The sequence below is a fragment of the Nicotiana sylvestris genome, chromosome 9 (assembly GCF_000393655.2).
Source record: "Nicotiana sylvestris chromosome 9, ASM39365v2, whole genome shotgun sequence".
NCBI lineage: Eukaryota > Viridiplantae > Streptophyta > Magnoliopsida > Solanales > Solanaceae > Nicotiana > Nicotiana sylvestris.
This window is the reverse complement of record NC_091065.1, coordinates 121,205,342-121,493,699: the sequence shown is the minus strand read 5'-3', so window position 1 is coordinate 121,493,699 and position 288,358 is coordinate 121,205,342. Positions and strand designations below refer to the sequence as shown.

Here is a 288,358-nt window from a genome sequence, read left to right as displayed (position 1 = left end):
TCACTTAGATATCCTGCTTTAGGACATTAATTAATAAAGACCTTAATTGTGTTTGAGTCGTGTTGCTTGTATGTTTACTTGAAGAGAAAATTGTGAGCCTCTTATTTGCTCCCACTATGTGTGAAAGTCCTAAATGTTTTGGCTGTCGCTTTAGAGTTTTCGCCTTTCTAAACCATAGGGGTACGTCTAGAACTACCTATAGGTAGAGGTCCTAACCCCCTCCGGGACCATTAAGAAGAGACGGGTAGCAACACACAATAGGAATCAGTGACCAAACACGCGCTTTGCATGACCAATAAGGGGATGGAAAGGGTAGACATGGGATATGATGACTACGCGTTAATGTCACGTGTAGCCCCTCATTGAGGAGTATTTACCGGGCATTGTGTGGGGTGATCCTATAGGATAAACAACCTAGGACCCCTTTTTACCAAATCTTCTCTCTCTCTCTCTCTCTCTCTCTCTATTTAAGCTTGTTCAAACCTCTATCCTTCCACTTGAGTTATATAACGTGCTTTACTTGCAACTTATTTGATTCAACTGTTTATATGGACTAATTTGTAAATATCAGTTCGGCCGGGACTCACAGTGTTGGACCAAGAGGGGTGCCTAACACCTTCCTCTCGAGGTTACTTCGAGCCCTTACCCTAATCTCTGGTAATGCAAACCAACTCAGAGTTCATCGCTCTAGGTGCCCTAACGCACCATAACCTGTTAGGTGGCGACTCTTCAAATACCCAATTCCCAAAAGGACATGAGTCATTACACCCCATGAATGTCGAAACTCGGACCTCTCCCCCGTCAAAATAGGGAGGGAAAAAGGGGGCACGACATGCATCATGTTTAAATTTTTGCAATAATATATACTTGAACACATCCTGTTTTATGTTTTGTAGGTAATCCAAGAGGTAACTGTTCTTCAAATGGGATCAACCTTCGCCCCGGTTTTCGCTCATACCATCCACACTGTTTTCCATTATCTCAAACGTAGTCGACTCCCATTAATTTCTCGCCTTTACCCCATGATTGTTCAGATACCTACCTTGTGATACACCCGTTATACTTCAGACTCATATTCATAACTCCGCATAAACCCATCTGATACTAACCATCACAAAAAGAACCTTTTCTGAAACTTGCTACCATTCCTATTACAAATCCATCGACCTCATTCTCCGTTGGGTCCAGAACTACACATGGCCTGATTCCTGTAAAACCATGGATATGTAGGCAGCTCAGAGACTAGGGTTCGAACTCTGTTTTTTCAAAATATCTCATTCGGCCAAAATTGGTCATCATTTCTTTACCCGAAAACTCTTTCATCCTTCCAGGGTAAAGAGGCAGATGTTGATACCCAATTTTTCCCTCATATATTTGAATATGCATACATACTTGTAAAATATTGCACATGAATTTACAAGAATGCATAAGTATTTTCATAATTTTTCCTATATTTTTAAAGGCCTTAAATCAATTTATTTCTGCATTTTTCATCATACAAATATCCAATAATTATCCCTCATATTATTTTATGGTGATTAAACCCTTTAAATCTATCATTTATGCCCATATGAGTGTTTAAATATTTTAAATGTATTTTTTTAATTATATTTACATTTTTAAGGCTAGAATTGCATTTTTGCAATAATAGCCTATATATATATATATATATATATATATATATATATATGCATAATTACATTCTATACAGAAAATAACTTTTTATATTTTTATAATGTTAACTAATTATTTAAAATTATTTTCATGCACAAATAGCATTTTTATCATTTATAAATTACTTTATAAAATTATTTTATTAAATTAAATGGGTATTTAAAACATAGCCTTTTCTTAACTAATTTTCTAAACTAACCCGGCCCAAATGCCTACTAACCCGATCCAGCCCAGAGTTTGATCCTGGCCATTGATCTCAGAAGATCAATGGTCCAGGATCATTTTTCCTTTTTATCTTAACCAAACGACCCTAATCCTACCCATTCTCCCAAACCGGCCGCCTTCATATGCTATCATCTCTCACCCCCCTCTAACCCTAACGTTGTCACCCATTATCCCCTCCGATTCTGACCTAAAATGAAATCAACCATGGATTGACTTACATTATTGGTCTCTCCTCACTGCTGGCTACTAGTCTATGACCCTATTTAGTTGCTTTCCTAACATGGCAAAGCAAATCTAGCCAAAATCGAACTAAATCGGTTCAACTCTCTCTTTTCTAGACTATTCTGTCTATGTTCAAAATCTGTGAGTGCTAATATTTTCGTGTTCTATGGTTTCAAATCTCTGGTTCAAACCAGATTTGAGTCACTTTTGTTTATAAACTTAGTTATTTCTGGTTGAATCCGTTAGATCTCTTTAGATTTGAAGGGTTTTGAGTTTGTCTGATATTTTTTCTTTAAGATCTTTCTGTTTTTACTATTATTGACTGATTTTATTTTTACCCTAAGAAGCTAGGGTTTTGACTTCTAGGAGATCTTTGCAAAAAAGAGTTTTTAGCGTTAAATGTTCTCATCTCTGACTCTCTTATTCACTCTCCAACTGATTTTACTTGATTTAATCAAGCTCTATGAATATGTCTTTGTGTTTCCAAGGATTTTGATTCTCTGATTATTTATCCTACTATCTTCTGCCCGTTACCTTTACCTATGTCAATTAAAGTGTTAATTGATTTACTGACCTTAGTTTTGAATTTAGTACCTGTATCTCCTTATTAAGGTTTTACTTGTTCTTTCCCTATTTATGTATACGTACTACTGGCTTGATTTTGTATTCTGATTCCTAATTGATTCTGAAAATTAGTTCTTACCTTATTTAACCTTGTTCTTAGTTATTGATTGATTCCGTGTGAGATTTTCCTTAAATTAAGTGGTACTTATTTGATTATGTCCCCTTAATTGATTAATGACTGATTGTTAATTGATTTTTCATACCTTTTGTGCATGTGATTGGTTCATTACCCTATGTGTCCTACTCTATTGCATGCTATAAAAACCCTTCATTATTTTGATTTTAAAACACATACTCAAACACATATACACGCACATACTGAGAAAGACAGAAACACACACACATTCTTGCTCTTATTCACTACATTCTCCATTGCAATTCTTTCTATTACTTGTGTTTGTTGCACTGTCTAGCCAGCTGAAAGCTAAGGCTAGGCTCTTGGATCCTATTTGCTTTACTTTTCCTGTTTCTATCTCTTAACTGGTATGTCCCCACTTCTGCTATCATATATACTAAGTAATTAGACTTATGTTCTTCCCGTCTACTGCTTTTAAACAGCATGTCTATCTCTATTATCATGTCCTATTAAATATGGTATCTGCTATAGATATCAACGTGCCTTTATTTGCCCTTATGTTTCTGTTAACTAGCATGCTTCAACTCCTTTGAATTTGTCCTGTCCAATATGTTAGTATGTTTATGTGACGACCTGGCCAGTCGTCTCATGAGTTACCGCTCTGTTTTCCCCCATTTCTGTTTCTTTATGCTTCTTTATCTGTGTTTTAGGTGATCGGATTGATTATATTGAGTTCGGAGAGGATTTGGTAAGAAATGAGACACTTAGTCTCTTTTAAGAAGGTTTAAGTTGGAAAAGTCAACCGGGTGTTGACTTATGTGTCAGAGGGCTCGGATGTGAGTTCTGATGGTTCGGTTAGCTTCGGGAGGTGATTTATGACTTAGGAGTGTGATCAGAATTGGTTTTGGAGGTCCGATGTAGAATTAGGCTTGAATTGGCGAAGTTAGTATTTTGGCGATTTTCAGTTGGTAGGTGAGATTTTGATCCGAGGGTCAAAATGGAATTCCGAGAGTTGTTGTAGCTTCGATATGTCATTTGTGATTTGTGTGCAAAATTTCAGATCATTCAGACGTGGTTTGGTTGGGTTTTTTATCGAAAGCGTATTTCAGAAGTTTTAGAAAACTTAGTCTTGAATTCGATGTGAATTCGATGTGTCGGTGCTTTTGGTTGAAGTCCCGGGGGCCTCGGGTGAGTTTCGGGTGGCCAATCGGGCTAGTTTTGGTATTGGATCATTGCAGAAACTGTTCAGCTGTTGCAGACGAAATTGGCCTTCGCGATCGCGTGGGTCGAGTTGCGATCACGTAGAAGGATTTTGGGGTGGTCTGCATTTGGCTTTCGCATTCGCGTTTGAGGCCTCGCGTTCGCGGAAGGTGGGAGGCTGGTGCTTCGCATTCACGTAAGTGGGACCGCATTCGCGTAGGTTGAGGAGTCTAAAGCATCACGTTTGCGAGCCCTCGGTCGCGATCACGTAGAAGGAAATCTGGTCAATTTAAATTTGTGCATCGTGAACGCGAGTGTTTGACCGCGTTCGCGAAGAAGAAATATCAGAACTGGGCAGAAAGTTTATAAGTTATTTCATCCATGATTTTGAGTCATTTTTCCTCCATAGTTGAGCATTTTGACAGCTCTTTTAGGGTGATTAAAGAAGGATTCAAGGAGAATTGATTGGAGGTAAGATTTTTGAACCTAAAACGTGATTCTATTGTGAAATAAACCTAGAAATTCATGAAACTTAAGCTAAAAATGGAAGAACTAGGGTTTGGGATTTTGAACTTTTGAATTGGTATTTGAAGGACCATTTGAGGTCGGATTATAGAACTTTTGATATGTATGAACTCGTGGAAGGATAACAAACCCGTTGACGTAAAAATTTCTGAGTTTCGAGAAGTGGGCCCGGGGCTCGGGTTTTGCTAATTTCGGGATTTTTGATATTTTTCGATTGGGCTTTGTTCCCTTAGCATATTGTGATGTATTCGTTCTGCTTTTGGATAGATTCGACGCGCGTGGAGGCCGATTCGAGGGGCAAAGGCGTCGCGAGCTAGAGTTGTAGATGGTTCGAGGTGAGTAATGATTGTAAATGATGTCCTGAGGGTTTGAAATCCCGGATTTCACATCGTAGTGCTATATTAAGGTGAGACACGCGCTTGATGATGAGCGTGAGGTCGTTTACTATTGGGGACTATTGACTTGGTCCGTCCCGATTGATGATTTTACCGCGTATTTGACTGAAACTTGTTTGTTATCATCATGATTTGGGCTGATTGCCATATTTGGGCTTCATGCCAACTATTTGAACCCTCCGGGAATTTTTATCACTATTTCCTCACTGTATATTCATTTATCACTTGAACTCAGTCCTGTTGATATTTACTGTTTTACAAACTCAGCCACTTTTACTCATATTTGAAACTTAAATGATATTTCTAAAAGATGTTTTTGGGCTGAGAACTACTGTTTTACTAATGCCCGAGGGGATTTTGATGATTTTCGGACTGAGTAAGGCCGAGGGCCATATGTGAGGATATGTTGAGCGATATGAGGCCGAGGGCCTGAGATACTTTTATACGCCATGAGGTGGCTTGAGTGATGTGAGGCCGAGTGTCGAGTGATGTGAGGCTGAGTGCCGAGAGATGATGCCACGAGGTGGCTTGATATAGCGTTTGGGCCGTAAGGGGCCCCTCCGGAGTCTGCACACCCACAGTGAGCGCGGGTACCCATCATGATCTGAGAGTGAGCCTGAGGGGCTGATACTATACTGAGAGTGAGCCCGAGGGGCTAATACTATTCTGAGCAATTGTTACTGTGCCCGAGGGGCATATTTCTACTTGTTATTTACCTGCTAAATTACCTGTTTTACTTGGTTTAAAGGAATTTCATTTGACTTCCTCACTAATTTACTGCTTTAAGTGATTTTACTGCTTGATATAGGATTGCTTTGTGCCTTTACGTGTTTTCTTGCTTTCAGCCAATATTTATATTTATTACTCACTAGGTCGGAGTACTCATATTACTCCCTGCACCGTGCGTGCAGATTCAGGCATCGTAGAGTCCACTCCTGAGTGCTGATCCTCCCAGTCCAGGAAGTGTTTTCGGAAACTACGAGGTAGCTGTTGGTGTCCGCAGCCCCCGTGCCTCCCATATCTTACTATTTTCATGTTCTTGAACTTCTGTATCAGATTTCGTATCTAGTAGACTGGTATCCGGATTTATTAGTTGCTCATGACTTGTGACACCCCGATTTGGGCTATGTCGGGATGGTTTCTACTGTTGTTATCGTTATTGTGAGCACGTAATTTTTGTTTCGCATGACAATCGCTCCAAAAGAAATAAAATAATAATAATAATTGGCCCCGCTGTACAAATTTTGGATTTTTACATGGCACTTTGTTGGTTATTTGCGATTTTTGCCCATTTTTTACTTTATTAAAACAAAATACAAAAAATGTGTGTGTCATGCATAATTCGAACCGTAATCCGGTCGTTAAATAGAAAATCATGAATAGGCATCTTCTTCCGTGATTTTATTTTGTTTGATGTTACCTGTTTTGAAATATTTTTAGTGTGTGTGCAAATAATTGTGTTGAGTGTGTATTTAATTTTAATTTGATTTTTTGCTTAGTTTTGTTTTTTTTAAAAAAATAAATAAGAATAATAAAAAAAAGAGAAAAGGACCATGCCTTTCCGGACTTGGGCCAATTTATTAAAATTGTCCCAAACAAACAATGCCCAAAATCCAGGCCTGCCCGGTCCAGTCCAGCTGATGCCCAGAGAATCCAAACGACGTCGTTTGGGTCGTGCCTGATCTGGGCCATTGATCTCAGAGTGATCAACGGCCAAGATCAATTCCCCATAACCCACCAATAAACCCCGACCTGTTTTCACCCGGACCAACCCAAACCCTTTACCCTCAAAATGACACCGTTCCACTTAAGCCCTCAGATCCAGACCATAGATCTAGATTGATCTAACGGTTGCGATTCGCCCACCCACTAACTATATAAACCCCTTACCATACCCTGCCCCCCCTAGCCAACACCCCTGCCTTCGTCTTCACCAAGCCCGTCCCCTTCAAACCCTAGCCGCCCCTGTACTCTTCGCCATGAAAGCCGGCGGCATGGACGCGGGTGACCTTCCCCTTAACACCCTAGAATCCCCTTGCCATCCTGAACATGGATCTGATAACCATGTAGTTCGAATCCCTCCCCACCTTCTCGAATCTTCATTTGAAGATTCGAGTCAAAACTCAATCTACACAGTTTAACCCCAGTTTCACACCAGACACTCCCCAGACCCTCCTCGTGACCAAACCATACTTGGTTTGGTCCGAATCTGACCAGGGAAACATGAATCCCGGATCTGAGTTTTGGAACTTTGTAGTTCTTCATCACTGGCCCATGCCCGTCCGAGCCAAAGAGATTAAGGTCTAATGGACCTTAATCGAAGTGTTTCTCATCTGAGAAACACTTCGATTAAAGTCCGTTCAGCTTTAAGAAAGGTCTGTCCAAATCCGAGCCCAAACTTTTAACTTTTCAAGTTTTAAGGTGAGTCTGCTTTCTTTCCTTTATTTGTTTTAGTCCGTGTGATTTGTTTTAAAAGTCTGTTCATATTTGTTTTAATTTTATCAACTTTTGTTTGTCCACTTTACTTGAACCTCTGTGTTTGTCTGAATCCCCCTCCTATTCTGATAAGGCATGTGTATTGGTTGTATTCCAAATTTGTATTGACTAACTGATTCCTCGAAGTACAATTATGTTTAATCAGTATAAGTCGAGTCATGTGTCCCATACGTTTAAATGTCTGATTTTTGGCTACGATTGTGTATGTTAATGCTAATATAGTCGAGTCGACATGTGTCGTCAATTAGTTTCAACTGTCTGAACAAAGTAAATCGATTTGCTTCTGTTGAACATTTGCCTGAATCAATTAAGAACCAGTTTTGTTTACTTATAGCTGTTGATTTGGATCAGTAATGTAAAAGGGATGTTTGGTTTAAACTCTGAATTGGAGGGCATGTGCACTCATGCACAGCATGTGCATTGGTGCACCTCATGTGCTTAGTGCACAACCTGTTTTCCTGCATAAAAGGTTTTTGAGTTAAAAATGGTTTGACAACATATGCTGTCAGATATATTCTACTGCCCATGTTTGCTTTTAGTTAATAAAATAGGAAAGATAAGTCTGCCAGGGAATATTGATGGGTTTAATACTTAATTAGCTAAAGTGGAACTGAAAATGGAAGGCACATGGGAGGGGTATGGTGATAGTCTAAAACAGGCTGTTAAAAGGGGTAAGGAAGGCATATAAAAGGGGAGACATCTGACTGAGGAGAGGAAAGACACGGGACCTTGAAAAAAAAAAAAAAAGATAGAAGGATATACAGAATTAGGGGGGAGACAGAAGAGGAGCACATCTGAGAAAAAGACAGACCTAAAAGAGGATTAGAGGTTAGAGAACCCTGAAAATTTACATAAGAGAAATACATACACTGTGAGGATAGAAAGAAAAAGAAAGAGTTGACAGAAATAGAAAGAGAGCAAGAAAGAGATAAAACAGATTAGGAAATCAGAAATTTGGTCTTGTTTGTCTGAACTTCATCTATTGTCAATACATTAGGCAGTGTTGCTTCTTCTAAATTTCAATCGAGATTATTGTTAGTGTTTTGTTGCATTTGGTATATTTCGGAATTGGATTGTCTGGAGCATTGTTGCCATCACACTGTGTGCTATTTCGTTTTGGCTGTTTTTTCTTCAACTCTAGTTCCACCTCGCAAAAGAATCCTTTCTGTTGTCCTGTTCTGATTGCTGCTGCTATTCTGCTCACTATTGTTGCTGCCCTGTCCTGCTGCTATTGCTAGTCCTGTTTCTTTCTGCTGCTGATTTCCACATCTTCTTCTTCTTCTCCTTTGCATTTTCAGCATTTCCAGGTACACATTTCAAGTCCCATATTGATGTAATTAAAACAGTTGGAAAGCATGAAATGAAAAAGGGTTGAAGAAGTTCAAGTATTTGTTGTAATAGTACATTAACAGGCCTGTGAAAATTGATTAGTTTATAATTCAACAGTTCGAAAGTATGTACTGATATTCGACTGAGTTTACCCTGTTGTATTTTAGCTCGGTAGTTGTTTGTCAGTAGGGGCACGTATACTTCGACCTTATACAATACCGTTCCTGTTTCATTTAGTCTTTTTTAGTTAAGACTAGTCCACATAAGTTTAGTTAAGTTCAACTCGAGAAGTGTTCGGATTAAGTGTTGTATTTCGTTTAGCTCGCACATGATTCTTTGTCAAACTAAAGTATTTTACTTTGCTAGTTATCCTTTAATCTAGTCCAAATAAGTTCAGTTAAGTTCAACTCAAGAAATGTTCGGATTAAGTATTGCCTTTCATCAATCTCATATGTAGTCTTTTTGTTCGACCAAAACATTCTCGCAAGGCATGACGTTTTTTACTTTATAAGCATTAGCCGTAAACTAATAATTAATAAGTTACGTTTTTAGCATGTAATTAATTAAGAGATTTTCTTTTATTTTAGAGACGAACTTAATAGGAAAATATAGTCACTGTAGGTTTATCCTTTTAAATAAAAATGAGACGAGCCTCGACAAACAAAAATGCACAAGCTGCGGGGCCCTCTAAATGTATATATTAAAATACTTAGAATTCGGGACAGGCCGTTTAGCGAATTTTACGGCCTTCCCAAAATAACAATACGCTAGTTGCTTTAGGCGCACCTTTAATAATTTAACCTTCTTAAACACGGGTGCACATTGATGTGACCCAAATCCGAATCTCAACGGAGTCAAAATGTGTCGACGACCACGGGTGCATTGATTGTGACGTGGTTCGAGATGCATTTTCACGACGTTGCAATTCTATAAAAATAAATGATAATAATAAAAGCGGTTTAAACTTAATAAAAGCACATAAGTCACAACATGTATTTAAATCAGATATTTAGCCATTATAACAATTTAAGCGACCGTGCTAGAACCACGGGATTCGAGGGTGCCTAACACCTTCCCTCGGGTCAACAGAATTCCTTACTTAGAATTTCTGGTTCGCAGACTTCATTTGGAAAAGTCGAAAATTTCCTCGATTTGGGATTCAAGATAAACCGGTGACTTGGGACACCAAAAACCAAACCTTTCCCAGGTGGCGACTCTGAATTAAATAAATAATCTCATTTCGAATATTGTCACTTAAATTGGAAAAACTCCACCCGCGCATCTTACCCTTCGGGGCGGGCGCGCAAAAAGGAGGTGTGACAGCTCTGGCGACTCTGCTGGGGATATTAACCCAGAACCACTGGTTCAGGGTTCAAGAATTCGAGCTTAGAATAATTGTTATATTTGGCTTTATTATCTGATCTTTATTACATGTTTTCGCGTAACGTGCTAAATGTTGTCTTTTACCGCTTTGATATTATCTGAACTGTATATAAACTGTGCCGAAACCTTTCTCTTCTTACTTCCGGGGAGAAGCTCGCTGGTCGGGACTCCCTATTCTGTTAATGTCAATACCTAAAATAAGAAAGAGGACGGACAAGTTACAAAGCCGGACGATCTCGCGGGTCCCCGGTACGTAGCCCCCTCCTCGACTCGAGTTGTCCGCTCGGGTGCACAGTCTAGAACAAATACCCAGGTTACGAACCTAGAATAACTTGACTTCATGCCGGATCCCTAGTAGGAACGCTTATTTGCATCATGTTGCATTTGACTTAGGGGACTCAACACAGGGGTTGGGTCCGTCTAGGACAGGCAACCTGAAACGAAAAAGACCACCCTGCTGCATCCTATTTGTTTTGTGCATTTATTTGCTTCGGTTCCGCATGCTGACCGGTTTCTAAAAAAAAGGGGAAAAATAGCAGCGTAGGGAGATAATTACTTATTTTGGAAAAATAAAACCAATGTTCAAGTATTGTCAAAACCTCGCCGGAATTTTTTCTAAAAAAGAGAATAAAAAAAAAACAAACAAAATTTGTCTTCTTAGTTTAAGTTATTAAAAAAAATATATATATATATAAAAAATTTTCTTTTTATCACTTCCAAAATCAAAAAAAAAAAGAGAAGGTATTTATTTTAAAAGTAAAAAAAATATATAAAAAAAAATGGAAAATCCATAATTCAAAAATGTGTTGTTTCTTTTGTAGTACCCCTTTTTATAAATTCAGACTAATGGTCCAAATATTGCCAAAAAAATATATATTTCTTTAGTCTTTATCTTTTTTCAAAAATAATAAAAATACTTATTCTTGATTTCTAGGTTTATTTGATTTTCTCTATTCATGATATGCCCGAACTACGCCGGTTTGATTCTCACCGGATGTGAGATACGTAGGCAACCCTCGTCGGGTTCAACCCCCATTTTGCTAAAATAAAAAAAAAATGCGTTTTCAAATTTTAAAATAGTCGTAAATAAATCGGGTGACATTGTTTTGTCATAAATAGCCGAATGTTCCCGAAAGGGACGCCGGAAGGCTGACTTTGTCTAAATAGCCACCTTTGGGTCTTATTTAGCATTTTACCCAGTAGACCCATACAGCCTTAAAATCTTCATCCCCGAAGTGTTTAAAGGCCGTGTTCAAAACTTGATCCCCTCTGTAAAAATATTTTTGAGTCAGTCATTTTGTTAAAATCACCTTAATAAATGTGCAGGATGAGCACGATGCAAAATGAACATTTTTCAATAATGACCAAAATCCCTGTCAAGTTACGGCTATGGTGGAATGATCTAGGTGTTGAAGGACAAAATGAGGTTAAGAAATATTTGAAAGGTCTTGTGGGTCTGTTGGAAATCCAGCCTCGGGGAGATATCATAAGAGCTTTGGTTACCTATTGGGACCCGGCGCACAATGTTTTCCATTTCTCTGATTTTGAGCTCACCCCAACTTTGGAAGAAATGGCCGGATACATCGGGAATACTGAACTTCCGTTGAGGGAAAAATACTTGGTCGCCCCAAGAGTCGTCACGGTACATCGGTTCCTGGATTCATTGAAAATACCTAGAACAGTCCACAACCCGGATCTAGCAGCCGGATTCTGTACTCCATGCTTCATATATGATAGGTACGGTCACGAGGGGGGATTCAATAATCCAATCAACAAACTGTGCAGCAAAGGAGTTCGTCAGAAGTGGGACGAGCACAGACGGGTAGCGTTCATGATAATGTTCCTGGGTCTTCTGGTATTTCCGAGGAAAGATGGAAACATTGATTTGAAGATATCTGGGGTCGTCAGCACTTTACTCACGCAAAGTGACAGTACTCTCGCGCCTATGGTGGTATCCGACATCTTTCGAGCTCTCACAGCTTGTAAAGCTGGGGGAAATTTCTTCGAAGGTTGTAACTTGCTCCTACAGATATGGATGACCGAGCACCTCTGCCATCATTCCGAGATTTTGAGCCATGGTTCCCCGGAAAAGACCCGCATAGAAGAATCTTACACGAGAACCAAAGAGATCATTTTGGCCCAAAGGAGTCCTGGCATGGACCTCGTTCTTACAAGCTCTTACTGCCAGCCAAATACAATGGACATTGGGATGGTTGCCTGTTGATGAGATCTTATATATGTCGGCCGCTAAAACTCATTTCTTGTTGATGGGGCTTAAGAGCATTCAACCTTACGCACCCGGCCGAGTTTTGAGACAGTTCGGAAGATGCCAGACAGTACCTCATGAGGAAGATCTTAGCGCTCAAGCAGTTGAGATAAGTCCTAACGGACAGTTCCCAGAAGCAAAGATTCGCCAAATCTGGAATGAGGGTCAATATTTGAAATCAGATACTTGCGTGCGGGATCGAGCCAAAGGAGAAACGGCGCCAGGTTACCTTGCATGGTACAGAAGGGAACTTGAGCATGAAAGGCCAGCTAAGAGACCCCACATCCGGAATTTCACCGAGTCATCGCAAAGGCATTGGGATTGGTTAGCAAAGGAAAGAGGCTATTGTGCCGAAATCAGCAGGTTAAAGCAACAAGTAGAAGGCATGAGATACGAGCACAACGTGCAAATTGCCACCGATCTGGGGGAGCGGAACAGGTTAATTCAAGAAAATGAAATGCTCAGAGCCCAGATCAAACAGATAAGGTTGGATGCAGACAAACAACCAAGGCGTCGATCAGACGAGCACCTGATAAAAAGGCTAAAAAGCGAGATCAGAGAATGGCAAGACGGTTTGGAGAAGTCTGAAAACGTCATAGCAGAGCTCAAAGCGCAGTGGGATACGAGAGCAGATAAGCATCGTCGATACCTGAATCAATTGGAAGGCGACCACGAGAAAACTGTTGCTAAAATAAAGAGAGAGATGGCTGCACTTGAGGTCAAAGCAGTTAATCAGGCCAAGGATTTCCAAATTGAGAGCAGATACTGGTACGACTCCATAGCCCAGATAAAGTTGGAAGTACGGCGACTGAAGCATCAGCATGTACAAGATGCTCAAGTCTTCAAGATATGCAGCGATCAGATAAAACGCCTGCTCGTAGAGAAGAAGCAAACCAGAGATAGGATCAAGGCCATTGCCCATGCCATCACCAGACGATGCCTACAATGTGAGAACATGTCCAGCGTTACTGTCCTCTCGGCAGTAATGAGTTATGTCAAACAGACTATGCACGAGTTGGAGCAACTTGAGAGGGATCTCACGCCTAGGACCGCGGCAAAGCTGAACAATGCCCCGCGGACACCGATTTTCAAAACCATAATGCATTCATAGGTCAAATCTGTATCTTAGCATCTTCTGCTTGGTTTTCCCATCCTGGTGATTTTTAGTCTGTTTTTGCATCTAGGTTTATTTTCAAAGTTCATTTTTTCTTTTGCAAATGTAGTTTGTAATAGAACATTTTCGACAATAAAGAGGTTGTTTCTTTTACGCTCATTTGTGTTATTTGAACTACGTAATGATCTGATTCACGTAGGCATCGTGATACGTAGGCAATCCTCATCGGATCCAGTCGCATTTCTTTTACTGCAAAATAAAAAAAAAAAAAAAAAAACACAAAGAGAAAAAAAAGAAAAGGAAAGAAAGGAAAAACTAATAAAAGGAAAATGCCGGGATGACGCATGCTCTCGTAGCAAACATGTAGTAATCCACTTAACTGTATAGGTGCATCATGCCCAACGTGAGATTAACTATCTGTTATTTGCTACAAATTAACCGTGCGTTTGTCATTGAGTATTTCCAGGGTTTTTGAAAGGACGGTTGGTTTGGTGAAAGTCTGGCCTCGCACTCATATTTCACGAGGTCAAGGAAAAGTGTTCAACTACCTGTTGTTAGGGCCCGAAGCAGTACTCACACTTACTTCACCAGGTCAAAAGGAAGTGTGGAAATGTCTTCAGAAATTCCATTGCAAACGATCCCTGTTTCTGAGGAAAGCTCAATCTCAGCCGTCCTCACACCTGAATCCGCAACCGCGGAGGAAAATAGAATCCTACGGCTCCGCATGTTGGAAATGCTGGACGACTGGAACAATGGGAAAGAACCGCCAAGTGTCGTCCCCGGATTCCCTGAATTATTCTCCAGGTCAAGTGGGACTTCTAATGTCCCCATAAATTATCCTGCTACCCCATTCGAGTACCCAGCCACCTCAGCCTTCTCTGCTGGATCGCCTTCTGAGCCTCATCCCCGAATGTCATCCACTGATGCAAGCATGAACATCTTTAATGCATCGCCTTGCCCGATTACAGCACAACCTACCACGTACAAACCAAGCTTTGACTCATCCTCTTTTACATTCCAAGCACCATCGTTCTCAATGGAACCAACTAGGTTCGCTACCAGCACTAATCCTCTACCGCCTCAGTGCGAGCTTGCACCCGGGCAGGATCAGAACCCCAGAATTGCAGAACAAAATGAGATTGCCAAGAGAATGAGAAGCCTTGAACAAAGTTTGAAGAATATGCAAGGATTGAGCGGACAAAAGAGCGTCTCTTACGCCGACCTGTGCATGTTCCCTCACGTGCACCTGCCAACGGGTTTCAAGACCCCTAAGTTCGAGAAATACGATGGGCACGGTGACCCCATTGCGCATCTTAGGAAATACTGCAACCAATTGCGGGGAGCCGGTGGAAAAGAAGAACTGCTAATGGCATATTTTGGGGAAAGTCTAGTAGGGATAGCTTCGGAATGGTATATGGATCAGGAAATGTCCCGATGGCATATATGGGATGATCTCGCCAGAGATTTTGTAAAACAATTCCAGTATAACATCGACATTGCGCCAGACCGAAACTCTCTGTCGAATTTGAAGAAGAAGCCTTCGGAAAGCTTTAGAGAGTATGCTATTAAGTGGCGTGAACAGGCGTCGAGAGTGAAGCCTCCCATGGATGAAGTGGAAATGGTCACTACCTTTCTCCAGGCTCAAGAGTCTGACTATTTCCAAAACATGATGTCGGCCATGGGTAAGCCATTCGCGGAAGCGATCAAGATTGGAGAGATGGTGGAAAATGGGTTGAAAACGGGTAGGATTCTGAGTCAAGCAGCCATAAGGGCAACTTCCCAGGCCGTCCAAAGCGGGTCTAGAGGAACGACGAGGGGGAAGAAGAAGGAAGAAACGACTATGGCAGCCTCTGAAGCAAGGGAGTATCGTCATCCCAGGCCCCATTTTCCGGGAAAGAGCCCCACAACACTATTACCCCCACTCAAATTTGGCATATGCTCATCAGCCTTATATGGTCATGAATGCCCAACCTTATAACCATCCACCACAACAAGCCAACCGAGGCCCAGCTCCACCTCCCAGAAATCAGCCTCCTTACCGCAACCACTATAACCCACAACCCCCGCAGAATAACTACCGCCCCCAGGAGCCACCTCGACGGCGGACTTTCACGCCCATCGGTGAACAATACTCTACTTTGTTCCCTAAGCTAGTCCAATTGGGTTTCTTGCAACCAATTCCCCAAACGAGGCAAAACCCGACATCTCCTTCTTACAAAGCCGGAGTCAGATGCGCCTATCATTCAGGGGCCGAGGGACATGATACAAACGACTGCTGGTCATTGAAAAGAGTGGTCGAAAATTTGATAGAGCAGGGGAAAATAGTGCTAAGGGACGAAGAGATCCCAAATGTGACTAACAATCCATTGCCCGCTCACAATAATGGGCCGCTGATCGGAATGATTTGTGAAGACAAAGAGTTCGACCCTGCTTTGAAAGCCATAATTGCCATTGTCGACACGGGGAAGAGGCCTGAAATAGACCAGAAACCAGAAAAGGGGGAAGAGGTCAAAGCTATAAAGAACAAGCCTGAAAAGAAGGTAGAGAAGAAAGTGGTACCTGTAAAAAATGAAGTTCTTTACATACCACGAGGTCGAGCTGAGAAGGCGCAGAACTTCGGGATCAAAAAGACAAAACCTATGTACGTGCCAAAAGGGGCCTATGTGGTCCGGGGGACGATTCAACCACCTCGGCTGAATGAGCCAGTGGTTATCGGACGCGTGCCACAAAAGCCAATGACCAACCCGTCCACAGTGCCGTGGAATTATCAAAAGACTTTGGTGATGTACAAAGGTAAAGAGGTCATGGGAGAACTTCCAGAAAATACTTTCATTGGAGGGTACTCAAATACCCAAGAACTGAACAACGCCACACAAAGGCGCTTCCCTCCAAAGAAGCCTGTGAGTGTTGAAGAAGCGGAAGTGTTCTTCCAACAAATGAAGATGCCGGATTACGAAGTGATAGATCAGCTGCGCAAGCACCCTGAGCAAGTGTCCATGCTATCATTATTGATAAGGTCGGCCGAGCATCAAAAGATCTTACTGAAGACCCTGAATGAAGCATATGTGCCAGTTGAAACCTCGGTTGAGCAACTAGAGCGGATGACAGAAAGATTCTTCGCCGTCAACCAAATCTCTTTCAGCAAGAATGATTTACCCCCGGAAGGAGCAGCACACAACAAAACCTTGCATTTAACAATTAAATGCGAGGACTACTATGTCAAGCGAGTAATGTTGGATGGGGGATCAGGTGTTGACATTTGCCCGCTCTCCACGCTACAGAGAATGGAAATCGGGACAGGAAGAATCCGACCTAACAATGTCTGCGTAAGAGCTTTTGACGACATCAAGAGAGATACCATGGGAGAAATAGACCTGTTGTTGGTCATAGGACCAGTCGAACTTCGAGTAACCTTCCAGGTAATCGACATGGACACATCCTACAATTTTCTCCTGGGCAGACCCTGGATCCATGCGGCAGGAGCCGTGCCTTCCACTCTTCACCAGATGGTGAAGTTCGAGTACAAAGACCAAGAGATCGTGGTCCATGGGGAAGATGAGCATGCCATTTATCGGGACCCATCCATCCCGTACCTTGAACCAAGAGAAGGAAGCGAACATACGGTCTATCAAGCTTTCGAGGTTGTACTGGCAGAGCAGCACGAAGAGGGAATACCTTGCCCCCAGCCTTTCTTGTCTAACGCCTCGGTCATGGTGGCCAAAGAGATGATCCGGCACGGATTTAGGCCAGGGAAGGGACTTGGACGAACCCTTCAGGGAATAACAGAACCCATTACTTTGCCAGTCATCAAGAAACCTTTTGGACTAGGCTTCAAACCTACTCCAGCAGACGAAGAATGGGCAAAGAAAAGGAGAAATGAGGGTTGGAAGTTACCTCAACCACTGCCGGATTTATATGCAACTTTCATCAGGCCAAGGTACGTTGAAGAAGATGATGAGGTCTTCACAGCTGAGGAAATCGAGGAGATATGTGGGGCAATGAGGGAAATGCTCTACGAAGTCCACATGGTTCAACCAGGTGAAGGCACAAGCACTGCTGAGATGCTATACATGGGGCCGAGCGCCCAACTTCAAAACTGGGAGGCCACGCCATTCCCGACTAGACGGAAGTCCGGGTAGACCTGTCCTGCCACCTTTCCTGTGTCACAAGTTATCTCCAGGACATAACTTGAACGTTTTCTTCTTTTCAATTGTTGCTTTGAATTCCTAGTTGTAAACATTGTTGTCTTCCAACTTTCCAAAGAAAATATAAAAAAAATCATCATTGCTTTCCTATTCTTTCTTTTGTTCTGATTTTATTACTTTTCCTCTTATCTTCCTTTTCAGTCCTAATAATGCGGCTTTAAATATGACATGCTTGCGGACTTCACGCCCAGATCACAATGAGCTATTTAACTGCGAATTAATGAACCCAGAACCAGAATATGATGCGGAAGAGGCTTTTAGGGAAATAAACCGAGAGTTGGAATATTTCGAGAATAAACCTAAGCCAAATCTGAATGACACTGAACCGGTAAATTTGGGAACCCCGGAAGAAATCCAGGAGACCAAGATAAGCATTCACACGGACAAGAAAATGCGAGAGGCGATAATTCAACTTCTTTTTGAATTTAAAGACGTGTTTGCTTGGTCATATGATGACATGCCGGGGCTAGGTGTTGATCTAGTGGTTCATAAATTGCCGATTCATCCTGATTGTCCTCCAGTTCAACAAAAGCAACGAAAGTTCAAAACTGAGGTCAGTGACAAGATTAAAGAGGAGATCACCAAACAACTGAAAACGGGAGTGATTCGGGTAGTCCAATATACAACATGGTTGGCGAATGTGGTTCCAGTACCAAAAAAGGACGGGAAAACTCGGGTATGTGTAGATTACCGAGATCTGAACAGAGCAAGTCCTAAAGATAATTTCCCGCTGCCCAACATCCACATCCTCGTTGATAATTGCGCCAAACACGAGATACAGTCTTTCGTAGATTGTTACGCTGGGTATCATCAGGTACTGATGGATGAAGGGGACGCTGAGAAAACTGCCTTCACCACGCCTTGGGGCACCTACTGCTACCGGGTCATGCCATTTGGTTTGAAGAATGCTGGGGCTACTTACATGAGGGCCATGACTGCCATTTTCCATGACATGATGCATCAGGAAATAGAGGTGTACGTGGATGACGTGATAGTCAAGTCCAGGACGCAGGATAATCACATCCAAGACTTGAGGAAATTCTTCGAGAGGCTAAGGAAGTATGACTTGAAGCTAAACCCAGCCAAATGTGCTTTCGGAGTTCCGTCGGGCAAACTTTTGGGTTTCATCGTAAGCAGGAGAGGTATCGAGCTAGATCCAACTAAGATAAAATCCATCAGAGATCTGCCTCCCCCAAGAACAAAGAAAGACGTGATGAGTCTTTTGGGCAGGTTGAACTACATCAGTCGGTTTATTGCCCAGCTGACGAGCACGTGTGAGCCCATATTCAAGCTGTTAAGGAAAGATGCGGCGATTAAGTGGACAACTGAGTGTCAAGAAGCCTTTGATAAAGTCAAAGAATACCTTTCGAATCCCCCGGTCTTGGTCCCTCCAGAACCGGGAAGGCCACTTTTCTTGTATCTAACAGTCTTGGAGAACTCTTTCGGCTGCGTCCTCGGGCAACACGACGTAACCGGAAAGAAAGAGCAAGCAATCTACTATTTGAGAAAGAAATTCACCGGCTACGAGGCCAAATACACACTGTTGGAAAGGACATGTTGCGCTCTCACATGGGTTGCACAAAAGCTGAGAAATTATCTCCAAGCCCACACTACTTTCCTCATAAGCAGGTTGGATCCTTTGAAGTATATATTTCAGAAACCAATGCCTACTGGGAGACTGGCTAAATGGCAAATTTTGCTTACGGAATTCGACGTAGTTTATGTCACTCGCACGGCAATGAAAGCCCAGGCATTAGCAGATCATTTGGCCGAAAATCCGGTCGATGAGGAATACCAGCCATTGGATACCTACTTTCCAGATGAAGAGGTAAGCACCGTAGAAGTGATCTCGGAGGAAGCTCATGTTTGGAAGATGTTCTTTGACGGAGCCGTGAACGCCAAGGGTATAGGGATTGGGGCAATTTTGATCTCGCCTTCCGGTCAGCATTATCCCGCCACAGCTAGACTGCGTTTCTTTTGCACAAACAATACAGCTGAGTATGAAGCCTGCATTATGGGCATGCATATGGCAATCGATCAGGATGTCGAAAACTTACTGATTATGGGAGATTCTGACCTGATCATCCGGCAAGCTCAAGGCGAGTGGGAAACTCGGGATGTCAAACTTATCCCATACCGACAACATGTGGAGGACCTCAGCAAGCGCTTTACATCAATAGAATTCAGGTACATTCCGAGGTGTCACAATGAATTGGCAGATGCACTTGCTACTTTGGCTTCAATGCTACCCTACCCGGGCAACGCCCACGTCGATCCTTTGGAAATCCAAATCAAGGAAAGACACGGTTACTGCAGTGTAATCGAGGCGGGATCAAATACGCAGCCTTGGTACCATGACATCAAGAAATTCCTGAAGACACAAGAATACCCCGAGCACGCTACTGGAGATCAAAAGAGGACCATTAGGCGACATGCAAGTGGTTTCTTTCTGAGCGGCGAATTGTTGTATAAGAGGACCCCGGTTCTCAATCTCCTAAGATGTGTCGATATCGAGGAAGCGAGAAAGATCATGCACGAAGTACACGCAGGTGTGTGCGGACCTCACATGAACGGGTATGTCTTAGCGAAGAAAATCCTTCGAGCAGGTTATTACTGGATGACCATGGAAAAGGATTGCTTTAGCTTCGTTCGGAAGTGTCATCAGTGTCAGGTGCACGGTGATTTGATTCATGCACCTCCCACGGAGCTGCATCCCATGTCTGCACCTTGGCCATTTGTCGCCTGGGGCATGGACGTCATTGGACCAATCGAACCGAAGGCTTCGAATGGACACAGGTTTATACTGGTTGCCATCGATTACTTCACAAAATGGGTAGAAGCTGTCACTCTCAAGTCGGTCACTAAGAAAGCTGTGGTGGATTTTGTACACTCAAATCTTATCTGTCGCTTCGGTATTCCTGCGACTATCATTACAGATAACGCAGCAAACTTGAACAGTCACTTGATGGGAGATGTATGCGAGCAATTCAAGATAACGCATAGGAATTCCAGGCCTTATCGGCCAAAGGCCAATGGTGCCGTGGAAGCGGCGAACAAAAACATCAAGAAGATTTTGAGGAAAACGATCCAAAGTTCCCGACAGTGGCATGAGCAGTTACCTTTTGCATTATTGGGGTACCGCACTACGGTACGCACATCGGTGGGAGCGACTCCTTATCTTTTGGTTTATGGGACCGAGGCTGTAATACCGGCAGAGGTAGAAATTCCTTCGCTTCGAATCATTGTCGAAGCAGAAATCGAGGACAGCGAGTGGGTCAAGACTCGGTTAGAGCAATTGACGTTGATTGATGAAAAGCGAATGGCCGCAGTTTGTCACGGACAGTTATACCAACGAAGGATGGCCCGTGCTTACAACAAGAAAGTCCGACCCCGGAATTTCGAAGTAGGTCAGCTGGTACTGAGGCGTATTCTGCCGCATCATGAAGAAGCAAAAGGAAAGTTTGCCCCAAATTGGAAAGGCCCATACATCGTAAGGAAAATATTGCCAAGAGGAGCATTGTATTTAGGTGATATCGAAGGAAATGACCCCGACACAGCAGTAAATGCAGATGCAGTCAAGAGGTACTACGTCTAAATCATACTCCAGTGGTCCTGACACGCTTGAAAATGGCGAAGGTTTTATTCCCCACTACTCCCCAAACACCACCCAATTCTCTCCACCAATTTTTGAGCCACTTATAAAACAAAAAAAAAAAGGAAAAAGAAAACAAAAACAAAATTTGATTGAGGCCTGAACTACGTTTGACTTGATTCCGAAAGGATACGTAGGCAGCCTCTCCCTGAGGTTCAGTCACACCAACAATAAAATCCCATCCACCCTGAAATTGAAACCGGGGCACGTCAAGCAGTTGAGAAGTTGGTATCACTACCTCTCCTTACCAAGCACAAGCCTTCAAATCAATTACCAAATATGGTGGGGAACCAATAAGCGTCACGAATAGAGACCAACACACTCTGAATTGAGAGAGATAAAATGAGAGAGTCTCGGCGGTGAAAACCTTCGGGCACCGCGAGGCGACGGGAGTAGAGAAACCAAAATGAGAGAGCTTGTTTGGTAAAAACTCGCAAAGAGTGCTATCAAGCGATGACAGGAAGAGAAATGAGAGAGGTCAGCCAGCGAAAACCAGCAAAGGGCGCTGTTGGCCGAAAAAGAATGACGCCACCCCAAGAAAGTTTCGGCAGAATGCCACCAGTTTGGAATCACAGATCTGTTCTGGTTCAGGAAAACGCAAGCTCTTAGAAGGTCAGACGTCCAGTCCAAAGAGCATGTCATGTCATTTAAAGCCAGCATTATCTTCCTCAGATAAGTCTTTCTCGTCCCGAAAAGGGTATTCCTTTTCTGATTTGTTTTCCCCTTTCTTTGTTTCTTTTCGAATCCTTTTTGCATTTTAACCCCGAATACAGGACACACCGGAAAGGACAGGTGGCATGGTTTGTTTGCACGGAATCCCGTCTGATGAAGGAAAGCGCCTCATCTCGTTGGTGTGATTGCCCAAGCATGATGAATCATGACGTTTGATGGTGTTTCAGAGTAAAGAGGAAAGAGAGAAATCTTGAAATCTTCCCCAGCAAGTCCGCCTTCGGACAAATCCCCACAGAGTCTCCCCCTGTACAAATCCCCACAGAGTCTCTATTGTACAATCTCCCACAGAGTCTCCCCAATGTAAAAAAAATAATAATAATAAAAAAAATGGAATCTCCCCAGCACATCCCAGCGAGTCCTTTTGTAAAAATTCCCCAGCAAGCTTACCCCAACAAATCCTAGAAATCCCGCTTTGAAATAAATCCCCAGCATGCCCCATTGTACAAAAATCTACACAAAGAATCCACTTTGTAAATATTCCCCACAGAGCTTCCTTTTTGTACAAATTCCCACAAAATACCTCCAATAAAATCCCCGTTGAGAACCTCCAAGAGCCTTACGAAGCGAGTCATCACAGAATCCGGAAATACAAGCCTAAGCAGTCTAAAAGTTTCGCCATTCGAATCAAATCAATGGCGGGACTTCGCAACAGAAATAGAGACGCAACAAAGCAATTGGGAACGATCAAGGTCACCGAACCGACCGTCATTTCCGAACTAACAATTGTTCTTTGTCTGAAAAGTTGAAACAGGTATAATCCAAGACAACCGTGCAAGAAGCAGGTGTCGCCCAAAGAAGAAGGTACACGGGTACAAGAAACATTTTGGCAATAAAGAATTCACTCAAAAGGTAAGTTCCCGCAAAACTCCCTTTTATCTTCTATTAAAACAAGAAAACTCAAAAAAAATAGATCATGTAGTATTCTCGAACTTTATCCCCAGCCGATCAGCATTAGGGTTTTAAACCCTAAACTGAATTTTCCTTTTAGTCAGCATTAGGGTTTTAAACCCTAAACTGAATTTTCCTTTTAGTCAGCATTAGGGTTTTAAACCCTAAACTGAGCTTTTTCATGCAATCAGCATTAGGGTTTTAAACCCTAAACTGAATTTTCCTTTTAGTCAGCATTAGACTGAACTTTTCCCTTTCAGCCAGCATTAGAGTTTTAAACTCTAAACTGAGCTTTTTTATGCAATCAGCATTAGGGTTTTAAACCCTAAACTGAATTTTCCTTTTAGTCAGCATTAGGGTTTTAAACCCTAAACTGAACTTTTTCCTTTCAGCCAGCATTAGAGTTTTAAACTCTAAACTGAGCTTTTTTATGCAATCAGCATTAGGGTTTTAAACCCTAAACTGAATTTTCCTTTTAGTCAGCATTAGGGTTTTAAACCCTAAACTGAACTTTTCCTTTTCAGCCAGCATTAGAGTTTTAAACTCTAAACTGAGCCTTTTTATGCGATCAGCATTAGGGTTTTAAACCCTAAACTGAATTTTCCTTTTAGTCAGCGTTAGGGTTTTAAACCCTAATCTGAACTTTTTCCTTTCAGCCAGCATTAGGGTTTTAAACCCTAAACTGAGCTTTTCCATGCAATCAGCATTAGGGTTTTAAACCCTAAACTGAACTTTTTCCTTTCAGCCAACATTAGGGTTTTAAACCCTAAACTGAGCTTTTCCATGCAATCAGCATTAGGGTTTTAAACCCTAAACTAAATTTTCCTTTTAGTCAGCATTAGGGTTTTAAACCCTAAACTGAACTTTTTCCTTTCAGCCAGCATTAGGGTTTTAAACCCTAAACTGAGCTTTTCCATGCAATCAGCATTAGGGTTTTAAACCCTAAACTGAATTTTCCTTTTAGTCAGCATTAGGGTTTTAAACCCTAAACTGAACTTTTTCCTTTCAGCCAGCATTAGGGTTTTAAACCCTAAACTGAGCTTTTCCATGCAATCAACATTAGGGTTTTAAACCCTAAACTGAATTTTCCTTTTAGTCAGCATTAGGGTTTTAAAACGCTAAACTGAACTTTTCCCTTTCAGCCAGCATTAGAGTTTTAAACTCTAAACTGAGCTTTTTCATGCGATCATCATTAGGGTTTTAAACCCTAAACTGAATTTTCCTTTTAGTCAGCATTAGGGTTTTAAACCCTAAACTGAATGTTTCTTTAGTCAGCATTAGGGTTTTAAACCTTAAACTGAATTCTTCCTTTGTTCGGCGTTAGGGTTTTAAACCCTAAACTGAACCTTTCCCCAGCTAGTCGGTATTGGGGCTCCAACCTTGAACCGAGCATGCACATCCTCTTTCATCAATTTTATGAACTTCCTGGCGAATAATTAACGAAATTTTCCTAGTGAAACTGGGGCAGAAAATTTCGTTCGTTTGTTTTCTCCCGCAGGTCTAACCTCGAGCCACATGGATCGAAACGACCCACGAGATGAGTCCCAGTTCGGAATCAAAGAAAAAAAGAGAGAAGATGTCCCGAGATATCGGAAGGCAGATTGACTCCAACATTTGATTAAGATCCTGAACCCTGCCGATCGCGTCTCACTCATTATCCCAGAGGTTAAACAAGTCGCCGCGACTCGCAAGCATCAAGATTCAGATCGGAGTCTACAAGTAGAATCAGCTAAGACCCAAGATCAAGTCGTAAAAGAATCATAGATAGGAATCTTGTAACTAGCAGTTGACATGCATATAAGTAGTTAGTTCAGTTTCCAATTTTCGTTTGGTTGTAATAAGGCGGTTCAGTGACGCAGCAGTGACAACAGCAACAGCAGTAGCAGCAAGCATTGCAATCCCATGGTAGTCCCAGCTACCAAAACTTCTCGAACTACATTGACCTGATTCCTGTTTAGCCCAGGATATGTAGGAAATCTTTGAAGCAAGATTCGGTCAGATCTTTCAAAAACATGCTTCATACGGAGTGGTCCATAGGCAAAAATCGCTCATACACGCTCACTTTATCTTTGCACGGAAACTCTTCGTGTTTCCGAACAAAGAGGGGCAGCTGTGAGCACGTGATTTTTGTTTCGCACGACAATCGCTCCAAAAGAAATAAAAAAATAATAATAATTGGCCCCGCTGTACAAATTTTGGATTTTTACATGGCACTTTGTTGGTTATTTGCGATTTTTGCCCATTTTTTACTTTATTAAAACAAAATACAAAAAATGTGTGTGTCATGCATAATTCGAACCGTAATCCAGTCGTTAAATAGAAAATCATGAATAGGCATCTTCGTCCGTGATTTTATTTTGTTTGATGTTACCTGTTTTGAAATATTTTTAGTGTGTGTGCAAATAATTGTGTTGAGTGTGTATTTAATTTTAATTTGATTTTTTGCTTAGTTTTTTTTTTAAAATAAATAAGAATAAAAAAAAAGAGAAAAGGACCATGCCTTTCCGGACTTGGGCCAATTTATTAAAATTGGCCCAAACAAACAATGCCCAAAATCCAGGCCTGCCCGGTCCAGTCCAGCTGATGCCCAGAGAATCCAAACGACGTCGTTTGGGTCGTGCCTGATCTGGGCCGTTGATCTCAGAGTGATCAACGGCCAAGATCAATTCCCCATAACCCACCAATAAACCCCGACCCGTTTTCACCCGGACCAACCCAAACCCTTTACCCTCAAAACGACACCGTTCCACTTAAGCCCTCAGATTCAGACCGTAGATCTAGCTTGATCTAACGGTTGCGATTCGCCCACCCACTAACTATATAAACCCCTTACCATACCCTGCCCCCCCTAGCCAACACCCTTGCCTTCATCTTCACCAAGCTCGTCCCCTTCAAACCCTAGCCGCCCCTGTACTCTTCGCCATGAAAGCCGGCGGCATGGACGCGGGTGACCTTCCCCTTAACACCCTAGAATCCCCTTGCCATCCTGAACATGGATCTGATAACCATGTAGTTCGAATCCCTCCCCACCTTCTCGAATCTTCATTTGAAGATTCGAGTCAAAACTCAATCTACACAATTTAACCCCAGTTTCACGCCAGACACTCCCCAGACCCCCCTCGTGACCTAACCATACTTGGTTTGGTCCGAATCTGACCAGGGAAACATGAATCCCGGATCTGAGTTTTGGAACTTTGTAGTTCTTCATCACTGGCCCATGCCCGTCCGAGCCAAAGAGATTAAGGTCTAATGGACCTTAATCGAAGTGTTTCTCATCTGAGAAACACTTCGATTAAAGTCCGTTCAGCCTTAAGAAAGGTCTGTCCAAATCCGAGTCCAAACTTTTAACTTTTCAAGTTTTAAGGTGAGTCTGCTTTCTTTCCTTTATTTGTTTTAGTCCGTGTGATTTGTTTTAAAAGTCTGTTCATATTTTTTTTAATTTTATCAACTTTTGTTTGTCCACTTTACTTGAACCTCTGTGTTTGTCTGAATCCCCCCTCCTATTCTGATAAGGCATGTGTATTGGTTGTATTCCAAATTTGTACTGACTAACTGATTCCTCGAAGTACAATTCTGTTTAATCAGTATAAGTCGAGTCATGTGTCCCATACGTTTAAATGTCTAATTTTTGGCTACGATTGTGTATGTTAATGCTAATATAGTCGAGTCGACATGTGTCGTCAATTAGTTTCAACTGTCTGAACAAAGTAAATCGATTTGCTTCTGTTGAACATTTGCCTGAATCAATTAAGAACCAGTTTTGTTTACTTATAGCTGTTGATTTGGATCAGTAATGTAAAAGGGATGTTTGGTTTAAACTCTGAATTGGAGGGCATGTGCACTCATGCACAGCATGTGCATTGGTGCACCTCATGTGCTTAGTGCACAGCCTGTTTTCCTGCATAAAAGGTTTTTGAGTTAAAAATGGTTTGACAACATATGCCGTCAGATATATTCTACTGCCCATGTTTGCTTTTAGTTAATAAAATAGGAAAGATAAGTCTGCCAGGGAATATTGATGGGTTTAATACTTAATTAGCTAAAGTGGAACTGAAAATGGAAGGCACATGGGAGGGGTATGGTGATAGTCTAAAACAGGCTGTTAAAAGTGGTAAGGAAGGCATATAAAAGGGGAGACATCTGACTGAGGAGAGGAAAGACACGGGACCTTGAAAAAAAAAAAGATAGAAGGATATACAGAATTAGGGGGGAGACAGAAGAGGAGCACATCTGAGAAAAAGACAGACCTAAGAGAGGATTAGAGGTTAGAGAACCCTGAAAATTTACAGAAGAGAAATACATACACTGTGAGGATAGAAAAGAAAAAGAAAGAGTTGACAGAAATAGAAAGAGAGCAAGAAAGAGATAAAACAGATTAGGAAATAAGAAATTTGGTCTTGTTTGTCTGAACTTCATCTATTGTCAATACATTAGGCAGTGTTGCTTCTTCTAAATTTCAATCGAGATTATTGTTAGTGTTTTGTTGCATTTGGTATATTCCGGAATTGGATTGTCTGGAGCATTGTTGCTATCACACTGTGTGCTATTTTGTTTTGGCTGTTTTTTCTTCAACTCTAGTTCCACCTCGCAACAGAATCCTTTCTGTTGTCCTGTTCTGATTGCTGCTGCTATTCTGCTCACTATTGTTGCTGCCCTGTCCTGCTGCTATTGCTAGTCCTGTTTCTTTCTGCTGCTGATTTCCACATCTTCTTCTTCTTCTCCTTTGCATTTTCAGCATTTCCAGGTACACATTTCAAGTCCCATATTGATGTAATTAAAACAGTTGGAAAGCATGAAATGAAAAAGGGTTGAAGAAGTTCAAGTATTTGTTGTAATAGTACATTAACAGGCCTGTGAAAATTGATTAGTTTATAATTCAATAGTTCGAAAGTATGTACTGATATTCGACTGAGTTTACCCTATTGTATTTTAGCTCGGTAGTTGTTTGTCAGTAGGGGCACGTATACTTCGACCTTATACAATACCGTTCCTGTTTCATTTAGTCTTTTTTAGTTAAGACTAGTCCACATAAGTTTAGTTAAGTTCAACTCGAGAAGTGTTCGGATTAAGTGTTGTATTTCGTTTAGCTCGCACATGATTCTTTGTCAAACTAAAGTATTTTACTTTGCCAGTTATCCTTTAATCTAGTCCAAATATGTTCAGTTAAGTTCAACTCAAGAAATGTTCGGATTAAGTATTGCCTTTCATCAATCTCATATGTAGTCTTTTTGTTCGACCAAAACATTCTCGCAAGGCATGACGTTTTTTACTTTATAAGCATTAGCCGTAAACTAATAATTAATAAGTTACGTTTTTAGCATGTAATTAATTAAGAGATTTTCTTTTATTTTAGAGACGAACTTAATAGGAAAATATAGTCACTGTAGGTTTATCCTTTTAAATAAAAATGAGACGAGCCTCGACAAACAAAAATGCACAAGCTGCGGGGCCCTCTAAATGTATATATTAAAATACTTAGAATTCGGGACAGGCCGTTTAGCGAATTTTACGGCCTTCCCAAAATAACAATACGCTAGTTGCTTTAGGCGCACCTTTAATAATTTAACCTTCTTAAACACGGGTGCACATTGATGTGACCCAAATCCGAATCTCAACGGAGTCAAAATGTGTCGACGACCACGGGTGCATTGATTGTGACGTGGTTCGAGATGCATTTTCACGACGTTGCAATTCTATAAAAATAAATGATAATAATAAAAGCGGTTTAAACTTAATAAAAGCACATAAGTCACAACATGTATTTAAATCAGATATTTAGCCATTATAACAATTTAAGCGACCGTGCTAGAACCACGGGATTCGAGGGTGCCTAACACCTTCCCTCGGGTCAACAGAATTCCTTACTTAGAATTTCTGGTTCGCAGACTTCATTTGGAAAAGTCAAAAATTTCCTCGATTTGGGATTCAAGATAAACCGGTGACTTGGGACACCAAAAACCAAACCTTTCCCAGGTGGCGACTCTGAATTAAATAAATAATCTCATTTCGAATATTGTCACTTAAATTGGAAAAACTCCACCCGCGCATCTTACCCTTCGGGGCGGGCGCGCAAAAAGGAGGTGTGACAGTTATTTCCACAAATTATGGTTATTATATCATGTTTTGAACGATTTATGGTATTTAACTATTTAAAAGAGGTGGTATGTTTTGGTCTGGCTAGACTTGTCTTCACGAGAGGCGCCATCACGACCGGGTTCGGGGTTAGGTTCGTGACAGTTTAACACACTTTAGCATGCTCTTGTTTGATCCATGACACTTATTTACCCATTTCTCAACTAGCATGCCCCAATCCCTGTCCTGTTTTATGTGTTTTAACAGGTTCCTAATTAATTCATGACTTCTATGCTCTCGTCTGTTGCTACCCTTTCTGTATGACCGTCTGATCAGTATCTTGATCTTAGAATGTTGTTCTATGTTTAATCTATGCCTATATGCTCACCCAGTAATAGCTAATGAATTAAGTCAATCCTAGGCAATATGAAACCTTATTTGAATTGATTGTGACTCTGTTCTTTGATCATTGGGGTTCATGTCTGAACTCCATCTCCCTAATATATTTCTGTTTATAGTCCTTAAGATCTGGTAATCTGTTTCTATTCACTTCCAAAAATCCAAACTGTTTTCTTTCCCTACTTCCTACTTTTATACTATTTTCAACTCCTACTCTTAGTTAACTAAGGTCCTGCCACCCCTAGTGTGAGCACTTCTTAGGGTCCATGAGACTCCTCTAAACTCTGACACACTGGGGCTGGTTTTCCAATCATTTATTAATCTTGTTGTACATCTGATTCTGGTGTGAGCTTCCCTAAGGCCTTTAGGGACTTTGACACACCAGGAACCAGCATTTTGTGTTATGGATGGACCACCATTATGCTCGGAGATGCTATATTTGAAGGCTTGGTTCCAAGTTGATATTGGGCCTATGAAGGTTCTCTATAGTATAGCAATTGTCATTATGTAATTATATTGGTATGTATAATAATTCTTGTAAAAAGTAGATATTGTGGTTATTAGTAAAAGCTAGGAGGGATTTTTACATATCTCTGTTGGAATTGGGTAGAGAGCCTGCCTATAGGACTTGATTATGCTGGTATTGTATTACTGTTTTGACTATATGCCACACACCTGCATATTAGAAATCTTGTTATAGGGCTTTACTTTACTTCTGCACATTAGATATCCTGTTTATAGGACTTGCACGTATTTATCATTCCAATATGCATTAGTAACCATTTTGTAGGCTATTGACTATTTGAATAACCATTTTCCCTATTAATGCGCTCCAAGAATTTTGCCTATACATGAATAATAGAGATCCTGCCTATAGGAAATGAAGTCATCTAGATACTATGCCTATAAGGTTTCAAATTAATTTCTGCATTTTAGATACCATGCCTATAAGGCTTCAAATTAATTTCTGCATTTTAGATACCATGCCTATAAGGTTTCAAATTAATTTCTGCATTTCAGATACCATGCCTATAAGGTTTCGAATTAATTTTTGCATTTCAGATACCATGTCTATAAGGTTTCAAATTAATTTCTATATTTTAGATACCATGCCTATAAGGTTTCAAATTAATTTCTGCATTTAGATACCATGCCTATAAGGTTTTACAATCAGTTTCTACTCTTAGATATCATGATTATAAGGAATGCATATAAAATCAGTCTTTTGCGTCATAAAATAATTCTTGTAATCAGTCCCAGCACTTAGAAATCATGCCTATAGGGTCTAAAGATAAAATCATCATGTAAGAATCAGTAACTGTTTACAACTTAGATACCATGCTAATAGGGTTTTGCCCGGCTATCACTTAAGCAACCCTGTAGGTAAAACCTGAGATTACAATTGTGATTTTCTCGCTGCTTGAAACATGTTTAGATTCAGTAAGTGATAAAATTAGTACGTAAACTGATAAGTATTCACTGCCTCGCTTAAGTAAAACTGCTGTCTATTCTGTTTATATCATTTAGATATCCTGCCTGTAGGACTCCTAAACTTATAAAACTGCTTGTCAGAATGGCGTGCACTTGCTTTGTGTTTGTTTGTGGAGGTAAATATGAGCCCTTAAGTGATCTTTTATGTGACAGTCCTACCTGTTTTGTTTGTCGCCTAGTTTTCTCCATTTAAACATCATAGGTGAGTCTAGAACAAATAGAGGTCCTAAATACCTCCAGGGCCACAGGTAAGGGACGTGTAATGCATGCATAAGGCACGTACTGGATGCTATTAGAACGCTTAGGTAACACTAATTAAGGGGAGGGTAATCGGGTAGTAAAGGATATGGTGACATATGCGCTAATGTCACGCGTAACACCTCTATTTGAGGAAGGCCATCGGGTATTACACAAAAGTGATAGGCTAAAAAACTTAGGACCCCCTTTACTCCTTGTTTTTTAAAGAAATATCTGGTTATCTGCTTATAAGTCTAATTCGCTTAAATTGAGGTTGGTCGGGACCCACCGTTGTGGACCTTAAGGGGTGCCTAACACCTTTCCCTCAAGGTAATTTCGAGCCCTTACCCAATCTTTGGTAATGTAAACTGGTTTCATGAGTTGATTGTTCTAGGTGCCCTAACGCACCTTAATCCGTTAGGTGGAGACTCTTCAAATCTCACACCCAATTCCCAAAAGGAAAGGAGTTTTTCCCAAAATGTCAAAACCCGGACTCCGTGAGGAAAAAAGGGGCGCGACAATCCTCATTTAGAGAAACTTTCATTAGCATTGGTAATAGCATCAAGAAAATTACGATCCTATTTTCAATGTCATCCTATTTCTATTAAAACTACTTTCCCATTAAGGAATATACTGCATAAGCAAGAGTTGTTAGGAAGACTAGCTAGGTGGGCCATAGAGCTTAGAAAATATGATATTATTTATCAACCTAGAACTGCCATAAAATCACAGGTATTAGCAGATTTTAGCTCGAACCTGCTTCTTAAAGCTGAAAAAGAGGTATGAGTATTTACCGAATCTAATATGGGGACTTGGAACTTATATACTAATGGATCTTCAAATATAAAGCGAGCAGGTTTGGGTATTGTACTAATTTCACCTTCGGGAGAAATTATAAGGCAAGCAATAAAATGCTATCCAATTACTAATAATGAGGCAGAGTAAGCTGTAACTGCAGGTTTGGAACTCACAAGAGAACTTGGAGCTGAACAAATTGAACTCAAAAGTGATTTGCAGCTGGTGGTAAATCAAATGCAAGGGAACTACGTGAGTAGAGAGACACGAATGCAACAATACTTGGAGAATGTACAAAAATTACTTAGGAAATTCCAGACTTGGAAGGTTGTACAAATACTAAGGGAAGAAAATGTAGAAGCTGATGCGTTAGCAAATCTAGGTTTGTGGTTGATGTGTCGAACGCAGAAAATGCGATTGTAGTACATTTGTTCCATTCAGCCCTTGAACAAGCCAAAAAATAAGGTAAATTTTAATAATTTAACTTGGGATTGGAGAAATAAATTTATAAATTATTTGCAGTATGGAATTTTACCTAAGGATAAGAAGAAATCCCAATTGTTGCGAATGAAAGCTGCTCAATATTGCGTAATATAAGGTAATTTGTCTCGCACAATATTTAGGGGACTCCCAGCACGGTGCCTTGGACCATCACAAACTGAATATGTGTTGCGAGAAGTACATGAAGGACATTATGGTAGTCACGCCGGAGGAAGGTTATTGGTGAAAACGCTAATATGAACAAGGTATTATTGGCCAAAAATAGAAGATGAAATGGGAAATTTTGTAACAAGGTTTGATAAGTGTTAGCGGTATGCAAATAATACACATCGACCTGCGGAGTTTCTCTATTCGATCATAGCACCATGGCCATTTATGAAGTGGAGGATGGATATCGTAGGTCCTTTACCTCAAGCACTAGGAAAGGTACGATTTATACTAATTTTAACTGATTATTTTTCAAAGTGGGTAGACGCAGGTGCCTTCAAATAGGTATGAGAAAAGGAAGTTATCGACTTCATTTAAAGAAATATAATATGCAGTTTGATGTCCAAAAGAAATCGTTTGTGATAATGGGCCATAATCCACCGGTGCGAAGGTTACTGTCTTTTTCAAAAGTGAAAAATTAAACTTATTACTTCTGCACCTTATCATCCCGTGGCTAATGGACAAGTCGAGTCAACAAATAAAATCATTGTTAATAATATAATGAAACACTTAGAAGGATCAAAAGGCGTGAAGTACCAACGGAGGTGTTATGGGCTTACAGGACAATGATGAAAATAAGTACGGGAGAAACACCATTCTCATTTGTTTATGGAATTAAGGACTTAATTCCAATGAAAATAGAAGGACAAAAGCAGAGGTTTGAAAGATATTACAACAGGAAGGAAAACATGAGATATATAGAGATTGGGGACTTTGTCCTTAAAAAGGTGTTTCAATCTAAACAGGCAGCAAATGCCAGAAAATTGAGTCCAAATTGGGAAGGCCCGTATCAAGCTATAGACGTTGCTAGAAAGGGAGCATATGAATTGAAGACTATGGACGACAAGGTGTTACCATCCTAATGGAATGCAATTCACCTGAAGAAATATTACTTTTTAACAAGTACCCATGGTCAAGTATACTAAAAGTTCATTTTTCGTTTTGTTCATTTAATCTTACTAATCATTTTATATGATAGGCAAAAAGCTAGTCCCCGAACATGCCTACGGAAGGTGGGGCTCATAATCGTCATAGGCAGTTTCATATTCTACCCGTCTTACCTGATGATTGGGATTTGCTTTCCCTATTTGAAAAAAGGAGATCTGTGTCACTTTCACTATGCTTCACACATGAAATTATACTGCTTTCAAGGGCTCGAATAGATTGATTTGTCTGTACTAGATAATGTTGTTAAACTAAAAAGACACGTGGAATACTTAATTATTCCCGATTTAGGTTACAATAATTCTGATGGGAAGGGTTAAGCAGTCATCATCTAAAAAGTTATCTCTGAGTCCCGTGTGTATTTCCTTTTCAGGAAAAGGACCAAAGTATGGAGTTGATCCAGTGTTCAAATTTTCAGGCTTCAATGTTTAAATACTGGGGGAGGGGGCTATTTATATGGAGAAGTACACAAAGGAATAAGATGTACACCACAAAATTATAGCTTACCCAAAGGAAGAACTTTGAAGAAAATGTCAAATTTCAAGCTCGCAGAAGGAATAGGAAGTAAAGAATTGAAGATTCCGCAGAAAACTCCCAAGAGATTTTAGGTTAAGGCCATAAATTTAGTCACGGGATAGACACACCTGTACTTGTTAACCTACTATAAAGAAATGAGTTATGAAAATGTTGTGCATAAATATTTGTTTGAAAGTTCAAATAAAACTTTTTCAAACTACTTCATATTTCATATCGTTATACCAATATGAAGATGAGACATCATCTTCATTAGTCTTGTTAATATAAAAGAGACCTCTTTTATTTTTTTTTATTTTTTTAAAAAAAAACACGTGCATATTTAGATGGAGTATATTAAAGCATTTTTAAATTGAAGAAAAGGCTCAAAAACTCAAGTGCAAAAAGCATACACAAAATATGCAACAAAGTAATATTAGCATTAATATCCAAAAACATGGGAGGAAAAGTTTCTCGAAATCAATTTCAAACAAAAAACAAAAACAAAATGTTTCATAAATACCAATACAAGAAAAATTCTAAAGTTAAAGGTGAAAAACTAAGGAGCATCATCAACAAGTATGGAAGGATCAACTTGAAGAGAAGGCGAAGGCTGGGTATTAGTTTGATCAGCTTCGGGACCGTCTTTATCACCTTTGGAATTTTCATCCTCGGGTGTTGAGAAACTTTGATGTTGTTAAGTGCTTTAAATTTTCTCTTTAGATTTGGAAATTTTAGCCTCGAGTTAAAAACCCTTCTGGTTAGAGTCGATCAAATTTTTAGACGGGTGTTTAAGTAATCCCAACTAACTTCAAGTGTTAGTTTATCTTCAAAAGCCTCAGAGTCTTTCTCCATTTGATCTATCTCTGCCGTTAGGTCTTCTTTTCTGCTTCAGAGGCTTCATAGGATAGCTTCAAAGGCTCAAGGGTAGCCTCGAGGAACCTAACTCTATCAGAAGAGGCATGAAGATCCTTTTGAGCTTGAGTAATGAGAGAACCAGATCACCCACGTACATTTCCTTCTGATTTAAAAGCTCTTTCAAGCTTCTAATTTCTTCAATAGACCTGAGTGTTGCTCAGCAAAAGTGGATTCCAGCCTATATTTCTCCTTTTCAACTTGATTAGAGGAAGCTTTTAAAACCACCAGTTCAATAGTGGTTATCTTTAGTTGTTGCTCCAAGGATCCTTTCTCTTTAACAAGCTCGTCCTTTTCCAGTTGAAGGCTCTCAAATTGCTTCTTCCAATTGTCAGCTTCAGTATGCAACTCAGCAACTTGTTGCTCAGTCCAGGCTATCCTCTTCATCAGCTTTGTACCTGTTAAGTTGATCTGCAAAAAAGGCAAGGTAGAAGGGTTACAAACTTAAAGAATAGGGAAGGAAAAGAAATGAGATAAGAGGGATATACCTTAAGGGAAGAGTGGATAACATCATTCATTAATGTAATGGAGCTATCAGACTTAAACTTTTCCTTCTCCGCAGGGCCTATCAATGGTTTTAACCAAATTGCAGCTTGGTTGGACTTCTTTAGCAAATTCCCACCATCAGTGACTTCAATTAAGACCTACTTCATATCTCTTCTTCCACTAGAAGGGCCAGCCTATTCACGAGGAATGGCAGCAGGAGCAATAGCAGGTATGATATCAGAAGTAGCATCAGGTGTAGTAGCAAAAGTAATGGAAGGGAGGACAACAGGAGCAACAAGGGTCATTAGAAGAGAATCAAGGGGTGGCTCTTTAGAAACGGGGCCAAATTCTTCGTTACCCTCAAATCCTTGAGCAAAGGGCCTATCAATAGGACTTGAAGGGGGGTTAATAGCATGGTCGACATCTTCATTCTCTGAGATACAAAGGGACAGTCTCAGGTTCATCAACAAGTTTAAAAGCATGGAGCCTGAAGGTTGATCGTGGGGAATGGTGGCTTCATAATCTAAAACCATATGCGTCCTAACTCGTGGCTTCCTTATCAGAGAGACATCATCATCATCATCTTCTTCTTCTTCTTCTTCATCGGAAGCGCAGATTTCATTGTTCTTCCTCTTTGAAGAGGACACGCTCAAAATATGCTCCTGGGATGTGCTAACAAAAAGCTTAGTAGCAGGAACAGATGCGAGACGAATGCCACGAACAACAAATCCTTAGAATAACGAAAAAAGAGGTTAGAATAGGAAAAGTTATAGTAAAAAGAAGCCACGGTAAGTTAAAATACCATGGGTTTTCACTTTCCATCCGAATTTTTGGGAAATAAATTTTCATGATCTCTGGTCCATAGGGGTAGCAGTCAATATTTTTTCTATCTAATCACAAAATCCAGGAAGCTCACCAAATACTTCCATGATTATTGAAAAGTAAGAACAATTGAATGAGGAAATTTAAATTATAAGACAAAAGAAAAAGAAAGTAGTGAAGGAAAATACTTACGTGCAAAGTTTCACTTCTCAGACAAAGATATGTTTTCATCACACACTAAATCATGAGCGGATATAGCCACAAACCAAGCATACTAGCCACGGTCACGATCATCCTCGGGACTAACCAAAACACTCTTGCTACTGGACATAAGAGAACAGATACCCTCATGAAAAAGCTTTAGGGAATGGAGATGGAGTAACTGTCAAAAAGTAAAAAGGGTTGAAACTAAATTTGACAAATAACGAAGGCAAGCTACTGACCTCCACACTAACTGGACTATTTCATATAAAGACATATTAAAGTAATGACTGTCATGACCCAAAAACTGACCCGGTCGTGATGGCGCCTATCGTAAAAATAGGACAGCCGACTAATTTCCAAATACTCCATATTTCATCTAAAACTTAAGTAAAACCATATTTTATCAGAAATTCAATAAAAGATATAAAGTAAAATCAAAACAAAGCGTAAAATACATGCCCAGTCTCGGGTGTCACTAAGTCATGAGCAAAATACTACAGTTGTTCGAAATAAACAAGACTAACATAGTCTGAGAATAACCAATAAATATGCTAAGTGGAAGATAAGGAAGGAGAAGGCGGGACTGTGACCGCTTGGTAGCTACCTCGCTATCTTCAAGGAAAATCCGCAACTGAAATGATCATCAACCGCTATCGTGGCCCGAGATACCTGGATTTGCACACAAGGTGCAGGGGGTAACGTGAGTACACCAACTCAGTAAGTAACAAGTCTAAACTATAGACTGACAGGTAGTGACGCACCAAACCTCAACAGGTAATACAATTAAATTGTACAGAAATGTAGACATGCTTGCAGTTCAAGTAAAAACTCAACAGTAAATAAATGCAGTCTGAATAGTACGGAGTATAAAGCTCAAGAAATCTCTATGTACCAATGCACAGATAGCATGATCAATGTTCCGTGTACCTCCACTCACAAGTGCTCAACCACTCGGTACTATATATGGCCATCCGGCCCAGGGACGATCCATCCCGGAATATATATATCACTGACCATAGTCATCCAGTACTGAGGAAGGCCATTCCATCCATATGGAGAAGATCCATCTCCAGGTATAATACTTCGGACAAGATCCATGTCCAGGGAAGATCCATCCTTCAATATCATCAACTGCGCTCACTAGGGTGTGTTACAAACTCCAGAGGGGCTCCTACAGTCCAAGCACTATCATAATCATCAATATAATTGTTGCGGCATGCATCCCGATCCCATACTTTCACTCACAATCAGGCTCTGAGCCTCACTCAGTCGTCACTCTCCAGTATCACACATACGGGCTCACAATGCCATGATATTAGCCTGAACAATGACATGATGTGCCAAATAATAATAATCAAGACTGAGGCATGATATAAAATGCATGAACAGGACTGAGTACAGAATATCAATGAAGCTAATGATATGACAGCAAGAAACGACCTCTCGGGTCTCAACAGTATCGACATGAAGCGCTAACAGGATATCTAGCATGTTTTCACAGCACATTTACTTAATCACATGATAGAAATAGGGATATCAACAAGAAAGAGTTACTAAGTGATTCCATGGAAGGATCCAGGCCGTAATTCTCACGGTTCATGCCCACACGCCTGTCACTTGGCATTTGCGTCACCTCAATAGTAATCATAGAACACATAGTTTGGGGTTTCGAACCCTTAGAACCAAGTTTGGAAGTGTTACTTACCTCAAGCCAAGCGAAGCTCTAGCCCGCGATGCCCTTGCCTCTCGATTCGGACTCCAAATACCCCGAATCTAACTAAAATCAGTATATTATCATCAATATATGCTAAAGGAATGAAACCCATACGAAAATTATCGAATTAACTCAAAAATCCTGAAATTGGCCAAACCTGACCCCCAGGCCCATGTATTGTAATTCGATAAAAATCACATCACAAGAATCCTCATCCTCCCACGAGTCCATACATACCAAGAACATCAAAAATCGACCTCAAATGGCCCCTCAAATCCCCAATTTATTCTCTCTAATTTCAAGCCCTAATTCCCCAATTTTAGCCTTTAAATCCCACTAATTTCAAGTCTAAATAGTTATAAATTACCATAGAATCGATTATTGAGTTCAAAAACCTTACCTCCAAGTGTTTCCCTTCGAATCCCTCTTCAATCCCTCTAAAAAAGCTTCAAAGCCGTTCAAAAATGGTGAGAAATGGCCTAAAAATCGCGAAGATGGTTTTGTTTATACATTCAGCCCAGGTGCTCCCTTCTTCGCGAATGCAGTCAAAGCCTCGTGTTCGTGAAGCACGAAACTTTCACTGCTCAAAATCCTCTTTCATGAACGCGAGCTCCTTCTCGCGAACGTAAAGCTTCAGCTGTCAAGGCCTTCGAGAACGCGACCCCTCCTACGCGAACGCGAAGAACAAACTTCTGGGGTCCCAGCTGCTCCAACTTTCCTCTTTGTGAATACATCCAACTCCTCATGTTCGCGGTCCTTCCACTGGCTATACCTTCGTGAACGCGAGGCCCCTTCGCAAATGCGAAGAACAATTCTCTGCAACAAAAATATCAGAAATCTGTTATCTCCTCAAGTCCAAAAATGATCTGTTAACCACCCGAAACTCACCTGAGGCCCTCGGGACCTCAACCAAACATGTAAACACATCCCATAACATCATTCAAACATTTTCCAACCTTTGGAACACCCAAAACAACATCAAAATATCAAATCACCCTCGGATTCAAACCTAAGGATTCCAAAACTTCCTAATTACGCAATCGATGAAAAAGTCTATCAAACCTCATCCGAATGACCTGATATTTTGCACACACGTCCCAAATGACACAACGGACCTACTCTGATTTCTGAAATTCCATTCCGACCCCGATATCAAAATTTTCACTGCCAACCGGAAAATGCCAAATTTCCAATTTCGCCAATTCAAACCTAAATCTTCCACGGACCTCCAAAATACATTCCAAGCACGCTTCTAAGTCCCAAATCACCTAACGAAGCTATCCGAACCATCGGGATTCACATCCGAGACCTTCTGCATATAAGTCAACATCCGATGGACTTTTTCAACTTTAAGCTTACTCAAAAGAGACTAAGCGTCTCATCCTCTCCAAAACCACTCTGAAACCAAACCAACCAATGTGATACCACATAATACAGCTGAACAAGACATAAAGAAGCAGAAATGGGGAAAACAGAGCAGTAACTCATGAAACGACTGGTCGGATCGTTACAATGACAAAGTTCAATGATTAGTAGGTTAATCTGTGGTTGAATCCTAGAGTGAAAGTGTAGGTGTAAACAAATGAATAACCTTCACGATAAGAGGTTATTTGGTTGTCGGCACTAAGAACTGCAATAGGGAAATTAGATTTCTAATGGCATTCACAACGAACTAAAGGAATGAGGCGAGGAGTGATTAAAGAAGTGTAGTGATTGGTGGGATAAAGTGTTGCGATGAAAGAAACTTATTTTCTCATTGGTTCACAGTCTGATGAAAGAGAATCTTTGAGGAACATTTTCAATAACAACTAGTTGTTGCAATAGTTCGTTATGGTCTTTACTTCTGGAAGAAAATCTAGGAGCTTGTATGCGGCAAAATCAGAGGACTTGATTTCTCACTATCGAGTCATTTTGAAGGAACGCCACGAGACCCTGAGGACAAGAAGCCACGACTGAGTTCCCGACCTCGGGGCTCGTCAAGACCGACTCAGAGAAGAAAAGATAGAAGCCAGGACAGAGGGGGAAGCTCCCAAGACACATGGCTAAGTCTAACAGGGTCGGCCTATCTAGAGCCTATGTTGAGGCATCGCATCAAGCCGTCCCATATCCACACTTTGTAATTGATGCCCATGTACTTGTAGCCGAGTTCCCTTTCTATATAAAGTGGACTCATACTACCTTGTAAGGGACTGATGTTGCTCCATTTCTCCACAAGTGTAGTAATATCTCTCTCTCTCTATCTCTCTCTCTCTCTCTCTTCTTTCTAACTTGCTCATTTTCACTGGCCTGAGGTCACCTTAATATTTATCGCTTTCGGTATTGGCCATAAAGAGCCTTGTTTAATCATATCTCAACTATTATCCCATTCCTAATTGCCCCCGATACCTCGAGCTCGACCCGAACATCAACCCCGAGGTCCCTCATCAACCAGTCCTGCATCAGGGGAACATGCCCTTCGGTTTGATTATTGCCTCATTTTAGCTGTCATTTCATCATTAAACTCCACATTCTTAGCATCATCTGCTCTAACATCCCATTTATAAATTTAATTGTTGTTTTCATTTTCACGGTAAACAGTTTGGCGCCCACCGTGGGGCTAAAAATAATAGTGATTATTTTCTTGATGGTTTCATCGCACAAACGCACATTATATTTCACACTTTTTCTTGTCCAAGATCCTTTGATTTCAGGTCAAAATGTCTGGCTCGGTAAAGAAAGTCAAGAACGACAACCTCAAAAACCACGGGGAAAATGGCGTGGCTGTCCCGGCCACTGGAGCACCACCACAGAATCTCGATACCACGCCCGAACCGATTTCAGCGGACGTGGGTTCGCAAGGCACGCAACAGGTCGATGAAGTCTCGCGCACCGATGGGAGCATACCACATATCGACCAACAGGAAGCCCAAAAAAACCCCGGCTCAAGAAGCACGAGAAGTAAGTTTTCACGATATTTTTAAAATGTTGCAAACATAGCAGTTGGCTATCGCTCAGCTGCAGAGCTACCCGGAGACTCCCAGCACAGTAGCGCCGGAAACAGCTCCCCACTTCGAACGAGCACCAAGAAGATAAAGCAACAACAGATTGATAGAGGACCCTGCCATAGTGAAGATGCTTGGGGATCTCTCTAAGAGGATCAAGTCAGGTTCATGGAAGTTCATACAGCAGTCGTCCCTCGAGGAAGCGGTCCCGAAACCCGTTTCACAGAAATCCGGAATGTCGGAACTCCCTAAGTACGATAGGACCTCGGATCCTGAGGAACGCACCAGTGCTTACACGTGCGCGGGAAAAGGCAGTGACCTTCAAGATGATGAGATCTAGCCCTTCTCATTGAAAAAGTTTGGGGAAACACTCTCAAAAGGAGCCATGATGTGGCACTGTAGCCTAGCGCCTGACCTCACAGACTCGCTTACCGTACCAGAAAATTCCTCTACAGAGGCACACGCCGACACCATCGAAGCAGCAAAGGGATGGCCCAACACATCTGAGGCCGAACAAAGAGAGAATGAAATGCCACGAAAAGTCGTGCCTCATTCCCTGATGGAACAAATGAGATCGTCCCCGGTTTCGGATGACTGGGCAACACAGGCCTTCGCCCGAAGCTTAAACTAACCATGCTCGACGACTCCAAGACATTTCAAACGAAGCTTGATCACATACCCAACCGAGATCTGGTCGGGTGCCCATACCCGCCACCAGCCATGAAACAGGGCCGTAGACGACCATTAGGAAGCCTCCTCGGGCTTGGTGTGCCAAAGCAGGCTCCCGGCAAAGAGATTAATGCCAAACAGGTAGAGATACCACCCGCGTGCCGTGGATAGGAGGAATGCCACAAGATGCAACCTACCTCACAACGATCGGGAAATAGCTCGAGGGCAACATCCTCGAGGAATCTTCAGTAGAACCAGATTCGACGAGGCACGGCTGGCAGGGGCACCCCGCCTAGCAGTTCATGATTTCAGCATTGCTATACCAAACATTGTGATCACCATAAGTGAAACCAGGGACACCAAACGACTCAGACTTATTGGCCAAGTCCCCTTCAAAAGAACCACAACCCGGCGTGGGAACCGCAGGGTGCACACGACCACGGGGTCAAAATGGCTATCAACTCAGGAGAACAACGGCCGTGCTACGCAATAAAAATCGCCACCGAGTACTGTCGAGCGATCAGGCTCGAATCCATCCCCAAAGGAGGAAGGCGACTAGGAAGAATGAAGCAAACAAGCTGCGACGTATTACCACAACAGTAGAGGGGTGGCGACATCCTCCGAGGATTCATAGAATGGAAAGTAAAAATGTTCGTCGCCAAGGAAGAGCGGGTCCAGGGATATATTCTAGAGGACACCCTTACATCCAGAGAAAAGGACACTGAGACTTCGCCTCGGCCTCACACTGAAGCATCGGTAACCCTCTCCCTCATTTGATCTATTACAAATAAAACATGTGTTCATGAATACAGGTGGTTCGATCAAACGTACCGACGATGTCGGACCAAAGTCAATGGGGCGATTCGGACTAACGAACCAAATCGATCCCGCACCCCGAATTATTGACGGATTCCAAATGACGATCACCACAACAAGCAGGAAGACCGTTCTCTCGATACAACCCGTCTAAGCTCGAGCTGGGGTGTCGGGCTCTACACCATCAAAGAAGGTGCAGGGTACGGACGTCTTATTCAGATGGCCACGGGCACATCGCCTGGAGATAGCTTCGACCCCATTTCGCCAAAATAATGAAATCCCACGCAAAGGGCATTATTAAAATAAGTCTACAGGGAGCAATACGTGACGAGGGGAAATTCCCCACCATATGGCGCATCGTCGGCATCAATGCCTCCACCCTAGGAAGGATCAAAGGGTAAACCAATCACATCTTCGGCCAAGCCTGATTAAACACAGCGGAGGGCTGCATTAGGGCTCACACCTTGAAAGGGCAGGCACATACCAAATCTCGAAACGTCGCTTACACATCCCGCGGTGAGGAAGAACTGCTTCACTCCATTGTTATTTTTTCACTAACCTGTATGCAGACAATCGACCGGGACATTCGAAAGTTCTAACTCTACCTGAAAATCCCAAGGCCTTAATAGGGCCCGCCATGCTTTCTTCCCTCGATCGAATTTCTGCCCCGAAGAGGGTCCCGCCAGCAAGATTATTAGCGGAGCAATGTACCCCTAGAGGAGTATTCGACAAGATCACAAGCTTTATCCTGTAGTCAAATGACGAGCAATGATCTTCTTTTTAAGGGCACCATCCTCTCAGAAGGACTGGGAAAAATCAGACTAAGTTTCAATAGTGAATTATGTACGGGATCGAATGGTCCGAGGAGCCGCGCCCGTGCTGGCCGAGCTCACGACAATGAAACAATGTGTGTTTACTCCAAGCAATAAAAGGATATCTTTTCAACATCTTATTCTCCAAACAAGGAAATCGCAGTGTACTCTCGGCAGGAACCCTTCCACCGGATGTATCCCGAAATGCTCGGGGAATTAGCATCAACAATTTGACACCCGCACAACCCTAGGGTCAGAACTCCAGGCTCATGAAGCCCCAATAAGGTAGCTCCGAGCTCACGAACAGCGGCCTTCGAGCCTAAGCAAACTTAGTAACTCGGAGACTGTCGCCAATCGCCATGCACTAGAAAGCCCGAAATTGTAAGGCCCCTAGCGGGCAGACTCGGTGTAACCAGATCTATTCTACGTTACAACAAAAACTGTAAGACCTCAACAGGCATGACAAACTGTAAGACCTCAACAGGAATGACAAATTATAAGACCTCAACAGGCATGAAAATCTCAAAGTTTAGGCTATACGTCGCATTTGTAAGAATCCCGAAAGGGCATACCCTCGGTGTAGATGCCTAAACTATTACTCAGGATCAAAAACGGCTCCAGCCAAACACATATGACTATGGTCAAAACGGTTGATACAGCCAAATTAAGGCGACTCAGGGATGCCCGACCGTTGCTAAACAAAAATTGCAGGCCACTACTTCGAATATACTTCGGAAAGAACCAGTTAAATCAGGCTTCCCTCAAAAGGCAAAAATGAGCTTCGACCATGTCAGCTCTAAATTACAAGGCTTCGACCTACTCAGCCTACGAGCTATGAACCTTCCGAGGTGCTCAAACATCGCCGATAACGACTTGAAATCGAGGTTCTTCCAGAACCGATGACGGGTCAGGCAAAACTATTTTAAAAGACCTTAACGAGCGGAAAACAAACCCTACAAAAAGCCCACAGGCAAAATAGTGTAAGAGCCATTGTTGCTAGCCAAACGAGCCTCCGGGCCGCACACTAAAAGGTCTCTACCACCAAACAGCGTAAGAGTCATTGTCGCCAGCTTGAAAATTGACAACTTGAGGATTAAAATGAGCTCGAATCGCAACGTGACTCGGAGAATAGATCCGAAATAGTGAAACTGGAATATGCCTAAGGACATGGCATAAATGCCACTATCGCCAGCCAAGTGAGCCTCCGGGCCACGCACCTGTAAGGTCACTTCGACCTGAAGCACATAAGGCCATCATCGTCTGCCCATGCAGACAGGAAAGAACTTGAGGGTCAATTGAAGCTCGAATCGCAATGCGACTCGCAGACTGGACCCAAAATAGTTGAAACGGAAAATGCCCAAGGGCAAAAAATATGAACAATCACTACCTGCCCGCACGGGCATAGAAGATTCAAGGTCAGGAAAGCTCGAGTCAAGGCCTGACTTGGAGACTAAGCCTAAACAGCTGGGCAAAACACGGAGGCCCCGACGCCTACTCATGTCAAGGATCATACTTAAAAGCCTTCGGGCCTGCCTGATCAATTCCGGACCTATGAGGATCCCACCAAACTCCAAAACCAGCCCGCCTGGTCAAAACCAATACAGAAAGAGATGCAGAAGAAATAAAGCTTCAAGTTTCCTCTTATCTTACATATGCAAAAAAGGCGCACTCTCAATCTACAAACATGCTCTACAAGTATCAAATACAAAGCGAAAAAACGGCAAAATCTACACTCCGCTCCAAAGGGCTACAACTTGCCAGATTCACTCTTCGCGATGTCAGCAAGAAGTGATCGAGCACCACGCTCGCCCTCCCTTGCTCGAGCCAATTCCTCCAAAAGAACGAAGCCCCTTGTACCGATCTCCTCGAGTACCTCTCTTCGGTATCTGCAACGAACATATTCCTCGATCCTCTTCTCCCGGTCAAGGGTTCACTTCAGCTCGGCTTGGGGATCAATGGCGTCCTTCATACAAAATGCCATCTCTTGATCAGCCATGGTTCAGCTTAATACTGCTTCAGCCCGGGCATCGATTATCTCAGCCCTGATCTTCGAGAGATTAGATTCAAGTTTTCCGATCATATCCGCTTGAACTTTGGTGTTGTCATGAGTCAAGCGGAGTTGGGCTTCAAAGGCAAGGACCTTAGCCAAAGTGCCTGTCTCCTCTAAAGCTTGAGCTCGCACTTGAGCCCTTAGCTCACCACGAGCATTTCTGATGCGGTCGATGTCGCCCTTGAGGTGCTCCAAGGCCTCCGTCTTTTTCTGCAGCTAATATAACAAAAAGGGGTTAACCTTAATATCCAAAAGAAGCGAGGTGTGCTCTACAAAAGGTTACCTACTCCATCAAATAACTCTAGTAATTCGAGCTCCGGTATGCCTCATATCGCCAATACAGCAACTCAACCTCCTTCTCCTTGCTAAGGAGCCTAAGGGACTCACCCTCGTCCGGAACCTTCCGAAGCCTGGATCCTTGATGAAGCGGCTCAGACCTGAGCCCATCACATGCCTACAAATGGAAAGCTCAATGAAGATAGGAGGACACGTAACATAGAAAAACTGCGCCTAAACTCACCACGAAGTGAAGAGGGCGGACTTCCTCGAAGTCAGAACACACTCATGTCGATCCTGCTTCTTTGGCCCCAGGAGAACCAACCTCGGGCAAAGCGTATTCACTCGGAGGAACCGCCATTAAGGAATCAGATACTCTGGGAACAGCAGGCTCAGACGATGCCCTCTCCTCGAAGACGTGGGCCCGTTCAGCACCACTAAAATCTCCATCACACTACGGGTGCCAATCCCATTTATCGCCATCGCCTCATAGCTCGGAGGTCGACGCCTCTTTCCCCTCTTTGGAAGATCACTGCCTCATCCCAAGTAACCGTCTAATATTTACAAACGGCAAAGCCAGTACAAAAGAAAGGGGAAAATGTCACCTTAAACATACGAAGGGCAAGGCAAAGGCAGTGGGTGCGCGTACCTTGGTATTTCGCTCCCCATCTAATGTGAAATACAGCTTTCCACCTACGCTCATCGTAGGTCGAATGGGTCACCTCCGGACCCAGCCGTCCAGGTCAGGAACTTTGCCAGGCGTCCATGAAGTTGCTGCAAAAAGAGAAAAAACACAATTACTCAATTGATTTTCGCTACAGGCAAAATCTGAAAAAGCACCAGACGCTCCGTTCACGTGTATAATTCAACCCCTCGTGAAATGGAAAAAGCTCCACATGGATAATATCGGTCATCTGGACCCGGATGAACCAACCGGACCACTCTCGATCCCCATCTTTTTTGTCATTGACGACAAAGGGCATGGATGAACGGCACCTCAGGGTTAGTATGCCTTTGTGATGAAACGACCGGTATAGCCTGACAAGGTGGTTAATCGTGAATTCAAGCCACTCCTTCTCCGCAAAGAACCTCATCATCAGCACCACTCGCCAAAATGAAGGATGTATCTGCGCTAAAGTAACCCGATACTTCAAGCAAAAATCAAGCACGACCCTATCAAGGGGGCCAAATGCGAAAGGATATAGGTATACGCTCAAGAATCCATCAGTGGAGTCCATAATACTATCATCCGGGGAAAGCACCTGCAGCGTTATCCCCTCGCTCCATCCACAGTATCTCCTCACCATCTCTAGATGTTCCTCTCTTATCAAAACCACGGTCTTCAGAGTGAACTCCCGCGATTCCTGAGCACCGGGAGCAGCACTCCCCACTCCCCACTCCCTTCCAGGCGGGCCCCGAGGTGGTTGTCATGACTATGGTAAAACTAACAGATCAGAGCAAGGACGTGCGCCAATGCTTTTTGCGCCTGAACAAATGAAGAACCGTATGCCAAAGCGGAAGGGCAACTATCTAAAATAGTGAGGTCTTTCGAAGAAGCCGAGGCCGCCCCATATATTTGCGAGAAGTAGCAACGACTCGCCTACCCATAGTGAGCCCGGGAAGCCAACATCCTCGATACAGATCGATAGGGTGATACCTGATCATGGAAGCATCCTTCGACGAGAATCTAGGACTCAAGGAGTCAGTCGTATTATCTTAAATTTTGAAGCAGCATTCTACCTCGAGGATCCCTGCCAAATAGAAGTTGGACTTTGGGAAGATTTCAAAGCCATCACTCGACTCGAGATGGTATTCGGTCTCATGGTTTCCTTTTCTAAAAAGAGAAATAAGCACGCAAAGCTCTGATCACGAAAGCTCCACAAAGGCTCGAGGCAGCGCCTGAGTGAAGACAACTCCTCAATAGAAGTTTGTCCTATACGCTTTAAAAAACTATCTGCATCAAGATCAAAAGGGACCCCCAGGTACCCAAAGCTGACCTCCGTTCAGAATAACATTCTTGAAAATCTCCAAAAATCAGCATGTTATCTCCTTGCAATTCGAAGAGCCCGACAGCCCAGACCTATCAGGCCTATTCAGGCTTGGTCCGAGGTGTGACGAGGGGCTCGAAAAAAAGCCCCATCGATCGGTAGAGGATCGAAAAGAACGATCGCACCTGAGTTAGATATCAGTGGTCAATAGTAAAGGAAGGCACTCAAAAGGCCTCAAAGGGCACGAGAGAATGCAATTACAAAGCAAGAATCGAAAGCAGAAGTCAATGAAGTATATTCATATTCATAAAGATCCATGTACAACAGCCCTCGAGGGGTCCTTACATACAATTACAAAAGCCTACAGAGATCTAAACCTAAAGCGGAGGAACGAAAGGATGTACATGTGATAAAACTCGAGGTCCCGATCCACCCTCGAAAATCCATCTCCGGTATCAGTGTCCTCGAGCGCCGCCCCCTCGAGCACGCATCCTCGAGGGCGATTCCTTCGATCTCCACCTCCTCTAGGTTCCCAGCTCAATCCCCCAAGGGATTCCCACTGGAGAAGATGAAGAAGAGGAAAAGGAGGGGACGTAGAGGAGGCAGAGAAAAGTGACATGCCCTGCCGAAGCCAAAGGTTGAAGATTCGGCAGGCCCCAGCCTTAACAGCCGGTAGTGCCACTTTATCCCTTGGGAAAGAAAAAACCCAAGGGATGAAGTGTCACACCAGGCCTGGGTAGGAGAGTGAGTAGCGGTGCATAGTCCGAACGACTGTTTACATAAGAGGAAAACCGACTCCCCGTCCGTCATCATCTCGGGCCAACAGCGGCAGCAAAGACAAGCATATCATTGACCATAGCAGCAACGGGACAGCATGATTATGCTCAACAAATGGATGCCCTAACAGAAGGCCACAACACGGTCTAAGGAAGCTCCGCCAAACGGCCTTGAGGCCATGAGGCCCAAGCATGATGTTCAAGGATAGAAGAAGATGATAAGAAGGAATGGGCAAATAAGACAACGAAGGCACTGGGATAGGAAAAACAACACCAAAACACAACCATTTTTTTTTGGGGGGGGGGGGGTTACGACACGGTCGTCGAGGCTTTGGAAGATTTACCGATGGAGGCAGTCAATGCGTCCTTGAAAAATCAAATCGACGGCGGTACCTTCACCTTGGAGAGCAGGAATCGGGAGTGCATTGAATGAAGTCGAAATACACAAGCCCGTGAATGCCTCGGTTACCACAAAGCTCACTCCAGGAGTCGCATCATCGGTATGATGTCATCGTAATAAGCTCGAGGAGTCAAGTGTCATAATCATTTCCCATCACTTCATTCTGGGAAACGCGGAGACTATCTGTATGCGAAAAAATCAGAGGACTTGATTTCTCACTATCGATTCATTTCGGAGGAACGCCTCGAGACCCCGAGGACGGGAAGCCACGACCGAGTTTCAGACGTCAGGGCTCGTCGAGGCCTGACTCAGAGAAGATGGAGATCGAAGCCAGGACATAATGGGAAGCTCCCAAGGCACACGGCTAAGTCTGACAGGGCGGCCTATCCAGAGCCTATGCTAAGGCATCGCGTCAAGCTGTCCCATCTCCACACTTTATAATTATTGCCCATGTACTTGTGGCTGAGTTCCCTTTCTATATAAAGGGGACTCACACTACCTTGTAAGGGACTGATGTTGCTCCATTTCTCCACAAGTGCAATAATATCTCTCTCTCTCTCTCTAACTTGCTCGTTTTTACTGGCCCGAGTTCACCTTAATATTTATCGCTTTCTTACTTGTTCTTCATCATTTCATTCGGTATTGGCCATAAAGAGCCTTATTTAATCATATCTCAACTGTTATCCCATTCCCGATTACCCTCGATACCTCGAGCTCGACCCGAACATCGACCCCGAGGTCCCTCATCGACTAGTCCTGCATCAGGGTAACAGGCCCCTCGGTTTGATTGCTGCCTTGTTTTAGCTTCCATTTCATCATTAAACTCCACATTCTTAGCATCATCTGCTCTAACAACTAACTCGAGAATAAATCACGTATTTTAGAATCCCATTTACAATTTTAATTGGTGTTACCATTTTCACGGTAAACAGAGCTGATGAAGTTTTTGCTTTGGAAGAAGAAGACTTTGAGGTATTTTTTTGGGAAGGAGTAGTACTACGGCTTGATAAATAACCTTAATTGTGGAGTCTACCACCCCTTCTACTTCTAACTAGGGCAGAAGAAGGAGGGAGTTCATCAACGATGATTGTCTTATGGGGGTCTGATGATGAAGAAGGATTCGAAGAACGGGAAATCATTTTTAATGGTAAGAGCACGAAGGTATAGAAAAAATCATTGAAGGAGTTTAGATGTTATTGCAATAAAGTAGAATAAGTTTTTGGCTGGTATGTAATGTGGTATTTATAAGGAAGAACAGCCATTCTGAGCCATCATCATAGAACCGTCACTTCAAACTGATACATCCACAAACAATCCTAAAAGATGCCATAAACTGCAGAACCAATCATAACAGGACACGTGTCTTGAGCATTAAATGGAAAGGACGTATGTCTCTTCGCTTCTGAAGAAAATAAAATGATATTGGGAAGAGGCGGCAAGGCATTCCCGCCATATATAAACTTACCAATTTCCGTATATTCGATTGAGAATATTCAGAATGTTTGGGAACTATCTGTATTGGTAGAAAAATGGATATTCCATGTGAATTAGCGATATGGTGACAAGTGGCATATGAATTGGGTAAATAAAGAAGAGTGATGAGGTGTGGTTAAAATACCCACGGGATTGATGAGATAAGGTACCATATCTGACAATTGGGAAAGAAAAAATATGCATGGGATGCATGAAGACTATAAAAGAGAAAGATTCATGAACAGTTATGAATATGGAAATGGAATTAGCATTATCCCTGATTATGCGCGATCGCTTATTATTACCATAGCCGTTACGAGTAATTTTAGTAATAAATGATTAATACAGTTAATATTACTAACATGTAAGAATTAAGTGAGGGGAAACTATTACATATTGTATCCTTATATAAGCACCATTACTTTATTTTGTACGATCATAAAAAAACTCACGAATATATGCAATCAGTCTTTTACTTTTATTTCTCTACTTGATTGAAGATTCTTGTTAGCAATTCTTGAGAGAAAACAACAATGACCAATAATATTTTTTTCCTTTGTTTATTAAAGATTGAATTCAATTATTTTTTGTGCTCTTATTTTTTAAAAAGTGAAGTAAACTTGGTTATTAGAAACCTGATTTATTTTAATATTGACTTTAACCTTAAAAATTATTTTTGTGTTAAACAACATTGTGATTGGATAGTGTTATAGTTCTAATCTAATGGGTTTATAGTAGTACTGTAGATTTTAAAAATGAAGAATTTGTACGGACTAACTATAGGATACGTTACAACATTGGTTTCCTTTTTTGTAGGGATTCTACCATATTTTGGAATTAAATATATTTTACCATGTTTAAGTTCTAGAGTATGAATTCTATTTATAATTGTAGATTATGAAATATTTTTTGAATCCATAAGCACCTATGATATTTTTTTGTAGAAAAATATAAAATTAGTTAGTCAATCAAAACTAATTGTATTTGCTAGTTAAAAGTGTATAAAATATGTGTGTTGACCCAAAAATTGGTTTTATAATAAAAAGTTGAATTTATATTCTTAGGACCACTAGTAATTCGATGGATTCATAGTGTTAGTATATCAAAAACAGTAATAAATAACTAAAGTGAAAATAAATTGAGTAAAGCAGTAAAGAAGGAGAGATTCTTCTTAATTTTCAATCTCCAATAGAATTGATGATAAAAATTCTGGTTTAAGGTTATTTGGTATGTAAAGACAGTTTTCGTTCTTCTCAGATGCCTTTTATAAATGGGGATAATGATGTATTTATAGCTAAAGGGAGAGATGGCAGTTGTGAATCCTAATTGGAGAGAGTGGATCATGGGAACGGGATTTCAACTTGTGCTGATCTCTGGGTTACAATATTTATCTCACAAATTTGTGGACCCCAATCTTTTACTTCTGGGTCCATAAAAATCTGAGTCAATAGATAAAAAAAATATCTGATACAACTAGTGTGAGAAACAAAATAAAATTTTTCCGAGTGATACTAATTAGAGGGGTAATTTGACTGCAATAAATAATCTTTGAGACACGTGACGACATAGTATTGATTTACCTGACAACTTAGGTTATTATAACCGCTTTACGATGAGAAGTCTTTTTCGTGTCTGACAGTTATGAATTTGCTTGTATACATATAGACGCAATTTGCTTGTATATATAGACGCTCAACTTCACTTTCTTTCACTCTTTCCCTTTGTCATCATCGCTTTTTTGTCCTTTTCAACCGTCAAACTTTCATGGATTCTAAGACCCCCATATCCCATTCTTGAGCATGCCAGCCGAGTAATGTCTCTGCTTCCATTTCTCTCATAGATGGCTCACGCTTCTACTGTTGATTCATCGAAGGAAATTCCATTGGCTTCCCAACAAAGGGAAAGATCAAACCGTGCGGGAAAAGGGAGATATAGTTATGAGCCCTACGTTCTTGATATTTGGATTTCGAGGCGGATATATATGAAGCTGCAAAATAAAGGTTTTAAGCGATTTGTAAATTACCCCGTGGAAAACATTTACTCCCTCGTACATGAGGATCGTCAAGAATGCCATTGGGGTGACCAACGTGGTCGTTCACCTCCTCCAGGAACATGAGATGATTACCAGCCGTCGGGATGACTTCTCTTTTGTGTACGATTACCTTTCTACTTGTGTTCCAACCTTCTCTTGACCCTATAGTCTTAGATCGATATTTGTCTCGGCCAGTTCAGGCAGAATATTTGGAGGCTAGTAGCATGTTTCCGATATCTAGCCAGATTGGTCGGAGTAGATTTTTTCTTTTAGCATCTTCTTAATCTGTATGCTCTGAGCTGTTCATGGGCTACCTTGTCTCAGTTGTCAAACGTGGCACAAGGACTCTCGTGAACACGGAAGATGATCATGATAGGGGCTGGTTCAATTGCTTTGTTGCTCTTCCTATGCTGGAATTGGTGCCTTTCGAAGTCGGCCCTATTTCAGAGATACAAAATCACAATCGTAAGGATATCTATAACATTAATATTATTCTCCTTATGTTATTATTCTAATGCTGTAGCTATTTTATCAGCCCCAGTAGAACTGCTTGGTATGGGAGAGTAGGCCAAAAAGGTTCTGTCCTCCTCTTCGATACTCGAGAGGATTTTGAGTTATATTTCCAAAGTCACAAGGTAGAGAGCTAGAAACCATAGTAAATCTTCTTGAGTTTCCTCTCACTTCTCGTCTTTCATTATTCTTACACCTTATTTCTCATTTGAAGGCATTGTTGCCTTCACAAGTGTTAATTGATCTTCTTGTCTCTCTTGTTTCTTCCCAAGAAAGGATCAAGCAATTGGCCGCTTTGAAGTGGAAAGTAGTATCCTCACCTTCTGCTCCATAAGTGACGTTCCGACACTTCCCAAAAAGAGAAAAAATAGTCGAACTTCCAGATAGTTCCTGAAGGTGTTTACGGCTGCTCCCAAATTCGCACTTAAATCGGACCCCCTCAAGGCGATATTCCTATATTGGTTGAATATAAGGAGTTGGAGTCCCCGAGTGAGAAGCTGACGAGAGATGAAATCCCCTTCTCCGATCGCGAAAATGGTGTGGTCGAAGATAATCCCGTCGAGTTCCATCCATTTGCTCTCATTCTCCCTCCGGACTGTCACGACCCAGACTAGAGGGTCATGACTAACACCCGGGTCATATTTGTCGAGCACCAACGTACATTTTATATAACCTTCCTTATTATCTTTAAGGGCCGACGAGATTAATATAAATAGTAGACATAGATCATAAATGACCAACAATGAAGGATAATGGCATGAACATACATAACATGGGATGACCAGATAGTCAAGAAACTATGTATAAGGTACCACGCTGCCATAAAAGACTATACAACAAAATCAGCCGACAAGGCATACTAAACTATACATGAGTCGATACATGTCTATGAGCCTCTAAAGGAACATAAGTGTTGCAGCATTGCAGGAACAGGGCCCCGACATACCCATGATATCTATAACAAAAATGCAAACCAAGACCACGGCAAGTCCGGAGAAGGGATCTTGCCAATAACCGTTGAACTGGGCAGCCTACTATGGTGGGGGAGCTACGTCTACTCGTCTATCAGGACCTGTAGCACGACATGAAACGTCCACAAATAAAAAGGATGTCAGTACGAATAAATTACTAAGTATGTAAGGTAGGAAAACATAAGTAAGAATAGTAATGTAAACAGGGATAGAGGATATACAACCTGTAACATCTGAGTGTCTCTGAGGGCTACTACCATGAAATGCATGATGCATACATATATATATATACATAAACTTTTAAAACATACGCCTGTGTGGGCATCATCATCATCATCATATCCTACCCGACTGTAATAGGCTCAGTAAAAAAGTACTCGGCCATCATAAGGCTCGGTAGAATCGTATCGGGCCACATAAAGCTTGTTAAAACACAACTGATCAGTGGTTGCACAATAGGTGTTGTACCCGGCCGACTATAATGCGACTTGGTAGAGTAAAATAGATACATATATATAATATATGCTGGACTCATTGGATAAATATTCTGAACCTTTCGGAATGACATAAGGTCGGTATCCTCTGTACATGTTATTAGGACTAACTCTTCATTATGAATCTTATAAGAATCAGGAAGTACCAACAACATTGATAACATAAGAATAAGAGAAGCAACATCAATATCAATAGCTCCATAAGAAGGGAAACAATGTAAGTACTGCTAGCTTCTAAGAGTAGAGTATCTTTGGAAGCTCGTTCATTACATTATGTACAATTGGAGTCGTGCAAAAGAAGGAAAGGGATAGCCTCACATACCTTGTATATACTGCCCAACCTCAAGCTATGGAAATTTCACGACTCCTTAGTCTACAATAAGAGAAATGACACAATCGTTATCGTTTAGGCGTCGTAGCTATTATGTATCTACCGCAACCTATTTTACGAGGAAACAAACAGAATCTCCCCTATTTATTTGACTTCCCACAAGTCAAAACAATCACCAAATCATCCAAACAACATCAATAATAATCATATTGAGCCTCCCAAAACAGTCCACCAACCAATAACACTATTACCAAGTATTTCGATATATATTTCACAAGTTCTAGCTTCAACGACTTAGCCGGAACTTGGATAATCTTAAATACATGTAGAGTAAGAGATTCCTTACCTATAAACAAAAAGAGCAACTCCAATTTGACCTTAATTTTCCACGAAATATCCCTCCAATGCTGCCACAAGAACAAGGAAGCGAAACTAGCAATCACTTAGGGATTTTCGGCACTAGAATCACGGTAGAAGACTTGAAATTACTTAGGGTTGATATTAAAATTTTAAGGGAGTATTCACATAACATAAATCACTTAAAAAAACCTTCCACACGAGCTGGAACAATACAAAAATGAGCAACAACAAGAAGAGCAAGAAACTTACTAGCACCACGGGATTCCCGACACTTGATTTGTATTGTTTGCCCTTTGTTTGGGTCTTGGATCATGAGAGTAACTTGAGAGGAACTGATTGGTCCCTTGGAGAGGGGGAGCTTAGACAACCAATCTGGTGTTGATCTGGTGGACGATCTTCTTCACTGCACCCTTCGGGTACAATTCTTCATGTTCGAATCCTTTTCTTCTAATGTGACAATCACTTCATGACCATATTAATTTTTTATTCATGCCAATTTGGTTTCCGCCCAGATCCGAGACAAGTTCGAGTAGACCAAGCCAAATTTGAAAAAAGGTATCAAAGAGTTGGGAGTCAAAGTTCAAGGAACTGCAAGCAGATAAGTAGAGTTATCAGCTCCTTTTGAAATGGTCCAAGGGTAAGTTATAATAATTGATAAAGGAGCTTGAGGTTCAAGGGATAAGCTATTCGACAAGGATCGAGCACTTCGAGGTTGCACTCACCAAGATAGAGGTGCATGCGAGAAATGTGACTGATGAGCATGGACGGTTGACGTATGACCTTACTCGAGCCCAAGTGCGTTCATCACACCTCGAGCGAGCAGGTCGAAGCAGACTAGTTGAGGAAGGAAAGGGATAAAGCGATACAAAGAGTCCGGAACCCAATTGTGGTTCTTTTGGACTCAAAATACATAAATAGGTGGGAAAAAAACAGTTACATTTTTATATATAGCGCCACAATACCTGACACTATACACTAACAGTAACGGCACCGTTAATGTATAGCGCCAGGAATTGTGGCGCTATACTGTAAAATCTGACACGCCCAGGTGTAGCGCCACAATACCTGATGCTATACATAGATTTTATATATAGCGCCAGGTATTGTGGCGCTATATTCCTTTTTCCTGGCCCCACCAACAATTCCTGACTTCAATAATTCAAAAGCATATAGTGCCAACTTTTTGGGCGCTATATATATATATATATATATATATATAAATCCCGGCTAGCCATTTATATATAAAAATTCACGGCTAGCCATTCCTATATAAAGAGGTTAGGATTGTATAGAAGTTCATTCAAAAAAAAATTTAACTCTTGTTGAAACGTTTATTGTTGTTAAATTATCCAACATTTTTTCATTATGTCTGAAGAGCGTAGAATAAGAGTTTAATTATATTGGGGGTGAGGTTGTAATGGAGAATAACTCTGTGGGCTACAGTTTACCTTCTCAGTGTCATGTTAAATTGCCACTTACAATAGAATACGATAAATTGATATCGTTGTTATGCGAAAATATGAGTGTGAGGAAACGTTCAGTGATACTTAAAGTAACTGGAAGATATCCGTATTCCGTCACTCCGCAAGGGGTCGCTTTTTACTCGGAGACAATGATGAAACTTTGAGTGATTTTCTGAGGACTCCGGACGAATGCCGGGAATTTCTTGTAATCACAATGTTGGAGATGTACGTGAAGGTTGAAGCCGTTCCAAAAAACGAGGTTGTGCGTAGTAGAGATAACCCCCAGTCATCGGGTGGTTATTCTGGAGCAGCTTTTGCCGAAAAGGTTCCAGATGAAAGAGTTTTCCTTGATTTAAACTTATCACCGCCGACGAATGAGCAGCGAGAAAATAATTTATACCCTGCTTTCCATAATTCATAAGACGAGTGGTAAACTTCAATTTTCATTTGTGTTAATTATGTATATTTTTGGCGTATTGAATTTGTATTAACGCTCATATATTTAATAGGGGTACCGGCCGGATATGAATTTTACAAGTGGCCATCCGGTAGTCATCACCTAATTGAAAACATCCATCATGGAATTTCATCACATTACGACTTGTAAGTGAAGTGATATAGCCATATGGAAAGCATTTATTAATTCAGTAGCTTATATTTTTGTTGGTTGTGCAGTGAAAACGAGCAAGTTGAACCACCCGTACTCACTCAATTGACCGAAAATGACGTATTACATCGGGATCTGGCAGATGCACAGAGTGAGGAACAGAACAATGATTACGATAATAATGCCGATGAATCCGGAGACGAGACACCCTTTTTTCGTGAGGATGGTGATGAGCAGGATGAGGAGGAAGGACCTGATTTGAAGAGAGACCCCCCTAGACGAAGAGTGTACGAGTCTGAAGTGTCGTTTCGTTCAAGGGAGATTCCTTACATTGATACTTGCCAACCGTGCCGGATGTGGAAGCTCTCACAAGGGATTTTGATGAAATCTGAATAGCAATGTGAGATGAGTCTAGACCAACGGTGCTTGCAAAGGGGATACTTTTTCCCTATAAAGCGCGCTTAAGCAGGGCTTGTAAAATGAATAACGTAAAAGAGTGTCGTGGGATGCAAGTATGAGAGTCAAGTCCGATGGTATACAAGGTTGTTTGCCACAGGTGATTTTGGCCATGTAATTGGATGTTGCGTGCGACCAAGAAGAAGACAGGTATGTGGAAAGTGGGTAAATACATTCCCACCCACACATGCGAAATGGACACATTCAACGGGAATCACTTCAACTTGGATATTGACTTGATTTCTCTTGTACTTATTCCGCACCTCCAAGCGTCCATAAGGTATACAATCAAAGAGTGCATTACATCAGTCCGCCAGGAATATGGCCATACCATTACGAAAAGAAAGGCATTTCTCGGGTGCAAACGAGCGTTTGAAATTGTGTACGGTAATTGGGATAAGTCATTTGCATCTCTTCCAAAGTACATGGCCGCACTGCAACACTTTAACCCGGGGATAGTTGTTGAATGGTAGCTTGAGCAGAGTTCGGGAACACCAGAATACATATTCAATTACGTGTTCTGGGCCTTTAAGCCAGCAATTAATGGTTTTTTGCATTACCGGCCCGTAATATCAATAGACGGAACTCATGTCTATGGAAAGTACGATATCAAGCTATTGATAGCCGTGGCAGTGGATGCTAATGGACAGATATTTCCTTTAGCTTTTGTTGTTTGTGCCAATGAAAGCACGGAGACGTGGATGCTGTTTTTGAACCACCTGAAAGAGCACGTTGTCAAACAACATTCAGGTATTTGTCTAAAATCTGATCGGCACGGTGGTATATTAAGTTCTGTGGAGAACTTGCCTGCATGGCAAGAACCTTATGCATACCACCATTACTGTGTGAGGCACTTTAAGGCCAATTTCCAGAAGGCACATCCTAACAAGGATCTACATGATTTGATGTGGATGGCAGCAACAGACCACCAACAGCATAAATTCCGGAGGCATATGGATTCTATCAGGCAAGAAGACGAGGCAGCCTATCGTTGGTTAATGCGACATGGCCCTGAAAAGTAGACGTTGCATACGGATGGTGGCAGACGATGGAGAATTCTTACTACAAACGTGTCAGAGTTCTTCAACGGGTTATTGAAGTCGGCAAGATTATTGCCTGTCACAGCCATAGTGAGGATGTCATTCAAGCAGATGGCGGGGAGGTTTGTTGAACGGTCTGCAGTTGCAACGGAATTGATGGAGAGGGGTGTTGAATTTATGCCAGTGCCGATGCAGAGATTTGAGAAATACAGACGGCGAGCATTTGGCATTCATTTTTGCAGCATGATAACGAAAGAGGTGTTTTTGAAGTTCGCACCGCTATCCATAATAATCGGGGTAATAATGTATATACCTTAAATGAATCAGTAAGGTTATGCTCCTGTGGGAAATGGTTCATCTACCACATGCCTTACTCACATGCCATCAAGTTTTTTCAACGTGTTGGTTATACGGAGACCAACTATGTTGATCAACAATATAGTGTCTTGTCAAACTGAAAAAGCTGACCAGTTGACATAAAGTTATCTTATCAACATCATGATATTTAACACGCAAAGTATAGCGCCATTAGATAGTACGTTATGTGTGTGTTGTCTTGTTGAACTGAAAAAACTGACCAGCTGACATAAAGTTGTCTTGTCAATATCATGATATTTAACACGCAAAGTATAGCGCCATTAGATAGTACGTTATGTGTGTGTTGTCTCGCCTATAAATAACGGGCTCATTGTAGTTATGTTGCATGCTTAAAATTTACTAAAAGAAAATATTTTATTAAAAGTAAGGTTTTTTTTACTAAAAGCAAATATTACACAAATGGCTCAACCTCTTCGTCCACCAAAGTGCAACTGCGGAAAAGCATGCTTGATGCAAAATTGTTGGGACGGTGGTGAAGTTGGACGCCGCTACCGGCATTGTATGAACCAGTTTTACAAGGTTCCCGGCGAACCTATTTGTGAATTTCAGGAATGGGTTGATGAACCATGTTATCAGGAATGTTACAGAGAACAACTGCAGTTTCTTCATAATATGTGTTTAAGACAACGGGAACATGAAAAAGAAAGCAAAAGAATTATTGCAGATTTGAGGGCGAATCTGAAAGAGGTGGGAGAAGAAAAATGGAAAACACAATGGAATTGTGAAGCACAAAAGGATCGTAAAAAAAATATAAACTGGAACTTGCGGAGGTGAAGGCGAAACTGAAAGATGTAGAAGAAGAAAAAGAACAGCTGGAAGAACGATTTAAGTGATTGGAGCGGAGAATAAATAGCAATCGGGGCTAAACATTGGCATGTATGTGTTTAGTGTATTTTTCATATTTCATGTATTTTTATTATGTTGGCCTGCTATGTTTGTGTTTGTGATTGTGTTTGTGTTGTAGTAATGTTTTCCTTGTTTGTTGTACTAAATTTTATTTTAATTGAAGTAGAAGTTAAGTTTAAGTGCTTGTGTTGTACTACATTTTATTTTAATTGAAGTGGAAGTTAAGTTTAAGTGCTTGTGTTGTACTAAATTTAATTTTATAAAACTATCAAACGAATGGAGAACTAAAAAAAGTAATGCGCATATTCGATTAAATATTATTGTTAATATATACAAAAATATTATTTACACCATGTCAATGTGTCCCGCATCAGGTGTGTCTCAATACAGCCGCTGGCCTGAGGTGCATCCCCTCCTGCCCGGGTATGCTATCAGGATCATCATCATCAAGTCGTCTCCTTATATCCGGATGCGGCGCAGGATGACATGTATCGGTGGTGCTGTCAGCTCCAGTAGAAGGCTACATAATAATATGAAACTTAGTATAAAAAACTACATAACAATTCACAACAATTTATATTGTCTTACCATCATCGTCTCTAGATCCTGAATGTAGTCATCTGTCGCTACATCGCATGAAGCCTTAAAAAGGAAATTAATAAGTTACAGTTAAAACAAATTCAAATCAAATACTAATAAACTCATACCTGCGCATGTGATGTGTAGCCATAACTCAGTCGGTGCCCACGATAAAAATCTCGGGTCGGTCGATCCTCAACAGTGGTAGACGGGCCTAGGAAGTATCTACCCAAATCCACTCCTTGAATATCCAAGCCCGTGATCAATAATTGACCCGATGGGGTCACCTGTGATGGAACTGGAGTGCGATAAATTCCAAGGCTGTAAGATGGCATGTCCGTCTTATGCATTCCACCTGCCATATCAGCAGCAACATCATCAGTAGGAGCCTCAAAGCCCCCTTGCTGGGGACCACCTCCTCTCCGCCCATGACCACGTCGTCCGGCACCACTAGCTCGTCGGCCACCACCAGTTCGTGGGATACCACGACCTCGATGGTACTGCGCTGGGTCCATATAATCATCCTCGTATGCCAAATGCTGATCCGATCGGGCTCGCTGCAGTGTCTGGGAAGCCACATCCATGAATCGATGACTATACTGGTGCATGGCCACAGGATCGTGGACATAACTCTGCATCTGCTGCCCCATATGATAGACGGTATACAATCCAATCGCCTGCACAAAGTAAAAAATATAAACTACATATTTTGCACTAAATTACAGGTATATAACTAATAATAACAGAAACATACCAGGGTCTCGTGTCTCCCGGCGTATGGGACGTACCGACCGTATGCCTGATGAACTGGGTTCCCGATAAAAAGTCGGGAAACAGTGCAGTACCATGCCATATAATGTTGAATAGGAAAGTGCTGCGGAGGTGGGGTCAAGTCCCCTCGCCTGTCCCAAGTACCCAACTGCTCGTTAAGCCATGCCATAAATGTGTCGTCCGCCCTGGACCGATCATCCCTCTCATAATATAAAGCATACCATGCAGGCAGAGTCGGTATAGGTTGCGGCAGGCCAAACTGGCGAAATACCCGCTCGGAGGCATGGTGCTCGACAATATCGAGGCATATGAGCGGGATAGAAGCCCTCCAAATATGTCGGACGAACGTGCAATACGCTGGTAGGGTACTTATCACCTCATCGTTGTACGGCATCCAGATGAACTATCAAATAAGAACACAAATCGTTAGTATGCACAACACTAAGTTAATCTATAACAAGTAAGTTTAGTTAGATATTCACCTCTGCGTCCTCCAGCAGATCCAACACATCTCTGCAGAGGGGGAGATTATGATGGGCATCTTACTCTCGTGCAAGAGTACGACGCATAACCCACCTACAGGCTAGAGGGAGTTGCGGAATTTCTACATTAGCCGGTAGTTGTGGTAGAGGTGGATGAAACTGCAAAAATCGCTCCCAGACCCGAACCTAACAAACAAAGTTGATGTAAAGTATAAGACTAACTATAACTAGGTAGAATTGTAACTAATGGACATATTATTTGAATATATTGTCACCTGTAGAAACGGCAGAAAGCCACCAACCTCTCTCTGTGTGCCGATGCAAGCCCGGCACATCTGCTTGTATAGATATGAGATGACAGCACCACCCCAGTTGTAGATGGTTGTATCCTCGAACCGTGCAATATGATGCAGAAAACGGAGGCTCACTAGGTTCCCCGAAGTGTTCGGGAACAAGACCCCCCAAATAGAAGGAGCAACAGCAACCTCGTATATCGCTGTACATCCACCTCCGCTGACTCGTCGGTGATAGTATGGTGGATCTGCACCATGTGGTCTCTAATGGGAAGCAACTGTATACGACTGGACCCAGACGCTACCGCCTCGTCCTCCGGCATGAAACCCGTGAGCATGTGCAGCATATCCCAATATGCCTACCGCGAATAATATCTCATGGTCGCAGGCAGTAAAACTGGCAAGCCATCAACGGACAGGCCATATAAAATCTCAGCGTTCTGGAGTGTGATGGTGGCCTCGCCGATGGGCAAATGGAAAGTGTGCATCTCCGGTCGCCACCGCTCAATCAAGGTCGTGATCAAAGCATAGTCGAGCTATATCCGGCCAATCCTAATAATCCTATATAATCCCATCTCCTCTAGGTAATGGACCACGCGGGGATGTAGAACGCGGGGAGGACTCAAAAACTCCCACAATAGATCCACTCTTCTAGCCCAGAAATTCTGCGTAAGCAACTGTCCGTCCCATATATACTCGGATCTATGCTGGGGCTGTTGGGATAATAGATCCAACGTCCGAGGGCCGGGATGTATAGTCGCGTCCATGTCGTCAACTGTAAATTCATATTTTTTAATAACTTAATTTTACAAATAATATATATATATGGGTTCAGGGCTTCAGGGCTCGATATATTAAGGATCAGTGACACCAAACTATCATTAATAATTATGTATTTTTATTATAATTTAAATTTATATTTTTTAATAACTTAATTGTACATATATATATATATATATATGGGTTCAGGGCTCGATATTTTGAGGACCAGTGACACCAAACTATCATTAATAATTATGTGTTTTTATTATAATTTAAATTCATATTTTTTAATAACTTAATTGTACAAATTATATATATATATATATATATATATATGTATATATATATGTGTGTGTGTGTGTATGTGTGTGTGTGTTTATATATATATATATATATATATATATATATATATATATATATATATATATATATGTTTTTATACAATTATTAACTTAATTGTACAAAGTTTGCATTTTCAACAACCAGTATAAGATACTTAAACAAAAGGAATTCTAAACTAAAATACTACACATTACTACGCTACAAGGCTCTAAATTTTACTACGCTAAAAGGGTCTACGTTTTGCTACTCTAAGAAGGTCTAGATTTTACTACGCTAACAAATAATCTAAACTAACCATAAACAATAAATAATTTAATTGCAAATAAAACATAAAATGGCATGAAAACACATATATATAAATCAGGATATTAACAGACAAATGTATTTTACAAATTTATATTTTTTTAGAAAACACTAATATTAAATCCGGATAAATTTAACATGCTAGTTTCGAAAAAAACACAAACCGAAATAGAACACATACAAATCAAATAATATGCATTATTATAAATGTTTCAACTTAATAAATCAAAATACCTCGATTTAGAATTTTCGGAAAGCAAAAAGATTAAAATTTTGACTCCGGAAGTGTGAATCAACAATAACACGAAGCTCTCCTCGAATGTGGGACCTACGTTCTTCAAGTTTTATGTGTCGGGGGGATCCAAATTTTTTTTTTTTTAAAATGAGGGAAGAAGCGGGTATGGGGTGGGGGACCAAAAATAGAGGGGAAGGTTAAAATAATGGAGGAGGAGTCGATGAAGAAGACGGAGGGTTTAAAAAATGTATGTATAGCGCCACAATACCTGGCGCTATACATTAATGATGTATGTATAGCGCCAGGTATTGTAGCGCTATACCTGTGTGTGTCAGATTTTACAGTATAAAGCCACAATACCTGGCGCTATACATTAACGATGTCGTTACTGTTAATGTATAGCGCCAGGTATTGTGGCGCTATATATAAAAATGTAACTTTTTTTACCACCTATTTGTGTACTTTGAGTCCAAAAGAACCACATTTTGGTTCCGGACTCGCGATCCAGAACCTTGGCAAGGCAGTTTTGCTGTCGGAACTTGCTCAGCATGTTACCTTTCTCGAGTCCCAACTGTCAACGCTAAAGAGTATTAACGCTGATGACCCGAATTTCGAAGAAGAAATTTAGAAGCTAGAGAAGTCAGTAGCCGAGGCATGAAAAACTTTGGATTCTGCACCTGGTGCAGAGGGTCCTCCGGGGGTGAAGAGTTACCGAGCCTTTTGGAGGGAGCCACCGAGTTGAAAAATCACGCCCCAACCCTTCAACCCATTGAGTTGAACTTGTTGCGGAAGCCAAATGTATATAATGTGAATGAGTCACAACTACTATACCAAAAATTATAACAGCCACCAAATAATAAATAAGACAATAAAGCAACAATAAAAGGAACACCAGAATTTACGCGTTTCGGGCAATTTTGCCTATTTCCTCGGACACAACCAATATTTTATTCCACTCCAAAAATACAAGTGAAATAGTACTAAAGAGAGAATATACAAATTCCTTAAGAAGATAAGAAGGCAAATGAGAGGTGTGTTTTAAATCCTAAACATTAGTCCTCCTTTTATAGGGAAAAATTCCCACCCTATTGTGTCCTCCACCGATGTGGGACAAATTTTGGCAATCAACAAATCTCCACCTTGGCAAAATTCTACATCTTTAATTTTTTCTTAATAATAAATTTTAGTTGTGTGTTCATCCTCAATCTTCAGTGTTTAACAATGTTGATCAAATCCAAACAATATTGAAACTTTACTGCAGTCACCACTTTTGTCAGCATATCAGCAGGATTCTCCATAGTATGAATTTTCTTTACCGCGACTCCACCTTCTTCTATGATTTCTCGTACAAAATGATATCGAACATCAATGTGTTTCATCCTTGCATGATAAACTTGATTCTTCTTTAATTGAATAGCACTTTGACTATCACAAAAAATTGTGATACTTTTGTGTCCAATACCAAGCTCTTTTAGCAATCCCTGAAGCCAAATTGCCTCCTTCTAAGCCTCTGTAATAGCCATGTACTCTACCTCTGTTGTAGACAAAGCAACTGTTGACTGCAAAGTAGACTTCCAACTAAGTGGTGCCTTTGCAAAAGTAAACACATAACCAGTAGTTGATCTTCGTTTGTCCAGATCACCCGCAAAATCTGAGTCACAATATCCAACTACAGACTGATTGCCTTCCTGCTCAAAAACTAACCCAATATCTACAGTATTATGAATATACCGTAGAATCCACTTCACAGCTTGCCAATGCTCCTTTCCTGGATTACGCATATATCTGCTAATAACTCCAATAGCTTGTGAAATGTCAGGTCTCGTACAGACCATTGCATACATCAAACTACTAACAGCATTTGTGTATGGTACCCTTGACATATACTCTCGTTCAGCTTCATCCATTGGCGACATAGTAGTACTTAGCTTAAAATGGGGAGCAAGTGGAGTACTAACTGGCTTAGTCTTGTCATCTATGCCAAAACGTTGTAGTACTCTCTTCAAATATTCTTTCTGAGATAAACAGAGTTTCTTTGAACGTCTATCTCTAATTATCTCCATGCCAAGAATTTTCTTTGCCTCACCCAGATCCTTCATCTCGAACTCCTTCTTCAGTTGAATCTTCAACTTATCAATTTCTTCCGAATTCTTGGAAGCTATCAACATATCATCAACATATAGGAGAAGATATACAAAGGAACCATCTTTAAGCTTGCGCAAATACACACAATGATCGTATTTGCTTCTCTTGTACCCTTGCCGCAACATAAACTCGTCAAATCGCTTGTACCATTGTCTAGAAGATTGTTTCAATCCGTACAACGATTTTTCAAGTTTGCATACCATATTTTCTTTTCCAGCAACTTTGAATCCTTCTGGCTGAGTCATGTAGATTTTCTCCTCCAAGTTACCATGTAAAAATCCATCTGAACTAGTTCCAAATCCAACTGTGCTATCAAAGCCAACATAATTTTAATGGAGAAATGTTTTACAACTGGAAAAAACACTTCATTGTAATCAATTCCCTCATTTTGAGCATATCCTTTGGCCACCAATCTTTCTTTGTAGCGAACATCTTCTTGGTTAGGAAATCCTTCTTTCTTTGCAAATGCCCATTTGCACCCAACTGCTTTCTTTCCCTTCGGGAGATTGGCCAATCCCCATGTATGATTCTGATGAAGGGACTGTATTTCATTATTCATGGCAATCCTCCACTTATCTTCTTTTGAACTTTGGACTGCGTCTTTATAAGTTGTAGGAACATCATCAACTACAATTGAGGCGGCATAAGCAATCGTCTCTATAAGACGAACATGTTTTGTTATTGTCCTTTTTGGCATGTTAGTTGCAATTGATTCAAGTTGTTGTTAAGGTTCCTGAGTTGGAATCTCCCTCTTTACTGGCTCCTCTTCCAGAGGATAATCTTCATTTGTTTCCTCCTCTGCTTCTTGTGTAGGAAAAATAAATTTTTCCTCAAACTCCACATGCTTAGAAGAACCCTCATTTTGTTTCGTATCTTCGGTTACCTTATTTACCATAGCAGATTCATCAAAGGTAACATCCCTGCTGAATATTACTTTCTTTGTCATAGGACACCATAAGCGATATCCTTTGACTCTAAAAGTAATCCCCATAAAAGTAGCCTTCTTTGCCCTTGGATCCAATTTTGACTCTATCACATGATAATATGCAGTTGAGCCAAGCACGTGCAAAGAGTCATAATATTCAGCAGGCTTTCCATACCATTTTTCAAATGGTGTCATGCCGTCAATAGCAGCAGATGGTAGACAATTAATGAGGTGGCATGCATATGTAACTGCCTCAGCCCAAAATTCATTGCCCAAGCCAACGTTAGACAACATACACCGTACCTTCTCCAGCAAGGTTCGGTTCATACGTTCTGCCACTCCATTATGTTGTGGTGTATGTCTGACAGTGAAGTGTCGGACGATACCATCATTTTCACAGACCTTATTAAAATGATCATTTTTGTATTCACCTCCATTGTCTGTGCGAATGCACTTGATCCTCCTGCATGTTTGATTCTCCACCATCATTTTCCATTTGAGAAAAATTCCCAACACTTCATCTTTGCTCTTCATTGTATACACCCACACTCTTCGAGAAAAATTATCAACAAAGGTTACAAAATAGTGCTTCCCATGCAATGAAGGTGTTTTGGAAGGACACCAAACATCAAAGTGTACATAATCCAAAATGCCTTTAGTATTATGGATCGTTGTACCAAATTTAACCCTTGTCTGTTTCCCTTTGACACAATGCTCGCAAAACTCCAAGTTGCAAGTCTTTAATCCTTTTAACAATCCTTGATCTGATAGAGTTTTCAAGGATTGTCCTACAGCATGTCCCAAGTGCATGTGTCATAGCCTGGTTGTTTCTACCTCTTTTTCATCACTGGATGTTACTGTAGTTGTCCCAATAACTGTACTACCGCGATAACAGTATATTTTATTGTTCTTCCAATTGGCCTTCATTATCACTAGTGCACCGCAGCATACTCTCATCACTCCATTTTCTGCAATGATTTTGAACCCTTTTGATTCTAGGGCTCCCACAGAGATGAGATTTTTCTTTAAACCGGGTACATATCGAACATCTATTAATGTTCTGATCATTCCATTATGGTTCCTTAATCGTATTGAACCAATGTCATATGAGGTAAGAGGGTTGTTATCCACTATGTGGACGACTCCATATTCTCCTTCTTGAAAATCCACGAACCAATCCCTGTTGGGACACATATGATAGCTACAAGCCGAGTCCATCAACAATATGTCTGATGATGTTGATGGCTCTGTTGTAACTAATGAGAAGTCTAAATCATCACAATCAGCTACATTTGAATCCATAATGGTCTTTCCATTGTTATGTTTGGCCTTATTCTTCAACTTCGGACAGTCTTTCTTATAGTGCCACTTTTCTCGACAAAAGGCACATTCATCTTTGCTGGGTCTAGATCTTGACTTGGATCTTCCTTTCTTTGTCCTCGTTTGATTTTGAGGACTACCCCTCACAACCAGTGCTTCTCCTTCTCCGCTCTTCTGTTTTTCTCCCTTTCTTTGTTCATAGCTGTAAAAAGCCGAACAAACTTATCTGAGAGAAATTTCGTCATTCCCATGGAGTAGAGTAGTTTCAAGGTGCTCGTACTCATCAGGAAGTGACCCCAACAACATCAAGGCCAAGTCACCATCATCAAAAGTTGCATCCATATTTTGCAAATCTGTGACCAACTTATTAAAACTGGTGATATGTTCATTTATCGTGGTACCAGGAACTTAGGTGAAGCGAAACAGTTTCTTCTTCATGTACAATTTATTTTGACTATTTTTCTTCAAAAGTTTATCCTCCAGTGTTTTCCATAATTTACTTGCAGAAATTTCCTTTGTGTATGGATATTTCTGCTCTCTAGCAAGGTAGGATCGAATGGTACCACAAGCAACATGGTTGATAATTCTCCAATCTTCTTCTCCAATAACATCTGGTCTTTTTTCTTTAATGGCAAGATCTAGACCTTGTTGAAAAAGGACATCTAGAACCTCGCCTTGCCACATCCCAAAATGTCCTGACCCATCAAAAATTTCTACCGTAAATTTCGCATTTGACACAATTCTTGTCATAAGTGAAGATGTCAATGATGATGTGTTGTTGACACTTGATGTAGAATCTTCTTGTTTATTGTCTCCCATCTTTGACACAAATATTATTTAATAGCTGGCGACACAAATCAAGATTGTTTCCTTTCTGGTGTGGAAGATCAGACTAAGCTGCAACCACAGAGCATACTCAGATAGAACCTTGACTCAGTTACCAAGATAAATTTTTTCTGATGTGGAAGATCAGACTATGTTGTAACCACAGAGCATACTTAGACAGTACCTTGGCTCTGATACCAATTGTTTCGGAAGGCAAATATATATAATGTGAATGAGTCACAACTACTATACTAAAAATTATGACAGCCACCAAATAATAAATAAGACAATAAAGCAATAATAAAAGGAACACCAGAATTTACGAGGTTCGGCCAATTTTGCCTACTTCCTCGGACACAACCAATATTTTATTCCACTCCAAAAATACAAGTGAAATAGTACTAAAGAGAGAAGATACAAATGTCTTAAGAAGATAAGGAGGCAAATGAGATGTGTGTTTTAAATCTTAAACATTAGGCCTCCTTTTATAGGGAAAAATTCCCACCCTATTGTGTCCTCCAACCAATGTGAGACAAATTTTGGCAATCAACAGAACTATCTCTTTCCTGCCCAGCATTCCAGGATCAGCAATTTCTTTCGTTCTCTGCGGGAAGTCAGTAAAGTTTGAGTGCCATCGCAGTGAACCAGAATCTGGTATTTTGGGAATATTATTCCCTTCTTGAATGTCTCTTGATTGCTTTCTCTTTTTGTTGTCCTATAAGAGGCACATGCACATGTTCCATTTGATGTACTCGGATGGAACCTTTAATATTAATGAAAATACCTTCATCTTTTGCATTTCTTTGAGTAATTTTTGCACTTTCGTAGCCTCGTTACGGAACACCTTTTTGTAGGATCTGGGCTCTCAATTTCGAGAACTAATCCTGGTACTTGAAACCAATTTTTGTCCTATCCTGAAACGCCCTTGTGTTCGTGCAAGTGCCACGCGTGGTCGAGTTAACTTCCTTCCTCGGTAATAACGCAACATTTATGGAAAATCCTTTAGCAGGAAGACGTGCCTTTTCTAACAGTCATCTCTTCAGATTCATCACATCAAAAGTCCACATCCATGCAATGCTTGAGGCGAGAGCGGAACCAAAATGTGGTTTTTTTTTACTCAAAATACGCAAATAAGTGTAAAAAAAAAGTTACCAAACTATATATAATGCCACAAATAGTGGCACTATACAGTAACGTTAACTGCACCGTTACTGTATAGTGCCACTATTTGTGGCGTTATACTGACATACCTTACATAGCGCCATTAATAGTGGCGCTATACCCCTTATTACCTGAACACATAGCGCCATTAATAGTGGCGCTATACCCCTTAATACAAATCCTCCATCTTCTTCTTCTTCGTTCCATCTCCCTCATTTCTCATTTCTGGTCCCCACCACCACCACCACCACCACCGATTCTGCCCCCATTTTTTTTAAAAAAAATTTGGGTCCACCCGTCACATAAAAGTTTAATATTTGTGGTCCCACTGTCGAGTAGAGCTTCGTGTTATTGTGGATTCACTCTTCCGGAGTCAAAATTTCGATCTATCTACATTCCGAAAATTCTAAATCGAGGTATTTCGATTTATTTTAAGTTGAAACTTTTATAACAATGCATATTACTTGATTTGTATGTGTTCTATTTCGGTTTGTGTTTATTTTTTTCCGAAACTAGCATGTTAAATTTTATCCGGATTTAATTTTAGTGTTGTATAAAAATATGTAAATTAGTCTAAAAAATGTGTTTGTTAATATCCTCATGTATATTTATGTGTTTTTATGCCGTTTAGTTTAGATTATTTTTTAGCGTAGTAAAATGTAGACTTTTTTAGCGTAGTAAAACGTAGACCCTTTTAGCGTAGTAAAACGTAGACCCTTTTAGCGTAGTAAAATGTAGAGCCTTGTAGCGTAGTATTGTGTAGTAATTGTTTAATTATCTTATATTCTAGCACGAAACTCATAATTATATATATATATATATATATATATATATATATATATATATATATATATATATATATATATAATTCTTACAATTAATTTATTAAAAAATATGAATAAAAATTATAAAAAAAACATAAAATTATTAATGATAGTTTGGTACTACTGGGCCTCAGAAAATCTAGCACGAAACCCATAATTATAAAAATTATATATATATATATATATATATATATATACATATAATTTTTACAATTAATTTATTAAAAAATATGAATAAAAATTATAAAAAAACATAAAATTATTAATGATAGTTTGGTACTACTGAGCCTCAGAAAATCTAGCACGAAACCCATAATTATAAAATATATATATATATATACATATAATTCTTAAAATTAATTTATTAAAAAATATGAATAAAAATTATAAAAAAAACATAAAATTATTAATGATAGTTTGGTACTACTGGGCCTCAGAAAATCTAGCACGAAACCCATAATTATAATATATATATATATATATATATATATATATATATATATATATATATATATATATATATATATATATATATATAATTTTTACAATTTAGTTATTAAATAAATATGAATAAAAATTATTAAAAAACATAAAATTATTAATGATAGTTTGGTACCACTGAGCTTCAGAAAATCTAGCACGAAACCCATAATTATAAAAATATATATATATATATATATATATATATATATATATATATAATTTTTACAATTAAGTTATTAAAAAATATGAATAAAAATTATTAAAAAAACATAAAATTATTAATGATAGTTTGGTACCACTGGGCCTCAGAAAATCTAGCACGAAACCCATAAGTATATATATAATTTTTACAATTAAGTTGTTAAAAAATATGAATTTAAATTATAAAAAACACACATAAATTTTAATGATAGTTATTAAAAATTATGAATTTGCAGTTGACGACATGGATGCACCTATACATCCCGGCCCTCGGACGTCGGAGCTACTACCCCTACAGCCCCAGCATAGATCCGAGCATATATGGGGGGGAGAGTTGCTTACGCAGACTTTTCGGGGCAGGAGAGTGGATTTATTGTGGGAGTTTTTGACTCCTCCCCGCGTTCTACATCCCCGTGTGGTCCATCACCTGGAGGAGATGGGATTATATAGGATCATTAGCATTGGCCGGATACAGCTCGACTATGCTTTGATCACGGCGTTGATTGAGCGGTGGCGACCGGAGACGCACACTTTCCATCTGCCCATCGGCGAAGCCACCATCACACTCCAGGACGTCGAGATTTTATATGGCCTGTCCACCGATGGCTTGCCAGTTTTACTGCCTGGGAATATGAGATATTTTAATCGGGCTTCATATATGGATATGCTGCACAGGCTCACGGGCTTCAGGTCCGAGGACCCAGATGTAGCAATTGGGAGCAGTCGTATGCAGTTGGTCCCCATTAGAGACCACTTGGTGCAGATCCACGATACTATCACCGACGATTCAGCGGAGGTGGATGTGGAGCAATATACGAGGCTGTTGTTGCTCCTTCTATTTGGGGTGGTCTTGTTCCCGAACACTTCGGGGAACCTAGTGAGCCTTCGTTTTCTGCATCATATTGCGGACTTCGATGATACAGTTAGCTACAGTGGTGCTGTCCTATCTTTTTTGTACAGGCAGATGTGCCGGGCATCCATGTGCACACAGAGAGACGTTTCTGGCTTTCTGCCACTTCTACAGGTGACAACTTATTCAAATAATTTGTCGTTTAGTTACAATTCTACCTATTTATAGTTAATCTTTACGTCAACTTTGTGTTTTAGGTTTGGGTGTGGGAGCGATTTCTGCAACTTCGGGCACCTCTACCACAGCTACCGGCTAATGTACATATTCCTGATCTCCCTCTAGCTTGTAGGTGGGTATTGCATCGTAGACTTGCACGAGAGTATCATGGCCATCATAATCTCCCCTTCTGTAGGGATGTGTTGGATTTTCTGGAGGATGCAGATACAGAGTTATGTCCATGACCCTGTGATCATGCAGGACTATAGTCGTCGCTTAATGGATGTGGCTGCCCAGACACTGCAGCGAGGCCGATCAGATCAGCGTTTGGCACACCAGCCAGATTATGTTGACCTAGCCACGTACCAGCGAGGTCGTGGTATGCCATGGGGTGGTGGCCGACGAGCTGTTGCTGCTCCACGACGACCTGCTGGTGTTGGACGACGTGGTTGTGGGCGGAGAGGAGGTCCCCAGCAAGGGGGCTTTGAGGCTCCTGCTGATGATGTTGCTGCTGATATGGGAGGTGGCATGCATGAGACCGACATGTCGTCTTACAGCCTTGGCATTTATGACACTCCAGGGACGTCGCAGGTGACCCCATCGGGTCAATTCTTGATCATGGGCTCGGATTTTCAAGGAGTGGAGTTGGGTAGATATTTCCCTGGCCCGTTTACCACTGATGAGTCTCGACCGATTCGAGATTTTGATAGTGGGCACCGACTGAGTTATGGCAGCTCATCACATGCGCAGGTATGAGTTTATTAGTATTAATTTTATTACTGTTTTTACTATAACTTATTTATTTTGTTTTAACTTTATTAATTTACTTTTTTAGGCTTCATGCGATGCTGCGACAGATGACTACATTCAGGATCCAGACACGATTATGGTAAGACAATATAAATTTTTGTGAATTGTTATGTAGTTTTCTATACTAAGTTTGATATTATTATGTAGCCTTCTACTGGACCTGACAGCACCACCGATACATGTCATCCTGTGCCGCATCCGGCCATAAGGAGACGACTTGATGATGATGATCCTGATAGCGTACCTGGGCGGCAGGGGATGCGCCTCAGGCCAACGGCTACTTTGAGACACACCGGATGTGGGACACATTGATTCGGTCTTCCATTTTTTTGTTTTTTTGGTGTAAATAATATTTTTGTATACATTAACAGCAATATTTAGTCGAATATGACAATTACTTTTTTTTAGTTCTCATTTTGTTTTATAGTATTTGGTATAGTAACACAACAACTTAAACTTAACTTCCACTTAAATTAAAATAAAATTTAGTACAACAAACAAGGAAAACATTACTACAACACAAACACAAACATAACAGGCCAACATAATAAAAATACATGACATATGAAAATGACACTAAACACATACACGCCAATGCTCCATCCTCAGTTGTCATTTATTCTTCGCTCCAACCACTTAAATCGTTCTTCCATTTGTTCTTTTTCTTCTTCTAACTCTTTCACTCTCGCCTTCACCTCCGCAAGTTCCCGTTTATATTTTTCGTTGCGTTCCTTGTGTGCTTCACAATTCCATTCTGCTCTCCATTTTTTATCTTCCACCTCCTTCAGTTTCTCCCTCATTTCTGTAATAATTCTATCTCCCTCCTTTTGTATTCTATGCTGGTATAACAACATATTATGAAATTCCTGTAATCTATCCCTGTAGCTTTCCTGATAACATGGTTCCTCAGCCCATTCATCAAATTCACAAGTAGGTTCGTCGGGTTGCTTGTACAACTTGTTCATACAGCACCAATAGCGGCGTCCAACGTTAGCACCTTCCCACCCACAATCCATCATGCATGGTTTTCCACATAAGCAAATTGGTGGACGACCAGGTTGAGCCATTTGTGAATTATTTGCTTATAATAAAAACCTTACTTACTTTTAATGAAATATTTCTTGGGGGAAATTTTTAGCACACAAAATAACTACAATGACCCCATTATTTATAGGCTAAACAACACACATATAGCGCCATATCTAATGGCTCTATATTAGATAGCGTCATATCTAATGGCGCCATATCATGATGTTGACGAGACGACTTTATGTCAGCCGGTCACACATATCTAATGGCGCCATACCATGATGTTTTCAGCTTTTCCAGTTCGATAAGATAAGACACACATAGTGCCATATGTATATTTTGTGTATTAAATATCGTGATAGCGACAAGACAACACACATAATAAATATACCGATAATTATATTAAATTATTATTTAAATAGGTAAAAAGGGAAAGTACAAATCATAATTAACAAACAAGAAAATATTATTTCATAAATACTTAAATCGTATACATAACAACTAATTATTACAACATGAACTCATGGGTAGTTAGGTACAATAGAAGAACACCCGCCCTGAGCTTGATTATTGTTGCCACCCAATCTCCAGGCAATGATAGTCATTCCTTAATAAAAATGGGAAGGAATGATCCAAACCTCATGCTTACTTAACATATTCGTTTCTATCTGTATCTCCTTATATCTTCACCTCTTCTTGATCTTCTACTCACTTTTGAAGGAAAAAAACTCTTCATCAAACTTTCCTGACTTTTAGTTTTCTTTAATATAGTCTTAACGGATCTTAAGATCATAATCCTTCAGTGGAGAGACCTCCGTCTTCTCCTGCTCTATTGCACCTAAAACCACTGTTGTCGCTGATACTACAAATGTGGCCGTAGTGGAGGTGACATTTCTACTAACAAAGAAAAAGAGGAACGAAAAGGTCGAGTTTGCCGATCAGCTATAACGGACCATTTCAGACATTGTGCCAAAAGAGTTGAGGAAAGATAATAATTTCAACATCAGGGAGAACACCGAAAGACAGGTCACCATGTATAACTTCCTGGCTCTTATAACAAATCATATATGCCCTGTTGTTCGAAAGGACTGCAGATAGGACAGTAGGATGAATCTTTTCCTCGGACACCCTTGAGGGGAGAAGAGGATTACAAGCCACTGCATGGGCATTCATTCATCAGGACGTATCCATTCTCGATAGGAATTTCCCTTCTGGTTGTCGAGATCATGGAGAAGTTTTGCTTCAATTACCAGTTGTGTCTAGCACCAATAGGCCCTTAGGTATGGATCTTGGTGATGGGCTTTTGACACTTGGCTTCCAAGGTTGATGTACCTTCTACTTACTAGCATTTACTTTATTTGTACTCTCCCAAACTCTACTGAGAGGGCGTGATTAACATGACGCATCAGGGTTTGAAGGCTCGCATCTCAGACTATGGGAATGACTTTGAAAAGAGGTGGTGTGATCGATACATAGTCATCCAAACCAAGTTCCTTTGGTCGGACACGAATATCAAGTTCCCGGAAAAATGGAGGTTTGCGCAAAAGTTTTTTGGTCTTTTTCACTTTCTTAGATTAAATTAGAGAAGACCCTTTTACCACTTACTACATTGTTCACCTACTGCGGTGGAGGTGGAAGCGGTCCTGGACATAGAGGATTGGGTTTCCAAGATCTTGGGAGTATCCACCAGAATTTCAAAGTCATGGAAAAATATTGCGGCCGAACTAGGAGGTGTTCGAGCGAAGTATCATGGTGAGACTTCTTTAAGCTTACAACTTCATTTTTCTCCTTCATCATCGCTATGTCTAACATATGCAAATCTAAAAAGATATGGGTTTTAATAAAAGACCCAAGCCTTGGGTTGGTTCCGTAGAAATGGCATCTCGGCTTATTCGAGAACTGATCCTCACAATTTCGGAGAAGGTTCCTTTAAGACCATATTCCTTTGGTTCTTTAAAGAGGAAGCGTATTTCCGAGAAGAAGTCCTAGACATCTGGGTTAGGAGAGGGTGCCACTCGATCCATTCCCCCGCCTATGTAAGATAGTGCTACAGGACGGTAAACGTACACCGACCCCGTCCAAGTTCACTTCAGCGAGGAAACCATTGTTCTTTCATTAGTAGAGGGTTATTCCAGAGGGAGGAATGGCTGCAGAAGCCGCGATAGATATAATTTTGGATGAGGGTATGTTGATAAGGTGAGTTATCTCATCTAATGAGATAGCCATGGTGCCCTTAAGCGAGCGAGAGTTTCTGCCTTTCCAAACTGTCCCTTCTACCGAAGAGGTGAATTCTCGAAAAGGTTCAAATGAGGTGAGGCAAGTTATCGAGAAGGTTCAAATGAGGTGGCTGTATTGGCCCATGATGGTCCCCTTGTTCCTATAGTGGAGACTTCTGACCACCATCTTATCAATTTTCGGTGCCAAGCGGGGTCAAAATATTAAACTAGCCCAAGCCATTTGAGTCCCCAAGACTAAAACAAATGGCGTCTATGAACGTTGAGGCCTTGATGACTCAAATGGCTTATAAAGCAGCAAGGGTAAGTCTTCTAAAGCGATACTTTTTTATTAGGCTTTCCGATCAATAACATAACATTAAGTCATTCATTTTGTTAGCGCAGTGCTCAGTTCGAGGACTTTGAAGAGGGTCCAAGAGGATGCCGCTATGTCCAAGGAAGTAGTAAAGTATGACCAAAAATTGAGGGTTTAGCTCTAGTAGCTCAAAGAATAGAGGGGATCTCTCTTGGCCAGGACCAAAGTCGTAGAGTGGAGTTCCAAAACGAGAATGGCTGATTTTTGGACAGCAAGGCAGCTCTACTGGTCGAATGTTATAGGGCCAATAATAGGCTTTTTGCCCTCCAGGTTGATTAGGTCTTGAAGGTTGATGAGGAGGTTCAGCTAAGGGAAGAGTGTTCCCGTTTATCAACTGAGATTCAAAGGATAAGGTCAGAGTTGTCCATGATTGAGGAGATAGCCCGGGCCAATAATGTCGATCGTGAGATTATTCAAGTGGCCTTCAAGAACTTGCAGAAAGAAACACCCTATGATCCTGGACCATTAGTGAAACCCGCTTGCACACCGTTCACAAAGTTTGCACTAGTGCAATTGATTTTCAACTTGAGGTTCCTCAATTAGAGGAAAAGGCAATTGATCTCAGTCGATGACTTTGACTCCCATCTCCAGATATGAAAGGTCTTACTTCCTATGAAGTTGAAGATGTGGAAGATGTTTAAGATGATGAAGTGGAGAAGGGACTCCTATCCCCGAAATGTAGGCCCCTATTGGTGTTGTTGATTAGAATACCCCCTCTACTTCCTGCACAAAGGCCAGCGGTTAGTTATCGTCTCAGGGCTTTGGATCGTTGTACTTATTTTGTGTTTCCTTTTTAGGGTCATATGTATAAAATGATATTTAATACTCCCTCCATTTCAATTTATGTGAACCTATTTGACTGGGCACGAAGTTTAAGAAAAGAGAGAAGACTTTTGATTTTGTGGTGTAAAATGAGGCACATATATTTTGTGTAGCTATAAATCATTCTGTAAAAGTAAATTGTTAAAGAAAGGGGTCATTTTTTTGGCATGGACTAAAAAGGAAATAGGTTTACATAAATTAAAACTGAGGGAGTATTATCTTTTTTCTTTTCTGTTCCTTCGAGTGTTTTGATCCTTCTAGATATTTTTTACGAGTATGTTCTTTGTTTGTATTAACGTTGAAGGACATGAATGCTTTGGATCTTTTAGGCTTTGTTGGTTTTGGGATGATAGCTCATTGTTGTGATGGGTTTCTTATTGGCGTGAGCAAGGATGACGTCTCATCCTTATGTAGGCGTAAGAGAGGAAGAATTGTCTCATAAGGACTAGTTAAGCGCTGGGAGGAAAATGAATATGTATTCAACAAAACATAGAAATAGCCGGAAGAAAATTAAACTCTTTATTTCATATAAGAATAGTCATTTGGCATTCTATCAGCGCTGGATGGATTCGAACGTCATGTTACATAGATATATCTTGACCACTTTAACGAGGTCATATATAGATGAGCATACTATTCTTAAGAAATAAATTTCCCTAAGGGTATGATAAGACTCAAAAGGTTCTATAATTGAGTGTCCAAAGTTAGTCTTTGCGGACTTTGCTTTCAAATCTCTTTGTAAACTTCCAAAATTGAGTGTAAGAATTGGTCTTTGTAGACTTTGCCTTCAAAATGGGGTGTTGCATCCAATAATAGAAATTTAGTAGAACACTAGAATAGTACCCTGCCATATTACAAACCCGATTCTGAAGCAGATGATTATCCTTGAGGGTTATATTCATGTATTAGGAAGCAAAGGAATGGGGGAGTATTTTTAGATTAAGACAGTACCCAGACCCGTTAATCAGATGGTTAGACCTTGGCATGGAAATACGAAGGTTCATATGTCGTACCAAAAAGGTTTGTATGATCATCATTCAGGTCGGACCGGCTTATTGATTATTATCTAGAAATGTTAGTAGAGAATAATAAGTTCTTAAAATAATTTGAGGGAGAGAAAACAAAATCTTTGTGGTTCGTTTAGACCGTTTGAGGTGTGACACTTTTCAATTTTCCTTCACATGATCGTCATCTATTTCTTTGAATTAATACCATCCTTTTCGCGTTACCTCGGCTATCCGATAGGGTCCTCCCACTTGGGTCCGAGTTTTCCCATGTTCGATTCTTGGGATGCTACAAATATGCTTCGGAGCACATAGTCACCTACTTTGAAATGTTAGAGATTGATTTTCTTGTTGTGATATCTCTCGATCCGTTGCTTTTGTGTAGCCATTCGAACCAATGCCATCTCTCTTCGTCCTTGCACTAAATCCAAGTTTCAAGTCACTACTTCCTTGTTCAAGTCTTCGATGGTATGTGTAAACCATAGACTGGGTTACCTCACTTCATCTGGGATGAGAACCTCATATCCATATACCATAGAAAAGGGAGCTCTACGGTGCTTGATTTTATCGTTGTGTTGTTGCTTCTAACCTCTTTTTAAGTAACTAAGCAGGACTTTATTCGAAAATTCAGCTTATCTGTTAGCTCCAAATGATATAAAGTAGAGGTGACTAATTTGAACTACTATTCTTTAAAAATTAGCCACCTTGGCCCTGAGAACCGATGTCCATTGTCACATGCAATTGACTTTGATACTCCAAATTTGTATATGATGTTCCTCCATACGAAATTAACCACTTCCTTTTCCTGGACATGTGAGTATGAACCCGCTTTCACCCATTTCAAAAAGTACTAAGTTAACACGAGAAAAAATGTTACCTGGCATAGAGCTTGATGCAGGGGCCCCACCCACTTCTGTCAAGGCCAAGGAGATAATATGTAATGTAGTGGCTTGGTCAACTAATGTACTCGGTGCAAGCATTGTTGATACATGTTGCATTGTTTGACGAATTTGATCGTGTCATGTTCCATTCGGGGCCAATAGTAGCTTGCCCTAATATAATTTCTAACTAGCAACCTGTCTCTGGAGTGGTTTCAACAATTCCCTTCATGGACTTCTTTCATCACACACTCTGCATCTCTAGGCCTAGGAATTTGGTTAATGGGCCGCTAAATGTTTGTCAGCATAAATGCCCCTTAATGAGGCAACATCTTGCTGCTCTAATTCTGAGTTGTCGAGCAACCTTATTATCTTTTAGTATTGTGTTGTTATGTAAATAATCAACAAATTCATTTTGCCAATCCCAAATCAAATTAGAGGTATTTACCTCTTCTTAATTTTGATCGATCATTAAGTGGAATGGATGGATGATCGAGTTTGCTCTGGAGTTAGCAATGTCTCCAGCCAACCCCAAATTATCTAGTGCATCTGCTTCAATGTTCTTTTCTCATAGTATTTGAGTGGCCTTCCACTCCTGGTACTGGCTTGGGAGTTGTGTTACTCGTATGAGGTATTGCTACATGTAGCCTCTTGAGCTACGTAAATTCCATGCACTTAATTAATGACCAACTACGAGTCACTTTTTAATCCTATCCACTTGGCCCCAAGTTGACGGGCTAGCTAGAATCCTACATAACACCCCCGTGCTCGGGTTTATTGTTAGTTATCGAATGACACTTGATTTATTGTCGTATTGTCTCACCGGTGGGGGCGATAAGTAATATTCCTAGACCGGACCCTTTCATGTTGGATGATTCATCCATGAATAGGGTCCAAGTTCCTAAGACAATTCTAGAAGCGATTATCGCCTCCTTATCGCCTCGGGAAGTATGCTAGCGTTAAAATTAGCAACAAAGTCTGCTAGGACTTGTGATATTATAGTAGTGTAGGGTTGATATGTAATAGCGTATGCACTCAACTCAACCACCAATTTAATAAGTTTCTCTGAAAGCTTCGACCTGTGAAGAATACTCTTCGTTAGGAAAGTAGAGACAACAAAAATGGGATGACAATAGAAGTATGGTCTCAATTTTCGAGTAGTTATTATACGTTCTAGTACAAGTTTCTCTAAGTGTAGATACTTGGTTTTGACATCTATTAGTGCCTTGCTTACATAGAAAATTGGGGATTGCATACCTTTCTCCTCTCAACCTAATACAGCACTTACACCAGTCTCCGATACAGCTAGATATACCAAAAATCATACCCCCAATCCATGTTTTGACAACAACAGTGGATTGGATAGATGTTTCTTTTAAGTCCCGTAGTGCCTTTTGGAATTTGAGATTATAATTTAAGTTTGTGTTCTATTTTAATGCTACAAATATCTTATGACATCTTTTGCAGGAGCAGGATATAAATCGATCGAGTGCTACTATCCTTCTGGTCAGCCTCATCACCTCCTTTTGATTCTTCAACACCTTGTGTATATCCCCGATTACTCTTATATTCATAGGGTTAGCTTCTATACCTTTATTAGAAACTAAAAAACCAAGGGGTTTACTTGATCCAACCCTAAAGGCACATTTTTCTGGATTGACCTTCATGTTGTACTTTTAGAGGATCTCGAAGGATCCTTTAAGTGGTCGAGGTGATCGTCTGCTTGGAAAGATTTCACTAATATATTATCAATGCAAACTTTCATGGATTTGATAATAAAATCTTTAAACATTTGAGTAACTAATCATTGATATGTGGCTCCGACGTTTTTAGCCCGGATGACATGACATTATAGTGGTAAGTCCCCCTATCGGTGATGAACGAAGTCTTTTTTTGGTTCTTTGGATCTATTTTATTTTGGTTGTATTCGGAATACGCATCTAGAAAATTTAATAGCTCGTGACCAGTCATGGAATCTATCAGATGGTAGTGTTTTGGCACTGGAAAGCAATCCTCGAGCGGGCTTTGTTTAGGTCTTTTTAGCTGACGCAAATCCTCCATGTTTCAATCTTTGTGGGTACCATCACGACATTCCCTAACAACTCCGGGTATTTTACATCATAGATGATGTCGTTGTTCGGCAATTTGGTAACTTCTTCCTTTACAGCTTGGTCCTATTCGAGCCCAATGTTTCTTTTTTTTGGTTTATAGGGAGGTGGATCGGATACACGTTCAATTTGTTCATCATAATATCTATTGGAGTGCCTTTCATATCTGCATAAGACCAAGCAAAATATTCTGCACTATCTTGTAAGATTTTATTAACTTACGCTTCTGCTCAAGTGTCAACTCTGAGCCGATATAGACCTTTCTTTCTGACTAGTGGACCATGATAGTCACTTCTTTCAAATCTTATACTATCGGTATGGAAATATTATCTTCTTCTGGTTTGATGATTTTATCCGAGGGGGGCTTGCTCCGAGGACATTTGCTATGTCCCCATCCCCTAGTTGCTATTTGTCATTTCCTTCTTTGGGGATGTTATTTGTAGCTACTATGGAATTGACCTCCGGGGATGCTCGTTGTTCTCTTCGTATTTGTCATATTCCCCACTTGGACAACAACTTTATCACTTGGTGCAATATCGAAGGGACTGCATCGGTCTCGTGAATCCAAGTCCTTCCCAAGATGCCATTGTATGGCATATCTCTTGCTCTCACCTAGAACAAGGTTTCCTTGGTTACCACTACGGCGTAGGTTACCAAGGTCACCTCTCCTTGGGACATCTCACTAGAGTTATTGAACCCTGAGATGAATCGCACCTTCGTGATGACTTGGCTTGTGAGTTCTATTTCCTTGATCACTCGTAAATGGATGATGTTTGTTAAGATGCTTGGATCAATCAAAACTCTTCTCACGTTAGTACCAAAATTTGCAAGTTAATTATCAGGGCATCATTGTGTGGCATATTCAAGTCATCTACATCATCATTGTCGCGCCCCCTTTTTTCCTTCCCTTTTTGCAAGGAAGAAAGGTCCGGGTTTCGACATTTATGGGGGTAGTTACTCATTTCTTTTTGGGAATTAGGTATTGTGAAGAGACGCCACCTAACGAATTATGGTACGTTAGGGCACCTAGAGCAATTAACTCTTGGATTGGTTTGCATTACCAGAGATTTAGGGTAAGGGCTCGAAATAACCTCGAGGGGAAGGTGTTAGGCACCCCTCTTGGTCCACAACGGTGGGTCCCGACTGAACTTATACTTGTGAACTAGTCCATTAACAAAATATCAGATAAAGCACGTTGAACATTATATGACTCAAATAGCAAGACAAAGGATTTGAACAAGTTGTGTACATGTAAAACAAAGTTTTAAACAAAAGGAATTTAAGGAAAGGAGGGGTCCTAGGTTGGTTAGCCTACAAGATCACCCCACGCAATGCCCGGTAAACACTCTTCAATGAGGGGCTACACGTGACATTAGCACGTAGTCATCATATCCCATATCTACCTTTCCTACCCCTTAGCGGTTATTAAAGTGAGTGTTGATTAACGATCTTTATTGCGTGCTGTTACCCGTCCCTTCTTAGTGGTCCTAGATGTATTTAGGACCTCTACCTATAGGCAGTTCTTGATAGACCCCTAAGGTTTAAAGGAGAAAATACTAAGGTGACAAGCAAGAACACATAGGACTTCAACAAGTATAAGCATGAAGTAGCAGATAAGAGGCTCAGGTTCACCTCCACAAAAAATGCATGTAAACAGCACGAATCAAACACAAATAATGGCAATATAATTAAATAGTATCCTAAGACATGTTGTCTAGGTGAATATCAGAATACATGAGATATGCAGTCTTTATTTTGTAACCCAGAAGTAGGGCCCTAATCATTTCGCCTGCTGATTTTAGGCTCGTTAATCATTAGGCAGTATACACAAAAGGCAGTTTCCAGTTTTATAAGAGTTGAATACCTAAGGCTTGCCTAGGCGTGGGATAGTGTACGGTCGTTACCAGAACCATTAGAAGTTCAGAAGACTATTTTGCCTAAGAGCATGCTCTTCCAGGTATTACAAAGATGCAGGGTTATTACTAATTTGTTTAAAGCAGGATGAGACTGTTTATATTCCTTTTCATACATCAGTAGTTAACTAGGTGTAGCTGAGTGAGGATGAACGAAAACCTAAACATAGTATCTAATATGCATGCATAAGGTATAGAGTAATTGATATGCAAGATTCGTAAAGAAGGATTTTTAAATAAACAGCATGATTGCAGAATTTTCTAAAAACAGGATTTCTAAATGCATAAAGGTTACAGCATCATACTGTCAAGTGTGCAGGAGCAACAATTTTATGTTAGTGTTGTTATTTAGCCTAAAGTAGGTTTTCTAAGTGATGAAAGAATGTCAAACAGGATGCTGAAACAGTAAACCTAAGAACATGATATCTAATGAATGACATGCTTGGAATATATTTGTCCGAAACATGGATTCTAATGCACCTATGGGAAATGTAAACCTAAGGCGTGGTTCTACCCATTGATATTGATAACATATATGACTACCCTCCCGTTTTCACTAGCCAACCCCCAATATCTGTTTACAACAAATTATTACAGACCAATACTGCATGAATTACATAAGTAGAAAAGAAAACAAGAAGTTACACTATAGGGAGCCTGAAAATAGGCCCAAATGATTTCCCCAAACCTCTAACAACCTCAAATGCCAAATTCCATAGACAATATCATTTTCTAGGTGCGCAGAGTTCTCTAAGGATCTCAAGGATCCTGGGCAGTGCTCACACCTAGACTTTATAACCAGAACTAAGTAAGTGTAGTGTCGAAGAGCCAGCTCCTGTGCATCAGAGTTCAGAGAGATCTCATAGGGATCCCAAGGCAGTCACACACTGGAGGGGCAGAACTTAAGGATCTAAGAATGGAGTGAGAATGCTTGACATAGTTTTGAAATTGTTTTAGCAAGAAAGCAGTGTAAAAGAGACTTAGTTGAAATAATTTTGTAAACATGAGAGTTATTTAGTAAAACGGCTTTTTAAAATAGAGGTGTAATTAAACAAACAGCAGGTCAGTCAAACAAGTTCAGCAACACTCAAATAACAATCCTTCACATAGGGGAATGGGAATTAGAGATACATAGAGCACATAGTATACAGGAGCATAGCAGTTCTTGTGGGGTTTAAGGGATTAGGGGATAGATATTGGTATCAACACAGTAGGAGTTTTAGAAAAAATCATAGAATCAGTCATTTAATGTGACAGATCAGCTTGCATATCAAAACTGGATAACAAGTAGACAAGCATTCAAAATAGGGTAGATGTTGAGACAGACTACTAGGAGGGGGTAGAACATGTCCTGAAAGGCCCTAAGAAGGTTAGACTAGCATGCTAGATGAAGCAGTAATGTAAACATGTCAATTGCATGTTGAACAACAGAACCATAGATAGAAATAAATTAGAAACATGGTAAACTGAAGCAGTAAAAGAAACATATTGGTTTTGGGACTTGAATTGAAATCAAAACATACCAGTAGAGAGATAGTAAACACAAAGTGAGGACAAAGGGCATGGACGAACAGCACCTTAGGGTTAGTATGCCTTGGTGATGAAATGGCCGGTATAGCCTGACAAGGTGGTTAAGCATGAATTCAAGCCCAACCTTCTCCGCAAAGAACCTCATCATCAGCACCACTTGCCAAAATGACGGATGTATCTGCGCTAAAGTAACCCGATACTTCAAGCAAAAATCAAGCACGACCCTATCAACGGGGCCAAATGCGAAAGGATATAGGTATACGCTCAAGAATCCATCAGTAGAGTCCGTAATACTATCATCCAGGGAAAGCATCTGCAGCGTTATCCCCTCGCTCCATCCATAGTATCTCCTCACCATCTCTAGATGTTCCTCTCTTATCAAATACACGGTCTTCAGAGTGAACTCCCGCGGTTCTTGAGCGCCGGGAGCAGCACTCCCCACTCCCTGCTGGGCCGGCCCCAAGGTGGTTGCCATGACTATGGTAAAACTAACAGATCAGAGCGAGGACGTACGCCAATGGTTTTTGCGCCTGAATAAATGAAAAACCCTATGCCAAAGCGGAAGGGCAACTATCTAAAATAGTGAGGTCTTTCGAAGAAGCCGAGGCCGCCCCATATATTTGCGAGAAGCAGCGACGACTCGCCTACCCGGAGTGAGCCCGGGAAGCCAACAACCTCGATACAGATTGATAGGGTGATACCTAATCCCGGAAGCATCCTTCGACGAGAAGCTAGGACTCAAGAAGTCGGTCATATTATCTTCAATTTTGAGGCAGTATTCTACCTCGAGGATCCCCGCCAAATAGAAGTTGGTCTTCGGGAAGATTTCAACGCCATCACTCGACTCGAGACGGTATTCGGTCTCATGGTTTCCTTTTCTAAAAAGAGAAATAAGCACTCAAAGCTCCGATCACTAAAGCTCCACAAAGGCTCGAGGCAGCACCTGAGTGCAGACAACTCCTCAATAGAAGTTTGTCCTATACGCTTTAAAAAGCTATCTACATCGAGATCAAAGGGGACCCCCAGGTACCCAAAGCTGACCTCCGTTCAAAATAACATTCTTGAAAAGCTCCAAAAATCAGCATGTTATCTCCTTGCAATTCGAAGAGCCCGATAGCCCGGACCTATCAGGCCTATTCAGGCTTGGTCCGAGGTATGACGAGGGGCTCGGAAAAAATCCCTGTCGATCGGTAGAGGATCGAAAAGAATGCTCGCACCCGAGTTAGATATCAGCGGTCAACAGTAAAGGAAGGCATTCAAAAGGCCTCAAAGGGCACGAGAGAATGCAATTACAAAGCAAGAATCGAAAGCAGAAGTCAATGAAGTATATTCATATTCATAAAGATCCATGTACAATAGCCCTCGAGAGGTCCTTGCATACAATTACAAAAGCCTACAGAGATATACACCTAAAGCGGATGAACGAAAGGATGTACATGTGATAAAACCCGAGGTCCTGATCCACCCTCGAAAATCCATCTCCGGTATCAGCGTCCTCGAGCACCGCCTCCTCGAGCACGTATCCTCGAGGGCGATTCCTTCGATCGCCACCTCCTCTAGGTTCCCAGCTCAATCCCCCAAGGGATTCCCACTGGAGAAGATGAAGAAGAGGAAAAGGAGGGGACGTAGAGGAGGCAGAGAAAAGAGACATGGCCCGCCGAAGCCAAAGATTGAAGATTCGGTGGGCCCCAGCCTTAACGTCCGGTAGTGCCACTTTATCCCTTGGGAAAGAAAAAACCCAATGGATGAAGTGCCACACCAGGCCTGGGTAGGAGAGTGAGCAGCGGTGCATAGTTTGAACGACTATTTACATAAGAGGGAAACCGACTCCCCGTCCGTCATCATCTCATGCCAACAGCAGCAGCAAAGACAAACATATCAACGACCACAGCAGAAATGGGATAGAATGATTATGCTCGACAAAGGGAAGCCCCAGCAGAAGGCCACAACACGGTCTAAGGATAGAAGAAGATGATAAGAAGGAATGGGCAAATAAGCCAATGAAGGCACTTGGATAGGAAAACAAAACACCAAAACACAACCATTTATAAGGGGTTATGACATGGTCGTCGAGGCTTTGGAAGATTGACTGATGGACGCAGTTAATGCGTCCTTGGAAAATTGAATCGACGGCGGTACCTTCACCTTGGAGAGCGGGAATCGGGAGTGCATTGAATAAAGTCGAAATACAAAAGCCCGTGAATGCCCCGGTTATTACAAAGCTCACTCCAGGAGTGGCATCATTGGTATGACGTTGTCGTAATAAGCTCAAGGAGTCAAGTGTCAGAATCATTTCCCATCACTTGATTTTAGGAAACGCAGAGACCATCTATACGCGGCAAAATCAGAGGACTTTATTTCTCACTATCGATTCATTTCGGAGGAACGCCTCGAGACCCTGAGGACAGGAAGCCACGATCGAGTTCCAAACCTCGGGGCTCGTCGAGGCCTGACTCAAAGAAGATGGAGATCAAAGCCAGGACAGAGAGGGAATCTCCCAAGGCACACGGCTAAGTCTGATAGGGTCGGCCTATCCAGAGCCTATGCTGAGGCATCGCATCAAACTATCCCATCTCCAATATTGTAATTGATTCCCATGTACTTGTGGCCGAGTTCCCCTCCTATATAAAGGGGACTCACACTACCTTGTAAGGGACTGATGTTGCTCCATTTCCCCACAAGTGTAATAATATCTCTCTCTCTCTCTCTTTTCTTTCTAACTTGCTCGTTTTTACTGGCCCGACGTCACCTTAATATTTATCGTTTTCTTACTTGTTCTTCATCATTTCATTCGGTATTGCCCATTAAGAGCCTTATTTAATCATATCTCAACTGTTATCTCATTCCTGATTGCCCCCGATACCTCGAGCTCGACCCGAACATCGACCCCAAGGTCCCTCATCGACCAGTCCTACATCAGGGTAACCGGCCCCTCAGTTTGATTACTGCCTTGTTTTAGCTTGCATTTCATCATTAAACTCCACATTCTTAGCATCATCTGCTCTAACAACTAGCTCGAGAATAGATCACGTATTTTTAGAATTCTATTTACAAATTTAATTGTTGTTACCATTTTCACGGTAAACAGAGCTGATGAAGTTTTTGCTTTGGAAGAAGAAGACTTTGAGGTATTTTTTTGGGAAGGAGTAGTACTACGGCTTGATATATAACCTAAATTGTGAAGTCTACCACCCCTTCTACTTCTAACTAGGGCAGAAGAAGAAGGGAGTTCATCAATGATGATTGTCTTATGGGGGTCTGATAATGAAGAAGGATTCGAAGAACGGGAAATCATTTTTAATGGTAAGAGCACGAAGGTAGAGAAAAAATCATAGAAGGAGTTTAGATGTTATTGCAATAAAGTAGAAGAAGTTTTTAGCTAGTATGTAATATGGTATTTATAAGGAAGAACAACTATTATGAGCCATCATCATAGAACAGTCACTTCAAACTGATACATCCACAAACAATCCTAAAAAGACGCCATAAACTGCAGAACCAATCATAACAGGACACGTGTTTTGAGCATTAAATGGAAAGGACGTATGTCTCTTCGCTTCTGAAGAAAATAAAATAATATTAGGAAGAGGCGGCAAGGCATTCCCGCCATATATAAACTTACCACTTTCTATATATTCGATTGAGAATATTCAGAATGTTTGGGAACTATCTGTATTGATAGAAAAATGGATATTCCATGTGAATTAGCGATATGGTGACAAGTGGCATTTGAATTAGGTAAATAAAGAAGAGTGATGAGGTGTGGTTAAAATACCCACGGGATTGAAGAGATAAGGTACCATATCTGACAGATTGGGAAAGAAAAAATATGCATGGGATGCATGAAGACTATAAAAGAGAAAGGTTCAAGAACAGTTATGAATATGGAAATGGAATTAGCATTATGCCTAATTATGCGCAATCGCTTATTATTACCATAACCGTTACGAGTAATTTTAGTAATAGATGATTAATACAGTTAATATTACTAACATGTAAGAATTAAGTGAGGGGAAACTATTACATATTTAATCCTTATATAAGCACCCTTACTTTATTTTGTACGATCATAAAAAACTCACAAATATATGCAATCAGTCTTTTACTTTTATTTCTCTACTTGATTGAAGATTCTTGTTAGCAATTCTTGAGAGAAAACAACAATGACCAATAATATTTTTTTCCTTTGTTTATTAAAGATTGAATTTCAATTATTTTTTGTGCTCTTATTTTTGAAAAAGTGAAGTAAACTTGGTTATTAGAAACCTGATTTATTTTAATATTGACTTTCACCTTAATTCGATGGATTCATAGTGTTAGTATATCAAAAGCAGTAATAAATAACTAAAGTGAAAATAAATTGAGTAAAGCAGTAAAGAAGGAGAGATTCTTCTTAATTTTCAATCTCCAATAGAATTGATGATAAAAATTCTGGTTTAAGGTTATTTGGTATGTAAAGACAGTTTTCGTTCTTCTCGGATGCCTTTTATAAGTAGGGATAATGATGTATTTATAGCTAAAGGGAGAGATAGCAGTTGTGAATCCTAATTGGAGAGATCGGATCATGGGAACGGGATTTCAACTGGTGCTCATCTCTGGGTCACAATCTTTGGAAAGGTTCAAATTTCACTGACCAGTTTATCGAGGGTTCTCAACCTTGTTCCCACTTTTGTCCCTTCGATACTAGAAGTTTTATTGTGCGTCTCATACAATTGACATTAGTTGTGTGAGGCTCATTTTTATCTCATAAATTTGTCGATCCCAATCTTTTTCTTCTGGGTCCACAAAAATATGAATCCATAAAATTGTGAGACAAAAAAAATGTCTGATACAACTAGTGCCAGTTGTATGAGAAACAAAATAAAATTTTCCGAGCGATACTAATTAGAGGGGTAATTTGACTGCAATAAATAATCTTCGAGACACGTGATGACATAGTATTAATTTACCTGACAACTTAGGTTATTATAACCGCTTTACGATGAGAAGTCTTTTCCGTGTCTGCAGTTACGAATTTGCTTGTATACATATAGACGCAATTTGCTTGTATATATAGACGCTCAACTTCACTTTCTTTCACTCTTTCCCTTTGTCATCATCGTTTTTTTGTCCTTTTCAATCGTCAAACTTTCATGGATTCTGAGGACCCCATATCCCACTCTTGAGCATGCCAGGCGAGTAATGTCTCTGCTTCCATTTCTCCCATAGATGGCTCACGCTTCTACTGTTGATTCATCGGAGGAAATTCCATTGGCTTCCCAACAAAGGGAAAGATCAAACCGTGCAGGAAAGGGAGATATAGTTATGAGCCCTACGTTCTTGATATTTGGATTTCGAGGCGGATATATATGAAGCTGCGAAATAAAGGGTTTAAGCGATTTGTAAATTACCCCGTGGAAAAAAATGACTCCCTCGTACATGAGGATCGTCAAGAATACCATTGGGGTGACCAACTTGGTCGTTCACCTCCCCCAGGAACATGAGATGATTACCAGCCGTCATGATGACTTCTCTTTTGTGTATGATTACCTTTCTACTTGTGTTCCAACCTTCTCTTGACCCCATAGTCTTAGATCAATATTTGTCTCGGCCAGTTCGGGCAGAATATTTGGAGGCTAGTAGCATGTTTCCAATATCTAGCCAAATTGGTCGGAGTAGATTTTTTCCTTTAGCATCTTCTTAATCTATCTGCTCTGAGTTGTTCAGGGGCTGCCTTGTCTCAGTTGTCAAATGTGGCACAAGGACTCTCGTGAACGCGGAAGATGATCATGATAGGGGCTGGTTCGATCGCTTTGTAGCTCTTCCTATGCTGGAATTGGTGCCTTTAGAAGTCGGCCCTATTTCAGAGATATAAAATCACGATCGTAAGGATATCTATAACTTTAATATTCTTCTCCTTATGTTATTATTCTAATGCTGCAGCTATTTTATCAGCCCCAATAGAACTGCCTGGTATGGGAGAGTAGGCCAAAAAGGTTTTGTCCTCCTCTTCGATACTCGAGAGGATTTTGAGTTATATTTCCAAAGTCATAGGGTAGAGAGCTAGGGACCATAGTAAATCTTCTTGAGTTTCCTCTCACTTCTCGTCTTTCATTATTCTTACACCTTATTTCTCATTTGCAGGCATTGTTGCCCTCACAAGTGTTAATTGATCTTCTTATTTCTTCCCAAGAAAGGATCAAGCAATTGGCCGCTTTGAAGTGGAAATTAGTATCCTCACCTTCTGCTCCGTAAGTGACGTTCTGACACTTCCCAAAAAGAGAAAAAATAGTCCAACTTCCAGATAGTTCCTGAAGGTATTTACGGTTGCTCCCAAATTCGCACTTAAATCGGACCCCCTCAAGGCGATATTCCTCTATTTGTTGAAGATAAGGAGTTGGAGTCCCCGAGTGAGAAGCTGACGAGAGATAAATCCCCTTCTCCGATCGCGAAAAAGGTGTGGTCGAAGATAATCCCATCGAGTTCCATCCATTTACTCTCATTCTCCCTCCGGACTGTCACGAACCAAACTAGAGGGTCATGACTAACACCCGGGCCATATTTGTCGAGCACCAACGTACATTTTATATAACCTTCCTTATTATCTTTAAGGGCCGACGAGATCAATATAAATAGTAGACATGGATCATAAATGACCAACAATGAAGGATAATGGCATGAACATACATAACATGGGATGACCAGATAGTCAAAAAACTATATATAAGGTACGAGCCACCACGCTGCCATGAAAGACTATACAACAAAAATCAGCCGACAAGGCATACTAAACTATACATGAGTCAATACATATCTATGAGCCTCTAAAGGAATATAAGTGCTGCAACATTGCAGGAACAGGGCCCCGACATACCTATGATGTCTATAACAAAAATGTAAACCAAGACCACGGCAAGTCCGGAGAAAGGATCTTGCCAATAACCGCTGAACCGGGCAACCTACTATGGTGGGGCAGCTGCGTCTACTCGTCTATCAGGACCTGCAGCACGACATGCAGCGTCCACAAATAAAAAGGATGTCAGTACGAATAAAGTACTGAGTATGGAAGGTAGGAAAACATAAGTAAGAATAGTAATGTAAACAGGGATAGAGGATATACAACCTGTAACATCTGGGTATCTCTAAGGGCTACTGCCATGAAATGCATGATACATACATATATATATATATATATATAAACTTTTAAAACATATGCCTGTGTGGGCATCATCATCATCATATCCTACCCGACCGCAATAGGCTCAGTAAAAACGTACTCGGCCATCATAAGGCTCGGTAGAACGTACCGGGCCACGTAAAGCTCGTTAAAAACAACTGATCAGTGGTTGCACAATAGATGTCGTACCCGGCCAACTATAATGCGGCTTGGTAGAGTAAAATAGATACATATATATAATACATGTTGGACTCATTGGATAAATATTCTGAACTTTTCGGAATGATGTAAGGTCAGTATCCTCTGTACATGTTATTAGGAATAACTCTTCATTATGAATCTTATAAGAATCAGGAAGTACAAATAACATTGATAACATAATAATAAGAGAAGCAATATCAACATCAATCGCTCCATAAGAAGGGAAACAGTGTGAGTACTTCTAGCTTCTAAGAGTAGAGTATCTTTGGAAGCTCGTTCATTATATTATGTACAATTGGAGTCATGCAAAAGAAAGAAAGGGATAGCCTCAAATACCTTGTATATACTGCCTAACCTCAAGCTATGCAAATTTCACGACTCCTTAGTCTACAATAAGAGAAATGACACTATCGTTATCGTTTAGGCGTCGTAGCTATTATATATCTACCACAACCTATTTTACGAGGAAACTGACAGAATCTCCCCTATTTATATGACTTCCCACAAGTCAAAACAATAACCAAATAGCCCAAACAACATCAATAATAATCATATTGAGCCTCCCAAAATAGTTCACCAACCAACAACACTACTACCAAGTATTTCGATATATATTACACAAGTTCTAGCTTCAACGACTTAGACGGAACTTGGATAATCTTAAATACATGTAGAGTAAGAGGTTCATTACCTTTAAACAAAAAGAGAAACTCCAATTTGACCTTAACTTTCCACGAAATATTCCTCCAATGTTGCCACAAGAACAAGGAAGCGAAACTAGCAATCACTTAGGGATTTTCGGCACTAGAATCACGGTAGAAGACTTGAAATCACCTGGGGTTGATATTAAAAATTTAAGGGAGTATTTACAGAACATAAACCACTTAGAAAAACCTTACACATGAGCTGGAACAATACAAAAATGAGCAACAACAAGAAGAACAAGAAACGTACTAGCACCACGGGATTCCCGACACTTGATTTGTATTGTTTGCCTTTTGTTTGGGTCTTGGATCATGAGAGTAACTTGAGAGGATGTTCTTAGGGTTCTAAGGTCTGAATACACTGAAAAACATGACTTAAAACGGGGTTGAGGCCTCTTTTATATATATCCATATGTCTTAAACCGCCTATGTGGGCCCCATAGAGAGGTGCTTGGCGTAGTCTCACAAAAACGCGAATATCTCTCTACTGTGATATCTTATGGACAAACGGTTTAATGCGTTGGAAACTAGACTCATAGATATTTAATTTAGTGGGTAGATCACCCCGTAATTCTTAGTAAATTGGGAGAAAAGCTTAGTAAAATTTGACCTAAAGTTTAAGTAAAATTATGAACGTAAGTTGTGCCAACTTTTGTCGACTTTTGTTTCATAACTCGTTTGACTTCAAGACTTATGATACGGATATTATATGATTAAAATACCTTAAAACATGACCTCTTGAGTATATTAAGTACCTCTAGGTTTACCCGAAAATACGGGTTACAACATTCTTGATTCGTTTAACTTCTAATACTTGTGGACCCCCCTTATACACCCTTGTATCATTTAGGACCAATAGGATTAAGTTCTTATCATCTCAAAGATAATCTCTTCTCAGATTTACGTTGGCTAGCTTACGGTATGAACTAACATATGTGAATATGAGTTATAACAAGAACTCCCAACTTAAGCGCCCTTACTCAGTTGGGTCTTCGGTCTGTACCTGTTCTCATCATATAATGATCATGGTTCCGGATGTAGATAAATTCTTGATCGTGTAGAAGGAAGCATGCCATGGTTGAAGGAACTGATTGGTCCCATGGAGAGGGGGAGCTTAGACAACCAATCTGGTGTTGATCTGGTGGACGATCTTCTTCACTGCACCCTTCGGGTACAATTCTTCATGTTCTAATCCTTTTATTCTAATGTGGCAATCACTTCACGACCATATTAATATTTTATTTAGGCCAACTTGGTTTCCGCCTAGATCCAAGACAAGTTCGAGTAGACCAAGCCGAAATTGAAAAAAGGTATCTAAGAGTTGGGAGTCAAAGTTCAAGGAACTGCAAGCAGATAAGTAGAGTTATCGGCTCCTTTCGAAATGCTCCAAGGGTAAGTTATAATAATTTATAAAAGAGCTTGAGTTTCAAGGGATAAGCTATTCGACAAGGATCGAGCACTTCGAGGCTGCACTCACCAAGACAGAGGTGCATGCGAGAAATGTGATTGATGAGCATGGACGGTTGACGTATGACCTTACTCGAGCCCAAGTGCGTTCATCACACCTCAAGCAGGTCGAAGCAGACCAGTAGTGGAAGGAGAGGGATAAAGCGATCCAGAACCTTGGCAAGGCAGTTTTGCTGTCGGAGCTTGCTCAGCATGTTACCTTTCTCGAGTCCCAGCTGTCAACGCTAAAGAGTATTAACGTTGATGACCCGAATTTGGAAGAAGAAATTTAGAATCTAGAGAAGTCAGTCGCTGAGGCATGAAAAACTTTGGATTCCGCACCTGGTGTAGGGGGTCCTCCGGGGGTGAAGAGTCACCGAGCCTTTTGGAGGGAGCCACCGAGTTGAAAAATCACGCCCCAACCCTTCAACCCATTGATTTAAAATTATTGCAGAAGCCAAATGTATATAGTGTGAATGAGTCACAACTACTATACCAAAAATTATAACAGCCACCAAATAATAAATAAGACAATAAAGCAATAATAAAAGGAACACCAGAATTTATGAGGTTCGGCCAATTTTGCCTACTTCCTCGGACACAACCAATATTTTATTTCACTCCAAAAATACAAGTGAAATAGTACTAAAGAGAGAAAATACAAATGCTTTAAGAAGATAAGAAGGCAAATGAGAGGTGTGTTTTAAATCCTAAACATTAGGCCTCCTTTTATAGGGAAAAATTTCCACCCTATTGTGTCCTCCACCGATGTGGGACAAATTTTGGCAATCAACACATCTCCGCCTTGGCAAAATTCCACATCTTCAATTTTCTCTTAATAACTAATTTTAGTTGTGTCTTCATCTTCAATCTTCAGTATTTAACAATGTTGATCAAATCCAAACAATGTTGAAACTTTACCGCAGTCACCACTTTTGTCTCTATAAGGCGGCACAAGCAATCATCTCTATAAGACGAACGGGTTTTGTTATTGTCCTTTTTGGCCTGCTAGTTGCAGTTGATTCAGGTTGTTGTTGAGGTTCCTGAGTTGGAATCTCCCTCTCAACTGGCTCTTCTTCCAGAGGATAATCTTCATTTGATTCCTCCTCTTCTTCTTGTGTAGGAAAAATAAATTTTCCCTCAAACTCCACATGCTTAGAAGAACCCTCATTTTGTTTGGTATCTTCTGTTACCTTATTTACCATAGCAGATTCATCAAAGGTAACATCCCTGCTGAATATTACTTTCTTTGTCAAAGGACACCATAAGCGATATCCTTTGACTCCTGAAGTAATTCCCATAAAAATAGCCTTCTTTGCCCTTGGATCCAATTTTGACTCTATCACATGATAATATGCAGTTGAGCCAAGCACGTGCAAAGAGTCATAATCTACAGGCTTTACATACCATTTTTCAAATGGTGTCTTGCCGTCAATAGCAGCATATGGTAGACGATTAATTAGGTGGCATGCATACATAACTGACTCAGCCCAAAATTCTTTGCCCATGCCAGCATTGGACAACATACACCGTACCTTCTCCAGCAAGGTCTGGTTCATACGTTCTGTCACTCCATTCTGTTGTGGTGTATGTCTGACAGTGAAGTGTCGGACGATGCCATCATTTTCACAGACCTTATTAAAATGGTCATTTTTGTATTCACTTCCATTGTTTGTGCGAATACACTTGATCCTCCTGCCTGTTTGATTCTCTGCCATCATTTTCCATTTGAGAAAAATTCTCAATACTTCATCTTTGCTCTTCATTGTATACACCCACACTTTTCGGGAAACATCATCAACAAAGGATACAAAATAGTGCTTCCCACCCAATGAAGGTGTTTTAGAAGGACCCCAAACATCAGAGTGTACATAATTCAAAATGCCTTTAGTATTATGGATCGCTGTATCAAATTTAACCCTTGTTTGTTTCCCTTTGATACAATGCTCGCAAAACTCCAAGTTGCAAGTCTTTACTCCTTTTAATAATCCTTGATCTGATAGAGTTTTCAAGGATTTTCCTCCAGCATGTCCCAAGCGCATGTGTCATAGATTTGTTGCTTCTGCCTCTTTTTCGTCACTTGATGTTACTGTGGTTGCCCCAATAACTGTACTACCGCGATAACGGTACATGTTATTGTTCTTCCGATTGGCCTTCATTACCACTAGTTCACTGGAGCATACTCTCATCACTCCATTTTCTGAAATGATTTTGAACCCTTTTGATTCTAGGGCTCCCACATAGACGAGATTTTTCTTCAAACCCGGTACATATCGAACATCTGTTAATGTTCTGATCATTCCATCATGGTTCCTTAATCGTATTGAACCAATGCCATATGAGGTAAGAGGGTTGTTATCTACTCTGTGGACGACTCCATATTCTCCTTCCTGAAAATCCACGAACCAGTCCTTGTTGGGCCACATATGATAGCTACAAAACGAGTCCATCAACCATATGTCTGATGATGTTGATGGCTCTGTTGTAACTAATGAGAAGTCTGAATCATCACAATCATCTACATTTGAATCCATAATGGCCTTTCCATTGTTATGTTTGGCCTTATTCTTCAACTTCAGACAGTCTTTCTTCTCAAAAGATAATAATTTCAACATCAGGGAGAACACCGAAAGACAGGTCTCCGTGTATAACTTCCTGGCTCTTATAACAAATCATATGCGCCCTGTTGTTCGAAAGGACCGCAGATAGGACAGTAGGATGAATCTTTACCTCGGACACCCTTGAGGGGAGAAGAGGATTACAAGCCACCGCACGGGCACTCATTCAACAGGACATATCCATTCTCGATGGGATTTTCCCTTCTCGTTGTCGAGATCATGGTGAAGTTTTGCTTCAATTACCAGTTGTGCCTAGCACCAATAGGCCCTTAGGTATGGATCTTGTAGATGGGCTTTTGACACTTGGCTTCCAAGGTTGATGTACCTTGTACTTACTAGCATTTACTTTATTTGTACTTTGAAAAGAGGTGGTGTGACCGATACATAGTCATCCAAACCAAGTTCCTTTGGTCGAACAGGAATATCAAGTTCCCGAAAAAATGGAGTTTTGCGCATAAGTCTTTTAGTCTTTTTCACTTTCTTGGATTAAATTAGAGAAGACCCTTTTACCACTTACTACATTGTTCACCTACTACGGTGGAGGTGGAAGCGGTCCTGGACATAGAGGATTGGGTTTCTAAGATCTTGGGAGTATCTACCAGAATTTCAAAGTCATGGAAAAATATCGCGGCCGAACTAGGAGGTGTTCGAGCGAAGTATCATGGTGAGACTTCTTTAAGCTTACAACTTCATTTTTCTCCTTCATCCTCGTTATGTCTAACATATGCAAATATAAATAGATATGGGTTTTAATAAAAGACCCAAGCCTTGGGTTGGTTCCGTAGAATTGGCATCTCGGCTGATTCGAGAACTGATCCTCACAATTTCGGAGAAGGTTCCTTTAAGACCATATTCCTTTGGTTCTTTAAAGAGGAAGCGTATTTTCGAGAAGAAGTGACATCTGGGTTAGGAGAGGGTGCCACTCAATCCAATCTCCCGCCTATGTAAGATGGTGCTACGGGAGGGTAAACGTGCACCGACCCCATCGAAGTTCACTTCAGCAAGGAAACCACTGTTCTTTCATTAGTAGAGGGTTATTCCAGAGGGAGGAATGGTTAAAGAAGTCGCGATATATATAATTTTGGATGAGGGTATGTTGATAAGGCGAGTTGTCTCATCTAAGGAGATAGCCATGCTGCCCTCAAGCGAGCGAGAGTTTCTACCTTTCCAGACTGTCCTTTCTACCGAAGAGGCGAGTTCTTGAGAAGGTTCAAATGAGGTGAGGCGAGTTCTCGAGAAGGTTCAAATGAGGTGGTTGTATTGGCCTATGATGGTCCCCTTTTTCCTATAGTGGAGACTTCTGACCGCCATCTTATCAATTTTCGGTGAAGCGGGGTCAAAATATTAAACTAGCCCAAGCCATTTGAGTCCCCAAGACGAAAACAAATGGCGTCTATGAACGTTGAGGCCTTGATGACTCAAATGGCTTATAAATCAGCAAGAGTAAGTCTTCTAAAGTGATCCTTTTCTATTAGGCTTTCCGATCAATAACATAACATTAAGTCATTCATTTTTTTAGCGCAGAGCTCAGTTCAAGGACTTTGAAGAGGGTCCAAGAGGATGCCGCTAGGTCCAAGGAAGTAGTAAAGTATGACCAAAAATTGAGGGTTGAGCTCTAGTAGCTCAAAGAAGAGAGGGGATCTCTCTTGGCCAGGACCGAAGTCGTAGAGTGGAGTGCCGAAACGCAAATGGCTGATTTTTGGAAAGCAAGGCAGCTCCAGGTTGATTAGGTCGAATGCTATAGGGCCAATAATAGGCTTTTTTCCCTCCAGGTTGATTAGGTCTTGAAGGTTAATGAGGAGGTTCGGCTAAGGGAAGAGTGTTCCCGTTTATCAACAGAGATTCAAGGGAGAAGGTCGGAATTAGCATGATTGAGGAGATATCCCGGGCCAATAATGTCGATCATGAGATTATTCAAGTGGCCTTCAAGAACTTGCGGAAAGAAGCACCCTATGATCCTGGACCATTAGTGAAACCCTCTTGCACACCGTTCACGAAGTTTGCACTAGTGCAATTGATTTTCAACTTGAGGTTCCTTAATTAGAGGAAGAGGCAATGAATCTCAGTCGATGACTTTGACTACCATCTCCAGATATACTAGGTCTTACTTCCTATGAAGTTGAAGATGTGGAAGATGTTTAAGATGATGAAGTGGAGAAGTGACTCATATCCTCGAAATGTAGGCCCCTGTTGGTGTTGTTGATTAGAACACCCCCTCTACTTCCTACACAAAGGCCAACAATTAGTTATCGTCTCAGGGCTTTGGATCGTTGTACTTATTTTGGGTTTCCTTTTTAGGGTCATATTTATAAAGTGATATTTAATACTCCCTCCATTTCAATTTATGTGAATCTATTTGACTGGGCACGAAGTTTAAGAAAAGAGAGAAGACTTTTGATTTTGTGGTGTAAAATGAGGCACATATATTTTGTGTAGCTATAAATCATTCTGTAAAAGTAAATTGTTAAAGAAAGGGGTCATTTTTTTGGCATGGACTAAAAAGGAAATAGGTTTACATAAATTAAAACTGAGGGAGTATTATCTTTTTTCTTTTCTGTTCCTTCGAGTGTTTTGATCCTTCTAGATATTTTTTACGAGTATGTTCTTTGTTTGTATTAACGTTGAAGGACATGAATGCTTTGGATCTTTTAGGCTTTGTTGGTTTTGGGATGATAGCTCATTGTTGTGATGGGTTTCTTATTGGCGTGAGCAAGGATGACGTCTCATCCTTATGTAGGCGCAAGAGAGGAAGAATTGTCTCATAAGGACTAGTTATTGCTACAAAGCGCTGGGAGGAAAATGAATATGTATTCAACAAAACATAGAAATAGTCGGAAGAAAATTAAACTCTTTATTTCATATAAGAATAGTCATTTGGCATTCTATCAGCGCTGGATGGATTTGAACGTCATGTTACATAGATATATCTTGACCACTTTAACGAGGTCATATATAGATGAGCATACTATTCTTAATAAATAACTTTCCCTAAGGGTATGATAAGACTCAAAAGTTTCTATAATTGAGTGTCCAAAATTTGTCTTTGTAGACTTTGCTTTCAAATCTCTTTGTAAACTTCCAAAATTGAGTGTAAGAATTGCTCTTCGTAGACTTTGCCTTCAAAACGGAGTGTTGCATCCAATAATAGAAATTAAGTAAAACACTTTAATAGTACCCTGTCATATTACAAACCCGATTCTGATGCAGATGATTATCCTCGAGGGTCATATTCATGTATTAGAAAGCAAAGGAATGGGGGAGTATTTTAGATTAAGACAGTACCCAGACCCGTTGATCAGACGGTTAGACCTTGGCATGGAAATACGAAGGTTCATATGTCGTACCAAAATGGTTTGTATGATCATCATTCAGGTCGGACCGGTTTATTGACTATTATCTAGAAATGTTAGTAGAGAATAATAAGTTCTTAAAATAATTTGAGGGAAAGAAAACAAAATCGTTGTGGTTCGTTTAGATCGTTTGAGGTGTGACACTTTTCAATTTTCCTCCACATGATCGTCATCTATTTCTTTGAACTAATACGATCCTTTTCACGTTACCTCAGCTATCTGATAGGGTCCTCCCAATTGGGTCCGAGTTTTCCCACGTTCGATTCTTGGTATACTGCAAATATACTTCGAAGAACATAGTCACCTACTTTGAAACGTTGGAGATTGATTTTCTTGTTGTGATACCTCTCGATCCGTTGCTTTTGTGTAGCCATTCTAACCAATGCCATCTCTCTTCGTCCTTTCACTAAATACAAATTTCAAGCCACTACTTCCTTATTCGAGTCTTCGATGGTATGTGTAAACCATAGACTGGGTTACCTCACTTCATCTAGGATGAGAACCTCAGATCCACATACCATAGAAAAGGGAGTCTCTACGGTGCTTGATTTTATCGTTGTGTTGTAGAACCATAATACTCTGGACAGTTCTTCTTGCCATTTTCTTTTTGCTGCTTCTAACCTCTTTTTTAAGTAACCAAGCAGGACTTTATTCGAAGATTCAGCTTATCTGTTAGCTCCAAATGATATAAAGTAGAGGTGACTAATTTGAACTACTATTCTTTAAAAATTAGTCACCTTGGCCCGGAGAACCGATGTCCATTGTCACATGCAATTGACTTTGATACTCCAAATCTGCATATGATGTTCCTCCAAATGAAATTAATCACTTCCTTTTCCTGGACATGTGAGTATGAACCCGCTTTCACCCATTTCAAAAAGTACAAAGTTAAAACAAGAAAAAATGTTATCTGGCATAGAGCTTGATGTAGGGGCCCCACCCACTTCTGTCAAGGCCAAGGAGATAATATGTAATGTAGTGGCTTGATCAACTAATGTACTCGGTGCAAGCATTGTTGACACTTGTTGCATTGTTTGACGAATTTGATCGTGTCATGTTCTATTCGGGGCCAATAGTAGCTTGCCCTAATAAATTTTCTAACTAGCAACATGTCTCCGGAGTGGTTTCAACAATTCCCTTCATGGACTTCTTTCATCACACACTCTGCATCTCCAGGCCTAGGAATTTGGTTAATGGGCCGTTAAATATTTGTCAGCATAAATGCCCCTTAATGTGGCAACATCTTGCTGCTCTAATTCTGAGTTGTCGAGCAACCTTATTATCTTTTAGTATTGTGTTGTTATGTAAATAATCAACAAATTCATTTTGCCAATCCCAAATCAAATTAGAGGTATTTACCTCCTCTTAATTTTGATCGATCATTGAGTGGAATGGATGGATAATCGAGTTTGCTCTAGAGTTAGCAATGTCTCTAGCCCACCCCAAATTATCTAGTGCGTCTGCTTCAACGTTCTTTTCTCATGGTATTTGAGTGGCCTTCCACTCCTAGAACTGGCTTGGGAGTTGTGTTACTCGTATGAGGTATTGCTACATGCAGGCCTCTTGAGCTACGTAAGTTCCATGCACTTGATTAATGACCAACTAGGAGTCCCATTTTAATCCTATCCGCTTGGCCCCAAGATGACGGGCTAGCTCGAATCCTACATAACACCCCCATGCTCGGGTTTATTGTTAGTTATCGAATGACACTTGATTTATTATCATATTGTCTCACGGGTCGGGGCGATAAGTAATATTCTCAGCCCGGACCCTTTCATGTTGGATGATACATCCATGAATAGGGTCCAAGTTCTTGAGACGATTCAAGAAGCAATTATCGCCTTGGGAAGTATGCTATCATTAAAATTAGCAACAAAATCTGCTAGGACTTGTGATTTTATAGTAGTATAGGGTTGATATGTAATAGCGTATGCACTCAACTCAACCACCAATTTAATAAGTTTCTCTGAAAGCTTCGACTTGTGAAGAATACTCTTCGTTAGGAAAGTAGAGACCACAAAAATGGGATGACAATAGAAGTATGGTCTCCATTTTCGAGTAGCTATTATACGTTCCAGTACAAGTTTCTCTAAGTGTAGATACTTGGTTTTGACATCTGTTAGTGTCCTGCATACATAGAAAATTGGGGATTGCATACCTTTCTCCTCTCAAACCAATACAGCACTTACACCGGTCTCCGATACAGCTAGATATACCAAAATTTATACCCCCAATCCATGTTTTGACAACAATAGTGGATTGGATAGATATTTCTTTTAAGTCCCGTAGTGCCTTTTGGAATTCGAGGCTATAATCGAAGTTTGTGTTCTATTTTAATGCTACAAATATCTTATGACATCTTTCGCAGGAGCAGGATATAAATCGATCGAGTGCTACTATCCTTCTGGTCAGCCTCATCACCTCCTTTTGATTCTTCAACACCTTGTGTATATCCCTGATTACTCTTATATTCATATGGTTAGCTTCTACACCTTTATTAGAAATTAAAAAACCAAGGGGTTTACTTGAGCCAACCCTAAAGGCACATTTTTCTGGATTGACCTTCATGTTGTACTTTTAGAGGATATCGAAAGATACTTTAAGTGGTCCAGGTGATCGTTTGCTTGGAAAGATTTCACTAACATATTATCAATGCAAACTTTCATGTATTTTATAATAAAATCTTTAAACATTCGAGTAACTAATCATTGATATGTGGCTCCAACGTTTTTAGCCCGGACGACATGACATTATAGTGGTAAGTCCCCCTATCGGTGATGAACGAAGTCTTTTCTTGGTTCTTTGGATCTATTTTACTTTGGTTGTATTCGGAATACACATCTAGAAAATTTAATAACTCGTGACCAGTCGTGGAATCTATCAACTGGTAGTTTTTTGGCACTGGAAAACAATCCTCGAGCGGGCTTTGTTTAGGTCTTTATAGCTGACGCAAATCCTCCATGTTTCATTCTTCGTGGGTACCATCACGACATTCCCTAACAACTCCGGGTATTTTACATCACGGATGGCGTCTTTGTTTGGCAATTTGGTAACTTCTACCTCTACTGCTTGGTCCCATTCGAGCCCAATGTTTCTTTCTTTTTGGTTTATAGGGAGGTGGATCGGATACACGTTCAATTTGTTCATCATAATATCTATTGGAGTGCCTTCTGCATAAGACCAAGAAAAATAGTCTGCATTATCTTGTAAGATTTTATTAACTTATGCTTCTGCTCAGGTGTCAACTCCGAGCCGATATGGACCTTCCTTTCTGACCAGTGGACCAAGATAGTCAATTCTTTCAATTCTTCTACGGTCGGTGTGGAAATATTATATTCTTCTGGTTTGATGATTTTATCCGAGGGGGGCTTGCTCTGAGGACATTTGCTATGTCCCCATCCCCTAGTTGCTATTTGTCATTTCCTTCTTTGGGGATGTTATTTGTAGCTACTATGGAATTGACCTCTGGGGATGCTCGTTGTTCTCTTCGTATTTGCCATATTCCCCACTTGGATAGCAACTTTAACACTTGGTGCAATATCGAAGGGACTGCATCGGTCTCGTGAATCCAAGTCCTTCCCAAGATGCCATTGTATGACATATCTCCTGCTCTCACCTAGAACAGGGTTTCCTTGGTTACCACTACAGCATAGGTTACCAAGGTCACCTCTCCTTGGGTCGTCTCACTAGAGTTATTGAACCCTGAGATGAATCGCACCTTCGTGATGACTTGGCTTGTGAGTTCTATTTCTTTGATCACTCGTAAATGGATTTAGTTTGTTAATATACTTGGATCAATCAAAACTATTCTCACGTTAGTGTCAAAATTTGCAAGTTAATTATCAGGGCGTCATTGTGCGGCATATTCAAGCTATCTGCATCATCATTGTCGCGCCCCCTTTTTTCCTTCCCTTTTTGCGAGGAAGAAAGGTTCGGGTTTCGACATTTATGGGGGTAGTAACTCATTTTCTTTTGGGAATTAGGCATTTTGAAGGGTCGCCACCTAACGAATTATGGTGCGTTAGGGAACCTAGAGCGATTAACTCTTGGATTGGTTTGCATTACCAGAGATTTAGGATAAGGACTCAAAATAACCTCGAGGGGAAGGTGTTAGGCACCCTTCTCGGTCAACAACGGTGGGTACCGGCCGAACTTATACTTGTGAACTAGTCCATTAACGAAATAGTAGATAAAGCACGTTGAACATTATATGACTCAAATAGTAAGACAAAGGATTTGAACAAGTTGTGTACATATAAAACAAAGTTTTAAACAAAAGGAATTTAAGGAAAGGAGGGGTCCTAGGTTGGTTAGCCTACAGGATCACCCCATGCAATGCTCGGTAAACACTCCTCAATGAGGGGCTACACGTGACATTAGCGCGTAGTCATCATATCCCATATCTATCATTCCTACCTCTTAGTGGTTATAAAAGCGAGTGTTGATTAGTGATCTCTATTGCGTGCTGTTACTCGTCCCTTCTTAGTGGTCTTGGGGGTATTTAGGACCTCTACCTATAGCAGTTCTAGATAGACCCCTAAGGTTAAAAGGGGAAAATACTAAGGTGACAATAAAGAACACATAGGACTTCAATAGGTAAAAGCATGAAGTAGCAGATAAGAGGCTCAGGTTCACCTCCACAGATAATGTATATAAGCAACACGACTCAAACACAAATAAGGGCAATATTGTTAAACAGTATCCTAAGACATGCTGTCTAGGCGAATATCAGAACACATGAGATATGCAGTCTTTATTTTGTAACTCAGAAGTAGGGCCCTAATCATTTCGCCTACTGATTTTAAGCTCGTTAATCATTAGGCAGTACACACAAAAGGCAGTTTCCAGTTTTATAAGAGTTGAATACCTAAGGCTTGCCTAGGCGTGTTATAGTGCACGGTCGTTACCAGAACCGTTAGAAGTTCAGAAGATGTTTTTGCCTAAGAGCATGCTGTTCCAGGTGTTACAAAGATGCATGGTTATTACTAATTTTTTTAAAGTAGGATGAGACTGTTTATATTCCTTTTCATGCATCAATAGTTTAACTAGGCGTAGCTGAGTGAGGATGAACGAAAACCTAAACATGGTATCTAATATGCACACATAAGGTATAGAGTAATTGATATGCAAGATTCGTAAAGCAGGATTTTTAAATACACAACATGATTGCAGAATTTCCTAAAAGCAGGATTTCTAAATGCATAAAGGTTACAGCATCATACTGTCAAGTGTTCAGGAGCGACAATTTTATGTTAGTGCTGTTATTTAGCCTAAAGCAGGTTTTCTAAGTGATGAAACAATGTCAAGCGGGATGCTGAAACAGTAAACCTAAGAACATGATATCTAATGCATGACATGCTTGGAATATATTTGTCCCAAACATAGATTCTAATGCACATATGGGAAATATAAACCTAAGGTGTGGTTTCTACCCATTGATATTGATAACATATATGACTACCCTCCCTTTTTCACTAGCCAACCCCAAATATTCGTTTACAACCAATTATTACAGACCAATACTGCATGAATTACATAAGTAGAAAAGAAAACAAGAAGTTTCACTATAGGGAGCCTGAAAATGGGCCCAAATGATTTCCCCAAACTTCCAACAGCCTCAAATGCCACATTCCATAAACAATATCATTGTCTAGATGCGTCAGAGTTCCCTAAGTATCTCAAGGATCCCGGGCAGTGCTCACACCTAGACTTTATAACCAGAACTAAGTAAGTGTAGTGTGGAAGAGTTAGCTCCTGTGCATCAGAGTTCAGAGGGATCTCATAGGGATCCCAAGGCAGTCACACACTGGAGGGGCAGAACTTAAGGATCTAAGAATGGAGTGAGAGTGCTTGACATAGTTTTGAAAATGGTTTAGCAGGAAAGTAGTGTAAAAGGAGACTTAGTTGAAATAATTTTGTAAACATGAGAGTTGTTTAGTAAAATAGCTTTTGAAAATAGTGGTGTAATTAAACAAATAGCAAGTCAGTCAAATAAGTTCAGCAACACTCAAATAACAATCCTTCACACAGGGGAATGGGAATTGGAGATACATAAAGCACATAGTATACAGGAGCATAGCAGTTCTTCTGGGGTTTAAGGGATTAGGGGATAGATATTGATACCAACACAATAGGAGTTTTAGAAACAATCATAGAATCAGCCATTTAAAGTGACAGATCAGCTTGCATATCAAAATTGGATAACAAATAGACAAGCATTCAAAACGGGGTAAATGTTGAGACAGACTACTGGGGGGTAGAACATGTCCTGAAAGGCCCTAAGAAGGTTAGACTAGCATGTTAGATGAAGCAGTAATGTAAACATGTCAATTGCATGTTAAACAACAGAATCATAGATAGAAAAAATTAGAAACATGGTAAACTGAAGGAGTAAAAGAAACATATTGGTTTTGGGACTTGAATTGAAATCAGAACATACCAGTAGAGAGATAGTAAACACAAAGTGAGGAATATGAGAGCACAATAGTTAGCCTTGGCTTCCAGCCGGCTAAATCAAAATAATAGCAAGTAACCAAAGAGAGAGAACCAAAAAGTTTTGAGTGTGAGAGAGTTTTGAACCAATGTGTTTGTTTGTTGTGTTAATGAAAGAGCAGAGTACTTCTAGTTTGAAAATATGTAGAAAATAAGGCAAGAATCATAATTCAGCAATAATTATGGAACTATGTACTAATCAGTGTAAGTATTTCCCTTTAATTAAGGAGTTAAATAACAAATAAGAAAAGAAACCAATGTACGACCAATAAGGACAGACTTCAAATACAGTAGGTATAGGGTAAACAATTAGGGCCAAGTTCAGAAAATTCTAATTAAGGAGATAGTTGGTAAGAATCAAGTAACAATGCAGAAAAGGTAAGGGAAAGTTAATTTAGTCAAGCAAATAGATCATATTGAGTAGGAAGGTAAGAATCGAAGGTTTAAAGGAAAGTTTTCAAATTAAACCAAGAAACAAGGAATTCAGAATCAATCAAAGAAAAAATCATGAAAAGAGTTAGCATTTAGCATATAAATAAAGTAAGACATGGATAGTCAAGAGTCGACATACAACTCTAGCAAACATGAGAGTCAAACAATACTGATTTAGCGAGAAAGAAGCAAGTCTTAATGTGAATAGTCAAGATGAACATTAGTATATAGAATCAGTGTAAATTCAGGCTAAGAAACTCAGTAGAAACATATCAAGGCAAGATAGTCACGAGAAATCACAGAAACTCAAAAATGAGAACCGGTCAGTCATACTGATACATTAAAACCAACAAAGAACCCCAAAAAATAGGGTTTTCAACATATTCGAGTTAAAGATGTAGTAAACTCATAGAATCAGTCAAGATATGTGAGAAAATAGAAGTTTAAACACAAAGAATCAGTTAAACAAGGTTTTAAAAAAAAGTTCCGAAAATCCTAGTTTTAGGAGAAGATGGAAAACACTTGAGACCACATGATTCTTGTAAAAAAACCTCAAGGACAGTGTAAAACATTCAATAAACAAACTTAGATTGTCCTAGATCTAGGAGGTATAGAAAAGAAATTAGGGTTTCGGAAGAACCCATATAGAGACGAAAAAACCTGTCTAGAAACTCACAGATCGTGGCAAACATAGAATGATTCTGCTTAGAATCATTCTTGAATAGCCAAGAACAGGCAGGAGATGAACCCTAGATGCAAGTCGGCATGGCCCTGGGCCCTTGAAGACCTTAGAGAAGGCAAGCATGGGATGAGAGAAGCCATTGGAGGCTTAAGAGACGATGAGAGGACACCAGAGATGATCGGAGATGAGAGGTCGGTGGTTGAAGATTAGGGTTAGGTTGAGAGTGTTTTGAGAGAGGAGATGATCTTAGGGCGGCGGAATTGGAGAAATGATTAGGGTTAAGGGGTCGTTTGGAATTAAAACGGAAAGAACAAACGAGGGTCGGGCTATGATTTGATGGGTTTTGGGTCGGATAGGATGTGTTTGGGGCCTGGGTCGGATAATTCAATTAAGAATTGGGTTGGGGTATTGGGTTGAATTTAGGCTAAAATTGAAATACAATTTGGCTAAGTTTTAAATTAGCCAATTTAACACTATATAATTTATAATAAATAATAGATGATTTCTAAAAATAATTTTGTGTAACAAAATGATTTAAAATAGATATTAACATTTTAAAAATATAGAAGATCATTTTATGCATATAAACGTAATTATGTGTTAATAGAGCTAGTATTGCAAATATATGCAAATTAGTTTTTAAAAATACAAATACAATTATAAAAAATGCAAAAGAAATACTTAAGCACTATTTTGGCCTAAATATAGGATTTATATGGCTAAATTACCCCAACAATAATTTGAAGGATAATTATTAGAGATTTTATAAGTAAAAGGGGAAGAATTAAATCATTTTAAAGCCTTTAAAATGATAGAAAAATTATAAAAACCCTGTGAATACTTATATATATGCATATATATGCTATTTTGAAAGTACATATGTCTATAAAAATATATAGGAAAAAATTGGGTATCAACAATCATCATCTAAAGTTATGTTTTTCCTGATCAGTGTTTGTCGAGTGCGCTTTTCATGAGAGATAGACATCTTTGTAAATTTCTTGGTTGTTGTGAAGGTTACTCCATTCACTTATTTGCTTACAAAGATAACATTTACTATTCACTTAGAGGTCAGGATCTTTGGTGAATTTCCTTTGTTCTTATTCTTCGTATATGACAACTTTGCCTTTTCACTAAAAAGTTCAGTCAGGTATCCTTTCTTTAGTAAACGATCAATATCGTCTTGGAGGATTCTAAAATCTGAAGTTTGTGGTCGTGATCATTGTGGAATTCACTCCAGAATTCCTAACTTCGCTTGCTCGGGTCCGTCCTCATCTCTTTTGGCCATCTTACCTTGTCCCCAATGTCTTTGAGTGCTACTACTAACTCCACCATGTTCACACCAAAGATGTAATCAATGAGCTTTAGCCTATAATGGTAGTTACTGAATTGGATGTCTTTGGTTCCTTACTGGCTCGGTGCATGGCTAATTTATCCCTTCGACCGAAATTTATATCATCTCGAATAGGTCACGGCAGCAGATCAATTTCACGTCGTATAGGTCTGGGGCACTGTTTGTGTTTGTGTCATTCTCTAGAGTCCCAGCAGTTAGGCATGTCTTGTCTGCGGGCCCTTCTTTCTTGTCAATCATATCTGGAAGTATCTCTTCTTTCAAACCCAAGAAGTACCAAGATGTCCTCTTCTATTCGGAGCTTCGTACGGCATCGATGGTATACATCATTCTATAACTTTGTAGGGAATTTTCGAAGGCTTTCCTTCGGTTTCCTTGAAGTCTGTGAACTGTTCGGATTCAGGTTTCTGGTGAAAGTCGTAGCCTCCCAATTGTCTTCGACTTCTGGGAGCAACATCCTTTCTCTTATAAATCTATCGTAAAGTCTCCGAAATTCATACACACGTCTTGTTGACTAAACGATTAGTTAAACCATGCTACGCATCATCTCCTCTTTCCATAGAGTAGAGAGAAAGAAAAATATAAGATATAGTGATAGCTCCGTAAAATCTTGTTCCTTTCTACTTGACTAGGTAGTATTCCACTCGTGCAATGGATGTATGGGCTAACCGATGGTGAGGTCAACTATGATGTAGTCAACTTCTTCTTTAGTAGGTTTATCTACAATATCTGGTGGTGCTCTCGTGGGCACGTACCTCTCTGGGAGAGTCTTGTCTAATCGAAGTTAGCTGACTCACATGGAATACGAGCTTCATTTTCACCGAACTGGTCGCTTGAGTCTATAGGCTACCTTTCTTATCTGCTTTTCTACACGGTCTACTTTAAAACTGAACCAAGCCTTTAGGTTGTTTAGGTAGGTTTGGGCTAAGATCGTTGTGCTCCTGCCATCTATTGGCGAAGTAGGCTAATAGGCACGCCCCCTCCTGCCGCATTGGTGTGGGGCATCAGAGGATGTTACCACGTGGTCAACTCGAAGGGGCTGCAGTTCGACACAGAGCTTTTTGGTTATTAAGTTATAGTAGGATTGAGTAACATCCAACATCGTAAGTCTTTCTGGTTTTCACTAAAGTGACTTATGTAGCCCTCAAGAAGCCCATTTATTCTCTCTCTCTGAGCTTTCAAAGATATACCGACCGTAAGCATCTGGCATGTCGTAGGTCGTCTTTTAACATTATTGACATTTTGGATTTTCATAAATTTCACGTAAGATAAAAGCTCTTTTTATCACAGAAACTAACTTATTTGTGAACTCTTGCATTGCATTACAATGAAAAGAAAAAAAAAATTTAAAAAAGATTGCTCTTGTGACTCGCTATGAACCTTTATCGGTGGAGGAAAGAAATAGTGATAGATTCCTATAGAGCATCCATGAAAAATTAGATTTTGGACGACAAATTCATACATGATCCAAGGAAATCAAAGGTTCTCTTTCACGAATTATATCTCTTAATATCAGAATAGCTTATATAGTCATGATTCAATTTAGGTCCATTTTGATTGATTTCTCATTTTTCTGATCTAATTTTGACAATAGAGAAGTAGGAAGACTTTGGCAATTCATAATAAAAGGTGTTATTTAAAATATCTATGTCCCACGATATAAAATATGAAGAATGAAAGATGAGAAGATTATACTTTGTAGTGAGATAGTTGTCTAATCGTCTGCTTATTGTGATAATGAACATTCCACTTTAAAGCTACAAATGACTCTCCAGGTGGTTACCTTTTATTTCATATCCATATTTATATCCTCTACAATAATTGTTAGGATGAACTTTCATGGAAAAGAAAAAAATGTCTTTATCGGATTGGAAGTGATGACTTAAGTCTCTTTGTTCTTCATATACGGTTTTTAAAGAGCGTGAATCTTTAGTTTAATTAAGTTCAAATTGGTTAAATTTAAAGGCCTCATTTGATTCAATTCATGAATTAGCCCACTATGAGAGTACTATATTTTATTTTAATAATAATTATATATAATTAGATAATAATAATAATAATAATAATAATAAAGTATATTATTCGTGTCTCTGTTACAATACAGTGAAACTAAATGGGTCGAATCTAAATTGATTTTGGGCTATACACCTAATTTTTTGAGCATTGTAGTTTAATCGGTCTGAGCAGCGCCAGTCAAGGTGAAAGTTGCAGGTTCGAGCCTGTTACGATCCAAACCGATGGGTCACGACGTACACCCGGTACCTTACTCAATCGAGCACCAATATAGGGAGGCAAGGATTAGCCTCATGCAGCTATGGAGGCAAGGATTAGCCTCATGCAAATGTGGAGGCAAGGATTAGCCTCATGCAAATATGGGGGAAAGGGATTAGTCCCATGCAAAGAGAGAGTAGCAAATAAGAGTAGTGTATTTCTTAGTTGGAGATATATTCAGTGTCTGATGGCCGGATGGATAGTGAATTTGCTTTTGCGAGCGTTGTCTTTACGTCAAATGTGCCTGCGTTCAAAGAAAAAATTGTAAATTTTGTGGGGGGAGGTTGGTTCGTGCTTCTGTCCACTGGTTTTGCTTTGCTCCATCCTGGCAGCCCTTGCGAGTCACCCTAGGTAACACCTGACTCCCTAGGTAAATTCTTCCCCAGTTTCTTAACCAATTTCTGATTTTCTGGCATGCGCTGACGTCGGTTGGACTTGCTCCGGAATTTTGAGGACCCTCCTCAAAATTCTGCCCTAGTTTCTGATCTTGGGGGAAATTAAAATTTTGTTATGATATGACCGAACCCACAGGGTTGCCTACGTATCCCCTCTTAAATGGGAATCAGGTCAAGCGTAGTTCAATTACATCAGAAGAGAAATGTAAAGTAATCTAGGCATAGTATCTCTTGACTGCGTCTAAATTGATTGGTTTTGTCCAGACTTCTCCGTCCATTTCTGCAAGTATGAATGCTCCTCCTATTAGTATCTTGTGAACAATGTAACGACCTTGCCAGTTGGGAGAGAATTTTCCTTTGGCTTCATCTTGATGCGGAAAGATTTTCTTCAATACCAGCTGTCGTTGTGCGAACTGTCTTAGTTTGACTCTTTTGTTGAAAGCTCTAGACATTCTGTTCTGGTAAAGTTGGTTGTCACATACTGCGTTCATCCTATTTCCATTAATAAGGGCCAATTATTCATAGCGACTCTTTATCCACTCTGAATCGCTGAGTTCAGCTTCCTTAAAGAAGGAATCTCCACCTCGGCTGGGATGATAGCCTCGGTACCATAAACAAGCATGTAGGGAGTTGCCCCGGTTTATGTGCGAACTGTGGTGTGGTACCCCAATAGAGAATAGGGTAACTTTTCATGCCATTCTTTGTGTTTTTCTACCATTTTCCTTAGTATCTTTTTAATATTATTGTTGGAAGCTTCTACGGCTCCATTCATCTGAGGTCTGTAGGCCGTGGAATTTTTGTGCTTGATTTTGAAAGTTTCACACATAGCCTTTATCAAATCGCTATTGATATTGGCGGAGTTATCAGTAATAATGGACTCGGGAACCCCAAATCAGCAAACGATACGATCCTTGGCAAAATCTGCGACGACTTTCTTGGTTACAGCTTTGTAAGATGCAGCCTCTACCCATTTTGTGAAGTAATCAATGGCTACCAGAATAAACCTGTGTCCGTTTGAAGTAGTAGGCTCAATTGGACCAATAACATCCATTCCCCAGGCGGCGAATGGTCAACGTGATCTCATTGCATTGAGCTCATTTAGCGGCACTTTTATCATATCGGCATGCACTTGACATTGAAAGCATTTGCGGACATACTAAATGCAATCCGTCTCCATGGTCATCCAAAAATATCCTGCCCTGAGTATCTTCTTAGCTAAGATGAAACTATTCATATGTGGGCCACAGGTCCCAACATGCACATCCTCAAGTAGCTTAGAAGCTTCCTTTGCGTCAACATATCTTAGTAAACCCAAATTAGGAGTTTTTCTATACAAGTTCCCTCCACTGTGGAAGAAGTGATTTGACAATCTCCAGAGTATGCGTTTCTGAGTGTGATTTGCATGCTCCGGGTATTCTCCTTTTGATAAGTACTCTTTGATGTCATGGAACCAAGGCTTTCCATCCGTTTCTTCTTCAACATAAGAACAATATGCCGTCTATTTAAGGATCTTTACCGGAATGGGATCAATATAATTCTTATCTGGATGTTGTATCATAGATGAAAAAGTGGCAAATGCGTCGGCAAACTCATTCTGAATTCTGGGCACATGCCGGAATTCTATCTTCGTGAACCTCTTTCTCAATTCCTGCACATGGTACAAATATGGCAATATCTTGGAATTCTTGGTAGCCCACTCTCCTTGTACCTGGTGCACGAGCAAATCTGAATCACCGATTACCAGTAGCTTTTGAATGTTCATATCGACTGCCATGTTGAGTCCTAGTATGCAGGCTTCATACTCTGCCATGTTGTTGGTGCAGGAAAATCTGAGTTTAGCAGACACCGGATAATGCTGACCCGTTTCTGATACCAAAACTACTTCAATGCCTACTCCTTTGAAATTTGTAGCTCCATCAAAGAACATCCCCCAACTGTCATATGTTTTGGTAATGTCTTCCCCTACGAATGACACTTCTTCATCATGGAAATATGTTTCCAAAGGCTCGTATGCTCCTCCTACCGAATTTTCAGCAAAATGATCTGCCAATGCTCATCCCTTGACCGCCTTTTAAGTTACATAGATGATATTGAACTCACTCAATAGTATCTGCCATTTAGCCAACTTCCCAGTAGGCATAGGTTTCTGAAATATGTACTTTAGAGGATCCATCCTGGATATGAGGTACGTAGTATAGGCACAGAAGTAATGCCTCAATTTCTGAGTTATCCAGGTCAATGCACAGCAAGTGTGCTCAAGCAGAGAGTACTGTGCTTCGTAAGGTATGAACTTCTTACTCAAGTAATATATGGCTTGATCTTTTCTTCCTGTCTTGTCATGTTGTCCCAAACCACATCTGAAGGCTCTATCTAATACAGATAGATAGAGTAGCAAAGGTCTTCGTGGTTCTGGCGGGACCAGAACTGGTGGTGTGGACAAGTAATCCTTGATCTTGTCAAAAGCTTTTTGACAATCCTCTGTCCAGCTTGTTTCAACATCTTTCCTCAGCATCTTGACGATGGGTTCACATATGACTGTGGACTGTGCTATAAATCGGCTGATATAGTTGAGGCATCCTAGGAAGCTCATCACATCCTTTTTTATCTTAGGCAATGGTAATTCCTGAATTGCCTTGACTTTAGACGGATCCAGCTCGATCCCTCGACGACTGACGATAAATCCCAATAATTTTCCTGCAGGAACCCCGAATGCGCACTTAGCGGGATTCAGTTTCAAATTGTACCTCAGCCTGTCAATGAAATTTCTCAGGTCCGCTATGTGATCTACGACCCTCTTGTATTTGATAATAACGTCATCCACATACACCTCTATTTCCTTGTGTATCATATCATGGAATATGGTTGTCATGGCTCTCATATAAGTGGCCCCAGCATTCTTCAGACCGAATGGCATCATCTTGTAATAGTATACACCCCACGATGTGATGAAAGCTGTCTTATCTGCATCTTCTTCATCTATCCAAATTTGGTGATAACCCGCGAAGCAATATACAAAGGATTGGAGTTCATGCATGGCGCAATTATCAATCAAGATGTGTATATTTGGTAGTGGGAAGTCGTCCTTAGGACTTGCTATGTTTAAATCCCGGTAGTCAACACATACTCTGACCTTCCCATCCTTCTTCAAAACTGGCACAATGTTAGCTAACCAGGTTGGGTACTCAACCACCCTAAGAACTTTGGCTTTGATCTGCTTGGTAACTTCCTCTTTGATTTTCAGGCTCATGTCTGGTTTGAACTTTTTAAGTTTCTGCTTGACTGGTTGACACATGGGATTAATAGGCAGCTTGTGAGCCACTATGGATGTGCTCAAGCTGGTCATGGCATCATATGACCATGCGAAAATATCCTCATACTCTTTTAGGAACCAAATGTACTCTTCCTTCTCTATCGGTGTCAAGTAGATGCTGGTGCAGGTCTCTTTGATGGTCTCAATATCTCCCATATTTACTGTTTCCGTCTCGTCTAGATTGGACTTGGGCTTATTCTCAAAATTTTCAACCTCCCTGACAATTTCCTTGAGTATCTCATCTTCTTCCTCTGAATCACTATTCTCATGTTGCAATGCCTCATTACATGTCACAGTCACCGGTTCATCAGGAAAAGTAATAATAACACTGTAGAAGGGAAAGTATAGAAATAGTAATGAATAATGATAAAGAGCAAATGCATTTGATTAAAACAGAAAAAATCGTTCAGACAAAGTTTGGCTCGATGAATCGAGCATTTATTTTGAAATAAGTAAATTTTAAAACAAAATTAGTAGAAATCTTAGATGCCTAGAACGGCTATAGAAGTAAAAATCTGCCAGGCTACCCAGGGACTCAGCAGGCTCGAGATGGTATGGCGGTCCAGTTTCTGATAACAGCTCCCTTCTTCACGGTCTGAATAGTGAGGCCTTCTTCCTCCTCCTCAATTATGGCATTGCAATCTATGTCTTCATCTTCCAATAACAAATTCTTCAACCCAGCGAGTGCTTCTTCCTCTGTGGTCCCCCATATCATATCGGCCTGGTGAAAAGCTTGTTTCAAACGTGGCACTGGCTGCTCAAGAAGGTAATACAGTCCACGCCATGGGGGCGACCAATCCCTGTACTTTTGCCATGTGTACTGTATCCGAACCCAAAGATGGTACCATAATTTTTCAGCTGTATCGGTTTAGTGATACCTTGAAGGTTCTTTCCCAACCCTTTGCCAGGTTCATATCCAGACCATGCCAATATACTTTCTATTTTACCATGCCACCATTTATCCTTTTCGACTGTGTTGACCTGTTCAATATGATGATGTAGTGTGGAAGGCATGGCTCCAGCGGCATGGATCCACGGTTGGCCCAACATAAGGTTATATGAGGCTGATATGTCGACTACCTGAAATTCAACATCAAACCAAGTTGGCCCCATCTGCAAGCAAAGGTTGATTTCCCCGATTGTGGCCCTCTAGGACCCATTGAAAACCTTCACATTCATGCTTCCTACCCGTATTTCATGGAAACCTTTGTCCAACCTTTTCTGAGTGTCCAATGGACAAATATTTAGGCTCGAACCTCCATCAACTAAGACCCTGGCAATGAACTTGTCTTCAAATTGCACCTTAATATGTAATGCTCGATTGTGATTCAGCCCCTCAAGTGGTAGTTCATCTTTGTGGAAGATGATCTTATAACTTTCTAACACTTGCCCTACCATATTGGTCATTTCTCCACCAGTGATGTTATTGGGTACATAAGCCTCGCTCAACACTTTCATTAAAGCATTCTTGTGTGCCTCTGAATTCTTCAATAGTGACAGGATAGATATCTGAGCAGGGACTTTGTTCAGATGGTCGACAACAAAATACTCCTTCGTTTGTACTTTCCTCCACAGGTCATCTGGCCCGGTTTTAATGATAGGGTGCCTAGTAGCGGCATCCTTACTTGATCCTCCCAAATGTTCCGGTGTATAGACTCTTCCAATTCTAGTCATTCCTTGTGCGGCATCAGACTCCTCTACCTTGGCCTTCCCTTTTTGCCGAGCCTCACCAATATAATCCCAAGGTATTGCTTTTGAGTTGAAGGGGGGTGTGGTTGATACTGTCACAGTGAAAAGTGTGACCATTTCTACTTCAAATGGAGCGTGGGTGGCCGCGGGCGGAGCCACCTCTACCTCGAATGGAGCTGATGCAGTTACCTCAACCTTGATTGGTGACTGAGTCTATACCACAATAGGAGTAAGTGTGACTGCAACTTTAAAGTCATGGCCTTCTCGAATAAGCCCAATCGACCCCTCAGGGTCCCATTCTTCATTCGTCTCTATCACATGTACACCATCACCTCTGTGATCAGGGAGGGGATTGTTGCGGACATTAGGTGCGGCTTCCTTCGCCTGTATGACCTTATTGTCTATTAGCGTCTGGATCTTATCATTCAATGTTCGGCACTCAACCGTGGTGTACCCCTTCATACCGGAATGGTACGCATAAGTTTTGTTTGGATTGGCCTATTGGGATGGGTTTTCTAATGCCACAGCGGGAAAGGAGTGATGTAACCCGCGACTTTCAACCTTTCATACAGTTGGTCGATGGGCTCAGCAATGGCGGTGTATTGTCTGGATGGTTTGCATTCGAAATTAGGTCTTGGTCTTGGGTAATTTGGGCGAGTTGGTGGTGATTGGAAGTGGGATGGTTGGGAGTTATAGGTGTGATGGACAGTGGAGGGTTGGGAATATCTGGGAGATGAAGGTTGATATGTAGGCGGTGATGCCTTGTATGTGGACGGAGGTGTTTGATATGTGGGCGGAGGTGTTTGATATGTGGGTGGAGGGGTTTGATAGACAAGTGGAGATTTTGGGCCCTGGGCCACCATTACTGCCCCAACATCTCTCTTCTTCGATATTCCACCCGATTGTAGTGCCTTATTTGTGGCTTGCAGTGCCTCGAAGTTTGTTACCATCCCACTCTTGGTTCCTTATTCTATTCTTTCTCCAAGTTTGATGATGTCAGAGAATTTGTGATTTTCGATAACCATCAACCTCTCATAATACTGCGGATCATGTGCTCTAATGAAGAATTTATTCATCTGTTCTTCGTCCAAAGAAGACCTGACCTTGGACGCTTCCAACCTCCAATGAGTAGCATACTCACGAAAAGTCTCAGTAGGTTTCTTCTGTGTTGAACCTGAACCGGTCCATGAAATCTGATGCCATACTTACCCAATTTGCCCATTTCTTGGGATCTTGGCTGATATACCAAGACAAAGCATCCCCAGTAAGACTACTCATAAAGAGCTTCATCGGGATCTTTTCATCTTTCCCGACCCTGACAAGCTTGTCACAATAGGTCCTTAGATGAACCCTGGGATCACCTGTGCCGTCGAACATTTCGAACTGGGAGGTTTGTACCCCTTTGGCAGTTCTACATCTGGCTGTATGCATAGGTCTTCATAATTTAAACCTTCTATTCCTTTGTCGCCTTCAACACCTTGAACTCGGTTGTTAACTTCTTGAGTTCTTCAGCCATGATTTTAATGAGCAGGTCCTTCTCAAAGGATTCTAGTGTATAGGAAATTGGTTGGGTAGAGTGAGGTATAGTTTCCACATATATAGGGTTGCTTTGATGGGTGTCAGGGATTTGGATGTAATGATGGTCATTGGTGGAGTTTTGGGGATCGGGAATGGGTTATGGTGTGTTTTGGGGAGTGTGGCAAGTGGTGGTTGGTGGGTACTAAATTGGTTGATGGTGACGTTGTGGAGGAGTTAGTAGTGGATTGAGATTTTGGGGTGGAGTTGTGTATTGATTTGGCGCGGGAGGATTTTGGTTTTGTGTGTTCTGAGGTGGTGCTGGGTTCTTTGTGTTTTGTTGGTGGATGTCGGGGACATTGAGGGTGAGTGACAAGTTTACCAAGTTGCGAACCTGCTCAAGTTATCCTTGCAATTCAAGTATCTTTTGTTCTAGTCTCAGGACTAGGTCATTTGGGGCCGGAGTACTACGACCATCTGAGGTTTCTGCATTCTCAACATTCTCCTTTCGGATGCCACCTAAGTCGTCCATTTTTTCTTTTCCTTTGCCTTTTGTGTTGCTTGGAGGAGGAGGAGGTAGAGGGCCTCTAGATCTGGTATGATATGCTGATGAGGCTAGTATGAGTGAACCAACCTAAGGGGATGGGAATAATGAAAAATAAGCAAAAACAAAAGATAACAAGTCAGTGAGGATCCTGAAATGTTTGCAGTATATAAACACATATTGTGGAAATGTAAATTCGTGTCCTATTTTAGGAACCCCGTTGTGCCCGAGGTAGGCCTAGCAACAAATAAATTTGGATAACTTTAAATGCAATAAACGCTTCATTTCATAATATAAAAATAGATGAATCCCAAAACGACACTAAGATAATAAAAATAAGTCATTAGTGGCACTTGGCCTTATTTCATTTTAGGAAAGCAAATAAATCTAGCCTATTTGGTCCCAGAAGGACCTTCCCCAGATTCGATCTTCCTGATTCCATCATACATGTTCCCTAGCTCGCGTAGACCCAACAGCAAGTAGGCTCTGGCCAGATATCCTCCTTTAGTCCTTCAGAATTCTAGCAATCTTCAATCCTCTTTATGACTTTTCTTTCCAGCTCCACTATTCCTCGCTCAAGATATTCCAACTTCCTATTTGAAGTGACTGCCATTTCTTTCCATTCCTCAATCAACCTCGCATTCCTCTCATGTATTTCCTAGTGTTCATTTTCAGAGTCGTGAACCCTCTTGCGCAGCCTGTTGTATTTGACTTGAGCTTCAGCTTCTTCATCTATGATTCTATTCCCTTGACCAGCCCCTGGTGTCACCATTCCTTTTAGATTATCCTCTAACCATGCCAGCTAGAGAGGCTCGCACCCTGCATGATACCTGTCTGGCTCAATAGTATTCTTCTCTACAATGATTTTGCAGTGCCACATGTGCTGAGCTTGGCACTTGTAAGGGACGTCGTCGTCTTGAAAGTCTGCCCTGAAATGACTCATCTTGACAACCTTTGGTACAACCTGTTTCCTGCCTCCTTGCCTCATAAATCGGATAGGGACATATGTGTATATCCCTCTCAACCTGATCAGCACCAAGTGCAAAGCATCCCTGGATCTGATGATGAATTCGTCTATTGGGAACCATTCAAACATCTATTGCACCTGTTCCTCGGTCAGATTGTCGAAGAACTCTACCCATTCTTTGGCACTTTCTGGCTGAGCAAATCTGTCTGGAATGTAAGTCATCCGCTTGGGGTTATGGAAGGCAATATGGTCGTTCCAAGCCCTTTGCGGAAATTCTTGGCGATAATGATCCTTTTGGAAATGCTCCAACAACCATAACAGCAGCAACAAACTACAACCCTCGAAATGTTTGACCCCTCTTTGACAGCGCTCCAGAGCCCTATAGATGTCGGCTATGATCATGGGGACTATGGTATATGTCTATCAATTAATCCCTTCCATCAAAGTCTTGGCGGCCATGGCCAACCTAGTGTGGATTCTTCCCTTTTTCATTGGGAACACTATCAGGCCTAAGAAGCATACAATGACTACGAACACTCTGCGGTGGATGTGACCCAGAGAAGTGAGAGAGATCTCATCATGGTAGGTACAGAAAGACTTGCTATGGTCATACCTCTCATACATGTATTCGAAAGGTATGTAAGATTCCTTCAAGCATACTAGGTCGACATTCTTCTTCAGCCCCATCATCTTTAAAAATCCCCGGCCAGTACGTTTTTCTGGTACCAATAACCCAGGATTATCCCAAGTCAATCCCGCAAGCCCTCCAATTTCTTCTAGAAGCGGTGTCATTTCTACGTCGCCGAAATGAAACACAGCCCTTTCACTATCCTAGAATAAAGTGGCAGCCTCAATCAACTTCTTGTTTGGCTCAATATCTAGCAAGGAAGGCAGGTTACCTAGGTACTTTCTCACATGTTTCTTGTCACTTGAGGAAAGATCCTCCCACCAATCTAGTAGCAATGGTGGTATGTTGCTAATCATACCGAATCTGGGGACCTCGTACTTCATTTTCTGCAAAACAAAAGGGTTAGGCCTTACCCCCCCCCCCCCACCAGACTCTACTATTTATACATTTACGATCAGCGTATCGGAATTTAATTCTCCAAATTAATGTACAAAACGTGGTTGTGTCCGTTGGGATTATGGAAAACCCGATGGACTTTTGGATAAGGCTTATCTTAAAGGATCATTATATGGACATCATATTCATCCAGCTAGGTTTGACCATGATGCATGCACAATTTCAATCAGAGTAAGGTTACTATGGGGTTTTAGACTGGTACCCTCAAGCGGAAAACTCGAGGGGGAAGGCACGGAACTGTCGACTGCACCGCTGATCAACTGGTTTTACCGCAAATAAGTCTTTCCGAATTTAAGGGTAATAAATAGGAAGAGCGCAACCACTCATTTAAGCGTTGCTATAGGATTTGATATGCACGAGGGAATATGATGTGGAGCATGATTTATGCAGCAATTAATAACATGTAGTCAAGTATTTGCACGTAGGAAAAATAAATACAGTATTTAAATAATTGAAAAACAGTTACAAGAAAAAGAAACAAAAAAACAAGTCAGTTTCAGGGATAAAGGATCATAAATACTTAAAAGAAAATGGAGAGTTAAATTCAAATAAGGTAGAAGAGTACGGGATAAAGCATGCTTGGACTAATTCATAAAAAATAAGTTCGTTATGGTAAGAGCCTAAAGGTACTCCCCAGCAGAGTCGCCATACTGTCACGCCCCCTTTTTTCCCTCCTTTTTTGCGGGGAAGAAAGGTCTGGGTTTCGACATTTATGGGGGTAGTAACTCATTTTCTTTTGGCAATTGGGTATTTTGAAGAGTCGCCACCTAACGAATTATGGTACGTTAGGGCACCTAGAGCGATTAACTCTTGGATTGGTTTACATTACCAGAGATTTAGGGTAAAGGCTCGAAATAACCTCGAGGGGAATGTGTTAGGCACCCCTCTCGGTCCACAACGGTGGGTCCCAACCGAAATTATACTTATGAACTAGTCCATTAACAAAATTGCAGATAAAGCACGTTGTACATTATATGACTCAAATAGTAAGACAAAGGATTTGAACAAGTTGTGTACATATAAAACAACGTTTTAAACAAAAGGAATTTGGGGAAAAGAGGGGTCCTAGGTTGGTTAGCCTACAGGATCACCCCACGCAAAGCCCGGTAAATACTCCTCAATGAGGGGCTACACGTGGCATTAGCGCGTAGTCATCATATCCCATATCTACACTTCCTACACCTTAGCAATTATTAAAGTGAGTGTTGGTTAGCGATCTCTATTGTGTGCTGTTACTCGTCCCTTCTTAGTGGTCCTGGAGGTATTTAGGACCTCTACCTATAGCAGTTCTAGATAGACCCCTAAGGTTTAAAGGAGAAAATACTAAGGTGACAAGCAAGAACACATAGGACTTCAATAGATAAAAGTATGAAGTAGCAGATAATAGGCTCAGGTTCACCTCCACAGATAATGCATGTAAAAAGCACGACTATAACACAAATAAGGGCAATATTGTTAAACAGTATCCTAAGACATGTTGTCTAGGCGAATATTAGAACACATGAGATATGCAGTCCTTATTTTGTAACCCAGAAACAGGGCCCTAAACATTTTGTCTACTGATTTTAAGCTCGTTTATCATTAGGCAGTATACACAAAAAGTAGTTTCCAATTATATAAGAGTTGAATACCTAAGGCTTGCCTAGGCGTGGGACAGTGCACGGTCATTTTGAGAACCATTAGAACTTCAAAAGTCATTTTTGCCTAAGAGCATGCTGTTCCAGGTGTTACAAAGATGCAGGGTTATTACTAATTTGTTTAACGCAGGATGAGACTGTGTATATTCCTTTACATGCATCAGTAGTTTAACTAGGCATAGCTCAGTGAGGATGAGAACCTAAACATGGTATCTAATATGCATACATAAGGTATAGAGTGATTGATATGCAAGATTCCTAAAGCAAGATTTCTAAATGCACAACATGATTGTAGAATTTCCTAAAAGCAGGATTTCTAAATGCATAAAGGTTATAGCATCATACTGTCAAGTGTGCAAGAGCGACAATTTTATGTTAGTGTTGTTATTTAGACTAAAGTAGGTTTTCTAAGTGATGAAACAATGTCAAGCGAGATGCTGAAACAGTAAACCTAAGAACATGATATCTAATGCATGACATGCTTGGAATATATTTTTCCTAAACATGGATTCTAATGCACATATGGGAAATGTAAACCTAAGGCGTGGTTTCTACCCATTGATATTGATAACATATATGACTACCCTCCCTTTTTCACTAGCCAACCCCCAATGTTCGTTTATAACAAATTATTGCAGACCAATACTGCATGAATTACATAAGTAGAAAAGAAAACAAGAAGTTACACTATAAGGAGCCTGAAAATGGGCCCAAATGATTTCCCCAAACCTCCTATAGCCTCAAATGCCAAATTACATAGACAATACCATTGTCTAGGTGCGCCAGAGTTCCCTAAGGATCTCAAGGATCCCGGGCAGTGCTCTCACCTAGACTTTATAACCAGAACTGAGTAAGTGCAGTGTGGAAGAGCCAGCTCCTGTACATTAGAGTTCAGAGGGATCTCATAGGGATCCAAGGCATTCACACACTGGAGGGGCAGAACTTAAGGATCTAAGAATGGAGTGAGAGCGTTTGACATAGTTTTGAAAAGGTTTTAGCAGGAAAGAAGTGTAAAAAGAGACTTAGTTGAAATAATTTTGTAAACAAGAGAGTTGTTTAGTAAAACAGCTTTTGAAAATAGTGGTGTAATTAAATAAACAGCAGGTCAGTCAAACAAGTTCAGCAACACTCAAATAACAGTCCTTCACACAGGGGAATGGGAATTGGAGACACATAGAGCACATAGTTTAAGGGATTAGGGTATAGCTATTGGTACCAACACAATAGGAGTTTCAGAAACAATCATAGAATCAGCCATTTAAAGTGACAAATTAGCTTGCATATCAAAACTGGATAACAAGTAGACAAGCATTCAAAACAGGGTAGAGTCATGTTGAGACAGACTACTAGGGGGTAGAACATGTCCTGAAAGGCCCTAAGGAAGTTAGACTAGCATGCTAGATGAAGCAGTAATGTAAACATGTCAATTACATGTTAAACAACAGAACCATAGATAGAAAAATTAGAAACATGGTAAACTGAAGCAGTAAAAGAAACATATTGGTTTTGGGACTTGCATTGAAATCAGAACATACCAGTAGAGAGATACTAAACACAAAGTGAGGAATACGAGAGCACAATAGTTAGCCTTCGCTTGCAGCCGGCTAAATCAGAATAATAGCAAGTAACCAAAGAGAGAGAGTAAAAACATTTTGAGTGTGAGAGGGTTTTGAACCAATGTGCTCGTCTATTGTGTTAATGAAAGAGCAGGGTACTTCTAGTTTGAAAACAGGTAGAAAATAAGGCAAGAATCATAATTCAGCAATAATTATGGAACTATGTACTAATTAGTGTAAATACTTCCCTTTAATAAAGGAGTTAAATAACAAATAAGGAAAGAAATCAGTGTACGGCCAATAAAGACAGACTTCAAATACAATAGGTATAGGGTAAACAATTAGGGCCAAGTTTAGAAAATTCTAATTAACGAGATAGTTGGTAAGAATCAAGTAACAATGCAGACAAGGTAAGGGAAAGTTAATTTAGGCAAGCAAATCGATCATATTGAGTACGAAGGTAAGAATCGAAGGTTTAAAGGAAAGTTTTCAAATTCAACCAAGAAATAAGGAATTCAGAATCAATCAAAGATAAAGTCATGAAAAGAGTTAGCATTTAGCATATAAATAAAGTAAGACATGGATAGTTAAGAGTCGACATACAACTCTAGCCAACATAAGAGTCAAACAATACTAATTCAGTGAGAAAGAAGCAAGTCTTGATGTAAACAGTCAAGATGAACATAAGCAAATAGAATCAGTGTAAATTCAGGCTAAGAAACTCAGTAAAAACATATCAAGGCAAGATAGTCACGAGAAATCACAGAAACTCAAAAACGAGAACCGGTCAGTCATGCTGATATATTAGAACCAACAAAGAACCCTAAAAATTAGGGCTTTTAACATAAATGAGTTAAAGATGTAGTAAACTCATAGAATCAGTCAAGATACGTGAGAAAATAGAAGTTTAAACACAAAGAATCAATTAAACAAGGTTTTAAAAAGAAGTTATGAAAACTCTAGTTTTAGGAGAAGATGAAAAACACTTGAGACCACATGATTCTTGTAAAAAATCCTCAAGGACAGTGTAAAACATTCAAGAAACAAACTCAGATTGTCCTAGATCTGTACAGATCTAGGAGGTATAGAAAAGAAATTAGGGTTTAGGAAGAACCCATATAGAGACGAAGAAACTTGTCCAGAAACTCACAGATCGTGGCAAACATAGAATGATTCTACTTGGAATCATACTGGAATAGCCAGGAATAGGTAGAAGATGAACCCTAGATGCAAGTCGGCATGGCCCTAGGCCCTTGAAGACCATAGAGAAGGCAAGCATGGCATGAGAGAAGCCATTGGAGGCTTAAGAGACAATGAGAGGCCACCGGAGATGACCGGAGATGGGAGGTCGACGGTTGAAGATTAGGGTTAGGTTGAGAGTTTTTTTAGAGAGGAGAGGATCTTAGGGCAGCGGATGTGGAGAAATGATTAGGGTTAGGGGGTCGTTTGGAATTAAAAAGGAAAGAACAAACGAGGGTCATTGATCTAAAAGATCAACGGCCAAGATCTAATGGGTTTTGGGTCTGGTAGGATGTGTTTGGCGCCTGGGTCGGGTAATTCAAGGTTGGGGTATTGGGTTGAATTTAGGCTAAAATTGAAATACAATTTGACTAAGTTTTAAATAGCCAATTTAACCATATATAATTTATAATAAATAATGGATGATTTATAAAAAATAATTTCATATGCCAAAATGATTTAAAATAGATATTTAATATTTTAAAAATATATAAGATTTTTTTATGCATATAAACGTAATTATCCGTTAATAGGGCTAGTATTGCAAATATATGCAAATTAGTTTTTAAAAATGCAAATGCAATTATAAAAAATGCACAAAAAATACTTAAGCAATATTTTAGCCTAAATATAGGATTTAGATGGCTAAATTTTCACAACAATAATTTGAAGGATAATTATTGGAAATTTTATAAGTACAAGGGGAAGAATTAAATCATTTTAAAGCCTTTAAAATTATTAAAAAAAAATTATAAAACCCTTTGCATGCATATATATTCTATTTTCAAAGTATATATGTCTATAAAAATATATTGGAAAAAATTAGGTATCAACAATCATCATCTAAAGTTATGTTTTTCCTAATCAGTGTTTGCCGAGTGTGCTTTTCATGAGAGATAGACATCTTTGTAAACAGCTTGGCTGCTGTGAAGGTTACTCTATTCACTTCATCACTTCCAAAGATAACATTTATTATTCACTTAGAGGTCAGGATCTTTGGTGAATTTCCTTTGTTCATGTTCTTCATATATGACAACTTTGCCTTTTCATTGAAAAGTTCAGTCAGGTATCCTTTCTTTAGTAAACGATCAATCTCGTCTTGGAGGAGCCTACAATCTGAAGTTTATGGTCGTGATCATTATGGAATTCACTCCAGAATTCCTGACTTCGCTTGCTCGAGTCTATCCTCATCTCTTTCGGCCATCTTACCTTGTCCCCCATGTCTTTGAGTGTTACTACTAACTCCGCCATGTTCACACTGAAGATATAATCAACGAGCTTTGGCCTAGAATGGTAGTTACTGAATTGGATGTCTTTGGTTCCATGCTGGCTCGGTGCATGGCTAATTTGTCCTTTCGACCGGAATTTCTGTCATCTCGAATAGGTCACGACGGCAGATCAATTTCATGTCGCATAGGTCTGGGGCAATGTTTGTGTCATTCTCTGGAGTCTCAGCACTTAGGCTTGTCTTGTCTGCGGGCCCTTATTTCTTGTCAATCATATCTGGAAGTATCTCTTCTTTCAAATCCAAGAAGTACCAAGATGTCCTTTTCTATTCGGAGCTTCGTACGGCATCAATGGTACACATCATTCCATGTCTTTGTAGGGAATTTCCGAAGGCTTTCCTTCGGTTTCCTTGAAGCCTCTAAACTATTTGGATTCAGGTTTCTAGTCTCGGAGTTATTCCGTCCCTATATATATATACACACACATACACACAAACGCACACACATACATACACATATCTTGTTGACTAAATGATTTGGTATACCATGCTATGCATCATCTCCTCTTTCCATAGAGTAGAGAGAAAAAAATCGAAGATATAGTGATCGCGCCGTAAAACCTTGTTCCTTTCTACTTGACTAAGTATTATTCCACTCGTGCAATGGATGTATGGGCTAGCCGATGGTGAGGTCAACTATGATGTAGTAAATTTCTTCTTTAGTAGGTTTATCTACAACATCTGGTGGTGCCCTCGTGGGCACGTTCCTCTCTGGGAGAAGTTTGTCTAATTGAAGTCAACTGACTCACATGGAATACGGGCTTCATTTTCACTGTGCTGGTCGCTTGAGTCTATAGGCTACCTTTCTTCTCTGCTTTTCTACAAGGTCTACTTTAAAGCCGAGCCAACCCTTTAGGTTGTTTAGGTAGGTTTGGGCTAAGGTCGTTGTGCTCCTGCCATCTATTGGCAAAGTAGGCTAATAGGCACGCCCCCTCTTGCCGCATTGGTGTGGGGCGTCAGAGGATGCTACCACGTGGCCACTCGAAGGGGCTGAAGTTCGACACAGAACTTTTTGGTTATTAAGTTATAGCGGGATTGAGTAACATCCAACATCGTAAGTCTTTCTGGTTTTCACTAAAGTGACTTATGTAGCCCTCAAGAAGACCGTTTATTCTCTCCCTCTGAGCTTTCAAAGATATACCGATCATATGCATCTGGCATGTCGTAGGTCGTCTTTTAATGTTATCGACATTTTGGATTTTCATAAATTTCACATAAGATAAAAGCTCTTTTTATCACAGAAACAAACTTATTTGTGAACTCTTGCATTGCATTACAATGAAAAGAAAAAGGATTTTTTTTTAAAAAAAAACTCTTGTGACTCGCTATGAATCTTTATCAGTGGAGGAAAGAAATAGTGATATATTCCTATAGAGCATCCATGAAAAATCAGATTTTTGGACGACAAATTCATACATGATCCAAGGAAATCAAAGGTCCTCTTTCACGAATGATATCTCTTAATATCATAATAGCTTATATAGTCATGATTCAAGTTAGGTCCATTTTGATTGATTTCTTATTTTTCTGATCTAATTTTGACAATGGAGAAGTAGGAAGACTTTGGCAATTCATAATAAAAGGGGGTATCTAAAATATCTATGTCCCACGATATAAAATATGAAGAATGAAAGATGAGAAGATTATACTTTGTAGCGAGAAAGTTGTCTAGTCGTCTGCTTATTGTGATAATGAACATTCCACTTAAAAGCTAAAAATGACTCTCCAGGTGGTTACCTTTTTATTTCATATCCATATTTATATCCTCTGCAATAATTATTAGGATGAACTTTCGTGGAAAAGAAAAAATGTCTTTATCGGATTGGAAGCGATGACTTAAGTCTCTTTCTTCTTCATATAGGGTTTTTAAAGAGCGTGAATCTTTAGTTCAAATTGATTAAATTTTAAAGCCCCATTTAATTCAATTCATGAATTAGTCCACTATGAGAGTACTATATTTTATTTTAATAATAATTATATATACTTAGATAATAATAATAATAATAATAATAATAAAGTATATTATTCGTGTCTTTGTTACAATACAGTGAAACTAAATGGGTCAAATCTAAATTGATATTGGGCTATACACCTAATTTTTCGAGCATTGTAGTTCAATCGGTCTAAGAAGCGCCTATCAAGGCGAAAGTTGTAGGTTCAAGCCTGTCACGACCCAAACCAATGGGCTGCAACGGGCGCCCGATACCTTACTCAACCGAGTACCAATATAACGTATCTTTTCGTATCATGTTATCATAGGTAAATGAGCCGAAGAGGCTGTCGTGAGATAAGTAGAATAAACATGAGCGAATATTCGACATAGAACGACCCAGCCTAATTTATAAACTTATATACATGACATACGCGCCTATAAGGCCAATGTGATCATTTGTAAACTCAAAACACAGGTCGTCAAGGCCATACAAGTATTTGTATATATGACATCTGTCTACAAGCCTCTAAGAGTACATAAGTATCATAAAGGTTGGGACTGGGCCCTGTTATACCAATCAATACATGTCCTAATTATACTGACCCAATAAGCAACTCTGGAGCAAGTGGAGCACACCAACATCTTCCACTGAGCTGATAGCCTACTTGGAGGACTCTCGACCTGTCTATCGGGACTTGTGGACATAAAATGCAGTGCCCCTAGGCAAAAGGGACGTCAGTACAAATAATGTACCGAGTATGTAAGGCATGAAGATCAATATATAAGAGACATAGATGAAACATGGAATAAAAAATTTCGCCCAAAGTCTAAATAACTTTGTAAATTCTAAAACATTTATAGTGTCATGCACGTGCGTATAAATATCGTGTCATGCATAGGTATAGGTATACATAACATCATCAAGCCTCTGAGGGCATCCCATCATATCATCTCGGCCACTGTGGGCAAAATTATCAATGTATACTAGCTTATCAGGTGGTGGTGCGTATATAACGCCGTAACCTTTTTCCATATCCCATATACATATATATACATATATACGCGTATATAAAGCCATCTGGTCATGGGTTAATGTGCATGTATAAATGAATGTCATGCATGAGAAGTACATCAATAAAATCTTTTGAAACATCATAATACCATTATACCTCTGATTAATATCATGAAATAAACTTTATCAACTTACATATTTTCTGAGACCCATGAACAGAAGATGTAATAATAAGACACATGAGAATTCAAGAACATAGGCACCTCTAATACTTCTATGAATAGAGTCATTTATGGAAGTTGTGCATTTGCTCATTTCGTTTGTGTCGTATAGATCATGCCAAAAAGAAAGAAGGTATAACCTAAACATACATGAGTCGATCCTCTTGACAATCCCTTTAACACACGCTAATTGCGACAAAACATATCACGGCAAGATCGGAGTAGGAAAAACTCCGTATGATATTCTTGAGAAAGATAACACTGTACTCCATTATAATTGCAAAATCTCATATTGCGTAAGATGCTATGAAATCTTGTCGAATTGCCATGAAATCTTGTTGAATTTGTTGAAGATGTTATGAAAATCCTCACGCTACTTAAGTTGGAGAGGTCTTATAAGATTTCTCAAAGTTATGAGCTCCATCTGTTACCTTGTGTTTAGATTCAAGCTTCATTTTTTTTCATTTTTGAGAAGTCTTTTACTAAGTGGGTGTGGGCCCCACTTCTTTGTAATGAATAAGCGATTAAATTCCTTAGATGTGCCACCTTGCAATGTGATTTAAGAGTCACTTAGTTGATCTTATGTTGCTGCCACGTTGGGGTCTTTAGTCAACTTATCCACAAACTTTAATTACATGGTTAATCTCCCACTAATATCAATAATTATCCGATTATCCACATAATTAAGAATTATCTCAAATTACTTAGAATACTACTTACTTTTAACACACTTCATACACCTTACTATCATGGTCATGTAGTACCTTGTATGGAACTCGTCCATAAATACCGAGTATTTATAGCCCGGACCGTATTTTATCTCAAAATACCAAACTTCGACGAAATTTATTTTCATCAATTTACTTACCCTCTCACCTTCATGAATTTACTTATCACTTTCTTGAAATAGCATAATACTTATAATCTCAAAATAATCTCATTCCCGAGCTTACGTCGATTAACTTACGATAAAACTTTAACATACAAAAATACGCGATGAAACATCTCATTTCCGAGCTTTCATCAATTTATTTATGGCATACTTTCACGTCAAAAAATATGAGGTGCAACGGAGCCCTATCAGTCCTGACGGATTAAATAAATATATTAATTCATCTCTCCAATTTTTGTGAAAAATGGGGGACAAGGAGAATAATTTCATTCCTAACGAGGGCTCTTTTTTTCATTCTTTTTTGTTTCGCATTTCTCATAAACAAATAGGGAAGTTTTTTATTAATTCAACTCGTGTCGATTGATGGGAAAGAGACATATGTAGATTAGTACAATTAATTCTTTATTGGCATATTCAGGATTTCAAAATAGGCTAGGTATGATTTTTTAACCCGATCCACATGTGTAATGGAATAGATTACCTTATTTCTTTTTACAGGGAGCATATACACAAATAAAATTCCTTTCTTGTATGATACAGAATAAGTTTCACTCAATTACATTATCCTTAGAGAATACTTTTTCAAATTTTATTTTTTTCTTTTCTGGCGGAGATATTGTGTAACCTCAATTGCTCTAATTTTTAAATTTGGAAAAAAATAATATATCTAATTCAAATTTTAAACTGAGCTTTTGATATACACATTCGGTACTAATACAAGAATGTGGATATTCAAAAAAATCAAATAAGGATTCTCACCATTTCAGTCAACGGAAGGGAATGCAAATTTTTTTATTTTTCTAGTTAAAATGGGTTGATTGTACCTATCCAATCAATAATTGATTACGACTAACTCGTTATTCACTCAATTTTTCGATCATAATTATTATATAGGAGAGATGGCCGAGTGGTTTAAGTCATACACTTGGAATTGCTATGTAGGCTTTTGTTTATCGAGGGTTCGAATCTCTTTTTCCGCCCTTTCACCTAATTCATTAATGTGAATGACCGAAATGTATCAAATAACAATGAAAAAAATGATTCTAACATTGAGAAATTTTTATAGATATATATATTCCATATTCCTAATTGCTATTTTTCACAAAGTACTGGAAAGAGTGAACAAGGAATTAAAATATCTCTGTAGATGTATTTTGACATCTCACAGCTTCATCAGGATCGCTTAGCCCCGTTTATCTTCGGTGCAAGAGCCCTTGATCAATAAACTATTACACATTCTTTCAAGGGTGGTAGCTTCTAAGCAAACCTCTTGGTTATCTCTGCACCCCTACCTCTTTTATCACTGAGCGGTCATTTAGGTGCCTCAGCTGGTGATCCAAACTCTTTTTCTCTTGACAATGAAGCTTATCCCCTACCGTCTCACTAGACCTTGCCTCCCTATTTTTAAGATCATATCTAGTATTCAGAGTTTTTTTTGATTTGGTATCGCTCTTGCGACCTGCATCGAAATCGTTCTTTATCCATAGATGTCCAGTCAACTATTACACCTCAATGTATTTCGGGGAGAACTAGCTAGCTCTGGGTGCAAGTGGCATTTCACTCCTAACCGCAACTCACTTGTTGATTCTTCAACATCGGCCTTTACTTAGTTTTACCCAAGCTTCATTCGGATCATGGATAGATCACCTAGGTTCGGGTCCATAAGCAGTGACTATTGCTCTATGAAAACTCGTTTTTGCTATGGCTTAGGTGTGTTTCGTTACCTAAGCCACTACTTATGATTCGCCGGCTCATTCTTCAACAGGAACGCAATCAAAGCCTAATCTAGTGATACTTTCGCCTATTGGACTTTCACCATCTAGGGTGCAGCATTCGGGCTGCTTCGCCTAGCTACATGACGCTTGTATTTCTCTCCCACAACCCCATTTTCACTGTTTACACAGCTCCCGTTTTGTTAATTGCTACTACAAAAATCGCTTTTGCTTTCTTTTCCTTCGGCTACTAAGATCTTTCGAGTTTCTTAACTAAACCCGCTCCTTGTGAGAAAGGTTTTACCCCGCTCCTCAATCTTATTATGTTTTCAATCCTACTTTAGATTCTCTTTCAATTGTGGAAACAATACCCTATTCCTATCAGTTAAGTAGCCCAAGCTCCTTAAGAGCATATTGTCCCCTCTCATGTAAATGAAAGAGGTTGATGGACCCAGCTATCCGAAGTAGAGCTTTTTTTATTCCATCTTTCCTTATTGAATTTCCTAGTTTATATAGCATATTTAGAATCATGCCAAAATACACCAATATCTGGGCCCAAATTCTCTTTGTTCAAGAAAGGGTAGCTTTAAACAACCTAGTTCCAAACACACTAAACCAGCAAGTGACTCCCTTTCTTTAGCATACCCGTCCATTAAGGCATTCTTCCTTCTTTCGTATGTGTTATAGATCATAGCTCTAAGCCCCAATTCCTTAGTGAAAAGAGTTTTTTCCTTTAAATCATCAAAAAAATAATAAAAGAAACTGCTCAAAAGGAACCACATAACAATGGCTCATAACTGGAAAATATAAAAATAATGTCTCTTAGCTGCAAAAGAATGCTCCCAACTAAAAATTTATGACGATCACTTTCTAACAGAAAGCCATTTTCCATTTCGCAAAAAGTAAACTTGGAGGTCTTTCCTAAGCAGAGATTTGGACTACATGAACCTAAGAAATGCGTCGATAAAGGCAGCCTTTCACTATTGAAAACTTTGATTTAGATTGGTAAGATTCTGTCTAATCTTTCCTAATTTATAAATTGAATGCAATCAACATAGTTTTCACTCATTCCTTCTCCACTGTCTCTTTTCTAGTCACTTTAGATCTTGTAACTTTCTATTCTCTTATGAGAAATTGTTTGCTTCATTTGTGTCGTCGTCGCTTAATGTATGTAGGGGGCTGGGGATTTTCCCACATGACCCCTTTTAAAGGAGAACCAGAAGAACAATAATGAACTCAAAGCTAATAAAAGAGATTCGCAACTTGAACAAGGTACATGGGATCTTTCCTAACCATTTCTATTTCAACTTCTTTGAAAGGTGAGAGAGTAATAACCTAGACAGACTTGCTCTTAAATTAAAAGCAGCAAGATCAAGTAAGTAGGCATTTCTCCACAAGAACAATCTTCTTTTCCATATACTTTATAATTGTAACGATCATAACTGGCCTGAAATGTAACGATCTACGAGAGAAGGGTTTTTAGAAAAGAAAGTGTATCAATCTGGCAAGCAAAGCAAAAAAATGGCTCCTACATAAATGCAAAAGAATTGAAATGTTGTCACTAGAATGGACCATACAAATAACATATTTCTAGCCGCCTATAGGAAGTATTCAATGATAATATAACACTATGTGCATACAAGCTAACTTCAAGTATGCAGTTAGTTCCCAAGAGATTCCTTCGAATCTTAGGTGCGACCTTAGGGAGCTTGTTTTGGCATCTACTCTCTTATAGTTATGTGTCCTAGTATTCGAGTTCTAGTGCAAAAGAGGACAAGACAGGACTCACGGGGGTTGGTAGAGCCTTCCTCTAGGGAAAACCTAATAAGACTCGTTCTAATACTTGAGTTTGAGCTCTTACTTCAAAGTAAGCCTATGGGTTGTTTCGAAGCTTAGTAGCTAAAGTGTACTTGCATTTTAAAGGGGGTGCGTAGATTGGGCTACTAAGTAGAACTAGTCCATTCAACTTGCCATTTGCACTTTCCTAGGGTGTAATTGTAGGAAGCTCTATTAGTGAATACAATTTCTCGCCTGATAAGACTGATCCCCCCTGCTTATTGGCTTGGAATCAGACTAGCCTATCATGCCCTTTCTTCTATATTGACCCATATTCCTATGTTCTTCTAATATTTACTATATTACTAGAATTCCTATTTATTGAACCATAGACAAGAAGCTACTTTCTTTCTATCTTTTATATCCAGGTATAAAGCCATAGACAGTTAGAGAATGCCAAGAAATTAGACATACCTATCACTTTTAGAATGTTTGGAACCCTTGATTCATCCGACTCAAGGAGAAAAAGAGAACAGGATGGGAGGCTTGCCTCCTTGTTTCCTTTTACCTATGACATGATGCTCATGGGAATCTCCTCTCTAATTGAATTTCCTAATCTTTATTCGCCAAATTACAAGTTGATATTTGGATAGAGTAATAGGACAAGGTGGTGGATGACGTAAAAAAAGGGAAGGCCCATACCGTGCTTTCGAGTGATTCTTCCTGCAAAAGATAGATCTTTTTCTTTTCATCCTAACTAGAACAATAGAATAGGGACATAGATGTGACCAAGGTGCTTTCAAGCTTGGATTAGCAAGTTACTGGCTGGGAGAGCTGGAAAAAAAATGAAACCTTCAACAAACTATGGTTAACAAGCCAACTAAGGAAGAGCAGTCTCCCCCAGCAATACTGATCCTCCCTAGTTTAATCAAAATCGAAAAATATGGAGACGTTCTAACTGGCATAGCCTAACCAATTGCTACAAGAAAGCGTGAAATAGATGTGGCGGAGACTCAAGTCAAGGCTATGGACCATTATCACTATAGATAGATGCTTTCCATGGACAGTGTTCCATGGCACCTCACATGCCAACAAGGGCTTGCTAAATGTTGCATCGTTTATAGGATTCTTATGTCTTTTCATAAGTCGAAGTATGAGTAGAGCTATTGTTCCACTAAATCTCTCTTCTTATGTCTGTCAACAAGATCCCATCCCCTGGTTCAATCGATAGATAGGTCGAATACATATTACTTGACAACTTTACTTTACTTGCCAACAAAGCTGTCAAACCAGTAATCAAGTTCACGCATTGGTACCACGTCTAGAATCTTAGGAAAGGAGAAGCTCAAATGATATCTAATGGGATGGGCATGCTCCTCACTGCTCTATGATTTATTATAGTCATACTTTATTTTGTACCTGGTAGCTATAGTTTCCTCCTTGTACTAGATTTTAACTTGAATATCCCCTGAAAGCTAGAACGCACTATATACCTTTAAAATAAAAAGAAGGCTAGAAAAAAGAGAGCCACTTTCTTTTCTAGCTTTAGAGGGAGTAATAAAAATCATATCTTATACGAAGGCCTATATACAAAAAAATTACTTTGCCCAGATCTCAAGTTTCCTTGCCTCTCCTCTAAGACCGATTGTATCCACTTTTGAAGCCCCTCACCTTTGAGTACGGTAGCAACCCAAACATAAACTGAATTATGTGCCTAAACTCTTGCGAAGATTACCCATGGAAAGGAGCTTACTCTAAGATTTGACTCCACCAGTGTAGGAGTTTGGGAAGGCAAGAAGTAAACAAATAGTGGTAGAAGAGAATAAAGAGTTTTCACCCATTGTTTTCTTTCATAGATGGAGCAAATAAATGAAGACACCGTACAAGCTGAAGACTTCAACAGGTGTCGGTAGGCACACCTCTGATAAGGGCTCGATCCTGAAAATCAATCCCAATTGAATCTATAGAAGAGAAACCTTTTATCCTCTTAATCTTTAGATTAAATATTATATATAGGATAATTAGTCCACTGCGGTGCCCAAGACAAGACAAGATGAATAGGAATGCTGAAGAGACATAAAGCTTAGCTAAGGTAAGGAAAGACCCTAAACATCTAGGTCACCAAGTACTCTTATTTCTTAGGGAGTCAGAGATGATTGGAGGGGAAGCAAAGTAGGAACTTTCAATTAGGGAGAGCTCAACAAGGTCGAGACCAAGATGATAGATATTCCAAATGATTGAAGAAGATGAATGAAAGTTTATATCTACCCCTAACTGGCACTATGAATCCAATTCCATCTACATAGATATTTCTAGCCATGAGATGAGGGGGTTCTCTCTTATTGTTAAGCCGTCTTCAACTCCTCTTTGTTTGCTCCTTTTCGCATCAGGGTTGATAATTTGATAGAATCTTCTTAAATAAAGAAAGGGGGCGTATAAATTGGATTTTTGGCTCGCAATAAAGCTAGGGTCTTGATCGAGAAATTACTAGCCCTATATATCCATCTCTCCAGATATAATATCTTGAGCACCTACGAGGGTGACCACATCTGCTTGCATGTGATGTTTGGACATAAAGTCGAGTCCTTGTGAATGGGCAAAGCCAGGTTCTCTTATTTTACGATAGTAGAGACGATTAATTCTATTATTGACCAGAAAGACACCAAATTCTCCTTTAGGTGCTTCAACTGCGGTATATGTAAAAGGAGCTGGTAAAAAAAAATACCTTCGGCATAAGATTCGAAATGGTGAATTGAGATAGAGTAGACTGATGATCCGGTAGTCATTTGGCCAGCTATTGAAAGAAAAAGCTTGCATATACTTCCCCTATTATATAACCGGTCTTATCTCTCTCCAAACCTAACATGGTAGTTTCCAACTATAGGGCTTTTATCTATAGATTAAGCCATTACCAAAGAGCTAATTTGTTCAGAACTCAGTTGGCTACTTCTATAGAGTAGGAAGATCATCCTTGGCTCAATATTATAGCACATAGTGCTTCGCTAACTCGAAGCGCCTCACTATAAGAATCTTGCTTCGCTAACGCTCAGCTAAGTCTTGAACCTTCGTGTTGACCGTTCTCTTTCTCAGTAGAAAAAGTTCTTTTCTTTGCCCCTTAAACTTGAGTAGAAGGACAAGAAAGACATTATTGATTTTCTTGCTCTCCCTTTCTCATATGCGCTCAACAAGTCAACTTTGCTCTTTGGGAGGTGAAATTACGGTTGATGCGAGCATTTCAAAATGACATCGAAGATATATTCTAAGTATACAAGATTATGGGTATCTCAGGTTGTGTTCCAAAAAAGAACAGAGGAGTTTACAAATAGGGGTAATCAATTCACAGTTGACTGTGATAGCCCTCTCGATATCTTATTGGAGCTTTGTAATTAGTGGCCGATCTTCTGTCGCGTCAGCCTTTTCTCAGTGCATGGAGCCCCAACGAGGAAAGTGTCATTGCTTTATCATTAGGTCAATAATGTTAATCTCTCCTTTTGTGCTACTCCTAGGGCGGGAAGAAGATAAGAAAACGCAAAGTGTTCTCTTACTTTCCCAACTTGTTGTTTCTAAAGACTGCCCTCTGTCGGCTGGATAATGGTCCAGTCTACTACGAGGATCCCGTATCCAGCATCCTAACATATACAACAAACTCTATTATTTTTGGAAGCGGCTAAAAATATACATTTCTCTTTTTCTTTCCTGAAGAAAAATCTAAGAATTTATAATTAACACTCCTCGGAATAAAAGATAATTGGACACTCATTAACCTCTCAGGGATAGGCTAATAGCCAGGAGATCATCCACTTAATTACTATCCACATTTTGTTCACATTCTGATAAATTCATTAGCCATAAATACTCTTCCTAAAATTTTGTCTTTATTTATTTGGATTGAAGGGTGTTTTTACGTTGAAGTATGGTAAACATTTCCATTATGGTGGAATGTGAGGGAAAAAAAAATAAGGGATCAAGATCAACAAAGGTGTTGCGTACATATTCTGCTGTATCAATCGCATATTTTAGCATAACTGGTTACCTAAACTGCGAAAATAATAACATGTGTCTAATTAGTAGCGGAAGTCTAATCCATTCATCAAAATAGGAAAAGTAGTACTCTTTCGTTTTATGTGGCATCTTTTTTCCCTTTTAGTTTGCTTAAAAGAAGAATAACACATTTTATTATTAAAAATAATGTAACTTTAAATATTTTATTGTATCGTTAACAACATACTTTTCTAACCACATAAATAAGAATGTCACGAATACTTTTTTTAAATTTCTTTCATAAATACTTTTAAAGCTTCATTTATTTTTATTAAAATTAAGACAATTGGATCTGAATATACTTCTAAATATTAATATGTGTATTAAGATTAAAATGGCTTAATCTGAATACACATCTGAATATTAAGATGTGTATTAAGATCTGAATATTGAATAATTAAGACTGTTTGTTTTCTCTAATCTGAATGTGTGAAACTTGTTTTTATTTAAAAACTAGTGAATTTCTCGCGCTTTGCGCGATTATAAAACATCAAAAGATTTAATAATAGTTCTTTTTTATGAAAAAAAAAATTGTATTTTCTTTAGATGAATTGTGTTTTTATTATTTAGATTTTCTTTAAAAATTTAAGAATAAAAGGAACTTTAATTTTTTATGCTTTTAAATATTTGTGTAGGGAGTTTTAATACATGGTCTCTTAGTCCAATATACATTGAATACATGCAAGGTATTTGATTTTTATTCTTTCATTAGATAATTGTCCTTTTATCTTTCAAAAACTTCATGAAATGAAACGGTTAAAAACTCCTCCCTTTTCTACAGCTACTTCCAACCTTTTTTTTCCTTTTTTTTGTTATTTCTTTCCCTTTTCTCCCACTTTCCTGCTAATCCAAAACTTAACTCTCCTTTTAATGCTTGTAAACTGCAATTCTCCATTTTTACTCCTAATAAAGTGTAACAAATAAATCATCTATCTATTTCAATATTCCCATCACCTATCTCGTATATTAGCAAAATAACCATTCAAAAGAGAATACGTATCCAAGTACCATCCTAAAAGCAAAGAGACCGGAAAAAATGTAGGAGAAAAATATTTCTTGCACACATTTATCATAAAAATGAGAAGTTCCTTATTGTTCTTTTTCTACTGTACAAACATATTACACATTATTTTTTTCCCTTTTGCATAATTGGTCGAGTAAAATATTTTTAATAAATAATTTCAAAACTCATGATTTTGCGATTTAACTTGTGAGTAGTGATAGCTTAAATTTATGATCATCACATTTATCTGCTCAATTATAGAAAAATAATTAAAATAAAAACATTCGAGGACAAGAAAGTATGAGAATACTTTGAGGATAGTTTACCATATTTCTTTTATGTTAATAATTATATTATAAAGAAAATCATGTTTAAGTAATAATTTAATTTTTTACACGAAGAAAATAAAAAGGATGGTAACAATACTTTTTATTAAAAATCATGTACTCTTTTCGTCAGCCTTGGCGAGTGCATAGAAAACTTGATTTTTATAGCCTTTGGTTATTTTTGCTTCATGTTCTCCCCCAAAATTAGTTTTTTAGATTTATCACCGGAAATGTATAAGCAATAAAATTAAATTTTAACACGAAGAAGTAAAAAGGGATGGTAATAATGTTTTTTATCAAAAACCATATTCTTTTCGCCAGCCTTGGCAAGTGAATAGAAAACCTGATTTTTACCTTTGGTTATTTCTGTTTCATGTTCTCCCCCAAAATCTGTTTTTTACATTCATCACCGGAAATTTCTAGCATCTCCAAGAGCAAGTTGGAATACATTTGAATTTGCAAAACGTGATAGTATTCTATAGTATTTTTATATTTTAATGAAAATTGTCTTCAGACAACTCTTATGCAAAATGAACTTGTAATATCTGAAGTCTGATATGGCTTTATAAAGAATTATTTTCACTACTGAAAAATGTAATACTACCAATAAGAATAATATCATTTATTATCTTAATTGCCCAATACACAAAAAAGTACTACAAGAAGAAGAAATCATTACGTCCATACTATTATACCGTTACCTCTGGCGCTAGGACATTTACATTAAAAACATCATGTCCTATGGAAGCCTTGGTGGGATTCATTTTGTATTCTCTGACCTAAACTTTTCAAGGAAAAGAAACAAAAAATAAAAATTTGTTTTAGTGTAAAAAAGGGAAATAAAAGAACACTTATGGTGAAATGAAAACCTTTTGAGGAGAAATTTTTGTAATTTTCAACCAATAATAATATTGCTGGGCGTTGCATAAGTTTTATTGGTGGCGAAAATCCTTTAATGCACAAAATAAGACATATTGGCATAAATCTAGTCTTACTACTTGACAATGAAAATGAAAACTCGTCGTTACCCGCCTCCCCTTCTTCCAAATCCCCTAACATTGAAACCTTGTTAAACTTTAGAATAGAATACTGTGTGAGAAAGAGTAATATAATGATACCAATTTAAGCACAATAAATACAAAAGACATACATAGTTACGAATGGAAGAGCGGAAGGTACAATTAAAAGGATTAAGAAAGAGTCTTTTGGAATAGGTGTGATTAAGAGGATTAATAACGTACCTTTTGAATTTTTTAATATTGCAAATGAAAGAAAGGCAAAAAGAATGAGGAAAAAAGAAAAATAGCATTTCTTTGTTGAGACTAATACTTATAATGGATGGAAAAAAGTCCTCATTATTTCGTGACTGTTACGAAATAAAAAGTTACTGATTGTTAATATGCCCTTCCAGAATGTCAAGTTAGAACTGTTGGAGTTGTAATCAAACGATTTAATTTTTTTTCTTTTTAAAGAAAAATGAGGTAAAACCCCCAAAGCATAAGAAATTAGATAAATTCATTTTCCAGTCAATGAAAATGTCATATCATCTTGCCAAGCCCCAGCATTACATAGATATATATAAATTATTAATCATGAAAAGGGAAGAGAATACTTTATGCTGTCAGTCATTTTAGAAGGACGTAAATCAAAAAGTGATAGGAAAAATAAAAATAAAAACAATTTGATAAAAAAAATAAAAATAGAAGTAATCAGATTAAACACCAAAAGAACATGAAAGAGAACTGATTAATTTCAAAACCAAAAGGAAGGAATTTAACTCTAGCAATTGGAGAAATAAGATGAAGAGAAAGTTACCACAAAGAAAAAACACACCACAGTGACAGGCCTCTAACGTGGAAGGAAGAAAGGAAAAAAGATGAGGCATATTTAAAATGACTGTTGAAAGTGGCTTTTCAGTAAAGAATGGATTTAAAAGTGACGTTCCAAATTTTTAACAGAACACTTAAAAAGGGAGAAGAGCAAAAATTGAAGGAAGAAGATAAATAGTAATCCTAGTTTCTAAGAGGTGCCACATCATCTTCTTTTGTTCCTCTTTTATATAATATATAGATTAAATAAGTATAAATTCAAATCAAATAGTACTAATTAATCTAACACTATTTTAATAAAATATTTTTAAAAAATTATATAGTAGTTGTTGGTGATAGTGGCTAACAGTGGTGGTTGTGGGTACCGACTGGGTAGTGGCTGGTGATGGTATTTTTGGAAGTGGTAATTATTGTAAGCACGTGATTTTTGCCCTATATGAGAATTACTCCCAAAAAATTCAAATAAAATGATTTTTCTTTGGTGTGCGATTTTGTGATATTTTGTGATATTTTGAATAATTATTTGTATTTGTCTGTGCATGTTTATTTGTTAAAATAATAAAAATACAAAAAAATGTCGCATTTTTGCATGTAGGATTTGATTCTACAATTGTTAGTAATTAAATTTGTTTTACAAAAATTAAAAATTTACAAAAATAGGCATCGTTTGCATTTTTAGCATTTAATGTCCAAATATACAATTTTATGCTTAATTATTACTTAATTGTGCGTTAATTGTTATTTGGAGATAATTTGTGCTTTTATAACTTAATTTAGTTCTTAATAATAGTTTAAGTATTTTTATAATTTAGTTTTAGAGAAATAAAAGAAGAAAAGAGAGCGAAAATATAAAGAAAGTCGGAATTGGGCCTCTTCTTCGATTTCAAGCCACAGGCCCAAAAAATGGCCCAATCTTCCCTACGACCCAGTCCATTTCGAACTGGGTCGACCCAGTCCATAACCCAACACCCCTATTATCTTACAAACAACACAAAACAAAAGAAAAAAAGGAGAAAAAACCCTAAAAATTCCTAACTAATCCGCCACCCCCCCTTTCTATCTTTCTTCTTCTTCTTCCTCAAGCAAGACCCCATCCATGGCTGCCCCCCACACACCCCAGCCTGCTCCGTCCACACAGTCGGACCACCAACGTCCAACAACCTCCGCCCCTACCCGCCATTGACGAGCTTGTCAAGCTCCCATGGTTGCCTCGTCCTCATCTTCTTGAAGGAGTAACATCACAGGCAGTCCAATGGTTGCTTCGTTTTCTTTTGAGCGAGCCAGCTTGCTCCGTCGACACAACCGGACAACCACCAGTCTTTCGTCGGCGTTCAGCTCCACATTCGACGACCAACAACTCTGTCGCGGCTGCTGTCCCTTCTCCTCCGAGTTGCTGCTTCTCCGCCATGGACGAGCACGCACAGGTGCGTCGACCAGCTCTACTGTAAAACGATGCTTCTTCTCCCCGTCGTCCTCCTCGACGGACTGCTGCTGCCATGCTCGCCGCTGCTGCTGCTGTTCGGCGTCGACCAGTTGCTGCTCCATTCCAGTTTAAGCTCACCATTGCAGCTGCTTCATACTGCCTTCGCGTCGAGCAAATGACGAGTTGCTACTGCCTCACTAACGTTGTGGCTGTTGCTTTATCTTGCCTTCGTCTTCGTCGTCATTTGTTCGAGCTTTGGTCGAGGCTCGTCAAAACAGTCCCTACATAGTCAAGTTCGTCGTTTGTTTAGTCGAGTTCGTCGTTGATTCATCTCCGGTTAGTTGTTTTTGAGTTTTATTTTTCCATGTTTCGTTTTTATATTTCTCGAAGTTAAAATCGTTAAATATTTGATTCTTGTTTTGTTCGTTGTTCATCGTTGAAATAATTTTCTAGTGTGTTCATGTGTTTTGATTGAATTAATTTTCAGATTTCAAATGGAAAGTTAATTAGTGGTTTTTCATGTTTGTTTTTTTTGTTTAGGTAAGATTTTGTTAGTTTGATGTTTGTTAGATTCAAATTGAAATTTAATTGATTATTTCTTCAATTTGTTTCATGTTGTTATATATTTTCCAGAAATTATTAATGTTGTTTGAGTCATTTAATCCGTCATGTTTGTTGTTTTAAAAAATGGATTCATTCGTGTTCATACTTTGTTTGGTTGATATTGAATCCGAAATTTGTATAGTTTGATTTCTTGTTTATCATTTATGATTATTTCTTGAATTTGTCTCATAATTTTGTTTAAGTTTAATATAGGAATTGATTGTTGTAATGTTGTTAGAGTTGATTTTAAGTTCAATATTATTGAATTTAGAAATCTGAATATACTTGTTTGTTGTTGTTGTTGTTGTTGAATCTGAAAATAGGTTTGTTTGTTGCTAAAATATTGTTCAATCAAATTTTAGTTGTTCTTTGTTGTTCAATTTGTGTTCATGTGATTTGTTGTTGAAATGTTGAAGAAATCATGTTCATGTGATTTGTTGTTGAAATATTGAAGAAATCATGTTCATGTGATTTGTTGTTTAAACATTGTTAGAAATTGATCATATTGTCTATATTTTGGTTAAGTTTGATTAATTGATTGTTATAGCTGATGGGGTAGTTTGGTAATTTGTAGTACGTTCGGGGGTAAAATAGTAATTTGCAATAAGGTCGGAGGAGTAGTTTGGTAATTAAATATTTTGGAATTCTTTATGTGAAGCATGGGGGACAAAATGTAATGGGGTGGTTTGTGATATAGTTGTTTAATATAAAGGGGGGACAAGACAAAATTTAGTGGGGAGGAATCTTGTATTTGTTTAGTGAAGCATGGGGGACAAAATATAATGGGGTGATGATGATATATTTATTTAATGTAATGGGGATGAGTGGGAAGAATAATGGGTTTGGTAGGAAAAAGTATTGATTTTAATTGATTGAAAGATTTATGGGATGAGATATATATAGAAGTCTTGAAATCAGATTGAGGAGAGAGATAAACACACAGACACAGAAGAACGAGAGAGAGAAACGAATCTGAAAATAAGAGAGAGAAAAAGGGCTGAACATTTAAGAGAGAGAAAATTCCGAAAAATATTTAAACTTTCAAAAAAAAAACTAAAAAAAAGTCTTCTGCTTTCTTTCATTGTTTGAAATCAGAATTAATTGTTGTTTCATCAAAGCTTGAAGCTTTTGTTTTTTTTTTGGGATTATTGCTCCACTAGTTTGCAAACTTTGTTCCTGGGTTATTACTGTTGCTGGGCTGTTGTTGCTGTGTTGTACTGTTATTACTGCTGTTGATTCTCATCTTCATTTTCTTTTGCTTCCAATATCAGGTACACAACTGAAAAGCTGGTTATTGTAATCCGAATATGAAGCATGAATACGAAAAATGAAGAGTTGAAATTCTGAATTAGCTTTAATTATATTTTGATTTTTATTTGTATGTACAAATTATTTAGCTTGCAAAAAAATCAGAATCATGTAGCTATTTAATACACATAGTGGAACGTTCGACGATAGTTTAACAGTTGAACTATCTGCATATATTGCCTAAATAAATAAATGGTGTAGTAACTTCGTCGAGTCAAAAATCAAACGAATAGGCCATCTAGTAGGAACTTGATAGAAATATTGTTTAGAGTAAATATTATTGGCTAATTTCAGCATGTAAATAAATTAAGACATTTTTTTTTATTTTGTAGAGACAGATTTAATAGAAAATAATGTAGGCATTTTAGGATTGTCTTTTAAAAATAAATGAGATGAGTCTCGCCCAATAAAATGCACCAATTGTGGGGCCCTCAATAAATGTTTAATTGAGTATTTAGAATTCGGGATGGACTGTTTAGTGAATTCCACGGTCTTACCCATAAATAATAATACGTTAATCGCTTTAGGCACGATGTTAATAATAATACATTCTTAAACACGGGTGCGCATTTTTGCGACCCAAATCCAAATCCCAAAACATTGAATAAAATGTGTTCCGGATTGCGGGTGCATTTCATGTGACGTAATCCAAAGACATGTTTTAAACAATGTTCACATTCTTGTAAAAATAATAATAATAACAATAAAAGCGGTTAAAAGTTAAAATTGCACTATAGTTTTTGAACATGTATTAAAATCAGATATTTTAGCCATTACAACAGTTTAAGCGACCGTGCTAGAACCACGGGATTCGGGGGTGCCTAACACCTTCCCTCGGGTCAACAGAATTCCTTACTTAGAATTTCTGGTTCGCAGACTTCATTTGGAAAGTCGAATATTTTCCTCGATTCGGGATTAAATTGGTGACTTGGGACACCCTAAATCTCCCAAGTGGCGACTCTGAAATAAATAAACAAATCCCGTTTCGATTGTCCTTTAATTGGAAAAACTCCCTACGCCCCCTGGCGGAGGCGGAAAAAGGAGGTGTGACAGCTCTGGCGACTCCGCTGGGGAATAAATAACCCAGAACCACTGGTTCAGGGTTCAAGAATTCGAGCTTAAAATAATTGTTATAGTTGGCTTTATTTATTATCTGATTTTTACATGATATATGCCTAATGTGCTAAATGATGCTTTTACCGCTTTAAAATTATCTGAATTGTGTATATAAAACTGCTACGAAACCCTTCTTCTTTCTGAGTCTTCTGAATTTATGGTGTACACGTGCGCGTGGCCCACCTTTCTGTTAGAAGTCATACCAAATAAGACGAAGTTGGGACAAGTAACTAGGCCGGGCAGACTTTCGTGCTCCCGGTACGTTGCCCCCACTTCGGCTCAAGCTGTCCACTTGGGTGAGCCAGGGCTAGAACAATATGCCTCAGGTTTTTTCACTTAGAATAACTCAGCTTCATGCCGGATCCCTAGTAGGAACGTTTGTTTGCATCACGTGCATTTGACTTTGGAGGCTCAACACAGGGGTTGGGTTTGTCTAGGACAGGTGTATCAAAAAATGAAAATGACCATCCTGATGCATCTTACTTGCTGCTACTTGCGCATTTATTTGATTCGGACTTGTGTGTTGACTGACTTTTGAATATCAGGAATAATATTTTAAAATTGAAAAAAAAGAAATAGCGGTTAGGGAATTGACTGTTTATTTTTGAAAAAAAAACAATGCCCAAATACTGTCAAAACTCTGCCGAAATTTTGAGAAAATGAAAAAAAATGTTTTATTAGTTTGTTTTATTAAAAGCAAAGAAAAAATAGAAAGAAAAAAAAGTCGTTGTTCTGTCTTATTTTTCAAAAAAAAAAAATATATATATATATATATAAAGGAAAATAGTTTGTCTTCCCCTGAAAATGACAATGAAAAAGAGTCTTACTTTTAAAATAGTTTTTTTTATTCGTTTCTGAAAAATTCAAAATGAAAATGAAAAGAGTCGTGCTTTGAAAGTGGTTTTGTTATTTGTTGCTGGAAAAAAAAATCCTGTTTTAAAATAGTTCGGTTAGTTGGCCCGAACTACGCGGGTTTGATTCTCACCGGATGTGAGATACGTAGGCAACCCTCATCGGGTCCAACCCCCTTTTTTGCTAAAATATCCAAAAACCAATAAATAAATAAAAAACGTGACAAAATTTTAATTTTTGTCATAAATAAGTCAGGCGGTGTCCAACCTCCCCTTTTGCTAAATAATAGCCAAAAAATATATTATGTCAAATTTTAATTTTGTCATAAAGAAGTCAGGTGACGCTGTTTTATCAAGACATAGCCGAATGTTCCCGAAAGGGACGCCGGAAGGCTGACTTTGCATAAACAGCCACCTTTTTGGGTCATGTTTAGGATTTTGGTCCAGTTGACCCACACAGCCTTTAAAAAATCTTCGTCCTCGAGGCGCTGAAGCGCCGTGCTTGCAACACCAGGTTTTTATTGTAATTTGAAAAAAAAAAGAGTCAGTGGTCAGGTGAATACCGTTTCGATTTTTAGTCAAAAATAAGCCAAGCCAGCTTCGGCCGCGTCTTAAACCGTTCTTGCCGAAATAGCCTTAGAGTATCTTTCAGTTGTCAAAAGGCTATTTTCGTAAAAGAATGGACAAGTTTGTAAAGTGTCATAAAATAATCCTCCCCGGCCTCAAAATTCATGTGAAATTCGGAAGGGGCCACATTTGCAAAAATAGCCGTTTGGTTGCATTTGTCAAACGGGGAAAGGAAGCTGGCCTTTTTGTTTTGAGGTTATAAATCTTTTGACTAGAATATATGGGTTGTTTGATTTTTGAGTTGGTTGGTCATCTTTCAACCTTTGAAACCGAGTTTGTTTTATTATGAAAATTGATAAAAAAAAAAATGTCTCATTGTTGTTGCCTTTCATTTGGTCCGAACTACGCAAGGTCTGATTCATGCGGGGTCATGATACGTAGGCAATCTCTATAAGATTTGACCACCACTGAAAAAGAAAAAAAAAGGGAAGAAAGAAAAATAAAGGAAAGCGCAAATGCATCGCATCTCTGATAGAACGGTTTAACTGCTTAGGTGCATTGCATCTCTAATATATGATTATCTGTCAAATGCCCTGACACTAACGTGATGGCTTCTCTTTGCTGTGTTCATATATAGAAAAGTGGTTGGTTGTGGTAACTCCTCCCTGCAAAGCAAATGACACAGAACCTCAGAACAGGGTGGGTCGATACTGATGACCGACAACAATTGGTCGAACAGAACCACGGGTTGGTAGAAGAAGTGAAAATGCTTAGACAACATGTGGCAGACATGTATCAGGCATGGATAACTGGGAAAGCACCACCCCCACCACCGCCAAGCTTTTCAAACTCTGGCATTACCCATCCCCCATACTCTCCATCCCAACCCACTTATGACAGCTTTCCTAGCTACCCGAGTAGCTCCATCACTCGTCCACGCTACTCCCCTCCCCAATGCTACTTCTCTCCACGAGATTCCCAAAGATGGGCTTCACTTTCCAAATACCCAGCTCCACAGAAGGCCTATCCACCCTCACAAGCCTACCGGAAGCCCCCTGGATCAGGTTTCCGGCCCAATCAAGCATTTAGGAACGAAAGGTTGCTGAAACGAGGAAAGGCTCTCACCCCTATCGGAGTATCTTATGCAAGTCTGTTTGAAAGGCTAAAGCATGCTGGCTTGATTGAGCCGCTCCCCGCATATACTCCAGATCCACATGCAAGAAACTTTGATCCGGCAGCGCAATGCGCGTACCACTCCAATGTCATAGGGCACAACATTGAGAGTTGTCGTAATTTGAAAAGGGAAGTAGAGAAAATGATCCAAGAAGGGCGGATTGTGATCGATAACAGTAACATGGAGCACTCGAACCCTATCGAGAACTTGTTGACGGAGGTTGATGATATGGAAGCTGATAATGGTCTTGGCAATACTAATGCAAAGCTTAGTGGCTAAGATGCCAATTTTGATAAAATGGGAGGACGCTCCGTTCCTTGGTTAGCAAGATTGAAGCTGTTGGTGGTTTATTTTGTTGTCATTTCTATTGTCCTGATTATTCTTAGGGTTGTAATCCGAATATTGTCTTGTGTCAAACCTTCTTATCTTTCCGATTTGTCATATCAGTTTGTTTAAGTTTTGTCAAGGCTGTGTTAGGATTTTATTCTGGTTGTTTTGTTTGTTTTATTATTCAAACCATCTCGCCGGTAGTCTAAAGCAAATCCGGTCCTTTATTGTTTCCAGTCATCTTTTTGTTTAGTCCTTTTATCATTTTGTTCAACGCCGATTCTCGTGACATGACTTGCGCACATATTGGGCCTAATCTTAAAAGTTAATCATAAAACCCTGGGAAGGTGATCAAAGCATTTAAGGGAAATAAGAACAGTTTGAGATTATTTGAAGCCCGAGTCATGTGGAACTGGGGCAAGTAAAACTTAAAGAAAACCGTTAAATGCAAGATTCGCCAAATTGGCATGAGGGTCGTTCATGAGAATGAGAGTGTCGCCCAACGGTGCTTTAGAAATGACAAATGAAAAAAGCAAGTGTTTAACATAATTGTCAAGTCCAACACCATCGGAAGAGACTATAAATCTATGTTCAATTGTGTTGTTTGCACTTGGCATGTTTTAAAGACTGGAATGACGAAGGCATTTTGTTCTGCTACCTAAACACTTTATCCTTCGTTACCCCTTTTGAGCCTTATTTATTTTCTTTCATACCCCTCGTTCGGAATCAATAGCAACGACTAGGAAATACGAGCCTGGAAGGTAAAGAAAAAGAATAAAAAAAAAAGAGAACGAAAAAAAGGAAAAGAAAAGAAAGATGATAAAAAAAACAAAAGAAAGTCAAATGACAAAGAGGAGTTGGGAACTACGTTTGACCTGATTCCTCAAAGAGGATACGTAGGCGCTTCACGGCTCGGTCATAGGGTGCATAGTGTGCATGGTGTGCATGGTATGCATGGTGTAATAAAAAGTAAAAAAAAATAATTAATTAATTAATTATAAATAAATAATCCCCAAGCAAGAAACTGGGGCAAGGGTTGCGCTTGTGGGAAGCAAAAAATTGGTTCCGAATGTTGTAATTTTTAACCCCAAATTTATTTTGTTTTTGAGCCTTTAATACCCTTTCTTTCTAGCCTATCCAAAAACCCACATTACGGTCCAAAGAAAGACCTTCTGACCAGTCTGCAAAAGATGCCAAATCAGACAAATGAGAGTCTTACCGGTCAACATAACACTCTGTTCCACAACAGAAAGGACTCTAATCTCCAGCAGAGAGAGTCATACCGGCAACACTCCAAATCCCCAGCGGGAAAGTGATACAAATGAGAGAGTCTTATCGGTGAAAATCTTCACGGACACCATAAGGCGATGAAAGCTGAGAGAAAAACCAAAATGAGAGAGGCTTGATAGTGAAAACCCTTCGGGCACTACAAGTCGAATAAGATTGAGAATCAGATGGGGAATTGCCAATTGAAGGTCTTGAAAGACGATTGACGGCGGAGGATAGGCCACATGTGCATGTCATGACCATTAGAGTCGGTATTTGCGTTTGATAGGTTTTTATTTATAGTTTCTTTTGTTAAAGAGTCATCTTTTTCCGTTGTCTTTTATTCTGTTCCCTTTTATCTTTTCCTTTCATAGAAATTTCCCCAGTAGAGTCTGTTTGGTCAGAACCAGTGGGAAATGACTTCAAAATAGGCCATCAGCTTTCCAAGATAAGATCAGACTAGTACATCCAAGTGGTATAGTCAGAAAGGAACAAGCGCGAGGCCAGTGTCAAGAAAGATATCCCCAACAAAAGGATTGACGAGTGTCAAGAGGGATATCCTTGCCAAAATCAAAAGTTATAAACCTCAAGGCCAAGGCCTGTGGACAAATCAAGGAAAGCAATAAGCATGATTTGGGAAATTCATGCAAGACTAAAAGGTCGGGAAAATGCAAGTTTTCGGGCCATGCCACGAAAGAAGAGGGATATCCCCAGCAGAAAAGGATTATCCCCAGCAAATAATATCATCGCCAACAAGTTTTGGAACGCAGAGCAGGGAAGGAGAAAGAGAAAAGTCATCCCAATAGGCGTATCACAACCAACCACCAAATTTCAAACTAACAAATTTTGTTTGATTTGAAACAGGTAAGAGAAATGGCATTTATAACGGAAATGCATGCCATAAGGGAGACTGTCAAACTGGGGCAGAAAATTTTCCTTTCATTTGGAAAATTTTCTGGAAATCAGATACCCTTTCGAGGAAGAATAAAGATAACACCAGTCTCAAGGGAAGTGGTCTTTGAACCAGTGTTGCCCCAACATAATAAGTTCCAATGGAGGAAGTTGTTCCCCAGCAGACAGAACCAAAGAGATGAAATTGGTGTTTAGAAAAAGCAAAAGCCATTGTCATCCCCAGCAGCTTCCAGAAGAATGAAGCATCGATTTGAAGGGATAAAATTTCCAAAGCAGCGTTATCCTCAACAACGTTATCCCAGGAAGATAACACTTTTATCCCCAGCAGCGTTGAGAGAAAATTAAAAAAAAAAAAAAAAAAAACCAAAAAAAAAATTTGAATTTGAAGGAGGGGAAGAAAGGAGACTCCCACAGTGGTATTATCCCCAGCAAGCAAGAACAAAGCAGCGCAAAGGAAAAAGAAAAGAAAAGAAGAAATTGCAAAGGTAAGTTTCTCAAATCATTGATCTTTACATTTTTCTCCTAGGATAAAAAGTCCTAGTCTGATGAATTTCCCTCCCGATACAATCTTGGTCCGATGAAATTTTCTCCCAAGATAAGATATCAAATCTTAGTCCGATGAAATTTTCTCCTAAGATACCAAATCTTAGTCCGATGAATCTTTCTCCTAAGACAGAAATCTTAGTCCGATGAAATTTTCTCCTAAGATAACAAATCTTAGTCCGATGAATCTTTCTCCTAAGATCACAACAAAATGGACCTAGTTTGACGATTTATCTCCTAGAGTCACAATCTTAGTCCGATAAAATTTTCTCCTAAGATACCAAATCTTAGTCCGATGAAATTTTCTCCTAAGATACCAAATCTTAGTCCGATGAAATTTTCTCCTAAGATATCAAATCTTAGTCCGATGAATCTTTCTCCTAAGATCACAACAAAATGGACCTAGTTTGACGATTTATCTCCTAGAGTCAAAATCTTGGTCCGATGAAATCTTTCTCCCAAGATAATATAATAAAATCTTAGTCGAATGAATCTTCTCCTAGGATCAAAATCTAGTCTGATGAAGTTTCTCCTAGGATAATTTGAAAAAAAAAAAAGAAGTTTGAATTTGAAAAAAAAAAGTTTGTTGAAGTCAGGAGCCCCCCTGAAGAATAGAATGGCGATTTATTGGTTAAAGTCAGGATCCCCCCTGAAGAACAGAATGGCGATTTATTGGTTGAAGTCAGGAGCCCCCCTGAAGAACAGAATGGCGATTTATTGGTTGAAGTCAGGAGCCCCCCTGAAGAACAGAATGGCGATTTATTGGTTGAAGTCAGGAGCCCGCCTGAAGAAAGGAAAGGCGTTTTTAAAAAAGGGTTGTTGAAATCTCGCCATCCAAAGAAAGGAATGGCATTTTTTGAAAAGTTGTTGAAGTCAGGAGCCCCCCTGAAGAATAGAATGGCGATTTATTGGTTGAAGTCAGGAGCCCGCCTGAAGAAAGGAAAGGCGATTTATTGGTTGAAACCAGGAGCCCGCCTGAAGAAAGGAAAGGCGTTTTTAAAAAAGGGTTGTTGAAATCTCGCCATCCAAAGAAAGGAATGGCATTTTTTGAAAAGTTGTTGAAGTCAGGAGCCCCCCTGAAGAATAGAATGGCGATTTATTGGTTGAAGTCAGGAGCCCCCCTGAAGAACAGAATGGCGATTTATTGGTTGAAGTCAGGAGCCCGCCTGAAGAAAGGAAAGGCGTTTTTAAAAAAGGGTTGTTGAAATCTCGCCATCCAAAGAAAGGAATGGCATTTTTTGAAAAGTTGTTGAAGTCAGGAGCCCCCTGAAGAACAGAATGGCGATTTATCGGTTGAAGTCAGGAGCCCCCTGAAGAATAGAATGGCGATTTATTGGTTGAAGTCAGGAGCCCCCTGAAGAACAGAATGGCGATTTATTGGTTGAAGTCAGGAGCCCCCTGAAGAACAGAATGGCGATGTATTGGTTGAAGTCAGGAACCCCACCTGAAAAACAGAATGGCGATTTATTGGTTGAAGTCAGGAGCCCGCCTGAAGAAAGGAAAGGCGTTTTAAAAAAGAGTTGCTGAAATCTTGCCATCCAAAGAAAGGAATGGCATTTTTTGAAAAGTTGTTGAAGTCAGGAGCCCCCTGAAGAATAGAATGGCAATTTATTGGTTGAAGTCAGGAGCCCCCTGAAGAACAGAATGGCGATTTATTGGTTGAAGTCAGGAGCCCGCCTGAAGAAAGGAAAGGCGTTTTTAAAAAAGGGTTGTTGAAATCTCGCCATCCAAAGAAAGGAATGGCATTTTTTGAAAAGTTGTTGAAGTCAGGAGCCCCCCTGAAGAATAGAATGGCGATTTATTGGTTGAAGTCAGGAGCCCCCCTGAAGAACAGAATGGCGATTTATTGGTTGAAGTCAGGAGCCCGCCTGAAGAAAGGAAAGGCGTTTTTAAAAAAGGGTTGTTGAAATCTCGCCATCCAAAGAAAGGAATGGCATTTTTTGAAAAGTTGTTGAAGTCAGGAGCCCCCCTGAAGAATAGAATGGCGATTTATTGGTTGAAGTCAGGAGCCCCCTGAAGAACAGAATGGCGATTTATTGGTTGAAATCAGGAGCCCGCCTGAAGAAAGGAAAGGCGTTTTTAATAAAAGGGTTGTTGAAATCTCGCCATCCAAAGAAAGGAATGGCATTTTTTGAAAAGTTGTTGAAGTCAGGAGCCCCCTGAAGAATAGAATGGCGATTTATTGGTTGAAGTCAGGAGCCCCCCTGAAGAACGGAATGGCGATTTATTGGTTGAAGTCAGGAGCCCGCCTGAAGAAAGGAAAGGCGTTTTTAGAAAAAGGTTGTTGAAATCTCGCCATCCAAAGAAACGAATGGCATTTTTTGAAAAGTTGTTGAAGTCAGGAGCCCCCTGAAGAATAGAATGGCGATTTATTGGTTGAAGTCAGGAGCCCGCCTGAAGAGAGGAATGGCGATTATTTTGAAAGTTGTTGTTGAAATCAGGAGCCCGCCTGAAGAGAGGAAAGGCATTTTATTTTAGAAGTTGTTGTTGAAGTCAGGAGCCCGCCTGAAGAGAGGAATGGCGATTATTTTCAAAGTTGTTGTTGAAATCAGGAGCCCGCCTGAAGAGAGGAAAGGCATTTTATTTTAGAAGTTGTTGTTGAAGTCAGGAGCCCGCCTGAAGAGAGGAATGGCGTTTATTTCAAAAGTTGTTTATTTGAAGTTGGGAGCCCGCCCAGATAACAGAGGCATACATTTCAGGTCTTTACATTTCAAGCATTGAAGTTGGGAGCCCGCCCAGATAACAGAGGCATACATTTCAGTCTTTACATTTCAAGCGTTGAAGTTGGGAGCCCGCCCAGATAACAGAGGCATACATTTCAGTCTTTAATTTTCAAGTATTGAAGTTGGGAGCCCGCCCATACAACAGAGGCATACATTTCAAGATCAAGTCAGAGGACAATAAAACAGAGGGTTACAATAGGAATCCCCAGCAGGAAACAATAAAATTCCCCGGCACCGGGAAACAGAAGGTTGCAACAAGAGGTCACAGTACAAACTCAAGTACATGTGTCAAAAGAAGAAAAGCACCGGAAGAAATGCAAGCAGACAAGGAAGCAAGGCAACAAAAACAAATTGTACTCTAGCCTAGCTTCTTGTTTTCTTTTAAAGCACGGTGTAACAAGGAGATCGGTAAGCAGTGGTAATAGCATGCAACAACAGTAACATTGCAGTCTCACGGTAGTCCCAGCTACCAAAACTTCCCGAACTACATTGACCTGATTCCTGTTTAGCCCAGGATATGTAGGAAACCTTTGAAGCAAAGGTTCGGTCAAATCTTTTTCAAAAAATGCTTCATACGGAGTACTCGGATGGGCAAAAATCGCTCGCTTTATCTTTGCACGAAAACCATTCGTGTCTTCGGGCAAAGAGGGGCAGCTGTAAGCACGTGATTTTTGCCCTATATGAGAATTACTCCCAAAAAATTCAAATAAAATGATTTTTCTTTGGTGTGCAATTTTGTGATAATTTGTGATATTTTGAATAATTATTTGTATTTGTCTGTGCATGTTTATTTGTTAAAATAATAAAAATACAAAAAAATGTCACATTTTTGCATGTAGGATTTGATTCTACAATTATTAGTAATTAAATTTGTTTTACAAAAATTAAAAATTTACAAAAATAGGCATTGTTTGCATTTTTAGCATTTAATGTCCAAATATACAATTTTATGCTTAATTATTACTTAATTATGCGTTAATTGTTATTTGGAGATAATTTGCGCTTTTATAACTTAATTTAGTTCTTAATAATAGTTTAAGTATTTTTATAATTTAGTTTTTAAAAAAATAAAAGAAGAAAAGAGAGCGAAAATATAAAGAAAGTCGGAATTGGGCCTCTTCTTCGATTTCAAGCCACAGTCTCAAAAAATGGCCCAATCTTCCCAAACGACCCAGTCCATTTCGAACTGAGTCGACCCGGTCCATAACCCAACACCCTTATTATCTTACATTTCAAAAATAAAAAAAAAAACAAAAATCAAAAAATCAAAAAAAAAACCCTAACCTAAACACTAAATTACCCCCCCCCCCTTTCTATCTTTCTTCTTCTTCTTCCTCAAGCAAGACCCCATCCATGGCTGCCCCCCACACACCCCAGCCTGCTCCGTCCACACAGTCGGACCACCACCCTTCGTCCAACAACCTCCGCCCCTACCCGCCATTGACGAGCTTGTCAAGCTCCCATGGTTGCCTCGTCCTCATCTTCTTGAAGGAATAACATCACAGGCAGTCCAATGGTTGCTTCTTTTTCTTTTGAACGAGCCAGCTTGCTCCGTCGACACAACCGGACAACCACCAGTCTTTCGTCTGCGTTCAGCTCCACATTCGATGACCAACAACTCCGTCGCGGCTGCTGTCCCTTCTCCTCCGAGTTGCTGCTTCTCCTCCATGGACGAGCACGCACAGGTGCGTCGACCAGCTCTACTGTAAAACGATGTTTCTTCTCCCCGTCGTCCTCCTCGACGGACTGCTGCTGCCATGGTCGCCGCTGCTGCTGCTGTTCGGCGTCGATCAGTTGCTGCTCCATTCCAGTTTAAGCTCACCATTGCAGCTGCTTCATACTGCCTTCGCGTCGAGCAAATGACGAGTTGCTACTGCCTCACTAACGTTGTGGCTACTGCTTCATCTTGCCTTCGTCTTCGTCGTCATTTGTTCGAGCTTTGGTTGAGGCTCGTCAAAACAGTCCCTACATAGTCAAGTTCGTCGTTTGTTTAGTCGAGTTCGTCGTTGATTCATCTCCGGTTAGTTGTTTTTGAGTTTTATTTTTCCATGTTTCGTTTTTATATTTCTCGAAGTTAAAATCGTTAAATATTTGATTATTGTTTTGTTCGTTGTTCATCGTTGAAATAATTTTGTAGTGTGTTCATGTGTTTTGATTGAATTAATTTTCAGATTTCAAATGGAAAGTTAATTAGTGGTTTTTCATGTTTATTTCATGTTTGTTTTTTTTGTTTAGGTAAGATTTTGTTAGTTCGATGTTTGTTAGATTCAAATTGAAATTTAATTGATTATTTCTTCAATTTGTTTCATGTTGTTATATATTTTCCAGAAATTATTAATGTTGTTTGAGTCATTTAATCTGTCATGTTTGTTGTTTTAAAAAATGGATTCATTCGTGTTCATACTTTGTTTGGTTGATCTTGAATCCGAAATTTGTATAGTTTGATTTCTTGTTTATCATTTATGATTATTTCTTGAATTTGTCTCATAATCTTGTTTAAGTTTAATATAGGAATTGTTTGTTGTAATGTTGTTAGAGTTGATTTTAAGTTCAATATTATTGAATTTAGAAATCTGAATATACTTGTTTGTTGTTGTTGTTGTTGAATCTGAAAATAGGTTTGTTTGTTGCTAAAATATTGTTCAATCAAATTTTAGTTGTTCTTTGTTGTTCAATTTGTGTTCATGTGATTTGTTGTTGAAATGTTGAAGAAATCATGTTCATGTGATTTATTGTTTAAACATTGTTAGAAATTGATCATATTGTCTGTTGTTAGAACATTGTTAGAAATTGATCATATTGTCTATATTTTGGTTAAGTTTGATTAATTGATTATTATAGCTTATGGGGTAGTTTGGTAATTTGTAGTGCGTTCAGGGGCAAAATGGTAATTGCAATAAGGTCGGAGGAGTAGTTTGGTAATTAAATATTTTGGAATTCTTTATGTGAAGCATGGAGGACAAAATGTAATGGGGTGGTTTGTGATATAGTTGTTTAATATAAAGGGGGGACAAGACAAAATTTAGTGGGGAGGAATCTTGTATTTGTTTAGTGAAGCATGGGGGACAAAATATAATGGGGTGATGATGATATATTTATTTAATGTAATGGGGATGAGTGGGAAGAATAATGGGTTTGGTAGGAAAAAGTATTGATTTTAATTGATTGAAAGATTTATGGGATGGGATATATATAGAAGTCTTGAAATCATATTGAGGAGAGAGATAAACACACAGACACAGAAGAACGAGAGAGAGAAACGAATCTGAAAATAAGAGAGAGAAAAAGGGCTGAACATTTAAGAGAGAGAAAATTCCGAAAAATATTTAAACTTTCAAAAAAAAACTAAAAAAAAGTCTTCTGCTTTCTTTCATTGTTTGAAATCAGAATTAATTGTTGTTTCATCAAAACTTGAAGCTTTTTTTTTTTTTTTGGGATTACTGCTTCACTGGTTTGCAAACTCTGTTCCTGGGTTGTTAGTGTTGTTGGGCTGTTGTTGCTGTGTTGTACTGTTATTACTGCTGCTGATTCTCATCTTCATTTTCTTTTGCTTCCAATATCAGGTACACAACTGAAAAGCTGGTTATTGTAATCCGAATATGAAGCATGAATACGAAAAATGAAGAGTTGAAATTCTGAATTAGCTTTAATTATATTTTGATTTTTATTTGTATGTACAAATTATTTAGCTTGCAAAAAAATCAGAATCATGTAGCTATTTAATACACATAGTGGAACGTTCGACGATAGTTTAACAGTTGAACTATCTGCATATATTGCCTAAATAAATAAATGGTGTAGTAACTTCGTCGAGTCAAAAATCAAACGAATAGGCCATCTAGTAGGAACTTGATAGAAATATTGTTTAGAGTAAATATTATTGGCTAATTTCAGCATGTAAATAAATTAAGACATTTTTTTTATTTTGTAGAGACAGATTTAATAGAAAATAATGTAGGCATTTTAGGATTGTCTTTTAAAAATAAATGAGATGAGCCTCGCCCAATAAAATGCACCAATTGCGGGGCCCTCAATAAATGTTTAATTGAGTATTTAGAATTCGGGATGGACTGTTTAGTGAATTCCACGGTCTTACCCATAAATAATAATACGTTAATCGCTTTAGGCACGATGTTAATAATAATACATTCTTAAACACGGGTGCGCATTTTTGCGACCCAAATCCAAATCCCAAAACATTGAATAAAATGTGTTCCGGATTGCGGGTGCATTTCATGTGACGTAATCCAAAGACATGTTTTAAACAATGTTCACATTCTTGTAAAAATAATAATAATAACAATAAAAGCGGTTAAAAGTTAAAATTGCACTATAGTTTTTGAACATGTATTAAAATCAGATATTTTAGTCATCACAACAGTTTAAGCGACCGTGCTAGAACCACGGGATTCGGGGGTGCCTAACACCTTCCCTCGGGTCAACAGAATTCCTTACTTAGAATTTCTGGTTCGCAGACTTCATTTGGAAAGTCGAATATTTTTCTCGATTCGGGATTAAATTGGTGACTTGGGACACCCTAAATCTCCCAAGTGGCGACTCTGAAATAAATAAACAAATCCCGTTTTGATTGTCCTTTAATTGGAAAAACTCCCTACGCCCCCTGGCGGAGGCGGAAAAAGGAGGTGTGACAATTATTGGTAGTAGATGGTGTATGATAGTAGTAGTTAACGGTTGTGGTTGGTAGTGATGGTGATTGATAACAACGATGGATGATATATAGTAGTGGCTTATAGTGATGATTGGTGATTGTTGTGGTAATAGTTGTTGGTGGTGATGGTTGTAAATGATGGTTATTAGTAGTGACAACTGACATTCGTACATGGCAACAATGATGATTGTGGCTGAGGAAGGTGGTAATGTGTGGTGGATAGTGGATGATGGTAGTCTATAACGGTGAGGGACAATAATAGTAGTGGTGATGGTAACTAGTGGTGAAAGTGTAAGAGTAATATTGAAATATTATTTTTACATAATTCTTGGATGTATAACATTTTAATGATATTAAGATTGTGTGACAAGAAAATGTCACCGTTACTAAAAGGTAAATTTTACAAAGCAGTGGTTATGTCTGCCATATTGTATGGGACCGAGTGTTGGCCGGTTAAGAGCTCACACATTCAGAAGATGAAAGTAGCAGAGATGAGGATGTTGAGGTGGATGTGCGGGCATACAAGGATGGATAAGATTAGGAATAAAGATATTCGAGAGAAGGTGGGGGTGGCCCCCATGGAGAACAAGATGCAGGAAGCAAGACTCAGATGGTTCGGGCACATTCAGAGGAGGAGCACTAATGCACCGTGAGGAGGTGTGAGTAACTAGTTGTGATGGGCACGAGGAGAGGTAGAGGGCGACCTAAGAAGTATTGGGTAGAGGTGATCAGGCAGGACATGGCGCGACTTAGGATTACTGAGGACATGGTCCTTGACAGGGAATTGTGGAGGTCGAGCATTAAGATTGTAGGTTAGGGAAAAGTTGTGAATATTTCTACGGCGCACCAGGGTGAGATTAGCCAGTTAGGAGTTAGTTTTAGGATGTTAGTGGTCATCTACTGATTCAGGGCTTTATCTGCTGGTTATTATCGTACTTTCCATCTATTTCGTATTTCTTATATTGCTGTTATTTTATTATGATTCTATTGATGGTACTAATATATCGTCTCTTGTGGCCTTCTTGAGCCAGGGTCTCCTGGAAATAGCCTGTCTGCCCCTCGGGGTAGGGGTAAGGTCTACGTACATATTATCATCCCCAAACCCCACTTGTGGGATTACACTAGGTTGTTGTTGTTGTTGTTATAGATCTTAATGAGACCCATTAAGTGGTTGTAAAATTGAAAAAACAAACAGACCTAAAGATTAAGATCTAAATAATTAAGATTCAGATTTAAAAAATAAATACACTTAATAATTGAGATCTGAATAATTAAGATTCAGACCTCTGCAAACAAATGAGGCCTAAAACTCACACCCAATTAGAAACCGCTATCTCCCTTGCCTTGGTACTTCATGACTTTTCTCTATTAAATAATGAAGGATAATATAAGATTTTAAGTTGGTTGACAGAGAGGACCGTTAAAATTACAACTTTGTGGACGCAAACATCTATATCTATATATTTATATAAAGCTGAGCATTAAAAATCTAATGTGGCGCTCTCACAATCTAGGATTCTGATTTATCCTATTTTTCAGTTTTTTGGTTTTTTTTACCTATTATTCGAATTGCTATCATATGTTAAATAGTCCAAAAGTCGCCTCCTTAGAGAAAAGATGTAACTGCTGAAAAACAATGTAACTGCTGTAAGCACGTGATTTTTGCCCTATATGAGAATTACTCCCAAAAAATTCAAAAATAAAATGATTTTTCTTTGGTGTACAATTTTGTGATATTTTGAAGAATTATTTGTATTTGTCTGTGCGTGTTTATTCGCTAAATTAATAAAAAATACAAAAATATGTCGCATTTTGCATGTAGGATTTAATTCTACAATTGTTAGTAATTAAAATTGTTTTACAAAAATTAAAAATTACAAAAATAGGCATCGTTTGCATTTTTAGCATTTAATGTCCAAATATACAATTTTATGCTTAATTAATACTTAATTGTGCGTTAATTGTTATTGGGAGTTAATTTGCGCCTTTATAACTTAATTTAGTTCTTAATAATAGTTTAAGTATTTTTATAATTTAGTTTTAGAAAAATAAAAGAAGAAAAGAGAGCGAAAATATAAAGAAAGTCGGAATTGGGCCTCTTCTTCAATTTCAAGCTATAGGCCCAAAAAATGGCCCAATCTTCCCTACGACCCAGTCCATTTCGAACTGGGTCGACCCAGTCCATTAACCCAACACCCCTTCTTCATTTTTGTCCAACACAAAACAAAACCAAAAAAAATAAAAAATAAAATAAAAAGTGAATTATCACTATTAATAGTTTTATTTTTTGTTTTTTTTATATATATAAAAAAATCCGAAAATATTTTATTTTATTTATTATTTTTATTTTAAAAAAAAAATATATATATATAGTAATTTCGGAAATGATTTTAAAAAAATAAAAAATAAAAAAATAAAAAAATGTAAAAGAATGTAGAAAATTTAAAAAAAAAAAGTAAAAAGTTTTAAAAAATTTAAAAGTAAAAGAAGGTTGGAATTAAAAAATAAATATAAAGATATCTGAAAATTTAAAAAATTTAAAGTAATTGAAAGTAGCATTTTTAAAAGAAAAAGAAAAGATAGTGGTTTATTTTTTAAAGAAAAGTTAAATAAAGTGAGATTCTCTTTTAAAAAAATAAAAAGTGGGATTTTAAATAAGATAAAGTAATTAAAGTTGGAATTTTAAAAATAAAAGTAAATAAAGGTGGGATTTCTTTTTCTAAAAAAATAAAAGCAATTTGTAAGTGGGATTTCTTTTAATTAAAAAAATAATAAAATAATAAAAAACAAATCTGAAAATTTCGAAAATTTTGCTATAAATAGAAGAGAAAATTTAGGAAGAAGGGTGGGAAAAAAGAGAGGAAAAACTAGATAGAGAGAAGAAAAAAAGAGGGGGCGGAGTGAGAAGTATACACCCGATATACATTCTGGATACACTGAATATACAGGGGCAGAATTCATTTTGGAGAGTTTTGAAGTTGAAAAAGAATAGTTACTGCTTCATTGCCTCGCTTAAGATCTGAAATAGTCAGAACCTTCCTACCTTTTACTTCTTCACTATACTTGGAGTCGTTTATAGTCTCCTGGGTTTTCTGCTATTCCTACTGTACTGGTTTGCGATGTTGCTGAATCTGCTGTTGCTGTGTTATTACTGCTGCTGACTTCTCCTTCTTTTGTTCTTGTACTGCTGTTTCCAGGTACACATTTGTACAATCTCGGCTTGAAGCAAAAAATGAAATATTAATCAGGCTTTGTTCCTGTTGAATTCCTCCTGTTTAGATTTGTGGTTGAATATAATTTTTCTTTCTTCGTATAAAGATGTAGTTGAATGATTAATGAATAATGAGGTTGCATATGTATACTTTCTTCATCTAATAATGTTAGTTTAAATTACGGAGAATAATTAATCTGTTTTGATATTATGGTCAATCTCATGTTCTAGTATTATTGAATAACAGAATATAAAATGAAAGCAGTTTTTCTTTGTACAAACTCGATCGCAATTTTCCATTCGCATTAGCCGTAAACTAATAACTAATAAGTTACGTTTTTCAGCATGTAAATAATTAAGAGATTTTCTTTTATTTTAGAGACGAACTTAATAGAAAATATAGTCATTGTAGGTTTATCCTTTAAAAATAAAAATGAGACGAGCCTCGCCAAATAAAACGTATAGATTGCGGGGCCCTCACAAAATGTATGGTTTAATTAGAATTCGGAAGGACCGTTTAGCGAATTTCACGGTCTTCCCCAAAATAATAACGCGATAGTCTCTTTAGGCGCGTGTTTAATATTTTACTTTCTTAAGCCTGGGTGTGCATTTCATGCGACCCGAATCCAAATCCCAAAACATCAAATAAAACGTGTTCCGGATTGTGGGTGCATTTCATGTAACGCAGTCCAAAGACGTGTTTTAAGCGATGTTCATATTTCTTTTAAAAACAATAATAATAAAGCGGTTAAAAGATAAAATTTGCACATAAGTTCATATTTGTATAAAATCAGATAATCAAGCCGAATATAACAGTTGAGCGACCGTGCTAGAACCACGGAACTCGGGAATGCCTAACACCTTCTCCCGGGTTAACAGAATTCCTTATCCGGATTTCTGGTACGCAGACTGTAATATGGAGTCATTCTTTTCCTCGATTCGGGATTAAAATTGGTGACTTGGGACACCCTAAATCTCCCAAGTGGCGACTCTGAAATAAATAAACCAATCCCGTCTCGATTGTCCTTTAATTGGAAAAACTCCCTTGCACCCTCGCGGGTGCGGAAAAAGGAGGTGTGACAGCTCTGGCGACTCTGCTGGGGATAAACATAACCCAGAACCACTGGTTCAGGGTTCAAGAATTCGAGCTTAAAATAATTGTTATAGTTGGTTTTATTTATTATCTGATTTTTTTACATGATATATGCCCAATGTGCTAAATGACACTTTTACCGCTTTAATATTATTTGAATTATGAATATATACAACTGCTACGAAACCCCCTTCTTTCTGAGTCTTCTAAATTTATGGTGCACACGTGCGCGTGGCCCACCTTTCTGTTAAAGTCATACCAAATAAGACGAAGTTGGGACAAGTAACTAGGCCGGGTAGACTTTCGTGCTCCCGGTACGTTGCCCCCGCTTCGGCTCAAACTGTCCGTTTGGGTAAGCCAGGGCTAGATCAATATGCCTCAGGTTTTTTCACTTAGAATAACTCAGCTTCATGCCGGATCCCTAGTAGGAGCGATTGTTTGCATCACGTGCATTTGACTTTGGAGACTCAACACAGGGGTTGGGTCTGTCTAGGACAGGTGTACCAAAAAAAAATGACCATCCTGATGCATCTTACTTGCTGCTACTTGCGCATTTATTTGATCCGGATTTGTGTGTTGACTGACTTTTGAATATCATGAATAATATTTTAAAATTGAAAAAAAGAAATAGCGGTTAGGGAATTGACTGTTTATTTTTGAAAAAAAAAACCAATGCCCAAATACTGTCAAAACTCTGCCGAAATTTTGAGAAAATGAAAAAAAATGTCTTATTAGTTTGTTTTATTAAAACCAAAGAAAAAATAGAAAGAAAAAAAATCGTTGTTTTGTCTTATTTTTCAAAAAAAAATAAAATAAAAAAAAAATATATATATATATATATGTATATAAAGGAAAATAGTTTGTCTTCCCCTGAAAATGACAATGAAAAAGAGTCTTACTTTTAAAATAGTTTTTTTATTCGTTTCTGAAAAATTCAAAATAATAAAATAAAAAGAGTCGCGTTGAAAGTGGTTTTATTATTTGTTGCAAATATATATATATATATATATATCCAAAAAGTTTTTCTTTATTTCCAAAAATGTATATATATCTTTATTTGTTGCAAAAATATTTGTCCTGCCGAAAAGTCTAGAAAAGTTTTTTTTAGACTCCCAATTTTCAAAACAAAAAATCCAAAAATATTTTCCATTATTGACTTCTTTAAGAAAGTCTTTTTAATTATTAAATATATATATATATATATATATATATATATATCTTTTAGGAAAAAAAAAATCCGAAAATATTTTGATTCCTCTTTCAAAATTGAAAAGAAAATTCAAAATTCAAAAATATTTTTTAGAAGCATTTCTTTTATCAAAAGTAAAATTCCAAAAATATTTTTTTTCTTTAGAATAAAAAAAAGACAAATGGAATTCGAAAAAAAAACTTCCTTTTACTTTTGAAATTTTCAAAGTTCAAATCAAAAGAAAAGGAATTTTTACGAGTTTTTCTTTCAAAAAGAAATCAATCGGAAAAAAAAATATTTATACTTCCTTTGAGCAGTTCTTTCACAGTTCCAATAAAAAAAAATATTAGTTCATTTACTTATTCACGATGCCCGAACTACGCCGGTTTGATTCTCACCGGATGTGAGATACGTAGGCAACCCTCATCGGGTCCAACCCCCTTTATTGCTAAAATAGCCAAAAACCAATAAATAAATAAAAAACGTGTCAAAATTTTAATTTTTATCATAAATACGTCGGGCGGTGTCCAACCTCCCCATTTACTAAAAAATAGCAAAAAAAATATATATATGTCAAATTTTAATTTTGTCATAAAGAAGTCAGGTGACGCTGTTTTATCAAAGCATAGCCAAATGTTCCCGAAAGGGACGCCGAAAAGCTGACTTTGCATAAACAGCCACCTTTGGGTCATTTTTTAAAAATTTGGTCCAGTTGACCCACACAGCCTTAAAAAATCTTCGTCCCCAAGGCGCTGAAGGGCCGTGTTGCAACACCTAGTTTTTATTGTAAAAAAATAAAAATAAAGAGTCAACGGTCAGGTGAATTTTTTTTTCTCTTTTAGTCAAAAATAAGTCGAGCTAGCTTCGACAGTGTCTTAAACCGTTCTTGCCAAAATAGCCTTAGAGTATCTTTCAGTTGTCGAAAGGCTATTTTCGTAAAAGAACGAACAAGTTTGTAAAGTGTCAAAATAATCCTCCCCGGCCTCAAAATTCATGTGAGATTTGAAAGGGGCCACATTTGCAAAAATAGCCATTTGGTTGCATTTGTCAAACGGGGAAAGGAAGGTGATCTTTTTGTTTCGAGGTTATAAATCTTTAATTAGAATATGTGGGTTGTTTGATTTTCGAGTTTGTAGGTCATCTTCAAACCTTTAAAACCCAGTTTATTTTAATATGAAAATTGAAAAAAAGTGATTAATATTGTTTATCTTTTATTGGTCCGAACTACGCAAGGTCTGATTCATGCGGGGTCATGAGACGTAGGCAATCTCTATAAGATTCGACCATCACTGAAAAAGAAAAAAAAAGGAAGAAAGAAAAATAAAAGAAAGCGCAAGTGCATCGCATTTCTGATAGAACAGTTTAACTGCTTAGGTGCATTGCATCTCTAATATATGATTATCTGTCAAATGCCCTGACACTAACATCATGGCTTCCCTTTGCTGTGTTCATATATAGAAAAGTGGTTGGTTGTGGTAACTCCTCCCTGCAAAGCAAATGACACAGAACCTCAGAACAGGATGGGTCGGTACTGATGACCGACAACAATTGGTCGAACAGAACAACGAGTTGGTAGAAGAAGTGAAAATGCTGAGACAACATGTGGCAGACATGTATCAAGCATGGATAACTGGGAAAGCACCACCCCCACCACCACCAAGCTTTTCAAACTCTGGCATTACCCATCCCCCATACTCTCCATCCCAACCCACTTATGACAGCTTTCCTAGCTACCCGAGTAGCTCCATCACTCGTCCACGCTACTCCCCTTCCCAATGCTACTTCTCTCCACGAGGTTCCCAAAGATGGGCTTCATTTTCCAAATACCCAGCTCCACAGAAGGCCTATCCACCCTCACAAGCCTACCGGAAGCCCCCTGGATCAGGTTTCCGGCCCAATCAAGCATTTAGGAACGAAAGGTTGCTCAAACGAGGAAAGGCTCTCACCCCTATCGGAGTATCTTATGCAAGTCTGTTTGAAAGGCTAAAGCATGCTGGCTTGATTGAGCCGCTCCCCGCATATACTCCAGATCCACATGCAAGAAACTTTGATCCGGCAGCGCAATGCGCGTACCACTCCAATGTCATAGGGCACAACATTGAGAGTTGTCGTAATTTGAAAAGGGAAGTAGAGAAAATGATCCAAGAAGGGCGGATTGTGATCGATGACAGTAACATGGAGCACTCAAACCCTATCGAGAACTTGTTGACGGAGGTTGATGATATGGAAGCTGATAATGGTCTTGGCAATACTAATGCAAAGCTTAGTGGCTAAGATGCCAATTTTGATAAAATGGGAGGACGCTCCGTTCCTTGGTTAGCAAGAGAGAAGCTGTTGGTGGTTTATTTTGTTGTCATTTCTGTTATCCGGATTATTCTTAGGGTTGTAATCCGAATATTGTCTTGTGTCAAACCTTCTTATCTTTCCATTTTTTGTCGTATCAGTTTGTTTAAGTCTCGTTGATGTTGTGTTAAGATTTTATTCTGGTTGTTTTGTTTGTTTTTCTAACCATTTCGCCGGAAGTTTAATACAAAAGCCGGTCTTTTATTATTTCCAGTCATCTTTTTATTTAGTCCTTTTGTCATTTTCGTTCAATGCCGATTCTAGGGACATGACATGCGCACACAGTTTGGGCCTAGTCTATAAAGTTAATCATAAAACCCTGGGAAGGTGATCAAAGCATTTAAAGGAAATAAGAACGGTTTGAGATTATTTGAAGCCCGAGTCATGTGGAACTGGGGCAAGTAAAACATAAAGAAAACCGTTAAATGCAAGATTCGCCAAATTGGCATGAGGGTCGTGCATGAGAGTGAGAGTGTCGCCCAGCAGTGCTTTAGAAATGACAAATGAAAAAGCAAGTGTTTAACATAATTGTCAAGTCCAGCACCATCGGAAGAGACTATAAATCTATGTTCAATTGTGTTGTTTGCACTTGGCATGTTTTAAAGACTGGAATGACGAAGGCATTTTATTCTGCTACCTAAACACTTTATCCTTCGTTACCCCTTTTGAGCCTTATTTTATTTTCTTTCATACCCCTCGTTCGGAATCAATAGCAACGACTAGGAAATACGAAAAAAAAGAAAAAAAATCAAAAAAAAAATCAAAAAAAAAAAGAAAGTCAAATGAAATGAAAGGAATTGGGAACTACGTTTGACCTGATTCCTCAAAGACGATACGTAGGCGCCTCACGGCTCGGTCATAGGGAGCACAGTGTGCATAGTGTGCATGGTGTGCATGGTGTAATAAAAAGAGAAAAAAATAATTAATTATAAATAAATAATCCCCAAGCAAGAAACTGGGGCAAGAGTTATGCTCGTTGTAAGCAAAATTGGTTCCGAAGGTTGTAATTTTGAACCCCAAATTGATTTGTTTTTGAGCCTTTAATACCCTTTCTTTCTAAGCCTATCCAAAAAACCCACATTACGGTCCAAAGAAAGACCTTCTGATCAGTCTGCAAAAGATGCCAAGTCAGACAAATGAGAATCTTACCAGCGAACATAACATTCTGTTCCACAGCAGAAAGGACTCTAATCTCCAGCAGAGAGAGTCATACCGGCAACACTCCAAATCCCCAGCTAGAAAGTGATATAAATGAGAGAGTCTTATCGGTGAAAATCTTCACGGACACCATAAGGCGATGAAAGCTGAGAGAAAAACCCAAAATGAGAGAGGCTTGATAGTGAAAACCCTTCGGGCACTACAAGTCGAATAAGATTGGGAATCAGATGGGGAATAGTCAAGGGAAGACCTTGAAAGACGATTGATGACGAAGGATAGGCCACATATGCATGTCATGACCATTAGAGTCAGTGTTTTCATTTGATAGGTTTTTATTTATAGTTTCTTTTGTTAAAGAGTCATTTTTTCCTTTGTCTTTTATTCTGTTCCCTTTTATCTTTTCCTTTCATAGCAATTTCCCCAGTAGAGTCTGTTTGGTCAAGACCAGTGGGAAATGACTTCAAAGTAGACCATCAGCTTTCCAAGATAAGATCTGACTAGTACATCCAAGTGATATAGTCAGGAAGGAACAAGCGCGAGGCCAGTGTCAAGAAAGATATCCCCAGCAAAAGGATTGACGAGTGTCAAGAGGGATATCCTTGCCGAAATCAAAGGTTATTAAACCTCAAGACCAGAGCCCGTGGACAAAACAAGAAAAACAATAAGCATGATTTGGGAAATTCATGCGAGACTAAAAGGTCGGGAAAATGCAAGTTTCCGAGCCATGCCACGAAAGAAGAGGGATATCCCCAGCAGAAAAGGATTATCCCCAGCAAATAATATCATCCCCAACAAGTTGTGGAATGCAGAGCAAGGAAGGGAAAGGGGAAAACCATCCCAGTGGGAGTATCACAACCAACCACCGCGTTTTAAACTAACAATTTTTGTTTAAATTGAAACAGGTAAAGGAAGTGGCATTGATGACAGAAATGCGGGCCATAAGGGAGACTGTCAAACTGGGGCAGAAAATTTTCCTTTCATTTGGAAAATTTTCTGGAAGTCAGATACCCATTCAGGGTAAAATGAATATAGCACCAGTCTCAAGGGAAGTGGTCTTTGAACCAGTTTTACCCCCAGCATAACAAGTTTTAATAAAAGAAGTTGTTCCCCAGCAGACAGAACAAAGGGATGACATTTGTGCTCATAAGAGCAAAAACCATTATCATCCCCAGCAGCTTCCAAAAGAATGATGCATCAATTTGAAGGGATAAAATTCCCCAGCAGCATTATCCTCAACAACGTTATCCCAAGAAGATAACACTTTTATCCCCAGCAGTGTTGAGAGAAAATAAATTCTGAAAAAAAAAAAATTGAATTTGAAGGAGGGGAAGAAAGGAGACTCCCACAGTGGTATTATCCCCAGCAAGCAAGAACAAAGCAGAGCGGAGGATAAAAAATTGAAGAAGAAGTCAGGCGTCCACCTGGAGAATGAGGATGAAAAATTGAAGAAGAAATCAGGCGTCCACCTGGAGAACAAGGAAGAGAAATGGAAGTATTAGCAGTCAGGCGTCCACCTGGAGAACAAGGAAGAACAGTTGAAGTATCAGCAATCAGGCATCCACCTAGAGAACAAGGAAGAACAGTTGAAATATCAGAAGTCAGGCGTCCACCTGGAGAACAAGGAAAAGCACCAAAACTGGGGCAGAAGATTTTCTGCCATTGTCGAAAAATTTCTCGGAAGAACGAGGAAATCAATTCAAGTTTTAAGAGATAGCAAGACAACACGATTCGAAGAAAAACAGTCGGAGGTAAGACAATTCCAAGATTTTGAAAATGGGATCATCCGCCCTCGAATAGGATATTTTGGGTTCATCCGCCCTCGAATAGGATATTTTGGGTTCATCCGCCCTCGAATAGGATATTTTGGGTTCATCCGCCCTCGAATAGGATATTTGGGTTCATCCGCCCTCGAATAGGATATTTGGGTTCATCCGCCCTCGAACAGGATATTTTGGGTTCATCCGCCCTCGAACAGGATATTTTGGGTTCATCCGCCCTCGAATAGGATATTTGGGTTCATCCGCCCTCGAATAGGATATTTTGGGTTCATCCGCCCTCGAATAGGATATATGGGTTCATCCACCCTCGAATAGGATATTTTGGGTTCATCCGCCCTCGAATAGGATATTTTGGGTTCATCCGCCCTCGAATAGGATATTTTGGGTTCATCCGCCCTCGAATAGGATATTTTGGGTTCATCCGCCCTCGAATAGGATATTTGGGTTCATCCGCCCTCGAATAGGATATTTTGGGTTCATCCGCCCTCGAATAGGATATTTTGGGTTCATCCGCCCTCGAATAGGATATTTTGGGTTCATCCGCCCTCGAATAGGATATTTGGGTTCATCCGCCCTCGAATAGGATATTTTGGGTTCATCCGCCCTCGAATAGGATATTTGGGTTCATCCGCCCTCGAATAGGATATTTTGGGTTCATCCGCCCTCGAATAGGATATTTTGGGTTCATCCGCCCTCGAATAGGATATTTGGGTTCATCCGCCCTCGAATAGGATATTTGGGTTCATCCGCCCTCGAACAGGATATTTTGGGTTCATCCGCCCTCGAATAGGATATTTGGGTTCATCCGCCCTCGAATAGGATATTTTGGGTTCATCCACCCTCGAATAGGATATTTGGGTTCATCCGCCCTCGAATAGGATCTTTTGGGTTCATCCGCCCTCGAATAGGATATTTTGGGTTCATCCGCCCTCGAATAGGATATTTTGGGTTCATCCGCCCTCGAATAGGATATTTGGGTTCATCCGCCCTCGAATAGGATATTTCGGGTTCATCCGCCCTCGAATAGGATTTTATTTTTTAAAGTTGTTGAAATCAGGAGCCCCCCTGAAGAACAGAATGGCGATGTATTGGTTGAAGAGAGGAATGACATTCATTTTTAAAGTTGTTGTTGAAGTTGGGAGCCCGCCCATAGAACAGAGGCATACATTTCAGTCTTTAATTTTCAAGCATTGAACTTGGGAGCCCGCCCAGATAACAGAGGCATACATTTCAAGTCTTTAATTTTCAAGTATTAAAATTGGGAGCCCGCCCAGATAACAGAGGCATACATTTCAAAATCAAGTCAGAGGACAATAAAACAGAGGGTTACAATAGGAATCCCCAGCAGGAAACAATAAAATTCCCCGGCACCGGGAAACAGAAGGTTGCAACAAGAGGTCACAGTACAAACTCAAGTACATGTGTCAAAAGAAGTAAAGCACCGAAAGAAATGCAAGCAGACAAGGAAGCAAGGCAACAAAAACAAATTGTACTCTAGCCTAGCTTCTTGTTTTTTTTAAGCACGGTGTAACAAGGAGATCGGTAAGCAGTAGTAATAACATGCAACAACAGTAACATTGCAGTCCAACGGTAGTCCCAGCTACCAAAATTTCTCGAACTACATTGACCTGATTCCTGTTTAGCCCAGGATATGTAGGAAACCTTTGAAGCAAAGGTTCGGTCAAATCTTTTTCAAAAAATGCTTCAACGGAGTACTCGGATGGGCAAAAATCGCTCGCTTTATCTTTGCACGAAAACCCTTCGTGTCTCCGGGCAAAGAGGGGCAGCTGTAAGCACGTGATTTTTGCCCTATATGAGAATTACTCCCAAAAAATTCAAAAATAAAATGATTTTTCTTTGGTGTACAATTTTGTGATATTTTGAAGAATTATTTGTATTTGTCTGTGCGTGTTTATTCGCTAAATTAATAAAAAATACAAAAATATGTCGCATTTTGCATGTAGGATTTAATTCTACAATTGTTAGTAATTAAAATTGTTTTACAAAAATTAAAAATTACAAAAATAGGCATCGTTTGCATTTTTAGCATTTAATGTCCAAATATACAATTTTATGCTTAATTAATACTTAATTGTGCGTTAATTGTTATTGGGAGTTAATTTGCGCCTTTATAACTTAATTTAGTTCTTAATAATAGTTTAAGTATTTTTATAATTTAGTTTTAGAAAAATAAAAGAAGAAAAGAGAGCGAAAATATAAAGAAAGTCGGAATTGGGCCTCTTCTTCAATTTCAAGCTATAGGCCCAAAAAATGGCCCAATCTTCCCTACGACCCAGTCCATTTCGAACTGGGTCGACCCAGTCCATTAACCCAACACCCCTTCTTCATTTTTGTCCAACACAAAACAAAACCAAAAAAAATAAAAAATAAAATAAAAAGTGAATTATCACTATTAATAGTTTTATTTTTTGTTTTTTTATATATATAAAAAAATCCGAAAATATTTTATTTTATTTATTATTTTTATTTTAAAAAAAAAATATATATATATATAGTAATTTCGGAAATGATTTTAAAAAAATAAAAAATAAAAAAATAAAAAAATGTAAAAGAATGTAGAAAATTTAAAAAAAAAAGTAAAAAGTTTTAAAAAATTTAAAAGTAAAAGAAGGTTGGAATTAAAAAATAAATATAAAGATATCTGAAAATTTAAAAAATTTAAAGTAATTGAAAGTAGCATTTTTAAAAGAAAAAGAAAAGATAGTGGTTTATTTTTTAAAGAAAAGTTAAATAAAGTGAGATTCTCTTTTAAAAAAATAAAAAGTGGGATTTTAAATAAGATAAAGTAATTAAAGTTGGAATTTTAAAAATAAAAGTAAATAAAGGTGGGATTTCTTTTTCTAAAAAAATAAAAGCAATTTGTAAGTGGGATTTCTTTTAATTAAAAAAATAATAAAATAATAAAAAACAAATCTGAAAATTTCGAAAATTTTGCTATAAATAGAAGAGAAAATTTAGGAAGAAGGGTGGGAAAAAAGAGAGGAAAAACTAGATAGAGAGAAGAAAAAAAGAGGGGGCGGAGTGAGAAGTATACACCCGATATACATTCTGGATACACTGAATATACAGGGGCAGAATTCATTTTGGAGAGTTTTGAAGTTGAAAAAGAATAGTTACTGCTTCATTGCCTCGCTTAAGATCTGAAATAGTCAGAACCTTCCTACCTTTTACTTCTTCACTATACTTGGAGTCGTTTATAGTCTCCTGGGTTTTCTGCTATTCCTACTGTACTGGTTTGCGATGTTGCTGAATCTGCTGTTGCTGTGTTATTACTGCTGCTGACTTCTCCTTCTTTTGTTCTTGTACTGCTGTTTCCAGGTACACATTTGTACAATCTCGGCTTGAAGCAAAAAATGAAATATTAATCAGGCTTTGTTCCTGTTGAATTCCTCCTGTTTAGATTTGTGGTTGAATATAATTTTTCTTTCTTCGTATAAAGATGTAGTTGAATGATTAATGAATAATGAGGTTGCATATGTATACTTTCTTCATCTAATAATGTTAGTTTAAATTACGGAGAATAATTAATCTGTTTTGATATTATGGTCAATCTCATGTTCTAGTATTATTGAATAACAGAATATAAAATGAAAGCAGTTTTTCTTTGTACAAACTCGATCGCAATTTTCCATTCGCATTAGCCGTAAACTAATAACTAATAAGTTACGTTTTTCAGCATGTAAATAATTAAGAGATTTTCTTTTATTTTAGAGACGAACTTAATAGAAAATATAGTCATTGTAGGTTTATCCTTTAAAAATAAAAATGAGACGAGCCTCGCCAAATAAAACGTATAGATTGCGGGGCCCTCACAAAATGTATGGTTTAATTAGAATTCGGAAGGACCGTTTAGCGAATTTCACGGTCTTCCCCAAAATAATAACGCGATAGTCTCTTTAGGCGCGTGTTTAATATTTTACTTTCTTAAGCCTGGGTGTGCATTTCATGCGACCCGAATCCAAATCCCAAAACATCAAATAAAACGTGTTCCGGATTGTGGGTGCATTTCATGTAACGCAGTCCAAAGACGTGTTTTAAGCGATGTTCATATTTCTTTTAAAAACAATAATAATAAAGCGGTTAAAAGATAAAATTTGCACATAAGTTCATATTTGTATAAAATCAGATAATCAAGCCGAATATAACAGTTGAGCGACCGTGCTAGAACCACGGAACTCGGGAATGCCTAACACCTTCTCCCGGGTTAACAGAATTCCTTATCCGGATTTCTGGTACGCAGACTGTAATATGGAGTCATTCTTTTCCTCGATTCGGGATTAAAATTGGTGACTTGGGACACCCTAAATCTCTCAAGTGGCGACTCTGAAATAAATAAACCAATCCCGTCTCGATTGTCCTTTAATTGGAAAAACTCCCACGCACCCTCGCGGGTGCGGAAAAAGGAGGTGTGACAACTGCCAGCCGTTTTTAGAGCATTTATCATCTCTAATGTTACTTTTTCATTAAGGCTTTTTGTATTCCATGCATGAACGTCTTCCTGAATAAATGTGATCATTATTGATGAACAATGCAACTATATCATTATAAACTTTCCAAACGCAAATGTTCTACTGTTATCTCCTCTGATCCTGGTGATTTGCGACTATATATTTGTGATCATGAGACAAACTCCAGAGGACAAGAAGACAAACCAACAAAATATATTGATTAGGTCTCTCATACTTAAGAAACTGAAGAGTGATTATAGTTCATATATGGCAAGGGAATTTCTTCAAGTGACAACGGAAAAAGGGATGCTGAAAGAGCATTCGATGGTAGGGTATCGAGAAATATAATGAAGCTATAACCAGTAATCAACTTGCCTCTTGCCAAGAGATTTCTAATTAAAATTCGATCGAATACCTGCGATAGACATACAAAATATGACTGTTGAGAGGCTACAGGTTCTATTGAAGGAAGTGGGTCTAACCCTTGTAACTCTTTAAGTTTCCTTCAAATAGGTGAGGTAAATTCATAACTCGCATCACTCTCTAAATTTTGTAATAGAAACCCAGTCGTTTTTTATCTTCACTCATAATACTTGAAGTTCTTCAAAAATTGCATTGAAATATGTTTGAAGAAATTTAATTACTTATTTGAAAGATAACTAAAAAGGCATTAGTATAGGCATTGGCAGTTTGTGGAGAGGCTTAAGATATAATGTGCTAATCTAAGAAAATAACAACCAAAAAAAATAATGCGTCATAATAATAGGTTATATTTAACTTATATTTGCCAAAAATTCATAGTACATGATCACTAATTGAATATTCTGGTTTAGAATGTGGAAACCAATTACTGAAAAAGGTTTTATCTTTTTTATTCTATAAGATAGTAAATTCCTGAATATTTTCATTGGATACAAAAGAGAATTGTTATTGTGGTACACTACTAGAAATCCGGAAAAAAACGACCAAAGTTGGTCGCTTACAGGTCAAAAAGCGACCAAAAAGAGTCCAAACAGGCTTGGTCGCTATTTTGTTAGTCCCTTTAAATTAGGGACCAAAGTTGGTTACTAATTAGCGACCAACTTTGGTATCTAAGGTAAACAGACCAAATATTCTGGGTAAACAATATACCGACCAACTTTGGTCGCTTTAATATTTTAATAATATAAATTTAGCGACCAAAGTTGGTCTCTATATTTAAATTACGTTTTTTTATTTATTATTAATCAAAATATAGCGACGAACTTTGGTATGTAAACCAAATATTATATTTTAAAATCTGAAAAATACCAACCAAGTTGGTCACTTTTTTTTAATTTTTTAAAATTTTTTTAAACATAAGCGACCAAAATTGGTCTCTAATTTCAAGAATTTAATTATTTTTTTGTGATGACCCAAAAGGTCATCACTTCTTTTAAAACGAAATTCCCTTTTCTGAGGCCTTGAAAACCTCATTTAGAGTCACCTTGATTTGCTTGCACAGTCCGGACGCGTAGCCGGAAAGCTTAAATATAATAATCTGTGAAAAATGATAAGTTTTGATTATAAAATGAGTTAATTTGACTTTGGTCAACGTTTTGAGTAAACGGATCCGGACCCGTGATTTGGCAATCCCGGAGGGTCCGTAGGAAAATATGGGACTTGGGCTTATGCCCGGAATCGAATTCTGAGGTCCCAAGCCAGAGGAATGAATTTTCAAAGGAAATTGTTTTCTGGAATTGTTTAAAGAAAATTGAAATAAAATTTGATTAGAACATGATGGTATCGGGCCCGTATTTTGGTTCCGACATCTGGTATAGGTCTTATATATGATTTAAGATATTTCTGTGGAATTTGGTGAAAATCGGATGTCATATGACGTGATTCGGACTTAAATTGCAAAATTTATATTTAAAGAAATTTTGAGAAAATTTCATTGATCTTGAGATTTAATTTGATGTTCATGATGTTATTTTGATGATTTGATTACACGAGATATGATGTTTTTGAGTTAGTATGCACACTTGGTTTGGAGTTCTGAGGGCTCGAGTGAGTTTCGGGTAGGTTCCGGGATGTCTTAGGCTTAAAAACCTAGGTGTTGCAGGTTCAGAGAGGTGGAAGGCCTCTGAACCGACCAATGCGGTCTGCAAAAAAAGGAATGTTGTCGCGGAGGGGCTTGTGCAGCCGCACTGGATTTTGTGCGGACCGCGATGAGGGCCTATGCGGCCGCACTAGTTTTGGTGCGGTCCGCGGTGAAGAACACTTCACTGGTCCGGCTTCGGAAGCCTATATCTTTTGATCCATAAGGAATGTTGAGATGATTTAAAAACAAAAGTTGTAGCCCTTCGTGTCTAGTTTCCAGAAAGGCAAAGAAATCACAATTTGGACATTTGTAAAGAATGTTATGGCCAAAATACTAAGACCTATCACTGCAGAACACAGGAAGGCCTGTGCGGCTGCGGTTGATTTTGTGCGGTCCGCACAGGGCATCTGAGGGCAGTATATTTAGACGGGATTTTCAGTTATTTTTCATTTTTTTAAGACCCCAAAAACATAAGAGACGATTTTTCAAACAACATTTCTTCTCCAAATCAATTGTAAGTCGTTTTTAACTAGTTTTCTTCAATCATTAACATCTTTTAACATGATTTCAACTTCAAATCAATTATTTTCATGGGGGAAATTGGGTGTTTTGGGTAGAACCTAGGTTTTTCAAAAATTGGAGATTTGGACCTCGATTTGAGGTCCGATTTCAACACAAATTACATATTTGAGCTCGTGGGGGAATGGGTAATCGGATTTTGGTTCGAACCTCGGGTTTTGACCACGTGGGCCCGGGGGTGATTTTGACTTTTTGGGTAAAACTTTGTAAAACTCATTTTCATGCATTCAAATTGATTCACTTAGCGTTTATTGATGTAATTAAGTAACTTATGGCTAGATACGAGCGAATTGGCGGAGGAATCGAGGGGTAAAGCTATAATTGAAACTTGAGTTGTGTTCGAGGCATCGAGGTAAGTGTTTGGTCTAACCTTAGCTTGAGGGATTAGGAGTTGAGTCTTATTTGCTACGAGGTAATTGTTGAGTACGACGTATAGGCATAGTGACGAGTATCTATACGTTGGTGTCTAGCATGATCGTGAGTCTTTAAATTTTGAAGATCTTGATTTCGTTGTATCTTTCATGCCTTGGTGATGATTTCTAATTGTTGTGGAAAGTTTGTGGAAGGAATTGTAACCTTTGAACATCGAGGAGCATTGGCTCAAGTTATATTATGAATTGTCAAAAGTATATGAGATGACTGAACCCTTTGGAGCATTGGCTCAAGTTATATTATGAATTGTGAAAGTATATGAGATGATTGAACCCTTTGGAGCATTGGATCAAGTGGTAAAGTGAGTTATGAAATAAAAGTGAAAGAAAGAGAAAGAGTTATTAAATTGTCCCCTTGTCAGGATATTGTTGTTTTGTTGATTATCTCCCTTGCCGGGATGTTGAGATTATTGATGTTGTTCCCTTGCCGGGATTTAGTTGTTTAACTGTTGTTCCCTTGTCGGGATCTCTATTACTATTTTGTTTATTCCCTTTCCCCATTGCTTGTGATTGTTGTTTGGGTGAGAAAGAGTGTTAAAGCACGACGGGTGATGTCGTGCATTGTTTGCTATTGTGAGGAAAGAGTGCAAAGCACGAAGAGTGATGTCGTGTCGTACGATGTACCATTCCGTACCGATTTTCATTGATTATATGGTGAGGAAAGAGAATAAAAGCACGAAGGGTGGTGTCGTGCACATCTTTATTATATGATTGATTTGGTGAGGACAAAAGTAAAAGCACGAAGAGTGATGTCGTGCACACTTTTATTATAAAATTCCCTTGGAGAGGACGAGAGTAAAAGCACGAAGGGTGATGCCGTGTAAATTGTTGATTTCTAATTATTTGTTGATATTCGAGTTATGTTGTTTCTTTCCTTAATTGATGCTTTCTATTTGGAACTGTTATCTCCCCCACAACATGTTTCCCTCTCCCACATTGACTGGTTATTTTTTGTATTTCTTTTTCTGTTGTATATACATTTGAACTGCACAAGTTTATTTGGTAGTATGGTCCTAGTCTCGTCACTACTTCGTCGAGGTTGGGCTAGACACTTACCAGCACATGGGGTCGGTTGTGCTGATACTACACTCTGCACTGTGTGCAGATCCAGGAGCAGCTTTCGGATAGTAGTTGGAGTGCTTCCTTCAGTCTACTCGGAGACCCAAGGTAGACTGCAGGCGTCCGCAGGCCCTGGCGTCTCCCTCTATCTCTACTTCTTGTTTCATTTTCTTTTATTCAGAAACAGCGTACTGTTATTTCTTCAGACCTTGTATGTAGAAATCTTAGATAGTCTGTGACACTATGACACCGGGTTTTGGGTATTTGAGGTTTTAAAAGTTGTAATACACGTAGACTTAGGATATTTAATTGTTGACTTCCGCTTAATTATTTAAAGTTCCGATGTTATCATGTTATCGCCTTGTGTTTGTTAAAATGAAGCAATATGGAAGTGTAGCAAGTAGTTAAGGTTTGGCTTGTCCAGCTCCCATTAGTAGGCGCCATCACGACCCCCGAGGTTGGGAAATCCGGGTCATGACAAGTTGGTATCAGAGCTCTAGGTTGCATGGGTCTCATAGTTCACAGACAAGCTTAGTAGAGTCTGAGGGATCAGTACCGAAACGTCTGTGTTTATCCCCCAGAGGCAGGAAAAACTTCACATTTGTTCTTTCTCATCGTGCGGTTATGTTTCTCAATGCTAATTGAACTTCTACTTTGTTCTTTAGCAGATGGAGAGAACACGCGCTTCCTCATCCTCCGCTCAACAGACCGAGCCCCCAACAACAGCTCTCACGAGGGGCAGAGGGCGAGGCCATGCTAGAGGCTTAGGTAGGGGCAGATCTCAGTCCCGAGCAGTAGCCCCAATGACGGAGCCTCAGCTTGATTTTGATGAGGAGGTTACGGCTCCAGCAGTTCCGGTGGGCCCAGCTCAGGTTCCAAAGGGGTTTATTGCTACCCCAGTTCTTCAGTATGCTCTGGTCCGATTAGTGGGCCTCATGGAGAGTGTCACCCGGTCAGGCTTGCTTCTTGTAGCACCAACCGTCTCTCAGGCTGGAGGAGGGGACTAGACTCCTGCTACTCGCACTCCGGAGAAGGTAGCTCCTCAGATTCAGACTCCAGCAGTTCAGCCAGTTGGAGCAGTACAGCTAGGTGTGGTAGCTCAGACCGGTGATGGAGCGGCTATGTCCGCCGATGCTTTGTGGAGACCGGATAGGTTCACCAAGCTCTTCGCTTCTACTTTCAGCGGTGCATCTACTGAGGATCCCCAAGATTATCTAGACAGCTACCACGAGGTTCTCAGGAACATGGGCATTGTTGAGACCAGTGGGGTCGATTTTGCTACATTTCGCTTGTCTGGATCCTCCAAGACTTGGTGGAGGGATTATTGCTTAGCGAGACCAGCCGGATCGCCAGCCTTGATGTGGGAGCAATTTACAGTGTTATTCCTGGAGAAGTTTCTACCCGTTACTCAGAGAGAGGCCTATTGGAGACAGTTTCAGTGCCTCTAGCAGGGTTCCATGACATTACCCATTATGAGACCAGGTTCATCGACTTAGCTCGTCATGCTCTCATCATACTCCCCACCGAGAGAGAGAGGGTGAGGAGGTTTATTGACGGTCTTATTCAACCAATTCGTCTTCAGATGGCTAGAGAGGCAGGGAGTGAGATTACTTTTAAGGAGGCAGCCAATGTGGCCCGTAGAGTTGAGATGGTTCTGTCATAGGGAGGCGGTCATGGGTCAGACAAGAGGCCCTGTCATTCAGGCCGATTTAGTGGTACCTCATCCGGAGGTCGAGATTCATATGGTAGAGGCCATCCTCCTAGGCCCTTTAAGTCAGCGCTCTAGGTTTCTCACGGTACTTCAGGTGGTCGTGGTCCCCAGATGTAGTATCCCGATCAGTAGTCCTACAGTGCACCACCTGCTCCTATCAATGCACCCCACTTAAGAGTTTTCGGGGTGGTCATTCAAGTCGTCAGGGACAGCAGTCGAGGGCTTGTTACACATGTCATGATCCGGGTCATATTGGTAGGTTTTTCCCTTGAGCACCGGGTAGCTCTCAGCATCAGGGTTCTCGTGCTACGGTACAGGCACCAGGTGTTCCACAGCCTGCCCAGCTAGCTAGAGGTGGGGGTAGAGGTGCTAGAGGTGGAGATAGAGGTACTAGAGGTGGAGCTCAGGCCATCAGAGGTGGAGGCTAGCCAGCTGAAGGCCGTCCCAGAGATGTAGTTCAGGGTGGTGGGGCCCAGCCCCGATGTTACGCCCTTCTAGCCAGACCCGAGGCTGAGGCTTCAGATGCAGTCATTACAGGTACTATTTTGGTTTATGATAGAGATGCTTCAGTGTTATTTGATCCAGGGTCTACCTACTCATATATGTCATCTTATTTTGCACCGTATCTGGTCATGCCTAGTGATTCATTGAGTATTCCTATTTATGTGTCTACATCGGTGGGTGATTCTATTGTGGTAGATCGAGTCCATCGTTCTTGTATTGTGGTGATTGGGGGTCTTAAGACTCATGTGGATTTGTTACTTCTAGACATGGTCGATTTTGATGTTATATTGGGGATGGATTGGTTATCACCTTACCATGCTATCTTGGACTGTCATGCCAAGACTGTAACCTTAGCCTTACCAGATTTGCCCCGTTTAGAGTGGAGAGGGAATCTTGGTCACTCTACCCGCAGTGTTATCTCGTATGTGAAGGCTTGGCATATGATCGAGAAGGGGAGTTTAGCCTATTTGGAATATGCTCGTGATTCTAGTATTGAGGTCCCTTCTATTGATTCTGTGCCGGTTGTTCGAGAGTTTCCTGATGTTTTCCCTTCAGACCTGCTGGGTATGCCACTCGATAGGGATATTGACTTTTGCATTGATTTGGCTTCGGGCACTCAGCCCATTTCTATCTCGCCGTATCGTATGGCCCCGCCGGAGTTGAAAGAGTTGAAGGAACATTTGCAAGACTTGCTTGAGAAGGGTTTCATTAGACCCAGTGTTTCGCCTTGGGGTGCGCTGGTGTTGCTTGTTAATAAGAAGAACGGATCGATGAGAATGTGTATTGATTACCGGTAGTTGAACAAGATTACAATCAAGAATAAGTATCCATTACCGAGGATTGATGATTTGTTTGATCAGTTTTAGGGTGCCAAGGTGTTTTCAAAGATTGATTTGAGATCTGGCTACCATCATTTGAGGATTAGGGTATCTGATGTCCCTAAGATAGCTTTCCGCACTCGGTACGGGCATTATAAGTTCCTGGTTATGTCATTTGGGTTGACCAATGCCCCAGCAGCTTTTATGGATTTGATGAACCGAGTGTTCAGGCCTTATTTGGACTCGTTCGTGATAGTCTTCATTAATGATATTTTGATATATTCCCGCAGCTGGGAGGAGCATCTTACAGTGGTTCTTAAGACCTTGAGAGATAGTCAGTTATATGCTAAGTTCTCAAAGTGTGAGTTTTAGTTGAGTTCAGTTGCATTTCTGGGTCATGTTGTATCAGTAGAGGGTATTCAGGTTGATCCGAAGAAGATTGAGGCAGTCAAGAACTAGCCTAGACCAGCATCAACTACAAGATTCGGAGTTTCTTGGGATTGGCAGGCTACTACTGTCGGTTCGTGGAGGGGTTCTCATCTATCGCAGCCCCGACGACCAGGTTGACCCAGAAGGGTGCCCAGTTTAGATGGTCAGACGAGTGTGAGGCGAGCTTTCAGAAGCTCAAGACAGCTCTGACTACGGCACTGATGTTGGTTTTGCCCATAGGTTCAGGTCCTTATACAGTTTATTGTGATGCATCTCGTATTGGGTTTGGTGTAGTGTTGATACAGGATGGCAAGGTCATTGCCTATGCTTTGCGGCAGTTGAAGATTCATGAGAAGAACTATCTGATTCATGACTTGGAGTTGGCAGCCATTGTTCACGCATTGAAGATTTTGAGGCATTACCTGTATGGCGTGGTATGTGAGGTGTTCACGGATAACAAGACTCTTCAGTATTTGTTCAAGCAAAAGGAGTTGAATTTGAAACAAAGGAGGTGGTTGGAGTTTTTGAAAGATTATGATATCACTATCTTGTATCATCCGGTAAAGGCCAATGTGGTGGCCGATGCGTTGAGTAGGAAGTCAGCCAGTATGGGCAGTCTTGCTTATATTCCGGTCGGTGAGAGACCGCTTGCTTTGGACGTTCAAGCTTTCGCCAATCAGTTTGTGAGGTTGGATATTTCTGAGCCTAGTTGTGTATTGGCCTACACAGTCGCTCGTTCTTCTTTATTAGAGCGTATCCATGATCGGTAGTATGATGATCCCTATTTGTGTGTCCTTAGACACACGGTGCAATGCGGAGGTGCCAAGCATGTTACCTTAGATGATGATGGAGTTTTGAGATTGCAGGGTCGAGTTTGTGTGCCTAATGTGGATGGGCTCCGAGAGTTGATTTTAGAGGAGGCCCATAACTCCCGGTACTCTATTCATCCGGCGCCGGGAAGATGTATCAGGATTTGCAGCAGCATTATTGGTGGCGGAGAATGAAGAAGCATATCGTTGCATATGTAGCTCCATGTTTGAATTGTCAGCAGGTTAGTACGAGCATCAAAGGCCTGGTGGTTTATTTCAAAGGATTGAGCTTCCCGAGTGGAAGTGGGAGCGGATCACTATGGATTTCGTTGTTGGACTCCCGCAGACTCGGAGGAAGTTCGATGCAGTATGGGACATTGTTGATAGACTGACCAAGTCAGCGCATTTCATTCCTGTGGCGGTCTCCTATTCATCCGAGAGGTTAGCTGAGATCTATATCCGGGAGATTGTTCGTCTTCATGGTGCGCCTGTATCTATTATTTCGGACCGAGGTACACATTTACCTCGCATTTCTGGAGAGTAGTTCAGCGAGAGTTGGGCACCCAGGTTGGGCTGAGTACAACATTTCATTCTCAGACGGAAGGGCAGTCCGAGCGGACTATTCAGATTTTGGAGGATATGCTCCGAGCTTGTGTCATTGACTTTGGAGGCTCGTGGGATCAGTTTTTGCCTTTAGCAGAGTTTGCCTACAACAACAGTTACCAGTCGAGTATCCAGATGGCTCCTTATGAGGCTTTATATGGTAGGCGGTGTCGATCTCCGGTTGGATGGTTTGAGCCGAGAAAGGCTCGATTGTTGGGTACGGATCTGGTTCAGGAGGCTTTGGACAAGGTCAGGATTATTCAGGATAGGCTTCGTACAGCTCAGTCCAGGCAAAAGAGTTATGCAGACCACAAGGTTTGATATGTGGCTTTTATGGTTGGAGAGCAGGTATTGCTCCGAGTGTCGCCTATGAAGGGCATGATGAGATTTGGGAAGAAGGGCAAGCTTAGCCCTAGGTTCATCGGTCTGTTTGAGATTCTTGATCGAGTGGCAGAGGTGGCTTATAGACTTGCATTGACGCCGAGCTTATCAACCGTGCATCCGGTGTTTCATGTGTCCATGCTCCGAAAATATCACGGCGATCCATCCCACGTGTTAGATTTTAGCACTATCCAGTTGGACAAGGACTTGTCTTATGAGAAGGCGCCGGTAGCTATTCTAGACCGGCATGTTCGTCAGTTGAGGCCAAAGAGTTTTCCTTATGTTCGTGTTCAGTGGAGAGGTCAGCCTCTTGAGGCATCAACCTGGGAGTCCGAGACCGATATGCGAAGCCATTATCCCTATCTTTTCCCCGACTCAGGTACTTCCTTCTTCTGGACATTCGAGGACGAACGACTGTTTTAGAGGTGGTTAATGTGATGACCCAAAAGGTCATTACTTGTTTTAAAACGAAATTCCATGTTTTGAGGCCTTGAAAACCTCATTTAGAGTCACATCGATTTACGTGCGCAGTCCGAGCGCGTAGCCGGAAAGCTTAAATATGAGAATCTATGAAAAATGATAAGTTTTGATTATAAAATAAGCTAATTTAACTTCGATCAACGTTTTGGATAAACAGACCCGGACCTGTGATTTGATGATCCCGGAGGGTTCGTAGGAAAATATGGGACTTCGGCGTATGCCCAGAATCGAATTCCGAGGTCCCAAGCCCGAGGAATGAATTTTCAAAGGAAATTGTGTTTCTGGAATTGTTTAAAGAAATTTGAAATGAAATTTGATTAGAACGTGATGGTATTTGTCCCGTATTTTGGTTTCGGCGCCCGGTACAGGTCTTATATATGATTTAAGACATTTTTGTGGAATATAGTGAAAAACGGATGTCATATGACATGATTCGGACTTAAATTGCAAAATTTATATATAAAGAAATTTTGAGAAAATTCCATTGATCTCGAGATTTAATTTGATATTCATGATGTTATTTTGATGATTTGATTAAACGAGTAGGTCCATATGATGTTTTTGAGTTATTATGCACACTTGGTTTGGAGTTCCGAGGGCTCGGGTGAGTTTCGGGTAGGTTCTGGGATGTCTTAGGCTTAAAAACATAGGTGTAGCAGGTTCAGAGAGGTGGAAAGCCTTTGAACTGACCAGTGCGGTCCGCACAAAAAGGAATGCTACCACGGAGGGGCTTGTGCGGCCGCACTGGATTTTGTGCGGACTGCGGTGAGGGCCTGTGCAGCCGCACTAGTTTTGGTGCGGTTTGCGGTGAAGAACACTTCACTGGTCCGAGTTCGGAAGCCTATATCTTTTGATACATAATGAATTTTGAGATGATTCAAAAACGAAAGTTGTAGCCCTTTGTGTCTAATTTCTAGGAAGTCAAAATAAATCACAATGTGGACATCTGTAAATAATGTTATGGCCAAAATACTAAGACCTGTCACTGCTGAACACAGGAAGGCATGTGCGGCCGCGGTTGATTTTGTGCGGTCCGCACAGGCCATCTTAGGGCAGTATATTTAGACGGTTTTCAGTTATTTTTCATTTTTTAAGACCCCAAAAACATAAGAGGTGATTTTTCAAACAGCCTTTCTTCTCCAAATCAATTGTAAGTCATTTTTGACTAGTTTTCTTCAATCATTAACATCTTTTAACATGATTTCAACTTCAAATCAATTATTTTCATGGGGAAATCGGGTGTTTTGGGTAGAACCTAGGTTTTTCAAAAATTGGGGATTTGGACCTCGATTTGAGGCCCGATTTCAAAACAAATTACATATTTGAGCTAGTGGGGGAATGGGTAATCGGATTATGGTTCGAACCTCAGATTTTGACCACGTGGGCCCGGGGCGATTTTGCCTTTTTGGGTAAAACTTTGGAAAACTCATTTTCATGCATTCAAATTGATTCATTTAGCGTTTATTGATGTAATTAAGTAACGTGTGGCTAGATACGAGCGAATTGGCGGAGGAATCGAGGGGTAAAGCTATAATTGAAACTTGAGTTGTGTTCGAGGCATCGAGGTAAGTGTTTGGTCTAACCTTAGCTTGAGGGATTAAGAGTTGAGTCTTATTTGCTATGTGATAATTTCTGAGTACGACGTATAGGCATGGTGACGAGTATCTATATGTTGATGTCTAGCATGACCGTGAGTCTTTTAATTTTGAAGATCTTGATTTCATTGTATCTTTCATGCCTTGGTGATGATTTCAAATTGTTGTGGAAAGTTTGTGGAAGGAATTGTAACCTTTGAACATCGAGGAGCATTTGCTCAAGTTATATTATAAATTGTGAAAATATATGAGATGAATGAACCCTTTGGAGCATTGGCTCAAGTTATATTATGAATTGTGAAAGTATATGAGATGATTGAACCCTTTGGAGCACGGGCTCAAGTGGTAAAGTGAGTTATGAAATAAAAGTGAAAGAAAGAGAAAGAGTTATTAAATTGTCCCCTTGCCGGGATACTGTTGCTTTGTTGATTATCTCCCTTGTCGGGATGTTGAGATTATTGATGTTGTTCCCTTGCCGGGATTTAATTGTTTAACTGTTGTTCCCTTGCCGGGATCTCTATTACTATTTTGTTTATTCCCTTGCCCCTTTGCTTGTGATTATTGTTTGGGTGAGGGAGAGTGTTAAAGCACGAAGGGTGATGTCGTGCATTATTTGCTATTGTGAGGAAAGAGTGTAAAGCACGAAGGGTGATGTCGTGCCGTACGATGTACCATTCCGTATCGATTTTCATTGATTATATGGTGAGGAAAGAGAGTAAAAGCACGAAGGGTGGTGTTGTGCACATCTTAATTATATGATTGATTTGGTGAGGAAAAAATTAAAAGCACGAACGGTGATGTCGTGCACACTTTTATTATAAAATTGCCTTGGAGAGGACGAGAGTAAAAGCACGAAGGGTGATGCCGAGCAAATTGTTGATTTCTGATTCTTTGTTGATATTCAAGTTATGTTGTTTCTTTCCTTACTTGATGCTTTCTATTTGGAACTGTTATCTTCCCTACAGCATGTCTTCCCCTTCCACATTGATTGGTTATTTTCTGTATTTCTTTTTCCGATGTATATACATTTGAACTACACAGGTTTATTTAGTAGTCTGGTCCTAGCCTCGTCACTAGTTCACCGAGGTTGGGCTAGACACTTACCAACACATGGGGTCGGTTGTGCTGATACTATACTCTGCACTGTGTGCAGGTCCAGGAGCAGCTTTCGGATAGTAGTTGGAGTGCTTCCTTCAGTCCACCCGGAGACCCAAGGTAGAATGCAGGTGTCCGCAGGCCCTGGCGTCTCCCTCTATCTCTACTTCCTGTTTCATTTTCATTTATTCAAAAACAGAGTACTGTTATTTCTTCAGACCTTGTATGTAGAAATCTTAGATTGTCTGTGACACCAGGTTTTGGATATTTGAGGTTTTCAAAGTTGTAATACACGTAGACTTAAGATATTTAATTGTTGACTTCCGCTTAATTATTTAAAGTTCCGTTGTTATCATGTTATCGCCTTGTGTTTGTTAGAATGAAGCAATATGGAAGCGTAGCAAGTAGTTAAGGTTTGGATTGCCTAGCTCCCATTACTAGGCGTCGTCACGACCCCCCGAGGTTGGGAAATTCGGGTTGTGACATTTTTAAACATAAGCGACCAAAATTGGTCGCTATTTTCCAAAAATTATTTTTAAAAAAAAAAATTTGGTCGCTTTTTAAGAAATCTGGGTTAATTAGCGACCAACCTTGGTCGCTATTGCCCAGAAAATATTTTTTTAAATAGAAAAACGACCAAAGTTGGTCACTTTTCTGGGTATAATTTTGGCAGAAACTGCCTGTTTTGGCAGCTACACCACCTGTTAGCATACCAAATCCCTATTACAAGCAACAACAATACCAACAACAAAACCAACAATACAACAACAACAACACAATAACAACATTAACAACAACATTGAAACCAACAAAGTATAAAGTTCAATTGAACTAACATATTAAGCTAACCAAACTAAGTTAACTTTATTACATGCCCATTCGAAAATCGATTCTAGTTGTCTAGTTCAAAGTGTATAAAAGTCAAGGAGTGTTTTGTTCATCATTATCATCACCGTCTGATGAACTTTCATCACCAAGAAAGTATACAAGGGTCTACTTGTCGATGACGGGAAGAACGATCACGGGGAGTACGGGAGGAATGAGCACTTGGAGGATGGGAGGAACGAGCACGGGGAAGTCGAGCCTCTAGCGATGACTCATGAGACCGGGAAATCGAAAAACCTCCAGAAGCTAGGAGAGATTTGAGCTGCTCTTGCATGCCCTGGCACTGAGCTTGCATGCCAATGTGCTGAGCATCTCTAAGTTTTTCTCTTTCCTTAGCCGTTTCTAGCTTGAATGTGGGCTTTGTCACAGTCTCCTGCATAACGGAGAGGCTCTCCCCATCAAGTTGTTCGCCTTGCGAGGAAGTCCCTATTCCTTGCACTCCACACTTACAGCGATGGAATTTCTTAGTAGGAAGCCTGTATACCTTCCCCCATTTTTGATCGCCTGCAGCCTCCGTCCACATTCTTTCAGCATCCTCGTCCGAAGGTTGGATTGGCTCGTCCGACTCATTAGGTGGTTGACTGCGTATGAATTCCTTCACTTCAGCTGTGAAGCAACCCTATAATAAAAATTACATTGAATTTGTATTTCAAAATTTATATAAAAATAAATCAAAATACTTAATGAAAAGTGAAAACTTACATGTACAGTCTAGGCTCGACCCTCGACCCACCTTTCTTGATCCGTCTCTTTCTTCTTCTTTACAATATGAGTCTCCTTGAATAGCTCATCTTGGTTCATCGGACACCCCAACTTCTTTTCCTGTAAACTCATAAATTCTAGTTAATAAACAGAATAGATATACTTTGAAAATTAAAATAAATTAAGTAATTATGTGCCATTCTTCTTTTTATTGTCCCTAGGCTGATCGCACCTCCAGTGTGCAAGAATCCTCCCTTCTCAAATGCGCGAGCTTTCTTTCTTTTTTCGCTCTTCTCTAAGAACTTTGCGGTAAGCCATTGCCTTTGCAAATCCTCCCATAAATTCTGAAGCAACCAGTCATGCTTCAAGTTCAACTTTCTAGCTTTGGAGAAACTATGCGACAACCGCTTGCGAGCTTTGAGATAAAAATTTGCAGCCACTTCCGCGCTATAGCGGTGTTCCGATACACACTTGCTCTGTATTTCAAAAGTTAAATATTATATGGAAATATCATAAATATAAATAATTATACTACTTAAAGAACATTTATACCTTAAATTGATTGAAATTTGCTCTTTCAGCGAGAATGGGAATTCACTCTAAGTCGCATAAGGGCCATCATAAAGCTTTCTGGTTGCTTTGGTGATTATCCTCGTACTAATATTACTCAGGATAAACCTGCAATTTAATAAAAAAAATACATTAATATCTTAGTAAAAACTGTACAAAACAATAAACGTAAAAATAACAAATAACTCTCACCCATCACCCTCAGGGACTATGATGATCCTGCCATATTGATCATAATGCACCTCCTCGTCATCATCAGCATCACTGTCCGAAGTATGTATATCATAGGCATGTGTGGAAGGTGTAGGGGGGTCAGAGCTAGTATCTCGCAGGCGAAGGCCTGAAATAGATGGAGTCCCTGATGAAGATGGTTGCGATCCCTATGACTGCGACATAGCTGGATGGACCGCAAGTGGTAGTGATACTGATTGCTATGACACTGATGGCTGTGATCCATGTGGATATGACATGGATCGATGCGATCCATGCGATGCAGATGGCTGCGATCCACGTGGTCGTGAGGTAGGTAGACTGTATGTCGGACGTATAGTCCTATGGCCCTGTGACGAAAGACCTGGTGTCTGCATGCAAATTGAATTCTGCTTGGTTGATATGTCATATGTTTCAACACCATCGTACCACAATTATTTTAGCTCATCAATCAAAGGTTGCAAAAATACATCTATCAAACTTTTCGGATTACAAGGAATGGGGATAATACAGTTTAAGAATATATATGGACTAGTCATACACAACTCAGGTGGTATATTATAAGGTGTAAGAAAGACAGGCTAACATGAATATGGTGTCGCAGATGTAGAAAAAGGCATGAAGCCATCCGCACACAGACCTAACTGAATGTTCCTTGGTTCACTAGCAAAATCTGGATATGTCCTATCAAAGTGCTTCCAAGCTTCTCCATCTGAAGGATGATACATAACACCAGGTGGTCTTCTATTTTCAAAGTGCCATCTCATATGAGGAGCATAACTCATCAACGCATATAACCTCTTTAACCTAGGTATAAGAGGTAAATAATGCATCGCCTTGATAGCGACAATATTCCCGCTGGAAAGCCTCTTGAAACGAGGCTTTTCACAAAATTTACAACTGCTTAAATTTGCATCATCTTTATAATATAACATGCAACCATCTTCACAACAATCAATTCTCATTGACGAAAGTCCTAACTTAGAAACTAATCTCTTTGCCTTATAGAAATCACCAGGTAATTTGATATTAGAGTCAGCTAGTTCACTCATAAGGTCAATGAAAAAGTCCATGGCTGCTTGAGAAATATTCCAATCAAATTTGATACTTAGTAATCTAACTGCAACCGACAGCTCAGAGTGCGGACTTCCATTACGTAGTGGACGACTAGCTTCCTCTAACTGTTCATAAAAACATTTTGCGTCATCATTAGGAGTTTGTTCAACATTTTCATTGGGCTCACACCCTAAGTGCATCCCAAAAGCATCCGCAACCATATCATGAATTCTAGAATCACGATTTGTATTCTCCACCGACCTACTACTTTCACCCACAACCATATTATGAAATTTCCCATGGCTACCATCGATGTATCTATGATTAGTCCACACAAAGTAATTTGCTATAAACCCCTTCCTATAAAGATGATGCTTAACTTCCGCCGGTTTTCCAAACTTCATACAGTCGCACCTAACACAAGGGAACCTAATTACTCCTTCACTTAGGTATGCTGGAAGTGACATTGTATGTCTAATAAAGTCATCCACCCCTTCTACAAAATCCTCCCGCAATCCCTGCCGATTAGGATAATTCCTATTGTACATCCAAGTACGATGTTCCATCTATACAAATAAAACAAGAACAAATTAATTTAGTCAATTCATATCCTAATCTTTTTTTAGTTAACTAAAAGTCCAATCATATCCTAAAAGTCCAATTCATATCCTAAAAGTTCAATTCATATCCTAAAAGTTCAATTTATAAACTAAAAGTTCAATTCCTAAACTAAAAGTTCAATTTATATCCAAAAAGTTCAATTCATAATTTATACCTTAAATCAATTTATAAATTAAATAATTTAAATACATTAATTTGAGTTCTATTAAGAACCATAAGTTCATAATTTAAGGTGGTTCATAATGTCTACCTTAAGTTTATAATTTATACATTAAATAATTTAAATGCATTAATTTGAGTTCTATACCTTAATCTAAATCTAATGTAGTTCAAACAAAAAATCCTAATATTAAATAGACAAAAACTCTAAAAAATTACATAAAATTATATTCCAAAAATTAAAAATTAAAAAGCTAATAAGGTAGATTACTAACCTTGAACAACAATGGCAGTGGTGGTGCTACAAAGGAGGAGAATGGCAGTGGTGACACGCGGACAGTGATAGCAGCGGCAGTGGTGGCATGTGGACAGTGACAGCAGCGGCTCCGGCGGTAGCTCCGGTGGTCACAGTGGTGGCGCGGGGTGGGGGGATTGATTTGTGTGAGGGAAATAGAGAAGAGGAGAGGAATGTGTTGAGAGAGAGTTTGAGGAAATTTTGGGAAGAAAATAAGAGAATGGTAGAGGGAAACCCGTTTTTGAGTCTGAATTTACAAAAAGCGACCAATGTTGGTCACTATTTTGGTAGCTAATTAAGTTTTGACAGTTTGACCAAAATAGCGACCAACGTTGGTCCCTATTTTTTGACTGTTTGACCAAAATAACGACCAAAGTTGGTCGCTATTTCTAAAAAAAAAAATAACTTTTTTTTCTATTTTGGTTTTTTAAATATTATAAGCTATAAAAAAATCTTATTAGCTATAAATATTAATTTTATTTAACTATAATTATTATAAATAATTAAAAACTATAAGCATAATCTTTAAAAAAAATTATATTAACTAGGTAATTACTTTTAATAGATTATAATAGCATGTATATAAAGGAATTTTTTAAGTTATATTTAAGTATATGAGTAATTTCATACACACGCATAAACTATATTGTAATTGATGATCAATCTTATACATTAAAACGTATGAATAATTAATGAATTGATAAACCAATATAATATTATATATATATATATATATAGACACACACACATTCACTGTAATACTATAACGTATATACAACTTGTTATAGTATATGTTAGTGTGTGTATATATAACACACACACTTCATGCTACTTTAACTACATATACAGCATGTTATAGTACATGATATTGTATTCATTATTTGTATTGTAACAAAGTTAATGAATTACATTCATTCATCACTAGGTTATAAGTCGATGAATCAATTATAACATATTAATTGATATAAGTCGAGACATTTTGTTTTTAATATATATACATGCATCTGAGTAGGTTATAAGTGGATGAATCAATTTACAAGTGTATCAATACCTAAAAGAACTCGGCCATGTGTTCCCGCTTCATGTTCTTATATATATATATATATATATAGACACACACAGACAGACACTTTATTGTAATACTATAACGTATATATAACTTGGTCGCTAATTTTAAATTATATTTTATAATATTTTTAAATAATAATATAATTATTAAAATTTTATAAGTGGGTCCCACTTTAGCGACCAAAGTTGCTCACTAATTTCAGTATTTCTTTGACCAAGCAAGTCTGACCAGTCTGGTCAACATTTTGACCACATTATCTACCAAAAAGCATATTTAGAATAATTATTTAATTATTTTCTCCAATTTAGCGACCAACTTTGGTCGCTTTTCTTCACAGCCCAATTTTGGTCGCTTTTTTCCGGATTTCTAGTAGCGGTACCGATAAAATATCACGACCCGGATTTTCCACCCTCGAGAGTCGTAATGACGCCTACTAATGGGAGCTAGGCAAGCCAAACCTTAACTACTTGCTACACTTTCATTTTTGCCTCTTTTAACAAACATAAGCCGATAATATAATAAAAGCGGAATTTTAAATAAATAAGCGGAAATCAACAATTATATATCTTAAGGCTACGTCTATTATAACCTTTAAAACCTCAAATACCCCAAAACCTGGTGTCACAGCGTCACAGACTATCTAAGAGTTACTACATATAAGGTTTGAAGAAATACAATACATTAATTCTGAACAAAAGAAAATGAAACAGGAAATAGAGATAGAGGGAGACGTCAGGGCCTGCGGACGCCTGCAGGTCTACCTTGGGTCTCCGGCTGGAATGAAGGAAGCACTCCAACTATTGTCCGAAAACTGCTCCTGGATCTGCACACAGTGTAGAGTGTAGCATCAGCACAACCGACCCCATGTGCTGGTAAGTGTCTAGCCTAACCTCGGCGAAGTAGTGACGAGGCTAGGACCAGACTACCAAATAAACTTGTGCAGTTCATATATATATACAGCGGAAAAGAAATACAGAAATAACCAGTCAATGTAGGAGGGGGAAACATGTTGTGGGGGAGATAATAGTTCCGAATAGAAAGGCATCAAGTAAGGAAAAAAACAACATAACTAGAATATCAACAAGGAAGCAGAAATCAACAAACGCACAGCATCACCCTTCGTGCTTTTACTCTCGTCCTCACCGACGCAATCATATAATAAAAATGTGCACGGCATCACCCTTCGTGCTTTTGCTCTCTTTCCTCACCATATAATCAATAAAATCGGCACGGAATGGTACATCGTGCGGCACGGCATCACCCTTCGTGCTTTTACACTCTTTCCTCACAATAACAAATAATGCACGGCATCACCCTTCGTGCTTTAATACTCTTTCCTCACAATAACAAACAATGCACGGCATCACCCTTCGTGCTTTAACACTCTTCCTCACCCAAACAACAATTATAAACAAAGGGGCAAGGGAATAAAAAAAATAATAGTAGAAATCCTAGCAAGGGTACACAATTAAATAATTAAATCCCGGCAAGGGAACAACATCAATAATCTCAACATCCCGGCAAGGGAGATAATTAACAAAGCAATAATATCTCGGCAAGGGAACAATTTAATAACTCTTTCTTAATTTTACTTCATAATTCACTTCACAACTCGAGCCAATGCTCTAGAGGTTTGATTATCACTTATTCTTTCACAACTCATTTCACAACTCGAGCCAATGCTGTAGAAGTTCAATTCTCACTTATACTTTCACAATTTTGCTATACAACCTGAGCCAACACTCCTCAATGTTCATAGGTCACAATTCTTTCCACAAGCTTTATACAACAATTAGAAATCTTCACCAAGACATGAATAATACAACAAAATCATGAAAATCACAATATAAGACCCATGTTCATGCTTGACACCAACGTATAGATACTCGTCACCATGCCTATACGTCGTACTCGACAAGAAGCAAATAGCAAATAGGACACAACTCCTAATCCCTCAAGCTAAGGTTAGACGAAACACTTACCTCGATGCAACGAACACAATTCAAGCCTCAATTACCGCTTTACCTCTTGTTTCCACCACCAACTCGCTTGTATCTAGCCACAATTTGCTTAATGATATCAATAAATGCTAAATGAATCAATTCTAATGCATGAAAATAGGTTTTATAAAGATTTCCTCAAAAAGTCAAAAAACGACCCCGGGCCCGCTTGGTCCAAACCCGAAATTCGGACCTAAACCCGATTACTCATTCCCCCACGAGCTCAAATATGTAATTTGTTTTGAAATCGGAACTCAAATCGAGGTCCAAATCCCCATTTTTTTAAAAACCTAGGTTCTACCCAAAACACTCAATTTCCCCCATGAAAATAATTGATTTGAAGTTGAAATCATGTTAAAAGATGTTAATAATTGAAGAAAACTAGTTAAAAATGACTTACATTTGATTTGGAGAAGAAAGGTTATTTGAAAAATCGCCTCTTATGTTTTTTGGGGTTTTGAAAAGTGAAAAATAACTGAAAAGTCCGTTTAAATATACTCCTGTTAGACCCTCTCCGCGGACCGCATAAAAAGGATTGTGGCCGCAGAGCTCCACCGCAGACCGCATAAAAAGGACTGTGGCCACGGAGCTTCACCGCGGACCGCAAGAAATCGAGCGCGGCCGCAGAGGCTTGGCCTTGCTCACCACGGACCGCACAAATCCCGTCGCGGTCGCGGAGTCCCCACCGCGGCCGCGAAGTTTCTACCGCTGACCGCGAGTCCTGGCTCGGAGACCTGCAACTTCTCTGAATCTGCAACTTTTTCCTAAGTTCAAAACTTTCTGAAACACACTCAAGCCCTCGGGGCTTCTAACCAAACACACGTACTAACTCAACAACATCATACAAACTTATCTTTGCGATCAAATCGCCAAAATAACCTCAATAACAATGAATCAAACCTCAAAATTAAGAACTTTTTCTAAAACTTCATCAAGTATCAAATTTAGCAATTTAGGTCCGAATCACATCAAACGATGTACGTTTTCAACCAAACTCTGAATGACTTAAACCATATGTAAGACATGTACCGGGCGCCGGAACCAAAATACGGGCCCGATACCATCTCTTTCTAATCAAACTTTATTTCAAATTTCCTTAAAAAATTTCAGAAAACAATTTCCTTTAAAAATTCATTTTCTCGGGCTCTGGACCTCGGAATTCGATTCCGGGCATACGCCCAAGTCCCATATTTTCCTACAGACCCTCCGGGATCGTCAAATCACAGATCCGGATCCGTTTACCCAAAATGTTGACCAAAGTCAAATTTATTCATTTTACAGTCAAAACTTATCATTTTTCACAAATTTTCATATTTAAGCTTTCCGACTATGCGTCCGGACTGCGCACGCAAATCGAGGTGACTCTAAATCAGGTTTTCAAGGCCTCAGAAAATGGAAGTTTTGTTTTAAAATAAGTGATGACCTTTTGGGTCATCATATTCTCCACCTCTAAAACAACCGTTCGTCCTCGAACAGACAGAAGAAGGAAGTACCTGAGTCGGGGAAAAGATGGGGATAACGGCTCTGCATATCGAACTCGGACTCCCAGGTTGATGCCTCAGGAGGCTGACCTCTCCACTTAACACGAACAGAAGGAAAACGCATCGACCACAACTGACGAACCTGCCGGTCTAGAATAGCTACCGGCTCCTCCTCATAGGACAAGTCCTTGTCCAACTGGACAGTGCTGAAATCTAATACGTGGGATGGATCGCTGTGATATTTCCGGAGCATGGACATATGAAATACTGGGTGCACGGCTGATAAGCTCGGCGGCAATGCAAGTCTATAAGCCACCTCTCCCACTCGATCAAGAATCTCAAAAGGACCGATGAACCTAGGTCTAAGCTTGCCCTTCTTCCCATATCTCATCACGCCCTTCATAGGTGACACTCGGAACAATACCCGCTCTCCCACCATAAAATCCACATCTCAAACCTTGCGGTCTGCATAACTCTGTTGCCTGGACTGAGTTGTACAAAGCCTATCCTGAATAATCATGACCTTGTCCAAAGCCTCCTGAACCAGATCTGTACCCAACAATCGAGCCTCTCCTGGCTCAAACCATCCAATCGGAGATCGACACCGCCTACCATATAAAGCCTCATAAGGAGCCATCTGGATACTCGACTGGTAACTGTTGTTGTAGGAAAACTCTGCTAGAGGCAAAAACTGATCCCACGAGCCTCCAAAGTCAATGACACAAGCTCGGAGCATATCCTCCAAAATCTGAATAGACCGCTCGGACTGCCCATCCTTCTGAGGATGGAATGCTATACTCAACTCAACCTGGGTGCCCAACTCTCGCTGAACTGCTCTACAGAAACGCGAGGTAAACTGCGTACCTCGATTCGAAATAATAGATACAGGCACACCATAAAGACAAACAATCTCCCGGATATAGATCTCAACTAACCTCTCGGATGAATAGGAGACTGCCATAGGAATGAAATGCGCTGACTTGGTCAGCCTATCAACAGTGACCCATACTGCGTCGAACTTCCTCCGAGTCTGCGAGAGTCCAACAACGAAATCCATAGTGATCCGCTCCCACTTCCACTAGGGAAGCTCAATCCTCTGAAATAAACCACCAGGCCTCTGATGCTCGTACTTGACCTGCTGACAATTCAAATAATGAGCCACATATGCTAGATATCCTTCTTCATTCTCCGCCACCAATAATGCTTCCACAAATCCTGGTACATCTTTGCGGCGCCCAGATGAATATAGTACCGAGAGCTATGGGCCTTCTCTAAAATCAACTCTCGGAGCCCATCCACATTTGGACACACACTCGACCCTGCAATCTCAAAACTCCATCATCATCTAAGGTAACCTGCTTTGCACCTTCGCGCTGCACCGTGTCTCTAAGGACACACAAATGGGGATCATCATACTGCCAATCACGGATACACTCCAATAAAGAAGAATGAGCGACCGTGCAGGCCAATACACGACTAGGATCAGAAATATCCAACCTCACAAACTAATTAGCCAAAGCAAGAACGTCCAAGGCAAGCGGTTTCTCACCGACCGAAATATAAGCAAGACTTCCCATACTGGCTGACTTCCTACTCAACGCATCGGCCACCACATTGGCCGTTCCCGGATGATAAAAGATAGTGATATCATAATCTTTCAACAACTCCAACCACCTCCTCTGTCTCAAATTCAACTCCTTTTGCTTGAACAAATACTGAAGAGTCTTGTTATCCGTGAACACCTCACATACCACGCCATACAGGTAATGCCTTAAAATCTTCAATGCGTGAACAATGGCTGCCAACTCCAAGTCATGAATCTGATAGTTCTTCTCTTGAATCTTCAACTGTCGCGAAGCATAGGCAATGACCTTGCCATCCTGCATCAACACTACACCAAGCCTAATACGAGATGCATCACAATAAACTATATAAGGCCCTGAACCTATGGGCAAAACCAACAATGGTGCCGTAGTCAGAGCTGTCTTGAGCTTCTGAAAGCTCGCCTCACACTCGTCCGACCATCTGAACTTGGCACTCTTCTGGGTCAACCTGGTCATCGGGGCTGCGATAGATGAGAACCCCTCCACGAACTGATAGTAGTAGCCTGCCAATCCCAAGAAACTCTAAATCTCTGTAGCCGATGCTGGTCTAGGCCAGTTCTTGACTGCCTCAATCTTCTTCGAATCAACCTGAATACCCTCTGCTGATACAACATGACCCAAAAATGCAACTGAACTCAACCAGAACTCACACTTCGAGAACTTAGCATATAACTGGCTATCCCTCAAGGTCTGAAAACCCACTCTAAGATGTTGCTCGTGCTCTTCCCGGCTGCGGGAATATATCAAAATATCATCAATGAAGACTATCACGAACGAATCCAAATAAGGCTTGAACACGTGGTTCATCAAATCTATAAAAGTTGCTGGGCATTGGTCAACCCAAATGACATGACCAGAAACTTATAATGCCCGTACCGAGTGCAGAAAGCTATCTTAGGGACATCGGATGCCCTAATCCTCAACTGATGGTAGCCAGATCTCAAATAAATCTTTGAAAACACCTTGGCACCCTGAAGCTGATCAAACAAATCATCGATCCTCGGCAATGGATACTTATTCTTGATTGTAACCTTGTTCAACTGCCGGTAATAAATACACATTCTCATCAATTTGTCCTTCTTCTTAACAAACAACACTGGCGCACCCCAAGGCAAAACACTCGGCCTAATGAAACCCTTCTCAAGAAAGTCTTGCAACTGCTCCTTCAACTCTTTTAACTCAGGCGGGGCCATACAATACGGTGGGATATAAATGGGCTGAGTGCCCGGAGCTACATCAATGCAAAAGTCACTAGAATCACGAACATATGCCAAATAGGCCAAACACCCCTTCCCGACCATACGCCGAGCCTTCACATACGAGATAACACTGTGGGTAGAATAACCAGGAGTTCCTCTCCACTCTAAATGGGGCAAATCTGGTAAGGCTAAGGTCACAGTCTTGGCATGACAGTCCAAGATAGAGTGGTAAGGTGATGACCACTCCATCCCCAATATAACATCGAAATCGACCATGTCTAGAAGCAACAAATCCACACGAGTCTCAAGACCCCCAATCACAACAATACAAGAACAATGGACTCGATCTACCATAATAGAATCACCCACTGGTGTAGACACATAAACAGGAATACTCAATGAGTCACTAGGCATGACCAGATATGGTGCAAAATAAGATGACACATACGAGTAGGTAAACCCTGGATCAAATAACACTGAAGCATCTCTATCACAAACCAGAATAGTACCTGTAATGAGTGCATCTGAAGACTCAATCTCGGGCCTGGCTGGAAGGGCATAACATCGGGGTTGGGCCCCACCACCCTAAACTACATCTCTGGGATAGTCTGCAGCTGGCTAGCCTCCATCTCTGGCGGCCTAAGCTCTACCTCTAGTACCTCTAACTCCACCTCTAGCACCTCTACCCCTACCTCTAGCTGGCTGGGCGGGCTGTGGAACACCTGGTGCCTATACCATAGCCGAGAACCCTGATGCTGAGAGCTACTTATTTCTCATAAGCAAAACCTAGCAATGTGGCCCGTATCACCACAAGTGTAAAAAGCCCTCGGCTGCTGAGACTGCTGGCCTTGATGGCCTGAATGACCATCCCGAAAACTCTGAAGCGGCGGTGCACTAATAGGAGCAGGTGGTGCACTGTAGGACTGCTGATCGGGATACAGCATTTGGGGACCACGATCACCTGAAGTACCGTGAGAAACCTGGAGCGCTGACTGAAAGGGCCTAGGAGGATGGCCTCTACCATACGAATCTCGACCTCCAGATGAGGTACCACTGAATCGGCCTGAATGATGGGGCCTCTTGTCTGACCCATGTCCAGCTCCTTGTGACAGAACCATCTCAACTCTACGGGCCACATTGGCCGCCTCCTGAAAAGTAATCTCACTCCCAGCCTCTCTAGCCATCTGAAGATGAATCGGTTGGATAAGACCGTTAATAAACCTCCTCACCCTCTCTCTCTCTCTCTCTCTCGGTGGGGAGTATAATGAGGCATGGCGAGCTAAGTCGATGAACCTGGTCTCATATTGGGTAACAGTCATGGAACCCTACTGGAGGTGCTCGAATTGCCTCCAATAAGCCTCTCGCTGAGTAACAGGGAGAAACCTCTCTAGGAATAGCTGCGTGAACTACTCCCAAGTCAAGGTTGGCGATCCGGCTGGTCTCGTTAAGCAGTAATCCCTCCACCAAGTCTTGGCGGGTCCAGACAAGTGAAATGTAGCAAAATCGACCCTGTTGGTCTCAACAATGCCCATGTTCCTGAGAACCTCATGGCAGTTGTCTAGATAATCCTGGGGATCCTCAGTAGATGCACTACTGAAAGTAGAAGTGAAGAGCTTGGTGAACCTATCCAGTCTCCATAAAGCATCAGCGGACCTAGCCACTCCATCACCGGTCTGAGCTATCACACCCGAGTGTACTGCTCCAACTGGCTGAACCGCTGGAGTCTGAATTAGAGGAGCTACCTGCTCCGGAGTGCGAGTAGCAGGAGTCTGGGCCCCTCCTCCAGCTTGAGAGACGGCTAGTGCTACAGGAAGCAAGCCCGCTCGGGTGACACTCTCCATGAGGCCCACTAATCGAACCAGAGCATCCTGAAGAACTAGGGTAGCAATAAACCCCTTTGGGACCTGAGCTGAGCCCACCGGAATTGCTGGAGCCGGAACCTCCTCATCAAAATCAACCTAAGGCTCTGTCATTGGGGCTGCTGCTCGGGGCTGAGATCTGCCCCTAGATCGGCCTCGTCCTCTGCCCCTTGTGGGAGTGGCTGCTGGGGCCTCGGGCTGCTGAGCGAAGGATGAGGAAGCGGATGTCCTCGCCATCTGCAAAAGAACAGAGTAGAAGTCCAATTAGTATTGAGAAACAAAATCGCACGATAGGAAAGAATAAATGTGAAGTTTTTCCTAACTCTGTAGCCTCTGGGGGATAAATACAGACGTCTCTGTACCGATCTCTCAGACTCTACTAAGCTTGTCTGTGAACTGTGAGACCTATGCAACGTAGAGCTCTGACACCAACTTGTCACGATCCGGATTTCCCACACTCGGGAGTCGTGATGGCGCCTACTAATGGGAGCTAGGCAAGCCAAACCTTAACTATTTGCTACATTTTCATTTTTGCCTCTTTTAACAAACATAAGGCTACAATATAATAAAAGCGAAATTTTAAATAAATAAGCAGAAGTCAACAATTATATATCTTAAGGCTACGTCTATTACAACCTTTAAAATCTCAAATACCCCAAAACCCGGTGTCACAGCGTCACAGACTATCTAAGAGTTACTATATACAAGGTCTAAAGAAATACAATACATTGTTTATGAACAAAAGGAAATGAAACAAGAAATAGAGATAGAGGGAGACGTCAGGGCCTGCGGACGCCTGCAGGTCTACCTTGGGTCTCCGGCTGGAATGAAGGAAGCACTCCAACTACTGTCCGAAAGCTGCTCCTAGATCTGCACACAGTGTAGAGTATAGCATCAGCACAATCGACCCCATGTGCTGGTAAGTGTCTAGCCTAACCTCGGCGAAGTAGTGACAAGGCTAGGACCAGACTACCAAATAAACCTGTGCAGTTCATATATATATACAGTAGAAAAGAAATACAGAAATAACTAGTCAATATGGGAGGGGGAAACATATTGTGGGGGAGATAATAGTTCCGAATAGAAAGGTATCATGTAAGGAAAGAAACAACATAACTAGAATATCAACAAGGAAGCAGAAATCAACAAACGCACAGCATCACCCTTCGTGCTTTTACTCTCGTCCTTACCAAAGCAATCATATAATAAAAATGTGCACGGCATCACCCTTCGTGCTTTTGCTCTCTTTTCTCACCATATAATCAATAAAATCGGCATGGAATGGTACATTGTGCGGCACGGCATCACCCTTCGTGTTTTTACACTCTTTCCTCACAATAACAAACAATGCACGGCATCACCCTTCGTGTTTTAACTCTCTTTCCTCACAACAAGAAACAATGCACGGCATCACCCTTCGTGCTTTAACAATCTTCCTCACCCAAACAACAATCATAAACAAAGGGTCAAGGGAATAAACAAAATAATAGTAGAAATCTTGGCAGGGGTACACAATTAAACAATTAAATCCCGGCAAGGGAACAACATCAATAATCTCAACATCCTCGGAGATAATTAACAAAGCAACAATATCCCGGCAAGGGAATAATTTAATAACTCTTTCTCAATTTTACTTCACAATTCACTTCACAACTCGAGCCAATGCTCTAGAGGTTCGATTATCACTTATTCTTTCACAACTCATTTCACAACTCGAGCCAATGCTCTAGAAGTTCAATTGTCACTTATACTTTCACAATTTCGCTATACAACCTGAGCCAACGCTCCTCAATGTTCATAGGTCACAATTCTTTCCACAAGCTTTATAAAACAATTAGAAATCTTCAACAAGGCATGAATAATACAACAAAATCATGAAAATCACAATATAACACCCACGGTCATGGTTGACACGAACGTATAGATACTCGTCACCATCACCATGCCTATACGTTGTACTCGACAAAAAGCAAATAGCAAATAGGACAAAACTCCTAATCCCTCAAGCTAAGGTTAGACCAAACACTTACCTCGATGCAACGAACACAATTCAAGCCTCAATTACCGCTTTACCTCTTGTTTCCACCACCAACTCGCTTGTATCTAGCCACAATTTGCTTAACGATATCAATAAATGTTAAATGAATCAATTCTAATGCATGAAAATAGGTTTTATAAAGATTTCCCCAAAAAGTCAAAAAATGACCCTAGGCTCGCTTGATCCAAACTTGAAATTCGGACCTAAACCCGATTACCCATTCACCCACGAGCTCAAATATGTAATTTGTTTTGAAATCGGAACTCAAATCGAGGTCCAAATCCCCATTTTTTGAAAAACCTAGGTTCTACCCAAAACACCCAATTTCCCCATGAAAATAATTGATTTGAAGTTGAAATCATGTTAAAAGATGTTAATGATTGAAGAAAACTAGTTAAAATGACTTACATTTTTTTGGAGAAGAAAGGTTATTTGAAAAATTGCCTCTTATGTTTTTTGGGGTTTTGAAAAGTGAAAAATAATTGAAAAGTCCATTTAAATATACTCCTCTCAGACCCTCTCCGCGGACCGCATAAAAAGGACTGCGGCCGTGGAGCTCCACCGCGGACCACATAAAAAGGACTGTGGCCGCGGAGCTTCACCGCGGATCGCAAGAAATCGAGCGCGGCCGCGGAGGATTGGCCTTGATCACCGCAGACCGCACAAATCCCGCCGCGGTCACAGAGTCTCCACCGCGGCCGCGAAGTTTCCACCACGGACCGCGAGACCTGGCTTCAGAGACCTGCAACTTCTTTGAGTCTGCAACTTTTTCCTAAGTTCAAAACTTGTCGAAACACATCCAAAACACACTCGAGCCCTCGGGGCTTCTAACCAAACACACGTACTAACTCAACAACATCATACGAACTTATCTGTGCTATCAAATCACCAAAATAACCTCAATAACAATGAATCAAACCTCAAAATTAAGAACTTTTCTCAAACTTCATCAAGTATCGAATTTAGCAATTTAGGTCCGAATCATGTCAAACGACATCCGTTTTCAACCAAACTTTACAGAAATGACTTAAACCATATGTAAGACCTGTACCAGGCGTCGGAACCAAAATATGGGCCCGATACCATCTGTTTCTAATCAAACTTCATTTCAAATTTCCTTAAAATTTTTCAGAAAACAATTTCCTTTAAAAATTCATTTTCTCGGGCTTGGGACCTCGGAATTCGATTCCGGGCATACGCCCAAGTCCCATATTTTCCTACGGACCCTTCGGGACCGTCATATCACAGATATGGATCTTTTTACCCAAAATGTTGACCGAAGTCAAATTTATTCATTTTATAGTCAAAACTTATCATTTTTCGCAAAATTTCATATTTAAGCTTTCTGGCTACGCGCCCGGACTGCGCACACAAATCAAGGTGACTCTAAATGAGGTTTTCAAGATCTCAGAAATGGAAGTTTCATTTTATAATAAATGATGACCTTTTGGGTCATCACATAAAATGAGTGTGAGTCAATAAGAGCTTTTGAGAAGAGTTAATTTATAAATATTTTTATTGTCTTTGTTGAAAAACGGGTAGTGTACAAAATAAAATAGTTAAGAATATTGTTTGTGTTACAGATGATTAATAACTGACGTCACCTATATATTTTACAGGTTCGATTTACGTACTTAGGATTTTGGATGAGTACATGTCTCTCTTATAGCCTGTTTGGCCAAGCTTCTTTTTGGCCAAAAGTGCTTCTTTTTTTTCTTTTGCCAAAAGCACTTTTGGCCAAAAAAGGTAAGGTGTTTGGCCAAGCTTTTGGAAGAAAAAAGTGCTTTTGAGGAGAAGCACAACAATTTTGGAGAAACAGAAAAAAGTAGTTTCTCTCCAAAAGCACTTTTTTGAGAAGCACTTTTGAGAAAAATATACTTAGAAGCATTTTTTTAAAACTTGGCCAAACATTAATTGCTGCTCAGAAGTGCTTTTCAAACTAATTAGCCAAACACAAACTGCTTCTCACCAAAATTACTTTTGAGAAAAGAACTTTTGAAAAAAAAAAAGCGTTTCTCAAAATAAGCTGATTTTTGCAGCTTGGTCAAACGGGCTATTAGTACGAGGGAAAACGAAAACAAAGTTGTAAATTAGATGTAATTACTTTTTATTGCTAGGATTTAATCAAATTTGTTTTGGTTACTTTTATTCCTTAAAGTCTATTCTGTTAATTTTGGGCGGTTAAGGATTAAGCATTTGTAATAGATACAATTTTCATATGTTTTATCGTTGTCTTCCGTTTGAATTTGAATTTTTGTTGTTATCACGTTATCGCCTTATATTTGTTAAAAAAAGGAAATGATTGGTTAATGAAGTAATTATATTAAAGGTTGGCTTGACTAGCTCACATTAGTAGGCGCCATCACGACTCCCGAGGGTGAAAAATCCGGGTCGTGACAAGTTGGTATCAGAGCTCTAGGTTACATAGGTCTCACAGTTCATAGACAAGCTTAGTAGAGTTTGAGGGATCGGTACAGAGACGTCTGTATTTATCCCCCAGAGGCTACAGAGTTAGGAACAACTTCACATTTATTCTCTCTTATCGTGCGATTTGGTTTCTCAATGCTAATTGAACTTCTACTCTATTCTTTCGTAGATGGCAAAAACACATGCTTCCTCATCCACTGACCAGTAGCCCGAGCCCCCAATAGCAGCTTCCATGAGGGGCAGAGGGTGAGGCCATGCTAGAGGCCGAGGTAGGGGCAGAGCTCAGCCCCGAGCAGCAGCACCAGCGGCGGAGCCTCAGGTTGACTTTGATGATAAGGTTCTGGCCCTAGCAGTTCTGGTGGGCCCAACTCAGGTCCTAGAGGGGTTTATTGCTACCCTATTTCTTTAGGATGCTCTGGTCCATTTAGTGGGTCTCATGGAGAGTGTCACCCGAGTAGGCTTACTTCCTGTAGCACCGCCATCTCTCAGGCTGGAGGAGGAGCCCAGACTCTTACTACTCCCACTCTGGACTAGGTAGCTCCCCAAATTCAGACTCTAGCGGTTCAGACAGTTGGAGCGGTTCAGCCAGTTGGAGCAGTTCAGCCGGGTGTGGTATCTTAGACTGGTGATGGAGCATCTATGTCTGCCGATGCTTTGTGGAGGTTGGATAGGCTCACCAAGCTTTTCACTACTACTTTCAACGCTGCATTTACTGAGGATCCCTATGATTATCTAGACAGTTGTCACGAGGTTCTCAGGAACATGGGGATAGTTGAGACCAATGGGGTCGATTTTGCTACTTTTTGCTTGTCTAGATCCGCCAAGACTTGGTGGAGGGATTTCTGTTTGGCTAGACCAGCCGGATCGCCAGCTTTGACTTGGGAACAGTTTACATAACTATTTCTAGAGAAGTTTCTCCCCATTACTTAGAGAGAGGCCTATTGGAGGCAGTTTGAGTGCCTCCAGCAGGGTTCCATGACTATTACCTCGTATGAGACCAGGTTTATCGACCTAGCTCAGCATGCTCTTGTCATACTTCCCACCGAGAGAGAGAGAAGATGAGGAGGTTTATTGATGGTCTTATTCAGCTGATTCGTCCTCAGATGGCTAGGGAGACTAGGAGCAAGATATCTTTCCAGGAGACGGCCAATGTGGCCAGGAGAGTGGAGATGGTTCTGTCATAAGGAGGTGGTCATGGGTCGGACAAGAGGCCCCGTCATTCAGGTAGATTCAGTGATATCTCGTCTGGAGGTAGGGATTCATATGGTAGAGGCCATCCTCCTAGGCCTTTTCAGTCAGCATTTTAGGTTTCTCACGGTGCTCCAGGTGGCCGTGGTTCTCAGATGCAGTATTCTAATTAGTAGTCCTACAGTGCAACACCAGCTCCTATCAGTGTACCGCCACTTCAGAGTTTCCAAGGTCGTCAGCCCTAGCAGCCGAGGGCTTGTTTTACTTGTGTAAACACAAGGCACATTGCTAGGTATTGCCCTCGAGCAGCGTGCAACAAGAAGTTCTCAGCATTAGGGTTCTCGTGTCATGATTCAGGCACCAGGTGTTCTATAGCCTACCCAACCAGCTAGAGGTAGGGGTAGAGGTGATAGAGGTGGAGGTAGAGGTACTAGATGTGGAGCTTAGGCCGCTAGAGGTGGAGGCCAGCCAACAACAGGCTGTTCCAGAGATGTAGCTCAAGGTGGTGGGGCCCAGCCCCGATGTTATGCCCTTCTAGCAAGGCCCAAGGCTGAGACTTCAGATGCAGTTATTACAGGTATGGTTTTGGTTTGTGATAGAGATGTTTCAGTTTTATTTGATCCAAGGTCTACATACTCGTATGTGTCATCTTATTTTGCATCATATATGGTCATGCCTAGTAATTCTTTGAGTGCTCTTGTCTATGTGTCCACACCGGTGGGTGATTCTGTTATGGTAAATCGAGTCCATCGTGCATGTATAGTTGTGATTGGGGGTCTCGAGACTCGTGTAGATTTGTTTCTTCTAGCCATGGTTGATTTCGATATTATATTGGGGATAGACTGGTTATCACCTTACCACGCTATCTTGGACTGCCATGCCAAGACTGTGGCCTTAGCCTTACCGGGTATACCTCGTTTAGAGTGGAAAGGGACTCTTGGTCATTCTACCCGTAGTGTTATCTCTTATGTGAAGGCTCGGCGTATGGTCGAGAAGGGGTGTTTGGCCTATTTGGCATATGTTCGTGACTCTAGTATTGAGGTTCCTTCTATTGATTCTATGCCCGTTGTTTATGAGTTTTCTGAGGTATTCCCTTCAGACCTGCCGAGCATGCCGCCCGATAGGGAAATTGACTTTTGATTGATTTAGCTCTAGGCACTCAGCCCATTTCTATCCTGCCATATCGTATGGCCCCGTCGGAGTTGAAAGAGTTTAGGGAGCAGTTGCAAGACTTGCTTGAGAAGGGTTTCATTAGGCTGAGTGTTTCACCTTGGGGTGCATCGGTGTTGTTTGTTAAGAAGAAGGACGGATCAATGAGAATGTGTATTGATTACTGGTAGTTGAACAAGGTTACAATCAAGAACAAGTATCCATTGCTGAGGATTGATGATCTGTTTGATCAGTTTCAGGGTGCCAAGGTATTTTCAAAGATTGATTTGACATCTGGCTATCATCAGTTGAAGATTAGGGGATCCAATGTCCCTAAAACAGCTTTCTGCACTCGGTACGGGCATTATGAGTTCTTGGTTATGTCATTCGGGTTAACAAAAGCCCCAGCATCTTTTATGGATTTGATGAACCGAGTGTTCAGGCCTTATTTGGATTCGTTCATGATAATCTTCATTGATGATATTTTGATATATTCCCGTAGCCGGGAGGAGCACGAGCAGCATCTCAGAGTGGTTCTTCAGACCTTGAGGGATAGTCAGCTATATTCTAAGTTCTCGAAGTGTGAGTTCTAGTTGAGTTCAGTTGCATTTCTGGGTCATGTGGTATTAGCAGAGGGTATTCAAGTTGATCCGAAGAAGATTGAGGTAGTTAAGAACTGGCCTAGACCAATATTAGCTACAGAGATTCGGAGTTTCTTGGGATTCGCAGGCTACTATCGTCGGTTCGTGGAGGGGTTTTCATCTATCGCAGCCCCGATGACCAGGTTGACCCAGAAGGGTGCCCAATTCAGATGATCGGACGAGTGTGAGGCGATATTTTAGAAGCTCAAGACAGCTCTTACTATGGCACCGGTGTTGGTTTTGCCCACAGGATCAGGGCCTTATACAGTCTACTGTGATGCATCTCATATTGGACTTGGTGCAGTATTTATGCAGGATGGCAAAGTCATTGCCTATGCTTCGCGGCAGTTGAAAATTCATGAGAAGAACTATCCGGTTCATGATTTGGAGTTGGAAAACATTGTTCACGCATTGAAGATTTGGAGGCACTACCTGTATGGCGTGGCATGTGAGGTGTTCACGGATCACAAGAGCCTTCAATATTTGTTCAAGCAAAAGGAGTTGAATTTGAGGTAGAGGAGGTGGTTGGAGTTGTTAAAGGATTATGATATCACTATCTTATATCATCCGGGAAAGGCCAATATGGTGGCCGATGCTTTGAGTAGGAAGTCAGTCAGTATGAGCAGTCTCGCTTATATTCCGGTCAGTGAGAGACCGCTTTCTTTGGATGTTCAGGCTTTGGCCAATTAGTTCGTGAGGTTGGATGTCTCTGAGCCCAGCCGTATGTTAGCTTGCATAGTTGCTTGTTCTTCATTAATGGAGCATATCCGTGATCGGCAATATGATGATCCCCATTTGTGTGTCCTTAGAGACACGATGCAGTGCGGAGGTGCCAAGCAGGTTACCTTAGGTGATGATGGAGATTTGAGATTGCAGGGTCGAGTTTGTGTGCCTAATGTGGATGGGATTCGGGAGTTGATTTTAGAGGAGGCCCATAGCTCCTGGTACTCTATTCATCCGGGCACCGCGAAGATGTATTAGGATTTGAGGCAGCAATATTGGTGGCGGAGAATGAATAAGGATATCGTTACGTATGTGGCTCGGTGTTTGAATTGACAGCAGGTTAAGTACGAGCATCAGAGGCCTGGTGGTATATTTCAGAGGATTGAGCTTCCCGAGTGGAAGTGGGAGCGGGTCATTATGGATTTCGTTGTTGGACTCCCGCAGACTCGGAGGAAGTTCAACGCAGTATGGGTCACTGTTGATAGGCTGACCAAGTCAGCGCATTTCATTCCTATGGCAGTCTCCTATTCATCCGAGAGATTGGCTAAGATCTATATCCGGGAGATTGTTCGTCTTCATGGTGTGCCTGTGTCTATCATTTCGGACCGAGGTACGCAGTTTACCTCGCATTTCTGGAGAGTAGTTCAGCGAGAGTTGGGCACGCGGGTTGAGTTGAGCACATCATTTCATCCTCAAACGGACGGGCAGTCCGAGCGGACTATTAAGATTTTGGAGGATATGCTGTGAGCTTGTGTCATTGACTTTGGAGGCTCATGGGATCAGTTTTTGCCTTTAGCAAAGTTTGCCTACAACAACAGCTACCAGTCGAGTATCCAGATGGCCCCTTATGAGGCTTAATATGGTAGGCGGTGTCGGTCTCCGGTTGGATGGTTTGAGCCGGGAGAGGCTCGATTGTTGGGTACGGATCTGGTTCAGGATGCCTCGGACAAGGTCAGGATCATTCAAGATAGGCTTTCGTACGGCTTAGTCCAGGCAAAAGAGTTATGCTGACCGCAAGGTTCGAGATTTGGCTTTCATGGTCGGTGAGCGGGTATTGCTTCGAGTGTCGCCTATGAGGGCATGATGAGGTTTGGGAAGAAGGGCAAGCTTAGACCTAGGTTCATTGGACCATTTGAGATTCTTGATCGAGTGGGGGAGGTGGCTTACAGACTTGCATTGCCGCCAAGCTTGTCAGTCGTGCATCTAGTGTTTCATGTGTCCATGCTTCAGAAATATCACGGCGATCCATCCCACGTGTTAGATTTCAGCATCATCCAGTTGGACAAGGACTTTTTTTATGAGGAGGAGCCGGTAGCTATTCTAGACTGACAAGTTCATCAGTTGAGATCGAAGAGTTTTCCTTCTATTCACGTTCAGTGGAGAGGTCAGCCTCCTGAGGCATCGACCTGGGAGTTCGAGTCCGATATGCGGAGCCGTTATCCCCATCTTTTTCCCGACTCAGGTACTTCCTTCTTATGTCCGTTCGAGGACGAACGGTTGTTTTAGAGGTGGAGAATGTGATGACCTTTTGTGTTGCAAGTGCATTCAGTGTTCCGAGACCTAAAAAACCTCCCTTTTACCCCATGATTTATGTGTGTGGTCCGAACCTATACCCGAAAAGCTTTCTATGTGAAAATAAGAGAAATAGAAATTCTAGAGTTAAAATTTGATTATGGTTGACTTTGGTCAACATTTTGAGCAAACAGATCCGGATTTGTGTTTCGACGATCCCGGGAGGTCCACAATAAAATATGGGACTTGGGCGTATGCCCGGAACTGAATTCCGGGGGCCTTAGAAATTAATTTTTGAAAGAAATTATTTTACTGTATTATCTAGGAAATAAAGAAAATAATTAGTGTTTGAAACCATTGTTATCGGACCCGTAATTTGGTTTCGGAGCCCGATACAAACTTGTTATTGTATTTGAAAGATAACTGTAAAGTTTGGTGAAAAACGAGGTTTATTTGACGTGAGTTGGTCTTCCGGTTGGAGAGTTATGAACTTTGAGAGTTCTTGATGAAAATATTGATTTTGAGGTTTAATTCATGATGTTACATGTAAGTTTGATGATGTGATCGTACGAATAAGTCCGTGTGATGTTTTTGAGGTTGTAGGTATACTTGGTTTGGAGTTCCGAGGGTTCGGGAGTGTTTCGGGTAGGTTCCGGGATGTCTTAGGCTTAAATTCAGATGTTGCAGGTTCAGAGAAGTTGCAGGTCTCTGAACCCGCCAGTGCGGTTCGCAAGAAAATGTGTGTGACCGCGGAAGGGGCCAATGCAGTCCACGGTCGACCTTGTGTGGTGCGCGGTGGAGAGATGTACGGCCGCAGTCGACTTTGTGTGGTCCGCACAGGGGCACTGGACTGTAGTATCCTCGGGGAAGGACTGTGCAGCCGCAGTCCATTTTGTGCGGTCCGCACAGGGGGTTTGAGAGGGATATAAATAGACGGGATTTTCAGTTATTTTCATTTTTCAAAACCCCAAAAAAAACATAAGAGGCGATTTTTCAAACAACATTTCTTCTCCAAAACGTTGGTAAGTGATTTCTAACTCATTTTATTCACTCCTTAACATCTTTTAACATGATTTCTACTCAAAATCAAGGATTTTCATGGGGGAAATTGGGTGTTTTGGGTAGAACCTAGGTTTTTTCAAAATTGGGGATTTGGACCTCGATTTGAGGTCCGATTTCAAAATAAATTATATATTTGAGTTCGTGGGGGAATGGGTAATCGGGTTTTGATTCGAATCTCAAGTTTTGACCATGTAGGCCCGGGGGCGATTTTTGACTTTTTGGGAAAAACTTTAGAAAATTTATTTTCATGCATTGGGGTTTATTCATTTAGCGTTTATTGACATAATTAAGTAACTTGTGACTATATACGAGCGAATCGGTGGTAGAATCAAGGGGTAAAGCTATAGCTGAATCGCGAATTGTGTTCGTGGCATCGAGGTAAGTGTTTGGTCTAACCTTAGCTTGAGGGATTAAGAGTTGTGTCTTATTTGCTACATGCTAAATGTGGAGTACGACGTATAGGCATGGTGACGAGTATCTATACATTGGTGTCAAGTATGCTTGTGAGTCTTGTATTATAATTGTTATGACTCTGTTGTGGTTTATTGCGCTTAATATGTTATTATCACCATTGTTCCCTTGCCATGATGTTTGTTTGATATTAATGATCCCTTGCCGGGATGTTTATTTTGATAGCATTGTTCCTTTGCCGGGATGTTGTTGAAATATTATTGTTCCCTTGTCGGGATTCCTTGTGATTATTGTTGGCTTGTAACTGGGAGCCGGTGGTACGCCTACCACAAGATATGATAAAATGGGAGGGGGTGATACTCCTACCACAAGATATGATGAAATGGGAGCGGGTGGTATGCTTACCACAAGATATGATGAAATGGGAGTGGGTGGTATGGCTACCACAAGATATGATGAAATGGGAGCGGGTGGTACGCCTACTACAAGATATGATGAAATGGGAACGGGTTGTATGCCTACCACAAGATATGATGAAATGGGAGCGGGTGGTACGCCCACCACAAGATATAATTAAATGGTCGCTGGTGCTACGTCCACCACAAGATATAATGAAATGGGAGCTGGTGGTACTCCTACCACGAGATACATGAAATGGGAGCGGTGGCACGCCTGCCACAAGATATGAGAAATGGGATCGGGTTGCACGCCATCAACAAGATGGGAACTAAAAGTGAAATCTGCTTTTGTTTCCTTATCTTTGTTAGTAGTTGAATTTTTGGTTCCTTATAATTCTCTTGATATCCGTTTTTACCTATTATTCCCTGAAGCATGTTTCCCCCTCCCAAATTTATGTATTTATTTTTGTATCCCTTTTTTCGTTGTATATATATTTGAACTGCACATTTTTATTTGGTAGTCTGGTCCTAGCCTCGTCACTACTTCGACGGAATTAGGTCAGGCACTTACCAGCACATGGGATCGGTTGTGCTCATACTACACTCTGCACTGTGTGCAGATCCCGGATCAGCTTGTGGACCATAGCTTGGAGGCTTCCTTTAGTCCACCCGGAGACCCAAGGTAGACCTGCAAGCGTCCGCAGTCCCTGGCATCTCACTTTATCCATATTTCTTGTTCCATCTTCTTATATTGCAGAACAGTGTATTGTTGTTTTTCTTCAGACCCTGTATGTAGTTAATCCTAGTCTGTCTATGACACTGTGACACCAGATTTTGGGCGGTTAAGGATTAAGCATTTGTAATAGATGCAGTTTTCATATGTTTTATGGTTGTCTTCCGTTTTAATTTGAATTTTCGTTATTATCACGTTCTCGCCTTATATTTGTTAAAAACAAAAAGGAAATAATTGGTTAATGAAGTAATTAGATTAAAGGTTGGCTTGCCTAGCTCACATTAGTAGGCGCCATCACGACTCCCGAGGGTGGGAAATCCGACCAAACCTTAGAAATCAATTTTTCAAAAAAATTGTTTTACTGAATTATCTAAGAAATAAAGAAAAGAATTAATGTTTGAAACCATTGTTATCGGGCTCGTATTTTGGTTCCGGAGCCTGGTACAAACTTGTCATAGTATTTGAAAGATAAGTGTAAAGTTTGGTGAAAAATGGAGTTTATTTGACGTGAGTTGGACTTCTGGTTGGAGAGTTATGAACTTTGAGAGTTTTTGATGAAAATATTGAGTTTTGAGGTTTAATTCATGGTGTTACATGTTAGTTTGATGATGTGATCATACGAATAAGTCCGTGGGATGTTTTTGAGGTTGTGTGTATACTTGGTTTGGAGTTTCGAGGGCTCAGGAGAGATTTGGGTAGGTTCCGGGATGTCTTAGGCTTAAAACCAGATATTGCAGGTTCAGAGAAGTTGCAGGTCTTTGAACCCGCCAGTGCGGTTCGCAAGAAAATGTGTGTGACCGCGGAAGGGGCCAATGCAGTCCACGGTCGACCTTGTGTGGTGCGCGGTGGAGAGATGTACGGCCGCAGTCGACTTTGTGCGGTCCGCACAGGGGCACTGGACTGCAGTATCCTCAGGAAGGACTGTGCGGCCGCAGTCCATTTTGTGCGGTCCGCACATGGGGTCTGAGAGGGGTATAAATAGACGGAATTTTCAGTTATTTTCATTTTTCAAAACCCCAAAAAAAAATATAAGAGGCGATTTTTCAAACAACCTTTCTTCTCCAAAGCGTTGGTAAGTGATTTCTAACTCATTTTCTTCACTCCTTAACATCTTTTAACATGATTTCAACTTCAAATCAATGATTTTCATGGGGGAAATTGGGTGTTTTGGATAGAACTTAGGTTTTTCAAAAATTGGGGATTTGGACCTCGATTTGAGGTCCGATTTCAAAACAAATCATATATTTGGGTTCGTGGGGAAATGGGTAATTGGGTTTTGGTTCGAACCTCGGGTTTTGACCATATGGGCCCGGGGGCGATTTTTGACTTTTTGGGTAAAACTTTAGAAAACTCATTTTCATGCATTCAAATTGATTCATTTAGCATTTATTGATGTAATTAAGTAACTTATGACTAGATACGAGCGAATTGATGGTGGAATAGAGGGGTAACGCTATAATTGAATCGTGAATTGTGTCTGTGGCATCGAGATAAGTGTTTGGTCTAACCTTAGCTTGAGGGATTAGGAGTTGTGTCTTATTTGCTACATGCTAAATATGGAATAACATATAGGCATGGTGAAGAGTATCTATACGTTTGTGTCAAGCATGCCCGTGAGTCTTGTGTTATAATTGTTATGACTCTGTTGTGGTTTATTGCGCTTCATATGTTATTATCAACATTGTTCCCTTGTCGGGATGTTTTTTGATATTAATGATCCTTTGCCGAGATGTTTGTTTTGATAGTATTGTTCCCTTGCCGGGATGTTGTTGAAATATCATTGTTCCATTGCCGAAAAGTTGTTGTATTACTCTTGTTCCCTTGCCGGGATTCCTTGTGATTATTGTTGGCTTGTAACTGGGAGCGGGTGGTACGCCTACCACAAGATATGATGAAATGGTCGCGGGTGGTACGCCTACCACAAGATATAATAAAATGGGAGCGGGTGGTACGCCTACCACAAGATATGATGAAATGGGAGCGGGTGGTACGCCTACCACAAGATATGATGAAATGGGAGCGAGTGGTACGCCTACCATAAGATATAATGAAATGGGAGCGGGTGGTACGCTTACCACAAGATATAATGAGATGGGAGCGGGTGGCACGTCCGCCACAAGATATGAGAAATGGGATCGAGTTGCACGCCTGCAACAAGATATGAGAAATGGGATCGGGTTGCACGCCTACAACAAGATGTGAACTGAAAGTGAAATTTGCCTTTGTTTCCTTATCTTTGTTAGTAGTTGGATTTTTGGTTCCTTATAATTCTCTTGATATCTTTTTTTACCTGTTATTCCCCGAAGCATGTTTCTCCCTCCCAAATTTATGTATTTATTTTTGTATCCCCTTTTTTTGCTGTATATATATTTGAACTGCACAGGTTTATTTGGTAGTCTAGTCCTAGCCTCGTCACTACTTCGTCGGGGTTAGGCCAGGCACTTACTAGCACATGGGGTCGGTTGTGTTGATACTACATTCTGCACTATGTGCAGATCTCGGAGCAGCTTGTGGACCATAGCTTGGAGGCTTCCTTCAGTCCACCCGGAGACCCAAGGTAGACCTGCAGGCGTCTGCAGGCCCTGGCATCTCCCTCTATCCTTATTTCTTGTTTCATCTTCTTATATTCCGAAACAGTGTATTGTTGTTTTTCTTCAGACCCTGTATGTAGTTAATCCTAGTTCGTTTGTGACACTGTGACACCAGATTTTGGGCGGTTAAGGATTAAGCATTTGTAATAGATATAGTTTTCATATGTTTTATCATTGTCTTCCGCTTGAATTTGAATTTTCGTTGTTATCATGTATCGCCTTATATTTGTTTTAAAAAAAAGAAATGATTGGTTACTGAAGTAATTAGATTAAAGGTTGGCTTGCCTAGCTCACATTAGTATGCTCCATCACGACTCCCCAGGGTGGGAAATTCGGGTCGTGACAATGGTACGCCTACCACAAGATGTGATGAAATGGGAGCGGGTGGTACGCCTACCACAAGATATGATGAAATAGGAGCGGGTGGTACGCCTACCACAAGATATGATGAAATGGGAACGGGTTGTACGCCTACCACAAGATATAATGAAATGGGACCGGGTGGTACGCCAAAACAAGATATAATAAAATGGGAGTGGGTGGTACGCCTACCACGAGATACATGAAATGGGAGTGGGTGGCACACCTGCCACAAGATATGAGAAATGGGATCGGGTTGCACGTCTGCAACAAGATGGGAACTGAAAGTGAAATCTGCCTTTGTTTCCTTATCTTTGTTAGTAGTTGGATTTTTGGTTCCTTATAAGTCTCTTGATATCTGTGTTTACCTGTTATTCCCCGAAGCATGTTTCCCTCTCCCAAATTTATGTATTTATTTCTGTATCCCTTTTTTCGTTGTATATATATTTGAACTGCACAGGTTTATTTGGTAGTCTGGTCCTAGCCTCGTCACTACTTCGCCGGAGTTAGGCCATGCACTTACCAGCACATGGGGTCGGTTGTGCTGATACTACACTCTGCACTGTGTTCAGATCTCGGAGCAGCTTGTGGACCATAGCTTGGAGGCTTCCTTCAGTCCACCTGGAGACTCAAGGTAGACATACAGGCCCTGGCGTCTCCCTCTATCCCTATTTCTTGTTTCATCTTCTTATATTCCGAAACAGTGTATTGTTGTTTTTCTTCAGACCTTGTATGTAGTTAATCCTAGTCCGTCTGTGACACTGTGACACCAGATTTTGGGCGGTTAAGGATTAAGCATTTGTAATAGATACAGTTTTCATATGTTTTATCGTTGTCTTCCGTTTGAATTTGAATTTTCGCTGTTATCACGTTATCGCCTTATATTTGTTTTAAAAAAAAGGAAATGATTGGTTAATGAAGTAACTAGATTAAAGGTTGACTTGTCTAGCTCACATTAGTTGGCGCCATTACAATTCTCGGGTGGAAAATCCGGGTCGTGACAACTACAAATAATGGTTTAAATATTTTTATTTTGTCTAATTAGTAATTTTAAGATGAAATTTACGCAATTCTAAATTAGTCACAGCTTTTATTTAATACTCTTTGGACTTTTTAGTTAGATTAGTAACATATAGGACTACGCATCATATAAGTATTCGGTATAAATTAACCAAGATTATGAATTAACTGAAGTGCAAGTTATTGATAAGTATTTTCTTTCTCAAAGTAAAGGAGGAATAATATCCAAATTTGCTATTAACTTGCAAATCTTTTTGTAGATTTATTGATATTTTTAAAGATCGTGCGAAGCACGGACAAATTTACTAGTACAAATACATATATGAAAAATAAATTCAGTTGTTATGTCTCATATTTATTGTTTGAAAAGGGAAAAAAACAGTGAATTCACTTGCATCTATTACAAACCTTCCATTCGTCCAAGTTACTAATTCCTCCCTTTCAAAAAAAAAAAATATATATATTTAGGGGTTTTTCTTTGAAAAAATCTTGGGGTACAATATACATTGTTAGAGAGAAAGTGATTTGAAAAATTCATATCCAAGAAAGTTATATGACTCAATAGTAGAGTATTATTGATCAGTAGTTGTGACAAGTTGCTCTTCTCCATGACTATAACAGCTAAAAATAAAAAAATAAAAAAATCTAATAACTCCAAAATGTTTTTCCAGACAAAAGGCAAATGGGCATTTATCCAAGATTTTGGTGGCTTTGCCTTGCGAATTGCAATCCTTGACAGATACCTCTTCTGCTTGTTTAATTTATCATTTTCATTTTTCCAATTAAAGAAGTAAATTCTCGTTTTAACTGAGGAAAAAGTGCTGGTTAATTATTTTATTGAGAAAAGTGATTAATTATCGGAATTGAGGAATTAAATAGGAGTAATTAGAAGGAAAGTTGTATGATTGCCACTTTGGTTCGCCAACTTTAGGGGAACAATAATAGGTTTTTGTTGCGGAAGCCAAATGTATATAGTGTGAATAAGTCACAACTACTATACCAAAAATTATGACAGCCACCAAATAATAAATAAGACAATAAAGCAACAATAAAGGGAACACCAGAATTTACGAGGTTCGGCTAATTTTGCTTACTCCTCGGACACAACCAATATTTTATTTCACTCCAAAAATACAAGTGAAATAATACTAAAGAGAGAAGATACAAATGCCTTAAACAGATGAGAAGGCAAATGAGAGGTGTGTTTAAATCCTAAACATTAAGCCTTCTTTTATAGGGGGAAAATCCCCCAACTATTGCTAACCCACCGATGTGGGAAGCTGAAATATTTGACATTTCAACAAATCTCCACCTTGGCAAAAATTCCACGTCTTCAATTTTCTCTCTATAACAAATTTTGGTTGTGTCTTCATCTTCAATCTTCAGTGTTCAACAATGTTGATCAAATCCAAACAATGTTGAAACTTGACCGCAGTCACCACCTTTGTCAGCATATCAGCAGGATTCTCCGTAGTATGAATTTTCTTCACCGTGACTCCACCTTCTTCTATGATTTCTCGTACGAAATGATACCGAACATCAATGTGCTTCGTCCTTGCATGATAAACTTGGTTCTTCGCTAATTGAATAGCACTTTGACTATCACAAAAAATTGTGATACCTTTTTGTTCAACACCAAGCTCCTTTAGCAATCCTTGAAGCCAAATTGCCTCTTTCACAGCCTCTGTAATAGCCATGTACTCTGCCTCTGTTGTAGACAAAGCAACTGTTGACTGCAAAGTAGACTTCCAACTAACTGGTGCCTTTGCAAAAGTAAACACATAACCAGTAGTTGATCTTCGTTTGTCCATATCACCCGCAAAATCTGAGTCACAATATCCAACTACAAACTGATTGTCTTCCTGCTCAAAAACTAACCCGACATCTACAGTATTATGAATATACCGTAGAATCCACTTCACAGCTTGCCAATGCTCCTTCCCTGGATTGTGCATATATCTGCTAATAACTCCAACAGCTTGTGAAATGTCAGGCCTTGTGCAAACCATTGCATACATCAAGCTACCAACAGCATTTGCGTATGGTACCTTTGACATATACTCTCGTTCAGCTTCATCCATTGGCGACATAGTAGTACTTAGCTTAAAATGGGGAGCAAGTGGAGTACTAACTGGCTTAGTCTTGTCATCTATGCCAAAACGTTGTAGTACTCTCTTCAAATATTCTTTCTGAGATAAACAGAGTTTCTTTGAACGTCTATCTCTAATTATCTCCATGCCAAGAATTTTCTTTGCCTCACCCAGATCCTTCATCTCGAACTCCTTCTTCAGTTGAATCTTCAACTTATCAATTTCTTCCGAATTCTTGGAAGCTATCAACATATCATCAACATATAGGAGAAGATATACAAAGGAACCATCTTTAAGCTTGTGCAAATACACACAATGATCGTATTTGCTTCTCTTGTACCCTTGCCGCAACATAAACTCGTCAAATCGCTTGTACCATTGTCTAGAAGATTGTTTCAATCCGTACAACGATTTTTCAAGTTTGCACACCATATTTTCTTTTCCAGCAACTTTGAATCCTTCTGGCTGAGTCATGTAGATTTCCTCCTCCAAGTTTCCATGTAAAAACGCAGTTTTTACATCCATCTGAACTAGTTCCAAATCCAATTGTGCTACCAAAGCCAACATAATTCTAATGGAGGAATGTTTTACAACTGGAGAAAATACTTCATTGTAATCAATTCCCTCCTTTTGAGCATATCCTTTGGCCACCAATCTTGCTTTGTAGCGAACATCTACTTGGTTAGGAAATCCTTCCTTCTTTGCAAATACCCATTTGCACCCAATTGCTTTCTTTCCCTTCGGGAGATTGGCCAATCTCCATGTATGATTCTGATGAAGGGACTGTATTTCATCATTCATGGCAATCCTCCACTTATCTTCTTCTGAACTTTGGACAACATCTTTATAAGTGGTAGGAACATCATCAGCTACAATTGAGGTTGCACAAGCAACCGTCTCTATGAGACGAACAGGTTTCGTTATTGTTCTTTTTGGCCTGCTGGTTGCTATTGATTCAAGTTGTTGTTGAGGTTCCTGAGTTGGAATCTCCTCTACTGGCTCTTCTTCCAGAGGGTAATCTTCATTTGTTTCCTCCTCTGCTTCTTGTGTAGGAAAAATAAATTTTCCCTCAAACTCCACCTGCTTAGAAGCACCTTTATTTTGTTTGGTGTCTTCTGTTACCTTATTTACCATAGCAGATTCATCAAAGGTAACATCCCTGCTGAATATTACTTTCTTTGTCATAGGACACCATAAGCGATATCCTTTGACTCCAGAAGTAATTCCCATAAAAATAGCCTTCTTTGCCCTTGGATCCAATTTTGACTCCGTCACATGATAATATGCAGTTGAGCCAAACACGTGCAAAGAGTTATAATCTACAGCAGGTTTTCCGTACCATTTTTCAAATGGTGTTTTGCCATCAATAGCAGCAGATGGTAGACGATTAATGAGGTGGCATGCATATGTAACTGCCTTAGCCCAAAATTCTTTGCCCAAGCCAGCATTGGACAACATACATCGTACCTTCTCCAGCAAGGTCCGGTTCATACGTTCAGCCACTCCATTCTGTTGTGGTGTATGTCTGACAGTGAAGTGTCGGACGATGCCATCATTTTGACAGACCTTATTGAAATGATCATTTTTGTATTCACCTCCATTGTCTGTGCGAATACACTTGATCCTCTTGCCTGTTTGATTCTCCACCATCGTCTTCCATTTGAGAAAAATTCCCAACACTTCATCTTTGTTTTTCATTGTATACACCCACACTCTTCGAGAAAAATCATCAACAAAGGTTACAAAATAGTGCTTCCCACCCAATGAAGGTGTTTTGGAAGGACCCCAAACATCAGAGTGTACATAATCCAAAATGCCTTTAGTATTATGGATCGCTGTACCAAATTTAACCCTTGTCTGTTTCCCTTTAACACAATGCTCACAAAACTCCAAGTTGCAAGCCTTTACTCCTTTTAACAATCCTTGATCTGATAGAGTTTTCAAGGATTTTCCTCCAGCATGTCCCAAGCGCATGTGCCATAGCTTGGTTGCTTCTGCCTCTTTGTCGTCACTGGATGTCACTGTCGCTGTCCCAATAACTGTACTGCCACGATAGCGGTACATATTATTATTCTTCCGATTAGCCTTCATTACCACTAGTGCACCGGAGCATACTCTCATCACTCCATTTTCTGCAATGATTTTGAACCCTTTTGATTCTAGGGCTCCCACAGAGATGAGATTCTTCTTCAAATCCGGTACATATCGAACATCTATCAATGTTCTGATCATTCCATCATGGTTCCTTAATCGTATTAAACCAATGCCATATGAGGTAAGAGGGCTGTTATCCGCTGTGTGGACGACTCCATATTCTCCTTCTTGAAATTCCACGAACCAGTACTTGTTGGGACACATATGATAGCTACAAGCCGAGTCCATCAACCATATGTCTGATGATGTTGATGACTCTGTTGTAACTAATGAGAAGTCTGAATCATCACAATCAGCTACATTTGAATCCATAATGGCCTTTCCATTGTTATGTTTGGCCTTATTCTTCAACTTCGGACAGTCTTTCTTCCAGTGCCCTTTTTCTCGACAAAAGGCACATTCATCTTTGCTGGGTCTGGATCTTGACTTGGATCTTCCCTTCTTTGTCCTCGTTTGATTTTGAGGATGACCCCTCACAAATAGTGCTTCTCCTTCTCCGCCCTTCTGTTTTTCTCGCTTTCTTTGTTCATAGCTGTACAAAGCCGAACAAACTTCTCTGAGAGAAACTTCGTCATTTCCATGGAGTAGAGTAGTTTCAAGGTGCTCGTACTCATCAGGAAGTGACGCCAACAACATTAAGGCCAAGTCACCATCATCATAAGTTGTATCCATATTTTGCAAATCTGTGACCAACTTATTGAAACTGGTGATATGTTCATTCATCGTGGTACCAGGAACATAGGTGAAGTGAAACAGTCTCTTCTTCATGTACAATTTATTTTGACTGTTTTTCTTCAAAAATTTATCCTCCAGTGCTTTCCATAATTTACTTGCAGAAGTTTCCTTTGTGTATGGATATTTCTGCTCTCTAGCAAGGTAGGATCGAATGGTACCGCAAGCAACACGGTTGATAATTCTCCAATCTTCTTCTCCAATAACATCTGGTTTCTTTTCTTCAATGGCCAGATCTAGCCCTTGTTGAAAAAGGACATCTAGAACCTCGCCTTGCCACATCCCAAAATGTCCGGACCCGTCAAATATTTCGACCGCAAATTTCGCATTTGACACAATTCTTGTCATAAGCGAAGATGCCAATGATGACGTATTGTTGACACTTGATGTAGATTCTTCTTGTTTATTGTCTCCCATCTTTGACACAAATATTATTTAATAGCTGACGACACAAATCAAGATTATTTCCTTTCTGGTGTGGAAGATCAGACTAAGCTGCAACCACAGAGCATACTCAGACAGAACCTTGACTCAGTTACCAAGATAAATCTTTTCTGATGTGGAAGATCAGACTATGCTGCAACCACAGAGCATACTTAGACAGTACCTTGGCTCTGATACCAATTGTTGCGGAAGCCAAATGTATATAGTGTGAATAAGTCACAACTACTATACCAAAAATTATGACAGCCACCAAATAATAAATAAGACAATAAAGCAACAATAAAGGGAACACCAGAATTTACGAGGTTCGGCTAATTTTGCTTACTCCTCGGACACAACCAATATTTTATTTCACTCCAAAAATACAAGTGAAATAATACTAAAGAGAGAAGATACAAATGCCTTAAACAGATGAGAAGGCAAATGAGAGGTGTGTTTAAATCCTAAACATTAAGCCTTCTTTTATAGGGAGAAAATCCCCCCAACTATTGCTAACCCACCGCTGTGGGAAGCTGAAATATTTGACATTTCAACAGTTTTAACTTTGGACTTTATTAGTTTTAACCTGAAGCAAGGAACTGCAAAAGTGGATGTGGATCCACTACAAAATTCATGGTTAAACTTAAAAGAAGAATGAGCCAAATATAAGCATAGAATACGTTGTTGTTTTTTAGGCCTTATTTGTTTGCATTTAAGGGAGGTCTAAATCTTAATTATTCAGATCTCAAGTGTATTTATTTTTAAAGTCTAAATCTTAATTATTTATATCTTAATCATTAAGTGTTTTTTTTTTTTTACTTCACAACCGCTTAATGAGTTTAAATAGGTATGTATGATTAAGATCTATAACAAAGACTTAATTTCATTAAGATGCTATCACATATTCATTATTAACTGCCTCCACCGCCTACTATTATCAACTACCACTATGCCACCATCATCACCATATTCAATCACCACCACCACCATCATCCTCAATCATAGCCTCCATTATCGACCATCACCACCTAGTATCTTCACCACTCCGACCACCATCATTCTCACCTACAATCAACACTCATCCACCTCAACTACCACAATTGACCACCCCATCATCATCAACAACCACAGCCGGCACTGCCCATCATTATAACTTACCACCACCCACACACTACTTTCCTTAGTCACAACTACTACCATCACCCGACACCATTAACTATCACCACTCACTACCACTATCCTCAATCATAATCATCATCACTACCAATCACTACTAGCTACTAGCATGAATCACCATCATCAACCAAAACTACCACCAACCACCGCCTTTAGTCGGCGTTCACCTGTTAGCCATCTCCACCAACAACTATCATATTTTAAAAAACTATATATTTTATTGATAGAATATTAGATTAATTAGTATTTCATTTGAATTTTATGTTTATAAATTTTTTAATAAAGATAAATTTTATACATTTAGATGTTAAAAATTAAACACTCTTAATTATTTCTATTCAGATCTTAATACACATCTTAATATATTCAGATGTGTATTCAGATTCAGATGTCTTAATCTTAATACACATCTTGATATTCAGATGTGTATTTAGATTAAGACATCTTAATATTCATATGTGTATTCAGATTCAGACGTCTTAATCTTAAAAAAATACAAATGAGGCCTTAGTGATTTCTTGGCCGTTATTAAATTAAATGTCACCAATTATTGCAAATTTACCGTTTCAAATTTTATTGGATAAAAGTATGAAAAGGAAAAAGTATATAAGAAAGTAAGATGAGAAGGGAGAAAACTCGAGAGAAAGTCTATAATAACACCTCTCTACTTAGAGGATTAGAAAATTGACAATTGAAAATAATTGAAGACAGACATTTGGTGTTTGTTCACAGCCTGGAAAGTTTCCTAGTGCAGTACTGATATTATTACTCTGTCCACTCACCAATAAAGGTCGTGAGGAGTGATAAGTATTTTTTTATCCCAAAATTAACTAAAGGTACAAAGTTTGGGTTGTGAATATGAAGGTGTCTTTCTAATACCGAGACTTTTCGAAGCAAATTCGGATTTAATCGAAATACCGGACATTGGATTGAAAATCAAAAAAAATTACAAGAGAGAAATTCATTAAAGCAGTGTTGAGATGCAGCAATATCCTGCAAAAGACCAAACTCCGTACCGGCGCTAAGTTTGCACAAAAAGGATGATTTTATCTGTCTTATTCAGTTTTGAAACAATTATAGTGAAGTATACGTGCGGTACTTTTCCAACTAATTTTAACCTATATTCTTCTTTACCTAATTTAGTTTATTTTGTATATAATTTAAAATTTCTTTTCACCTATTAATAGCAGTTGTATTAGAAACTGATATTCATATTTATCATCACAGATTAAAAAATTGTTGGGTGAATAAAAGTGAAAAGCTAAAAACTTCATTAGTAAGGTTATTAAAAAGCTAGAAAGCTCATAACTCTTAAATAAGTTTTGCGATTGACAAATTGATGATTGAGGCTCCTTTGAAATGTTATTTGGAAGTTGTGGTTAAACTTTACTTTAAAACTACGTATTCCATTAAGATTTGAGTATACAATATTATTATAAGTATATAGTATTATATAATATTATAGACCGAGTGTATAAATATTATTGCAAAAAATTAATGGGCTATGTGGCTGTAAAATTAGTAAAAATAGCATGAGCTAGCCAGTTTTCGGACTGATCACTCAAAAATAGTCAGTGTTTGTAAAGTCAGTGAAAAATAGTCATTATTTTGCTGCAACACGAAAAGTTTCAGCATAATATACTAAAGATCGGTGCACCTGTATATTATGCTGGAACTCTAACGCGCTGAAAGTTTCAGTATAATATAATGCTGGACCGGTATATTATACTGGAACTCCAGTATATTATATTGGAACTCCAGTATATTATACTGGAGTAGTTTTCCGGATTTTGAACAGTATTTTCGTTCAAATTTATCTTTACATGAAAAGTGGTTAAATTTTAATTATTTTTGATATTGTGACTATTTTTGAATGACCACTTGTAAATGTATTTTTTTTTTTTTTTGGAATTTCTCCCGTAAAATTATAAACATAAATATGTAAGTACAATGCAGTATGTTGGGCTGTACTTCCGTGTAAAATTCTCTTCAATTTTACAGCCTCTTATACAAAGAAGATGGTGTTTGGTTTTGCCTCTATTATGATGCAAAATGGATTGATACAGTCCAGTTTCAATTATTACGGAAAGAGGGATTTTTATTAGTTGTAAAGTCGATTATCATGCAATAAGCCAATTAATCGTCACGTGAAACATCATTCAACCCATAGAATCAAAATGACCTTATAAAGGTTTTGAACCACTTGACCGCTAAGTTATACTTTTTGGTTGTGTCAATGGAATTCAAAATATAATATATAGAGTTAAAAATATATTTTGCCTTACATATACAGTGTAATTTTCCGGCGAAGGGGTTGAGATGAACACCCTTCTGCCCCTAAATCCGCCCTTGATCATCAATTAAACTAACAACGATATCTAAGCTCCAACGCTAGTTAGGGTCGATATATGACTCCTCATCATCCATTTTTTTATCTCTCTATACAAACACATTTTTTACCACACATATTATCTGAAAACTTAATTGTGTAACATTGGAAATTCTCTGTATTTTCTATTGATATATGAACCTTTTTAAAATACAGTAAAAAAAATTAGGCGAAATGTAAAAACAACATTCTGCTTAAGCCTTAATCTCAACTCGGTAGTGCTATCTATAAAGATGTTTTGGTTCCATTATATTTTTTTACCACCCAGATCTACATGGGTTGTTCATAAATTTGGGTCGAGGTTAATCATTGAAAAGCAAATTATCGGCACAAAATGGGCTCAGCTGCGCGTTTGGTGTAAGAAAAGTAAAACGTGTCGGTGGTCATCTTTTTGAACATGAGGGCTCCTCAATTGCACTTTAATTTCACACTCTTATAGTACTACACTACTATATTTAACACCTTTCTTAATGCCTTCAAAAAGATTAGAGCATTTCTGTTGCTTCATTGACAAGTGAACCCCCCTTTCCATTAATTTCCACTCTCCATTACACCAAAACTCTCTCTCTCTCTCTCTAGAGCTACTTTTCTCTCCTTGTGTTTTGATCATTCATACAATACAAAGAAGGGGTGGGGCAAAATGGGAGTAAAGTTTGTTCTTTTCAAGATTCTTATGCTCATCATAGTGATAATGGCTATGGGAAATGAGGGTAATTTGGTAACTGCAACAAATCATGTTGGGACAGCATGGGCAGGTTCAAAGTATGAGATTGAATGTACAATGTGTGCAGCTTGTGACAACCCCTGTGCCACCCCATCTCCGCCACCTCCTCCGCCTCCATCATCCTCCAACAATAATTGTCCTCCGCCACCCTCTCCTCCTAGCTCCGCTGGTGGTGGAAATTACTATTATTCACCACCACCACCACTCTCCTTCTCCTCTAGTGGTGGTGGTGGGGGTGGTGATTCCTATTACTCACCACCTCCACCTGGTGGTGTAATTGGTGGTTACTACCCTCCACCCTACCAAAATTACCCTTCTGGCCCTGTTCCTCCACCTCCTAATCCTATCGTTCCCTATTTCCCCTTCTACTTCTATAATCCTCCACCACCTTCACAGTCTCCTGCTTTTAAGCTCACTCATTCTTCTTTTTTCACCACTATGTTCATTCTCTTCTTTATTTTCCTTTGACATTTTTCCAAGGAGAAATGTATAAATAAAGTGTCGGAATCACAGATCTACAAACTTGCAGAGGTGAGAGCAAGATGGATTTATCCTTTTCCTTGGATTATTAACAAGCTGAAGAATTAATGGTGAATTGAATTCCTGAAGTGAAGTTCTCTTCTTGCTCTCATCCTGTGGAGTAATCTGTAAATTCTTTGACCATTGTTCTAAATTTTAGCTTCTTAATTTTTCTAATTCGTATAGAATGTAAGAAAATTACTTTAGTCAATTTTGCATGAATTATAAAGTCAACTTCTAACTAATACATAGTCTAATTGCTGTTGTGCTTCTAGACTTTCCAATTCAGGTTCACATGATCATCTTACACATGTCAATCTTGTGCATTATTTATTTAACTCATAAACTATAGAATTGATTTTTGTTTTTGTTTTTGAGTGGTACAACTGTACAATAACAACATGTGAAGAACTTGAAATGCCTTGGACAAATTGGCAACGCATGTTCATAATTTTATATTACATTTCTATTTTCACATACCACCAAAGAGAAGAAAAAAAAGGGTTTCCGTTGCCATAAAAGTAATGAACCACCAAACTCTGGCAACGGTTTTAATTGACAGTTGAAATAAAGAAAAGGATCAAAATATTAAGTAAGTGGGTGGACGATGCTTGGAACGTTGAAGATAAAAAATAGAGCATTGAATTTGAAGTTGCAACAAAAAAAAAGAAGATAATATTATTGCTACTAATTATACTTCATGTTCCATTCCATGTCTTGTACATAATAGTAGTATTAAAAAACTAAACAGGATGGGATTCAAAGCATTCTCTACTGGTTGGAGCTTCTTTTGGCTAGAAAATCCGCTGCAGATTCCTTTTTTACGGTAAAAATAGTATGGGCTAGCCAGTTTTTGGATTGGTCATTCAAAAATAGCTAATGTTAGCAAAGTCATTGAAAAATAACCACTATTTTGTTTCAACACGAAAAGTTCCAGCATAATATACTAGAGATCAGTGCACTTATGTATGAATTTCCAGTTCCAGCATATTATGCTAGAACTCCAACACGCGGAAAGTTTCAGCATAATATACTGTAGATTAGAGCACATGTGTATGAACTTTCAGCATATTATGTTGGACCGGTATATTATACTGGAACTCCAGTATATTATGCTGGAAATCCTGTATAATATACTGGACTTCCAGCATAATATACTGGAGTTCCAGTATAATATACTGTATTATGTTGGAGTATGTTTTCGATTTTGAACAGTATTTTCGTTCAAATTTATTTTTACATAAAAAATGACTAAATTTCGATTACTTTTGAAACTGTGACTATTTTTAAATGATCACTTGTAAATCTAGCTATTTTTTAATTTCTCCCCAAAAAAAAAGTAGATGTGAAGAGCCTTGAACTAGTAAATCAGTTAAAATTTCAGTTAACAATTTAAGTATTTCTCTTAAATAATGATTGATGGTCAAATCACTAATTTACTAAAATATAATTTATGATCAAAGGGTACATAAATGTATTATTAATAAATGGTACTTTCATTTCATTGCTGTGTATAGAAGCGTCTTTGGATCAATGAACTGGTTCATTTTATTGCATTGTAGTTTGCAGCTTTTTCAAAGTCAATCACTCAAATGGTCACTTAACTATCTCAAATTATCCTCTAAAGTTATTTTTTTCGTTTGTAACAACAAAGTCTGAACTATGTCTATTGCACTCAAAAGGTCACTCAATTAGATTTTCCAAATTTTGGATTGTCAAATACCTATTTTACCCTCTAAATTATAAATATTTATCTTCTTTTTTTTAACTTTTTAATATTATGATTTTTTCTTTTTAATTTATATTATGGACTTACCTATAGAATAAATAATATTATTTATAAATTAAAAAAATAAAAAGTATTTAGTAATCTATAATGTTGGACTAACAAAATAATCAGCATAATAAAAAAATTAATTAGAATAATTTGTTTATAATAATAATTTTATTATTAATAACATAAATTCAAAAATTTATTTACACAATTCAAAATGAAAGAAAATAAAGGTTGTAAAATATATATTTCATGCACGTAATATAAAAATAATTATTTAAATAAAAGTATTTTTATAATATACATTATATATTCTTGAAAATTATGCTCAATTATATTATTATGTTTCTACCAACTTTCCGACGATACAAAATTATGTCACCAGAAAGCAGGGGAACATCTGTATAAGGTAAAATATGCTATGTTAAGTCGTGCATAGAATATATATAATATAATTGAGCATAATTTTTAAGAATATATAATATATATTATAAAAATATCTTTATTTAAACAATTATTTTTATATTACGTGCATATAATATATTTTTTACAACCTTTATTTTCTTTCATTCTGAATTGTAAAAATAAAATTTTGAATTTTTGTTGTTAATACTAAAATTATTATTACTAATAAATTATTCTAATTAATTTTTTTATTATGCTCATTATTTTGTTATTCCAGCACTATATATGCTTAAATACTTTTTATTTTTAATTTATAAATAATATTTATTTATTCTATAGCTAAGTCCATAGTATAAACTAAAAAGAAAAAATCATAATATTAAAAAGTTTTAAAAAGTAAAAAGAAGATTAATGTTTATAATTTAGAGGGTAAAATAGGTATTTGGCAATTCAAAATTTGGAAATTTTGGTTGAGTGACCTACTCAATAGGCATAGTTCAATGACTTTGTTGTTACAAACGAAAGTAAAGTGACTTTAAGAGATAATTTAGGATAGTTGAGCGACCATTTGAGTAATGAAATCGCTTTTACGTACGGGAAAAAATGAAACTTTTAATGAGAGGGCATAAATCTTTCCACGTGGCCACGATGGATTTGCAAAGAAAAGGAAGATTCTTGAAAAGTACGACATGTTTTTACACGTTGCTATGTCCTATTTGTCCATACCAAGATTCCCTTTAAAAATAAATAAATTAAGTACTATCTGTAAACGAATACTATTAGCAAATTGTCAGAACAACAAGAGATTGATATATTTCATTTCACACCAGTTATGAGGTTCAAATTGTCTAGTTTCTTGTAGAGTTTAGAAATTAATCTATCTTTTCAATTTTTTAACAACCACACAACTGGAGTGCTATTAGACACCCTCTTTAAGAAAATATTATTTAAGAACATTATCGAAAATAGTTAATTCAATTTAATTACTTAATTAAATACGTATTATCATATACTGATATAATGCGATAAATACCAGGGCGAAGCTATGTTGGCCCTAGGGTGGTCTGATCATTTTTCGCCAGAAAACTATACTATGTATAAGATAAAATATTACTTGTTATTGATTAAAAATAGAATTTGAGTATTCTTGCATAACTCACTGAAAAAGAATGCTCAAAATTTAAACAACCTTATTAAATTGTTTGACTTCGTCACTAAACATATTTTTTGTCAGTTTTAAGCGGGCAGTAGCCGTGAAGAATCTTTAGTCTTGTATTATTAGTGTAAGGTGATAAAACAAACAAGTAAATAAATAATAAAGAAAGCATAGTTGATAAGAAGTTTCATCTTCTTATCTTGAATGGTGGGAAATTCAAAAATAACCAGATTTACAACTGGTCGTTCAAAAATAGCCCAGTTTCAAAAGTAATTGAAATTTAGCCATTTTTCATGTAAAGATAAATCTGAGCGAAAATATTGTTCAAAACCCGAAAAATACGTCAGTATATTATACTGGAGTTCCAACATAAGTATGTTGGAACTCCAGCATAATATGATGGAGTTCGAGCATAAGTACACTAGAACTCCAGCATAATATACTGGAGTTCCAGCAAGTATAATTGTTCAGTATAATATACTGGAGTTTGGAGCACCGGTGCTCCAGTCTCCAGTATATTATACTGAAGTCAGCAACGTATACCGATCCAGCATAATATGCTGGAGTTCATACACAGGTGCACCGAACTCCAGTATATTATGCTGGATCGATCTCTGTTGCAGCAAAATAGTGGCTATTTTTCATTGACATCGTAAACGTTGTTTATTTTTTAATGAGCAGTCCGAAAACTGGCTATACCGTGCTATTTTTACTCTTGAATGAGTTAGGATGAGCCGCCAACCTTAAAACATGTGAGCACAAGTGCGGGCTAAAATGTCAGAAGTTGGTATTTCCTTCTTTATCATATCCAACTACTTGCGCTATGGTACCTTTTGTTTCACGTTGCACATTTACAACCGGATTTTAATGCTTCCAAAGAATATGGTTTCTCATCCAATATAAACAATAAATTTTAAACTTGAAACCTGTATTGTTTTCTTTTATTAATTCAGTTAAAATTTGTTATTCAACTAATAATCTTTAACTAGTCCACCGAATTAAAATAGTGGGTGAAATAGTTTGACTATGTGGGAAAGAAGAAGAAGGGCGGGGGTGATAATTGAGCGAAAAGGACGAAATAAATAAAGGCATGTTGGCTGATGAGCTGGATGGCATGTTTATTTGGGGTCCCAAAAACACTACTTTGGACTATTAAATTGGACAAAACAGCTTCGCAACTACGCCCTATGGATTCCACATTTCCAAAATGCCAATCCTAACAAAATTTTCTCCTTCCCCTTGTCCTTTATCCTCTTTTTTAATCTTTTTTTTTTTACTTCCTCGGTTTACTTTTACTTATTCATTATTTTAAAAATAAATTTTTTATTTTATTTGTCTACCTTTCGCATGAGAAAAATAATTTATTTTTTCTATTTTGCTCTTAACTCTAATTATTTATTTCAAATCATTTTCCAAATCCATTAGGTTTATACACTAATTAATATGAGTATCATGATAAATTATGCATTTTATTTATTATTTTTTAAGGGGTGTGCAAAATCACTAGCCGACAAGTAAAACTGAACGAAAGGAGTAATTAATTAGATTTCACCATTAGTAAGGTTCTAATTTCACCAAATCTTCTCTCTTTATCTACTAGTATAATTTATGGATTCACTCTAATACCCAAAAAAAAAAAAAAAATTACTACTCCGTCAATTCCAAGTAATCTGGAGTTCAAAAAGAAAAGAAAGTTATTGTATGCTAAATATGAATAAAATAGTGAAGCTATCTTGATATCAAACAGTTTGTTTTGTATATGGTCATACAACATGCTGCGACAACGTAAAATGAACAAGGTAAAATTAAGTCGTTTATAAATATACAAAAAAAAAAAAAAATACTCCATTCGTTTTAATTTAGGCGGCAAAGCTTAAATAAACACATAATTTAAATAAGAAATAAAAGTTTTTGGACAGGCTAAAAAAAATATCTCCACATTATTAGATCTATGTTTTAATGATGGAAAAATAACTTACTTTTATTGCAGGAAATAAAATCCAAAAAAGGAAGTCAAGAAAGAAGAATGAAGGAACAAAACATGGAAAGTTGAGAATGGAGTAGCAAGCAAGATTCTGTTGAAGATCTATCAGCAAGAATTAAGAAATCAAAATTCTACGGAAGATCCAGAAGCAAGGATTAAGGACATGATTACGACCATCAAGGAGAATAAATATTCGATCCCGTCTATTTATGTCACGTCCCCATCATGGGGAGCACGACCGGCAACAAGGCTCCGGCTATACCTCAAAACACCATGCATAAGGAACACAAGATACAAGACCACGATATGACGTGAGGCTTACCAAGTCAGCTGAGAAAAGGATGTACCGCTATCACTGATCGATGCTGCCTGTTGTGGAAGCACCTGCATCTATTAAAGATGCAACGCTCCCGGAAAAAAGGGACGCTAATACATATAAAATAGTACTAATATATAAAACTAAACACTCTCTCGATGAATCGAGTAACACTAGAATGAGAAAGAAACATGGAATCAATGAAAGCCTCAAACAATATTAAGAATCAAGTTAAGAGAAAAATAAGTTTTCAAGTAAATATCATTATTTAAGTTGGGAGATCTTTAGCACCGATATACCACCGTATTTTTTTATATGGAGTTCGATCTTGGCCCGATCGACTAAACCGTCTCGCCCAAAGATATCGAATCACAACGCCACAGTGCTTTTAGCACAGAGTTCGATCTCGGACCAATCGGCGAAGCCTTCTCACCCTAAGACATCCAATAAAAATACTACCGTGCTTTTAATACGGAGTTCGATCTCGGCCAGATCAATTAAGTCATCTCACCCCAAGACATCCAATCATAATACTACCATGTGTGCGGCATGGCGCCCCAACTCGGCCCGATCAGCTAAGTCATCTCACCACGATGTCGCATGGGTCGACATCACCTTCCGCTAGTAATCATCTCATCCCAATTAAGGGGAATAATCTCAACACATCAGTCCGGAGATTTACCCCTCAATCACTCCTACACCGGTATGTGTAGTTTTGGGATTAGGTTATTCAACCTACCCTTTCTCGGTGACTAAACGATGCTCCTAAAATATTTATTATATAAAGGAATTACAACTTATTTCATAATATTTCACACATTTTTTTCGTTTCATTGGCACGATTGGCCACAAGTGTAGTTTTCATTCTTCGCACGATGGCCAGATTTTATATCTCATACTCACTTCTATCACTTTCAAGCATCATCATAGGTTATCAACAATAAGAGTATTTGGAATCAAGACTTTAAATATTTATATGAGAAATAGGAGTCTTAAGCACATTGAGTTTTCTTTCCAAAATTAAACATCATAAACTCGCATTTGAAACATGAATTGAAGTGATAACATTTTGATACATAAACCACACTTGAATACATATAACATTTTGATACATAAACCACACTTGAATACATTCCTGAATGAGAGCATAATTTGATAGGAGCAATTGAAACACATTTTGAGCATATAATTTCCGGCACAATGCTTATTTTTGAATAACTAGATATATTGGGTATGGCTCGGATCATGAGAAACTAAGAACATAGGCCAACCACGCTTGAAACATACAAGCACATCATGGAATTCGTAACTATGAGAGAATTTTAGCCAATATACCTCATATTCACCCCTTAATGATACTACAATGATCCACTGCACTAAGCAACTTCAATCTACAATATCAATATCTAATGGGACCAACATTAATAACAAATTTCATAGTCTAGGCCATTTAGACACTTTATCAAACACCTAGTTGGCATAAATTTTTACATCACTTAATCATAGAATTAGTTCATTCACCTACCACCATTTACCAACAATTTATTCCACCATCATTTTAAAATAATTTATAACTTTCAACATCATATGCGTGACCAACCGTCCACACCCAACCAATAAAACTCCATCAAATAATCACCTTTCAATCTCTACAATGATTATGCATTTAAATTGGGAACTTATGGCTTACAATCACCATCCCATGAGTTCCGGTACTTAATTCATACTCATATTCCCATAATAAATCCATGCATGTACGTCTAAGGGTGTAGGATTACCTTTTGGAAGAAATCTTGCAAAACCCTCCTTTGTGTTCTTGAAGAAATTTTTTGAAAATCTAAGGATTTCTTGGTTGATTGAGTTAGTTCTCGTGTGTAAATGATAATATTCACACCAAGATAATGGATATTGCTTACCTTGAAGATGGGAGGAGTTGGGGGTCTTGAGAGAGTGGAGGAAAGCTCCAAAATTTGTCCAAGTGAAATGGGGGAAATGAGCTCCCAAAATGACTTAAAAGGACTTTAAGCTAGGATACGCCCAGTCTGGCGAAGTGAGCCCACTTCGTTGTCCATTGCATGCAAGGGAAGACATGATCTGCCCCCGTTCTGGTAATCCGAGCCTTGCTTCGTTGTTCGCCAAAATAACTAGGTGGTCTGACTTTAGTAATTTGATAATAACTTTTAGTGAAATATCCAAATGACGAACGGCTTGATGAGATTGAAACTCGACTCGAAGTGCTACGTTTTAAGGGCAAAGTTCATGGAAACATATCTTTATATTATGAGAGTTATACCCATTCAAAGTCAAGTGTAGTGCAAATTTAGACATCTTTTCCACTTAATATATCCAACTTGTTCCAAGCAACTTCTTCCCACTTACAAACCTCCTAAATATGATCCAAACACTTTTCATATTTATTTTCATGTCAAAATAATGTGGTTCCATCCCCATAAGTCTCCTTTAGTACTAAAAAAATATTATTCTCAGTCAATGTTGGTCCACTATGAGGTCATAAATCATTAGAAAATTCTACGGGGCCTTACAAATCATTCATCCTTGAATGAGGGTTAAAGTCCTCTATAGACACCCAATGTGACTCAACTCTTTATTCATACACCAGAAGTTCTAAATTTGACTAATTCCCTAAATTTTCAAACATTTTGGTAGAGCCTTCTTTGTATATAGGTGTATCCACCCGTCAAAGACTACATAAAACAACCAAAGAAACATATCCATATGCCATAGAAGTCACCATAAGTATACATAGCACTAAACACACCATTTCTTACAATTTTATTGTTTTTAACTTATGTAACTACGCCAAGCCGTGGAGGCGCACATACATGAGCATAAAACATAATACCCACAAGAAGAGGGCTTCCAATAGTCTTTACATGCTATTACTTTGTCCTACAAATAAGTGAGGTTATCTCTGCTCGAGAAAGTAGCTGGACATGGCTGTCATTATTTCTTGGATGGGTACTCAGGCTACAATCAGATACCCAGTGCTCCAGAAGAAGTTGAGAAGACTGTTGATACCCAATTTTTCTCTATAATACTTTTAAAATGCATATATACCTCCAAAACTATGCATTAGCATCAATTAATAGTTTTCCATAATTTCAACATTTTAAGGGGTTTTAATTAATTTATCCCAGTATCTTTGTTTATATAAACAATTACTAATTGCATCACAAATGACTTTATAGCAATTTTTATGGCTTAATATTACTATTTATATTTATAATAAGCTTTAATTATTTCATAAATAGTCACATTTATATTTTTGGATTATAATTGCAATAACTTTGCAATAATAGCCCATGTATGCATTATTATATTATTTTACTAGAAAATAGCTTTTTATATTTTTAAAATACTAAGTAATTATTTTAAATATTTCTAGGCATGGAAACCATTTTTTATAATTTGTGAATTATTTTTAAAAATTATTTTTTTATCAATTAAAAGGGTATTTAACAAATAGCCTTTTTTATTTTTTGGACCTAGCTTAATTAAATGCCCAAATTCGGTACTAATCAGCCCAAATCTACCCTAACCCAAACCAATAAAATTCGACCCGGATCCAAATTCTTTTAATCACGGTCGTTGATTACAGAGATCAACGGCTACCATCACCCACTTCCTTTTTTCATCTCCAATAACCCCTAACCCTAATTCATTTACACAAAACAGCCGCCCTAAAACTCCTATCCACTTCGTCTCTCTTTGAGACCCAACCTTAACCCTAACTGCCGCCAGCAAAAACTAGCCCTAATCCCTCCAATTCTCACCCGATCCATGGATTTCCATGGGTGTTTGAGACCCTGCGGGCCTCCTACTTCCCCTAGTTGCTCGATTTTGTGATTTCATGGAAGGACCTCGAAGAGATATAGTCCAAAGCTTGTTCGGAACTCTCTAAGAGTATGTCTATGGTCTGTGAGTGCTTTCTATCGATGTTTTGCGGCTCAAATCTCTGATTCAAAGACCAGATTCTCTTTACCCTTTATCTTTTCTTCAAAAACCTAATGTTTGGACTTGAATCTGTCTAGATCCTTGTAGATCTGGAGCGATTTTGAGTTCGTCACTGATTTTTCCTTAAGGCTCCCTTATTTCTTTACTGATTAACCGATTTTTAAGCACTTTGTTATATTAGGGTTATTTATTGGTCGAATCTCTATGTATCTGAAGTGTTTTCAAGTTTCCATGACCGTTTTCCTTAAGAATCTTCTGATTCCCTACTGTTAATCAACTCTAAGTATTTTCTAAAATTAAGGTTTCTGCTTTGTCTATTTTGCAAAGGGTTTTTTGAAATTTCTCATGTTTTTGTTTAATCTTTCTACAATGACTATGTTCCAGACTTGATTGCTTGACTGTTCATTGTTTGATTTCAATATTTTTTGTCCGTCATTGTTTGAATAATCGACTGATTAGTTAAATTATTTAGGGTTTTATTGTTTGCTGAAATAATTTACTGATTTCTATCTGCTTTCCTTAATCCGGAGGTTTTTAGTTGATATCTCTTGTCTATCTATGGGTTGATTGACCCTTTGATTGGTTTCTGATTACCCGTATTGCCTTATTTGTGAAACTGATTACTTGATTTAAGGGTTCTAACCCTAATTGACTGTTAAACCTACTTCTTGCCTTATTTGAAATTCAATTAGAGTTATTTATGGAATAATTCCCCTGACTTTCTGTCCCTATCAAGCTCGATTTATTATTTGATTACTTTCCTTACTTTAATAAACTATCTGTATGGTTCAGGGATTCTTACTGATTCCCTATTTGGGTATAATTTGGATTCTTTACCCTAATTAGCTCTACTTGTTGTGACCGTTAAGTAACTACCCCTAATTAAGGGGTCTATTCTGGATTTCCTTACATGATTTGATTCTATAATTATTTGATTGCCCCTAAATGTCTGACTTCTGATTCTCTTTACCTTATTTGATCTACTCTCAAAAGTGCTATATATACTCTCATTCTAATTCTTCTAAAAAACGAGCACAGTTTAAAAAGAATAGTTCACATACACACAAAAACTTTCCTCTCATCTCTCTGCTACTTGTGATCACTACTGGACTAGCCGACTGAAAGCCAAGGCTAGACTGTTGAATCTTGCTTACTTTACCTTCTGTTTCTGCTTCCTTAACTGGTATGCCTCTGCCATTGTCATTCAATTAAAATGTGTGTTTATCAACATGCTACTTATGTTTAAATTTGTGTGTTTATTAGCATGCTACTTCTGTTTAAATTTGTGTATTTACCAGCATAATTGCTTCTGTTCAATCCATATGTTTGTTAGTATGACTACTTCTGTCCAATCTATGTCGCTACTTCTGCTCAAAACTATGTAGTCAATAGCATGTCTAACTATGTGTTTCCTAGCATGTCTATTAATGTCAATCTATGTGTTTATGTCTACTCTTATCCAATACATGAATAGCATGTTGACTTCTGTTTTTTAATTAGCATTAGGTGTTCTGCCTTCAGCAAGTTTGCATGTTTACTTATGTCTAAAATTAGATCTATAACTTGTCTACTTCCCTACTAGCATGATCTCTTATTTAGATACCTTGCTCCCCAATCCTTATTACCCTTTACATGTGGCTGTTTGATCTTCAGCATGTTACTTCTATGTTTGGTAATTTAGTAACAGCTAATACGCTTAATAATCCTATTTCTGAATGTTGTTTGTTTGGCGAAACCTTTGCCTAGGTTCCAAGAACTGAATGATTTTGTTTACTTCTGATTTTCCTGAAAGTCTGAAACTGTTTTCTCAAAACTATTCTTGCAAATCACTATCACTTCAACTCTTAGAACATCTAGGGTCCTGCCCCTCCAGTGTGAGCATTGCTTGGAGTCCATGAGATTCCCCTGAACTTTGACACACTGCACAAGTTGTTGATCTTTAAAGGAGGCCTTGGTGTGAGCACTGCCCTGGGTCCTGGAGGCCCTTGGGAACTCTAACACACTAAGATACCCTCCCTAGAATTATGAGATGCGGCATTGAGACTGTGTGAAGGCCTGGTTCTCCAGGTTTTGCTTTGGGCCTATCCAGGCTCCCTATAGTTGTAGCAATATCACTTTTGTAATTCATTATTAATGTTGGTCTGTAACAATTATTTACTTTGTAAACAGATATTGGGAAAATTAGTAAACTGGGAGGGATTATTATACACATTTGTTGGGAAATGGGTAGATATCCCGCCTATAGGATTTAAAAACAATGTTTACATTTCTAGAAACCATGCCTATAGAACATTGCAATGTTCATCACTTGTGTACATTATAGAAACCATGTCCATATGGTTCAAACTAAATTTCTGCAATTATAAATCATCATGTTGTTTGGTTGTTTGCATGCATTCTAGATACCATGCATATAGGTTGTTACAATATCTTGTCTATTTAGATACCATGCTTATAAGTTGTTACAATATCTTGTCTATCTAGATATCATGCCTATAAGCTGTTACAATGTTTGTTCACTTAGACATCATGCCAATAGGATTCAGAAATCGATCCTGCATTCTGATAACATGTCTGTAAGTTTGCTGCGATGTTCGCTTAGATACCATGCCTATAGGGGTTTTAAAATTAATCAGTCTTGCCTGAAAAAGATCAGATTCTGCATATTAGCAATGTTTAAATCAATCTTTAGCATGTTTTAATCATTGCATTTAGATGACATGCCTATAGGATTCTAAGACTAGTTTCTGCATTCAACTGCCAGCATCTATAAGTCTAAAATCAGTTATTCAGCGCCTAGATCAGCATGTCTATAGGACTTAATAAGCTCAAACTATTTTAAAATGGTTCGCAGAATTCTAATTGCATTTATATAGCATGTGCATAAGGTATTACGGATTCACGCCTAGGCAAGCCTATAGGTAATCAAGGTCTAATAAAACTGTGAAACTGCTTTGCTTACTGTGACTGCCCAGATTCAACAGGCTCTAAATATTCAGTAGGCAAATTGAATAGGTCTTTAACATTTTTGCCTTAACTCAACATTGCATATTCTCTGCTTGTCATGCTCACCTAGATATCATGTTCTAGGGATTTTCTTAAATATCTTAAATTTGTTGTTTGAGACGTGCACTTAATTGCTTTATTGGTGGAGGTAAAATGTGAGCCTTTTAATTGTTCTATCTTTGGTCCAGTCCTATATGTTTTGTATGTCCCCTAGAGTTTTCTCCTTTTAATTACTGTAGGAGAGTCTAGATCCACCTTAACTAGAAGTCCTAAATACCTCCGTACTATATAAGTAAAGGGACGGGTAGTGCACGCATAGGATACCTCTTAAGATTGCTAGAATGCTTTAGGCTATGACCAAGGGGAGGGTAATTGGGTAGTAAAGGATATGATGACATGTGCGCTAATGCCACGTGTAACCCCTCTATTTGAGGAAGGCTTACCAAGTATTGTACAGATGTGATCCTATAGGCTAACAAACCTAGAACTTCCCTCACCTTATTTACATATATGTGATTAGACTGCCTATCTATTAAACTTCCTTTATTTGCATATGTGTTCTTAGACAACCTATCTGTTAAATGACTAATTCACATGATTGAGTTCGGTCGGGACCCACCGTTGTGGACCGCGAGGGGTGCCTAACACCTTCCCCTCAAGGTTATTTCGAGCCCTTACCCAATCTCTGGTAATGCAAACTAGTTATATGAGTTAATTTCTCTAGGTGCCCTAACACACCTTAATCCGTAGGTGGCGACTCTTCAAATTCAAATACCCAATTCCCAAAAGGAAATGAGTTGTTCCCTATGAATATCGAAATCCGGACTCCACGAGGGGCGCGATAGCATGGCGACTCTACTGAGGATATTTTAGGCTCTTACAATAAGGAACTTGTTTTTGTGAATTAGTCTTAAGCATGCTTTATTCTGTTAATACATGTGCACCCTTTCCCCTTCCCCTTTTACTTGGATTTAATTGCTTATTCTCAAGCATTTATAATTATTTCCTGAAACTGACTTATCTTCTTGTCTTCTTTTGTAACTGTCTTTTAATTATTTAAATACCGCATTTATCATTTTTTAACGTACTAATACTTGACAACATGCCATTTATTGTTGCATAAATCATACTCAACATCATATTCCATTCGTGCGTAATCAATCCTATAGCAACACTTGATGAGTGTTTGTGCTCTTCCTATATATCACCCTTTTAAATTCGGAAAGGTGTATTTGGGGTAAAACTAGTCGATCAGCGGTGCGTTCGACGGTTCCATGCCTTTCCCCTCAAGTTGTCCGCTTGAGGGTCCTAGTCTAGACCTCTATAACAACCTTACTCTGATCAATTGCGCATGCATCATGGTCAAACCTAGTCGGGTTAATATGTTGTCTATATGATAACCCTTTAAGACACGCCTCACCCAATAGTCCATCGGGTTTTCTATAATCCCAATGGATGCAATCACGATTGTGTGCATTAATTTGGAGAAATAAGTGTCAATATGCTAATCATTGTTGTATAAATAGACGAATCTGGAGGGGGAAAGGGCCTAACCACCTTTTGTTTTGCAGAAAATGAGGCACGAAGTCCCCAGATTCGGTATGGTCGGTAGCATACCTTCACTATTGCTAGATTGGTGGAGGGACCTTCCCTCAAGTGACCAAAATCATGTGAAACGAGTCTTAGGAAATTTGCCTTCTCTATTGGATCTTTAGCCAAACAAAATGTTGGTCGAGGCTGCCACCATGTTTTGGGACAAGGAAATGGCTGTGTTCCGCTTCGGGGACATAGAAATGATCCCTCCTCTGAAAGAAATAGGGGGATTTGTTGGGTTGCCTTGGGATAGCCCTAGTTTATTAGCACCTGAAAATCGCACAATTAGAGGATTCCTTAAGATGATGGGGCTGAAGAAAAATGATGACTTGGAGTGCCTGAAAAACTCCTACATACCTTTCGACTTCCTCTATGAATGATACGGCCACAGTAGCTCTTACCGTATTTTTGATGATGAGTTCTCAATCACCTCCTTGGGTTGGGTTCATCGTAGGGTCTTCGTGTTCATTGTGTGTTTCTTGGGCTTGCTGGTATTCCCGATCCAAGGGGATAGAATCCATACCAAGCTAACCACGGTGGCCAAAACTTTGATTGCTAGGATCGAGGGAAGACATATACCATTGTCCCTATGATCATTGCAGATATGTACTGGGCCTTGGAATGCTGTCAGAAGGGGTTCAGAATCTTTGAGGGGTGCAATTTGCTGTTACAAGTTTGGTTGTTAGAGCATCTCCAAAGGGGTCAATACCGCCAAGAGTTTCCACGAAGGCCGTAGAATGATCACATAACTTTCCATCACCCTAAGAGAATGACTTATATTCAGGACATGTTTGCTCAACCTAAGGATGTTGTAGGATGGGTGCAGTTTTTCATCAAGTTAACTGAAGGCCAGGTTCAGTGGATGTTTGAGTGGTTCCCCACCGACGAGTTCATCATCAGATCCAGGGATGTTCCACACTTGGTGTTGATTGGGTTAATGGGCACATACCCTTATGCTCCCCTTAGGGTTATGAGACAGGCAGGCACGAGACATGTCATACCACGAGTCGCTAAATTAAGTCACTTCATAGCTAATTTTCAGGGTGACGCCATCCCATATAAGAATGAAGCACAACATATGTGGACTTTGAAGATTATTGTGGAAAAGGATACCATCGAGCCAGAGCGATATCATGCGGGTCACTCATATTTCTACCTCTCATGGTTGGTTAATAACATAGCAGGAATCTTTGAGCCAAGGGTTGGACGAGGGAGCAGGGTCATATACGAAGTTGCCGAAGCACAGGTGAAGTATAACAAGCTGCGTAAAAGAATTCGTGAGTCTGAAGCTGAGCATATGGAGCAGCATAAGGCCGACATGGAAATGATCAATGAGTGGAAAGAGAGGGCCGTTAAATCTAGCAAAAGGTTGGAATATCTGGAGTATAGTTTGATGGAATTGGAGGGGAAATTGAGAAAGAGAGTCACCGATTGTCAGAATGCTGAAGGAAATAAAGGAGGACATTTGGCAAGGGCATTCTTACTGCTAAACCTGTGCGAACTAGGGGAATTGATCGACAATAGCATCCGGTCTAGAGAGGGTCCTTCTAGGACAAGTAGATTAGGTTTACCTACTTTTTTTAAATGTAATAAGGTCAAGTTCCATTAGTAACATTATCCTATTTAGTGTCATTTTGGGTCGTCTATATTTAACATTAATGAAATGAGGCAATTATTGGCACTGAATTTCTCCAAATCTATTTTTCACTAGGACTACCTCGGGCACAACAAGGCTCCCAAATTAGGACACAAATTTACACTCCCGCAGTGTGTGTTTAAATACTGAAAATATTTCAGAACCCTTACCGACTTGTTTACCTTTTGTTTTTCTTTATCCCTTATCATTCCCATCCCCTAAGGTTGGTTCGCACATACTAGCGTTATCAGCATATCACACCAGATCTAGAAGCCATCCACCTCCTCCTCCTCCAAGTAATACAAAGAGCAGAAGGAAAAATGGATTTCTTAAGTGGTATTCAAAAAGAAAATACGGAAAATGCGGAAACTTCAGACAGTCGGAGTACTCCGGTGCCAAATGATTTGGTTTTACGGTTGGAACAAAAGATACTGAAGTTACAGGGAGAACTTGAGCAGGTTTGCAACTTAGCAAACCTATCCCTCACCCTGAACGTCCCCGATATCAACCAACAAAACACCAAAAACCAAGCACCTCCCCAAAATACACCAAACCAAGATCCACAAATCCCTCCCGCACCTCATCAATATGCAACTCCGCCTCAAAATCTCAATCCTTTACTAATACTAACTCCACCACAACACCATCATCAATTAATCCAGTATCTATAAGCCACTACCTATCATACTCGTCAGAACACACCACAACCCATTCCCGATCCTCAAAACTCAACCAACGACCACCACTACACTCAAGTCCCTAGCACTCACCAAAACAACCCTATATATGTGGAAACCGTACCCCACTCTACCTAACCAATCTCCTATATACCATAATTCGCTGAGAAGGACCTGCTCATCAAGAACATGGCTGAGGAACTCAAGAAATTGACAAGTCGAGGTCAGGGTGTCGAAGAAGGCAAAGGGATAGAAGGCTTGAATTATGAAGACATATGCATATAGCCGGATGTATAACTGCCAAAGGGTTACAAACCTCCCAAGTTCGAAATGTTTGACGGTACATGTGATCCTAGGGTTCATCTAAGGACCTATTGTGACAAACTTGTAGGGGTTGGAAAGGATGAAAAGATCCGGATGAAGCTTTTTATGAGGAGTCTTACGAGAGATGCTTTGTCCTGGTACATCAGCCAGGATCCTAAGAAATGGTCCAACTGGGTGAGTATGACGTCTGATTTCATGGACCGATTCAAGTTCAACACAGAAAATGTGCCAGATGTTTTCTACATTCAGAACCTCAAGAAGAAGCCCACCGAGACTTTCTGCGAGTATGCTACTCGTTAGAGGTCAGAAGCGGCCAAAGTCAGGCCATCATTGGACGAGGAACAGATGAACAAGTTCTTCATCAGAGCACATGATCTGCAATACTATGAAAGGTTGATGATTATTGAAAATCATAAGTTCTCTAATATCATAAAACTTGGTGAAAGGATCGAATAAGGCATCAAGAGCGAGACAGTAACAAACTTTGAGGCACTACAGGCCACGAACAAAGCATTACAATCAAGCGGCATATCAAAGAAGAAAGATGTAGGGGCAGTAATGGTGGCTCAAGGCCCAAAATATCCACTCACATACCAAACATCTCCACTCACATACCAAACACCTCCACCCACATACCAAACACCTCCACCCATATACCAACCCTCATCTCCTAGATATTCCCAACCAGCCACTGCCTATCATACCTATAGTTCCCAACCATCTCATTTTCAGTAACCTCCGACTCGCTAAAACTACCCAAGACCCCAACCTAATTTTGATAGCAAACCACCCAGACAATACACCGTTATTGTTGAACCTATCGACCAGCTGTACGAAAGGCTGAAAGCCACTGGTTATGTCACTCTTATTCCCGTTGTGGCAATGGAGAACCCATCTCAATGGATCAACCCAAACAAATCCTGTGCATACCATTCCGGTATGAATGGGCACACCATTGACGAGTGCCGAACATTGAAAGATAAACTTTAGATATTGATTGACAACAAGGTCATATAGGCAAAAGAAGTTGCACCCAACATCCGTAATAATCCTCTCCCAGATCATAGGGGCGGCGGGATACATGTGATAAAGATGGATGAAGAATGGGATCCTGCGGGGTCAATCGGGCTTATTCGAGAGGGCGATGACTTTAAACCTACAGTCACACTCACCCCTATTGTAGTACAAACGCAGTCACCAGTCGAGGTTGAGGTAGCCGCATCGGTTCCATTTGAGGTATAGGTAGCTCCACTTACAGCCACACCTGTTTCATTTGAGGTAGAAGTGGCCACACCTTTCATAGTGACAGTATCAACCACATCCCTTTCAATTCCAAAACTATACCCTGGGATTACGTTGCTGAAGCTAGGCGAAAGGGAAAGGCAAAGATGGAAGAATTTGATGCTGCACAAGGAATGACTAGAACCAAAAGGGTCTATACACATGAACACATGGGAGGATCGAGTAAGAAGGCCACTACCAAGCAACCTGTCATTGAAACGGGGCCATATGATCTTTGGAGGAAAGTACAGGTGAGGGAATACTCCGTCATTGATCATTGAATAAAATCTCCGCTCAGATATCCATCCTATCACTATTGCAAAATTCATAGGCGCACAAGAATGCTTTGATGAAGATGTTGAGTGAATCTTATGTCCCCAACAATATCACCCGCAGAGAAATGGCCAACATGGTAGGGCAGGTGCTGGAAAGTCATAAGATCACCTTCCACGAGGATGAATTGCCACTTGAAGGGTTGAATCATAACCAAGCATTTCATATCTCGGTATAATTTGAAGACAAATTCATTGCCCGAGTCTTGATAGATGGATGTTTAAGTCTCAACATTTGTCCGTTAGATACTCTAAAAATATTGGGCAAAGGTTTCCATGAAATACAGGTAGGAAGTATGAACGTGAAAGCCTTTAATGGGTCTCAAAGGTCCACGATTGGGAAAGTTAACCTTTGCCTGCAGATGGGGCCAACTTGGTTCGATGTTGAATTTCAAGTGCTTAGCATATAAGCTACATACAATCTTTTGTTGGGATGACCTTGGATACATGCCGCTGGAGCTGTGGCTTCTACACTACATCAGGCCGTGAAGTTCGAATGGAACCATCAGGAGGTGATCATTCACGGAGATGAGAGTAACCCCATTTACACCAGTCAAACCATCATGGTTATCTGGAACAGAAGAAGGCTAAGAGGGAAAACCTATCACCACATCAAACATATCAATGCCGTTGAGAAAGACAAATAGTGGAGTAACAAAATAGAAAGCATACTGGCATGGTCTGGGTATGAACCCGACAAAGGGATTGGGCAGAATCTCTAGGGCATTACAAAACCTATACAGCTGAAATATCATGGTACTACCTTCGGGCTCGGATACCAGTATACATGGAAAGAGTATGATGATTGGTCGCCTCTATTGCGTGGACCTTATTACCCTCTAGAGCAACCAGTGCCACATCTGGGACAAACTTTTCACCGGGCTGATACAATATGGGGAACGACAGAGGAAGAAGCGTTAGCTGGGCTGAGGAATTTGTTCCTAGAGGACAAGGATATAGATTGCAGTGCAATAATTGAGGAGGAGGAAGAAGGCCTCACTATTTAGACTGTGGGAAAATGAGCCGTTCTCAGGAATTGGACCGCCACACCATCACGAACCCGTTGAGTCCCTGGGTAGCTTGGCATTTGGCCTAATTTACTTCTACAGCCATGCTAGGCATTTCAGATGTTTCAGTAATTTTGTTTTAAAGATGCATTTTGTTTCAAAATAATTGTTCGATTCATCGAGCCATATTTATTTTGGATATTTTCAAATTTAATCAATGCATTGCTATTTATTATTTATTATTATCTTTTACATTTTCTTTCTACAGCATTATTATTACCTTTTCTGATAAATCGGTGACTGTGACATGTAATGAGACAATGCAACATAAGGATAGTGACTCAGAAGAAGATGATGAAATACTTAAGGAAGTTGTTAGAGAGGTTGAGAACTTTTAGAATAAGCCTAAGTCAAACCTGGACGAAATCGAAGCAGTAAATTTGGGAGACGCCGAAACCGTCAAGGAGACTCGCATAAGCATTCACTTATCACCGACAGAGAACGAGGAGTACATTCATTTCTTGAAGGAGTAGGAGGATATCTTTACATGGTCATATGATGACATGACCGGTTTGAGCACATCCATAGTAGCTCACAAGTTGCCTACCAATCCAATGTGTCCGCCGGTGAAGCAGAAACTTAGAAAGTTCAAACTAGATATGAGCCTGAAGATCAAGGAGGAAGTTACTAATCAGATCAAAGCCAAAGTCCTCAGGGTAGTTGAGTACCCAACCTGGTTAGCCAACATTGTACCAGTTCCGAAGAAAGATAGGAAAGTCAAAGTATGTGTTGACTATCGAGACTTAAATAGAGCAAGTCCCAAGAACGACTTCCCACTGCCAAATATACATATCCTGATCGAAAATTATGCCAAGCATGAGCTCAAATCCTTTGTGGATTGCTTTGCGAGTTATCACCAGATCTGGATGGATGAAGAAGATGTAGATAAAACATCTTTTATTACACCATGGGGGTGTATTGCTACAAGATGATGCCATTTGGTCTAAAGAATGCTGCGACCACTTACATGAGAGCCATGACAACCATATTCCATGATATGATACACAAAGAAATAGAGGTGTATGTTGACGACGTCATTATCAAATCCAAGAGGGCCGCAGATCACATAGGAGACTAGAGAAAGTTCTTTGATAGGTTAAGGAGGTACAACTTAAAACTGAACCCCGCAAAATGTGCATTCGGGATCCCCGCAGGAAAGTTATTGGGATCCATTATCAGCCGTCAGGGAATTGAGTTGGACCCATCAAAAGTTAAGGGTATTCAAGAATTTCCGCCACCAAAGAGCAAGAAGGACGTGATATGCTTCCTAGGACGTCTCAACTATATCAGTCGTTTCATAGCACAGTCCACATTCATATGCGAACCCATCTTCAAGATGTTGAGGAAATATGCTGAAACAAGTTAGACCGAAGATTGTCAGAAATCTTTCGACAAAATCAAGGAGTACTTGTCCACACCACCGATCCTGGTCCCGCCGGAACCTGGGTGGCCTTTTTTACTCTATCTTTCTGTATTAGATGGAGCCTTTGGATGTGTTTTGGGACAACATGATGAGACAGGGAGAAAGAAGCAAGCCATATACTACTTGAGTAAGAAGTTCACACCCTACGAAGCACGATATTCTCTGTTGGAGCGCACTTGCTGTGCTTTGACTTGGACAACTCAAAAATTGAGGCATTATTTCTGCGCCTATACCACGTACCTCATATCCAGGATGGACCCTCTAAAGTACATCTTTCAGAATCCCATGCCGACAGGAAAGTTAGCCAAGTGACAGATACTGTTAAGCGAGTTCGACATCGTCTATGTAACTCAAAAGGCGGTCAAAGGACAAGCATTGGCAGACCATCTTGCTGAAAATCCTGTGGGAGGAGAATACGAACCCTTGAAAACGTATTTTCCTAATGAAGAAGTGTCATTCGTAGGAGAGGACATTACTGAAGCATACGACGGTTGGAGGATGTTCTTTGATGGAGCTACAAATTTCAAAAGAGTGGGCATTGGAGCGGTTTTGGTATCAGAAACAGGTCAACACTATCTTGTGTCTACAAAGCTTAGATTTCCATGCAATAACAACATGGCAGAGTATGAAGCATGCATACTAGGGCTCAACATGAAAATCGACATGAATATTCAGGAGCTACTGGTAATCGGTGATTCAGATCTGCTTGTGCACCAGGTACAAGAAGAATGGGCCACCAAGAATTCCAAGATATTGCCATATCTGCACCATGTACAGGAATTGAGAAAGAGGTTCACGAAGATAGAGTTTCAGCATATTCCCAGAATTCAGAACGAGTTTGCAGACACACCAGCCACTTTGTCATCAATGATACAACATCTAGATAAGAATTTTACTGATCCCGTCTGGGTGAGAATTCATAATCAACCAGCTTGTTGTGCTCATGTTGAGGAGAAGACAGATGGAAAACCTTGGTTCCACGACATCAGAGAGTACTTGGCAAAAGGAGAATACCCGGAGCAGGCGAACCATACTAAAAAACGCACACTTTGGAGGTTGTCCAATCATTTCTTCCACAACGGAGGAAACTTGTATAGAAGAACTCCTGATTTGGGATTGCTAAGGTGTGTCGATGCTAAAGAAGCTTTTAAGCTACTTGAGGAGATACATGTTGGGACATGCGGCTCGCATATGAATGGTTTTGTCTTGGCCAAGAAGATACTTAGGGTCGGTTATTTTTGGATGACCCCAGAGACAGATTACGTCCAGTATGTCCGAAAAATGCTACCGATGTCAAGTACATGCCGATATGATAAAAGTGCCGCCAAATGAGCTCAATGCAACAAGCTCACCTTGGCCATTCGCCGCATGAGGAATGGATGTCATCGGTCCGATCGAGCTCAGTGCTTCAAACGGGCACATGTTTATTCTAGTGGCCATTGACTACTTCACAAAATGGGTAGAGGTCGCTTCCTACAAAGTTGTAACCAAGAAAGTCATCGCATACTTTGTCAAGGATCGTATTGTTTGACCATTCGAAGATCCTGAGTCCATTATCACTGATAATGCCGCCAATCTCAATAGTGATCTGATGAAAGCCATGTGTGAAACTTTCAAAATCAAGCACAAGAACTCCACAACATACAGACTTCAGCTGAATTGAGCCGTGGAAGCTGCAAACAAAAATATCAAGAAGACACTAAGAAATATGATAGAAAATCACAAACAATGGCACGAGAAGTTACCCTTTGCCTTATTGGGGTACTGCACTACGGTTCGCACATCAACATGGGTAACTCCCTATCTGCTAGTCTATAGTACCGAAGCTGTCATCCCGACCGAGGTAGAGATTCCTTCCTTAAGAATCATACAGGAAGCTGAACTCATCGATGCAGAATGGATAAGGAGCCACTATGAGCAATTGGCCCTCATAGAGGGAAAGAGAATAAATGTAGTATGTCACGGTCAACTTTACCAGAACAAGATGTCTAGAGCTTTCAACAGAAGGGTTAAACCAAGACAGTTTGCATTGGGATAGCTGGTGCTGAAAAAGATCTTCCCGCATCAAGATGAAGCCAAATGGAGATTTTCTCCCAACTGGCAAGGTCCCTACATAGTTCACAAGGTACTAACGGGAGGAACACTCATACTTGCAGAAACGGACGGAGAAGTCTGACCAAAACAAATCAATGCAGACGCAGTCAAGAGATACTATGTTTAGCCTATTTATATTTTCTTCATCTGATGTAATTGAACTACGCTTAACCTGATTCCTATTTAAGAGGGGATACGTAGGCAGCCCTATGGATTCAGTCATATCATAATAAAATTTTCATTTCTCCTCCTCAAAATTCTGGAGCAAGTCCAGTCAACGCCTTCATAGGCTAGCAATTCAACAATTGATTAAGAAACTGGGGCAGAATTTTGAGAAAAATTCTCAAAATTTCGGAGGAAGGTCAGCAAATTTCGTCGCACGCAAACGGTCGAAAGATCATTTACCAAACTGGGAAAGAATTTTGAGGAGGACCCTCAAAATTCTAATACGAGAAAGCTGTGATGTCTTCGAAATGTGTTACAGTCACTAGTTCATCTAAAATTACTTATTTTCACTGTGTTACAGTCACTATTTCACTGTGTTTTCTAAAATAACTCTATTTTCATCAATAATTGCATATTTTCGAAAACTCTATTTCCGTAACAGCCAAGTGTTACCCAGGGAAACTCAAACAAGGCCTCCAGAACAGAGCAGAGCAAAGCTAGTAGACGAAGGCACGAACCAACCTCCCCTTACAAAACTTACAATTTTTTTGTGAGTGCAGGCACATCTGACATAAAAGTAGAATTCGCAAATATATACACGCAGGAAAATCACTATCAATCGGGCCACCAGACACCGAATATATCTCCATCTAAGAAATATTCTACTCTTGTTTGCTACATGTTCTTTGCAAGGGGCTAAGCCCTGCCTCTATATTTGCATAAGGCTAAGCACTGCCTTCCATTTGCATGGGACTAAGCCCTGTCCCGAATTTTACATGAGGCTAAGCCATGCCTCCATATTTGCATAAGGCTAAGCACTGCCTTCCATTTGCATGGGACTAAGCCTGGTCCCGAATTTTGCATGAGGCTAAGTACTGCCTTCCATTTGCATAGGACTAAGCCTTGTCCCGAATTTTGCATGAGGCTAAGTTATGCCTCCACATTTGCATAAGGCTAAGCACTGCCTTCCGTTTGCATGAGACTAAGCTCTTTCTCCATTTGCATGAGGCTAAGCCCCGCCTCCACATTTGTATAAGGCTAAGCACTGCCTTCTCTTTGCATGAGACTAAGCTCTATCTCAAATTTTACATGAGGCTAAGCCCTGCCTCCACATTTGCATAAGGCTAAGAACTGCCTTCTCTTTACATGAGACTAAGACCTGTCCCGAATCCCGCATGAGGCTAAGCCCTGCTTCCATTTTGCATAAGGCTAAGCACTGCCTTCCATTTATATAGGACTAAGCCCTGTCCCGAATCTTGCATGATACTAAGCTCTATCTCCATCTGCACACTACAAGAAAAAGGGTTTTTAGTGGCAGGTATCAGTGGCGACTTTACTAATCGCCACAAAAATTAGGGATTTAGTGGCGACTCTAACAAATCGCAATAAAAAGGTAAAATTATTTGTGGCGACTATAAAAAGGTCGCCATGGAAAAGAAACTATAGTGGCAACTTTACCTAATCGCAACAAACATTTTCAGCTACGAGACAAAATTTTCCTTTACCGCTAAAGGAGAAAATTTGGCTCCAAAAAGTTTGCTCGTTGACTTTTGTGGCAATTTGATCGCCACTATTTTTTTCATTTAAAGTTTTTAAGGATAAATTAAAATACTAAAACTTCAAAAATATATAAAGTTATTTATTCTACTTTTTAAAGATAAAACAATCTGGTCTCAATTCTCAATAATCTCTCACGCTCAAAAAAGGAATAGAACTCAAAAGTAGCCCTAACTCAAAAGGGCAGAAATCTCACGCTCAAGAGATCAATTTCTAATCTCAAAATCCAACTGGAAAATCTCTCTTCAAAATAGTCCTAAGTCAGAACACAAAATCGACGAATCCAAGTGACGATTTTCACCCAAATGGCAATTTTTACCCTGCTGCGCTGAAGAACTCAACGAACGCGCTGAAGAACATCAGTAAGCTATTTCTTCTCAATCAGTTTAGGAATTATTTGTTGCTTGAGTTCAGCTTTATTGTTGAAGAAAAGATACTCATATATATCAGCTAACCTCTGTTTTTCTCTGGATTTGTCCAATGTACAATCTATAATATCAGATATTCTCCTTATTTTTTCATTAAATTTCGTTAAGATTGCTTTGTGTGTAGTCTTTCTAATAGAAGAATATTTTTGGGATAGAATAAAGTGGGGTTTGTGGGTTGATGATTGCACATTGAAGAAACACCAGTCAGAGATTATTCTTAGGGGTTTCGGATTAACCAAGGATTAGGAAATTCAGTACTCTCTGTTTAAGTTTTATGAGATACTTTTGGCGGTATCTGATTGTCATTGAATGGAGATGGAAACAATAGAAGAAGAGTTGCTTAGTTGAGATTATACACTTATAATCCACATGTATTGTTAGCTTCTTGTTTCCATCTATTTGCTTTGTACATGGTCTATTTATCAAAGCTTGACATCGTTATTAATATTATCACGACATTCAAACCTCGATTGATGCTCCTTCTATTTCAGAAACTCAAGTCATTCTTGCTGGTCAAACATCTTGCCTTAAGGCACATATACCAACTATTTAAATCATCAAGAAGAAAGCTCAATTATGTCTGAAATTGATGCACTATATGCACGCTAGACACATTATACAGACCATAGAATCCCTGGCTGGTATTTACTATTTACTAGACACAATTGTTTGCCAGTGGTGTTTAATTATTTTTTAGCATATCTAATGTATTCTCATTATTATAAAAAAAATTGATGTCCTATATCCTAGTGTGTGTACGTGTGTAGAATCAGTCATTTCAAACCTTATTTATATAGCTTGTGTTTTCATTTTTGATTTCTACTCGTGTAGAATCATTGAGTTCACCACTTGCTTATATAATTGGTTTGCTTTGATTATTGATTCCCTTTAATTGCTTAATTGATTGCATTTCGTTTTTGTAGAAAAGATATGGATAAAAGTTGGTTGAATATTAGGGATAGATGTGACAGCAGGTATATTAAAGGAATAGATGACTTTCTTGGTTGGGCATACAGTCAACCAAATGTGAGCTCTGTAATTCGGTGTCCTTGTAAAGGGTGTAGAAATACTGCATTCAAGACAAGAATCCAAGTAAGAAGAGACTTGGTGGGAAAAGGTTTTTGGGACAGTTATAAAGTGTGGGACTTGCATGGAGAATTATTAGAAAGAGTTGAAAATTCTAATGATGTATGCAATATCGAAGTAGATGATGATACTATTGAAATAGATGATATTCCAGAAATGATTTATGATGCTTGTGGAGTTACAAATATGGAGAATATGAATAATTATCAAGAGGAAAATGAAGAGCCAAATGTGCATGCAAAACAGTTCTACAAATTATTGGAAGATTCTGAGAAAGAACTTTATCCTGGCTGTAAAAAAGTGTCAAAGTTGTCTTTTGTAGTTAGACCACTTCACTTGAAGGGGCCTTAATCATTGGAGCAACAAATCGATGGATGCATTGTTGAGATTCTTTAAAGAAGTTCTTCCAGAGGGGTCATTTGTACCAAATTCTTTTTATGAAGCGAAGAAGGTACTTCAAGACTTAGGCTTGGGTTCTACCAAAATAGATGTACGTGAGAATGATTGTATCTTATATTGGAGAGAGTATGCCAATGACGAATCATGTCCTAAGTGCAGTAAGTCTAGATGGAAGTCAAAAGATACTGGAGGCAAGAAAGTACCTCATAAAGTCTTGCGACATTTTCCAATCAAACCAAGACTACAGAGATTGTACATGGCAAGAGAGACAACAAAAAAATGAGGTGGCACAAGGAGCAAAATATTGATGATGGTGTATTGCGACATCCATCTGATGGCATGTCTTGGAAATCTTTTGATGAGCTCCATCCAACCTTTTCAGCTGAATTAAGAAATGTTCGATTAGGTTTAGCTAGTGACGGCTTCCAGCCTTATGGGAACATGAGTACTAGTCATAGCATTTGGCCAGTCATATTAGTTCCATACAATTTGCCACCATGGGATTGCATGAAGGATCCATATTTCATGATGACACTTCTTATTTCAGGTCCTAAGTCTCCGGGCAATGATATAGATGTATACTTGCAACCAATGATTGAAGAGTTAAAGAATTGTGGGAGGGGGTGGAGACTTGGTTTCTGATTTGTTTTTAGTTTAGAATTGAGAGAATATGATATAAATATTGTATAGAAGACAAAAGTTTCTCTGGTGCATTAAGTGCATTCTAACCAGGTAATATTGACATAATTCTAAAATGTAAATCTTTATTTATTTTTTATGTGATGCTGCAGGAAATGACAGGGATTGAACGAGGTAAAAGTAGGCGAGGTGGAAAGGGTCGTGGATGCGGCAATGTAGGAGTACTACATGATAATTCTAGTGCAATGTCATCCTTTAGGCCTAATCCACAAACACGACTATCTCCCGATATGGGACAATCAAGTAACCCTCATCAAGTACAATCTATGGACTCATTATCATCAAGGGCTTTTGTAGAAAGTGTGCATCCCACTCCAGAGACTGAAAATAGTGGTGCAGGTTAGTTCTTTATTGAATCGGCATGAACCAAGCATAGTTGTGGATTGGATCTCTAGTTTGCTATATCTAAAAATGCTTGCCTTGGCATATGGTTCTTTCTGTCCAGTCTATATCTAAAAAAGATGAAATTGTGGCTTGTTGAATCGATGAGTTGTTGCGCGTGATTGTTTTGTTTTTCAGCATCATGTTATGTGGGCTAAGCATATATATCATCAATGAAGCCAAGTTCAAGTAGTCAATATCTGAAAACTATCCATTCAATTCACTGGTTACAGATGCTTTGCTGTATTTATTCAGTTACACATGTGTTATTTATCAGGTTTAGAAAAGTTATTTTGCCTATCAAATTCTGAACCATTGTAAAATTATTCTGTATGATCTAACCATGAATAATTAAAGTCATGTAGATTAAATCTACTTATTAAGTGAGTATGACAGAAGTTTTCTTATTCTTGTGAAGGTAATCTTTGTGAAAACAGAGAAATTAAGAAAGGCAGAGGGAAATACAAATCTCTACATGTGGATATGAAAACTAAGTATGGTAGTAAAATTCCCATCATCATTCCGGATGACATTGTGAGAGCTGTAGGTCCAGGGTCTAGGGATATTGTAAACTATTGTGGCTTGATTATGCGGAGCACTATCTCATTCAGAGATGGTGATTGGAAAGCAATAATTGCGAAACATGGAGAAGCGATGTGGTTGAAGGTTAAGGTAATAGTTTACTTTCAATATCACATTGACTTTATATCATACATTTGATTATGCGGAGCACTATTTGTTTTAGGATAAATTTGAAGCCAGTGGTATGCGAGAACATGTGTTGCAAGCTCTTGTTGTTGACACTATGCAAAGGCTTTTTAGAGCATAGAAGACTCGATTGCATAAAGAATACAATCTCTATACTACTGATAAAGAGAGACTGTCTCACAGGCCGGATGATGTTACGCCTGAGGACTGGGTGTTTCTTGTAGGACTTTTTGGAAGTCCAAAATTCAAGGTAACGTTGTAATAAAAATTCTTGATAAATCAATATTTAATTATTGGTTCTTATGTATTGATTTAATTGCAAGGCTGCAAGTGAGAGGAACAAACTTAATAGGGAAAAACAGATAACTAAGCTTTCTTGTGGCTCAAAATCATTTGCCGAAGTGGAGGAATCGACGGTAAATGCATTATTTTACCACAATCACTATAAAATTATTCGTCATTAATTTATAACATATTATGTGCTTATAAATATTTTTCTCTACTGAAATATATTATAGAGAGATCCTGTTAGTAGAAACAAAGCAGCACCAGATCGAGTTTGGGAGCTCCAACATACTCGTAAGGATTACAAAGGAGAAATTGTGTGGTCGGATCCACAGTCGCAACAAATTCATGTAATATTTTTGCATCATTATTTTGTTATTTTATTATCTGTTTCCTATTTTATACTATAAATTCATGCATAATTGTAGGGCCAACTAAAGGAAATTGTAAGTCAACAACAATCTGAAGAAAATGAGCAGCCAATGAGTGCAGATGAGATTTTAGCCACTGTACTTGGCGAACGAACTGGATATGTTCGTGGAAAAGGGTATGGAAAGAAGCCTACAAAAAAGAGCAGTTTGCAGCAGGTAGACTTAGAGGCAAGTATGTCTTCTCAAATGGAAAGAATGCGTCAAGAGATGCAAGAAGAAATGGATAAAAAATTACAAGAAGAACGCGAGCAAATGGCTGCCGAGTTGAAAAGCAAGCTAGAAGAAGAAATGGCTGTTGAGTTGCAAAGTAATCTAGAAGAACAAATGGCTGCTGAGCGTGCACGAACGGATTTACAACTTGAAAAGAGAATCGAAGAAAAGATGGATGCATGGCTGATCAGAATGCAACAGGTAAGGATTTCTCTTGAAATCAGTTTAGTGTATATGACATGGTTCTCCTTTTCTATTAATTAAACTTGATGAATTCTCAATTTCCAATATTCAACTAATGCCCTGTAAAATACAAAATATTTTTCACGTCTTATTTGTCCATACATTGTTGCTCTTCACAAAGGAACAGGAAAAAGGATGCTGAGCTGAGCCATTTTCACCTTAAAGCTTAGTTAATCCTTCTCTAGAAAACCAACCTTCACTAAATGCTTGTTCAATCATTTTGCAATCCATAATATGTATACCTACAAGTTCTGTCTCTATTAGAAAAGTCTTTCATCATTTCTACATGGAAGACATAGGATTCTGTAAAATGATCCAACTAAAAAAGAATGACACTGCCACATACGCAATATGGAGTAAACGATTGGTTCTGGGGTTTTAGAATTCTAAAGGACAACCTGGTGTGTTTGGCCTCTCTCTGGAAGCCGGTCTTCTGCAGTACTAGGCATAAATCTTTGTCTTTCTTCTGTTATGGCCATGTAGTGAAACCTGGTAACACCATAAAGATACTAAAGAGTTACTTCTTCTGGTTTCTGTTTGTAGTGGTCATCTTCTAAGAGTTTGTCATTCTATATCCTTAAGGACATAACATTCTTCTTTACGAAGGCAGCTTTTAAAAGAACGTTGGACAAAAGCATTTTGGACTACATCCTAGCATTTTCTTTCCTTTCCTCCGTCTATTAAGTTAATTCCTTTCCAATGATAGAATATCGAATAAAAAGAGAGCACGACTGTTGCAAATGAATCAAGTTCGTTCACTTTAACATGCTGCTTCATTTTAAGAAAATAGCTACGACGATTCTTACTTTTCTTTATTGAGCATGAAAGCGATTCTGGTTGTGTTAAGATTTAAAGCGAGCATGTCTTTTGTATGCTCAAAGATGGCATACGAGTAAAATCCTGGGACATACTATAAACTTGTAAATAAGTACGAATCCAAGTTGTTTATCATCATTTATGAGAAAATGTAATGAGATGGTCCAGGATGTAAGCAACCAGTAGGAATTTCCAGTCACCAATTTGTTAGGTGGCTGACTGCATAGAGTTCAATTCTGTTATTTTAATGACTGGTGGTTGATTGTACATTATAGATGGTTTCAGTAGGTTCTTAGTCGAACATTACGTTGTCGTGTTGCTTTAAATAATTTGGACATAGATTATGTAATACGACTCTGTACATTCATTTCAATTTCAATTCATGTACTATATTCAGATTTATAATTATTTGTGTTGGTTTTGATAACTGAATTTTGCAAAGTATCAATGACATCTCACACTGATTGACAGATTTTACAATAATTTAGACTAAGCATCCTTACCATATATATATATATATTGCGACCGCAAGGTTGATGTTCCCCTGCTTTAAAAAGTTATTGCTTGTGGGGTTTTAAAAGTTTTCCATAAATACCTTTCTTTGCTTTACTTCTTCTCGCTTTTTTCGGCTAATTTTCTCTTCAAACTTACTGTCTTCTTTGTACATATGCATATATTACTGATGTTCATCTTTATTTTTTAATAGCAAGGACAAGATACTTCAAGAATGAGGAAGTGAAGTTGCTCAAGGAGTAGTTTGAAGATATTTTTATGGTCTTTTTGTTTATCGTAGAAGATATTGGAGTATGTCTTGAAGACTTTCTTTTTTATTTGTGTCGTGAAATGACAATGTATATACATTGACTACTTTTGGCTGTGTAAGTCTACAATTCTATTTTGAGAATTGTTATCGGGTTGTTCAAATATTTGTAGTTTTATATATTTTTCTAAAACAAGAAATCCTTTTATGGAAAACTTGTGTTGTGACGAAAAATAAGAGCTTATGCGATTATAGTCTACTGCCACTAAAAGAAAATATAATTAGTAGCGATATTTTGATGCCACAAAAAATGGAGATTTGGTGGCAATACCAAGTTGTCACTAAAATGTAATTTTTAGCAGCGACAAAAGTAGCCACCAAAGTCAGGTTTTTGTTGCACCCACAATCGCCGCTAATGATCTGTGTCGATATGAGTCGCCACCAAAGGCTAGCATTTAGTGGCGACGGATTCTCTAGAGTGAATTCTAGTGGCAATCCAAAATAAGTTTTGTGACGACAAATGTCGCCACGAAAGGTGGACCTTTTGTGGCCACCATTATAAGTCGCTACCAATAAGTATCCGCCACTTAGTATAGTCAACGACCACTTGGTCGCCATGTGGTCGCCACGAAAGCTATTCTGCGGCGACAATTAAACTTTCTGTGGCAAATTTTGTCGCCACTAAAAGCCCTTTTTCTTGTAGTGGCATGAGGCTAAGCCCTGCCTCCATATCTTCATAAGGCTAAGCTCTGCCTTCTCTCTGCACAAGACTAAGCCCTGTCTCAAATCTTGTATGAGGCTAAGCTCTGCCTCCTATTTGCATAAGACCAATCATTGTCTTTATTTGCCGAGACTAAGCATTGTCTCTCCGGCACTATCTATTTTCTCCTCTCTCGGGCTAAGCTGCCCTCAACCTCACAATACTAAGCCTTGTCTTGATGAATTTAGCATCACAGTATTGCATCTCATGGATTGAAACATCGCCAACTTGTCCAAAAGCGTCATTGACTAAAGGCATCATCCTCATATCTGGAAGACACCATGCCATGGCCTGAGGATCTCTCAAATTTGCATATTATTATTCGAAGGTGTCATGGTTCGGAGGCACCATTTTCATGGCCCGAGAACATCATTTCATGGCATGCGAATCTCCTATCTCACAATTCATGGCCCAGGACATCATAGTCTAAGGACGTCATCTGCACTACCCAAAGACAATCTTTCATGGTCCAAAGGGAATTTGCATCATCTATATATTCGCATGCATTGTGTTTTAAGTTTTGTAGGTAATCCAGGAGGTAACCGTTCTCCAAACAGGAGCAGCCTTCGCTCCGGTTTCTGCTCATGACATTTTCACTTTGCCATTCGTAACCGATTCCCATCAATCACCCACCTACTCTGCGATACCAGGATATCTGTCCTACAATACCTTCGTTACACTCCAAACCTATAATCACAACTCCATCCAACATTACCCTTTACAAAAGAACCTTTGCTGAAACTGGCTACCATTCCTATAACAACTCCGTCGGCTTCATTCACCGGTGGATACAGAACTACACATGGCTTGATTCCTGTAAAACCAGGGATATGTATGCAGTTCAAAGACTAGGGTTCGGCCTATATTTTCTAAAACGCCCATTCGGTCAAAATTGGCCACTATTTCTATACCCCGAAAACTCTTTCATCTTTTCCGGATAAAGAGGGGCAACTGTTGATACCCAATTTTTCCCTATAATACTTTTAAAATGCATATATACCTCCAAAACTATGCATTAGCATCAATTAATATTTTTCCATAATTTTTGCATTTTTTAAAGGGTTTTAATTAATTTATCCCAGTATCTTTGTTTATATAAACAATTACTAATTGCATCATAAATGACTTTATAGCAATTTTTATGGATTAATATTACTATTTATATTTATACTAAACTTTAATTATATCATAAATAGTCACATTTATATTTTTGGGTTATAATTGCAATAACTTTGCAATAATAGCCCATGTATGCATTATTACATTATTTTACTAGAAAATAGCTTTTTATATTTTTTAAATACTAAGTAATTATTTTAAAACATTTTTAGGAATGGAAACCATTTTTTATAAACTGTTAATTATTTCTAATTTTTTTTATCAATTAAAAGGGTATTTAACAAATAGCCTTTTGTTATTTTTGGACCTAGCCTAATTAAATGCCCAAATTTGGTCCTAATCAGCCCAAATCTACCCCAGCCCAAACCAATAAAATTTGACCCGGCCCCAAATCCTTTTAATCCCGGTCGTTGATCACAGAGATCAACGACTATCATCACCCTTTTCTTTTTTATCTCCAATAACCCCTAACCCTAATTCATCTACACAAAACAGTCGCCCTAAAACTCCTCTCCTTTCCATCTCTCTCTGAGACCCAACCTTAACCCTAGCTGCCGCCACCCAAAACCAGCCCTAATCCCTCCGATTCTCACTCGATCCATGGATTTCCATGGGTGTTTGAGACCCTTGCGGGCCTCCTACTTCCCCTGGTTGCTCGATTTTGTGATTTCATGAAAGGACCTCGAAGAGATCTAGTCCAGAGCTTGTTCGGAACTCTCCAAGAGTCTGTCTATAGTCTGTGAGTGCTTTTTATCGATGTTTTGCGGCTCAAATCTCTGATTCAAAGACCAGACTCTCTTTACCCTTTATATTTTCTTCAAAAACCTAATGTTTGGACTTGAATCTGTCCAGTTCCTTGTAGATCTGGAGCGATTTTGAGTTCGTCACTGATTTTTCCTTAAGGTTCCCTTATTTCTTTACTGATTAACCGATTTTTAAGCACTTTGTTATATTAGGGTTATTTCTTGGTCGAATCTCTGTGTATCCGAAGTGTTTTCAAGTTTCCATGATCGTTTTCCTTAAGAATCTTCTGATTCCGTATTGTTAATCAACTCTAAGTATTTTCTAAAATTAGGGTTTCTGCTTCGTCTATTTTGCAAAGGGTTTTCTGAAATTTCTCATGTTTTTGTTTAATCTTTCTACAATGACTATGTTCCAGACTTGATTGCTTGACTGTTCATTGTTTGATTTCAACATTTTTTGTCTGTCATTGTCTGAATAATCGACTGATTAGTTAAATTATTTAGGGTTTCATTATTTGCTGAAATAATTTACTAATTTCTACTTGCTTTCCTTAATCCGGAGGTTCTTAGTTGACATCTCTTGTCTATCTATGGGTTGATTGACCCTTTAGTTGGTCTCTGATTACCCGTGTTGCCTTATTTGTGAAACTGATTACTTGATTTAAGGGTTCTAACCCTAATTGACTGTTAAACCTACTTCTTGCCATATTTGAAATTTAATTAGAGTTATTTATGGTATAATTCCCCTGACTTTCTGTCCCTATCAAGCTCGATTTATTATTTGATTAATTCCCTTATCTTAATAAACTATCCGTAGGGTTCAGGGATTCTTACTGATTCCCTATTTGGGTATGATTTGGATTCTTTACCCTAATTAGCTCTGCTTGCTGTGACCGTTAAGTAACTACCCCTAATTAAGGGGTCTATTCCGGATTCCCTTATATGATTTGATTCAATAATTATTTGATTGCCCCTAATTGACTGACTTCTGATTCTCTTTACCTTATTGCTCTGCTTATATATACTCTCATTCTAATTCTTCTAAAAAAATGAACACAGTTCAAAAAGAATAGTTCACACACACACACAAAAACCTTTCCTCTTATCTCTCTGCTACTTGTGATCACTACTGCACTAGCCGGCTGAAAGCCAAGGCTAGGCTGTTGAATCCTGCTTAATTTACCTTATGTTTCTGCTTGCTTAACTGGTATGCCTCTACCATTGTTATTCAATTAAAATGCGTGTTATCAGCATGCTACTTCTGTTTAAATTTGTGTATTTATCAACATGTTACTTCTGTTTAAATTTGTGTGTTTACTAGCATGCTTGCTTCTGTTCAATCCATATGTTTGTTAACATGACTACTTCTGTCCAATCTATGTGGATACTTCTTCTCAAAACTATGTAGTCAATCATGTCTAACTATGTGTTTCCTAGCATGTCTATTAATGTCAATCTATATGTTTATGTCTACTCCTGTCCAATACATGTGTTTACTACAATAATATGTTGACTTCTTTTTTTAATTAGAACTAGGTGTTCTCCCTACAACAAGTTTGCATGTTTACTTATGTCTAAAATTAGATCTATGACTTGTCTACTTCCCTACTAGCATGATCTCCTATTTGGATACCTTGCTCCCCAATCCATATTACCCTTTACATGTGGATGTTTGATCTTCTACATATCTTGCTTCTGTGTTTGGTCATTTAGTAACAGCTAATAAGCTTAAGTAATCCTATTTCTGAATGTTGTTTGTTTGGCTGGAACCTTTGCCTAGGTTCCAGGAACTGAATGATTATGTTTACTTCTAATTTTCCTGAAAGTCTGAAACTTTTTTCTCAAAACTATTCTTGCAAATCACTATCACTTCAACTCTTAGAACATCTAGGGTCCTGCCCCTCCAGTGTGAGCATTGCTTGGAGTCCATGAGACTCCTCTGAGCTTTGACACACTGCACAAGTTGTTGATCTTTAAAGGCGGCCTTGGTGTGAGCACTACCTTGGGTCCTAGTGGCCCTTGGGAACTCTGACACACTAAGATATCCTCCCTGGAATTATGAGATGTGGCATTGAGACTATTTGAAGGCCTGGTTCTCCAGGTTTTGCTTTGGGCCTATCCAGACTCCCTATAGTTGTAGCAATTTCACTTTTGTAATTCATTATTAATGTTGGTCTGTAATAATTATTTACTTCGTAAACATATATTGGGAAAATTAGTAAACTGGGAGGGATTATTATACACATTTGTTGGGGAATGGGTAGATATCCTGCCTATAAGATTTAAAAACAACATTTACATTCCTAGAAACCATGCTTATAGGACATTGAAATGTTCATTACTTGTGTACATTATAGAAATCATGTCCATAGGGTTCGAACTAAATTTCTGCAATTAGAAATCATCGTGTTGTTTGATTGTTTGCATGCATTCTAGATACCATACCTATAGGTTATTACAATATCTTGTCTATTTAGATACCATGCTTATAGGTTGTTACAATATCTTGTCTATCTAGATACCATGCCTATAAGCTGTTACAATATTTGTTCACTTAGGCATCATGCCAATAGGATTCAAAAATCGATCCTGCATTCTGATAACATGTCTGTAAGTTTACTGCGATGTTCGCTTAGATACCATGCCTATAGGGGTTTTAAAATTAATCAGTCTTGCCTGAATGTCACGACCCAAAATCTAACCATGGTCATGGTGGGGCCTATCGTGTTACAAGGCAAGCCTACATCCCAAAATATTACTGCTAAATCGATTATAAGAAATTAATAAAATATTTCAACATTTAAATTTTTTATAAACTAAATCAACTCTAAATATAATATAGAAAAACACGAAAACGAGCCCCAAACATCGGGCTGTCACTAAGTCAGGAGCGTCTAAAACTATGAACTAAGATATATAAACTGTCTAACAATCCAAAAGAAGAAATGACAAGAGGGGTAACAAGGTCCTGCGGACACTAGCAGCTACCTTGCAATCTCCACAGATAGCCGACCTGAACTCAACGATCGTCGCACTCTAACTCACCTGGATCTTCACATAAAGTGCATGGTATAGCATGAGTACAACCGACTCAGTAGTAACAGAAATAACTAAGGAACTGAGCAGTAGTGACGAGCTAAGTAAAATAGTCCAATTATTTATTTTTGCAATTTAAAAAAAATAAACATAAATAAACAGGTAAATTCCATAACTCAGTAAATGCCACAAAGAAATTTAACAGATAAATGCAACAATAGCACAAATAAATACAACCTCACAGCAGTGTCACTACATCACTCATCACTCGCACTAAGCACTCAACACACTCAAAACAATCAACACTTTGTGCTCAATGGGGGTGTGTACAGACTTCGGAGGGGACCCCAAAACCCAAGCGCTAAGCACGGACAACTCACATGCCATCATATCAATACCTGGATCTGCACGATCAACTCATCTGCTACGCGGACAACTCACGCGCTATGGTATCAATACCTGGACCCACACGGTCAAATCACATGCTACGCGGACAACTCACGCGCTATGGTATTAATATCCTCACAACCAGTCCCTCGGCCTCACTCAATCGTGTACTGCACAGGCAACTCACGTGCCATCATATCAATACCTTGATCCGCATGGTCAACTCACGTGATATGCGGATAACTCATGGTATCAATACCTGGACCTGCATGGTCAACTCATGCGCTACACGAACAACTCACGCGCTATGGTATTAATATCCTCACCGCCCTCGGCCTCACTCAGTCATATACCTCTCCAACCTCACAATGCACCACCAATAAGGTGACACAACCCACATAAAGTATCATAATATATCAACAAACTAATAGAGACTGAGGTAAATATGTACAATAATTTCTATGACTGAGTACAGATAATGTGAGCATGAATAAAGCCTAAGCATGATCTCTAATATAAAGGCAACCAAGTTCAACAACAAGTAAACACATAACCACAAATAACAGCCATTAGGCCTCACAGCCTCACGGGACGAACCAAGTCGCAATCTTTCACGGTGCACACCCACACGCCCGTCATCTAGCGTGGGTATCACCACCAAACAATCACAAGATATCAATTTCTCCGGGTTTATACTCTCAAAGCCAGAGTTAAAACTGTTACTTACCTCAACAGCGTAAAATCCTACTCCGGGATGCCCTCGTCTATGGACTCGGTCTCCAAAAGCTCCGAGTCTAACCAAAATCAGAATAATACTATCAACATGGGCTAAAGAATCAAATTCCAACAGAAAGACTACATAAATAGGCCAAAAAATCATAAATCGATCAAAACCTGGCCCCCGAGCCCATGTCTCGAATTCAGTCAAAAATGGCAAAATCAAAACCCTCGTCCTCTCCCGAGTCTAACCATATAAAATTTATCAAAATCGAACTCCGTTTGGTCCCTCAAATCCCTACCTAAAACTCTCCAAAACTCAAGCCCTAACTCCCTCAATTTCACTTTGAAATCATCAATCAAATCTAAAACACGAAGATGAATTCATGAAATACAACCAAAACCGAGTAAAGAACACTTACCCCAATCCCTATGGTGACAAATGCCTCCAAAATCGCCCAAATCTGAGCTCCCCAACTCAAAATATGACCGAATGAACAAACCCTAGTTTTATATATTTTTCTGCCAGTTATTCTGCCTCGTTTCTCATAACAAACGATCCCGAAACTTATATTTTATGCCTCCAATGGATTCCTTGTGAAATTCTGTCAAGTTAGGCTTTTGAATCATTCAATTTGACCTTATAATGAATGAGATGTTGGTTTCAATATTTGCAAATAGTGCAGATTTTTAAATACGCCATCAGTGACAATTTCGTAATTAATTTGAAAAATCTAGCAACCTAATTCTTAGTAAAATGATCATAAAATCCTCATTAGGGTGTAGAAAATATAATATAGAAAAATACGAAAACGAGCCACAAACATCAGGGTGTCACTAAGTCAGTAGCGTCTAAAACTATGAACTAAGATATATAAACTGTCTAACTGTCCAAAAGAAGAAATGACAAGAGGGGTGTCACACCTCCTTTTTTACCACCACCCCTGGGAAGGGTATAAAGGGGAGTTTTTTCCAACTTAAAGTGACAATCGAAACGAGATTATTAATTTATTAAATTCAGAGTCGTCACTTGGGATAATTTATGGTGTCCCAAGTCACCACTTCAAATCCCGAATCGAGGAAAAGATTGACTCTGTATTACAGTCCGCGAACCAAAAATCCGGGTAAGGAATTCTGTTAACTCGGGAGAAGGTGTTAGGCATTCCCGAATTCCGTGGTTCTAGCACGGTCGCTCAACTGTTATAATTGGCCTATTATCTGATTTTAATACATGTTTTAGCCTATGGTTCAATTTTAACTTTATAACCGCTTTTATTTGAACTATTTTTTAGGAGAAAAATTCAACGTCATCTAAAACATGTCTTGAACCACGTCACATAAATGCACCCGCGGTCCATGACACATTTTATCTAACGTTGTTTGAGATTTGGATTTGGGTCACATAAATGCGCACCCAAGTTTACGAAAATTAGGCATCGTAACTATGTCACGGGAACCGTACCTATAATCACGATGGTTTATTAATCGCGCCTAAAGCAAAGCTACGAAGTTCAAGAATTGTTCATTCAAATTTTGGAATAAAAAAAAATCTATGGACCTGTGAGAAAAGAAATTGATAGGCGAAGATTTGAACAATATATATATGTACTGTTGTCATCACATATAGAAAATATAATAAAGAAAGGGAGAGTGAAGCGATAAAATTTTGAGACGTACTGTTGCCATCACGCATATCCACAGATGATTATTAGAGCACAAAGCATATGAACAATGCTGAAACAAAATATAACTAACACTTTTAAAACTACTTGCTTATTACTTGGACAAAAAGGTGAGTTGGTTAACACACTCATTTTACCCAATTTACACTCCAAAATAATAGCGCTGCAGTAGATAAAATTATGAAATTGTTCTATCCATTTATCTCGTTAGCCGTCAATTCAAACCCTCCGCATGTGCACATGAAATCTAATGTAATGATATTGACAGAATTTAATTATCACGTGGAAAATTTGACAGCTATAACATTAAACTTTAAACACCCATATCAGGCTCAAATGTTACTACCCCTCTGGCCCAATTGTTTCCCGAAAAAAATCCAGCCCAAACTCTCAAACCCTACTCTTCCTTATTTTTAGTTTACTCAATTAATCGGGCTGTTTGCTTCACAAGCAAAATAAAGACATCACATTACCATTAAACATTTAGCATCCCGTATATTTAGTAGACTAATACAACGGAACTAAACGAAACAAAAATAAGAAAGGCAGTTACAAGAAATTAGGCAGAGAAGCAAATAGAGCTCTTAAGCGAAAAAGGAATGACTGAGAATCATCATAACAACAACGATTACACAAATATTCTGATTCGAAATTCACACAATTTCACTACTCAAGCAAAGTGAGGTGCAAAGGTTTCATGACTTAACTAATTTCGGCAAAGTAAACTGAAATCTTAACCAAATGGAAAGCTTAACAAACATCATGCCACAGCAATTCCATCAACAACATTTAGAAAAACCCAGAATGCTAAGCCGCTTTTTCAGCTAATTTGAGCTGTATTTATTCTTTCTATCTACGTGAGTGTGTGATTTTGGTTCGTTTGAGTCTGAAGAAGTGAGAAAGAGAGGGGGAAGTTCAGGGTTTAAAGGTGAGAGGATTCAGGGGTGATTGGCAAAGGGGATTAGGGCTGGAATTTTCTTGAGGTGGTGGTGTTGCTTCTAGGTCAGAGGAATTGGGTGCGACTCTAGCGTTTTTGGAGCGGGGGCCGGTGGTGAAGAGGGAGGGGTGACTGACCTTCTTCTTGTTTCTCCACAAATGAGAGAAAGAGGGAGCGTTCAAGGGGAAACGGCGCAGCAGTTTTTTGCAGAGTATCTGCGTTCTTTCTTTTCAGACTTTTTTTTTAGTCTTAGGCGTTACCCCCCTCCTTAGATTTTTAGGTGTCTTCTTTTTATCGAGTCTAGGTTTTTTGGTAGGGTTTTTAGGTTAAAGGGTATGAGCCTAGGAATTATGGGCTTGGAAATTATGGATCATGTCCAAAATTAGACCTAAAAATAGGTTACTCGAGCTCAAATTCTATCCTTTTCCCGCGAACAAGACTAAAAATACGATCTCAATTATTAATTAGCCCTACTTAAATAGCTTGTTAAAATAAGACTAACCTTTAAAATAAATTATTTTTTTTTTGTATTTTTCAATATTAAAAATGACTACAAAACATTAATGAAATAATTTTGTAATTTTCATTTTTCTTGTAGTAAAATAAATTAAAATAGTCATATTAGTCCTAAATTAAATATTTTACGCTAAAATATAAAAAATCTTGGGGAGGGTCAAAAATCACATGTCTACAAGGGTAACAAGGTCCTGCAGACACTAGCAGCTACCTTGCAATCTCCACAGATAGCCGGCCTGAACTCAACGATCGTCGCGCTCTAACTCACCTAGATCTGCACATAAAGTGCAGAGTGTAGTATGAGTACAACCGACTCAGTAGTAACAGAAATAAATAAGGAACTGAGCAGTAGTGACGAGCTAAGTAAAATAGTCCAATTATTTATTTTTACAATTTAAAAAAATAAACAGGTAAATTCCATAACTAAGTAAATGCCACAAAGAAATTTAACAGAAAAATGCAGCAACAACACAAATAAATACAACCTCACAGTAGTGTCACTCCATCACTCATCACTCGCACTAAGCACTCAACACACTCAAAACACTCAACACTCTGCGCTCACTAGGGGTGTGTATAGACTTCGAAGGGGCTCCCAAAGCCCAAGCGCTAAGCACGGACAACTCACGTGCCATCATATCAATACTTGGATCCGCCCGATCAACTCACATGCTACGCGGACAACTCACGCGCTATGGTATTAATATCCTCACAACCAGTCCCTCGGCCTCGCTCAATCGTGTACTGCACAGGCAACTCACGTGCCATCATATCGATACCTTGATCCGCATGGTTAACTCACTTGCTATGCGGATAACTCATGGTATCAATACCTGGACCTGCACGGTCAACTCATGTGCTACACGAATAACTCACGCGCTATGGTATTAATATCCTCACAACCAGGCCCTCGGCCTCACTCAGTCATGTACCTCTCCAGCCTCACAATGCACCACCAATAAGGGGACACAACCCACATAAAGTATCACAACATATCAGCAAACTAATAGAGACTGAGGTAAACATGTACAATAATTTCTATGACTGAGTACAGATAATGTGAGCATGAATAAAGCCTAAGCATGATCTCTAACATGAAGGCAACCAAGTTCAACAAAAAGTAAATACATAACCACAAATAACAGCCATTAGGCCTCACAGCCTCACGTGACGGACCAAGTCTCAATCTTTCACGGTGCACACCCACACGCTCGTCATCTAGCGTGGGTATCACCACCAAACAATCACAAGATATCAAGTTCTTCGGGTTTATACCCTCAAAGCCAGAGTTAAAACTGTTACTTACCTGAACAACGTAAAATCCTACTCCGGGATGCCCTCGTCTCTGGACTCGGTCTCCAAAAGCTTCGAGTCTAACCAAAATCAGAATAATACTATCAACATGGGCTAAAGAATCAAATTCCAACAGAAAAACTACATAAATAGGCCAAAAATCAGAAATCGGCCAAAACCTGGCCCTCGGGCCTATGTCTCGAATTCAGTCAAAAATGGCAGAATCAAAACTCTCATCCTCTCCAAATTCTAACCATATAAATTTATCAAAATCGAACTCCGTTTGGTCCCTCAAATCCCTACCTAAAACTCTCCAAAACTCAAGCCCTAACTCCCTCAATTTCACTTTGAAATCATCAATCAAATCCTAAAAACGAAGATGAATTCATGAAATATAACAAAAACTAAGTAAAGAATACTTACCCCAATCCCTATGGTGAAAATCGGCTCCAAAATCGCTCAAATCCGAGCTTCCCAACTCAAAATATGACCGAATGAACAAACCCTAGTTTTATATATTTTTCTGCCAGATATTCTGCCTCGTTTCTCATGCCATACGATCCCAAAACTTGTATTTTATGCCCCCAATGGATTCCTTGTGAAATTCTAGTCAAGTTAGGCTTTTCAATCACTCAATTTGACCTTATAATGAATGAGATATGTTGGTTTCAATATTTGCAAATAGTGTAGATTTTTAAATACGCCGTCAGTGGTAATTTCGTAATTAATCTGAAAAATCTGGCAACCTAATTCTTAGTAAAATGATCATAAAATTCTCATACGATGTCCAAATTTGACGATTTTTTTTGCTACGGATCTGTAATTACGATACAGATCTAATGCTTCAATCAAAAAAAGGAAATCAGAGCTCATTTGTTCAATATGATATCATTTATGCTTGAAAAAACAGCGTCGAAATATAAGAAATACGAGCGCAACACAACCCAAGCTTATCCAAAACTCACCCGAGACCCTCGGGACCTCAACCAATAATTCCAAAAAGTCATATATCACCACCCGAACTTAGTCGAACCTTCGGAACACCCAAAACACCAAATCAAACTCGAATTCAAGCCTAAGAACTTCTAAACTTCTAACTTTCGCCAATTCAAGCCTAATTCTACCATGACCTCTAAATTATATTTCGTACACACTCCTAAGCCTAAAATCACCTAACGAAGCTAACGGTATCATAAAAATTCATATTCGAATTCATTTACTCATAAGTCAACTTCCGGTTGACTTCTCTAACTTAGCTTTCTAACTAAGAGACTAAGTGGTCATTTCACTTCAAAACTACTCAGAACCCAAACCTACCAACTCGATACAGCTCAACACAGCTGAACAACACATAAATAAGCATAGATGGGGGAAATGGGGCTATAACTCTCAGAACGAACGACCGGGTCGTTACACTGAAAAAGATCAGATCCTGCATATTAACAATGTTTAAATCAATCTTCAGCATGTTTTAATCACTGCATTTAGATGCCATGCCTATAGGATTCCAAGACCAGTTTCTGCATTCAGCTGCCAGCATCTATAAGTCTAAAATCAGTTATTCAGCGCCTAGACCAGCATGTCTATAGGACTTAATAAACTCAAACTGTATTAAAATGGTTCACAGAATTTTGATTGCATTTATATAGCATGTGCATAGGGTATTACGGATTCACGCCTAGGCAAGCCTATAGGTAATCAAGGTCTAATAAAACTGTGAAACTGCTTTGCTTATTGTGACTGCCCAGATTCAACAGGCTCTAAAAATTCAGTAGGCAAACTGAATAGGCCTTTAACACTTTTGCCTTAACTCAACATTGCATATTCTCTTCTTGTCATGCTCACCTAGATGTCATGTTTTAGGGCTTTTCTTAAATATCTGAAATTTATTGTTTGAGACGTGCACTTAATTGCTCTATTTGTGGAGGTAAAATGTGAGCCTTTTAATTGTTCTATCTTTGGTCCAGTCCTACATGTTTTGTATGTCGCCTAGAGTTTTCTCCTTTTAATTACTATAGGAGAGTCTAGATCCACCTTAACTAGAAGTCCTAAATACCTCCGGACTATATAAGTAAAGGGACGGGTAGTGTACGCATATGATACCTCTTAAGATTGCTAGAACGCTTTAGGCTATGACCAATGGGAGGGTAATTGGGTAGTAAAGGATATGATGACCAGTGCGCTAATGCCACGTGTAACCCCTCTATTTGAGGAAGGCTTGCTGGGTATTGTACAGATGTGATCCTATAGGCTAACAAACCTAGGACTTCTCTCACCTTATTTACATATGTGTTCTTAGACTGCCTATTTATTAAACTTCCTTTATTTGCATATGTGTTCTTAGACTGCCTATCTGTTAAATGACTAATTCACATGATTAAGTTCAGCCGGGACCAACCGTTGTGGACCACGAGGGGTGCCTAACACCTTCCCCTCAAGGTTATTTCGAGCCCTTACCCAATCTCTGGTAATGCAAACTAGTTATATGAGTTAATTTATCTAGGTTCCCTAACACACCTTAATCCGTTAGGTGGCGACTCTTCAAATTCAAATACCCAATTCCCAAAACGAAATGAGTTGTTCCCCATGAATGTCGAAACCCGGACTCCGCGAGGAAAAAAGGGGCATAACAAAGACTACTTTCACTTGCCGTTCAGGTATTTTCTCTTATAGAAGAATGCCATTTAGGTTGTGTAATGCACCGACCACTTTTTTCATAGGTGCATGATGTCTATCTTCTCATAGCTGAACGGTAAGTGCCTTGAGGTATTCATGGATGATTTCACCTCTTTTTGGTGATGATTTTGATGACTGTTTGAAAATTTTGAAGCTTGTGCTTGAACATTGCGAAGCCACTCACCCGGTTCTTAATTGGGAGACGTGTCACTTCATGGTTAAAGAGGGAATCGTTCTGGACCACAAAGTGAATGCACATGGTATTGAATTTGACAGAGTAAAGTTTAATGTAATTGCTAGACTTCCTTCGCCGACTTTTGCGAAGAGCATAAGGAGTTTCTTGGGACATGCTGGGTTCTACAGAAGGTTCATCAAAAACTTTTCCAGCATTACCAAGTCATTGACCGCATTGTTAGCGAATGATTTCAAGTTTGTGTTCATTATGGAGTGCTTAAGGGCATTTGCATTTATAAAGGAAAAACTTGTTAGTCCTAATATTATGGTGACGCTTGATTAGAGCCAGTCATTTGAAATATTGTGTGATGCTAGTGATGTAGCTATAGGGGCAATTCTGGAGCCAAGAAAAGACAAGATGTTTAGGCCTATCTACTATGCACGTAGGACACTGAATGATGCTCAAGTTAACTATGCCACTACTGATAAAGAGTTCTTTGTTGCGATCTTTGATTTTGAAAACTTTAGATCATATCTTGTGGGGAGTAAAGTGATTGTACACACTGATCACTCAACTTTGAAATATTTGTTGAGTAAGAAAACGTTCGAGCTGCATCTGATACAATGGGTGTTATTGCTCATAGAGTTTGACTTAGAGATCAAGGATAGGAATGGCACATAAAATCAAGTCGTAGATCATCTATCTAAAGTAGAGAGACCTCTATTAGAGACAGTGGAAATAAGGAAAGAGTTTCGTAATGAGCATTATTTTCCATTGCTGCGATCTCTGAGAGACCGCCTTGATATGCTGATGTAGCCAACTTTTTGGCTAGTTAATGGTTGTCGCATGACCTCTCCCGTGATCAAATAAGGAAGCTTCAAGGGGAGGTAAAAAGTTATTTTTGGAATGACCATTTCTTGTTTAAACTATGTGTAAATGGTGTGATTCGAAGATATGTACCAGAAGGAGAGATAGCTAGCATTTTGTCTCATTGTCATGATGGAGCATTTGGAGGATACTATGGTGGAAATCACACTACAGAAAAGGTCATGGAAGATGGTTTCTATTGGCCTACTTTGTACAAAGATGCAAGGGCGTATGCAGTTGCATGTGACAAGTGTCAAAGGGTAGGTAATATTAGCAAGAGGGATGAGATACCTCTAAACTCAATTCTAGTATGTGAATTTTTTTATGTTTGGGGCATTAAATTCATGGGGTCGTTCCTCTCATCTCATAATTATGAGTATATCTTAGTAGCCATTGACTACGTGTCTAAATTGAAGAAATCCCTACTAGGACCAATGATGTTCGGGTGGTGTGTGAGTTCTTACGGAAGAATATTGTTAGCCACTTTGGGACACCTCAAGTGATCATCAGTGACAATGGGTCGCATTTTGTGAACAAACGGTTTGTTCCGTTATTATCCAAGTATGGGGTCACACACAAAACAGAAACCCTGCATCATTTCTAAACATTGGGCAGGTTGAAGTGGCTAACCGTGAGCTTAAATGAATTCTTGAAAAGCCGGTTAGCTCTTCTCATGAGGATTGGTCTGTAAAGTTGGATTAAGCTACAAAACTACGTTCAAAACAACCATAGGGACTTCACCGTTCAAATTAGTGTATGGGAAATTGTGTCACCTACTTGTTGAGATAGAACATAAAGATTATTGGGCAATTAAATTGCTTAATCCTGATCTTAGTCTTGCAGGTGAACATATGTTAGCGTAGATGAATGATTTGGAGGAGTATAGACTTGACGCTTATGAAAATGCTTAAATTTTTAAGGAGAGGACGAAGAGGTGGCATGATCATTTGATTAAGCCAACGGAGTTTCATGAAGGGGACAAAGTCTTGTTATTCAATAGTAGACTTAGATTGTTCCGGGATGGACAGGTCTGTATGTGGTGAAACATGTCTCACTGTATGACGCCGTTAAAATCCAGGATGAAGAAGGGAATGAGAGATTTAATGTGGATGGGCACAGGTTAAAACCATACCTTGTTGGAGGATATGACAAACAATCCTCTAGCATCGTAATCAAATGAGCCTAAGTGACTGAGTCAAGCTGGTGACTATAACTCAGAACTACGTCTAACCTTTTTCTTGCTCTATAGCGTAGTGTAATTTTAGTGTATATGACTACTAATGTTTAGGAGTTATGATATTTATTTTCACAGGTATGAGCATAAATTGGACACAAAATAAGTACATACTAGAGTGGGGTGCAGTCCGTCAGCTAAAAGTGAAAAGATTCAAATTCTGACACACTAGCACGCCGTATAGAGTGCGATGAGGTGTGGCACGCTAGGCGTGGTGCAAAAACCTAATAGAAATTAGGCTCTCTGATAAACCTCACTACCACGATGCGTGGGGCGCCGACGCAGTAGTGTAAAAAGTGACCAGGTTTGGAAAAAAAATTTAAGTGAAAAACAAATAACGTGCCCAACCTTTTTCTGCCCCAAAACCCCGTCCATTTTCCCTTCTTTAACCCATTCTCTTATTCTCTCTCCTCCCAGACCTTTCAAACACGCAACTCATTCTTTACTTCTTCAATTTCCTCTCTAAGCAATTCCCTCCATCTTCATTCATCCTCGAGGTAAGTTCTCTCCTCTTATCTTTTCTCTTTCTAGTAGTAATTTTAGGTAGTTAAGTTAATTTTCCCTAACCCTAGGTAGTTCATTTTTTTTGTTATTCTTCATATTTTGGCCAAAATTGTGCTTGATTTTCTTGGGCTTTTCGTTGTTCTTATTATTGTGGATGATTTTTGGTGTGTCTTGATGGCATTAGAGTTAGTTTGTGTTGACGTTTGGTGAGGGATTCTTTTTGGCCAAAAATTAGAGGCCTTGTGGGATATATTTTGTGCTTCTTATTAAATTGTTATGATATAGTAATATTATAGATGTGTTGGTTGGTGTGGTTGGTGTACAAATGTGGGTGATGCATGCTTAATTTGAATTTGAAGAAAGTATTGATACTAGTGCCTATTATATGTTTGAAAAATGTCCCAATGACACCAATGGTGAAGTATGAGCACGAAGTTTACTTTGGTGACGTAGTAATGAAATTGTTGATGGAGGATTAATGGGTGGGCGATCATATTCTTATTTTGTGAAATTGTGATGTGTTAGCCCCAAGTTCTAATCGATTGACCACCCCATACTATTGTGTTACTAGTTGCTAATTGTGGATCGTTATTCATGCTAAGTACTTGTGCAGTTTTGTAGTGTAATTTCTTAATTTTGTTAGTAGTAAATTAGTATAACTTTTAGTTTTGTTATCTTAGTTAATAGTTTAGCTTCTTGGTTTTGCAATTTACAATAGTGTAGTGTAACCATTGGTTGTGTTGTTGTAATCTTATGTTGGTGGTTGGACAGGTTGGTTGATGACTTGTGATGTGCTTATAATGGGGTAGTCTGAGTCCCGTGTATATATTGTACTTGTGAACATGCTCAATAACATAAGTTTGGGGTGGTTACCCCATTTGGTCTTGCTTTTTGTTCTAAGTATTGTGGCTAATTGTGTTCGTCTTATGCAGGTACAAAGTCTCGCTGGCCCAGTAAACGTGCTAACACTTGTTCTTTTGGGGTTGCCTCTAGTAGCAGGAGAGGAGGTAGACGGACACCGCCCACTACATTAATGGAGGAGTAGATGGAGCACATTGATTTGGATGTTGATGTGGTCCCAGAGTGCAGGTTTGGTATTCGGGCTGTCCCAGCTCACGCTAGACACTAGTTCAGGATGTTTGTACTTGCTGTGAACCTAGAGACCGAGGTTGCTATAGATGATGGAAATCTATCCCGGAAATACAGTGGGATCTATAATAACATTCGGGCATTGGGGTTTGAGAGTTTGTTCCATCCCGGTGATGCATTGAACGTGAACTTACTGAAGGAGTTTTATGTAAACTGAGCCTGAGGACAGTTTAGATGATGTGTACGAGGTGCATGTTCGAGGCAAGGTGATCCCCTTTTTCCTCTAAGGTGATCAATCAGATTATGGGGTTCACTGAGCACTCCAACAAGTTGTTTCAGAGGTTTCTTCATCTCTTGGACTATCCTAATATCCGGCACCAGCTATGTGGAGTTAACTCTTTTGCCACATGGACGCGGGATGCTAATGAGTACCACAAATATATGAGGAAGAGCACTTTCTAGCGTCCCGCCAGGGTTCCTCTATGGCTGATCAATGCTAAGATTATGCCTACCCAGAGCGACACTGATGTCTCAAGGTTGAAGATCTGTCTGATTTATGCCTTCTTGACCAGAATGAAGTTCGATCTTGGCAAAATCATGCTTGAGCATATGGCTCGAGTACGCCTATTTGGGACCCGCCGCTTATATAACCCAAGTATGATCACTCAGCTGCTACGGATGCACCATGTGGAGAAGGAGTTTCATTATGATAGGACGATCCCGATGCCACGACCTATTAAGGCCTTTTATGTCACAACTGTGATAGGCCCTCATGATGCTATTGTTACTATGGACCAGAGGTTGCTGCATGTTGAGGAGACGCTGTAGTTGATGTTCGCTGATATGTGCCTTCCCTCTGCTCGGGGGGAGACTAACTTGCATGATCCGTAGCAGAATTACCCCTTCTATGTTGTTACTCAGTAGTGGTTGGATCTGGCCGAGGGAGAACAGATGCCACCTGATTAGGACGTGAACTTTGTCCCTTCTGATGATGAGGAGTACTTCCGAACCTTTGAGGGTGTTGATGATGATTAGGCCAAGGTCCTCAGGAAGTCACCTTTTTTCATTCTTGTTTTTACAGTGTTACATTAGGTACAATGCAATCTCTTTAGTGTGGGGTGTGGTGCTCCTATTTTCTTGTATTTGTCTTGTTTTCTATTTTCCATTTGGCTTTGTTTGATTTGTTTCTTGCTTTATTAGATAATTTGGCTTGTAGTTATCGCTCTGAATTCTATTTGGCATGTAATAGTTAGTAATTATAATTGTTTAGCTTCGACTCATCCCGACGAAGTCGACTGGCTTCTTGAGGGATTTGAAGTTGAACAAGAAATTACAAAAAAAAAAATCAAAAAATTTGAAAATCCAAAAATATATCTTTTATTTCTATTTTAGTTTCTTAGATAGTATAATAATTTCCCTTTGGTTTTTCTTTATACTGCGATTCTTTTTCAAGGGTTTTACTTGAAACGGGTGTAGTTAGGTTTTTTAATATAAAAATAAAAATAAAATTTGTGGGTCATTGTGCTATTTGGGAGCAATTTTCCTTGAATGCATATGCCTAGAGAGTGGAGGGTGCCTTAGTTGTGACGCATAGGCTCAGTTCTTGACTCGTGTATAAGTGCCTTAATTTATTTGATCTCAACCTTGCTTAACTGCTTTGATTAGAGAGTCGGGATAGATCCGATCTTAAGTGAGTTATATGCCAAGTTATGTGTGAGGTTATTGTTGATATTTTGTGCATGTCAGCGATGTCTAGATCTTGCCATGTATGTTTGCAAAGAAAAATAGAAGTCTTGTTCAGTCTAGGAAGTGATATAGACATTTCTTTGTTGAGCCAGATATATGCATGTGACTCGCCTAATTAGTATTTATCTTAGGTAGCCCCTTTGAGCCTGTAATCATATTTATTTCGCAACCACACTACAAGTCTGACCCCTTTGGTTGAATTGATTATCTGTTTGAATATTTGACCTCTCTTGAGAACTTGAAATTATTATGATCTTGTTAAAAGCTAAGTGGTGGTATGGTTGGGATTTTTGGTGTAACTGAGAAAAATGGAGAAAGGTGCACTATTTAAAAATTTGTGAGAGACGCTTTCAAGGAATTGAAAGAAAAAAAAAAGTGAATTTACTTGAAGAAGAAAAAAATCAGAATTGGAAAAATAGTTTGTGTATGTATTGGAAAAAATATTTCGTGCTAGTGGTAGCTCTTGATATAATTGTGCTTAAAGAAATTAGGAGCTGACGTTACTATCTTGTAAAGGTTGGAGTTCGGTTCAACATAAGTGTGAGGTTTAAATTGTGAAATTGAATGTATTAAAGTTCTCAGGGAGGTGTAGGCACTATTATCCAAATTGTATCCTACCTGCCCCGAAGCCTACATTACAAACAAATTAAAGTCCTACTTGATCTTTGACTGAATAAGCTCAATTAATAGAGTATTACACTGTGGGCAAGCCTATGGTGCATTTTTTGGGGCATATGAATTTTAATTATGAGAGTGAGTGAACTCTTTCTATCTGGATGTCACGCCCCGAACTTAGGGAGCGAGACCGGCACCTAGTGCCTTACCTATCCTTGCATACCAACTTACAACTAAGGGACTCAGAATATATGATGTCATACTTTTGTCCATGGGTCACATTGCAATACGACAACGAATATTGACTAAATATCAATATAAAACTTTGCCGACAAGGCCGCCATATTTATTACAGCTGACAACCCAACCAAATATACATACAAGGCCTGAAAGCCCAACATACTGCACTAACTGACAAGATATGTCTACAAGCCTCTACTGATGGATATACTGTGATCGGAATGGCTCTCCGACCTACTCATGACATATGTACATATATATATATAAGATATACAAAAGGCTCTAGACCCAGAAACTCCGAAAGGCATGGAGCTTACCGATCAAGCTGAACTCGGGCAATACTTATTGAAGAGGCCTACTCGTCTATCTGTCTGACCTGCATGCATGAAATGCAGCGCCCCCCAAAAAAGGGACGTCAGTACGAAATAATGTACTGAGTATGTAAGGTAATATACTGAAAGCTGAAACTTAATTGATAATATAATAACTGCAAGTAGCTGGAAGTCAAAGATAATCTGAAGATATGCTTACCTACTGATACTGACTCAACTCTCTTAATATAGTAAGTAAAATAGCTGTCCGGCCCTATAAGGCTCAGTATACATATATATCTGCTCTGCCGTAGTAGGCTCGGTCATAAGTGCTCGGCCATACTAGGCTCTGTATCTCGACCAACTGGGCTTGCTCATAAGCGCTCGGTATATATATAACTGCTCTGCCATAGTAGGCTCGCTCATATGCGCTCGGCCATACTAGGCTCTCTCATAAGCGCTCGCTTTAGGGAAGCGTCTTCTTGAATGAATATCCTTTAAATTTCTCATGAACCTTCTTCTGTTGTCCGTCCTATTATTTCCAAAATACGATATGAAATTCTTATGATGCCGACTATTATGAACTCACTCAGTCCCTATTTCATGTTTAGTTTATCTTTGTTCACCAATCCATACTGGCTTCTATTACTCTAGGGTCTAACTTTTCCTTTTGGTAATTGCGTTAGAGTTGCGAACTTATTTCTCGAAGTGAGGATATGACTTTATGGCCTATATTCTTTCATTGTCTCAAGGCCTGTCATTTTTTGTCTTTCCCCTCACTTGACTGTAAACTCTGTAATACTGTCATCATTTTTTTTGACCTACCGTTAACATCTGTGTATCATATCTTACTCATAATGCTTCATTAACTATATTCTCACCTCCCGCTAATTATCTATGTCTACTGCTTTATTTTAAAAACTCGAACAAAACTTTCTTTTGCCTTTGGATCCCCTTGCTCCATCCCTTGGCTCTTTCAATTGCCTAGCATTCTTTCTTTACTGGGGCGGGAGCCACACTAAGATAATATTTATTCCTTCAAGGCTTCCAGTGCTCATATCTAACTTTAATATTTTAGGGTGCACCATCTAGGTGTCTCACAAGGAGATCTACTAGAATACTTGCAATATCCTTTGGAAATGTCAACTAACACAAATAATCCATTCACCATCTCGGTTTATTATAACCCAGCCAAGTCCTGATGTTCCGTCCTTCTCTTAAACTACACCCGTTAGCCCCCACAGGGCATAACTGAAATGGGTGTGACCAACTGTACATACCTCTGTTACTGTTGAATATAACTCAAAAAGTTTATGTTCGTCTACCTCAATTATAAATGTTGTTAACCTTCATTAACTGGGCACCAATACCCTTCTTCACCTTACTTCTTTTACTTCTTAAAAGCATTGTCTTTTACCATAAAGGTGGATAAATATTCTTACCTTAAGGTCCCTTATCAAGAAGCTTACACCTTTCAGCACACTCATGATCTGCTAAAGACCTCACATTTATTTATCGTAGGCATCATACAAGAATCCAATTCCTCTAACTCTGCTCTTCCACAACTATCTCTCTTTCAAATCTTCTTTCTGGATGTAAGTATTATCTTATTACGAATAAAATTGAATTTCGGAACTTGGATTCTTATAAGTGAGCTCTACCACATGATCTAGAGTTAGAAGAAAGAGCGACAATCCTAAATGCCCTGTAGCCTCCTACTTATAAGTGTGGTGCACGACACACCCATAAACAAAACTCTACTAGACACGGCTTGTAAACTCGCTAGGACAGAACTGCTCTGATACCACTTTATTTTGACTTAATGCCACATCACTCCATATTCCCTCTTTAAGGGGTGTACTAAGAGCTGAAGCCACGAGGATCTACCTGTAGATGTCTTACCTCTCCATCTTTGGCGTAGTTTCTCAACATCAATGATCCTTACTCATCTTGCGGCAATCCTTCTATACCAAGGATGACAAAGTACCCTTACTCGCGAGGGTGACACTTAATATAGCTGGTATATACGGTCCCTTAAACTTAACTTTTTAACTTTGCTCATATTGCTTACTTACTGGCTTAAGATTTGTCTATCAGTGTAATTCATACGGTGAAGCTCCTCTTTGACCCTTGCTACTGACTAATATACTAAAAGGCATAAAAGGCCTAACTTTTGGCAGCCCCTTTTCAATATTTTATAAGGTCATATGGTGCCATTTATCTAATCTACCACCTATTACCAACTTGAAATAAGAGTCACTATATGAGCTTTGTATTAAGACCCCTTGGGCTGCCACGTTAATTGGCTATCCAACCTTATCCAATTACATTAATTAATAAAATAGGTTATATCCCTCTACTCGGTAATTAACCACTTACCCACATAATTTAAAACTTACCACAAATTACTTAAAATTCTATTTACTTTTTAAATTACTTCATATATACTTTATATATTATACTACTGTGGTCATATGGTACCTTGCATTGTACTAGTTCATAATTATCGGGTATTATCGCTCAACCTGTATTTTATCCTAAATCGGCCACCTTCAACGAAACATGTTTTCTTTAATACGCGCACCCTTTATCCTTCATGACAATTACTTATCGCTTGTTATAAATAGCATAAATACGTTAATTTCAAGATAATCTCATCCTCGATTCTACGTTGATTAACTGAAGACGAAACTTTAACGTACGAAAAGTGCTAGACGTAATATTGCGGGGCGTAACACTTGAGTTCCTATTTGTTCTTGAATTTTATTATGTGTAGAACTACTCTCTATTTTGGTGTGAGGGAACATGACTTGCAAAGGCAATGTAATGACTTTGGCCTCTATGTTAGAATAGGTGAGTAGGTTATGAAAAATGCGCGGTAGTTTTGAGCCGAGTTTTGAGGCTAGGATGTTATGATAGGGTGCTTAGTCTGCTTTAAATATTCTTGGCATGATGTTTTAGGGAGGTTGTTTGATAAAAAAGGTCGTCACTATATGAAGTCTAGTTTGATTTCTCGAGGACGAGCAATGGTTTAAGTGTGGGGTATTTATGATCGGTTAGAAACTCATATTTTAGTCGTGTTTTGCACTTTAATTACTGTACTTTACTTGTGTTTGGGATTAAATGATAGTGAATTGCACTTATTACTTATTTTATGTATTGCAGGAAGTGATTCCGAGTTAAAAATTTAATGTCACGATCCATAATCCTGCCTTAGGCGCCGTGATGGCACCTAGTCTCTAAGACTAGGTAAGCCGATTACTTATAGCAATTAAGCCAATTTAACCATGATATTTTAAATCAAAGATTTATTTAAATACTGAAATAAATGTGAAGTAAGCCTATGCGACAATAATCACTACAACTTCCCAAGACTAGGTAATACAGAGTCAAGAACTCTAGATGAATACATGGAAAGATCTCAAAGATCGAAATACAATACTGTTCAAATAACAAGCTGACAGTACAATGAAAGGAAAGGACTCCAAAGGACTGCAAGGACCAAGCATCTTTACCTTGAATCCTCGCGATCAATAAGCTAACTCTGCTTGAGTCTAACATCTCCAATACCTGGATCTACACAAAAATATGCAGAAGTATAGCATGAGTACACCACGGTTAGTACCAAGTAAGTATCAAGACTAACCTCGGTAGAGTAGTGACGAGTTACAAGTCAAGATACCTACTAGTCAAAATAACCTGTGCAGTATAAAAGTATAAAGCTTATAATAAAACCAGGAATCCGTAAATGGCAACAAGAATAAACATATGATTAAAACATTTAAAGTAACAAGAACACCATTAAAGTACCAACGAGAACATATAAGGGAAACAAATGTCAACCAACAAGCAAGTCGTTCCAACACAAGTCTCACAACGAATTACTCTGAGATACCTCATCTCATAACCACAAGTCACGAGTCTCTAACCACAAATCATATGCTCACGGCACCTTGTTCCCACATGTCTAATCACAACTGCACGGACAACTCACGTGCATATATCCTAATACACCCGGCATGATCACAAGCTAACAATCACAATCCACCGAGCATGGTCACATGCACAATATCACAATCTTCCCGTCATGGTCACATGCTTAATATTAACATGAAAGGAGATAATACAATAATACAAGGGCATGATCAATAAATGTTAAGTTTCATACTCCTGAACCGATATAAATGGCATGCTACGGTGTATGCTTGTGTGAGTATACTATTACATCCCAAGTCTACAAGTAATATCAAAGACATCGAGTAGCAACACAGCAAGTCACACAACGTATATGACATACACAAGGATAATCACACCATCACACGAATATCATCAACATAATGCCTCCAGGCCATCACACATCATCCCTAACACTGCCACCCTTATCTCTCCGATAGCCACTTGTATCACCTGCCCTGACAATATCATTAGCCACCTATATTACTCTTATAGCCACCTGTATCACTCTGCATAATAGCCACCATTGTCGCTCTGTCGGGACAATAACATAAGAGCTACCTATATCACTCCGCACAATCAACAATAGTGAGATGCCACCCTTATGATCCGCATAACAACAACAATGAGATACCACCCTAATGCTCCGCATAACAACAACCAATCCACACAACAATTCACATGTGCTAACATCACAACAACACGACATATCAACTCGTACCACAAGTTTCCATAGGCTACAACCTTTCTAAAAGGATCAACAATATCAATATTTTCACAAAAAATAACCAATGGCCCAAATACAATGTGTGTAAAATCTCAATAACAAAAAAATAAATGGGAAAGAAGCTCAACTATGAACGACACTCCCTTTAAACACAACTTCACTTAAAATAGATTAATGGCTTTCAATAACTTCAACTTCAATTCATTACTTAAGGATAAACTCGATAATAAAGGTATTTCCATGAAGTGGCAAACTTCGAATTCTAGTGTATGAAATAGGCTAACAATGAAAGAGATGGCACGAAATAGCAACTACATCTAAATGCATAAGAATAATCCGGCAACAAAAGGATATCATGTAACAACAATTTCAATTAAGAGTAACTCAATAATAAGAGAAGTCACATAATGATAAAAGAGGTAACAACTTCAAATAAAGCATATAAGAGTAAACTTGGCAAGTAAATGATGTGACATGTAACAACTTCAAATAAATCATGTGAAAGAAAACATGACAAATAAAAAATATAACATGTGTTAATATTTCAAATAAATACATAAAAGAAGTCTAAGAGTCTAAACCGGTCAATTTTCACATATAAGCCCGAGTACGCACTCGTTACCTCGCGTACACGGCTTTCACATACCACAAATAGAACAACAACTCAAATTCGAAGGGGTAATTCCCACCCACAAAGTTAGGCAAGATTCTTACCTCAAAGAAGCCAAATCAATACTCTAAAATGACCTTCTAGTGTGAAACAAACCTCCGGACGGCTCAAATCTAGCAAAACCAACTTAATATCATAAATAAAAATCATAGAAAATAATTCTGGATAATAAAGTTTCGATTTGTAATGAAAACTAAAAAGTAAATCCGGGGCTCGTACCTTGGAACCCGACAAAACTCACAAAATTCGATAACCCATTCAATTACGAGTTCAACCATACTAGTTTCACTCAAATCCGACTCTGAATCGATGTTCAAAACTCAATTATTCACTTTAGAAAAATTTAGACAAACCCCCCCAAATTTCTTATCTTCAAATCCTTAATTTAGGTGCAATAATCCATGAAAAACAAAATATATAGTCAAAACAAAGATAAAGTTACTTACCCTAAGGATTTGGGTATTTATCTCCTCCAAAATCGCTTTACTTGTGCTCCAAGAACTTAAAAAGTGAAGAAAATGAACTTAAAATTTCAAAATTTGATTATATAATGCACTTCCAGGGTCCTTCTTCGTGATCGCGGTCTCCAACCTCGTGATGGCGATTCAAAAAAATCCAACTCAGTTTTTACCCTTCGCGATCGCGGTCATGCTCCCACAATCGCGACGAACAAATTCCAACAAGCTTGCGCAACTCTTCCACACAACCTCTAGTATAATAGACATAATATTTTGTGTAAAACTCCAAATGACAAACCGTTTAATTTTCTGAACACTAGACATAAAGGGATACAACTTTCATTTTGGATCATCTCCAACTTCCTTATAAATTACAAGATATAAGCTTCCAAATTCAATCATGTGACAACAGATTTTCTTATACGCGATCGTGAAAAGGCTTCCGCAATCGTGATTCACAATGGCCAAACAACAATTTTCTCTTTGTGAATGCGACCCAAAGTCCGCGACGCTATTCCCACCACTGTGGCAAAAAACTAGCAACTAAAAATGGCCTAGAAATGCGAAACCACCCCAAAACTCACCCGAACCCCTCGAGACCCCGTCCGATCATACCAACAAGTTCCAAATCATATTACAGACTTACTCTATGCCTCAAAGCATGCATAACAACATCAAAATCACGTATCGTCGATCAAGATCAATCTCTTAAGTTCATAAACTTAAAACTTCGAACCAAGCGTCTAATTCAAGCCTAACCAATCCGAAATGAGTCCAAATTTTGCATACAAGTTCCAAATGACATATCGAACCTATTCCAACTCCCGAAACAACAATCCAAACCCGATAATAACGAAGTCAACTCCAGGTCAAACTTATGAATATTCCAAACTTTTAAATTTCGAACTTTCGCCAAAATATATCAAATCAACCTACGGACCTCCAAATCCAAATTAAGACATGCGTCTAAGTCCAAAATTACCATACGAAGCAATTGAAATGATCAAAATACCATTTCGGAGTCGTCGACACAAAAGTCAAACTCCGATCAACTCTTACTGCTTAAGCTTCTAAAATAAGAATCATCCCTCCAAATAAATCCCGAATCATCCGAAAAGCAAATCCGACCACACACGCAAGTCACAATATATAATACAAAACTATTCGAGACCTTAAGCCATCGAAGGAGGACTCTAATTCTTAATACGAACGATCGGGTCGTTATAGTTAATTTAGAGCTGAATCGAATAAATTGGAGCTTTGAAGTCTGAGTAAAAGCCTAAACAATTAAATCGGGATCACATTCGGGGGTCTAGGACCAAGTCTGAATATCAAAAAGTGCACAAAAAATTTACTCTGAGAAAATTGCACTAGCGCGTCGCATGTTAATTTGGAACTGAATCAAATAAATTAGATCTTTGAAGTTTGAGTAAAATTCCAAGGAATTAAAACAGGATCGCGTTCGAGGGTCTAGGACCAAGTCTAATAGAAAAGCAAGCACTTTGTAAATCCCTACAGGCGCACCTCATGGTGCAATGCCCGGTGCACCGTGCCTGTACAATTTTCGTAGAGTAATTTTCTGTTTTTGGCTTGGATAGGGCAGTTTCGTCCGGACCCACTTCTACACAATATAAATACACCAAAAATATATTTTTAAGGGATTTTTTACCTACGAATGATTGGAGAAGAAACTAAGGCAAGAAGGCACAAGAATTCATAAAGATTTCAATCAACAATCGGCGCAATACGGGAGTTTGTATCGAATCATTAGCATTGATGTTTTATTATATCTTTAACAGTTATTGAGATAAATTTTTCCATTGCTATGGAGTCATTTCCCTTAGGGTGTTGACATATATGGTGTTTTGATAATTTGATTAGTGGTTCGACTCTCGACAATTGCTTGAATTAATTGATGGAGTTTTAAATCGTAATATGAAGTTGTTTATTATTTTGCTTAATCGAAAGATGAGTTTTTTATTGAATATCTTTACATCTTATGCTTTAGTTTAAATTCGTGATTCAACTAGGTAATCGAAAGAGACTCTTGATCTATCAATCGAACTAGAAAATAGGGAAATATTTCTGAGAAGTTACCCTTTAGAATAAAACCATTATTTTATTCGTTGCAATTATTCACCGTGCTACAATTGGATTATTTATTGAACTTAATGTTTAATAGAAAGAGGAACCTTAACTTCAACCGTAATCTAATTATCTGGTGAATTCATGAGAATCAAAGTATTATAAAGTAAAATAATTCAAGAATTGGATCCCGAGTCAATTATCTTGCACCTGTCTAGTCAATTACCCTTTATTTCTCTCACCTGATATTTCTTTGTTTCTCAACTATTATCGTTCATGATCAATTGATAATTGCTTAATTTTTAGTAGGTAATCGTAGTTAATAATCATTCAATCAAGTATTAATTTTCTTGGATAGTAATTAACTAAAGATTATTCGAACACCATTAAAGTTTAATCCCTGTGAAGATGATAATTTAACTATATTATATTTGACTAGCGAACATTAATTTTGTGTTGTATTTTGCGCTCGTCAAGGAACACCCTCTCATGTTTCTCTCTTGATGTAATATGCTCTTGTTGTGAGAAATTGATAGTTTTCTGGTTGTTCCTTATGTGGAATTCAATGTGGTGAGTTTTGAGCATCGGAAGCTTGACTATGCAAGTGAATCGTTTATGCCATATCATGCATGTTATATGTTTTCTATGTTTATCCTCTAACATGCTACTTGATGTGTCTATTATATGCTTTGTACTTGTTGAACAAGATAGAACTATTCATGTTGACTTGGTGTCTCATGATGTGTACATTTACAATATTGCATCTCTTTTCTTATAATCTTGTTATGTAAAGATATGAATTGTACATGTTTATGTATTGGTAGGTTTCATATGACTTGAACCTCGTCACTATTTTACCGAGGTTGGCCTTGATACTTACTGAGTACATGTTGTCTCATACTCATACTATACTTGTATACATTTTTGTGTAGATTTTGGCATTGGCTCGAGTGGACCTCAGGAGGGTGCCCAGTAGCTGAGATTGGAGACTTGAGGAAGTACTACATGGTCGTCTATAGACACTTGGAGTTCCCTTCCTTCTTTTATCATAC

The 288,358-nt window shown here is 39.2% G+C and overlaps 1 long non-coding RNA gene across 1 annotated transcript; it reads left to right on the top strand.

Annotated features, from left to right (window-relative positions):
• Window positions 1–73,447: 73,447 nt before the first annotated feature.
• LOC104228081 (uncharacterized) lies at window positions 73,448–73,801 on the top strand. The gene is made up of 3 exons (XR_011402194.1): window positions 73,448–73,503; window positions 73,589–73,642; window positions 73,711–73,801. It is a non-coding gene; the product is annotated as an uncharacterized lncRNA (long non-coding RNA).
• The last annotated feature ends 214,557 nt before the right edge of the window (window positions 73,802–288,358 follow it).